Raw genomic sequence first — 245,657 nt, 5'->3', positions numbered from 1 at the left:
TTACCCTCTCTCTATTCTAACCCTCTCTCTATTCTAACCTCTCTCTATTCTAACCCTCTCTCTATTCTAACCCTCTCTCTATTCTTACCCTCTCTCTATTCTAACCCTCTCTCTATTCTACCCTCTCTCTATTCTAACCCTCTCTCTATTCTTACCCTCTCTCTATTCTTACCCTCTCTCTATTCTTACCCTCTCTCTATTCTTACCTCTCTCTATTCTTACCCTCTCTCTATTCTAACCCTCTCTCTATCTTACCCTCTCTCTATTCTAACCCTCTCTCTATTCTAACCCTCTCTCTATTCTAACCCTCTCTCTATTCTAACCCTCTCTCTATTCTTACCCTCTCTCTATTCTAATCCTCTCTCTATTCTTACCCTCTCTCTATTCTAACCTCTCTCTATTCTTACCCTCTCTCTATTCTAACCCTCTCTCTATTCTAACCCTGTCTCTATTCTAACCCTCTCTCTATTCTAACCCTCTCTCTATTCTAACCCTCTCTCTATTCTAACCCTCTCTCTATTCTAACCCTCTCTCTATTCTAACCCTCTCTCTATTCTAACCTCTCTCTATTCTAACCCTCTCTCTATTCTTACCCTCTCTCTATTCTAAACCTCTCTCTATTCTAACCCTCTCTCTATTCTTACCCTCTCTCTATTCTAACCCTCTCTCTATTTTAACCCTCTCTCTATTCTAACCCTCTCTCTATTCTTACCCTCTCTCTATTCTAACCCTCTCTCTATTCTACCCCTCTCTCTATTCTAACCCTCTCTCTATTCTAACCCTCTCTCTCTCCCTCTCTCTTTTCTAACTCTCTCACTCTTTCTCTCTGAATCTCTCTGTATTTCTCTCTCTCTCTCTCTAGTCTAACTCTCCCTCTCTCTCTTTTGCGCTCTCGCTCTCCTCCCCTTTCTCTATCCCCAGGTTGCCTCACTCTACACCTCTAGTTTCTATCTGTTTGTCTGAATTTTCAATCCTTCCCCATCTCCCTCCCTCATTTCTCTCTCCCTCCCTCTCTATATATACCTTCTCCCTCTCCCTCCTATCTCTGTCCCTCCTCTCTCTCTCCCTCTCTATATATACCGTCTCCCTCTCCCTCCTATCTCCCTCCTCTCTCTCCCTCTCTATCTATACCTTCTCCCTCTCCCTCCTCTCTCTGCCCCCCTCTCTCTCCTCTCTCTGCCTCTCCCTCCATACATACTGTACTGTACCTTCTCTCCCTCCTCTCTATATATACCTCCTCCCTCTCCCTCCTCTCTCTGCCCCCCCTCTCTCCTCTCTCTGCCTCTCCCTCTATACATACTGTACCTTCTGTCCCTCCTCTCTATATATACCTTCTCCCTCCTCTCTCCCTCTCTATATATACTTCTCCCTCTCCCTCCTCTCTCCCTCTATAAATACTGTACCTTCTCTCCCCCCCCTCTATATATACACCTTCTGTCTCCTCTCTCTGTCCCTCCTCTCCCTCTCCCTCTATACATAATGTACCTTCTCTCCCCCCTCTCTATATATACACCTTCTGTCTCCTCTCTCTGTCCCTCTATACATACTGTACCTTCTCTCCCTCCTATCTATATATACCTTCTCCCTCTCCCTCCTCTCCCTCTATATATATACCTCTCCCTCCCTCCTCTCTCCCTCTATAAATACTGTACCTTCTGTCCCCCCCCTCTATATATACACCTTCTGTCTCCTCTCTCTGTCCCTCCTCTCCCTCTATACATACTGTACCTTCTCTCCCTCCCTCCTCTCTGTCCTCTCTCTATATACATTCTCCCTACTCTCTCTGTCCCTCCTCGCTCTCCCTCCCCCTCTCTCTCTCTATATATACCTTCTCTCTATCCCCCTTTCCTTTCACTATTCTCAATTTCCCCTTGATCGATACCTCTCACCCCTCCTTTCATGCACATAAAACCCCTTATCTTTTGATCTCTCAATCTCCCTTCCTCTACAAACCTGTTTCTCTCCCCCCTCCCCCCCTATTCTCTCTTCTCCTCCTTCCACACCTGTCCTCTCTCCCCACTTCTCTCTTCCTTTCTCTCCCTACCCTATCTATGGCTCTGCCTCTGTCTCCCGCTCTCTCTCTCTCTCTCTCCTTCCTCCTCTACATCTCCCACTCTATTTGGGTTAGTGTCTCATCCTGTCTGCCCTGTGACTCCCCCCTTTCCCCTGTCACAGCCTTTCTCTGTCTATCCCTTCCCTCTACCCTTCTACACCCCCCCCCTCTCTCAACCACACATTCCCTTTCCTATCTCTCCCCCCTATCCGCCTTCTACCCTTTATATTCTCCTGTCTTCATCTATCCCTTCCTCTATCTGTGCATCTTTTCTCCATCCCTTCTCTCTCTCCCCCCCCCTCTCTCTCCATCCCTCTCTCCCACCTCCTCTCTTCCCATCTCTCACCCCTCCCCCTGCCTCTCTCCTCCCTCCCTCCCTCCTCTTTCCCTCTGCAGCACACACAGGCTCATCTCTCTCTTTCCACTGCTGTTGATTATTCTTATCTCATTTTTTCATCCAGTTTTTGTTTTTATTTTTTTGGGGGGGGGATGAGAAAGTTGGGGTGTACAATGTATACTGTTTTCTGGTGGGGGTGAGGAGTGGTAGGCGACCCTCTCTGAAGACACGGGGGGCATATGAAACGGAATATTTCGGTGGTGAATCTGTTTTTTCTCTATGCCACAATCCTCCTCCATTTCTCTCTGTGCTGTCCATCTCCTCCGCTTCTCCTCCGCTTCTCCTCCGTTTCTCCTCCGCTTCTCCTCCGCTTCTCCTCCGCTTCTCCTCCGCTTCGCTGGATATTTATCCACAGTGAGGGCTCTCTGGAATAAAGCAGGGCACCCATTTAATCCCTCGCTTTCTGGATTTTTCTGGATCTAAGGGGGAAAAAAGGGGGACTGATTTTTCTTTGTGATCCTTGGGGGGGGGGGATCCCCCCAAAAACAAGATACCCCCCCTAACCCCTCTTCCTCTATCTTAATATCAGTGTTCTCCATTGCTGGTACATTTTCTGAGTCTGGATTTTTGTTTGGGGGATCAATGGATGCTGGAGGGGGGTAAACCCCACAATTAAACCCATCCCCCCTCTCAGCCTGAAGATCTCCCCCCCCCGGTGTACGAAAGGGGGAGATTGCATAAGACGAGCAATGAGGGTCTGGATGACATGCTGATTCGGGAAAGGATAGGCTTGCACTTGCCCCTTGTCCCGGCCCCTGGAGGGGCATCGGACAGCCCCCTGGGGGTCATGGCCAGCATCGGCCACTGGGCTCGGACCTTTTTGCCCCTCGGCCTTCTGGCACTGGCCAGGGTCTCAGAAGCAGCACGGGTATCGTCCAGCCTCAGCACCACGCATCATGTGCATCATTTCCATAATAAGCATGGGACAGTCCCTATCGCCATTAACAGGACCCCATTCTTGACGAGGGGGGGGCATGGTGAGTATGTCATGGACAGAAGTGAGGAGGATCCCCCCTACCCCCAACCAAAACCCCACTGTCCTCCTGTTATTATAGTAGTGTTAACGTCCATCTCCTGTGCCACATTTTGTGGGGGTACCTCTACCCGGATGCATCAGAATTCGAAGCGGTCCATCATATTAATGGATGGGGTCTCAATGCAGGGTGGATGCTTGCGATTTGGGGCGAAACATTGTTTAACTAGGTCATTTTAAGATGGCTACAATGGGAATAAAGGTGTGGAACATGGGGTCTGTATTAGAGTTGGTATTTGTAATTTAGTATCTGTATTAGGGCAGGTATCTGTAATGCAGGGCTTATATTAGGATGGGTGTTTTTAAATGAGGGTCTATAAGGGTGGTCATTTTCTAATTTGGGGATTGTATTAGGGTGGGCATTTCTAATAAGGAGCCTATATCAGGATGACTCAAATGCATGCTCTGTATTAGGGTGGGTATTTCCAACTTGGGGTCTGCATTAGGATGGAGTTTACCCTGTATTGGAAGGATGGGGGTTCACATGGCTATTGGTCTTTGTTAGAGATTATTGTTCATTTGTAGGTTATCTGTGCTGGAAGCAGTTTTGGGGTGACAGGTTTTATAAAGGTTATTTCCAATAGGATGTTTTGGGGTCTCCATCCATTACACCCCCTTCCAAGGCTGCCTGTCACTTAAGAAGAGACACTGTAAGAGTCCTCATGTGACACTGTCCAATGTCTGTGTCCGGTAGGAAGATGGCAACGGCCCCTTCAGGCACTCAAGGGGTTTGATGCTATTCTATTTAGGGTTTATCAAAGCCTATTCCACAATTCCTGATTTGACGGGATCCCCCTCTTTAGGGCTATCAGCCTCGGCATGTTACAAGACGTTTCCTGGTACAGGGGTAGGATGGTACGATGGGGTCTGCTTTGTGGGCTTCTGATAGAAGCTACATATTTCTCGACAGAGAAATCTGATTTAGATCAAATGAAGACTTCAGGATCTCAAGAAAAAGGGTTGTTGATCTACAAGGGATTGGGATCATGTGTAGGGATGAGGAATGCAATCTAACATCTGCACATGCATGTCCATCTGTTATTGGGTTTCATGGGGGGGCGATTCTGGGGATTTTTAGTTTGGGGTTTTGAATAAATAAATATGGTGACAAAATATGGCCGTATTGTGTAAAATGGCTATTGATTTTGGGAGGGGGGCTGTGAGTGTACTGCGCATTGGCTGTTTGTAAGGCATATTTATTTGATGAAGCCATTAATAGGGTTGGGATATTCATCAAATGATTTTAGGGTTTTTAGAATACAAGATTGCCTCAATAAGGGGCATTGATGTCGTTCCTGCGGGGACCACGAGTGCATTTAGGGAGGACCTGTATTTGAAGGGTTTCTGTGTGTGGGTATAAAATGAAACTGGGTGCTATAGGGCGGAAGGCTTTAAGGTTTGGAGTGGGTACAGTTTTAAATGGGATCTTCCTTTGGTTGATCAGATATGGGGTCATTTTAAGGTAAGTAGATTTGTGGGGTGCCCATAATGATATGGATGTATTGAGGACAAGGGTGTTCATGTAGGATCTTTATTAGGGTGGGAATTTCTAGTGTGTGGTCAGAATTAGGGTGGCTATTTGTAATTATTGGGTCAATATTAGGAAGGATATTTCTAACAGGCTCTATATTAGGGTGAAGGTTCCTAATATTGGGTCTGTATTACGATGGGTGCATCTAGTTTGTGGTCTGTTATAAGACTGGGTATTTCTATCATGGGAACCTTATTAGAAACGTGTGCCCAGAATATGGATGAATCGGGAAGTGGGATCTTAAATGGGATCTGAAATGGTATTGTGAGTATTGATCTGTGTCTGTGTTAGGATATGAATGGTTATTCGGGTTTACAGTCTGTACTAAGGTTTCAATTGGGATACAGGGTTCAAGTAGGGGTACATGTTTCCTGCGATGTATTCCTGTGTAGGCTAGTTTATGAGGTATTGGGATTTTGGGTTGATTAATGGAGTCTTGGAAAAGGTGCACGGGGCACAGGGAGTTTGTGGAAGGTGGGGGTGGTTATGGGGCACAAGGATTTTGTGAAAGGTGTGGGGGGGGGAGTTTATGGGGCACAGGGATTTTGTGCAAGGTGGGGGGGGGTGTTTATGGGGCACAGGGATTTTGTGCAAGGTGGGGGGGGGAGGTTATGGGGCACAGGGATTTTGTGAAAGGTGGAGGGAGGTTATGGGGCACACGGATTTTGTGAAAGGTGGGGGGAGGTAATGGGGCACAGGGATTTTGTGGAAGGTGGAGGGAGGTCATGGGGCACAGGGAGTTTGTGGAAGGTGGGGGGAGGTCATGGGGTACAGGGAGTTTGTGGAAGGTGGAGGGAGGTCATGGGGCACAGGGATTTTGTGGAAGGTGGGGGGAGGTTATGGGGCACAGGGATTTTGTGGAAGGTGGAGGGAGGTTATGGGGCACACGGATTTTGTGAAAGGTGGAGGGAGGTAATGGGGCACAGGGATTTTGTGAAAGGTGGGGGAGGTTATGGGGCACAGGGAGTTTGTGGAAGGTGGAGGGAGGTCATGGGGCACAGGGATTTTGTGGAAGGTGGGGGGAGGTTATGGGGCACAGGGATTTTGTGAAAGGTGGGGGGAGGTTATGGGGCACAGGGATTTTGTGAAAGGTGGGGGGAGGTTATGGGGCACAGGGATTTTGTGAAAGGTGGGGGGAGGTTATGGGGCACAGGGATTTTGTGGAAGGTGGAGGGAGGTTATGGGGCACAGGGATTTTGTGAAAGGTGGGGGGAGGTAATGGGGCACAGGGATTTTGTGAAAGGTGGGGGGGAGTTTATTGGGCACAGTGGAAGTGAGGGGTTATGGGGCACAGGGATTTTGTGGAAGGTGGAAGTTATGGGGCACAGTGACTGTGGAAGGTGGGGAGGTTATGGGGCACATGGATTTTGTGGAAGACCAGGGGGAAGTTATGGGGCACAGCGACTGTGTAAAATGGGGGGTTATGGGGCACAGGGATTTTGTGGAAGGTGGGGGGGGGGGTTATGAGGCACAGGGATTTTCTGGAGAGGGGGGGGTTATGGGCCATTTCCCCAGTTTTAAGGGATCCCTGGGATTATCCAACATTTTACGGGGACATTCCGGGGTCTGCATTTAGCTGGGTCACATTGCACCAGAACTGTAATAGGTTACAGAGATCTTATTGAGGTTTACGGTTGTATTAAATTGGGGCGGTGGTTATTGGGAAATACCTGGGAGATATGTATCAGAAGCATGAGGGTGGCCAAGGGCTTCTCTTGTATAAGGGCTGACGTTGCATCTTCCTATTAGCCCATATGACACATGATATGTAAGCCACCATTTTGTTTCCCCTGGAGGCGACTATAACACTGCACCTTCCCCAGTAAGTATCTCAGGAACCGGATGGGGCTGAGAATAATGCCAGTTCCCTGCACGTTACCAACATGGTGGGGGAGGAGATGGTGTATAAGGAGCCGGGGTGGCTGCTTTCAGATGCCAGCCTTCATTTTGGGGGCCGCTGTGCTACACGTCTTTATAATGAGGACAGCAATTAGCGGATATATAATTATATTGATTATTAAAGGTGCAGACCTGGGTACTTTTTAATTTCATATCTTTTTTTTTTTGTTTGTTAATTTTGCTGTTTAATGTGATATTTCCATTTTATTTTTATACAGTTCAGGGATATCGGCCCCTCAAAATCACAGATTTGTGACTGAAATTAAGATGGCCGCCAGTCTCCCCATAGAAGATGAAGCTTAATTGGGCTTATTTTAGCATTTCTCATAATGATTAAAAAAAAGGGGGGGGGGAGGGGTGGGGGCGGGTTTACAGACCATATTGGAAAATAGTCATTTATAGGGTAAAGAAAAAAAGTCTTTCATTACGAGGTGCGGATTCAGGGGACTCCTATGCTTAGTAGGTTGTAAATAAAATGATGCACAATCTTATGAATGAATGGGGATTTGTAAAATACAAAGGCCGTTTTTTTATTTCATAGTATCTTAGGATTTGAAATGCGCTGACTTTAATAGGTTGTGTACCCGTCCTTTTAGTGAGGCCTTTGTTCGCTGGCCCCTGTGGAACGCGTGAGCGAACATATGAGAGGGTTTCAGTCGCAGAACTTGATTTCCATGTTTTAATCTTAAGAGGGCGTGGGAAGTGGGGCTTGGGACGAGTTGGGCTGTATATTTAGAGAGTCATCTGAGTATCAAATCAAAGTTTGGGATGTGACAATACAAGGAATATAACAGAGATGCTGCATCAAAACATCAATGTCACACTGGGAGGAGCCCTAACCTCGAAGAGCTTACAATCTAGTTGTCATGTGTGGATAATGTATGAGTAAATGTGAGTGCATTGGTTAGAGTGTGTAATAGTATACTAATGTGAGTGTGTAAGAGGATACTAATGTGAGTGCATTGGTTAGAGTGTGTAATAGTATACTAATGTGAGTGTGTAAGAGGACACTAATGTGAGTGCATTGGTTAGAGTGTATAAGAGCATACTAATGTGAGTGTGTAAGAGGATACTAATGTGAGTGCATTGGTTAGAGTGTGTAAGATCATACTAATGTGAGTGTGTAAGAGGATACTAATTTGAGTGCATTGGTTAGTGTGTAAGAGCATACTAATGTGAGTGTGTAAGAGGATACTAATGTGAGTGCATTGGTTAGTGTGTGTAAGAACATACTAATGTGAGTGCATTGGTTAGTGTGTGTAAGAGCATACTAATGTGAGTGCATTGCTTAGAGTGTGCAAGAGCATACTAATGTGAATGCATTGTTTAGAGTGTGTAAGAGGATACTAATGTGAGTGCATTGTTTAGAGTGTGTAAGAGGATACTAATGTGAGTGCATTGGTTAGAGTGTGTAAGAGCATACTAATGTGAGTGTGTAAGAGGATACTAATGTGAGTGCATTGGTTAGAGTGAGTAAGAGCATACTAATGTGAGTGCATTGGTTAGTGTGTAAGAGGATACTAATGTTAGTGCATTGGTTAGAGTGTGTAAGAGCATATTAATTCGGTGCATTGGTTAGAGTGTGTAAGAGAAAACTAATGTTAGTGGATTGGTTTAGAGTGTGTAAGAGGATACTAATGTGAGTGCATTGGTTAGAGTGTGTAAGAGCATACTAATGTGAGTGCATTGGTTACAGTGTGTAAGAGCATACTAATGTGAGTGCATTGGTTAGCGTGTGTAAGAGAAAACTAATGTTAGTGGATTGGTTTAGAGTGTGTAAGAGAATACTAATGTGAGTGCATTGGTTAGTGTGTAAGAGCATACTAATGTGAGTGCATTGGTTAGAGTGTGTAAGAGCATACTAATGTGAGTGCATTGGTTAGCGTGTGTAAGAGAAAACTAATGTTAGTGGATTGGTTTAGAGTGTGTAAGAGGATACTAATGTGAGTGCATTGGTTAGAGTGTGTATGAGCATACTAATGTGAGTGCATTGGTTAGAGCAGCGGTGCGCAAAGTGGGGGGCGCGACCCCCAGGGGGGGCGGGAGATTGTGCTGGGGGGGCGCGGGCAGTTGCAGAGGCCCCGCGCTCTTCCCCCAGGCATTTAAATTAAATGCCGGGGGATCGCGTGAGGCCCCTGCAACTGTTTACTTACCGGGATTCAGCCGTCTGTGTTGCGTCGCCATGGCAACGCGGCGTCAATAGACGCCGCGGCACCATGTGACTTGACGCTGCGTGGGCGTGTGACGTCATCTGACGCGAATGAAGGTAGGCAGGGGGGCGCGAGAGCCGGGGGCAGAGTGACAGGGGGGCGCAGCACAAAAAGTTTGCGCTCCCCTGGGTTAGAGTGTGTAAGAGCATACTAATGTGAGTGCATTGGTTAGTGTGTGTAAGAGCATACTAATGTGAGTGCATTGGTTAGGGTGTGTAAGAGGATACTAATGTGAGTGCATTGGTTAGTGTGTGTAAGAGCATACTAATGTGAGTGCATTGGTTAGTGTGTGTAAGAGCATACTAATGTGAGTGCATTGGTTAGTGTGTGTAAGAGCATACTAATGTGAGTGCATTGGTTAGTGTGTGTAAGAGCATACTAATGTGAGTGCATTGGTTAGAGTGTGTAAGGGCATACTAATGTGAGTGCATTGGTTAGAGTGTGTAAGAGCATACTAATGTGAGTGCATTGGTTAGAGTGTGTAAGATCATACTAATGTGAGTGCATTGGTTAGCGTGTGTAAGAGGATACTAATGTGAGTGCATTGGTTAGAGTGTGTAAGAGCATACTAATGTGAGTGCATTGGTTAGTGTGTGTAAGAGCATACTAATGTGAGTGCATTGGTTAGAGTGTGTAAGAGGATACTAATGTGAGTGCATTGGTTAGAGTATGTAAGAGCATACTAATGTGAGTGCATTGGTTAGAGTGTGTAAGAGGATACTAATGTGAGTGCATTGGTTAGAGTATGTAAGAGCATACTAATGTGAGTGCATTGGTTAGAGTGTGTAAGAGGATACTAATGTGAGTGCATTGGTTAGAGTATGTAAGAGCATACTAATGTGAGTGCATTGGTTAGAGTGTGTAAGAGGATTCTAATGTGAGTGCATTGGTTAGTGTGTGTAAGAGGATACTAATGTGAGTGCATTGGTTAGTGTGTGTAAGAGCATACTAATGTGAGTGCATTGGTTAGTGTGTGTAAGAGCATACTAATGTGAGTGCATTGGTTAGCGTGTGTAAGAGGATACTAATGTGAGTGCATTGGTTAGCGTGTGTAAGAGGATACTAATGTGAGTGCATTGGTTAGTGTGTGTAAGAGCATACTAATGTGAGTGCATTGGTTAGTGTGTGTAAGAGCATACTAATTTGAGTGCATTGGTTAGAGTGTGTATGAGCATACTAATGTAAGTGCATTGGTTAGTGTGTGTAAGAGCATACTAATGTGAGTGCATTGGTTAGAGTGTGTATGAGCATACTAATGTGAGTGCATTGGTTAGAGTGTGTATGAGCATACTAATGTGAGTGCATTGGTTAGTGTGTGTAAGAGCATACTAATGTGAGTGCATTGGTTAGTGTGTGTAAGAGCATACTAATGTGAGTGCATTGGTTAGTGTGTGTAAGAGCATACTAATGTGAGTGCATTGGTTAGTGTGTGTAAGAGCATACTAATGTGAGTGCATTGGTTAGAGTGTGTATGAGCATACTAATGTGAGTGCATTGGTTAGTGTGTGTAAGAGCATACTAATGTGAGTGCATTGGTTAGTGTGTGTAAGAGCATACTAATGTGAGTGCATTGGTTAGTGTGTGTAAGAGCATACTAATGTGAGTGCATTGGTTAGTGTGTGTAAGAGCATACTAATGTGAGTGCATTGTTTAGAGTGTGTAAGAGCATACTAATGTGAGTGCATTGGTTAGTGTGTGTAAGAGCATACTAATGTGAGTGCATTGGTTAGTGTGTGTAAGAGCATACTAATGTGAGTGCATTGGTTAGCGTGTGTAAGAGGATACTAATGTGAGTGCATTGGTTAGCGTGTGTAAGAGCATACTAATGTGAGTGCATTGGTTAGTGTGTGTAAGAGCATACTAATGTGAGTGCATTGGTTAGAGTGTGTAAGGGCATACTAATGTGAGTGCATTGGTTAGTGTGTGTAAGAGCATACTAATGTGAGTGCATTGGTTAGTGTGTGTAAGAGCATACTAATGTGAGTGCATTGGTTAGAGTGTGTAAGAGCATACTAATGTGAGTGCATTGGTTAGAGTGTGTAAGAGCATACTAATGTGAGTGCATTGGTCAGTGTGTGTAAGGGCATACTAATGTGAGTGCATTGGTTAGAGTGTGTAAGGGCATACTAATGTGAGTGCATTGGTTAGTGTGTGTAAGAGCATACTAATGTGAGTGCATTGGTTAGAGTGTGTAAGGGCATACTAATGTGAGTGCATTGGTTAGTGTGTGTAAGAGCATACTAATGTGAGTGCATTGGTTAGTGTGTGTAAGAGCATACTAATGTGAGTGCATTGGTTAGAGTGTGTAAGGGCATACTAATGTGAGTGCATTGGTTAGTGTGTGTAAGAGCATACTAATGTGAGTGCATTGGTTAGAGTGTGTAAGGGCATACTAATGTGAGTGCATTGGTTAGAGTGTGTAAGAGCATACTAATGTGAGTGCATTGGTTAGAGTGTGTATGAGCATACTAATGTGAGTGCATTGGTTAGTGTGTGTAAGAGCATACTAACGTGAGTGCATTGGTTAGTGTGTGTAAGAGCATACTAATGTGAGTGCATTGGTTAGCGTGTGTAAGAGGATACTAATGTGAGTGCATTGGTTAGCGTGTGTAAGAGCATACTAATGTGAGTGCATTGGTTAGTGTGTGTAAGAGCATACTAATGTGAGTGCATTGGTTAGAGTGTGTAAGGGCATACTAATGTGAGTGCATTGGTTAGTGTGTGTAAGAGCATACTAATGTGAGTGCATTGGTTAGTGTGTGTAAGAGCATACTAATGTGAGTGCATTGGTTAGCGTGTGTAAGAGGATACTAATGTGAGTGCATTGGTTAGCGTGTGTAAGAGCATACTAATGTGAGTGCATTGGTTAGTGTGTGTAAGAGCATACTAATGTGAGTGCATTGGTTAGAGTGTGTAAGAGCATACTAATGTGAGTGCATTGGTTAGTGTGTGTAAGAGCATACTAATGTGAGTGCATTGGTTAGAGTGTGTAAGAGCATACTAATGTGAGTGCATTGGTTAGAGTGTGTAAGAGCATACTAATGTGAGTGCATTGGTTAGAGTGTGTAAGAGCATACTAATGTGAGTGCATTGGTTAGAGTGTGTAAGAGCATACTAATGTGAGTGCATTGGTTAGGCTAAGGCCCCTTTCACGCCGCTGTAACGCGCACCCGCGATATTGGCGGAGCGTTCAGCCGATTCCCCGGTCTGCAGCTCACTGCAGGAGGAGAGACCGGGGGGGGGGGGGCGTGGCGGGGGGGCGTGGCGGGTGAGTGACGGGGGCGCGGCCATGACGTCACCCGGCAGGTTCACCCTCATTGGCTGAACCGCCGGGGGGCGTGCCTAATCTCTCGACGCGAGTCCTGCTCTCAATTCTATTGAGAGCAGGAGCAGCTCTCGCCCGAGCGCTGCGGCCCCCCCTCGCAGCAGGCCCGGCGCCATTGAGGGGAGGGCTCTCATGCGTGCAGCGTCCGCCACAGTGGACGCTGTAGTAGGCAGCGGGGGCAAGGCCTTAGAGTGAGTAAGAGCATACTAATGTGAGTGTGTAAGAGGATACTAATTTGAGTGCATTGGTTAGTGTGTAAGAGCATACTAATGTGAGTGTGTAAGAGCATACTAATGTGAGTGCATTGGTTAGAGTGTGTAAGATCATACTAATGTGAGTGTGTAAGAGGATACTAATTTGAGTGCATTGGTTAGTGTGTAAGAGCATACTAATGTGAGTGTGTAAGAGCATACTAATGTGAGTGCATTGGTTTAGAGTGTGTAAAAGGATACTAATGTGAGTGCATTGGTTAGTGTGTAAGAGCATACTAATGTGAGTGTGTAAGAGCATACTAATGTGAGTGCATTGGTTAGAGTGTGTAAGATCATACTAATGTGAGTGCATTGGTTAGCGTGTGTAAGAGGATACTAATGTGAGTGCATTGGTTAGAGTGTGTAAGAGCATACTAATGTGAGTGCATTGGTTAGCGTGTGTAAGAGGATACTAATTTGAGTGCATTGGTTAGTGTGTGTAAGAGCATACTAATGTGAGTGCATTGGTTAGGGTGTGTAAGAGGATACTAATGTGAGTGTATTGGTTAGAGTGTGTAAGAGGATACTAATTTGAGTGCATTGGTTAGTGTGTGTAAGAGCATACTAATGTGAGTGCATTGGTTAGCGTGTGTAAGAGGATACTAATTTGAGTGCATTGGTTAGTGTGTGTAAGAGCATACTAATGTGAGTGCATTGGTTAGGGTGTGTAAGAGGATACTAATGTGAGTGTATTGGTTAGAGTGTGTAAGAGCATACTAATGTGAGTGCATTGGTTAGCGTGTGTAAGAGGATACTAATTTGAGTGCATTGGTTAGCGTGTGTAAGAGGATACTAATTTGAGTGCATTGGTTAGTGTGTGTAAGAGCATACTAATGTGAGTGCATTGGTTAGGGTGTGTAAGAGGATACTAATGTGAGTGCATTGGTTAGTGTGTGTAAGAGGATACTAATGTGAGTGTATTGGTTAGAGTGTGTAAGAGGATACTAATGTGAGTGCATTGGTTAGAGTGTGTAAGAGCATACTAATGTTACATAGTTACATAGTAGATGAGGTTGAAAAAAGACATAGGTCCATCAAGTTCAACCTATGCTAAATTTAGACAACAGATACTTTATCCTATATCCGTACTTACTTATTGATCCAGAGGAAGGCAAACAAAAAACCCCATTAAGGGGAAAAATTAATTCCTTCCTGACTCCAAGAATTGGCAATCGGATTAATCCCTGGATCAACATCCTTCCCATGTATACTTATTTGGTATATCCCTGTATACCTTTCCCATCTAAAAAGATGTCCAATTTTTTTTTAACAAATCTATTGTATCTGCCATTACAGTTTCCATGGGTAATGAATTCCACATTTTAACTGCCCTTACTGTAAAGAACCATTTCCTTTGTTGCTGGTGAAATTTCCTTTCCTCCAACCTTAAGGGATGGCCCCGAGTCCTTTGTACTGCCCGTGGGATGAATAGTTCTTTTGAAAGCTCCTTGTATTGCCCCCGAATATATTTGTATATGGTTATCATATCCCCTCTTAGACGCCTCTTTTTTAATGTAAATAAATCTAATTTAGCTAGCTCAATTTATGTCCTCATAAGTTAGATTGTCCATCCCCTTTATTAATTTGGTGGCTCTTCTCTGCACTCTCTCTAGTTCCATAATATCTTTTTTTAGGATTGGTGCCCAAAATTGTACTCCATATTCAAGGTATGGTCTTACTAGTGCTTTGTTAAGGGGCGTAATTATGTTTACTTCCCTTCCATCCATTGCCCGTTTGATGCAAGATAAGATCTTGTTTGCCTTTGCAGCTACTGCATGACATTGGGCACTATTGCTAAGCCTGCAGTCTACAAGCACTCCTAAATCCTTCTCCATCAAGGATTCCCCCAATATATCTCTATTTAATTTGTAAGTCGCTTTTTTATTCTTGCATCCCAAATGCATAACCTTACATTCATCTGTATTAAACCTCATTTGCCATTTACCTGCCCACGTTTCCAGTCTCTCCAAGTCCTTCTGAAGAGAAATTACATCCTGCTCTGATTCTATTACCTTACACAATTTAGTATCATCAGCAAAGATGGAGACTTTGCTCTCGATCCCAACCTCAAGGTCATTAATAAACAAATTAAAAAGCAGGGGTCCCAGTACCGATCCCTGAGGTACTCCACTCACGACTTTAGCCCAACCTGAAAAATTTCCATTTATGACAACCCTCTGTTGTCTGTTCTTTAACCAGTTTTCAATCCAGGTGCATATATTATTACTGAGTCCAATTTGCTTTATTTTGTACACCAACCTCTTGTGTGGAACCGTATCAAAATCCTTTGCAAAAATCTAAGTAGACCACATCAACTGCATTACCCTGGTCTAAATTCCTACTAACCTCCTCAAAGAAACAAATAAGGTTAGTTTGGCAAGATCTATCCTTCATAAATCCATGCTGACTATTACTAATAATTTTGTTTTCCATTAGGTATTCCTGAATATTATCCCGTATTAAACCTTCAAGTAGTTTCCCTACTATTGAAGTCAGGCTTACAGGTCTGTAATTTCCCGGTTGTGATCTAGCTCCCTTTTTAAATATAGGCACCACATCTGCTTTACGCCAATCTTGTGGTACTGAGCCTGTGGAAATGGAGTCCTTGAATATTAAATATAATGGTTTGGCTATTACTGAGCTTAACTCCTTGAGAACTCTTGGATGTATGCCATCGGGGCCAGGTGCCTTATTTACTTTAATTTTTTCAAGTCGCTTATGAACTTCTTCCTCAGTTAACCAATTGTTCATTAATATGGAGGTTGTGGCTTCCTCCTGCGGCACTACTATTGAACTTGATTCTTCCCTGGTAAACACAGAGGCAAAAAATTTGTTTAATACCTCAGCTTTTTCCTTATCTCCAATAATCTGCCTACCCATCTCACACTGAAAGGGTCCTATATTTTCTTTTCTCATTTTTTTGTTATTAAGGTACTTAAAGAACTTTTTAGGGTTGACCTTACTTTCTATTGCAATCCTTTTGTCATTATCCATTTTTGCTAATTTGATTGCCCTTTTGCAATTTTTGTTACATTCCTTATAATTCTGATACGATGTCTCTGTCCCTTCTGACTTAAAGAATCTAAACGACTTCCTCTTCTTGTCCATTTCCTCCCCTACCTGTTTATTTAGCCACATTGGTTTTGACTTATTTCTTTTATATTTATTACCCAAGGGTATACACTGATAAGTGTGCTTTTCTAACAATGTTTTAAAGACTGCCCATTTATCTTCTACAGTTTTCCCTGCAAAAACATCATCCCATTGTATTACTACTAGATTAGACCTCAGTTAATTAAAATCTGCCTTACTAATGTGAGTGCATTGGTTAGTGTGTGTAAGAGCATACTAATGTGAGTGCATTGGTTAGAGTTTGTAAGAGCATACTAATGTGAGTGCATTGGTTAGTGTGTGTAAGAGCATACTAATGTGAGTGCATTGGTTAGAGTTTGTAAGAGCATACTAATGTGAGTGCATTGGTTAGTGTGTGTAAGAGCATACTAATGTGAGTGCATTGGTTAGTGTCTAAGAGCATACTAATGTGAGTGCATTGGTTAGAGTGTGTAAGAGCCTACTAATGTGAGTGCGTTGGTTAGTGTGTGTAAGAGGATACTAATGTGAGTCCATTGGTTAGAGTGTGTAAGAGGATACTAATGTGATTGCATTGGTTAGAGTGTGTAAGAGCATACTAATGTGAGTGCATTGGTTAGTGTGTGTAAGAGCATACTAATGTGAGTGCATTGGTTAGTGTGTGTAAGAGCATACTAACGTGAGTGCATTGGTTGGTGTGTAAGAGCATACTGATGTGAGTGCATTGGTTAGAGTGTGTAAGAGGATACTAATGCAAGTGCATTGGTTAGAGTGTGTAAGAGGATACTAATGTGAGTACATTGGGTTGTATGTGTAAGGTCATACTAATGTGAGTGCATTGGTTAGTGTGTGTGTACGAGCATACTAATCTGAGTGCATTGGTTAGTGTGTGTAAGAGGATGCTAATGCAAGTGCATTGGTTAGTGTGTGTAAGAGGATACTAATGTGAGTACATTGGGTTGTATGTGTAAGGTCATACTAATGTGAGTGCATTGGTTAGTGTGTGTAAGAGCATACTAATGTGAGTGCATTGGTTAGTGTGTGTAAGAGCATACTAACGTGAGTGCATTGGTTGGTGTGTGTAAGAGCATACTAATGTGAGTGCATTGGTTAGAGTGTGTAAGAGCATACTAATGTGAGTGCATTGGTCAGTGTGTGTAAGAGCATACTAATGTGAGTGCATTGGTTAGAGTGTGTAAGAGCCTACTAATGTGAGTGCATTGGTTAGAGTGAGTAAGAGCATACTAATGTGAGTGCATTGGTTAGAGTGAGTAAGAGCATACTATTGTGAGTGCATTGGTTAGAGTGTGTAAGAGCATACTAATGTGAGTGCATTGGTTAGAGTGTGTAAGAGCATACTAATGTGAGTGCATTGGTTAGAGTGTGGAAGAGCATACTAATGTGAGGGCATTGGTTAGAGTGTGTAAGAGGATACTAATGTGAGTGCATTGGTTAGTGTGTGTAAGAGCATACTAATGTGAGTGCATTGGTTAGAGTGTGTAAGAGCATACTAATGTGAGTGCATTGGTTAGTGTGTGTAAGAGCATACTAATGTGAGTGCATTGGTTAGAGTGTGTAAGAGCATACTAATGTGAGTGCATTGGTTAGTGTGTGTAAGAGCATACTAACGTGAGTGCATTGGTTGGTGTGTGTAAGAGCATACTAATGTGAGTGCATTGGTTAGAGTGTGTAAGAGCATACTAATGTGAGTGCATTGGTCAGTGTGTTTAAGAGCATACTAATACAAGTGCATTGGTTAGTGTGTGTAAGAGGATACTAATGTGAGTACATTGGGTTGTATGTGTAAGGTCATATTAATGTGAGTGCATTGGTTAGTGTGTGTAAGAGCATACTAATGTGAGTGCATTGGTTAGTGTGTGTAAGAGCATACTAACGTGAGTGCATTGGTTGGTGTGTGTAAGAGCATACTAATGTGAGTGCATTGGTTAGAGTGTGTAAGAGCATACTAATGTGAGTGCATTGGTTAGAGTGTGTAAGAGCATACTAATGTGAGTGCATTGGTTAGAGTGTGTAAGAGCATACTAATGTGAGTGCATTGGTTAGAGTGTGGAAGAGCATACTAATGTGAGGGCATTGGTTAGAGTGTGTAAGAGGATACTAATGTGAGTGCATTGGTTAGTGTGTGTAAGAGCATACTAATGTGAGTGCATTGGTTAGAGTGTGTAAGAGCATACTAATGTGAGTGCATTGGTTAGTGTGTGTAAGAGCATACTAATGTGAGTGCATTGGTTAGAGTGTGTAAGAGCATACTAATGTGAGTGCATTGGTTAGTGTGTGTAAGAGCATACTAACGTGAGTGCATTGGTTGGTGTGTGTAAGAGCATACTAATGTGAGTGCATTGGTTAGAGTGTGTAAGAGCATACTAATGTGAGTGCATTGGTCAGTGTGTGTAAGAGCATACTAATGTGAGTGCATTGGTTAGAGTGTGTAAGAGTCTACTAATGTGAGTGCATTGGTTAGAGTGAGTAAGAGCATACTAATGTGAGTGCATTGGTTAGAGTGAGTAAGAGCATACTATTGTGAGTGCATTGGTTAAAGTGTTTAAGAGCATACTAATACAAGTGCATTGGTTAGTGTGTGTAAGAGGATACTAATGTGAGTACATTGGGTTGTATGTGTAAGGTCATACTAATGTGAGTGCATTGGTTAGTGTGTGTAAGAGCATACTAATGTGAGTGCATTGGTTAGTGTGTGTAAGAGCATACTAACGTGAGTGCATTGGTTGGTGTGTGTAAGAGCATACTAATGTGAGTGCATTGGTTAGAGTGTGTAAGAGCATACTAATGTGAGTGCATTGGTTAGAGTGTGTAAGAGCATACTAATGCGAGTGCATTGGTTAGAGTGTGGAAGAGCATACTAATGTGAGGGCATTGGTTAGAGTGTGTAAGAGGATACTAATGTGAGTGCATTGGTTAGTGTGTGTAAGAGCATACTAATGTGAGTGCATTGGTTAGAGTGTGTAAGAGCATACTAATGTGAGTGCATTGGTTAGTGTGTGTAAGAGCATACTAACGTGAGTGCATTGGTTGGTGTGTAAGAGCATACTAATGTGAGTGCATTGGTTAGTGTGTGTAAGAGCATACTAATGTGAGGGCATTGGTTAGGGTGTGTAAGAGGATACTAATGTGAGTGCATTGGTTAGTGTGTAAGAGTATACTAATGTGAGTGCATTGGTTAGAGTGTGTAAGAGTATACTATTGTGAGTGCATTGGTTAGAGTGTGTAAGAGCATACTGATGTGAGTGCAGTAGTTAGAGTGTTTAATTGAACAGGTGAGCTTTGAAGTTGGAGAAGGTTCTTGCCTGACATTGAGTGGGAGAGCGTTCCAGAGTTAGTGGGTAGCGGGTGAGAAGGGCTGTAGATGTGAGGGAGCTGTAGTGACACAGGGGTTTATAGGGGTAACACAGGATTAAAGATGAGCTGTTGGGAGCGGTAGAGAAGTGGAGTGCCTTAAAAATTAGAAGAATTGTGTAGTGACTGTGGGAGCCATCAGAGAGGTTTCAAGAGAGAAGCAGAGACCGCGGGAACCAACAGAGAGGTTTCAGGAGAGAGGAAGGGCCCGCGGGAGCCATCAGAGAGGTTTCAGGAGGAGAGAAGCAGAGACTACGGGAACCATCAGAGAGGTTTCAGGAGAGAAGCAGAGACTACGGGAATCATCAGAGAGGTTTCAGGAGAGAAGCAGAGACCGCGGGAACCATCAGAGAGGTTTCAGGAGGAGAGAAGCAGAGACTATGGGAACCATCAGAGAGGTTTCAGGAGAGAAGCAGAGACTATGGGAACCATCAGAGAGGTTTCAGGAGAGAAGCAGAGACCGCGGGAACCATCAGAGAGGTTTCAGGAGAGAAGCAGAGACTATGGGAACCATCAGAGAGGTTTCAGGAGGAGAGAAGCAGAGACTATGGGAACCATCAGAGAGGTTTCAGGAGAGAAGCAGAGACTATGGGAACCATTAGAGAGGTTTCAGGAGAGAAGCAGAGACCGCGGGAACCATCAGAGAGGTTTCAGGAGAGAAGCAGAGACTATGGGAACCATCAGAGAGGTTTCAGGAGGAGAGAAGCAGAGACCGCGGGAGGGTGAGGTTATCCCCTTAGCAGCCCTTTGAATAGACAGAAGGTTAGAAAGCTACATGGCAGGACGGCTAGAAAGGAGAAGGTTACAGAAGTCCAGACAGGAGAGAGTGAGGGGTGCAATAACCTTTTTTTTCTCGAGAAACAGAGACAAAAATCATACTGTATTTTAGCAATGGAGAAAGGCGGCAGCATTAGGGTGAGGGGAGAAGGAAAGAGATAACAGCGGAACAATGGGTGGGGGAACTGGGCAAATAGCAGCGTTACTGACTGTGATGGAAAAGGGGATAATGGGTCTTGAATTAAGTGGGATTAAGAGCAGCTCAGTCTTCGACATATTGAGTTATAGGTGTCTAGCTGCCATCCTGGACAAGATTAACCGTGAGATAGCGCCTGGGATTACACTGTGGGTGTGAGGTACGTGGTGTGATAGATACAGGGGTGTGTCCTCTGCATAAAAGGGGTACTTGAAGCCAAATGAATTAATAAGGTCACCGTGGGAGCGTTTATAGAGCGAAATGAAGCTCTGAGGTGCACGTACAGAATGATGAGACAGGAGGGGGAAAGCCAGGAGAGGGCTTTGTCCCAAACACCAGGAGACAGGAGAATGTGGCAGAGAAAAGGGTGGTCGTCAGTGGGACAGGCCACGGAGAGGGTAACTAGAATGAGAAGGGATACTGTAGCAAAGGATCCATGGGTTGTGTATATATACAGTACATATATAGTGTGTGTATATGAATGTCTGTGGGTACTGTACATACTGTATGTGTGGCTGTGCATATATCTGTGTCAATGGCCCTTTCTGTGTATAATGTTGTCTGTCTATGTATACTCAGACTGGACCATTAATACAAGCATAAAGACACAGACACACAAAATCATATGCAGACGGGTCCTTCTCTTATATACACACACACACACACACACACACACACAACATTATACAAATGCATATCTGTGTGTGTGTATGTATTTCTGTGTGTATATATGTGTGTTACTGGCCCTGTCGGTATATAATGTGTGTGTGTGTGTGTGTGTGTGTATTCATTGTTCCGTCTGTGTGTAATGTTGTGTGTCTGTGTATATATTAGTGTATTAATTGTACTGTGTGTGTAATATCTTTGTTCAACATATATCTTAATGGCCTTGTCTGTGGATAATGTGTGTGTATGTACAAGTGTGTTATCGTCAATGTGTGTATATAGTGTAGTGTATACTGTATATGTGTTACTGGTTTGGTCTGTGTATAGTGTTGTGCGTCTGTGTTTATGTGGCACTTTGACTCCCTAGAGAATTGTCCTGTTACAGTTTGTGTGGGGCGGAGATCCGATAAATCTGTAACAGCAGCAAAATATGAGAGGGGGAAGGGAGAAGGGGAAGTGGAGGGAGAGGGAAGGGGGGCAGAGGGGGAAGTGGAGGGAGAGGGAAGGGGGGCAGAGGGGAAAGTGGAGGGAGAGGGGAAGAGAGGGAAGGGGAGATGGGGAGAGAAGGGGAGGGAGGGGGAGAGAGAAGGAAAGAAGGAGGAGAAAGAGGGGAGAGATGGAAGGGAAGGGGAAGGATAGGGGAGGGGGAGGGGGATGGAAGGAGAGGGGGAGAGGGAAAGGGAGGGTGAGAGAGGGGGAGGGAGACAGAGAGGCAGGGGATAGAGACGGAAGGGAGAGAGAGGCAGAGAGAGAAAGTGAAGGAGGGGCAGGGAGAACGCGAGAAGGAAGGGGGAAAGAGTGAGAGAGAGGAGGAAGTGGAGGGATAAAGAGTGGGGAAGGAGGAAGAGAGAGATCTTGGCTCCACTGGGAGAGGTATAAAGGTTACCCAACTCCTGTACTAATTGGAGAATAATTAGGGGGGATCGTGAAGCTAACAATCAGTCTCTCTCATCCCCCTCACCATTCTCTCATCACCCTCCATACTCTCTCTCCTCCTGTCCCCCTCTCCCTCCCTTCCTCCCCTCTCTATCTAACCCCCCTCCCCCCATCCCCCTCTCTGTCGCAGTCTCTTCCTCTCTCTCGGGGATTTCTGTCTCTCTCGCTGTCGATATAATTAGTACAGACACATTTTATACTTCCTACGCGTATAAAACCAGAGCATGGAGGGGGGAGAGATGGAGAGCAGGGGGAGGAGGTATAGAGAGATGGAGAGAAAGAGGGGAAGGAGGGAGATAGATGGAGGGGAGTGGGGAAGGAGGCAAAGAGATGGAGAGGAGGGGGGGAAAGGAGGGAGAGAGATGGTGAGGAGGGGGCGAAGGAGGGAAGAGTTGGAGGGGGGAGGGGAGAAATGGAGAGGAGGGGGGAAGGAGGAATAGAGATGGAGACGAGAGGGGGAGGAGGAAAACAGATGAAGAGGAGGGATAGAGATGGAGAGGATGGGGGGAGAGATCGAGAGGAGGGGGAAAGAGATGGAAAGGAGTGGGGAAGGTGGGAAAGAGATGAAGAGGAGGGGGGAGGGAGAGAGAGATGGAGGGGGGAGAGGAGAGAGAGATGGAGGGGGAGAGGAGGGGGGAAGGAGGGAAAGTGATGAAGACGAGGGGGGAGGAGGCAAAGAGAGGGAGAGGAGGGGGGGGAAGAGGGAGAGAGATGAAGAGTAGAGGGGAGAGCAGGGAAAGATGACGAGGAGGGGGGCTACAGAGTGATAGAGAAGGATAGAAGGAGCTAGAGTAGCAAGAGGAAGATAAGACAGAGAGAGAAAGGTGAGAAGAGAGAAAGTCAGTGTGGATGTGAAGGGCTGGGGCCATGGTACTGCAGACCGCGCGCTGAGCGGCCAGACTGCCTTAAGGCAGTGTTCGCGTCCATGCAGCGTGCGGGCGCGTGCGTGCAGAAGCGGGAGGGGGCGCGCGTTGCGTGAGAAATCAGTTGAAACAGACAGGTCACGTGAGCGGTTTGCCCAATGAGGACGAACCAGCTTCGTGACGCCATAGGCTCGCCCCCAGAACACGCCCCCCACGCTTTCCCACAGCCTCCGCGCGGGCGAAAGCACCCGGGTCTTAGGGAGTGAGAGAGAGGCACAGAGAAGAGGCTGTGATATAGATGCATGTAAAGATAAAAATACACAGAGACATGGAGAGAGACGTGGAGAGAGACGTGGAGAGAGACGTGGAGAGAGAGAGATGTGGGGAGAGAGAGACGTGGGGAGAGAGAGACGTGGGGAGAGAGACGTGGAGAGAGACATGGAGAGAGAGAGAGACATGGAGAGAGAGAGAGATGTGGAGAGAGAGACATGGAGAGAGAGAGACATGGAGAGAGAGAGAGACATGGAGAGAGAGAGACATGGAGAGAGAGAGACATGGAGAGAGAGAGACATGGAGAGAGAGAGACATGGAGAGAGAGAGACATGGAGAGAGACATGGAGAGAGACATGGAGAGAGAGAGACACATGAAGAGAGAGAGACACATGGAGAGAGAGAGACACATGGAGAGAGACATGTTGAGAGAGAGAGAGCTAGACAGACGTGGAGAGAGACAGACGTGGAGAGAGACAGACGTGGAGAGAGACAGACGTGGAGAGAGACAGACGTGGAGAGAGACAGACGTGGAGAGAGACAGACGTGGCGAGAGACATGGAGAGAGAGAGACACATGAAGAGAGAGAGACACATGGAGAGAGAGAGACATGGAGAGAGACATGGAGAGAGAGAGACACATGAAGAGAGAGAGACACATGGAGAGAGAGAGACACATGGAGAGAGACATGTTGAGAGAGAGAGAGCTAGACAGACGTGGAGAGAGACAGACGTGGAGAGAGACAGACGTGGAGAGACAGACGTGGAGAGAGACAGACGTGGAGAGAGACAGACGTGGCGAGAGACAGACGTGGCGAGAGACAGACGTGGAGAGAGACAGACGTGGAGAGAGACAGACGTGGAGAGAGACAGACGTGGAGAGAGACAGACGTGGAGAGAGACAGACGTGGAGAGAGACAGACGTGGAGAGAGACAGACGTGGAGAGAGACATGGACAGAGGGAGAGAGAGATACAGTATGGAGCGAGAGAAAGACATGGAGAGAGAGACATGGAGAGAGAGACAGATAGACACAGAGAGACAGATAGACACAGAGAGACAGATAGACACAGAGAGACAGATAGACACAGAGAGACAGATAGACACAGAGAGACAGATAGACACAGAGAGACAGATAGACACAGAGAGACAGATAGGGACACAGAGAGACAGATAGGGACACAGAGAGACAGATAGGGACACAGAGAGACAGATAGGGACACAGAGAGACAGATAGGGACACAGAGAGACAGATAGGGACACAGAGAGACAGATAGGGACACAGAGAGACAGATAGACACAGAGAGACAGATAGACACAGAGAGACAGATAGACACAGAGAGACAGATAGGGACACAGAGAGACAGATAGGGACACAGAGAGACAGATAGGGACACAGAGAGACAGATAGGGACACAGAGAGACAGATAGGGACACAGAGAGACAGATAGGGACACAGAGAGACAGATAGGGACACAGAGAGACAGATAGGGACACAGAGAGACAGATAGGGACACAGAGAGACAGATAGTGACACAGAGAGACAGATACTGTAGGGACACAGAGAGACAGATACTGTAGGGACACAGAGAGACAGATACTGTAGGGACACAGAGAGACAGATACTGTAGGGACACAGAGAGACAGATACTGTAGGGACACAGAGAGACAGATAGAGAGAGACATGGACAGAGAGACTGAGAGTAATATATGGAGGGAGAGAGAGAGAGAGACAAGAAGATTGATAGAGCTGTGGATGGGGATTGAATACAAATGAATGAAGGGAGGAGGAGTGAATCTGTGGGAGGACAAATGGCAGAGATAGTATCACACTCATTAGCTTACTGTCATTGAAGTGGTGTTAACCTGGGACCAAAATTAGATTGTAAGCTCTGCGGGACAGGGACTCACCATGCTGAGTCAAGCACTGCAGATACTGTCAGGGCTATATTAGAAAATATCTTTTCCTTATTATTATTGCTATGTTTGGCAGTCTGCAACGTTAAATGCAATCCCACGTACAGGAGGGGTAATCCCACGTAACAGAGGGGCAATCCCACGTACAGGAGGGGTAATCCCACGTAACAGAGGGGCAATCCCACGTACAGGAGGGGTAATCCCACGTACCAGAGGGGTAATCCCACGTACCAGAGGGGCAATCCCACGTACAGGAGCGGCAATCCCACGTACCAGAGGGGCAATCCCACGTACAGGAGGGGCAATCCCACGTACAGGAGGGGCAATCCCACGTACAGGAGGGGTAATCCCACGTACAGGAGGGGCAATCCCACGTACAGGAGGGGCAATCCCACGTACAGGAGGGGCAATCCCACGTACAGGAGGGGCAATCCCAGGTACAGGAGGGGCAATCCCAGGTACAGGAGGGGCAATCCCAGGTACAGGAGGGGCAATCCCAGGTACAGGAGGGGCAATCCCACGTACAGGAGGGGCATTCCCACGTACAGGAGGGGCAATCCCACGTACAGGAGGGGCAATCCCACGTACAGGAGGGGTAATCCCACGTACAGGAGGGGTAATCCCACGTACAGGAGGGGCAATCCCACGTACAGGAGGGGCAATCCCACGTACAGGAGGGGCAATCCCACGTACAGGAGGGGCAATCCCACGTACAGGAGGGGCAATCCCACGTACAGGAGGGGCAATCCCACGTACCAGAGGGGCAATCCCACGTACAGGAGGGGCAATCCCACGTACAGGAGGGGCAATCCCACGTACAGGAGGGGCAATCCCACGTACAGGAGGGGCAATCCCACGTACAGGAGGGGCAATCCCACGTACAGGAGGGGCAATCCCACGTACAGGAGGGGCAATCCCACGTACAGGAGGGGCAATCCCACGTACAGGATGGGTATTACCTCTCTGGGCGTGTATGTGTATACCGGTATTACCTCTCTGGACGTGTATGTGTCCAGTATTACCTCTCTGGGCGTGTATGTGTATACCGATATTATCTCTCTGGGTGGGTATGTGTATACCGGTATTACCTCTCTGGGCGTGTATGTGTATACCGGTATTACCTCTCTGGGTGTGTGTGTGTATACCGGTATTACCTCTCTGGGCGTGTATGTGTATACCGGTATTACCTCTCTGGGCGTGTATGTGTATACCGGTATTACCTCTCTGGGCGTGTATGTGTATACCGGTATTACCTCTCTGGGTGTGTATGTGTATACAGGTATTACCTCTCTGGATGTGTATGTGTATACCGGTATTACCTCTCTGGGCGTGTATGTGTATACCGATATTATCTCTCTGGGTGGGTATGTGTATACCGGTATTACCTCTCTGGGCGTGTATGTGTATACCGGTATTACCTCTCTGGGTGTGTGTGTGTATACCGGTATTACCTCTCTGGGCGTGTATGTGTATACCGGTATTACCTCTCTGGGCGTGTATGTGTATACCGGTATTACCTCTCTGGGTGTGTATGTGTATACAGGTATTACCTCTCTGGATGTGTATGTGTATACCGGTATTACCTCTCTGGGCGTGTCTGTGTATACCGGTATTACCTGTCTGGACGTGTACGTGTATACCGGTATTACCTCTCTCGGCGTGTATGTGTATACCGGTATTACCTCTCTGGGTGTGTATGTGTATACAGGTATTACCTCTCTGGGCGTGTATGTGTATACCGGTATTACCTCTCTGGGCGTGTATGTGTATACAGGTATTACCTCTCTGGAAGTGTATGTGTATACCGGTATTACCTCTCTGGGCGTGTCTGTGTATACCGGTATTACCTCTCTGGACGTGTATGTGTATACCGGTATTACCTCTCTGGGTGTGTATGTGTATACAGGTATTACCTCTCTGGATGTGTATGTGTATACCGGTATTACCTCTCTGGGCGTGTCTGTGTATACCGGTATTACCTGTCTGGACGTGTACGTGTATACCGGTATTACCTCTCTCGGCGTGTATGTGTATACCGGTATTACCTCTCTGGGTGTGTATGTGTATACAGGTATTACCTCTCTGGGCGTGTATGTGTATACCGGTATTACCTCTCTGGGCGTGTATGTGTATACAGGTATTACCTCTCTGGAAGTGTATGTGTATACCGGTATTACCTCTCTGGGCGTGTCTGTGTATACCGGTATTACCTCTCTGGACGTGTATGTGTATACCGGTATTACCTCTCTGGACGTGTACGTGTATACCGGTATTACCTCTCTCGGCGTGTATGTGTATACCGGTATTACCTCTCTGGGCGTGTATGTGTATACCGGTATTGCCTCTCTGGGCGTATGTGTATACCGGTATTACCTCTCTGGGCGTGTATGTGTATACCGGTATTACCTCTCTGGGCGTGTATGTGTATACCGGTATTACCTCTCTGGGCGTGTATGTGTATACCGGTATTACCTCTCTCGGCGTGTATGTGTATACCGGTATTACCTCTCTGGGCGTGTATGTGTATACCGGTATTACCTCACTGGACATAGTGACCTGACTGGCTTGTGGGGCCGCAGGATTTTCCAGAGCAGAGCTATTGCCAGGGGGCTGGGCAGCTTCCTCCATCCTGATTGGCTGCTGCTTGTTAATGTAGCCAATCAGGAGGTAGTGTCAGGAGCCTGGAGGTGGGGCCAAGGAGAGGAAGAAACAGCATGGAGGGGAGAGGTGTGTGTGCGTGTGTGTCTCGAGCGTGCCACACCTTTCACCACTGTGTGCTGCATTTTTGGAGAAGCCACCTGGCAACCCTAATTGGATTTGTCTTATCTAGTTCATTTCATTTTAGGGAATTTGGGCTTGGGTGAATATGAGTTATACAAACTTGGGAGTAATGTTGACAGTTTGGGGATAAAATGTGTATTTTTGTCACATTTGGAATTTGCATACACGTATTCTTACAAGATGGTGTGATGTATTCTCTAAGCAGTGCTGCGCCATGCTCCCAACTTCGCGTTTAGACGTAATCGCAATAATAGCGGTGACATTAAGATTTACAGAGTCATTAGCAGATGGGTTTAAAATATGATAATATGATCTAATATTAGTGTAGCCAGGTCATCTGATGGCTACTATTCTGCCCTGTACTGGCAGTAAGCCCTGGTACAATCAGGTTGCCAGTAGTTGATATGGGGTTTTCCCCCTCCTTGGTGCTGCACTTGAGTGACAGCGGGAGGCGGTGACATCCGGCCTGGGCATGACCAATCATGAGACAGACCTGGTGCCCTTCTCCTGGCTGTACTTAAGGGCAGTGCCGCCCCAAATTCGGGAGTGCCTCTACCCACTTGAGAGAGGCAGGTTACACAGCCAAGAGCCTGACTATTGGGCCTTCCCTGGTCCTCTTCCCTCTGGGGGAGAGTGAGTGTGGACCATACCACTGCCTCTGCTAGAGGGGCAGGGAAGAGCTGGGACTGCTGCGGGTGCCCTTGGCCTGTAGTGAAGGTCCAGGGACCATCCTTCAGTGGTAGCCGAGAGACTGCATCGGGCAGAACACTGCCTTGTTACTGTGCTGTACAGTGAGGACAATAACTCTCCTCACACTACCCCCCAGTCACGCACTCGCACCTCCACATCCCTCCCACTACCCCCCAGTCACGCACTCGCACCTCCACATCCCTCCCACTACCCCCCAGTCACGCACTCGCACCTCCACATCCCTCCCACTACCCCCCAGTCACGCACTCGCACCTCCACATCCCTCCCACTACCCCCCAGTCACACACTCGCACCTCCACATCCCTCCCACTACCCCCCAGTCACGCACTCGCACCTCCACATCCCTCCCACTACCCCCCAGTCACGCACTCGCACCTCCACATCCCTCCCACTACCCCCCAGTCACGCACTCGCACCTCCACATCCCTCCCACTACCCCCCAGTCACGCACTCGCACCTCCACATCCCTCCCACTACCCCCCAGTCACGCACTCGCACCTCCACATCCCTCCCACTACCCCCCAGTCACGCACTCGCACCTCCACATCCTTCCCACTACCCCCCAGTCACGCACTCGCACCTCCACATCCCTCCCACTACCCCCCAGTCACGCACTCGCACCTCCACATCCCTCCCACTACCCCCCAGTCACGCACTCGCACCTCCACATCCCTCCCACTACCCCCCAGTCACGCACTCGCACCTCCACATCCCTCCCACTACCCCCCAGTCACGCACTCGCACCTCCACATCCCTCCCACTACCCCCCAGTCACGCACTCGCACCTCCACATCCCTCCCACTACCCCCCAGTCACGCACTCGCACCTCCACATCCCTCCCACTACCCCCCAGTCACGCACTCGCACCTCCACATCCCTCCCACTACCCCTCCGTCACGCACTCGCACCTCCACATCCCTCCCACTACCCCCCAGTCATGCACTCGCACCTCCACATCCCTCCCACTACCCCCCAGTCACGCACTCGCACCTCCACATCCCTCCCACTACCCCCCAGTCACGCACTCGCACCTCCACATCCTTCCCACTGCCCCCCAGTCACGCACTCGCACCTCCACATCCCTCCCACTACCCCCCAGTCACGCACTCGCACCTCCACATCCCTCCCACTACCCCCCAGTCACGCACTCGCACCTCTACATCCCTCCCACTACCCCCCAGTCACGCACTCGCACCTCCACATCCCTCCCACTACCCCCCAGTCATGCATTCGCACCTCCACATCCCTCCCACTACCCCCCAGTCACACACTCGCACCTCCACATCCCTCCCACTACCCCCCAGTCACGCACTCGCACCTCCACATCCCTCCCACTACCCCCCAGTCACGCACTCGCACCTCCACATCCCTCCCACTACCCCCCAGTCACGCACTCGCACCTCCACATCCCTCCCACTACCCCCCAGTCACGCACTCGCACCTCCACATCCCTCCCACTACCCCCCAGTCACGCACTCGCACCTCCACATCCCTCCCACTACCCCCCAGTCACGCACTCGCACCTCCACATCCCTCCCACTACCCCCCAGTCACGCACTCGCACCTCCACATCCCTCCCACTACCCCCCAGTCACGCACTCGCACCTCCACATCCTTCCCACTACCCCCCAGTCACGCACTCGCACCTCCACATCCCTCCCACTACCCCCAGTCACGCACTCGCACCTCCACATCCCTCCCACTACCCCCCAGTCACGCACTCGCACCTCCACATCCCTCCCACTACCCCCCAGTCACGCACTCGCACCTCCACATCCCTCCCACTACCCCCCAGTCACGCACTCGCACCTCCACATCCCTCCCACTACCCCCCAGTCACGCACTCGCACCTCCACATCCTTCCCACTACCCCCCAGTCACGCACTCGCACCTCCACATCCCTCCCACTACCCCCAGTCACGCACTCGCACCTCCACATCCCTCCCACTACCCCCCAGTCACGCACTCGCACCTCCACATCCCTCCCACTACCCCCCAGTCACGCACTCGCACCTCCACATCCCTCCCACTACCCCCCAGTCACGCACTCGCACCTCCACATCCCTCCCACTACCCCCCAGTCACGCACTCGCACCTCCACATCCCTCCCACTACCCCCCAGTCACGCACTCACACCTCCACATCCCTCCCACTACCCCTCCGTCACGCACTCGCACCTCCACATCCCTCCCACTACCCCTCCGTCACGCACTCGCACCTCCACATCCCTCCCACTACCCCCCAGTCATGCACTCGCACCTCCACATCCCTCCCACTACCCCTCCGTCATGCACTCGCACCTCCACATCCCTCCCACTACCCCTCCGTCACGCACTCGCACCTCCACATCCCTCCCACTACCCCTCCGTCACGCACTCGCACCTCCACATCCCTCCCACTACCCCCCAGTCACACACTCGCACCTCCACATCCCTCCCACTACCCCCCAGTCACGCACTCGCACCTCCACATCCCTCCCACTACCCCCCAGTCATGCACTCGCACCTCCACATCCCTCCCACTACCCCCCAGTCACGCACTCGCACCTCCACATCCCTCCCACTACCCCCCAGTCACGCACTCGCACCTCCACATCCCTCCCACTACCCCCCAGTCACGCACTCGCACCTCCACATCCCTCCCACTACCCCCCAGTCACGCACTCGCACCTCCACATCCCTCCCACTACCCCCCAGTCACGCACTCGCACCTCCACATCCCTCCCACTACCCCCCAGTCACGCACTCGCACCTCCACATCCCTCCCACTACCCCCCAGTCACGCACTCGCACCTCCACATCCCTCCCACTACCCCTCCGTCACGCACTCGCACCTCCACATCCCTCCCACTACCCCCCAGTCACACACTCGCACCTCCACATCCCTCCCACTACCCCCCAGTCACGCACTCGCACCTCTACATCCCTCCCACTACCCCCCAGTCACGCACTCGCACCTCCACATCCCTCCCACTACCCCCCAGTCACACACTCGCTCCTCCACATCCCTCCCACTACCCCCCAGTCACGCACTCGCACCTCCACATCCCTCCCACTACCCCCCAGTCACGCACTCGCACCTCCACATCCCTCCCACTACCCCCCAGTCACGCACTCGCACCTCCACATCCCTCCCACTACCCCCCAGTCACGCACTCGCACCTCCACATCCCTCCCACTACCCCCCAGTCACGCACTCGCACCTCCACATCCCTCCCACTACCCCCCAGTCACGCACTCGCACCTCCACATCCCTCCCACTACCCCCCAGTCACGCACTCGCACCTCCACATCCCTCCCACTACCCCCCAGTCACGCACTCGCACCTCCACATCCCTCCCACTACCCCCCAGTCACGCACTCGCACCTCCACATCCCTCCCACTACCCCCATCACGCACTCGCACCTCCACATCCCTCCCACTACCCCTCCGTCATGCACTCGCACCTCCACATCCCTCCCACTACCCCCCAGTCACGCACTCGCACCTCCACATCCCTCCCACTACCCCTCCGTCATGCACTCGCACCTCCACATCCCTCCCACTACCCCTCTGTCACGCACTCGCACCTCCACATCCCTCCCACTACCCCCCAGTCACACACTCGCACCTCCACATCCCTCCCACTACCCCCCAGTCACGCACTCGCACCTCCACATCCCTCCCACTACCCCCCAGTCACGCACTCGCACCTCCACATCCCTCCCACTACCCCCCAGTCATGCACTCGCACCTCCACATCCCTCCCACTACCCCCCAGTCACGCACTCGCACCTCCACATCCCTCCCACTACCCCCCAGTCATGCACTCGCACCTCCACATCCCTCCCACTACCCCCCAGTCACGCACTCGCACCTCCACATCCCTCCCACTACCCCCCAGTCACGCACTCGCACCTCCACATCCCTCCCACTACCCCCCAGTCACGCACTCGCACCTCTACATCCCTCCCACTACCCCCCAGTCACGCACTCGCACCTCCACATCCCTCCCACTACCCCCAGTCACGCACTCGCACCTCCACATCCCTCCCACTACCCCCCAGTCACGCACTCGCACCTCCACATCCCTCCCACTACCCCCCAGTCACGCACTCGCACCTCCACATCCCTCCCACTACCTCCCAGTCACACACTCGCTCCTCCACATCCCTCCCACTACCCCCCAGTCACGCACTCGCACCTCCACATCCCTCCCACTACCCCCCAGTCACGCACTCGCACCTCCACATCCCTCCCACTACCCCCCAGTCACGCACTCGCACCTCCACATCCCTCCCACTACCCCCCAGTCACGCACTCGCACCTCCACATCCTTCCCACTACCCCCCAGTCACGCACTCGCACCTCCACATCCCTCCCACTACCCCCCAGTCACACACTCGCACCTCCACATCCCTCCCACTACCCCCCAGTTACGCACTCGCACCTCCACATCCCTCCCACTACCCCTCCGTCATGCACTCGCACCTCCACATCCCTCCCACTACCCCCCAGTCACGCACTCGCACCTCCACATCCCTCCCACTACCCCCGCTGTTGCCGCCACCAGGAATCATTTAAGAGTTTACACTTTAGGAGTATCGGGTCCCGCAAAAGAAACACAAATTAACAAAAAAACCATGTTAGCAAAACGTGTCCAAAAATTTGGGTAAGCCTTTTAAAAGCAATAAATTCAATCAAAGTACCGTACTGTGGTCTTGGTGTGGGAAAGGAACATGTGAGACCCCCGCACTGTGTTCCCACAGCAAAGTCTCAACATCTGATTTTCAGAGCAGAATCTTTCAACTTGAAGATTCTTTGATGGAAGAGAAAGTCCGTGTCCCTTGACAGGCCTGTAGGGGGTCTTCACAGTCATCTATCAATTCCCTGTGACAAGGACACTTTTATGATCTGAAGTCTGAGAGAGGGGAATTTATATCAACTTTAATCAGAGAGTAGAAAAGACACAATAACTCTCTCCCAGTAGCTAACAAACCCGTGAGTTTAGTGGGGACCTCCTGGATGTATATACAGGCATACCCCGGTTTAAGGACACTCACTTTAAGTACACTCGCGAGTAAGTACATCTCGCTCAATAGGCAAACGGCAGTTCACGCATGCGCCTGTCAGCACGTCCTGAACAGCAATACCGGCTCCCTACCTGTACCGAAGCTGTGCGCAAGCGGGGAGACTATAGAGCCTGTTACACATGTGTTATTTACATCAGTTATGCACGTGTATGACGATTGCAGTACAGAACATGCATCGATTGGGGGGAAAAGGGTAGTGCTTCACTTTAAGTACAGTTTCGCTTTACATACATGCTCCGGTCCCATTGCGTACGTTAATGCGGGGTATGCCTGTATATTATATGTAATAGACCCCTTTGTAACCTGGAGGGGGCAGTACGTTTTCTACTATTTGACTTGGTGTCATTCGGCTAAGTTTTACATTATGACGACGCGTTGATTTGCAGCTGCCAGGCCTACACGCAGTATAACATCACTAAGGGATGTGCAGAACAGGGGTTATTTTAATCCATGTTAATGTGTAAGAACAGAGAATAGACTTTCCTTTCAGTCACTTCTTGGTCTCTGAGGTTTGATGACGCGTCCGTGAACCTTACAGAGCATTTGATAGCATCTTTTGAATGTTCTCCTCTGGGTACCAGTACCCCATCAATACTCCCACCCTGTTATTTTAATATAAACAGTTAGGGTGCGTTTGTAACTAATCACATTTACGGCATTTTCTTAATTGTTTGATTGCCTAACCTGCAAATGACACCTTGACTTTATCTGCCACAGTGAAGCAGGATAAAAACGACATGAGTAAAATGCAGTATTTACATGGGATAGAGGGGAGAGAGGGGGAGGAATGGGGAGGAAGGGAAGGGGCTCTGCAAATATGGAGATGTTGAGATTTCTCATCAGACGTTCACTAACCCTAAATTAATTATATTCAGATAATCACAGAAAACGCCCCAAGCCAAGTGTCACTGACAATGTCCCTCAAACCAGCTCATTATTATTATTATTATTATTATTATTATTATTATTATTATTATTAAGCAGTGTTACTCCTTACCCCAATACAGCCACTCCCTCCACCCTCTCCCTCCTTGTCACCTCCCTCCCCTCTCTAACCTCTCCCTATCTTCAGCTTTTTATTTCTCCTCTAATTACCTCTTTTTCTTATACTCGTTCACTCTCTCCCTCTCTACTTTTCTCTCCTTTCTCTCCTTCCCTCACTCTCTTCCCCCTCTCCTGCTCTCTCTCAAGCGCTCTCCTTCCCTCACTCTCTTCCCCCTCTCCTGCTATCTCTCAAACGCTCTTCTCCCTTTCTTATTCTTTTTTTGCCTTTCATTGTTTAATTTCCTCTCTCTTTTACTCTCTCGTACTCTCTTTCTCACACTTTCTCTTTCTGCCTTTTATTTCTCCCTAAGCTCCCTCTCTTTTTCTCTCTATCCCCCTCTCCTACTATCCTGCTCTTTTCTCTCCCTACCTCTCTCTTTCTTTTGTACACACATTCGTTCTCTCCCCTCCCTCTATCACTCCTCTCCCATTTTCCTGCTCTTTATTCTCTCTCTCTCTTTCTCTCGCACATAAACATGTCCACCTCTCAACTCTCTCCCTTCCTCTCTCTCTCTGTTCCCCTTGCACTCCTCCCCTCTCCTTCACTCCTTTTTGCCTTTCCCCCTCCCTCTCCCTCCTTATCTTTCTTCTCTTTCCCTCTCTCTCTCTATCTTTCCATCTCTCTCTCTCTCTCTCCCTCTCTTTCCCTATCTCTCTCTCTTTCCCTCTCTCTCTCTCTCATTTCTTTCTCTCCCTTTCCTCCCCCTTCTCTTCTCTCTGTATCTCATGCTTCTTTCTCTTCTGCGTCTCTCCGATCTCTTTATATTATCACCTCCATACAGTGTGCTTCTTTATTTCCCTTTGTTTCTCTCCCTCCTATTTCCTTCTCATACTGTCTCCCTCCCCATTTCACAAACGCACACACACAATCTTTAACTGTCTCTATTTCATTATATCATCGCATCTCTCTCTCTCTTTTCTCTCTCTCTCTCTCACACACTTCCGCTCTCCTCCACATCCCTCAACCTCTCTCATTCCTACACTCTTCCTTCCTTCATCTCCATCCCTCTCTATTCTCTCTACCTCCCCATGTCTCCCTCTCCATCCTCTCTGTCCTGTCTACTCTCTGTCCTGTCTACATCTCTCTCCCTCCCACTTCATCCTCCATCTCTCTATTTCTCCCCCTCCATCCCCTCTCTCTCTGTCCTTTCCACCTCTCCCTCCCTCTCCATCTCCCTCCTTCTCAATCTCTATCTTTTTCCCTCTCCTTCCCCCCTCTCTGTCCCTTTCACCTCTTTCTCCTTTCCTCTCCATCTCTCTCCTCCACACACTCTCTCTCTGTCCTTTTCACCTCTTTCTCCATCCTCTCTCTGTTATTTTCATCTCTCTCCCTCACCATCTGTCTCCTTCCCTATCCTTCTCCGTCCTTTTCACCTTTCTCTCCTTCTCCATCCTCCCTCTCCTCCATTTTCTCTCTCTCTGTTCTCTCTTCCCTCTCTCTCTCTTCTCTCTCTGTGTGTCCTCTCTCTCTGTTTGTCCTCTCTCTCTCTCTCTCCAAAAATAAGCAGAGCGACAATCATTCATCTCTTCTGTATATCCCTGATAAGTAACCTACAGATAGGCACCGCCAAATATATACATGCACATACATAAAGACCCTGGATTTCGCCCAGCCTAGAGACCAAGCGGGATTTCGCAATGAGTGTAACACAATGGACAATGGACCACATCCAAGTTGTAGAAGAAGTGATTTCCCGAAGTAATGTAAATGATCTTCCACTCAGCTTCATGGATTACGAAAAGCCATTCGATGCAGTCTCTAGCTCAGCTGTTTTAAATGCATTAAGAAGACAAAATGTTGAAGAAGCGTACATTGATATTATAAGGAACATTCACGAAGATGCTACTTCCTCCATTAGATTACATGAAGATTCAAGCAAGATAAGGATCAGTGAGGGAGTGCGGCGGGGAGACACTGTGTCACCAGGATCAGTGAGGGAGTGCGGCAGGGAGACACCGTGTCACCAGGATCAGTGAGGGAGTGCGGCAGGGAGACACCGTGTCACCAGGATCAGTGAGGGAGTGCGGCAGGGAGACACCGTGTAACCAGGATCAGTGTGGGAGTGCGGCAGGGAGACACCGTGTCACCAGGATCAGTGAGGGAGTGCGGCAGGGAGACACCGTGTCACCAGGATCAGTTAGGGAGTGCGGCAGGGAGACACCGTGTCACCAGGATCAGTGAGGGAGTGCGGCAGGGAGACACCGTGTCACCAGGATCAGTGAGGGAGCACTGCAGGGAGACACGGTGTCACCAGGATCAGTGAGGGAGAACTGCAGGGAGACACCGTGTCACAAGACATTGCGGTCTCTATCAACATAGAGAAAGCGTGTTTAGACGCACTCCTCCATTTTTTGGAGCAGAGCTGCGGCATATGTAAGAACAGTTTCTTAGCGCTGATGCAGTATGTTAGACTTGCGTCACTTCAGATGTGGAGGATTTGGGGGGTCAAATAAAAGGCAAAACGAGTTGAACTACTCCTCCTACTGACTCCCCAAGGTGCAAGCTAAGGCAGATACACAGAATGTGATACATCTCAATATAATGTGTGCACCATGTAACTCTTCCCCCAACTGACTCTCCCCAAGGTGCAAGCTGGGGCAGAGACACAGAATGTGATACATCTCATTATAATCTGTGCCCCATGTAACTCTCCCCAACTCCTCCTACTGACTCCCCCCAAGGTGCAAGCTGGGGCAGATACACAGAATGTGATACACCTCATTATAATCTGTGCCCCATGTAACTCCTTCCCAAGGTGCAAGATGGGCCTGACAAGGAAAAATTAGCACAAAATTCTTTGATACATAGGTGCAGGGTAAAAGTCCAGAAGACCTCCAGTCGCAATTCTAAGCACTCGCCACAGCAACTAAGAAAGTGGCCTCCATATGAATCTCAGTAAGACCAACGGGTCAACTCAACAAAGATGAAAATAAATGGAATAGATCTAAAGTTGAAAATGATGTCTGCCTTGGACAGCGAGTATAAATGGATGGGAACCTTTCGAATGAAATCAATAGGAGAAAGAAGATAGGAGGCATTCGGAAGAAACAAGACAATATTTGAAGGGAATCTTCTACTGTGCCTTAACAGTAAAGTGTTTGAGCTGTGTATCCTGCCCGGGCTCACGTACCCTATGGATGTGAGACTAGGACCCTAAATGTGAAGATAATTCAGAAGCTTCAGGCAACTCACAGAACTAGGGAGAGATGCATGCTGGGTATTACACAAAGAAATATGGAGAGATGCATGCTGGGTATTACACAAAGAAGTATGGAGAGATGCATGCTGGGTATTACACAAAGAAGTATGGAGAGATGCATGTTGGGTGTTAACCAAAGAAGTATGGAGAGATGTATGCTGGGTGTTAACCAAAGAAGTATGGAGAGATGTATGCTGAGTATTACCTGAAGAGAGAAGAAAAAGAATAAATGGATTAGAAACTAAACAAACGTCTGTGACATGATTACAAGGGTGAAGAAAGTAAAATGGCGGTGGGCCGGACATATCGCAAGAAAAAATGGACAAAGTTCCATCGTTGGACAACAATGGTACGCGACTGGATTCCAAGGGATGTTTAAAGAGTAAGAAGATGACCAAAAGCAAGATGGGAGAACGAAATTAGGAAATGGAGCAACATGGAGAAGTGAGAATGTCAACCGCAGTGACAGAAGGTCATTGGAAGGTCTCGACCATTCAGGGGATTCACAAGGGCTGAAGATGATGATGATGTACATAACTATGACACACACACACACACACACACACATATAAATATATTCACACACACATAGATACAGACACAAACGCACATATACAGTATATGTGTGTATATATATATATATATATATATATATATATATATATATATATATACACAGTGGTTGACAAATCACCAAAAAATCTACTCGCCACACAAAAAAATCTACTCGCCACCTAGTACCAACGTGTGCTGCTTGGGCCAATATTTACTCGCCCGGGGGTTAAATCCACTCGCCCGGGGCGAGCAAATGTATAGGTTTGTCGAACACTGTAATATATATATATATATATATATATATATATACTTGTTTATAATCTATCAAACCCCCTTCTGACTCTCACCCTGCCCTCCCCATCCCCTCCCTCACTCTTTCTTTCTGTAATGTATGTCTGTCCTTCTGGAGATACTGTATGGTCTCCGGAACTGAACACAATACTCTCGGTGAGGTTTACCAATGATCTATAAAGTGGCATCACTACATCTCTCTTCCTACAAGTGCAAACTAGAGTAGTAAAAACTATAAGCTTAATAGTAGCATCTAAACTATCCCAAGACTTAACCTGCATCTAACCAGTAGCTAAACCATCACTTATCCTCAACGTCAATCTTAAACATCCCTAGCATGATTACTAACCAAGTATTCCCAATGATTTCTTACTACAGCTACTGTACAGTATATTAGCAGTATGTAACCCACTACGAGTACAAAACAAGACTTAACCAGCATCGAACCAGTTACTAAACCATCACCTATCCCTAGATTTAAGCTTAAACATCAAATACTCACCGAGCATGTCCCACCAATACTAACTACAGCTATACTAGCAGTATCTAAACTATTACATGCAGTAACTAAGGCCGTGCTTATAGTGCCGGCGATGGTGACGCCGCCCAAAAACAAATGCGTTGTCGCCGCCGCGTGCGCTTATAGTAAGCGCGACGTGGCAACGCGATTTTTTGCAGCCGGGAATATTTGATTTTTCAGGGGCTGTCGCCTCATGTGACAGCCCCTGAACCAATCAATAGCCTGGTCGCCCGTGCCGCCGCCGCAAAGCGAAATACAACTTTCGTTAGCGGCGACGGGTGACGGCACGCTTTGCGGTCACAGTCACTATACGCGCAGCCTTAGACTTAACCAGGATCTATCCAGTAAATTCCGCCCTGTCTTCTCTTTCATCCTCACTCCTCTCTCTCATTTTATCTGCCTCATTCTTTTTCATTTTCTTTCTCCCCTTTCTCTCTCTCCTCTCTCCCTCTCTCCATTCTCTCTCTCCATTCTCCCCTCTACCTCTCACTCCCCCATCTCCCACTCTCTCCCTCCCCCTTTTCCCTCTCTCATTCTCACCTCTTCTCTCTTTCCTTCTCACTCAATCTCATCTCACCCCTTTCCTTCTCATTTCCCCTTCTCTCCCCCTCACTCTCCTCTTCTTCATTCTCTCTCCTTTCCCCCCTCTTTTCTCCCCTTATCTTCCTCCCTCTCTCCCCCCTTCTCACCCTCTTCCCCCCTTCTCTCACCCTCTTTCCCTCCCTTCTCTCATCCTCTTTCCCCCATTCTACCCTTCTCTCCCCTTTCTAACCCTCTTTGCCCCATCTCCCCTATCCTCTTTTCTCTCCTCTTCCCCTCTTTTGCTTTCTTTTCCCCTCTCCCTCTTTCCATCTCTTCCCTCTCTCTTTTTCTCTCCTTCCCCCCCTTTTCTTCCATTCATTCCCCATTTACCTCGCCCCTTACCTTCCTCTCTCTCGCCTCTTCTCCTCTTTCTCCTTTCCCACTCTCTCCTTCTTCCTTTCTCCATTCTCTATCTCCTCCTCTCCTTACTCCCTAACTTTATATCTCTCTTTCTCTTCTCTCACCCTACCTCCTCTCCCTCCCTAGCCTTCTCTTCCCACCATTTATCTCTGTCTCTTTACTATTCTCTCTCTCCTTCTCGCCATCATCTCTTCTTCTCTTCCTCACTTGCTCTCTCCTCTTCTCCCCCTCTCTTCTCTTCCCAGTTTCTCTCCTTCCTCCTCTCATTCTACTCCCCATTTTCTTCCCACCACTTTCACCCCTTTTCTCCCCCTCTATCTCTCTCCTGCCCATCAATCCTCTTTTTTCCACCTCTCTTATCTCCCCCCTCTCCTCTCCCACAATTTTGCTCACCTTCTTGTCCCCTCCCTCTCTCCTCTTTCCTGTTCCCTTTCTCTCATTGCCCCTTCTCCTTCTCCCCCCTCTTCCTCTGTTTCTCTTCCCCTCGCTCCTTTTTTCTTCCCTTCCTCCTCTCTCTCCTATTTCCTTCTCTCCTCTTTCCGTCTCTCTACCCTCTCTCCTTCTCTTCCCTGTCTCTCTCCTTTTCTGTCCCCTCTCTTTTTCTCTCCCATCCATTTCCCACCCACACCCACTACCCCCTCACCTCCCCCCTTTTCTCAGTTCTCCCACTTTCTCCCCCCCCACCCCCCCCCCCCCTTATACTGGAGGTCACTAACAATATTTAATACAAGTTGTATCTTTCCTCCTCCTCTTCCTTTTAACATCTGCCATTATATCTCCCTTTCTTCTTCCTCCTCTCCCTCCTGTAATTTTTTCCTCCCCCTTGCCATGTGAAATTAGAACTTGTTATCATTTTTTTAATGAAAGGAGAGCCTCTCCTTCTCCCCCTCTCTCTGCTCACAACAGGGGCCAGTAATTAACTGGGGAGAATCTTATTAATGGAGAGAGGAATTCACGGAGGTTGAACTCTGCAGGGTTTTTTTTTTTACCATTATCTTATGAAAAACCCTATTAAGTAAAACTCTTATAGGCATTCATGGGTAGAATGCAACATCGAGGGGTTAGGATAACCCCCTTCAACATTTACATGCTTTAATAGAGAGCTTAACTGAGTATTACAACACAGTTTAAAGCTTAACAGATCCCATAAATGAATAGGATTTGCTTTGTATTCATGGCCACTGATACTAATGACCAAAGCTAATGTCCTGTTACCCTTGCCTGATCCTTTAATCTGTACAGTTTGGGTTCCGGGAGTCATTTAATCTTATAAAGCAACATTATGGATTTAGGGTAAACACACAGATATGTGAGCTAATCATCCTATAAAAACCCCATTAAATTAAAATCCTATAAGTATTAGTAGGGTTAAATAGCATTATCCAATTAGGACAACCACTTTGAGAGTGAGAAAAAAAAGAAGAAAAGCGCACAACTCCTAGTGTAACAATTAACAGGTAAATAATGACAGTATATTGAACACTGGTGAAGGTGAGTAACGCACGTGCAGAATGTAAGATGGAAAAGAGCCCGTCAGGCTTTAGCCAGCATAATACCACAGCCAGGTAGGAGCTCTCGTGAGTGAAGATCGTCGTAGATGACTGGATCCCTTTCCTCCGGATGGTAGGTCGGGAGATTAGATCCAGGTAGTAAATGGTAGACACAGAGCCTGAGTATGTATCGGAGTAATGTCCGCCGTCGGAATGGGGCCGAGTAAAAAGGAGGCAAAGATAGTATATCAAAAGAGTCCAGAAAAGTACCGGGTGACCGCGCAGCGGAAGCGCCAGTACCTACACTGCAGGGCGACCAGCAACTCAGAATACCTGGAAGCTGTTCTCCCCCAACCCTGTCTGTAGACCTTGATTAATTCAGTTGACACCTTGAGTGGGCCATCCACATGGACCCCCCTCCCCAAGTAAATCCCTTTGAAATTCAGAGCAGTTCAAAGAAACAGTTCTGACCCGTTTCAGACTCAGCATTTTGTATTTTTGTTAAAAGTGTAGCTCATTAACCCCTTAAGCACCAGAGGGATTAAAAATACCCAATATCTCATGACATTATCATGACAGAGATATTGGGGGTAGCATGATGAGCGAAGGAAGTGTTGATGTTAGCATGATGAGCGAAGGAGATGTATATTACTCCGTGCTAGTGATAGTACATTACTCCGAGCTAGTGATAGTACATTACTCCGAGCTAGTGATAGTACATTACTCTGAGCTTATAGTGCAGGCGACGCGACCGATGATGTCGCCGTCGCCATTGCGAAAGTTGTAAATCAGTTTTTGAGACGTCGCTGGCTACAAGGGGAGTTACTTCGGCAAGGGGGGAAGGCAGAGGGGCGGAGATAAGAGTGAGGGGGAAAGCAGAGGGGCGGAGACGAGAGCGAGGGGGAAAGCAGAGGGGCGGAGACAAGAGTGAGGAGGAACGCAGAAGGGCGGAGACAAGAGTGAGGAGGAACGCAGAAGGGCGGAGACAAGAGTGAGGGGGAACGCAGAGGGGTGGAGACGAGAGTGAGGGGGAAGGAAGAGAGGCGGAGATGAGAGCGTGGGGAAGGCAGAGGGGCGGAGACAAGAGTGAGGGGGAAGGCAGAGGGGCGGAAACGAGAGCGAGGGGGAAGACAGAGGGGCGGAGACGAGAGCGAGGGGGAAGGCAGAGGGGTGGAGACTAGAGCGAGGGGGAAGGCAGAGGGGCAGAGACGAGAGCGTGGGAAAGGCAGAGGGGCGGGGACAAGAGCAGGGGGAAGGCAGAGGGGCGGAGACGAAAGCGAGGGGAAGGCAGAGGGGCGGAGACGAGAGCGAGGGGGAAGGCAGAGGGGCGGAGACGAGAGCGAGGGGGAGGCAGAGGGGCGGAGACTAGAGCAAGGGGGAAGGCAGAGGGGCAGAGACGAGAGCGTGGGGAAGGCAGAGGGGCGGGGACAAGAGCAGGGGGAAGGCAGAGGGGCAGAGACGAAAGCGAGGGGGGAGGCAGAGGGGCGGAGACGAGAGCGAGAGGAAGGCAGAGGGGCGTAGACGAAAGCGAGGGGAAGGCAGAGGGGCGGAGACGAGAGCGAGGGGGAAGGCAGAGGGGCGGAGACGAGAGCGTGGGAAGGCAGAGGGGCGCAGACGAGAGCGAGGGGGAAGGCAGAGGGGCGGAGACAAGAGCGAGGGGGAAGGCAGAGGAGCGAGGGGGAAGGCAGAGGGGCGGAGACGAGAGCGAGGGGGAAGGCAGAGGGGCGGAGACGAGAGCGAGGGGGAAGGCAGAGGGACGGAGACAAGAGCGAGGGGGAAGGCAGAGGGACGGAGACGAGAGCGAGGTGGAAGGCAGAGGGGCGGAGACGAGAGCGAGGGGGAAGGCAGAGGGGCGGAGACGAGAGCGAGGGGGAAGGCAGAGGGGCGGAGACGAGAGCGAGGGGGAAGGCAGAGAGGCGGAGACGAGAGCGAGGGGGAAGGCAGAGGGGCGGAGACGAGAGCGAGGGGGAAGGCAGAGGGGCGGAGACGAGAGCGAGGGGGAAGGCAGAGGGGCGGAGACGAGAGCGAGGGGGAAGGCAGAGGGGCGGTGACGAGAGCGAGGGGGAAGGCAGAGGGGCGGAGACGAGAGCGAGGGGGAAAGCAGAGGGGCGGAGACGAAAGCGAGAGGAAGGCAGAGGGGCAGAGACAAGAGCAAGGGGGAAGGCAGAGAGACGGAGACGAGAGCGAGGGGGAAGGCAGAGAGGCGGAGACGAAAGCGAGGGGAAGGCAGAGGGGCGGAGACGAGAGCGAGGGGGAAGGCAGAGGGGCGGAGACGAGAGCAAGGGGAAGGCAGAGGGGCGGAGACGAGAGCGAGGGGGAAGGCAGAGGGGCGGAGACGAGAGCGAGGGGAAAGGCAGAGGGGCGGGGACAAGAGCAGGGGGAAGGCAGAGGGGCGGAGACGAAAGCGAGGGGAAGGCAGAGGGGCGGAGACGAGAGCGAGGGGGAAGGCAGAGGGGCGGAGACGAGAGCGAGGGGGAGGCAGAGGGGCGGAGACTAGAGCGAGGGGGAAGGCAGAGGGGCAGAGACGAGAGCGTGGGGAAGGCAGAGGGGCGGGGACAAGAGCAGGGGGAAGGCAGAGGGGCAGAGACGAAAGCGAGGGGAAGGCAGAGGGGCGGAGACGAGAGCGAGGGGGGAGGCAGAGGGGCGGAGACGAGAGCGAGAGGAAGGCAGAGGGGCGGAGACGAAAGCGAGGGGAAGGCAGAGTGGCGGAGACGAGAGCGAGGGGGAAGGCAGAGGGGCGGAGACGAGAGCGTGGGAAGGCAGAGGGGCGCAGACGAGAGCGAGGGGGAAGGCAGAGGGGCGGAGACAAGAGCGAGGGGGAAGGCAGAGGAGCGAGGGGGAAGGCAGAGGGGCGGAGACGAGAGCGAGGGGGAAGGCAGAGGGGCGGAGACGAGAGCGAGGGGGAAGGCAGAGGGACGGAGACAAGAGCGAGGGGGAAGGCAGAGGGACGGAGACGAGAGCGAGGTGGAAGGCAGAGGGGCGGAGACGAGAGCGAGGGGGAAGGCAGAGGGGCGGAGACGAGAGCGAGGGGGAAGGCAGAGGGGCGGAGACGAGAGCGAGGGGGAAGGCAGAGAGGCGGAGACGAGAGCGAGGGGGAAGGCAGAGGGGCGGAGACGAGAGCGAGGGGGAAGGCAGAGGGGCGGAGACGAGAGCGAGGGGGAAGGCAGAGGGGCGAAGACGAGAGCGAGGGGGAAGGCAGAGGGGCGGTGACGAGAGCGAGGGGGAAGGCAGAGGGGCGGAGACGAGAGCGAGGGGGAAGGCAGAGGGGCGGAGACGAAAGCGAGAGGAAGGCAGAGGGGCGGAGACAAGAGCAAGGGGGAAGGCAGAGAGACGGAGACGAGAGCGAGGGGGAAGGCAGAGAGGCGGAGACGAAAGCGAGGGGAAGGCAGAGGGGCGGAGACGAGAGCGAGGGAGAAGGCAGAGGGGCGGAGACGAGAGCGAGGGGAAGGCAGAGGGGCGGAGACGAGAGCGAGGGGAAAGGCAGAGGGGCGGAGACGAGAGCGAGGGGGAAGGCAGAGGGGCGGAGACGAGCAAATGGAGACAAGAACAAAAGGCAAAACAGAGAGTTGTTTTCTGTATACTGCCAATGTGTGCTATTTAAACACAAAATCGAGTTTGTTTAAATACAGTATACTGTAGTGCCGACGAGTATTCTAAAACAAATCTGGGGCATTCACCGACAAGACCCAGGTACATCCTGGGTACATGCTGGGTACATGCTGCAACATTCCAGTGACATTTCTGCAGACAGACTAATGGCCCATCGGATTAACAGCGGGGGTCCCTGGCAGTCCCGTTCAAACTGAATGGGACTGCCAGGGACCCCTGATGTGTTAATCCGATGGGCCATTAGTCTCTGCTGAAATATCAGGGAAATGTTGCAGCATGTACCCAGCATGTACCCAGGATGTACCTGGGTCTTGTCGGTGATCACCCCAGATTTTCCAAGGCAAGTTTTAGAATACTCGTCGGCGCACCTGTACACACCTCTCCCTGCACATCACACACACACAGAGAGGAACAAGCACAGGCACACACCCACACAGACAGACAAAGAGACACACACCCACACAGACACACACCCACACAGACAGACACAGAGACACACAGACACACACCCACACAGACAGACACAGAGACACACACCCACACAGACACACACAGGCACACACCCATACAGACAGAGACACACACCCACAGACAGACACAGAGACACCCACCCACACAGACAGACACAGAGACACACAGACACACACCCACACAGACAGACACAGAGACACCCACCCACACAGACAGACACAGAGACACACAGACACCCACCCACACAGACAGACACAGAGACACACACCCACACAGACAGACACAGAGACACACACCCACACAGACAGACACAGAGACACACACCCACAAAGACACCCCCCCACACAGACAGACACAGAGACACCCACCCACACAGACACACACACACAGGCACACACCCACACAGACACACACCCACACCAACAGACACAGTGACACACACCCACACAGACAGACACAGAGACACACACCCACACAGACACACACAGACACAGAGACACCCACCCACACAGACAGACACAGAGACACACACCCACACAGACAGACACAGAGACAAACACCCACACAGACACACACAGACACAGAGACACACACCCACACAGACAGACACAGAGACACATACCCACACAGACAGACACAGATACACACACCCACATAGACAGACACAGAGACACCCACCCACACAGACACACCCCCACACAGACAGACACAGAGACACACACCCACACAGACACACACACACAGGCACACACCCACACAGATACACACCCACACAGACAGACACAGAGACACACCTACACAGACAGACAAAGAGACACATCCACACAGAGAGGCACACACAGACGTGCACACACACCTAAAACCACCTTGTAAGTTACTAGGTGTCAGCCTGTACTGTTGACATACACTCTGGTTATTAACGATGCTCACTGATTGGGTGCAATAGAAGCTATCTGATTGGCTTATAGGCAGTCACATGGTGAGACCGTCTGCAAAAATCAAATTCTAGTGACTTCAAGGATTTTGTTAGCGCCGACGCGTCCACTATAAGCGCACGCGACGGCTTCAATACAATTGTTTTCACGCGACGTCGCCGGCACTATAAGGGCAGATTTACTCCGTGCTAGTGATAGTACATTACTCCGTGCTAATAATAGTACATTACTCCGTGCTAGTAATAGTACATTACTCCGTGCTGGTGATAGTACATTACTCCGTGCTAATAATAGTACATTACTCCGTGCTAGTAATAGTACATTACTCCGTGCTGGTGATAGTACATTACTCCGTGCTGGTGATAGTACATTACTCCATGCTAGTGATAGTACATTACTCCGTGCTGGTGATAGTACATTACTCCGTGCTGGTGATAGTACATTACTCCGTGCTGGTGATAGTACATTAGTCCGTGCTGGTGATAGTACATTACTCCGTGCTGGTGATAGTACATTACTCCGTGCTAGTGATAGTACATTACTCCGTGCTAGTGATAGTACATTACTCCGTGCTGGTGATAGTACATTACTCCGTGCTGGTGATAGTACATTACTCCGTGCTGGTGATAGTACATTACTCCGTGCTGGTGATAGTACATTACTCCGTGCTAGTGATAGTACATTACTCCGTGCTGGTGATAGTACATTACTCCGTGCTAGTGATAGTACATTACTCCGTGCTGGTGATAATACATTACTCCATGCTGGTGATAGTACATTACTCCGTGCTGGTGATAGTACATTACTCCGTGCTGGTGATAGTAGATTACTCCGTGCTGGTGATAGTACATTACTCCTTGCTGGTGATAGTACATTACTCCGTGCTGGTGATAGTACATTACTCCGTGCTAGTGATAGTACATTACTCCGTGCTGGTGATAGTACATTACTCTGTGCTAGTGATAGTACATTAATCGCTGCTGACCTGTTGATAACCTGTTGATAACCCATTCATTGCCAGACAAACTTGCAATGCAGGTGTTAATACCCTCTGTAGGGAATCTGTGCTATGGGATTTTGGGGTCATTTCCAGATGCACAGGGGATGCTCTGCAGGGCTTTGGCAGGAGAGGGGTTAAGCGACACGCGACAGGGCTCTGGCAGGAGAGGGGTTATGCGACGCTCTGCAGGGCACTAGCAGGAGAGGGGTTAAGCGACGCTCTGCAGATCTCTGGCAGGAGAGGGGTTAAGCGATGCTCTGCAGGGCTTTAGAAAGGCTCTAGCAGGAGAGGGGTTAAGCAACGCTCTGTCAGGAGAGGGGTTAAGCGATGCTTTGCAGGGCTCTGGCAGGATAGGGGTTAAGCGATGCTTTGCAGGGCTCTGGCAGGAGACGGGTTATGCGATGCTCTGCAGGGCTCTGGCAAGAGAGGGGTTAAGCGATGCTTTGCAGGGCTCTGGCAGGAGAGGGGTTAAGCGATGCTTTGCAGGGCTCTGGCAGGAGAGGGGTTAAGCGATGCTTTGCAGGGCTCTGGCAGGAGAGGGGTTAAGCGATGCTTTGCAGGGCTCTGGCAGGAGATGGGTTAAGTGATGCTTTGCAGGGCTCTGGCAGAAGAGGGGTTAAGCGATGCTCTGCAGGGCTCTGGCAGGAGAGGGGTTAAGCGATGCTTTGCAGGGCTCTGGCAGGAGACGGGTTAAGCGATGCTCTGCAGGGCTCTGGCAGGAGAGGGGTTAAGCGGTGCTTTGCAGGGCTCTGGCAGGAGAGGGGTTAAGCGATGCTTTGCAGGGCTCTGGCAGGAGAGGGGTTAAGAGATGCTTTGCAGGGCTCTGGCAGGAGAGGGGTTAAGCGATGCTTTGCAGGGCTCTGGCAGGAGAGGGGTTAAGCGATGCTTTGCAGGGCTCTGGCAGGAGAGGGGTTAAGCGATGCTTTGCAGGGCTCTGGCAAGAGAGGGGTTAAGCGATGCTTTGCAGGGCTCTGGCAGGAGAGGGGTTAAGCGATGCTTTGCAGGGCTCTGGCAGGAGAGGGGTTAAGCGATGCTTTGCAGGGCTCTGGCAGGAGAGGGGTTAAGCGATGCTTTGCAGGGCTCTGGCAGGAGAGGGGTTAAGCGATTACTCACTTGCTCTGAAGATCTAAATCTCTCTGAAGCCCACACACACATCTGCTCTCAGGCTTTGCACAGCTGCAGAGACCGGTATAAGAGCGCTGGGTGTGTGTGGGGGGGGGGGGGAGCAGCATAAGGGTGCTGGGTGTGGGGGGGGCAGTGTAAGAGCGCTGGATGGGGGGGGGAGCAGTATAAGAGCGCTGGGTGGGGGGGAGCAGTGTAAGAGCGCTGGGTGTGTGGGGGGGGAGCAGCATAAGGGTGCTGGGTGTGGGGGGGAGCAGTGTAAGAGCGCTGGGTGTGGGGGGAGCGTATAAGAGCGCTGGGTGTGGGGGGGGTGAGCAGTATATGAGAGCTGGGTGTGGGGGAGCAGCGTAAGAGTGCTGGGTGTGGGGGGGAGCAGTATAAGAGCGCTGGGTGTGTGTGGGGGGGGGAGCAGCATAAGGGTGCTGGGTGTGGGGGGGAGCAGTATAAGAGCGCTGGGTGTGGGGGGGAGCAGTATAAGAGCGCTGGGTGTGGGGGGAGCAGCGTAAGAGCGCTGGGTGTGGGGGGGAGCAGTATAAGAGCGCTGGGTGTGGGGGGGAGCAGTATAAGAGCGCTGGGTGTGGGGGGGAGCAGTATAAGAGCGCTGGGTTTGGGGGGGAGCAGTATAAGAGCGCTGGGTGTGTGGGGGGGGCAATGTAAAAGTACAGGGGGAGCAGTATAAGAGTGCTGGGTGTGGGGGGGAGCAGTATAAGAGTGCTGGGTGTGGGGGGGAGCAGTATAAGAGTGCTGGGTGGGGGGGGAGCAGTATAAGAGCGCTGGGTGTGGGGGGGGGAGCAGTATAAGAGCGCTTGGTGTGTCAGCCACAATGTGTTCAATCTGTCGCCTGTGAGACATTACCTGCTTTCTCTCTATCTGTGTGTATCATTTAAAGATCCTTACATTGGAAGAGATAAGAGTTACTACAAAGCCCCCCCCACACCCTGTCCCCAATGCTTACCTCTCTCTCCCTTCCCTCCTTCATTCCTCTCTCACCCTTTTCCTCTCTCTCTCTCCCTTCCCCCCTCACAGCCCCTTCGTCTCTCCCCCTCTTTCTCTCTCTCTCTCCCCCTCTCTCTCTTTCCCACTCTCTCCCCTCTCTCTTTCATTCTCTCCCACTCTCTCTTCCCCTCTTTCTTCCTCTCTCTCACTCTCTCCCCCTGTCTTTCTTTCCCACCTTCTCCCCCTCTCTCTCTTTCCCACTCTCTGTCTCCCCCTCTCTCTTTCCCACTCTCTCCCCCTCTCTCGCTTTCCCACCCTCTCCCTTTCCAACTCTCTCCCATCTCTCTCTCCACTCTCTCCCTCCCCCCTCTCCCCCCCTCTCTCTCTCCCCTCTCTCTCTCCCCTCTCTCTCTCCCCTCTCTCTCTCTCTCTCTCCCCTCTCTCTCTCTCTCTCCCCTCTCTCTCTCCCCCACTCTCTCCCCCACTCTCTCCCCCACTCTCTCCCCCACTCTCTCGCTCTCGCACTCTCTCTCTCAATCAATCTTTCTCCCACTCGCTCTCACTCTTACGCTCACACTCCCCCCTCTCCCCCTCTCTCCCTCCCCCTCTCTCTCCCCTACTCTCTCCCTCAATCAATCTCTCTCCCACTCTCTTCCTCTCTCACTTCTTCTCTCCTCTCTTCCAGCCGGTACCACCTATATATTTGGGAAGGGGGGGGCCCTTATTACCTACACCTGGCCCCCCAACGACCGGCCCAGCACGAGAGCCGACCGACTGGCAGTGGGATTCACCACGCAGCAGAAGGACGCCGTTTTACTCCGAGTGGACAGCGCCTCCGGTCTGGGGGACTACTTACAGCTTCACATAGTAAGGAAATACTCACGTTACTCCTAATACTGCTGATAATATTGAAGTATTTATACCGTCCTATAAAGTGTTTAAACATACTCATAAAAAAAATCAAATATCCAAAATATTGTTACTCGTGTATTACGAGTATTACGTTCCGAGTATTGGTGATAGCATTGAATTGCAGTATTTATATCATCCTCTAAGCCAGGGGTGCGCAAACTGAGGGGCGCGGGGTTTACAGAGGCCCCGCACGCTTCCGAAGGCACTTAAATTAACTGCCGGTGAAGCGGCCAAGGCCTCTGTAAATGGCACTTATCTTGGCTCCGACGGCTACTGGAGCCGAGGTAAGGTGGGGGGGGGGGGCGCGGAGAGAAGGGAACAGTCGGCTGGGGGGCGCAGGGAAAAAAGATTGCGCTCCCCTGCTCTTAGCAAGGTGGGGGGGGTGCAAACTTTTCCCCCTGTCTGCTCTCCTCCCCTGCTCGCGCCCCCCCCCCCCCCCATTCTTACCTTGTCTTCGGTGTCAAATGACGCCGCGGGGTGACGTCACGTTGTCGTGGCAACGTGACGTCACGTTACCCGGCGACGTCATTTGATGCCGCATTGCCATGGCGACATGTCGCCGAAGACAAGGTAAGACTACGACCCCGGTCACTGTGTGCAAGCGCGCGTAGGAGCGCCAGGCGGTGCGTGCACCAGTGTGAGCTGTGGTCTGTGGTGAAGAGCAAGAGATCGCGATAGGGGGGAGGGGGGGGGGGCGCGGACATGACATCACACGACTGGTTCGCCCTCATTGGCTTTTGACTTTGTGCGCGCACGCACGCCGACTGGGGCCTGCCCCATCGAGGGCTGTACTTTGTGTGCGGCGCACACGCCATTGCGCGCGCAGACGCGGCCACCGGAGACGAAACCTAAGGATAGTTTGTGCACCCCTGCTCCAAGCCATAGCTGGGCAACCGGAGACAGCAAGCGGCTCGGTGGAGGGGGGGGGGGAGCAGCCTGCTCTCCCTCTCTCCCCAGTGCAGGAGAAGCGGGGGGTCGGAGCTTTTCCCCACTGCTCACTAGCTCCCAGTGTAAGGAGCGGAGTGGGACCGTATTCTCCAGCTCGCCGCTGACCGCGGCTGCCACGATCCCGCCGGTGCACTATACATGTATGTAGGTAATTCTGCTGCCCTTTTGAAGACTTAAGGGCCACTCATGGGGCCCATGGGGCCCATCTTGTGGCCAACCGCATTCAGATATACCGTACACGTGCTCAGAAATAGCAAAGGGAATAGTCATGCTTTCCCTGAAACACGCCATGAAATACTCCGGTTACTGCTGATAGTACTGAAGCGTTTATTTAATCCTTTAATGCTGCAGACCAAGCAATATCCTACGTGTGGTTTTTTTTTAATAAATCAGCTCTGTACTATGAGAAAATACTTGTAGCATTTTTTCTTTTAAAAAAAATCCACTGTGAATTTAATTTAATGTATTATAATGTAACAAGATTTTTTTGTTTCTATTGCAACCATTTACAAAGTCACATCCCCTTCCTCTTCTGAAACAGGCTCTGGCGATCCTTTTTGAGCCCTGTCCTCTCTCTAAGGCCAGGTCTCCAGCGGCCGCTGCGGCGCGAGCTACAGCGTGCGCCCCACACACCACAGCCCTCAGTCGCCGTGTGTGTGTGGGCGTGCATAGCGCGATGGTGTGTTGTCTTTCCTTCCTGCGACGTGGTCACGTGGTGTGCGGGCAGCCAATGGCAGCGCAGATCGTGTTGACCAATAGGAGTGCAAAGAAGCATGTAGATATTGGCGTTACTTATGGATTTGGAATGTAAGGTTCTGATAGGTTTGGATTTTAAACACTCATTTGTGTCCACCTCAAGAATTGAATGATACTTATTACTATCATATTCTCTAAGATATTCACCAATACTCTGTATCTTTAACATACCCGGAAATAGCATCAAACATACACTCGCTCTCTATATACATATTCCCACACGAACATGCACACACTGTTACACATTCATATGTACCTTGATCACATACATATCAAAACATACACGCCCATATGTTAAACATACTCACAAATACTTGAAGATACTCACATGTCCTAATAAATACTCATAAATACCGACCTAATCACACAGCTATCTCTCACCCTGCCGCTATACTCTGTCACACAGCTATCTCTCACCCTGCCGCTATACTCTGTCACACAGCTATCTCTCTCACCCTGCCCCTATACTCTATAACACAGCTATCTCTCACCCTGCCCCTATACTCTATAACACAGCTATCTCTCACCCTGCCCCTATACTCTATAACACAGCTATCTCTCACCCTGCCCCTATACTCTATAACACAGCTATCTCTCACCCTGCCCCTATACTCTATAACACAGTTATCTCTCACCCTGCCCCTATATTATATAACACAGCTATCTCTCTCACCCTGCCCCTATACTCTATAACACAGCTATCTCCCATCCTGCCCCTATATTCTATAACACAGCTATCTCTCACCCAGCCCCTATACTCTATAACACAGCTATCTCTCACCCTGCCCCTATACTCTATAACACAGCTATCTCTCACCCTGCCCCTATATTCTATAACACAGCTATCTCTCACCCTGCCCCTATACTCTATAACACAGCTATCTCTCACCCTGCCCCTATATTCTATAACACAGCTATCTCTCACCCTGCCCCTATACTCTATAACACAGCTATCTCTCACCCTGCCCCTATATTCTATAACACAGCTATCTCTCACCCTGCCCCTATACTCTATAACACAGCTATCTCTCACCCTGCTCCTATACTCTATAACACAGCTATCTCTCACCCTGCCCCTGTACTCTATAACACAGCTATCTCTCACCCTGCTCCTATACTCTATAACACAGCTATCTCTCACCCTGCCCCTATACTCTATAACACAGCTATCTCTCACCCTGCCCCTATATATAACACAGCTATCTCTCACCCTGCCCCTATACTCTATAACACAGTTATCTCTCACCCTGCCCCTATACTCTATAACACAGTTATCTCTCACCCTGTCCCTATACTCTATAAAACAGCTATCCTCACCCTTCCCCTATACTCTATAACACAGCTATCTCTCACCCTGCCCCTATATATATAACACAGATATCTCTCACCCTGCCCCTATACTCTATAACACAGCTATCTCTCAGTATAGTGATTTGTGCATTATTAGTGTCAGCAGAAGAGATTGTTGAGGCTAGAAGTCATAGTGAAGAGTGATCTATTGTCCTGGAACAGGATTGTTCATTTCTGTTGCCCCCTTTGCAGCTCTGCCTGCTAGCCCTTTATATTTCAGTTGCATGTTTTCCCTGCTCTGAAAACTGACAGTGCCTGTGTAATCGATACATTATTGTTACACATTCCCTTCTTACACTGTCAGTAGCCGGTTGCCTTGCCAACCTCTTTAATCCCCCTGGCTAAGTGGACTTTTCCATACTCCCCTGTCTGTATTCACAGGTAGCACAGTCCTGTCACTATTCCTGTGTGACAAAGATTACTCACTTCCTTTTCCATCCTAAGCAGCTGAGTCAGTACCTCTCATGCTATCTACCCCCTGGCAAGGCCATTCCGTTTTTACCTTCCCTTGATACAAAGCACTCCACATAGAGAAGCACTCTCTCACCACTCCACAACATCTACCAGTACCCTCCATTTGCTGTGACTTTCCCAATAAAGTTAAGAAAATACATAAGGACTTGTTGTGCTTTCAAAGAGGGATGAGTTAAGCTATCTGGCCTCATTCACATCCTACACGTGACCCTGGTTCAAGAATATCTATCTTCATATAGGAGAGAGAGGATGGGAGAGAAAGGAAGTTGGGAGCGGAGCAACAAAAAAAAGGGAAATAATGAAGAGAGGGGGCGGGGGGTAGAGAGAGAAGGAAGAAGAGGTTTTTGGGGGTAAAACAAGTTAGAGGATAAAAGGATAGAGGAGAGACATTAGGAATGGGAAAGTATAGAGGTTAGAGAATAAGAGGTTATAAGGACAGAGCGAGAAGGGGGAAAGAATTGTGGGAGAGAGACAGAGTGAGAGAGGGTGGGGGAGAGGGAGAGAGACATAGGGAGGAGAGGGAGAAAGAAAAAGAGGGAGGAAGGTAGAGAAAGAGGGGTACAGGAATAGGGGGAGAGGTCGGCATAGAGGCAGATAGAGGGGGGAGTGAGAGAATTTATCTCCGGGACTCAACAAATCTATACCAAATTAAAGAGAGCTGATCAAAGAAGGAAGAGAGGGGTGGGGAGCGAGTGAGGGAGTGAGGGATAGAGGAATAGAGAGTGGGTGAGTGTGAGAGAGTTGAGGAAATAGAGAGAGGGGAGAGAGGGAAGGGGAGGTAGAGGAAGGGAGGGATAGAGGAGGAAGAGAGGGATAGAGGAAGAGAGAGGGAGGGAGGGATAGAGGAAGAGAGGGGGTGAGGGAGATAGGGAAAGGGAGTGAGGGAGAGGGAGGATGGCAGAGAGAGAGGGATAGAGAGAGAGAAGGGGAAAGGTATTAGGAGAGGGGGAGAGGGAGTGCAGGATAGAGAGAGGGAGAGAAATGGGGAAAGGGAGAGAGAGAGGGGGATAAAGACAGAGGAAGAGAGAGTGGGGGGGAGATAGACAGATGGGGAAATGGATGGAGGGGGAGAGGGAGAGAATCAACTCTTTAATACCAGACATCTTTGAAAAGTAAAGGTTTAATAATGTTATAATAACATCAGACTCATGGGTTATTATTTTCTTATAACCTCTGCATCCCAACCCCCCTCAGAATCAAATAAAACCATATTTATTGGGTTAGGTTAGTTATTATTTCTGGAACGTTTCGGGGGCTCTATTGAAATATTAGTGTTTGCGATGGTTATGGAGGATCATAGCACCCTTCTGTGGGAGAGCAGGACCGCGATGAGTGGAGACAGGACAATGGGACGGGTTTCACGTAGTAGAAACCAGGTTGGCCAAGTCTGCTGCCTGCCTCACCGTGGGGCTCTCCTCTCACTGATGCTTCTAGCTTCAAGTTGCCGATAATGGTCACATTGTTGGTCCACATCGCTGATCTTAACCAGGGGAGGGCCTCTACTTGATTTCTACCAGTCTGCACTCTCGCCTCTTCGGTCTTATTCAGTTCCAGGTGGTCTTGTCAGTAGGATTAGGCTGCACTGTGAAATGGGTCTTTGATGGTCATCTGTACCCTGCTATTTGTGGCTGTTATTTTAAAGGGGAGACCCCGTCTGTATCTGTTGCTCTGAAGAATCTCAGAAACTGTCTTCAGGCCTCACCTACATTGTAAACATTGAAGTCACACAATCGGCTGAAAGACTGTGACACCATCACGTCTCCTCTGTGTTAAAATACCACATGCACTTAGGTAAAGACTGCATGGGACATACAGTACATGCGTCCTCTGTCTGTGTCACTGTCACCCTGTAGTGAGATGGACACACTCATAGCTCCCTGATGTCTGTATCACTGTGTCACCAACCCTCTGTCTGACACCCAGGGCCAACAGCAGCCATTTTATTTTGTGCAGTGGCATTTTCTTTTATTGCCCTCACTTGCCAGGCCGAGGTCAACCATTTTGTGTCAGGGCAGCCATCTTGACCTGTTGTGCAGTGTGGTGGCCATTTTGAACCCCAGCCAGAGCCCCTCCATCTTGTCTCAGATAGACGCACAGGCCTAAACCAATTTATCAGCCTCCCATCTCTCATTCCTTCTCGGCTGCTCGCTGCTCCCCCAGGGGGCAATCTCTATCTCTCTCTTTCTCTCTCCCACTCTCCCTCCCCTTTGATCAGGACAGCAATTTGCTATAGATTTGACGATGCCCCAGGATAAATGCTTCTCCGCTTGTCTGCCCTCTATAGAGACACGTCTACCCATCTCCTCTCCTTCCCCCTCTCCTTTTCTCTCCATCCACGCTCACACTCCTCCACCCCCTCTCCTCTTCTCTCATCTTCCGGCATATACACACACACACACACCTTCTTCATCCTCCCTTCTCTCCCTCCCCCAATTTTACCTTCTCTCTCTATCCACACGCACACCTCCCTCCTGCTTCTCCTCTCCCTCCATCCCCACACTCCTGCTTTCTCCCCTCCTTCTCTCTCCTCTCCTTCTCTCTCCTCTCCTTCCATCCACACGCACTCCTCCCTCTCCCTCCCCTACTCTCTCCCTTCATACACACACGCCTTCTCTCTCCTCTCCTTCCATCCACACGCACTCCTCCCTCTCCCTCCCCTACTCTCTCCCTCCATACACACACTCCTCTCTCCTCTCCTTCCATCCACACGCACTCCTCCCTCTCCCTCCCCTACCCTCTCCCTCCATACACACACTCCTTCCTTCTCCTCTCCTTCCATCCACACGCACTCCTCCCTCCCCTACTCTCTCCCTCCATACACACACTCCTTCTCTCTCCTCTTCCTCCATCCACACACTCCTCTTTTCTCCCCTATTCCTCCATAAACATGCACACCTCCATCCCTCCCCCTCCATACACACACACACACTCGGATTTATATATGAAAAAAACTGATATATATATAATATATTAAACACGAAAAAATGCCTGCTACAGACTCTAAATAAATAGTACTAGTCAGCTATGTACAGCTTCAGCAGTTTGAATGGGACTGCCAGGGACCCCTGCTGTGTTAATCTAATGGGCCATTAGTCTGTCTGCAGAAATGTTGCAGCACTGGGAGATTGCCCCAGATGTATGTATGTAGGTATGGAATTGGACTGGGAGGGTATATCTGAGATACTATAAAACTGCAGTGCTTATGTTATTTTATGGGGTTTTAAACTGGATGTATTTGGGCTTTCTATTAAATAAGGGGTTTGTAGTGTGTGAAGATTGAGGGAGAGAAAATGAATCGGTTAACGGGTTTTTGTTGCAGTCAGTTTTGGGTTATTATACTATAAAAAGAATAGGGTTTCCCAGGGTTTGGGTATTTAGAGTTATTTAGGGTTATGTTCATTTCTAGGGGGTTTATATGGAATTACACGGGTCAAATAGTACATATTTAAAGGGTTGATATACAGTAGAGATACACTTAACTGTATGTGAAGTGGTATGGGGTGAGGTTTATAAGTTATACGGCGGTATAGATTAAAAGCGTTGGGGCGTTTTTATGGGATATGAATATGGAAAAATTGGGGGTTTATTTGGATTTATAACAGGCAGATATTGGGTATTTATGCTAGCATTATATTGTAATGAGTGTAGATTTATGTTGAATGAGACAGGATGAAGTGTGGGTTTTATAAAGGATAAAGCAGAAGAGGTTTGGGATATGACATCTGAATATAAAGGAATATGAGTTGACGGGGCATTAAACAGGACAGATATCAGGTATCCAATGACATGATATAGTAGATGCATCAAGGATTATAAGGAGTTGAAGGAGGAGACGGGATACAGTGTGAGGTTTATATGGGATCGGTCACAGTAGGTTTGGGATTTGTATGGGAAAATAATATGGAAACGTGGGTTTAGGTGGAAATGGAAAAGGAGGATGTGATAGGATTTCTTAGCAGACGAGTTTAGATTTGTATGTACATAAAGAAGATGTGGTGTGTAGATAATAATATAAAATCCCTTTGTTTTTTGGTAGAATTTGAACATGGAGCAGGTTGGCGTGATTGCACAGGCAGGGATGGGGCATTTAATAGGATTATATAGACGATGAGATTGTGTTTCTATGCAGTTAAATAGAATAAGGCTGTTCCGTTGTATTATCATAATAGGGAAGGATTTGTGTTTATGTGGAAATAGTTAGGGCAGGTATGGGATATTTAATCGGATCATATGGTTAATAAAGGTACATATGGAGTTAGACAATAAGGTGTGGGGTGGGGGGGGGGAGGGGTTGAATCTGAATTTGATTTGTCTTTATTTGAAATCACAGCGAGTTTGGCATTTTTATGGGCCTAACCAGTGCATAACACACACAGACAGATCGATCCTATAAAACCCTACGGCAATCCTGCCAAAATGACAGCTTCTTCATCGGTAAGAGTGGGGAGATTTATAGGGAAACCTTGTGAGGTTATAGGGTTATTTGGGGGTCATTTATTCTGTCTGAAGGGAAATCACCAGGGGTGGAAGAAGAGCCATAAATTTTGTAGGGGAATTATAGGGTTATACCCCAGAGAAGAAAAGGAAAGTATATAGGAATGAAAGAAGGGGTGTAACAGAGTTGAAAAGGAAGACAATATAATTCATGCGATCAGAACAATTCTTCCCTCTTCTGGCTGTTAAACTATTTAGAGATACTCACAATAGCTATATATGTATTATTATTATTTGTAAAGCACCAACATATTCCACAGTGTGGTACAATGGGGTCCTGATCCTGAAAGCTTACACTCTGAAACAAAAAGTAAATTGTCTGCTCATTGAGGGGTGGAGTATACTGTACCACTGGTTGGAGTATGGTCCAGCCAGGCTGCTGATCCCATTAAGGTTTGGCGGTGTGAGATAGTATGGAGTTTGTCCAGCCGCAAAGCTGGTCCCTATAGGGTTGGTGGGGGAGGGAGAAGTTGGATGTTAGGGGTATGCCAGATAGGCTTTGTTAAAATGGCGAGTTTTCAGAGAGTTTTTGAATGTGTGAAAGCTGCAGGAAAGCCTGACGGTGCGTGGTGCTGGGGGAGAGCCTGACGGTGCGTGGTGCTGGGGGAGAGCCTGACGGTGCGTGGTGCTGGGGGAGAGCCTGACGGTGCGTGGTGCTGTGGGAGAGCCTGACGGTGCGTGGTGCTGGGGGAGAGCCTGACGGTGCTGTGGTGCTGGGGGAGAGCCTGACGGTGCGTGGTGCTGGGGGAGAGCCTGACGGTGCGTGGTGCTGGGGGAGAGCCTGACAGTGCATGGTGCTGGGGGAGAGCCTGACGGTGCGTGGTGCTGGGGGAGAGCCGGACGGTGCGTGGTGCTGGGGGAGAGCCTGACGGTGCATGGTGCTGGGGGAGAGCCTGACGGTGCGTGGTGCTGTGGGAGAGCCTGACGGTGCATGGTGCTGGGGGAGAGCCTGACGGTGCGTGGTGCTGGGGGAGAGCCTGACGGTGCGTGGTGCTGGGGGAGAGCCTGACGGTGCGTGGTGCTGGGGGAGAGCCTGACGGTGCGTGGTGCTGTGGGAGAGCCTGACGGTGCGTGGTGCTGGGGGAGAGCCTGATGGTGCGTGGTGCGTGGTGCTGGGGGAGAGCCTGACGGTGCGTTGTGCTGGGGGAGAGCCTGACGGTGCGTGGTGCTGGGGGAGAGCCAGACGGTGCATGGTGCTGGGGGAGAGCCTAACGGTGCATGGTGCTGGGGGAGAGCCTGATGGTGCGTGGTGCTGGGGGAGAGTCTGACGGTGCGTGGTAGGGAATCCCTGAGAGAGCTGGCAGCATGGGAGAAGTCCTGCAGGTGGGAGTGAGAGGAGGTAATAAGGTGGGTGGAAAGACGGGTTTCATGAGCAGAACGTAGGGGGCGTGTAGGTATGTATTTGGGAATGAGGGCTGAGATGTAAGGGGGTGTGTCTTTGAGAGCTTTGTAAGTTATAAGTAGGGTTTTAGATTTGATTGTAGAAGATATGGGAAGCCGGTGTAGGGATATGCGTGGTGGAGCAGCAGAGGTGGAGCCACGAGGGATGTAGATAAATGTGGTGGGAGCGTTTGAGATGGATTGGAGTTGAGAGAGGTGGACGAGGGGAAAGCCAAGTAAGAGAAGGTTGCAGTAATCCAGGCGGGATATGATGAGTGAGTGGATTAGGATTTTAGTTGCATCATGAGTGGGGAAAAGGGTGAATCTATGCAATATTTTGGAGGTGGAGACGGCAGGACTTAGTGAGGGACTGAATGTGAGGAATGAGAGCGCAGTCAGAGATGACCTCTCGACAGCGGGTTTGAAGTGTTGATGAGATTGTGGTGTTATTGACAGTGAGGGAGTGTGTGGGTGTAGGGGTGGCAGTGAGGGAGAGTGTGGGTGTAGGGGTGGCAGTGAGGGAGACTTTGGGTGTAGGGGTGGCAGTGAGGGAGAGTTTGGGTGTAGGGGTGGCAGTGAGGGAGAGTTTGGGTGTAGAGGTGGCAGTGAGGGAGTATGTGGGTGTAGAGGTGACAGTGAGGGAGACTTTGGGTGTAGGGGTGGCAGTGAGGGAGTCTGTGGGTGTAGGGGTGGCAGTGAGGCAGAGTTTGGGTGTAGGGGTGGCAGTGAGGGAGTGTGTGGGTGTAGGGGTGACAGTGAGGGAGGGTTTAGGTGTAGGGGTGAAAGTGAGGGAGAGTTTGGGTGGGGGAGAGTTTGGGTGTGGGGTTGGCAGTGAGGGAGAGTTTGGATATAGGGGTGGCAGTGAGGGAGAGTTTGGGTGTGGGGGTGGCAGTGAGGGAGAGTTTGGGTGTGGGGGTGGCAGTGAGGGAGAGTTTGGGTGTGGAGGTGGCAGTGAGGGAGAGTTTGGGTGGGGAGGGTGACAGTGAGGGAGACTTTGGATATAGGGGTGGCAGTGAGGGAGAAAGGGCGAACAGCGCTTGTTGGCTGCGCATGCGCGATCAGTGTTTGCCGGTCGCTTATGCGCATGCGCGACCAGAGCTTGCTGATCGCGCATGTGCGGCCAGCGGCATAGAAAACCGGGACAGTAACCCAAAACATAGAGAAAGAGGCCTAAAAACCGGGACATCTGGTCACCCTCCTCTCTCATCTAGGGTGTCCCCATATTCGTAAGAATAAAACTCTGCCTTGGAGAGGGGGCGGGGGGGTCAATCTGCATGGTCAGCCTGGGTATGAGGAGAGAGTATAAATGTACTCCATACTGATCTATAGTTCTGTACATTCACATGCACAGAAACTCTATATATATATATATATAATATATATATGTATACTCTATCATTACATGAAACTATATCTATAGTACTGTGTATTCATATATTAGTAACTCAGCATAACTCTTCACTGCTGTATATTCACATATACATGTGCTGTATATTCACATATACATGTATAAATATTATTATTACATAACACTGTATAATAATGTATATCCAGTGTATATAGATACTCATTTCTGCTCAATGTAAGGGTATTCATACTGTACTCTGTATTATTATATAGCACTGTATTACAATGTATATAGTGTTAAAGATTCTCATTGCTGCTCTATAGAGCTGCATATTCATGTATAACTGTCTGTGGGAGTGTGTGTGTGTGTGTGTGTGTGTGTGTGTGTGTGTGTGTGTGTGTGTGTGTGTGTGTGTGTGTGTGTGTGTGTGTGTGTGTGTGTGTGTGTGTGTGTGTGTGTGTGTGTGTGTGTGTGTGTGTGTGTGTGCTGAAGAAGTTCCCCTTGGGGACCGAAACGTAGGGCTCATGTGTGTTATGGGTCAATAAATACCCTCTATTTATTCATATATTTTGTCTGGTGCTGATAATTTGACCGTTCTGGTCTTTTCTTTAAATATATATATATCTCAAAAATCCCCCATAACTCTTTCTGAGGTGCTGGACATTTATTTCACCATCTCCATTTGGATTGACATTATTTTCATCTGGTTTTTCACCATTTCGTAGGGAATTTTTAACAGGGTTAAAGGGAAGAACCATCGGACATATATATATGTATATATACTCTATCATATATCACTTTATAATAATATGTACTGTACAGTCCATAAAGATGCTCAGGATCACAATATAGTGCTATTATTCACATATAACTGTATATATACTCTAACATTATTACACTGTATGTATATATACATGAATATATACATACATCTATATTTATCTATATCTATATCTATATCTATATCTATAGCTATATCTATATCTATAGCTATATATATATATATATATATATATATATATATATACACAGTACATAGTGTATAGAGATACAATGTGTCACTATATATTGCTGTATATGCATATATGTCTGTTTATGTTTGTGCGTGTGTGTATATATATAATTGCTGTATATTAATTGCCCCCCTCTTATTGCCTCTCCTGCAGGACCAGGGCACGGTGGGGGTGATATTTAACGTAGGCACGGATGATATAACTATCGAGGAGCCGGGGGCGCTGGTGAGCGACGGGAAGTATCATGTGGTGCGATTTACCCGTAGCGGGGGCAATGCTACCCTGCAGGTGGACAGCTGGCCCGTCAACGAGAGGTACCCTGCAGGTGAGAACTGCCCCGGGGTACTGCCTCTGGGTGGAAGGAGGAGTCTGGGAACTGCCCATTAGAGGGTACATAAAACTGTTGCACTACTAATTGCCCATGAGGGAGGGTTTGTAGACTGGTAAATGTCCCTGGTATCTGCCTCAAGGGACGGCAACTGTGGCTGGTACTCCTAATATATACTTCCAGTAACTATGTTCTGGTAACCCTGGGAACTACCCAAGGAAAACTACCATTCCCGCCCTCCTTTTCGCTCTTCCCCTTCTTTTCCTCTGCTTCCTGCCCCCCTCTCTCCGTATCTCCCCTTCTCTCTATATTTCCCACTATAGACTTTCTTAATGACTCTGTCACTGAAGGTAGGTCACACTGTGTCCCCTGGTGCATGCTGGGAAACCAAACCCCACACAATTGGCATTGCACCCCGAAAAGTATCGGGATCCCTATAAGGTTTAGGTCAGCTGACCCATCTTTATGGGCTGTGATGCTCAGATATTGGGGCCATGATAACCTCAAGTTTGTGGGACTTTATCACAAGCTCCCAAATGATCTATTGTCCTACTATTAGTTGGGATATTGAGAATTCTAGAACCACCCTTAGATCCTAGTCTTGGTTTATCCCAGAATTGGGGTCACTGCACACCTCCATATGAGTCTTCAGAGTGCTCTTTACTTCCCAACATGCTTGGGTTGACCCTCTAAAACAACTTACAAAAGATTGCTCTGTATCTTTTTCCGAGGGGTTAAGATTGGCTTTGGAAATTGGATGGTAAGTTTGTGTCTCTTATGGGATCAGATCGTTTTTTTTTACTAAAGAATATAACGAGGGAGCATTAATTAAAGACAATCAAACCTACTAATAAACTTAATCCTAAAAAAGCCAAAGGGGGAATTTGGCATTAAACTGTTCCTTATACCCCTATTAACCAAACCCTAAACAGAACTAACTAGTCTTTAGAATTTAATCCCTTCTGCCTCCTTCTTAACCATTCTCATATCATCAAGAGTTTATGGGATTTAGGAATGCAAGATTTGGAAAAATACATTTGGAAGTTTGGGGAGCATTTTAGGGATCCAGGTTCTTGAGATTGAATGGTATTTGTAGGAGAACATTGGGGGAGTTTCACATTAAATATAAGATTGTTGAATATTTATGGTTATAATGTAGCTTAAGGGGACATAGAGAATTCTGTTTTTTTATACTGGTGAGAGTTTACAAAAAAGGTAAAATCCGGCCATTACATAGAAGGAAGTGGTGATATCACCGTACAATTTATTGGTCAGACCTCACCTAAAGTCTTATGTCCAATCTTGGTACACCCATCTCCAGAAGGACAGCGCTGTCTATGCTGTATGATTATAGAAAACTGTATATTACAGAACAAAACAAAGAATAGACAGCACTTAAAGGGGCTAAAGCCAGATACTAAATGGTGCAACGGGGAGCAAGGAGGAACCCTATTTCCTCCACACAATCAATAAACACAAAACAATGTTCCCAGCACTCATAAATGACAATTGAAAAAGGAATAAGCCAAATTAATGTAACCAAGAAAAGAACACAAACCCCTAAGGGGCGTGGGTCACACACAGTTTGTGATAAATATGACAAGGAAGGAGCGGGAGAAAACAAGGGAAGGGGAAGGGTAGGAAAGGGAACTCTCAGGGAGGGGGGAAGGGAGGGGGTTGGGGGTGCAAACAAATGTGTTGATACAGGGGAAGGGGGTCAACGTTTCGGGATGAAGAACCCTTCTTCAAGCCGATTCCCAAGGGGCAAAGAAGATGTCCGATGTTACTTCCCTTTAACCCTATTAAAAATTCCCTATGAAATGGTGAAAAACCAGATGAAAATAATGTCAATCCAAATGAGATGGTGAAATAAATGAGTCCAGCACCTCAGAAAGTGTTATGGGGGATAATGGGCTCCTGAATCACGTTCAATGATGACCTAACTAGGAAAAAAGGTGAGCTCAAAAATCCCAAAAATCCCCCATAACTCTTTCTGAGGTGCTGGACTCATTTATTTCACCATCTCCATTTGGATTGACATTATTTTCCTCTGGTTTTTCACCATTTCATAGGGAATTTTTAACAGGGTTAAAGGGAAGTAACATCGGACATCTTCTTTGCCCCTTGGGAACGGGCCTGAAGAAGGGGTCTTCACCCCGGAACGTTGCCCCCCTTCCCCTGTATCACCACATTTGTTTTCACCCTCTCTTCTCCCTGAGATTTCCATTTCCTTTCCTACCCTTCCCCTTCCCCTTCCCTTGTTTTCTCCCGCTCCTTCCTTGTCACATTTACCACACACTGTGTGTGACCTACGCCCCTTGGTGGTTTCTGTTCTTTTCTTGGTTACATTAATTTGGCTTATTCCTTTTTCAATTGTCATTCATGAGTGCTGGGAACATTGTTTTGTGTTTACTGTATATTAAGGGGATAACCTTTACAGCACAGGGCTAGCAGCTGAATTAGTCTTTGTAGATAGATGTACAGATCTCACAAGTATCTTATTCAGACAAAGTGGAAGCATGAGATCATATGTAACCAGGGGAGCTGTAGTAGGAAAAGGAAAATGCTGTCTTCAAGTGGAGAGAGAAGTTCTCATTATCACAAGTATACGGAAGGAAGAATCTGCAAAATAACAGGAGTGGGAGAATGTATTAATAATATTCATTTTTTTTTTAATTGTATAGCGCTGACCTTGTACGCAGAGCTGTACATAGAATTTTTTGCAGGCATGGGTCTCTGTCCCGATGAGCTTATAGTCTATTTTTTGCTGCCTGAGGCACAGGGAGATAAAGTGGTCCCAAGGAGCTGTTTCCGGGATTGGAACCAGGCTCCCTGGCCATTGTTTTCAGAGTCCGTGCCATTACTCACGGAGCCACTCCTTCCTCCGGACGCCTATTCAGTAACAGTGAGAAGGATGTGGAATGTAGGTTCCATAATGAGTCACGACTCATGTCTTGAACATTAGGGTCATGGTCAGGGAAAGGGTAATATGGTGCCCAGTTGCTGAAGATACTTCAGACTCCGTGTCCTTGTTTTTAATGGTCTTTGACCTTTGAGTATTAATCTAGATAAGTCAGACAGTGATCGTGCGGATTGGAAACGGTCTGGTGTAGATCCAGAAATCCTAAATCTTTGATGTTCCATGAAAGTTTTTTTTTTTTTGGGGAGCATAATGCATATTCCTGGATGTTTTCCCAATTCTTGCAATCCGTTCCTTTCAACAACAAAAAAAACCGATGGGTACTGTGATGGGGCATGAAGGGGTTAACCTTCTTAAATCTCTCTTAACCTTGCTCTAACCGCTGTAACTGTGCTATGACCTGTTAACCTCTAACCTTTCACCTTTCAGATGCTAATGCTTGTAATGTTCTTTTATTAAAACTCTATAAAGGGAACCCAGATAGTGAAAGATTGGCGCTTGCCCGTCAGCGCATCCCCTACCGCCTGGGTCGCGTTGTAGACGAGTGGCTGCTAGACAAAGGTAACTTTCGGGGGCCGGGGAGGTTGGGTTAAAAAAAAAATGATGGAGTGAGGAGGAGGAGAGAATTCATCCTGGAAAAAGAAAGCCGATAATTTAACGTCCACCACTGAGTGTCAAACACATTCTGCAATCTTCTTTCCCTCTTATCCTACTACATTTCATAGTTTTGGTAGTCCACATTTCTAGAAGCCAATTTGGTTTTCGACAATTCTGCACTCTTTCTACTCATGTTGAAGTCCTAGCAGAATTTTGGTGGGGAAATTTGTAGAAGTAGAATTGGACTTGGCAAGTTTTAGAGTTTGTTTAGCTGGAGCTTGGACAATTCTTGGGTTCTAGATGAATTATAGTAGACATACTAAGTCTTGGACAGCTCTAAACTCCATTTCCTGGGAATTTAACAGTTATAGTGGGCTTCCACCAGTCCAGATTTGTTGAAGCACAATGTGACTTGGACAATTCTAGAGTTTTACTTGGCAAATCAGTCCTGGATCATTATAGAATGCTGGTAGACAAACGGAGCAGGGACAGTTCCAAAGTTAGAGATGCTAAACTGTTAGATGAAAGTGCAAGAGAAGCCATATTAATCTCTTAAGAGATTAGAGATATAATAGTCAAAGTGGCCGTTGAGAACTCAAAAGCTCTGCAGCTGTCCAATTCTAGTACTGATCCAGAGATCAAGCAGCCAGCCTGGAGAAATCAAGAATCCTGTCATTCATAGAACTCTTGGGGAAATCCCCTAGCTTGTCTTAGAGTTACAAATCATACTATATAGGCCATATCTAGAGTTCATATTTACATTTAGGATTAGAGACTATTGAGTTAGGTGATATCATCAAGGATAGAGGTTTTAGTTAACGAGTAGTTAAAGGTTAAAGTTAGTTTTAGACGTTAGGGTTAGGTGATTTAGTTAAGGTTCTAGGTTTTAGCATACAAATAGTTCAATAGTATAGTGTATTCTAGAGGTTAAAGATATGTTAGTGGCTTTAGGTAAGGTTAAAGGTTTTAGTTGGTCTAGAGTATATAGTTAATTTTACAATGTTACAGATAGTTTTAAAGGTTTAGTAGTTAATAGCCCATATTACACCTGGATGTTGCAGTTTGGTTAAGGTTAATGGTTAGTGATTTTGGTTAAGGTTATAGGTTAAAGTGATTTTGGTTAAGGTTATAGGTTAAAGTTAGTGTACGAGGTCTTAGTTTGTTTGAGCGATTAGATCATGTTACATGCATTAGTTAGAGTTAGAGGTTATAATCGGGGGTCTGCCTCAGGTTATAGTTACAGGGCCTCATTCTATACATTCTTTTAATTAAGGTTATACAATATAGTTAATGTAACAGTTCTGGATTCATATCAGAGATTAGATAATGTTGTATGTATTAGTTAGGGCTATAGGTTATAACTAGGGTTCGGGTTAAGGTTATAGCTAGGCCCTTATTCTATAAAGTGCCATCGCGTCAATCCAGCGATATTGACCTTAAAGCCCCATAAAGACCGCCATAGTGTTAAGGATTAAAGTGAGTCTTTACATTAGTGGCCGTATGCTCAGATTACAAAGTAAATTTGGGTCACATAGCGTTAAGATGACATGGTAATGAGGCTAGAGTTGACATCAGAAGATAATCCTTAACATGGGACCTCTTTTGATGGCTTCCACTTCAAGATCCAGTGGCAAGACCAGTCTATGGATAGCTGTAAGAGTTGATGAGCAGAAGTTTTAATTACCATAGTGGCTGGGCTGTGAATATCTTCAATAATTGAATCGTTTAGTAGCCTTAGGTTTAAATTGGTAATTAGTTTGATACTGGTTTATAAATGATGAGAGAGGACAATTATAGGTTACAACTGGATCTTTTAAAGCTTTAGACAGTAATGCCAAAAGAATCCATTAGATGGATAAGTTTAGTTGACAGACACTGTAAAGTCAATATTATCAGTAAAATTGTGCATACACAAAAAGGTCAACTTCTCAGTATCGTACTTAGCAATTATTTAACCATTTTTTTTCTAGAAATTTGCAAAACCAAATTTGCCATTATATCATTTTTTTTGGGGGGTGATGTAATTGCAACCCGAGTTTGGAATCAATATTCTTTCAAGAAAAGAACGGGATTTTGCACAAATGGCTTCGGCAGAGTCCCTAGAACAAAAGAGAAAGGAAAAATACATGGTTTTTTTTACACAATATCTGGATATTTTAGTTAGATTTTTGCCCTTGGGAAATTTTAAGTCACTAAAGGTTTTCTTATCATTTGTAGACTAACGTTTGCGGTTTGTGAGCGCTCTGATGCAGCATTGTGTGTTTCATGCAAATTCTATATCCAATCTCGGGTAATAGGAGATTTGGGATGCTTCTTTAAAACCAGATTTTAGCTGTTCTTAAAATCACCACAAATTGCTCAAAGTCACGATCGTAAATTAGATCTTCTCTCAAAACCATAATATACTTTTATTTACAATTGCAAAGAAAATAATGTATATTATTATTAATAATAACAATAATATCATCATCATTATTATAATAATTATTATCATCATCATCATCATCATCATTATCGTTATTGTTATTATTATTTTTATCAGCATTATTAATGATTTACAAGGTGTCAACAAATTCTGCTGGACAGTGACACTGAAATACTATTAATATACTGTACACTGGTCCAGTAAGTAAAGATATCCCTAGTCCAAGGGGCTTACAATTTAAAAGGAAGGGAGCACAGAGAACAGTGGGAGAAAGAGGCTGACGTGTTACTAAAGGATGGTCTTTTAGTGTGTAAAGGTGGAAGGGCAGCGTTACAATATAGGAACATATTTAGTAGGCAGACTTCTGCCATAGAGAACCTTACTGCCCATTCAAGTTATTTGTCTGTGAAAGGTCTTCCAGAACAAGAAGGTATCTTATTGCAGAAGACTGTCTCCAACCGACATCCCCCACCCCCCACACCCCCTTATCTTTCCTGCCCCCTCCTCTCTCATGTGGTGTTTCTGGCATTACCTCGTGAATTCTCTTCTCCTTCTCACTCCTCGCAACCATAAACTGAGATATATATATATATATTTATATACATATATATGCGCAAACAGAAGTCTAACCTTAAATTTAACCATTTAATAATTCTTGCTAAACAGCTGATAAACGTTTTATTTTTACTTATTTTTTACTTGTGCTCCTATGTTTAAGTTAAAAAATAAAAAATAAATGAAAATAATAGGAAAGAGAGAGAGAGAAACTTAAAGATTCTAACCCGAAGCATAAAAACGTTAAAGGGACTAATTCAATTAAATGCAGGGAAAGGAATATATCACTTTTTAACCCTTTGCTGAACCTAAACTTTGAATGCCTCCAATAATTTTATAAGGACTTGGAATTCTGCTGATGTTAATGGCACATTTTCATTAAATGTACAGGGAATAACAACCGTCAGGTGTAATTTCCGAGGACCGTTTCCTTAGGGATCCCAGAATATGTTTTCAATAAGACATATTCCGCCCAATTCCACTAAGAAAACGAAAGAGATTGAGGTCATAAGATAAGTCCTGATAATAATAATAATAATAATAATAATAATACTTCTAGAACAGTCATGGAGCTCCTCATACATTTTATAGTTAATACTTCATAAAAGATTCAAGAGCCGAGTCTGAGGTTGGTCTTCTAGCTAAGATCTGAGAATTGAAGGGATCAGCTTTAATGTCTGGAGATTCTCATCTAATGAACATTGAGAATGGTGCTTCTCCTAAAGATTCAAGAATTTACTGATTTGTTTAATATATATTTAATAACTGAAGCTGCAGATGTTCATACAACCAACGTAGGAGCATGCTGTAATTAAGCAAGGAGAGGACGTCACACATTGAAGAGAAATGGATTACAGAAAGAAAAAGTGAAAGGCGTGAAATAAGAGACGGGTAATACATTAATTTATTGAGTCGTTAGAAGAGCTTTAAGGTTATACATATCATGGAGGTGATCTCCTAGACTCAAAGTACTTTATAACTTCACATAATCAAGGTGAGATTGAGACTCTGTTAGCAAGGTGCAGTAAGAGTCCAATTATAACCGACATATGATGAGAAATGTGCTGGTAGGCTAAGAGTAGAGCTGGTTGGGCAAGATATAAACTAATAGAACCAAAGTAAAATAAGAGGACCAATAGACAAGTTTGTATACCAAGAGAAGAGATTATAGACAAAATACAACCTTGTAGAACCAACGTATGAGCTCAGAGAATAAAGATGAGCCGAGATATGATCTAAAAGAACCAATGCTAAGGGTTGAGCTTGCAGCTCATCAAGAAAGAGAAGATCCAGAGCCTATCTACAAGCCCACAACATGATCTACTATATTAGGATCAACACATACGCTAGAAGACTAGGATATTCATTTGTAGACCAAGAGTTGAGCTTGTAGAATCTAAAAATTAGTTTGTAGACCCAGGTGATAATTGCAGTTAGCCTGATAAAGCAAGAGACTATCTTCAAGACCAAGTAATGAGCTACTGTAATAGAACAAACAGATAATCTAGATCACCATGGGATGGGGTTGTAGACCAAGAGATGAGCTTATGAAACCAAAAGATGTGGTTGTAACACTAAGTGATGCAAATGGTGAAAGGTAGTGTAGAAGCAATAAACAGATCAACAGTTGAGCTTGAGAACCAAGAGATTATCTACAATACTAAGAGGTACGCTACAAATCTAAGAGGTTATCTACAATAACACAATGTTAGCTACAATACTAAGAGGTTATCTACAATACCAAGAGGTTACAGTAGCTACAATAACACAATGTTAGCTACAATAACAAGAGATTAGCTACAATACCCAGAGGTTAGCTACAATACCAAGAGGTTAGCTACAATAACAGAATGTTAGCTACAATACCCAGAGGTTAGCTACAATACCAAGAGGTTAGCTACAATAACACAATGTTAGCTACAATACCCAGAGGTTACAGTAGCTACAATAACACGATGTTAGCTACAATAACAAGAGATTAGCTACAATACCCAGAGGTTAGTTACAATACCCAGAGGTTAGCTACAATACCCAGAGGTTAGCTACAATACCCAGAGGTTAGCTACAATACCCAGAGGTTAGCTACAATAACACGATGTTAGCTACAATACCAAGAGGTTAGCTACAATACTAAGAGGTTAGCTACAATACCAAGAGGTTAGCTACAATACTAAGAGGTTAGCTACAATACCAAGAGGTTAGCTAAAATACTAAGAGGTTAGCTACAATACTAAGAGGTTAGCTACAATAACACAATGTTAGCTACAATACTAAGAGGTTATCTACAATACCAAGAGGTTACAGTAGCTACAATAACACGATGTTAGCTACAATAACAAGAGATTAGCTACAATACTAAGAGATTAGCTACAATGCCAAGAGGTTAGCTACAATGCCAAGAGGTTAGCTACAATGCCAAGAGGTTAGCTACAATACAGAGAGGTTAGCTACAATACAGAGGTTAGCTACAATACCCAGAGGTTAGCTACAATACCCAGAGGTTAGCTTCAATACCGTGAGGTTAGCTACAATACAAAGAGGTTAGCTATAATAACACAATGTTAGTTACAATATCGAGAGGTTGGCTACAATACAGAGGTTAGCTACAATACCCAGAGGTTAGCTACAATACCGAGAGGTTAGCTACAATACCCAGAGGTTAGTTACAATACAGAGAGGTTAGCTACAATACCCAGAGGTTAGTTACAATACAGAGAGGTTAGCTACAATACTCAAAGGTTTGTTACAATACCCAGAGGTTAGCTACAATACCCAGAGGTTAGTTACAATACCCAGAGGTTAGTTACAATACCCAGAGGTTAGCTACAATACCCAGAGGTTAGCTACAATACCCAGAGGTTAGTTACAATACCCAGAGGTTAGTTACAATACCCAGAGGTTAGTTACAATACCCAGAGGTTAGCTACAATACCCAGAGATTAGCTACAATACCCAGAGGTTAGTTACAATACCCAGAGGTTAGTTACAATACCCAGAGGTTAGTTACAATACCCAGAGGTTAGCTACAATACTCAGAGGTTAGTTACAATACCCAGAGGTTAGTTACAATACCCAGAGGTTAGTTACAATACCCAGAGGTTAGTTACAATACTCAGAGGTTAGTTACAATACCCAGGGGTTAGTTACAATACCCAGAGGTTAGTTACAATACCCAGAGGTTAGTTACAATACCCAGAGGTTAGCTAATTAAACAATCTTGCAGGATCTGTGTGAAGAAGATGAATTATTCCTTGAGATTGTCCTTTGTGACACGGTTTAAGAGTTGATTTTGAGTTGGAGCCATGAAATATCAGCAAGAATTCCAAATAAAAATGCCATCACACCCTGTGCACAAAGTAATATTACTATAACTGAATATGGAGGAAAATAACAGGATCCAGCACTAAAGGCAAGGAAATAAATTAAAGAACAAAAAAAAACTAAAACCCTAAAAAACACAGGAATTTAGTATTTTCTAACCAACTTCTAAACCAAAAACTTTAAACACTAATTATTTGTTTCTAAAGAAATATGAGTTAGCCTTCCCCAATTTGTAAATAGAAAATTAACTACAGAGGGTTAAAAAAAATAAATGAATTTATAAACCTGTTTCAATGGTATAAAGGAAGGAAAAAAAGACAGGGAGTTGGAAACTACTGGATTAATGAACTTGAAGTCCCTTTAACATTTTCTGCCTGTGGGAGGGGGGGGAGGGGGAGGGGGGATAAGAGAGGGAGTGTCTGTGAGCCTTGAAGAGGAGGAGGCTGGCACTGCTGCTGCCCAAGCTGCCTGAAGTATAAAGAGTGAGGTTGGAAGTGTGTGTGTATGAGGGACGCTGGCACTGTGACTGCCCGCAGTATACCTGAGCTGTGTATACATGTTATGGTGTGGCAGTGTGTGTATGAGGGACGCTGGCACTGTGACTGCCCGCAGTATACCTGAGCTGTGTATACATGTCATGGTGTGGCAGTGTGTGTATGAGGGACGCTGGCACTGTGACTGCCCGCAGTATACCTGAGCTGTGTATACATGTCATGGTGTGGCAGTGTGTGTATGAGGGAAGCTGGCACTGTGACTGCCCGCAGTATACCTGAGCTGTGTATACATGTCATGGTGTGGCAGTGTGTGTATGAGGGACGCTGGCACTGTGACTGCCCGCAGTATACCTGAGCTGTGTATTCATGTCATGGTGTGGCAGTGTGTGTATGAGGGAAGCTGGCACTGTGACTGCCCGCAGTATACCTGAGCTGTGTATACATGTCATGGTGTGGCAGTGTGTGTATGAGGGACGCTGGCACTGTGACTGCCCGCAGTATACCTGAGCTGTGTATACATGTCATGGTGTGGCAGTGTGTGTATGAGGGACGCTGGCACTGTGACTGCCCGCAGTATACCTGAGCTGTGTATACATGTCATGGTGTGGCAGTGTGTGTATGAGGGACGCTGGCACTGTGACTGCCCGCAGTATACCTGAGCTGTGTATACATGTCATGGTGTGGCAGTGTGTGTATGAGGGACGCTGGCACTGTGACTGCCCGCAGTATACCTGAGCTGTGTATACATGTCATGGTGTGGCAATGTGTGTATGAGGGACGCTGGCACTGTGACTGCCCGCAGTATACCTGAGCTGTGTATACATGTCATGGTGTGGCAGTGTGTGTATGAGGGACGCTGGCACTGTGACTGCCCGCAGTATACCTGAGCTGTGTATACATGTCATGGTGTGGCAGTGTGTGTATGAGGGAAGCTGGCACTGTGACTGCCCGCAGTATACCTGAGCTGTGTATACATGTCATGGTGTGGCAGTGTGTGTATGAGGGACGCTGGCACTGTGACTGCCCGCAGTATACCTGAGCTGTGTATACATGTCATGGTGTGGCAGTGTGTGTATGAGGGACGCTGGCACTGTGACTGCCCGCAGTATACCTGAGCTGTGTATACATGTCATGGTGTGGAAGTGTGTGTATGAGGGACGCTGGCACTGTGACTGCCCGCAGTATACCTGAGCTGTGTATACATGTCATGGTGTGGCAGTGTGTGTATGAGGGACGCTGGCACTGTGACTGCCCGCAGTATACCTGAGCTGTGTATACATGTCATGGTGTGGCAGTGTGTGTATGAGGGACGCTGGCACTGTGACTGCCCGCAGTATACCTGAGCTGTGTATACGTCATGGTGTAGTAGTGAGTGGGAGGCTGGCACTGCTGCTGCCCGCACTGTACTTTGGCTGTGTATACATGTCATGGTGTAGTAGTGTGTGTGAGTGGGGAGTGTGTGTTAGGGGTCTGGCACTGCCTGCAGTAAACCTGAGCTGTGTATACATGTCATGGTGTAGCAGATTGTGTTAGGGTCAGGCTGCAGGCTGGCATTGCCTGTGCTTTACCTGCGGTGTGTATATATGTCATGGTGTAGCATAAATGTGTGTGAGGGGGAGGCTGGCACTGCCGTTGCCCGTGCTGTACCTGTGCTGTGTGTATATAGTGTGTGTGTGTGTGTGTGTGTGTGTGTGTGTGTGTGTGTGTGTGTGTGTGTGTGTGTGTGTGTGTGTGTGTGTTACTGTCAGAAGTATGAATACAATCTTAAGGAGCTGTACAAAATGACATATATTTAACATTTATAGACCTACAAATCTTGTGAATGGAAATGCAGCAATTGTGAAGCAGTGAGTTCAGGACATCAGAGAGGCTGCAGTATGTTGAGATTCCCAACCACTAGTTTCTGCTACTTTTGCTGCAGCATCAGGGGAAGAAGAGAATGGTGCAGCTCCAGAAGGAGGAAAAGCCAGAGGCCCTACTGGGAAATCTCCACTCACTGCAGCCTGCTTGATGCATTGACTCTAACCCCCTTGATGGCTGTCTACCAATGAAACATTAATCCCAATTATTATGTTATGTATTTCAATTGTATAGCTCCTAAAGTGTGTTTGGCTTTAAGGCTACATTGTGTCGGGAGGGCACAAATAAACGGATCCAAATTTGGTTCTGGTGGATCTTCTTAACTCTCTCCCTCTTTCCAATTTGTATTGGGAGTAGGAGGGTACGGGGTCTGAGCGAATCTTTCCATGCGCTGAATCGTTCTTCTGGTCAGTGTTTCAAGCCGCTGCAATAATGCCGTGCTATGTATCATGTTTTTATAGTTCCATGATTGTATTATGTTGGTTATTAAGTTACATTTGACATTCATTCTGAAGGCGTGTGTGGTAAGACCTGGGAGGTTGAAATATGCTGCACAAATGTAGACATTTCAAACAAAAAGGGCTCAAATTGAGACATTGTGGCATAACATGTGTATTGATTGACTCTTCCCTAACTATTCCTATCGCTCCCTATAGCTCCTCCTGTCACCCAATATCACCACTTCCTATAACTCCTCCTAATACTCCAATATAACCGCTCCTTATTACTCCATATAACTGCTGAGTATAACTCCCCCTATCGATCCATATAACCATGTCCATACCTTTCTCTTGCTTCATATAACATCTGCCTATGTATAACGCCTCCTATTGCCCCATATAACCTCTCCCTAGAACTTCTCCAATTGCTCCAAATACACGCTCCCTATAACTCCTCCCATTGCCCATATAACCGCTTCCTATAACCCCTCCTATTGCCCATATAACCACTCCCTATAACTCCTCCCATTGCCCCATATAACCGCTCCCTATAACGCCTCCTGTTACCCCATATAACACCTCCCTATAACTCCTCCTATTGCTCAATACAACTTCTCCTTCTAACTCCTCTTTTTGCTTCATATGTCTCTCAAAAACTCAAAATTGGGAATTTTATTTCAAATGACCCTATTATGGGCAGATTCATCAAGCTCCAATAGGGGTTATCACACCCAATATGACGTTAACTGCCATTGACTTGAATTGCTGTTAATGCCGGATCAGGTCTCGTAAACCTGCATCAGAGTTTAATGAATCCTGGAGTACAAGTTAACATAAAGTGACGTATGACAATACAACAGAAGTGATACTTGGTTTGGGGATGTAATGTCATCTAATGATGTCTTATAAATGTGATGTCATTCTATGGGTAGGCATGGTAGGGTTATGTCATAAAGGTCTTCGATGTAAGAAACATCTCTAGAAGCATCGACTAAACTGGGCCAAGTGTGGCCATTATGACCCAATCCTAGCCCTCAAACATTTGCTAAGGGTGGAAATTCTACAGTCTACAGGACCTCCATATATGAGTAAGACTGACTTCATAAGATTGATATTGATTCCAAAAAATGTGACTCACCTGTCCAGACAAAACTGTGGAGATCTATTTTCTTGTATGTCAAACACGGTTATCTTAGAAACCTGATATTGTCAGAAAAAATATCTTCCGAGACAGTTTTTCTACTGGACCAAGCATGGACGTCAAAAGTAGAATGTCCAAATAAAGTGTTGTTCGAAGGTTTTGATCAATAATTTACATTTGGTTGGATTTTGTGAGGTTGCGGTGAGTTTCTTCCAGAGAGTGAGTCCAATATCAGAGAAGGCTATTTCATGGTTTTTAACCAAAATGGAACATTCGGTTGAGGTTTTAAGAGATTCTATTGTATTGCTAAACACTAATGAAAATGGAGATATGAGAGTCATTCAGTGACTGATACTCAAATGAGGCTAAATGTACTTGTTCAGTTAAGGTTCAGGAGACCTTTTAAGTCAGGGCTTGAATAGTGGGATCATGTTACAGACTGTCAGGGAGAGATCTCTAAACCCACTCTCCCAACTTGGCCATACAGAAATGTCACAGCTCTCAAACCCGCTGAGCTGGATTGCATCAAATCTTTGTGGGCCTGTGTTGAATTTTAAGAGTCTCTACAGGTAAGTGTTACTGTCTTCTTTTGATCAAATATCAGTCTAAATAAACAAGACTATATATTCGTCTCTTCAATCATGACCTGTAGAGTTGTGTCACCTCTCATCCCCCTGATTTAAGACATGAGGCTTGAGATATTCCTTCAACTAAGTCTAGTAACCAAGATTTGGGCCAGATCCATAGAGCTCTGTTATTGATTGAATGAGGCGCTAACACATCATTAAGGGGTAACGGGAATATTCAAAGACCACCAATGCAATGCTGTGTGCTGTGTTAGGCCAGAGAGAAACCTTTGGTCATCATACCGGACGTTAGTGCTAATGATATGCACGGCCACGAATGTGCAGCACCGTTGGCGAAAGGGAGCGGCTGCAATGGCGGATCCTGACACAGAGACTCTAAAAAAAAAAACAATACTTGTTTATCAGGCGAGATCATTCTTTTCATTTCTTATTGAAACCCTCATTGTAGGTTTCAAGGACTCAAATAATGGTATTGAAAAGGTCTTACCCTGTGCACACATTTTGGGGACAATATAATGGTATGTGTGTCAGTGGGAGACACTCCTAACACAGAGGAGTAAGAGTGACACTTTCAGAATAAGCAGAACGTGAATGACGGGGCCATACAATGTTCTGTGTTGAAGGGGTAATCTCCATACATTTCTGATGTTAAAGTGATCTCTAGAGATATCAGTGCAAACATCTGTCCAGATTCCAGTACTCAAAACACTCCTATTTCAAGGTTTCTGAATAAAGAGAACATTACTTTGTGGTGACATCTTATAAAGCTCCATGTGCAAAACTTTCACTCCAGCTCCTAAACCTGGGGAATTTGAGATATTTGTAGATGGTGAAAATGTTGAAACTTTGACTACAACAGTGAACCTCTTGCTCAGAGATCTGCTTGACACCAACACAGTTAGTTATGGCTGGTAAATAATTGTGAATATTGGTGAGTTTTGCCAATATTCACATAAACAAAATCCAGAAGTGAGACCTTGAAAATGTACACAAAGTCTTCACGGAAATGTTTCACCGATTCCCAGTAATGTTAGCAAGGTTAAGCAGGAGAGATTCACACACAGTATATACAGAAAAATAATCAAAGATCTGCAACCCATGCTGGCAGAGGATGTGACATTAAAATAAATCTTTCCCAAACCTCCAATTCTTGCGTTCCGGCAACCACCAAACCTCAAACAGAAATTAGTCAACAGAAAACTTCACAACGAACTTAAAGACACTGATAGTGGCACAAAACCGTGCAACAACAAACGCTGCAAACTCTGCAAACATATACAGTATGTCAAAAAGGCGAAAAAAGAAAAAAAAAAGCGGTTCTTCTCTTACCGTCGAAGGAACAGACACATCTGCAGATCTTGCGGAGGGAAAGGGGGACCGAAATGCCCTGCAGCCTAGAGAAAATGGAGAAGTCGTCCCGCGGATGACCGAATATCCAGAGGGCCCAAGGCAGAAGTCGTGTACGCCAAAGAAGTGTCTGTCCGGTGCTAATAGTGAGAAACCCTCAACCAACCATCCCAGGGAAGCGGAGCCGGAATTGGTGAGTGACGATCCCTTGACCAGCCCTGGGGATGCACTGAAGGTTGCCAGGCATGACTGTGATCTGCTCCGGGAACAATTGAAACTGAAGAAAGATGATTACGCAGAGCTACTGAAAAATAATGTGAAGCTACAGAAAGATGTGCTCACAATGTACTCTTTGGCCAGGACAGAATTGGATGATCTCAAGACTGAGCTAGATACTGCAAACGCTACTATTATCGCCATGGATGAAAAGCAGAGCCAATCTGATAAAATGATGGCTAAGCTGAAGCGGAAATATGAGGAGGCACTGAAGGAGATTACAGTCTTTCAGCAAAAGGTTCAAACTCTTCGCGTAGAGCTGAATGCCTCACAACAGGAGGTCAACAGTGTCCGGACAGAGGTGGAAGTATCTCAGAAGGAGGTTCATACACTCCGCAGAGCACTGGATGCCTCACATCATGAGATCAACAGCTGCCGCACAGAACTGGAAGTCTCCAGAAAGGAACTTCACAGTCTCACTGAGGAGCTGGAAATTTCAAAGAAAACTATCCTCCATCTTAACTTAGATCTCAAAGTCTCTCAGAAGGAGCTTCAGAACCTAAACCTGGAGATGGAAGTCTCACGCCAGGAGACAGCCCACCTCCAAGCAGATGTGCAAAAATGGAAGGTGGACTGCAAGGAGGCCCTGAATAGTACAGAGACTGAAAAAGGAGAAAATTTAAGATTAAAAAAAGAAAATTCGGAGTTGACAGACTACGTCAAGGGAAAGAATGAAAAGCTGTACGAGCTTGAAAAAATAAAGAAACCGTTGGAAGATGAAAAATTTGAAGCAGAGCACCGACTGCAGAACCAACTGCAAGGTCTGCGTACGCACCTCCAGAATGCTGAGGAGAAGCAGCGAACTCTGCAGGAAGACAATCTGCAGGCTGCTAAGGAAATACAAGTGCTGCAGGAATGTCTGATTACCCAGTGCGTCCTCGCAAAGCAGCAGGATAAACTGAAGGCTTCCCTGACCATCACCAAAGCATCGCTAGAGGCTAAGCTTACACTGGCGACACACTTTATTCGAGCTCGGCTAGTCCCACGAATTCGGGTATACCCGGGTGTATTGAGGTTTGTGACTGTTTTCTGCCCGAGTGCATTGCGTTATTTTCCAGGCAGGGATTGAAGCATTTTATTCCCGCTGGCTGCAATACTGCACAGTATATATATATATATATATATACTGCATTACAATTCATGAATTTATGCCATCTGGTAGACACGCGAAGCATTGCAGCCTATTAAATCCTAATCATTATCATTTAACAGATCAGCCGCCCATCAGCCAGGCATGAACCATGGCTGGGAAGGCAAACGCAACGGGGCTTGTCTGAGGTGAGGAGCGGCGCATTCCAGGTATCTGCCAGGTACATACTGGGTATTTGCTCGAATAAAGTGTGTCGCAGCAGTAGAGGCCAGGTGACTCGGTACAAGAGGGAGCGCAAAAAGGTCCAGAAACTGAGATGAGTATCTGCGGCCCAAGTGAAGAAGTTCACACTGCTCCACAAAATAATGAATGATAAGTGGAAGCAAGCTCAGAGAAAGCACAGGGAAGAAATAAAGACCCTGAAAGGAGAATGGCAGGAAACACTCAAGAAACAGAGTGAGATTCTGCAGACCAGTAACTTACAGATGCCTCCAATACAGGAAAAGGTATTGGCTCTGTCCAAGCATCAGTATCCCACAGTAACTAAGGCCCGGGAGGACAAGGGTACAATGAGAGCTGGGGGCACCACTCACCTTCAAAACAAGATTACGACGTTTGAGCCACCTAAGAAAGCACTAGCCAAACCTGCAACCGCCCAACAGGCAACAAACAGAGTTACAAAAAACAAGAGAATGAACCCAAAATACTGATGCTGCTAAAGTCACGTATATGAAAAGGTTAATGGGAATAATCCACAATCCACTATAACAGAATTGACCCCTCACCATTGGAATAGATTATAAAGTCATATGAGGATAATAAGATAGAACTCACCCAGGGCGGGGGGCCCGTTGTGCAAGGTGAGGCAGGGTGCAAGAGGCGAAGTGTCCAGGAACACTGCACTCTTGAACCCGTAGCGCCGTCAGCTGCTGCCCTTACCCTGCCCGGTGTCTGTAGTATCCTTCCAAGTCTTGCTGTAAGCTGTTTACCACGAATTCAATGGTAGGTGTCCCGCTGAAGCGTCTTCTCTGGCGTCTTTCCCATACCGGAGGAGCTCGCGGTGGCGTCTTAGCTGTTAGTAGCACGCCGACACAGCATCCATGTGGAGACCAGCTGATTCCGAACCAGCACATGCCGTTTCCTGCCGAGAGGAGGAGCCGCCGATGAGTCCCTGCATTCACTGCGCTCCGGCGCGACTGCACATGTGAGGGGTATGACGCCCGCACTTCGAGATCAGGAGATACAATGGTGAGGAGTCTGCATGCCCAGCCAGGATAAATGCAGATATAAAGTAGAGTTGAGGCGGTCACAGCACTTAGAGTCCAGCCGGAGAGTAATAAAAATAAAATCAGCTTTATTGGAACATGCTGTACATCACAGAAGGGGAACTCTGACGCGTTTCGTCCCTGTCCGGGACTTTATCAAAGAGTAATCAACCCTTATCACACAGACTCCTTAAATAGGTCCAAACTCAATGTGATTGGATATTCTTAATAAGAACCTTTGGAAATCAATCAGACTAATGAGCTGACAGACCTTTAGTGAGACCTATTCAGTGAGTCTGCGTGAAAGAGACAATACAGAAAGAAAAAAATATATATTGAAACACATAACACAAACATATTAAAAACAAACAATGTGATATAAAGCATGGTCAAAAAATAATAAAATAATTAAATATAACACGTATGGAATTAGAGTGAAGTAGAGAAAAGATTAAAGATAATATATTATGTATCAAATAAAGAAAAAGTTAATGTATATACAGTATAAAGAGCCTAACAATGCTAATAATAATTACTAAATAAATCCATAATAATAATTATGATAATATAAACTTGTAATAAATACTAATTATACAAAAATATCGATAATAGATGAAAATGTATATATAATATAATATTAAAGATAATGCCTATACAGATCATTAGACAGGTTTGGTGATAGAACATATGGAAGCCAAAAGGATATAGATCTATGGGATGGATAATGCACTGGAATACACCCTCTCTACTCTTCCAAACCTCAATTCACAGGAAGTGTTTAAGCTCCCACTCGGTGTTCATTCCGTATGGGTTGAGAGTATTGAGGGTGTATATCCAATACATCTCCTGTTTGTTGAGTGTGTTCTCTCTATTGCCCCCCCCTAGGGTGACAATGAACATACTCAATAGCAGAAAAGGTGAAGTTAGTGATGCCTCCTTTAGGGCATCGAGTAAAGTGTCTTGCTACTGGATGGAGCAAGTCGCCTTTCCTAATAAGGCGTACATGTTCTGCTATCCTCACCCTAAGGGGCCTAATAATACGACCCACATATCTTAATCCACATTTGCAATACAGAACATATATAACGTAACTAATATTGCAATTTAAAAAGGTCTTGATGTTATATTTCTTTGAATGATCTTTAGACGTAATATATGTAATTGGAGATGCGTATTGGCACATTGTGCAATTGCCACATTTAAATAATCCTTTCGGAATACCTCTAACATTTGGGAAGCTTGATCTGCTATCATACATGCTTGGCGACAGATGAAAGGCTAATGTTTTGGCCTTGCGGTAAGTGAATCTCGGTCCACCTTCAACAATTAGGCGAATGTCACTGTCCAGCAGGAGGGTATGCCAAAGCGTGTGAATAATATTACGAATCTGTTGTGATTGTTTATTATATGTTGTAATGAAGTGAGGACTTTTTTCTCCATCAGATTTCCAAACATTGGTTTTCCTCCTGCTGGGCAGTGATCTTTCCCGTTTACAAATAAGGGATTTTCTATCCGTAACGTTAGCTTTATCAAAGGCTGCTGATATATCTTTGGCAGAATACCCCCTTGCCAGGAATCTGTTAGACATCTCACCTGCACGAGACAGGAAGACCTCATTGTCAGAGCACAATCTTTTTAATCGCATAAATTGCGCCCCAGGAATATTCCTAATCAATGATTGCGGATGACAGCTTTGAGCGCTGAGGAGTGTGTTCCTGGAGTTTTCCTTACGATAGATATCAGTTTGTATATGCATATTGTTGTCAATGTACAGGACCAAGTCTAAATAGTGAATATGATTGAGATTGTGTTCAAACGTGAGTTTAATATTTACATCGTTAGTGTTTAAGTAATCAATAAAAGAAAAAAGTGTGTGTTCATCACCCTTCCAAATCAATATCAGATCGTCAATATATCTCTTATAAAAGATGATATTTTGACGAAAACAATTGTCACTGTGAAAAATAAACCGAGATTCCCAAAAACCCATAAATAAATTTGCATACGAAGGTGCGAAACTCGTGCCCATTACAGTGCCTAATAATTGTAAATAAAAACGTGAATCAAACATAAAATAATTGTGGGTGAGTAAAAATGAAATTGATTCCAATAAGAAACTGCAATGTGAAACAGATAGTGTAGAGAGATCTAAATAATGTTGAATCGCTGTAAGTCCATGCTCGTGTTCAATAATAGAGTACAGGGAGGCCACATCTAGTGTGACCCACCTGTAATCCTTGTGCCATGTGAGGTCCTGTAGATTGACAATCAAATCTGCTGTGTCTCTGACAAATGAGGGCAACTGTATAACCAGGGGCTGTAAAAACCTGTCCACATATCGCGACAATCCATCTCCCAAAGATCCAATACTCGCTACAATTGGGCGACCAGGAGGGTCGACCAGCGACTTATGGATCTTTGGGAGATGGTGGAAAATGGGAGTCACGGGGTGTGGACAGGTAAGGAATTCAAGTTCCTTGTGACTGATAACATTAAGAATTCTGCCAAATTCTAACAATTCTAATAGTTCACAGTGATATTTGGATATAGGATTCCCCACAAGACGCCGATAAGAGGCCGCATCCTGTAACTGTCTCAATGCTTCCTTCTTGTATTGTTTAGAGGACATAATCACAAGTGCGCCCCCCTTATCAGCGTGTTTAAGTACAATGTCATAATTCTTTTTAATACAATCAATCTGTCTAATCTCTGTGTGAGTCAAATTACCGGAATTTACATTCGAACAGGTAAAACCCTGAGCTAATAAACGTAAGTCCCGTTCTACTAAATTTTCGAACATAGTAATGGAAGGCCCTCTGTTGTAATTGGGGCAAAACAGTGATGTCTTGCGATAGCCCGAATCTTCATAGCCAAAAAATGGTTGCGTGTATGTAGATAGATGTTCACCCTGTGACTCAAGTAATGTGTCCAGATCGGAGAGGGCACAACATTCTTGAAAAGTCAATGACTCAGGCTCATTGTTAGTAGCCAAAGGCAATGTTCCAGGTAAATTGCCACTAATATCTGATATGTCCAAGCTGTTTTTTGAACCAAACATTTTCTTTAGGGACAATTTCCTGGTAAATTTCTGTAAGTCGATCACTGTCTGAAAAAGTTGAAAATTTTGTGTAGGTGCAAAACCAAGTCCCTTATTGAGAAGTGTCAATTGGTCAAATGTGAGGTCTATGCCAGATAGATTAATTACATGACCAGGATCCGTCACTCGTATTTCTTCCGCTTGGCCTTGCCTCGTCCCTCGTTTCCTTTTGGATCTCCTTGTTCTCCTCGCCCTTTTGGGCCTGCCGGTAAAAAAGCTGAGGATGGTTGACCTGAGGATTTAACCATTTTAGTTTGAAAGGATGAGCTTGAGGCCTTATTGTCAAATTTGGAAGCTCCCCGGTTCTCCCTAGAGTAATCTAAAGATCTATCGAATGAAACTATATGAGATCTGTATTCTTGATCCGAAGCCTCGGATTCAAAGCTAGAGGTCTCTTCTCTGGGATTTTTTAAAATAGATTTATTGGGAGGATTATTTGCCCATCTCTTTTGATGGCGTTGTGGGCCCTTCGGTGTACTGGAGCTGGTAAATTCTTTAATAACTATGGGCTTCTGCCAACAATATATTTGGCCCTTGCTGTAGTCAATACGATCTCTTTCAAATTTCACATGCTTTTTGTCACTAATAATGTCCTCAATTATTTCAATGTTGGACAATAAGGTCTTATCATTTTTGATAAATTGTTCCATTTTTGAAAATGGTTGCAATTTAGTCTGAAGTATAGTGATTTCTGACATTAGAAGTGATTTTTCTGCCGTCTTTTGTTGAATAATAAGCTCCATTAATTGCAATGAGCAAGTATCTAAAGCCTTAACCCAATCCTGTTCAAATTGTTTGTTCAGAAATCCAAATGATGGAACTTTCTTAATGCGTAAGCCTCTAGGGATTCTATTGCATCTGATGTAGTTCTCTAGTGAGGTAATATCCCACCAGAGCCTTAGATTCTGAACCAACAATTTTTCCAACTTAACGAAATGATGGATTAGGTCCGATAGCTCATCACATACTATGTCAGAAATACCATCAAAAAGATGAGCTGCCTTTCTTGATCTTCTTGTATTATCACCACATGTAAATACATATGTACTAGTTTCAGCTTCTGATATGACATTTTCTTCTCCACTAGATTCCTCCATAGTGTTAAGGAAATTTGGTGAAAAAAGTTTAATCCAAAATATCTGCCAAAGATATATCAGCAGCCTTTGATAAAGCTAACGTTACGGATAGAAAATCCCTTATTTGTAAACGGGAAAGATCACTCCCCAGCAGGGGGAAAACCAATGTTTGGAAATCTGATGGAGAAAAAAGTCCTTACTTCATTACAACATATAATAAACAATCACAACAGATTCGTAATATTATTCACAAGCATTGGCATACTTTCCTGCTGGACAGTGACATTCGCCCAATTGTTGAAGGTGGACCGAGATTCACTTACCGCAAGGCCAAGACATTAGCCTTTCATCTGTCGCCAAGCATGTATGATAGCAGATCAAGCTTCCCAAATGTTAGAGGTATTCCGAAAGGATTCTTTAAATGTGGCAATTGCACAATGTGCCAATACGCATCTCCAATTACATATATTACGTCTAAAGATAATTCAAAGAAATATAACATCAAGACCTTTTTAAATTGCAATATTAGTTACGTTATATATGTTCTGTGTTGCAAATGTGGATTAAGATATGTGGGTCGTACTATTAGGCCCCTTAGGGTGAGGATAGCAGAACATGTACGCCTTATTAGGAAAGGCGACTTGCTCCATCCAGTAGCAAGACACTTTACTCGATGCCCTAAAGGAGGCATCACTAACTTCACCTTTTCTGCTATTGAGCATGTTCATTGTCACCCTAGGGGGGGCAATAGAGAGAACACACTCAACAAACAGGAGATGTATTGGATATACACCCTCAATACTCTCAACCCATACGGAATGAACACCGAGTGGGAGCTTAAACACTTCCTGTGAATTGAGGTTTGGAAGAGTAGAGAGGGTGTATTCCAGTGCATTATCCATCCCATAGATCTATATCCTTTTGGCTTCCATATGTTCTATCACCAAACCTGTCTAATGATCTGTATAGGCATTATCTTTAATATTATATTATATATACATTTTCATCTATTATCGATATTTTTGTATAATTAGTATTTATTACAAGTTTATATTATCATAATTATTAGTATGGATTTATTTAGTAATTATTATTAGCATTGTTATGCTCTTTATATATACATTAACTTTTTCTTTATTTGATACTTAATATATTATCTTTAATCTTTTCTCTACTTCACTCTAATTCCATACGTGTTAAATTTAATTATTTTATTATTTTTTGACCATGCTTTATATCACATTGTTTGTTTTTAATATGTTTGTGTTATGTGTTTCAATATATATTTTTTTCTTTCTGTATTGTCTCTTTCACGCAGACTCACTGAATAGGTCTCACTAAAGGTCTGTCAGCTCATTAGTCTGATTGAGTTCCAAAGGTTCTTATTAAGAATATCCAATCACATTGAGTTTGGACCTATTTAAGGAGTCTGTGTGATAAGGGTTGATTACTCTTTGATAAAGTCCCGGACAGGGACGAAACGCGTCAGAGTTCCCCTTCTGTGATGTACAGCATGTTCCAATAAAGCTGATTTTATTTTTATTACTCTCCGGCTGGATTCTAAGTGCTGTGACCGCCTCAACTCTACTTTATATCTGCATTTATCCTGGCTGGGCATGCAGACTCCTCACCATTGTATCTCCTGATCTCGAAGTGCTGGCGTCATACCCCTCACATGTGCAGTCGCGCCGGAGCGCAGTGAATGCAGGGACTCATCATCGGCTCCTCCTCTCGGCAGGAAACGGCGTGTGCTGGTTCGGAATCAGCTGGTCTCCACATGGATGCTGTGACCGCCTCAACTCTACTTTATACTGCACCGACACACTTTATTCGAGCAAATACCCAGTATGTACCTGGCAGATACCTGGAATGCGCCGCTCCTCACCTCTGACAAGCCCCGTTGCGTTTGCCTTCCCAGCCTGGGTTCATGCCTGGCTGACGGGCGGCTGATCTGTTAAATGATAATGATTAGGATTTAATAGGCTGCAATGCTTTGCGTGTCTACCAGATGGCATAAATTCATGAATTGTAATGCAGTATATATATATATATACTGTGCAGTATTGCAGCCAGTGGGAATAAAATGCTTCAATCCCTGCCTTTAAAATAACCCAATGCACTCGGGCAGAAAACAGTCACAAACCTCAATACACCCGGGTATACCCGAATTCGTGGGACTAGCCGAGCTCGAATAAAGTGTGTCGCCAGTGTATCAACAAACAGAGTTAGGAGTGCAGAATCAAAGCCAGAAGAATCCTTAGCTGAGGAAGCTGAAAAGATAGGACATTCTCTGGAAATGGAGCTGGAATCGCAACTCAATCCCAAAGAAGCTGAACTGGCGACTACATTGAGTGGGAAAAGTGCAGGAAGACAGCTTCAAGAACTGAGGGCTCAAATGGCTGTTATAGGGCGCTCTGGTGATACCAGGAAGTGGACATTTGGTGCTAAAGTGGAGCACATGGGAAGGATGGCGAGAGAAAGAGATTTGCATAAACGCTCTGCGACTGTCGCCATACAGTCTGCCTACAAAAAGAGGAGTGCCCGACACAGGGGAAAGCTCAGGACCACGTGGTCAGTAGAAAGACTGTACTTGGAAAAAGTTCTCCTTGAGCGACTGAGGACTGCTGATCTCAAGCACCTACTGGAGGAGACTACTAAACTGGAGGAATGACTCCAATCCCAGCAGGACTGAGGGTTCTCCTCCATCCACTCTCATTCAAGTCACACAGATATCTCGAATGAGAGTGGAAGGATGGGCTTTGGCCATGGCAAGCCCAAGCTTCCCACAAACAGGGGAGGTATGTAACAGGGGACTTACCCTGTTCAGAAAACTTGCCTCTAAACCAGAAGTGCTGGTTAATTGACCAGCACCTGGCTGATTAGAGGTATTAGAAAAAGCCTACCTCTGAGACAGGAAGAGAGACTCCTTAGCACACATGTGAGCTGAACAAGGAGACAGGCGTCTTGAGCCTGCCAGAAGAGACTGCACGCTGCCAGCAAGACACAGGGGAAAGGACTTCTAAACCTGGAGAACAAAGAAGCCTTCCCCTACAAGAGACAGATAAGACTTTCCTTTCTAAGACTTTTTGTATATCTGCCCATATCAAGATATGTTTGGGGCTGGGAGACATGCTAATCTAAAGGGAGTTGTTGACTGCATAGGTTTAACTAGAAATACTCCCAAGTGGAACAGAAGCTTTGTTTGACCCCTTATTTGCATACGTTTGCATGATTTTCTTGTGTTAAAGAAACAAGCGCAATAAAAGCCTTATTTAATTTCACCTTAAAACAGTCTCCATTGCATACCTCTGCGCATGTCCTCTTACAAAGTGAAACACAGGAAAGACGTTGATTCCAGGAGAAATCTGAATACTATAAATTCAGAAGGAATTAATTCTCCTTATCAGACACTAGATCAATATAAATATAGGATAAGTATCTCAACTGTTCACATTTAAGTTGAATTTGATTAACATCCGTGTTGTAGAGGTAAAAGTCACTAACTACATTCTGTGAGTACGGAGGAAAAGTCGATTTAATGCTCTTTTTGACATTAATTCTAAATCATACTTAAAGAGTTTTATATTTTGGTAACTCTAAACTATGACTAAATAGGCACTTAATCACTATCAAGATCTACATTTGTGGATATCTGGTCTCCTTTCTTGTCTTATTTGGAAATACATAACTCTATCATAACGAGACCGGATGATGCAGGGAGTTATAGAATAGATGATAAAAATTAGAATTTTTTCTCTCCATATAAATGCATATTTATTCTGAAATGAAGAGGTCTCAGATATGAAGAGGGTGTCTTTTTATTTTATTTTGTGGTAATGTTTAATGTTCTGACAGAATTCTTAGATAATATATGAGCTATGGTGTGTAGATGGGAGGGTAAAAGTTTAGTAGTTCTTAATAAATTTAGTTTTTTTTCATGCAAGATTCATATTATATACTGTATACTGTGGATGATTTGACAGTATGGTATTCAGTGCTTGAAATATTTTATGTATATTCATTCTACTATGTATGTTTAATTATTGTATTTATATTGTTTCATATTATTCAAAAACTAATAAAAAGATTTAAAAAAAAAATATATCAAGAAATTCTAAGTCAGGAGTGAGCTAGTTAATGACTTTTACCTCTACAACGACAATATCATTTTTTCAACCCCCTCTACTATATGAAACAACGATATTAGATCTCGAGAACAACGTACTCATGACCTAAAGGGGTGTAATCCTTAAACTTCGATAAGATTAGTGCAAAATTGCTTGATTAACACAAACTGTAGGGATAAACTCTGTATTCAATAATAATTTTATATGTTAAAAAAACATTGCTACCACAATCAATAAGTAAGTATAGATATAGGATAAAGTATCTGTTGTCTAAATTTAGCATAGGTTGAACTTGATGGACGTACGTCTTTTTTCAACCTCATCTACTATGTAACTATGTAACTATCCATTAAGTAGACATAGCGGTGGTGCTCCAGTCTAGTCTCCTGAAAACACACATTTTCATTTTCTACTTGATTTCTACAATTTGGGCAGGCTCAAGAAATGGAATGGAACATATGTTGAAAGGGTTAACACTAGATGGCTGAGGCCTATTAATAACCATACAAAAACAGATTAGATTTAATATTTTTTGATTGGTTGTTCATAGCTTAACCCAACAGTGCGCAAACTGGGGGGCGCTAGATTTTCTGGGGGGGCGCGGGACGGGCAAGGTTGTTATAGAGGTCCCGCGTTCTTGCCCCAGGCATTTAAATGAAATGATGGGGGATCACGCGAGGCCTCTATAATACACTTCCCTTCCCTTCCAGCGACTCGTCGTCCTGGTAACCCGGCGTCAAATGATGCCGCGGGGTCACATGACGTCGCGTTACCACGGCGACGTGATGCCACATGACCCTGCACGTCATTTGACGCCGGGGTCGAGCAGGGTGGGGGCGCGAGCCGCCAAGGAAAGCAGACAGGGGTGCGCACGGGGAAATGTTTGCGCACCCTTGCCTTAACCTATAAATGTTTGTAAAAAGTATAACTTCAAGTCAATGGTGAGTTAAATGTAGCTAGTTAGGCTTTGAGTTAGGACTGAACGATATCGCTTTGTGTTCCGACTGAACGTGACATTGCACCTTAAATAGGGTGACCATTTTTGTCCCGGCAAAAACAGGGAAAAATAACACGCATGCGCAGTCGGCAAGTGCCGATCGCCCACGGGCGACCACCAGGATAGAAAACCAGGACAGCACCCCAAAAAGTCGAGACAGAGGCCTAAATAACGGGACTGTCCCGGCTAAACAGGGGCGTCTGGTCACCCTAACGGTAAACCCTTCCTGTACAATATTGGTATTAATGGCTTTTTCATTACATGTTAGCATCTTTCCCATTATATATATATCCGCACACTATCCTTTTGGTCGGTGTAAGGTAGGTAATGCAAATCCTACCTTGAGCCTGTGAATATTACATTTTGTAACATTTGCTTATTTGCACACATGAATGAGATCGTCTTCCAATGAACGGATTTAATCACAGTGAAGGAGACAGCCGTTTTGATGATGGGACGTTCTGAAGAACATGTTCCCTTTCTGACTTATTCTGTGATCTTGAGTTCAAAGTACCTTGAGGATAAATGTTTGTGGTTCTAACTTCAAATATGTAAGTTTAATTAAAAAAAAAAAAATATATATATATCTTTGTGGGATATTCTAGTAGCTGCCAGTTGTGCCAAAAGTGCCCTTTCCGAAGGGACGGGCGTGCTTTGCTGCTATTCTGTAAGCCCGTCTCACATGTACAAACCCTGTGAAAAAGACTTTATTTTAGATCCGGTTTCATTCCCCATTCATTCATTGCCCGGGACACACGTGAGAACGAGAGGTAACGCTCAATGTATTACTTCCTGGTAACACATTTTATAAATAAATAAATTCAGGCTGTGCAAATCCAGGCGAAATTACTAAAAAGGCTCAAACTCGCATTTTTGGACAATTAGCTGGATTCTAGTAGTTCCGTTAAGTGCAAAATGCAAATCCGCATCTAATAACTCACATTGTTTCCTCGCCTCCTTCAGAGCGGTGTCATCGGTATCGCGAGGTCCATCCAGAGTATGAAATATGGGTTTTGTAGGGAGAGCAAATCCCATACGTCAGGAAAACCCATAAATCAGACGGGGGATGGGGTTAGCACCACCTCAGGTGATTCCGCTTCTAAAGCACGTACAGGCCAGGCGCTTTGGCTGTTAAACCGGACGGTGTGTCACTTTTTCTAGACGCGGTTCCACCTATGCGATTTCTAATACAGAATACAGAGTTTGGGTTAGTTTTAATCCGCTGCTTATGTTCATGTCAGACGGTGCGGTTTTACAAGGGGCTACTAGAATATGACTGAGATATTCCAAAATAATTGGGGCTCGCTCACAGAATCCTGCCAGGGAAACCGTTAGAGACATCCATCTGAAATGGGTCGATGTGTAAAGTTTGGGGATTCTAGACACAAAATTTAGATTTTAACATAAATATTCTCACTTGGGGCTAATAATGAGATGGACGGCCTCCCAGATTCAAATCGGATTAATTTAAAACGAGGGAACCTGGTTAGATAATTCTCTCGAGGTCTCTTCCTGAGCTAGATGTAAAATCAACAAACAAAATAATATTAATGTGAAAATTATATTTTGTGAGCGTGAGCTGAAAATCGGAGACACTACCATTTATAAAATGAGTGGCAGAGCTTTTTACTGAGTAGGACTCACCAGCAAGTTAGTGAAACTCATGTAATCACTGGTTTTACTCATAATTTTCTGATTGAGGTCATTTCACAGAATGCTTTGCTGTTTGAGGAACCTCCAGAGAAGCCTTCCAGGTAAGTTCAAGAATAGTTCTCAAGGCCTTTTAAATGAGAACTGGAGATTATTGACTAAAATTACAGATTCAAAGGTACATATCCATATTTTAAATATGTTATTGAAGTGACTCAGTTGATGCTACTGATTTAATGATTGAAAATCAGAGTCTGCCTGTAGGAGGGCAGCGGTGAAAACAGGAGACAGTTTGGGGGGAAATAATGGTAGGCTTTTATTTTGCTAAAATGTCATAAAGAAAAACGCAGACTTTTCCTCAGCCAAGAAGCAGCAAAATCCTTGGTCACATTTGCTGCATTGAATCATATACTGTACAGTATTCCACGTTCCTGGATGTGCAGCAGTATGATCCTTTGACATTGAATGTGCGATGTTTGTGACTGGCTGTGGGATCCTGGCATATATGTTTGCACAGTTTGCAGCGTGTTGTTGCATGGTCTTGTGCCATTCACAGCATCGTTGAGTTAGTTATGACGTTTCTGGTGACCAACTTCTGTCTGAGGTTTGGTGGTTGCCGGATTGTGAGGATTGGAGGTTTGGGGAAACTGTATTTTAATGTCACGTCCTCTGCCAGCATGAGTTGCAGATCTTTGATTATTTTTCGCAATCCCTCTAGGGCAGGGTGGTATGTGGTCACTAGTGGTGTATGCGTGCAGTCATTTCTTTGTGTATTGGAGAAGGTGTTCTCGTTCGGCTTGTAGTGCAGGTGTGATAGTTTTGGTACAGTAATAGTATGTATGTATATATCTCTTTATTTATTTAGTGCCATTAATGTACATAGCGCTTCACAGCAGTAATACACGTGACAATCATATAAATAACAAATAATACAAATAACACATAAAGGGAATAAGTGCTTCAGACATAAAAGTAACATTTAGGAAAAGGCGTCCCTGCTCCGAAGAGCTTACAATCTAATTGGTAGGTAGGGAGAACGTACAGAGACAGTAGGAGGGTCTTTGTACTGTACATGTCTTCGGCTTGTATCCCTTTTTTCTGAATGATTCAGTCAGGGTTGTGAGGTGTCTGTTTCTGTTTCTAGTGCCAGAGAATATGTATTTTATTAAGATTTTCAGTTATAAAATGTAAAGGGCAAAAAGGATAAAGATAAAAAAAGGTACAGACAATAAAGGGGTACAGAAAAAAGGGGACAACAACAACCATCTTGTACAGAGATTTTCATACAATGAGTTTACAGAAACATATATATATATATATATAGTTTATATTTTAAAAGCAGATAGTACTTCTCAGGGAGCCCTCTCTCAATCCTTTGCCCTCATTATTTCCCGTACGTCTTCTGCTCTTGGCTCTCCATCGTTCTGCCCTGCTCAGTTACCCACTCCCGTCCCATGGTTCCCATGTCCTATAGAATGTCTATGTTGTATGATTTAGGAATGACGTACGTTTCTCTGTAAGCTGGACCTCATTTATTCTCCTAATGACTTCTCTTCTAGAGGGAGTGTTTTCACCCACGCCGCTGCCACTGCGTATCTCTCTCCCGTTAATGTGTGTGAAATTAATTTGCGGCTGGGGTCATATTCTCTAATGGTTTGGCTAAAATGATGACAATTGGATCTAATGGAATTGCAATGCTCAGCGCCTCCTTTCTTAGATTCTGTATCTTTTTCCTGTAGTTCTGTATTGCCGGACAAAACCACCAAACATGTGACATATTCGCTATCTGTCCACACCCTCTCCAACATCTATCTGACGCTTCTGGATACATCTCTCAATCTCTTGGGGATGTAATACTATCTGAGCATGATTTTGTAGATTTATTTTGTTACTGTGCAAATAGATATTTTACCCGCGTTACCTCCCAGTCCTCTCTTGGTATTTCCGTTTGAAAGTCCAGTGACCATTGTTCCATGTATTTGTAATCTGGAGTGTATTTTATCAGAACTAGGCCTCGACCCAGGGATGATATTAACCCTTTTTGATACTTTGTTATCCTGCATAATTCTTCGAATAATGTGGTCTCTGGAAATTCCTCCTCCCTTGGGTGCTTTTGCTTTATAAAATGGCGAGCTTGCATATATTTAAACATCTCAGACTGTGGGAGATTGTATTTCTCTCTCATTTCCTCAAACTGCATTAGTCTATCTCACCAACATCTTAGATCCACCTTTCCTTCCATAGATCAAATTCTCGCCCCTTGCATCCCCGGGGAAGAAGCTTGGGTTAGCGGACAGAAGGGTCTAGAGAACCTAGAAGGGTTTGCCAGCATCTGATATTTCTTTTGAGTAGTTTGCCAGATTTTAATGTAACCCCTATCACCTCTTTCTCAAATTATCTCCCTTGTCTGGGGCTTCTTCCTGACCACAGTAGGGAGGACCCTCCAATCGTTTATTTAAATGAGCTTTCCAGATCTACCCAACTGTGGAATTGGCTCGGCGAGTGCCAGTATATTATCTGTTTCACATGCAACTCTGCGGTATTTCTGACGTCTCAGAGCGCTTCTCTTCTCTCTTGCAGAGTCCGTTCTGACTGAAGACATTGGGATTTGCTCTTTTTCTGCTGCAAAGCGCCCTCTGCTTCTTTCAGTGCTAACTGCACTTCTAACTTTTCTTGTTCCATTTGTTGCTCCACCTTTTTTCCTTCATGAAGCTTCTCATTTCTTTCACTGACCTGATCAGTCAAATCTGAAGTCTTCTCTTTCATACTTCTGTTCTTCCTTTTTACAGACTCTAAAATATTCAGGACCCCTTTTCGTAGGCATCCTTCAATTTATACACCTCTGTGCCAAGACTGCAGGCCTCCTGGCAAGAGACTTCCAGCTCTGTACTGAAACCGCTGACCTCCTGATGAGAAACTTTTAGCTCTGTCTTGAGAGCGTGAATGTCTTTTTGAGAGATTTCCAGCCCTGTACTGAGACTGCGAATTTCTTTCTGAGAGACTCCCAGCTCTGTTCTGAGCCAGTGAAACTCCTTCTGAGACTTCAAGCTCTATAATGAGGCTGCGAGCCTTCTTCTGAAAGACTCCAGTTTCTGCCACAGGCTCCTTATAATTCTGCTTCGGGTCAGCAACGGTTTTGGCTCTGCTTCTTATCCTTGGCGGCAATCGTAGTGTTTGCCGTCTCCAGATCAGTCATCAGGTCATCCAACTCACTCTGCAAGAGATGCTCGGTTTTCTCCCAAGTTACATACTCAAGGAGAACTGGGAACAGACACTTCTGTAGCTCGGCTTTCGCTTCTCAGTCCTTTTCCAATTGTTCACGGAGGAGATAAGTCATGTCGGGCACTTTGCCGTGTGAGTCAAGGGATTGTCACTCATTTGTTCCTGGTCTGCTTCCCTGGGACGGCTCGTTGAGGGATTCCCACTGTCAGAACTGGATAGACACCGCTTCAGGGGACACTACTTCTGCCCTCTGGGGATTCCGCTATTCCCGGTACAAATCCGCTAGTCAGTCAATCTAGGCTGCAGGACATCTCGGCTACCTTCTGACCTTGCCGGGTCATCTCTGAATGTTTCTGCAACCTCCATTGTAAGCTGAGAACCTCTTTTCTTTCTCTTCTTTGTTTCGGTAGGCCTTAACGCATCAACAGTACGGAGATCACACTCATTGCTTGAATCCTCCGCAGTTTCACTGCACTCACATGCTTTGCTTGAGGCTGCAGTAACTGCCGATCATGTTCATTGTTCAGCTGGCCCACCGTTTACAACAAATGTGATCGCCAGCTACTGCAGCCGCAAGCAAAGCATGGTGAGTTACATAGTAGATGAGGTTGAAAAAAGACGTACGTCCATCAAGTTCAACCTATGCTAAATGTAGATGACAGATACTTTATCCTATATCTATACTTCCTTATTGATCCAAAGGAAGCAAACAAAAAAACCCCAGAGTCATATCATCCAATGATATCTCATAAGGGGAAAAATAAATTCCTTCCTGACTCCAAGAATTGGCAATCAGATTACTCCCTGGATCAACATCCTTCCCATGTATACTTATTTGGTATATCCCTGTATACCTTTCCTTTCTAAAAAGATGTCCAACCTTTTTTTTGAACATATCTATTGTATCTGCCATCACAGTCTCCATGGGTAATGAATCCCACACTGTAACTGCCCTTACTGTAAAGAACCTTTTCCTTTGTTGCTGGTGAAATCTCCTTTCCTCCAACCTTAAGGGATGCCCCCGAGTCCTTTATACTGCCCGTGAGTGCTGTGAAACTGCTGGGGATTTGGACAATGAGTGTGATCTCACTATGACTGATGCGTTAGGGCCTACCGAAACAAAGAAAAGAAAGAAGATACATTTACAGTCGTAGGGACACAACTAGTCCGGCTGAGGCTCACCACAGCCAAAACATACGGACATTTTGCTGTTGCGTCTCCCTCATGCTGTGCCGGCTGTACTACAGCAAACCACCAGATAAACTCTGGCTGAGCAGCCATTTTAAAAAACAATCTTTTCTCCCCACACGTGTGGGTCACCGTCTTTAGCAATCAGACTGTGACATTTATTGCTTTATTCAGCACAGTGTACCTTGTTTTTCTGCCTGAATTTGTAGCTCCTTTTCTGATCACCTCCTCACGTGGTTCTTCCGTCTTAGGCTGCGCTTATAGTGACGGCGATGCTTACTATAAGCGCACGCGACGGTGGCAATGCATTTGGTTTGATGCTATGTCGTGTCGCCGGCACTATAAGCGCAGCCTAACTCCTCTTGCGCAAGCTGTTTGTAAACAACCCCCCGCCCCCCCATAAACATTTCCCCCGATGGTCTCGGGAGACCCTTTGCAATCCAAGGGCCATCTCTCATCCCACTTCTCACACCATAGGTAGGAGCTGCGAGCAGAGGTGAAAACAGGAGACCGTTTTGGGAAAAATAATTGTAGGGTTTTATTTTGCCAAAATGCCACAAACAAAAACACCGGCTTTTCCTCAGCCAAGGTGCAGCAAAATGAAGGTTAGGGCTTTCCTGGGGCAAAGTTCAGTTGCCCAGCGTATTGAAGCCATAGAGGCCTGGTGTCCCTAGGAGGCAAGGACACGCACGTGTGGTCTGTACTCAGACCAGAGAGAGGCCCAGACTGCAGGAAGATACAGGCTTTTGAACCCTCCTAACGAGCTAGGTGAAAGATTGTTAATTACCCCAGTCTGCTCTCAGGCTGAGATTAACCAGCTCACTGCTGGACTCAGCAGCTACACATGTTTTCCCTGCATAGCTATTAGACAGGGAAACCACCCGGTCACACTGCCAATGAATGTCTATCAACATCATTAGTTTCTGATTTAGCCAACATGATCCAAATAAATGACGTTTGGGTGTAATAGACCAGAATGTGTACAGGAAAGAATGGCAGGGCTGAGATAGGGAATAATGATATAAAACATAACGATAACGTCTCCAAGTGCAAAACCAAAACTTTAAACTACTCTCTGAAGATTTCTTTATGGCTGATCTATTAAGTGGGATTTTGACAATTCGACAGCAAAAATAATTATGGTCTATGTATCAACGTAGAGAAAAGCGTGTTTATATGCACTGCGCGGTCTTTGGAGCAGATTGGCGGCAGATGTAAGAACAGTTTTATGCAGTATGTTAGACTTACGTGTACGCCACCTCAGATGTAGAGGATTTTTTTGAGGGCAAATAAAAGACAAAAAGAAAGATGCAGAGTGACGCAGAATGTGACACATCTCATGATCATCTGTGCACCATGTAACTGCTCCCCAACTCCTACTGACTCTCCCCAAGGTGCAAGCTGGGGCAGAGACGCAGAATGTGATACATCTCATTATAATCTGTGCCCCATGTAACTCCCCCAACTCCTCCTGACTCTCCCCAAGGTGCAAGCTGGGGCAGAGACGCAGAATGTGATACATCTCATTATCATCTGTGCACCATGTAACTCCCCCCAACTCCTCCTACTGACTCTCCCCAAGGTGCAAGCTGGGGCAGAGACGCAGAATGTGATACATCTCATTATCATCTGTGCACCATGTAACTCCTCCCCAACTCTTCCTACTGACTCTCCCTAAGGTGCAAACTGGGGCAGAGACGCAGAATGTGATACATCTCATTATAATCTGTGCCCCATGTAACTCTCCCCAACTCCTCCTACTGATTCTCCCCAAGGTGCAAGCTGGGGCAGAGACGCAGAGTGTGATACATCTCATTATAATCTGTGTACCATGTAACACCCCCAACTCCTCCTACTGACTCTCCCCAAGGTGCAAACTGGGGCAGAGACGCAGAATGTGATACATCTCATTATAATCTGTGCACCATGTAACTCCCCCAACTCCTCCTACTGACTCTCCCCAAGGTGCAAGCTGGGGCAGAGACGCAGAATGTGATACATCTCATTATAATCTGTGCACCATGTAACTCCCCCAACTCCTCCTACTGACTCTCCCCAAGGTGCAAGCTGGGGCAGAGACGCAGAATGTGATACATCTCCTTATAATCTGCACCATGTAACTAATCCCCAACTCCTCCTACTGACTCTCCCCAGGGTACAAAATGGGGGTTTAAAACCAGAGACAGAACATAAAACACAGACAGAGCTCAGTGCACATCCAGTGAAACTCATACACGGTACAGTGCCTAAATATATATGTATAGATATCTATTAAATAAAATGGTCTTTTAGTTTAACATTTTGGCCAAATTGTTGTAAGCCCCTGAGCCACTGCATGGCAGACCACATCTCAAGGGCTCCTAACACTAATATAAATTCTTAATAATCTGTACATTACCAGGAAGAATGATTTATAATAAATCTGTCAAAATTAGTTGCATAGTTCTAAGTCTGACTGAAGCTTTTATTAACCTGTACATTACCAGGAAAAGCACTCTGTATTAGATTTGTCACAATCAAACTGCAAGCAAGCAAGTTCCCCTGAGAGTGGGAGATGCTATGGAGTGAGCTTTTAACCATTTAAATGTGGGAGTGGGTGAGCTTTAATTAGGTAGGAGGTTGCCACCCTCAAGATGAGGGCACAATTTAGGCAAAATGCTTTGATACAGGATGGAAAGTCCTCGGTTTTGCTTGAAAAGTGCCTTAATACTTAGACCCCCTTAGATTTTTACAAAAATACTGTCATTTTATAAATGTTTAAAGTAACATTTTCCCACATGAAGGAATCACAACACTGCTCTGAGGACTGCTGCCTCAGCCTAGAGACAAACATGTAGGGTTATTTTAATTATTTGTAAGAGTGAGTTCAAGTTTCTGAAACCACTGATGCTGAAGGTGAGTGAGATCATCTTCTGATAAATGAAATTCGCTCCAATAGAGCATGAGTTGGTGAGATTCTGTTCTGGAGATCCAGAAACTAAAAGAAAGAATAAGATTCGTGGTTTCCAGACCAGAAATAGATTTATGAGACTACTGATGTCACCCATTGAGCGACATTCACTTCTGGAAATCGTTTCACTCGTGATTTGAAGAGTGGGATCTTTTTTTACTAACCACTTTTCAGTCATAGAGACCTCTACAAACATACATCCCAAATGGGTCTCGCACAGCTCACTTCACAATATGCAGGGCTTGGTCAAATGATGCTACAGTATAGAGATAGTTTTCAAACCTGCCTGGATCACTCACCAAGATTTGCCGACTGTGACATTGAGTACAGCATGTCTTCCAACAAGTAAGACTCACTCTAAGTGAGTGAGACTTAATCACATCTCTTAGACATATCTTACTCCAGTGAGTGCCACTCACTCCCATGATTGAACCTTACTCCAGATGATGCACTGGAGATGTCTTTAGATGATTGACACTCCCTCTAGCAAGGGAGACAACTAAAATTAGTAAACTTTGGTTAAAAATAAAATGTGCAATTGTCTTCTAATGAGTTTTGCTATTTTTTTCCAGACATTTCTCTTAAATGTTTTCGCAAATGGTCCTCAAGAAATGGCAGTAAATAAAGTTATGTAACCTGCACATTGCCTTTTAATGCTTGTCAAACATTTTTTTTTTTAATAAATAGCAAGAAAAGAGCATAGTCTGCCTGATTAGCGAACTTTGGTGAAAATGTCTCACATCTGTAGTTAGATGAAGACCCAACGAGTGACACTTGGAAGATAATGCTCTGAAGATCACTTCTAATGAGTGAGACTCACTTTAAATGAGTGTAACTTGTTGAGATAATCCTGAGATCTTGACAGTTGAGGTTCTGGAGGTGTCTTCCTATCGAGTGATATTTATTTCAGATGAGACGCACCTGGTCAAAAGATGTTCTGGAGACCTTATCAAATTACACTCAGTCCAAAAGATGCTCTGGAGATGAGATAAATAATACTACTGTAGTAGTCATGACTTTGGCAAATTAAGTTATGGAGATGTCCTCCAATGAGTTCCATTCATTTCAGATGAATAGGTCTTGGTGAGATGATGCTTTTGAAAGGTCTTCCATCGTGGGACTGTCTCTAAATGAGTGATTCTCAGTCACATCTCTTGCTCTGTAGTGGAACTGTCTGGAAATGATCACCTGATGCTTTAGAGATGTTTCTCAATGACACCTCCTCTAGAAAAGTAAAATATGACAAGACGATGCTCTCGAGATGTCTACCAATAATGATATTGTAATTATAGTCTAGATGTGGTCAGACTATACTCTGGAGATGTCTTCCAATTAGTCAAATTATGATATTGCAAACTTGGGCTAGATTTGGTCATATGATGCTGTAGAGATGTTTCTCAATAAGTTAGACACTATAAATGGGACTAGATCGATTGTTGCTCTTGAGATTTATGCCTGTGATGTTATGGAAAACTTGGTCTACATATGGTTAGATGATGCTCTAGAGATGTTTCTCAATAAAAGTGACAATCACACTAGATACGGTATGTGGGACTTGATCAGATGATGCCCTTAAGATGTCTACTAATAATGCTATGGTAAACTTGGTCTAGATGTGGTCAGAAGATGTTTCACAATAAGAGTGATGCTCACTCAAGATAAGTGGGACTTGAGCATATGATGCTCTTGAGATGTCTACCAATGATGCAGTGGTAAGTTTTTCTGGGTGTGGTAAGATGATGCTCTAGAGATGTTTCTTAATAAGAGTGACACTCACTCTAGATAAGTGGAACTCGGTCAGATGATGGTCTTGAGATCTATTCTTTTGTTTACCCAACACAGGCCCTTGATAAATCTCCTCTCCTTTCACCTCCTTTTCCCCCCAGGTCGGCAGCTGACCATCTTCAACAGCCAAGCGGCCATCAAGGTGGGTGGGAAGGACCAGGGGCGCCCATTCCAGGGCCAGATTTCTGGCCTGTACTATAATGGGCTGAAGGTGCTGTCCTTGGCCGCTGAGAGCGACCCCAACGTCAGGACGGAGGGCAACCTCAGGCTGGTTGGGGAGGTGCCGTCTGTCATGACTACGGAAACAACAGCCACCACGCTTCTGGCTGACATGTCCACCACCATCATGGAAACAACCACTACCATGGCCACCACCACGACGAGGAGGGGGAGGTCCCCAACCATGAGGGATAGCATCACCCAGGTGAGGAGTGGAGGGACAAGGAAGATCCTTCATGTATCTATACTGAATGAGATATATGAACAGTGTACAGGCATACCCCGCTTTAAGTACACTCACTTTAAGTACACTCGCGAGTAAGTACATACCGCCCAATAGGCAAACGGCAGCTCACGCATGCGCCTGTCAGCACGTCCTGAACAGCAATACCGGCTCCCTACCTGTACCAAAGCTGTGCGCAAGTGGGGAGACTATAGAGCCTGTTACAAATGCGTTATTTACATCAGTTATGACGATTGCAGTACAGAACATGCATCAATAAGTGGGGAAAAGGTAGTGCTTCACTTTAAGTACATTTTCGCTTTACATACATGCTCCGGTCCCATTGCGTACGTTAATGCGGGGTATGCCTGTATAACAATGCAGAGTTTCTATATATTTATAATGCACACACTGCTATGTATAATAAGGCTGAGTATCTATACACTGATAATGGGCGTGCTGTGACGTACAATAATACTATCTATAGACTGATAATAAACATGCTGGACTATATAATGGGGAGTATGTCTATACAATTATAATGAACATGCTGCACTGTAGAATGATGCTGATAATCTCTAACGACCGATAATGAACATAACCCGCTATATAATGATGCAGAGTATCTCAATACACTGTATAATTATGCTGTCTCTATACATTGATAATGAAGATGCAGCAATATCTAATGATCGTGAGTATCTTGATACTATATGTACTTCTACACCCTTGATAATAAATACTCTGCACTATATAATGATGTGAAGTATCTATACACTGATAATGAACATGCTGTGCTGTATAATTATGGAGAGTATCCCTATACAATGATCATGAACATGCAGCATCATATAATTAACACGTTGCATTGTATATTGATGGTGAGTATCTCTATGCACTGATAATGAACACGCTGTGCTGTATAATGATGCCGAGTATCTCCATGCACTGATAATGAACGCGCTGCTCTGTATAATGATAAGTATCTCTATACACTGATAATGAACGCGCTGCGCTGTATAATGATGATGAGTATCTCCATACACTTTCACACCACTAATAATAAATATGCTGCACCCTATATTAATGATAAGTATCTATACACTGATAATGCACACACTGCGCTGTATAATGATGATGAGTATATCTATACACTGATAATGATGCGGAGTATCTCTATACACTGATAATGCACACACTGCGCTCTATAATAACAGATGTGCAGATTTCGTGCGTGCGTTAACCACAAGCTCGCTTAGCGCTAAACGTCCGTGGGCCGCGTTTTCATTTCAATTACTTTCACGTTCCAAACTCGATTGAAGTTTAAAAAAAGTGTCACACACACACCCTGCACCTCTCACACACACACCCTACGCCTCTCACACAGATACACACACACCCTATGCCTATCACACACACACACGTTGTGTTGCTGCTATCTCGCCACTTTAGAAAAACGAAATAGCGACTGTTTACAATTGAATGCAATTTTTGTAATTTTCGCAGAAATTTTGGTGCCAAACGTTTGGTGAAAAGGTTCGCAGGTTTTTCAAACGGTTTGAAAATTCAATTGAGACTTCGGCTAAATCTCGATAGGTTTAGTAAGATACACGCTGCACTGTATAATGATGCTGAGTACACTATATATACAATGATAATGAACACTGCTCTGTATAATAAGGCTGAGGCTCTCTATACACTTCCCTGATAATAAGCACTGCACTATACACAGTGTTCAGAAAAACCGGGACCCCTTTTATTTTTCATCATATCTCGCCAAAAAATCACAACATTTTCATGAAAATGTGAGCAATTCTCGGTCTGTCACAGGAGATTATTACATGTAAGAAAGATATAACTTTATTTCATATTGCGCTTTTCTCCCAATGGGACTCAGTGCATTGCAATTACAGAATAGCGCTGTACGCAGCACATAGGAATGTCACAGACACTGTCCCTGCCCCGTGGAGCTTACACTCTATGTTCTTGGCGCCTGAGGCACAGGGAGATAAAGTGACTTGCCCAAGGTCACAAGGAGCTAACGCCGGGAATTGAACCTGCTTCACACTCAGTGTCTTTGTTATCAGTCAGATTTGATAATCTAATAAATGTTCTGCGGAATTGTTGGCGGCGTGATGAACTCATCACGTGCATAGTTCCAAAATGGTGTTTAGCGAAGAAGATGAGCGCGTTATAAAGTGTCGGAGACAGAGAAAGAACTCTGGTCCAAAACACTTCCATGAAATGTTTCCTGATAAAGGACGGTCGCTATGAGCACTGAAAAACTAAGTGGGATACGCTGGGTCAGCGCGTTATCGATGATGCAATCAGACCGCGGCGTTCGCGTCGGCGGGCACGCATTTCAGCTGCAGGAGGACATTTTGAACACACACTTTGAACTGAAACTTTATAGTAATCTTCGTGTTTCAGATTAGATTACAACCGCACATTATATAAAGGATGGTGGGTAAAAAAGTGACAAAAACGAAGGTGACTACACGTCCGAATTTGTGGCCACACATACCCGAGCGATGACCGCCGACTGCGCATGCGCGATGGATGTTCCAGTTTGGCGTCCTCTTTTTTTTGGAGTAGTGAAATATGGTAACCCTACAAAGACCCTCCGCCGTACAGGGTACAACAAATAAAAATATCACTTGTGAGCACATTCTCAGACAGGCCTGCAGTCCTGCCCCGCCCCATTATCTCTTAGCAGTGTAACACACTTACGCGCCACAAAGGAAAAACTCCTATTTCCCGTTTAATGAACACGCACCTCCCGCAGCGTATCTGGGACCTGTTCACATAATACAGTGACATCAATTTAGTTAACATCCGTTGATTGTCTACATTGTGCTTCTTATATAGTGTTAATCTACAGAACAGACCGACCACTGTGCAACTTTTCCATGGGGATGGAGTGAGAAATATATAAGATATGATGAAAAAACTAAAAGCGTTTGTTAATGCCCGTTGGTAAAACAGCATTTACTTTATTTATAAAAATGTTTTGCCAGGAAGTAATACATTGAGAGTTACCTCTCGTTTTCAAGAATGTCCTGGGCTTAGAGTTAAAATGACAAATAATACATGGTTACAAATACAGTTACATAAATGAGCAGGGTATACATTATATACAAGACATTGCGTGCACAGTTACAGATAATATATATTATGGGCGTATGAAACAGTTACAGACTTAAGTTTTGAAAGAATTTAGACTGGTGGCAGCTGTGAGAGTCTCCGGTAGACTGTTCCAGTTTTGGGGTGCACGGTAAGAGAACATGGAGTGATCCTTCCTCCATATTTCTAAGCGCACTCATCCCACCTTTTTAATGGCAGTTCTTGCTAAGCACCTGTAAATTACCTGTCTATTAAAGACAGCGCTCCCTCCATAAGGCTTCGGCCCCCGGTCACTGCGTGCTCCGGAGCACCAGGCAGCGCATGCACTAGTTTCAGCCGCGATATGTGGTTTGCGGTTGGGTGTCCGAAGAAGAGCAGGAGATTGCGAAGGGGGGTGGGGCGTGGCGCGGGCATGGCCATGACATCACACGGCTGGTTTGCCCTCATTGGCTGAAGCGCCGCCGCCGCAACGTGGCCAGTGCTCGGCCGACGCTCCAAGAGACATAAATCTTATTTTTCGGCAAAGACGGTTGCTCATCGCGCTTTCTGCAGGCGCGCGCAGGCAGTGACTGCGGCCGGCCCCATAGAGGGCCGTATCTTGTTCGCGCCGTGCACGCCATAGCGCGCGAAGCCGCGGGCAGTGGGGACGATGAGAGCCTTTTTGCAGGTGCAGCAGTGTTAGGACGGGTCACACCGTGACGTAGCTGTAGGTTTTAAATACTTTGGCCAAAGAATTAAACTAAATGACCCTTGCTTATGTAACAGCGTTTCCCCCACCCAATGGGAGTTTCTGCCATTACAGCGTGTGTGGTGCATGCTACCTGTTGGTAAGCAGGAGGGCTGAGTCGTCCGCCGATGTGTGTGGGGACACAGGACAGGTTTCTGGGGTACATACCCAAAGTGGTTCTCTAGCAGTGCAGCGCCTCCAGATGAATGGAGGCGATCTCCTACGGTAGAAATACTCCCTCTACTTTCACAGTAAGATCACACACCAGGCAGGAGATATATAAACAGGAACGGCTTTATTGGGTCAGCACTCACAACACGGCAGTGGCCTGCCCAATTATAGCCTCTGAGTCGGCTACCCAGCTGTACGATGGTCCCTGGACAACCACTACTGGTCAAGGGCCCCCGCAGCTGTCCTACCTCTTCCCTACCCCTCTGGCAGAGGCAGGGGAAAGGTGCACACTCACTCTCCCCAAGGGGGAAGGGGAACAGAAAAGGCCCAATGCTCAGGCACTCTGCTGTGTGACCTGCCTCTCTCAGTGGGGAGAAGCACTACTAAATTTGGGCGGCAATCACCCTTAAGTACAGCCAGGAGGAGGGCACCATGTCTGATCCAGGATTTGATATACTCAGGCCTAGTTCCACCTCCTCCCCACTCAAACTGCAGAGAGTGGGGAAAACCCATGATAGATACTGGCAGGCCTGCTCTTACCAGGGCTTACTGCCAGTGAGTGCAGGCTGGTAGCAAAGAACCAGTCCTGGCTAAACTTATAAACAGATAAGTATTTAACTATATAATATGTCACGTTAGATGCAGCACTAGGGATTTTTGTCTTTTGTTGCTTCTTATATAGTGTTAATCTGCAGAACAGGCCTACACATTTATATGGGGATTGAGCAAGGAATATATAAGATATGATGAAAAACAAAAGGGGTCCCTTTTTTTTCGTGAACGCAGTGTATATTAATACTAACTATCTATACACTGATAATGAACATGCTGCGCTCAGTAATGATTCGGAGTATCTCTGTTCACTGATAATAAACACACCACTCTGTAGAATGATACAGAGTATCTATACATTGATAGTGAACACGTTGCACTGTATAAGGATGTTAGCGATACGCAATGCATGGTGGGTCATGATCTCAGTGTCAGAGTGTGCTCTCTCCTGCAGAGGTGTGTGTGTATGTATATATACACACATACACACAACTCCTGTGGCTGGTCCCCGAGTGGTAAGCCAGACTGTCCTTCACAGAGCTTCACACACCGCAATCCCATGTTGCAAGTACCGTCGCTGGGGATCTTGACCGCCTTACACGTTTCGTTGCGTCTAAGCCACTTCTTCAGAGGCTAAAGAGCTACTGGATCCACCACTCTCTTAATGCACTGGGGTCAGCTGATGCTAATTAATTACTTATAATGTTTAATCAGGCTCCCTTTGTAGATGCACAACCAAAATACATACATAGAACAGTACAATACTGATACTTGCAACATGGGATTGCAGTGTGTGAAGCTCTGTGAAGGACAGCCCGGCTTACAACTCAGGGACCAGCCAGAGGAGTTTGGCGAAACCCTGAGTTGAGCTACAATCTGCCGGGGGACTGAGTTCAACGTGTACCGGCACTACTTCTGGTTTGCGGCTAATGCGGAAGGCACACAACGCTGACTAAACATGTGGAAGCAGTATGGAGTATACACAGCCAAGCTGGGGACTGATTGAGTATTGCACTCAGAAATGCGATGTTACCGACGTTTGTGAGTTGAACTACTGAGGTTTTTAACTGTGTAATAAATTGTCCAAGCAATATTACACTAGGGCCTCGTTCAGGGTGCCAGCTGCAGGACTTGGAGGGAGGGCGGGAGGGAGGCAGTGCTGCAGTTTGCTGGGCGATCTGTGTTTATCCCCCAGCCGACTTTTCAGCGTTGGGGAGGGGGCGGGGCTACAGACAGCAGGTTAAGTATCCAAGTTGCAGTCATGAAATCATTCTGAAGAATGATTTCATTGGCTGCCTAGGTCCCAGTGACACTGCTGCAGTTCCAAAAAACAAAATTTTTGTTTATTGAAACTGTAGTCAGCTTCAACTCCTGGCTTCGGAGACAGGGCGGTTGCTACCCTGAAAACCAGTATTTAAATTGAATACTTTGTTTCTCACGGCAGCACGCACGGCAGCACGCCCTCCCTCCGAAGCCAGCACCCTGAACGAGGCCTAGGAGAGTGCGCCTCTCTTTTTCCCCATATAATACACACACACGATAGTGGGCAGCTTTCTATCCGATTTTTTTTATATATGAAAGTGCAGACAGTGTGTGGAAGTGATCCATCCACAGATTCAGTCACCAAGGCTGGTGGATAGGAAATCCATACCAGACTTTACAGTGGTTCTGGTTCCCCTCACCTGCTCTCCTAATTAAGGAACAGGTATTTATGGCAGCTAGGTTTGCTGCTTCAGTCTCTCTCCTAGAGGCTGGGGGCACGCTGCTCCCCTGGATCCAGTTCGGGGAGGACACCCCCTTCACGTGTTGTAGGATCCGGAAGTACTGCATGGAATCTCTTGGGACGCTGTTCCCAACAAACGATAAGGACTAAAACAACGTATATTTCTGTGCCTAGAACTGTGGATATTATTGCATATATAGTAACCCTAAATGGGAGGGTGTTATTTAAAGCTGGGAACCAGGTTAGTTGGCGAGCCAATTAGAGAGAAGAGCTACTGTATAGTATGTCTCACATAGAGGAGTAGGTGTTATTTTTAAGATTTTGTTTCTATGGTAGTGATTATACACAAACGCACGCGGTATCACGCGGCGCCAAAACAAGTTGCAGGAATCCAACAAAACTGTTCATACCACTGGCGATGGTTGCAGCGCGCCGTACTGCAAGGCGGACGGCTGGGGAAGAGACTGACAAAATTGTTTTTTTTTTCTTGCGACGTCCGCATCACGTGAGCGGTTCAGCCACTGAGGGAGACCCGCTCAAGGCCACGCCTCCGAGCCTCCTCTGCTCTTTCTTTCCGGTATAATCACTATGCTGCTCGGCAGCGGTGCTGGGTGACGTCACAGAATATAAACAAGGCCTTAGTGTAACAGGGTGTCTGTGTCACGGTAGCTTATGACAAGATATAATGAACTCCAAATATCTGGGTTGAACTGAACGAGGCTTAGATATAATAAAATATATATATTGCTTAAGAAGGTGAACACAGCAATATAGTACAATTAACAGGCAAGAAGGTAACACTTACTTAGGGTTGGGGAATGGAGAAGTATCAGCTAGCAATTCTCCAGCAATCCGGTGACATTCCAGGTGGAATCAGAAGCACAACTCCTACTAAAAACTGTAGGGTTGACCCAGTTTATATACCTGTGTAACCCTATTCTTAACATTGAATACAGACTATTGGTGAACAATTATCTGTATCCAATCCCTAACGTGGAGACACAGTTTAAACCATGCCCCCCATCTAGTTAGCCCATGTGTACTGGGACTCTGAGGGTCTTATTTCTGTAGCCCCATAATTAAATCAGGGGCGACGACCAGTCTACCAAATGAAGTATCTGGCAGGAGCTTCATTGTTTGTAGGTGTAGATATACCACTTACAAACAACTCCAGTTTGACGCTTCTCCGCCCTCAGGTAACAATTAGAGTGGCAGAGTCGGTTGATTAATACTTGGTTCCTAGTGTAAACAATCAGGGCAGTTAACTTTTGATCACAGGGCTTTATGTTAAATCATCCGGCTGCCCTTCCTGACCTATTTAGCATAGCAGATGGAGTCTGCATTTTCAGAGCAGATCCAAAATACCATATACACTTTAATATTTTCACATATTAATAAGTTCCGTTCTGGGGGCTCAGTGGGTCGAAATTTGCTAGTTTTTAATGCCTACAGTGACGCTACATATTGGCCAAATTTCAACTCTCTGCGACCACCGGAAACGGAGATACAGAAATGCACTTTAAAACATTAAAATACAGGATTATAATGAAACATGGGAACAGGGGAACATACATTTTCCTGACATGACAAGGTGTAAGCCACATTCCTGGACCGCAGTCCAGTTAACCCCTTGCCTCCCTGGTGAGGTCAGGGAGTGGCCATATGGGGTGCAACCCCTTTAATACTGAGCCAACCCCCCTCTCCCTCTACAGTCTGAAATATGGAGTGTCACTGATATAAGGATAAACTGCTGAAGGTTAATGGCTGAGTGCCTCTAATGTGGATATCAAAGTTGCAGTCCCCTTCTGGGACAAAATAAAGCAGGCCGAAGCCTGAATTAAGCAATATAATGCTTCATATTATCCATTTGTTTCTCTGAATAACCCTAAAAGACTATTCCGAATAACCCTAGAAGACTATGTCCTGAAGAGCCGACAGACGGATGCGCTACAAAAGAGAGCCATTCGTCACTATATATAAGGAACAGATCAAAATGTCCAGAAATATATAGTTTACGAACCATGTTCAGAAGGCCGTTTCCCATTCGCTGCCAGCTGGATGCGAAGTAAGTTATAGGCCCTTCAAAGATCGAATTTAGTGAAGTCCGCGGTGTCCTTTACTTGATCCAAAAGTTCCGGAATTAGCGCTAGTGGGTTTCGGTTCTTCATGGTGATCTCATTCAGAACATGGTGTTCTATAAATTATCTCAAGGTTCCCCCTTTTTTAGGGACAAAAAAAATAGGGGTGCCCCAGCGGGAGGCAGAGTAATAAACTCCTTTTCCAGGTTTTCATTTACGTGTTGGGGCAATACTTCGATTACCGGACAGCTGGTTAATACAACCAAAGCGAATAGTAGCTCCAGGTATCAGGTCAATGGGATAGTAATATTCCCGATGTGCAGGTAGAGTTTTAATGTCCTTTTGGGTTACATACACCCCGAAAGTCAAAATATTTAACAGGTAGCAAGGTTTCTACCACTATCTTGAATCGACAAGAAACATTCTGTCCGGGATCAAGGGGCATGGAAAACAGTTTTGGACCCAGGAGGTGTAAGATAAACAGATGTTTTTCACTGTCCAGTCAATAACAGGATTATGCAAACTAAGTCACGGCAAACCAAGAATGATAGGTAATTTAAGAGCCGAGATTACATCCATAGAAATGTACTCTTGGTGATCCAGAGATGCCAGGAGGAGTGGCATCATTTGCATCATAATGGGTCCAGATTTTAATGGAGATCCATCAATTGACTCCACCTGCTCAGCTTCAATCTTCTGTAATAGCAGAATTTTGTGTTCCTGTACATAATGTTCATCGATTACATTTCCCGATGCGCCTGATTCAATGAAGGCGTCTTCTTGACAAGGAGACAACCAGGATGATAGTAACATCACTGATAACATCAAGAGCGAAAGGTTGACCAGGTATTGCCATTTTTGGGCAAGAATCATTATTACTCAATGGAACTTCCCCATTCACTGTCGAGCATCTTCGTTTCCTGACCTCAGGGCTTGATTAGAACGTGCACTCTCGCATAAAATGTCCAGAATTGCTGCAGAACAAACATAGCAATTTGGATCTGCATCATCTCTCCTCCAGTGTCAAGGGACCCCTGGTAGATCCCATCTGCATTGGTTCAGGCATAGTGCAACCAACTGGAGAATCGGGTGTATAGCTAAGCGTAGGAGCACAGGGCGACATTTTTCGGTTCGGCGTTCCCCAAGCCTGAGGTCAATCTGGCACAAAAGGTCTTCCTTCCATTGTGGAACAAGTCTCAGGACGGGCGACACGAGCCAGTTCATCTTTGAGATCATCTCTTAATCTGCGTTGGAAAATCATAGATTGTGCGCTTTGAGTCCAATTGGTCCCAGCCATCAATTTTTTAACCTCAATATATAAGTCGACAAATCGTTAGAGCCTTGTCGGAGTTCCAGAAGAGCATATTCAGCTGGCTGGCTATAAGCTCTGCGGGCAGAAGCTTTCTTAAACTCGACATTAAAGTCATTATAATTTTCCAAAAGTGGATAGTTCTGTACGAGTATTGGTGCAGCCCACACTAGGACATCCCCTGTTATGTTACTGAGGATGAACCCAATCTCTGGCTCTATCTGACAGAAAAATGGTTTTACGGAAAATGAAAATGGATTTCGCAGTGATTAAAGGAAACTTGGAATTTGTCCAGTTTCCCATCAAAACGGTCAAGCATGGGTAAGGTCAGGACTGGGTAAGGCCAAGACTGCAACAGCGGGGTCAGTGATCATCTCTACCTGAGTCACCTGTGTTTGTAAACCAAGGAAGGTAGTTTGAAGCATAGCGTTCTCTGCTAGTAATGGGGAGACAAGGGCTGAAGATATATATACTGTATATATCTTGTGGCAGAATTATCGGTGATGAGTGAGTAACAGACACAGTTTGTTCGTAATTCACTTTGGTTTATTTTGTTTACAGACTTAAACAAATAATACTGTATGAGAACGCTGTCCCTTTAAGGCAAAATACCAAAAGAAAAGACTTACTCCCTACAGGAGGATAATGAAGCAGAGTAACTTCCCTCACTGCCAGCACTGGCCAACTAAGCTGGTTTCCAGTCAAACACCCCCCAATATGTAGTCCTCACCCAGGGTAGACTTGCGGTGTCCCAGGACTCCAGGCTGGCGGATTTCTCTCTGTGTGAGACACTGAATGTGCTCTCAGGCTGATTTATAGTCCCTGCAGCCCAGGCTAACTGATCACTGCTGGAGGATGCTGCCAGCAGAAGTTAACTCCATGCTGGGAACAGCGCACGCTCTAATCTTCTGCTGACCTAGACACAGTCTCATATATCCCCCTCCCCAGCATAACCTTCCACTTGCGGACAGGTTGTGCGCCCCTTGACAAGGCATCTGCATTCCCATGCAGTATACCTGCTGTGTGCTTCACAAAGAACCCCAACGGTGACGAGGACAGAAACCCAACGGTGACAAGGACAGAACCAAGTGACTTTACAATCCTTGTTTCTATGCATCCATTGCAATGGAGAATAGTTTGTCACCAATGTAAAGATTCTGCCTACTAGGTAGTATCTTAAGGTCCCAGTTACCCATTTTACTGCCAGACACTTCTTTTCCACCGTGGCTGTAACTTACGGCTCCGATATAATACTGGCTGCTCTTCCTCCCCTACAAACTCAGAGCGGACCGCTCCCAGACCCACTTCTGCTCCCACTCCCACACTAAACTAGTGTCGATCATACAATTAGTATTTTTTTAGCTTTGATAACTTTGCTGCCATCTCGAGCGAAGTGGCACGCTCCACCGAACGGTTTGTGTTATTCCGGTGTTCAGAAAGAATCAGAAACCATTACCACAAGTCTCAAACCGTGAGGTAGGGAAATGCCAATACCGCTCGGGACAGCAGCGGTGTGATCCCAGCCTCTCTAAGTTCTACCCCCAAGAAACAGTAGAATACAACAACACTACTACCCACCTCCTCTATCCCCAACACCCCCCCCACCCCCCAACACATACAGTACAATAATGGGCAAAATTACTGGTTCTGGATAATAGCTCATTTGTCCATTCAAAATAAAACATTATCCAGCCAGCATAAAGTAAATAACAGTTCCACTTACCCCTGACAGGATGAAGGCCGTCCTCATCACCGTCCTCCGCTAAGGTAATGAAGGGGTTATCTCCTCCCGCGAGGCCTAAACACCTATCACAGGCCAAATACTAGCTTCACCCACCCCCGCTACCCACAATAAACTGGGAACTAGTATTTAACCCTTTATTTGAAGCTGCCTGTAAATGTATTTGTATTGCATTGGATGTATGCCGGGGGTCCCTGGAGCTGGTATTAATGCGTATCAGCTCCGGAGACTCCCGGCTGACATCTGATGCAGGAAATCGCAAATCCGCAGATTGCATCTCGCCACCCTTATACACATACACTCACATATAAACACGCACTCATACATTCACTTTAGCACACAAATACACATACTCAACATACACTCACCTAAGCACATGCCTTCAGGATAGGAGCTGCTCTGATTGCATGACTCACAGCGTCACTCAGTCCCGGCCTCGCTCAGGACTTGGCCTCGCTCAGGACTTGGCCTCGCTCAGGACTTGGCCTCGAGCATCCCTCAGTCCCGGCCTCAGTCAGTCCCGGCCTCGGTCAGTCCCGGCCTCCCGCCTCGCTTAGTCCTGGCCTCGGTCAGTCCAGGCCTCCCTTCTTGCTCAGTCCCAGCCTCGGTCAGTCCTGGCCTCCCATCTTGCTCAGTCCCAGCCTTTGGCCTCGCTCAGTCCTGGCCTCCTGTCTCGCTCAGTCATGGCCTCGGTCAGTCCCTGCTTCTGGACCTGCTCATACCCGGCCTCTGACCCTGCTCAGGCCTTGGCCTCCAGCCTCGCTCAGTCCCAGCCTCGCTCAGTCCCGGCCTCTGGCCTCACTCAGTCCCGGCCTCCATCGGTATGGCCTCCGGCCTCTGTCAGTCCCGACCTCCGGCCTCCGTCAGTCCCGGCCTTCGTCAGTCCCGGCCTCCGTCAGTCCCGGCCTCCGTCAGTCCCGGCCTCGGTCAGTCCCGGCCTTCGCTAAGTTCCGGCCTTCGCTAAGTTCCGGCCTTGGTTGGTACCTGCCTCCGGCCTCGGTCAGTCCCGCCTCGCTCAGTCCCGGCCTCCGGCCTTGCTCAGTCCCTGTCTCCGGCCTCGCTCAGTCCCGGCCTCGCTCAGTCCCGGCCTCCGGCTTCACTCAGTCCCTACCTCCAGCCTCACTCAGTCCCTGCCTCCGGCCTCTCTCAGTCCCTGCCTCCGGCCTCTCTGTCCCGCATCGCTCAATCCTGGCCTCGCTCAGTCCCAGCCTCCGGCCTCGGCCAGTCCCGCCTCGCTCAATCCTGGCCTCCAGCCTCGCTCAATCCTGGCCTCCGGCCTCGCTCAGTCCCGGCCTCCGGCCTCGCTCAGTCCCGGCCTCCGGCCTCGCTCAGTCCCGGCCTCCGGCCTCGCTCAGTCCCGGCCTCGCTCAGTCCCGGCCTCGCTCAGTCCCGGCCTCCGGCCTCTCTCAGTCCCGGCCTCCGGCCTCGCTCAGTCCCAGCCTCGCTCAGTCCCGGCCTCCGGCCTCTCTCAGTCCCGGCTTCCGGCCTCGCTCAGTCCCGGCCTCGCTCAGTCCCGGCCTCCGGCAGTAACCACTAAATTCTCACCACACAGAGCACTCAGCCCATTAATGCTCTTTGCTGTCCCAACATCCACTGGTGGATAAAGGGTTTTAACAAAGTAAAGGGAGGAAGCATATTTCAGAGAGAGAGAGAGAAGTGCTAGAACAAGAGGTCACAATGGGAAGGTGGGAGGCTCACCAGAAATGGGAACAACTTTGCTGTGAGTAGTGGATTTATGGCACAGTGTCCCATCAGGGGTAGTTTCGCACATGCTTGGGATAGACACGAGGTTCCTGCTGTATGTGTTATTAGTATGGTGACAAATACCCTGCAGGATGTATATCATTACTGCTGCTTCTCTCTCTCACCCACTGTGCCCCTCTCTCTCACCCACTGTGTCCCTCTCTCTGTCCCTCTCTATCCCCGTTTCTCTCTCTCTCTCTGTCACTCTCTCACCCACTGTGCCCCTCTCTGCCATTCTCTCTCTTTCTCTCCCACTCTGTCCCTCTCCCACTGTGTTCCTCGCTGACACTCACTCACTGTATCCCTATCTCTGTCACTCTCTCTAACCCACTATATCCCTCTCTCTGTCACTTTCACCCACTGAGTCCCTCTCTGTCTCTGTCACTCTCTCACCCCCTGTGTGTCTCTCTCTCTCTGTCACTCTCTCTCACTCACGGTGTCTCTTCTCTGTCACTCTCACCCACTGTGTCCCTCTAGCTGTCATTCTCTCTCACCGACTGTGTCCCTCTCTGTCACTCTCTCACTGAGTCCCTCTCTGTCACTGTCTCACCCACTGTATCACTCGCTCTGTCACTCTCTAATCCACTGTGTCCCTCTATCTGTCATTCTCTCTCACCGACTGTGTCCCTCTCTGTCACTCTCTCACTGAGTCCCTCTCTGTCACTGTCTCACCCACTGTATCACTCGCTCTGTCACTCTCTAATCCACTGTGTCCCTCTAGCTGTCATTCTCTCTCACCGACTGTGTCCCTCTCTGTCACTCTCTCACTGAGTCCCTCTCTGTCACTGTCTCACCCACTGTATCACTCGCTCTGTCACTCTCTAATCCACTGTGTCCCTCTATCTGTCATTCTCTCTCACCGACTGTGTCCCTCTCTGTCACTCTCTCACTGAGTCCCTCTCTGTCACTGTCTCACCCACTGTATCACTCGCTCTGTCACTCTCTATTCCACTGTGTCCCTCTCTCTGTCACTCTCTAATCCACGGTGTCCCTCTCTCTCCCCCACTGTATCCGTCACTCTCTCTCCCATTGTGTCCCTCTCTCGTTTCTTTCTCATCCAGTGTGTCCCTCTGTCTCTCTCATCCACTGTGTCCCTCTCTCTGTCTCTCTCTCTCCCACTGTGTCCCTCTCTCGCCTCTTTCTCACCCACTGTGTCCCTCTGTCTGTCTCTCACCCACTGTGTCCCCCTCTCTCCTACTGTGTATACCACCCTCCCTCCCCCTGGTGTGTCTTTGTGTTGAGTTTTTTAATACAATCCTGGAACCTCTTTATTTGGGGGCCATATCCCCGGTGTTATTGCAATAATCCAGGAGAATAAATATGAGATTTCCCGTAGTCACAGCTCCTCACCTTACATAATCCCCCAGTATTATTATTATTATGCATGCGCTCTCTCACCTACACGCCTAGAACAAGACGTGTAGGCTGTCGTCTCTCCCTCTCCCTACCACCCTCTCCCCCACTCCTCTCCTTCTCTCTCCCTCTCACCCTCTCCCCCCCTTCTCTCCCTTCCTCACCCTCTCCCCCTCTCCTCCCCTGCTCTCTCCCTCTCCTCCCTTTCTCTCTCCCTCCCTCTCACCCTCTCCTCCCTTTCTCCCTCCCTCTCACCCTCTCCTCCCCTTCTCTCTCCCTCTCCCCCTCTCCTCCCCTTCTCTCTCCCTCTCCTCCCCTTCTCTCTCCCTCTCACCCTCTTCTCCCCTTCTCTCTTTCCCTCTCCTCCCCTTCTCTCTCCCTCTCACCCTCCCCTTCCCTTCTCTCCCCCTCCCCTTCTCTCTCCCTCCCCTTCTCCTCTCCTTCTCCCTCCCTCTCACCCTCTCCTCCTCTCCCTCCATTCTCCGGCTTTTCATATGCAGAATCAGTCTCCCCCCCCCCCCCCCCCCCTCGGTCACATCCTAATCCCAGCACAAAATGCTGACAGAGCTGTCTTGTGGTTGCTATGGAGACGGCGCAGTAATTACCCGGGAGAAGGCGCCGAGACGCTTTCTCCCCTCTGTTTTCTCTTCGGTGCGACAGAAGTTTTTTGTTAACCCCCTACCACTCCCCCCTTTCTCCTTTCACTCCCCCCCTCCCCATGCAATATCGTCAAGCTGTACCGGGTTTGATCCCGCTATGAATGCTGGGATATAGAGTGTCTTATCTGCATTAGCCGGGGCCCCCCATCAGGAGTAGCGGCTAGTTGTGTAAAGTACACTAACTGCATGAGCTGTACTCGCTGTATGTGCTGTACTCTCTATATACAGTGTGCTGTACTCTCTGTATGTGCTGTACTCTTTATATACAGTGTGCTGTACTCTCTGTATGTGCTGTACTCTCTATATACAGTGTGCTGTACTCTCTGTATGTGCTGTACTCTCTATATACAGTGTGCTGTACTCTCTATATACAGTGTGCTGTACTCTCTGTATGTGCTGTACTCTTTCTATACAGTGTGCTGTACTCTCTGTATGTGCTGTACTCTCTATATACAGTGTGCTGTACTCTCTGTATGTGCTGTAGTAGATGTACAGTACTCGCTGAATAAACACTTATATACAGATGCAGTAGACATTATTAGCCGTATAAACAATAATTATAGGCAAAGCTGTTAAATTCGGGGCATTATTGAAATCCCTGCTCTCTGATTGGTTATAATTCCGCACATTATTCAATCAGTAATGACCCGGAATTTTTGGCATCTTGCCACGTTTTTCAGCCAATCAGCTTTCAGTTCTCATTCCCACAGAGTGAGATCAGCTCTTAGACAGGGGAGGTGATTGGACAGGAGGCAGCAGCAAGGCAATGACACCACCCCCACCCTGCCTGCAGCCAGGCCCAGACTCCTCCACCCACCCTGTCTGCAGCCAGGCACTGACTCCTCCCCCCACCCTGTCTGCAGCCAGACACAGACTCCTCCCCCCACCCTGCCTGCAGCCAGGCACTGACTCCTCCCCCTCCCTGCAGCCAGACACTGACTCCTCCCCCTCCCTGCAGCCAGACACTGACTCCTCCCCCACTCTGCCTGCAGCCAGGCACTGACTCCTCCCCCATCCTGCCTGCATAGAGCTCCGCACAGGAGAGTGAGGGGAATGATGTGTGTGTCAGTGTGTGTTTTGTGGGTGTAAAGGGGGCAGTTTTGTTGGTGTGTGTGTGTGTTTGCAGTGTGTGGGTTTACAGGGGGCTGCAGTGGGTATAGAGGGGGCAGCAGTCTGTGTTGTTGGTGTGTGTGTGTCTGCAGTGTGTTTTGTGGGTGTAGACGGGGCTGCATTGTGTGTGTATGTGTGTCAGTGGGTATAGAGGGTGGAGGTGGGCTGCAGTGTGTGTTTGTGGGTGCAGCAGTGTGTACAGTATTTGTGGGTGTAGAGGGGGGCTGCTGTGTGTGTTTTGTGAGTGTAGAGGGTGGAGGAGGGCTGCAGTGTGTTTTTGTGGGTGTAGAGGAGGGGGGCTGCAGTGTGTATTTGTGGGTGTAGAGGAGGGCTGCTGTGTGTGTGTATGTTTTGTGAGTGTAGAGGGTGGAGGAGGGCTGCAGTGTGTGCAGGGGGACTGCAGAGTAAGTATATATTATATCCACATGACCAGCATTGCATTATTTCTTTGAAGGGCATACATGGGACTTGTCCTGTTCTTTATTTTGGATTGCAGAGTGTGTTTGTATTTTGGAGGGGGGGATTGCAGAGGAGAGAGAGAGAGAGAGGGAGAGAGAGAGAGGGAGAGAGAGAGAGGGAGAGAGAGAGAGAGAGAGAGAGAGAGAGAGAGAGAGAGAGAGAGAGAGAGAGAGAGAGAGAGAGAGAGAGAGAGAGAGCTGTGTGTATGTACAATTTCCTTTTAATAAACTTACACTTAAAGCAAAAGAATGTAGGCAATCATGCTGATAAGAAATCAATGACTACAAAAGTGTCTCTTTTTTTTATGAAAAAAATAAATAAATAAGTCTACATTTAGCCTATAATAGTAATAATCCCCTCAGGTCAGGGCATTACTGGCCAATAATGCCCTGGCTGCGTTAAAGTCCCTCGGCTTCGCCTCGGGCCTTCAACTCTTCCAGCCAGGGCATTATTGGCCAGTAATGCCTGACCTGAGGGGATTATTACTTAAATAACACTTGAAATAACATGTTAAGTATTTCCTTAACCATTGTTTTCAGTAGCACTAATATTATATTATACGCCAGCGTTAACTTCGGCCCTAACGTCTGCTACATCTATCTGTGAGTTACGCATTAACTGTGTCAGTTATTGGCTGCGTTGGACATGTTGGGTGTGTTAGATGAGTTCGGTGTGTTTAATTAGTTAGGTGTGTTGGGTGTGTTAAATTAGTTAGGTATGTTGGGTGTGTTAGAGTGAGATAGCTGTTTTGGTTATGATGGCTGTGTTGGGTGAGATAGCTGTGTTGGGTGAGATAGCTGTGTTGGGTGAGTTAGATGAGTTAGCTGTGTTGGGTGTGTTAGATCAGTTAGCTGTGTTGGGTGAGTTAGCTGTGTTGGGTGAGATAGCTGTGTTGGGTGAGATAGGTGTGTTGGGGGAGTTAGCTGTGTTGGGTGAGTTAGCTGTGTTGGGTGAGTTAGCTGTGTTGGGTGAGTTAGCTGTGTTGGGTGAGTTAGCTGTGTTGGGTGAGTTAGCTGTGTTGGGTGAGTTAGCTGTGTTGGATGAGTTGGATGTGTTGGGTGAGTTGGATGTGTTGGGTGAGTTGGATGTGTTGGGTGAGTTGGGTGTGTTGGGTGAGTTGGGTGTGTTAGCTCAGTTGGTGAGTTAGCTGTGTTGGGTGAGTTAGCTGTGTTGGGTGAGTTAGATCAGTTAGGTGTGTTGGTTGTGTTAGATGAGTTAGCTGTGTTGGGTGAGTTAGCTGTGTTGGGTGAGTTAGATGAGTTGGGTGAGTTAGATGTGTTGGGTGTGTTAGATCAGTTAGGTGTGTTAGATGAGTTAGCTGTGTTGGGTGCATTAGATGAGAGCTGTGTTGTGTGAGTTGGATGAGTTAGGTGTGTTATCTGCATGAAAGGTGCGTTTACTGTATCAGCATTATTAGCTGTGTAACATACATTAGCTGAATTAGTGATAGAAACTGCACTAACCACATTAGCTGCATTAATAATGTAATACTGTCTATATTGGGCTGTAGCTACATTAGCTGTGTTAGCTGTAATATTTGCTGCGTTCAATTTACAAATTTTATTAAATATACTCGTTGTATTAATTGTGTTTCCTGCTTTGTCAGTTTATAGGCTGATGCTATCATTGTATATTGCTATTTTATATAATAGGGCTTTATTGTAAAGTGTCGGTCTGTTTCTCAGTTTATAGAACAGGACGTTTATAGGGTCCATGTCTTATTTTATAGGATGCAGCCTTCATTGTATATTCCATTTATACAATAGGGCTTTTATAGGGTCGGTGTGTCAGTGTATAGGACTCAGCACCCATTGTATATTCCAATAAACAAAAAGAACTTTTATATGGCCATTTTATAGTACAAAGCCTTCATCATAGTTTAGATTCAAACAATAGGACTTTTCTTTGTTTTATATTTACAGGAAAGCACTCCATCAAAATCTCCATTTAGAGAGGGCTTTTATAGAGTCTGTTTCTCAGTTTATAGGATGGAGAACACATACTGTGGTGTACTGCATTTGCATGACATTTGTAGGGTGTGTGTCTCGGTATATAGGACTGAGCTTACATCCTATATTCACTTTGTACAACAAAACATCTTTTTCATTGGCACCGTAATCTCTAAAGAAACCTAAATGGAGGCGAACATCCCGTTGAAAGCTTGCATTATAAAGAACGGACATTAGTAAAATGAGAGGAAATGAACCTTTATAATAATCATACCATATATATTACGCTTAACAGAGGGAGATAAAGTTACGTTTTGCTTAATTCATATGTAAACCTGGCATTACTTCTAATCAGACTGTAACGGGCGCTCGCCACAAACAGGACGGGACCAAGGTGAGGATACTGAAACACCCCGACCTGGAGCCACGAAGCAGAGTCCAGATTGCAGATTCCGTAGTGGTGGGTAGCCAGGTCAGGGTAGGTGAGAGAAGCGTAGACGTGATCCAGGCTGGGGTCAAGGCAGGCGGAACAGGAGCGATGGTCGGGGGTCACAGGCTGAGGTCGGCACCAGGGAAGCCAAAGCAACAGGGTAGGCCTCAGGAAACAGGGTAGGCCTCAGGAAACAGGGTAGGCCTCAGGAAACAGGGTAGGCCTCAGGAAACAGGGTAGGCCTCAGGAAACAGGGTAGGTCTCAGGCCAGGCAAAGCAGACGTGCTTGTGACAAGCACAGGTCACATGCGATTATGCTCAGCCACTTCCAAGATGACCTTAAATAGCAAGGAGAGACAATAGGTGCAGAGCTGCACAGCAGGCAGCAACACAGCAGTCTCAGGCTGCAATTTAAGCCCAGAAACAGGTGCAGACAATCACAAAGTCCAGGGTGGGATTTGCCATGAACTAAAATGGCCACTACAGCCATGTAAGAGCAGGTTCTAGCAAAACTCCTGACTGGAACCCTTACACAGACACGAAAATAGGGCACACGTAATATGTCAGTGTCTGGATGGAGTAACGCCAAGTGTGGCCATAGCTTAAATAACGTAGTGTTATATCCATCTCCTCCAAAATACCTATTACAGTGTGTGACTAAGTAATGCCAAAGCTGAAATAACGTCACATTATTTGAAGATAACACAGTGTTATCCCAAAATAACATGATTTATTTATTCATCAAATGTTTTTCCAGGAGATAATACATTGAGTTACCTCTGCCCTGGGCACAGAGTTATGATGATAATACATGGTTACATTAATTTAGACTGGTGGCAGCTTTGAGAGTCCCTGGTAGACTGTTCCAGTTTTGGGGCGCACTGTAAGAGAAGGAGGAGCGGCCGGATACTTTGTTGAACCTTGGGACGATGAACAGTCTTTTGAAGTCAGATCTCAGGGGATAAGTGCTGCGTGTGGTGGGGGTGAGGAGCTTGTTCAGATCAGTGGGCAGTTTGCCCAGAAAGTATTTGAAGGCAAGACAGGAAAGGAACTTTGCACCTAGACTCAAGTGATGATCAATCTAGTTCTTTGAGCATTTCGCAGTGATGTGTGTTGTAGTTGCATTGGAGGACAAAGTGGCATATTGAGTTGTAGAGGGTGTCTAGTTTGCCAAAGTGAGTTAGGGGTGCTGTACCATATACTATGTCCCCATAGTCTATAATTGGCATTAGCATCTGCTGTGCGCTATGCTTTCTGACCAGTGGGCTTAGGAAGGATTTATTCTTATAAAGTACACCTAGTTTGGCAAAGGTTTTCGATGTCAGGGTAATGTGCATCCCGAATGTTAAGTGGGAGTCAAACCATATACCCAAATATAGCAATCTAGTGACAGGGGCTAAGATGGTGTTAGAGTTGGTTCTGATAAAATAACCACCGTTTCTGTTTTAGGAAGAGTCCTGTCATTTGCCTTTATGTAACAGATCTAAACTGCAGGCTTTAGAGATCCTGATGAAAGGGAAAACATGATTTGATTTCCAAAGAAACTAAATCTGCCTATCCTAGGCTTTTATGCCTGTTCGCTTTCTTTGAGGAAGACAATTAGATAAGCAAAATTCTTCAGAGACCCCATCTTCTATAGGGTCTGTCTCCCAGTTTATAGAACGAAGCTTCTATATTCCATTTACAGTACACAACAAGACTTCTATAGTGTCTGTGTATCACTTTATAGTACGGAGCCTACATTGTAAATTCTATTTGCACAGTAGGGTTTTTATCACGGCCATGGTATATTCCACGTATACAATGGGACTGATATATGGTATATTCCACGTATACAATGGGACTGATATATGGTATATTCCACGTATACAATGGGACTGATATATGGTATGTTTCTAGGTTGATTGGATTTTTTTTCCACTTGTTTCTCAGTTTATAGCAAAGAGCCTTCATTGTATATTACACGTACATCCCATATATACAATAGGGTTTTCATCATGTAAAAATTATGTCATATCTATCATGAGTATCTATCTATCCATCTATATCTCTACCTATCATGAGTCTATATCTACCTATATCTACCTATCATGAGTCTATATCTACCTATCATGAGTCTATATCTACCTATATCTACCTATCATGAGTCTATATCTACCTATATCTACCTATCATGAGTCTATATCTACCTATATCTACCTATCATGAGTCTGTGGGGCCTATTCAGGTAGCTTCGGTAAGTGATTTAATGCTTGTTAAGTTGCCTGTACAGAGCGATTTTGTGCCGATAACATGTCAAAATCGGTTCTAAAAAGCTTTGTAACAAGTGTAATCACTCTCGCTCAGACAAGCCGTGCGGCCGCTCAAAAAAGGCAGAAACTCGCATTTGCTGCCAGTAACTCCTATTCAGGTAGTTTCGTTATACAGATAGGGTTATGCAGTTATGCTTGAGGGTAGGGGGAGTAGAGGGGGAGAAGGGAAAGAGGGGGAGGAGAGGGAGAGGGGAGCAAGGGGGAGGAGGAAGAGAAGTGAGAGAGGGGGAGGGACAGCGGGCAAAATGCACTCACCCCAGGCGAGTGCATTTGTCGAGCCGTGTGTGTATATATATATATCTATATCTATATATATATATATAGATATAGATATATATATCAAATGGAAATATTCCTGTATGCTCATTCGCATGTCTTAGACAGGTCTGCAACACCGCCTTTCACCATTATCACCCAGCACACAGCACTTCCACTGCAGCAAGGGACTCTGGGAAATTACATGCAAATGTGCACACAGTGTCACCTTTTGCTTCAAAACCATTTTTAACATGGTTCCCTATAGGATATATCTATCTATCTTTGTATTGCTCTCTGCATTTCTAAGTCAATTTATATAAGGCATTTCTCTGATCTTAATTTCCATCCCCACACATTGCTATAATGAAGGGGTTTGGATTCATACAAATCTGTAATAGCTGCTGTTTATTTCCAGGTGTGTGGGCTGGGGAAGTCTTTCTGTATACATAGGATTTGATGGTTATAAGAGCTATTTGGCCTAAAAATCTGCCCTTTTTCCTACTTAACACAAAATCTTAGACCCAAATTGATCCCTGTCTTTTAATGTGTGTTTTATTTTACCCTGTAAGGTCACTTGTGACTTAATTATGAGTTTTGTTACAGATACTTAGATTAGCGATGGATAGATGTAAATACATACATGTCAATTGATATACTGTACAGTATGGATTGCTAGAAACAGATAGATACAAATGGACAGATACATACATACTATACATTATAAAGACATGATTTTCTCGCCATCTACTCTCTGCTAGATGATCTACAATCTGGCTTCTGCACTGCTCACTCCACTGAAATAGCCTTCACTAAAATAACTAATGACCTCCATGCCGGCAAAGACAAAGGTCATTACACTATTCTCATACTAATCAACTTCTCTGCAGCATTTGATACTGGGGACCACCCTCTTCACATTTTCCATACTCTTGGTATCTGTAACAAAGCTCTATCCTGGATCTCCTCTTACCTCTCCCATCGTATTTTCAGTGTCTCTCTTGCTAACACCTCCTCCATCGATCTCTCTGAGGGGGTACCCCAGCGGTCTGTCCTGGGACCTCTTCTCTTTTATCTTTAGACACACTCTAGATGACCTTATCACATTTCTTGGGTTCAAATATCACCTCTATGCTGATGACACACAAATTTGCTTTTCAACCTTTGACCTTACACCTGCTGTACAGACTAAAGTTTCTGAATGTCTCTCTGCGATATCATCCTCGATGGCCCTCCGCCGACTCAAACTTAACATGTCAAAGACGGAGCTCCTCATACTCACTCCCAAACCTGGCCCTACTGCCCCCTTCTACATTACTGTTGGCAGTGCTATCATACACCCAGTATCACAAGCACATTGTACACTGCCTAGGGGTCACATTTGCCTCCTCCCTCACATTCATAATGTAGCGAAAACCTGTCTTTTTTTTTCTCCATAGCATTGCAAAGATACGCCCTTTCCTCTGTCCCTCCACTGCAAAAACTGTAACACAGACCCTCATTCTCTCCCATCTCTGCTATTGTAATCTTTTACTATCTGGCCTTCCTGCCCTACCATCTAATATATGTATATTAGATGATAGATGGCTAGATAAATACATTGAGATAGATACAGAGATAGATACATGTGCTCGCCACAAACCGGGACCGGACCGCGGGGCTGAGGTGGGGATGCATATACACCGACCTTAGGCCACGGAGTCAGGTCCGGAGTGTGGATTCGGTGGTCAAACGTAGCCGGGTCAGGATCGGAGAAGGCAGAGTGATCCGTGGACAAGCCGGGGTCAGGGTTGGAGAAGGCAGGGTTAACGATATCCAGGCTGGGGTCCAGCAACAGGAAGGCAGGCACATAGCGCTTCAGCGTAGAAGTTGCAGCATAGAAATGGCCTCTGCGTGAAAAACGGGAGCGGCCCATAACTATGGCCTCTGCAAGGGGAGTAAGTAGACCGGCCTAGGAACACCAGTTAGCACTGCTGATCCAGCGCTTCAGCACAGGAACCAGGAAGCAGGCCTCTGCAAGAAGGATATGCAGCAGGCCGCAGGAACCAGGCCTCTGCAAGGAGGATATGCAGCAGGCCGCAGGAACCAGGCCTCTGCAAGGAGGATATGCAGCAGGCTGCAGGAACCAGGCCTCTGCAAGGAGGATATGCAGCAGGCCGCAGGAACCAGGCCTCTGCAAGGAGGATATGCAGCAGGCCACTGGAACAAGGAATGGCTAAGGCAGGTAACTTGTGGCAAACACAGTTACATCCAAGTAGCACTTGGTTTATGCTCAGCTATGAGGAAAAAGGAGAGCCCTGTATAAGAAGGGCAGGGAGCCAATCAAAGGACAGGGGTGTGAGGGAATTCCTCCAATGACGGAGCACAGAGACAGAGCTGCAGTGATTGCAAGCACAGGTGATACTGATTGCAGATTCAAGGGGGAGTTATCTAGAAACTGCATAGCTCTGTAAGGAATGAGTTTCAGCCAAATCCAGGAGCGGATTCCTTACGGTACCCCCCCTTCAGGCAAGAACTCCGGGCGAGCAGGATCACTCAGGGGTCTGGGTGACATAGAATTGTTTCTGAACTGTCTTAGGCAGGAAGAAGACTCGTAATCCAGCAGTTCATTGGCGAGTACCATCTTTAGACATGATAACGTTGGTACTGCAATTCTTGGCACGCAGAAAGCATCACAGAACGATTTGGAAATCCGGAGCTGTGGAAAAACGGGAGATTCCAGAACAGGGACGTCAGAAGGGCACAAGCCAGGTGCCCGGTCTCCAGTAATAGTCTCAGAGTACAAGACGAAAGACACAGATTGTTGGTCGGATGTAGCAGAGAAGCCTTCTGGAAGGGCGATGGTTTTGCTCGAATAAGCACGTAGATGTTTGTGAGAATTTTTTGCTCCAAAGGAAATCCGGTCACTGGGTGGCGAGGGTAGAGATAGATACAGAGATAGCTAGATACGTAGATAGATAGACAGAGACAGGCATGATATATATTAGATAAATATATTAGATATATATTTTTTTTTATATATATATATATATACACACTCATATATACACATATATATATATATACACACATATACAGATAGATAGATAGATAGATAGATAGATAGATAGATAGATAGATAGATAGATAGATAGATAGATAGATAGATAGATAGATAGATAGATAGATAGATAGATAGATAGATAGATAGATACAGAGATAGATAGATAGATAGATAGATAGATAGATAGATAGATAGATAGATAGATAGATAGATAGATAGATAGATAGATAGATAGATAGATAGATAGATAGATAGATAGATAGGTAGATAGATAGATAGATAGATAGATAGATAGATAGATAGATAGATAGATAGATAGATACAGAGATAGATACAGAGATAGATACAGAGATAGATACAGAGATAGATACAGAGATAGATAGATACAGAGAGATAGATACAGAGAGAGATAGATACAGAGAGAGAGAGAGATACAGAGAGAGAGAGAGATACAGAGATACAGAGATACAGAGAGAGAGATACATACAGAGAGAGAGAGAGATACAGAGAGATAGATACATACAGAGAGATAGATACATACAGAGAGATAGATACATTTACACTCTTCTGCCCCTCCTTACATCTCAGCCCTAATTTCTCGCTATGCACCACCCCGACTCTTGCGTTCTGCTCAAGGATGTCTTCTTTCTACCCCCTTTTTATCTAAAGCCCTCTCCCGCCTTAAACCTTTTTCATTGACTGCCCCACACCTCTGGAATGCCCTTCCCCTCAGTACCCAACTAGCACCCTCTCTATCCACCTTTAAGACCCACCTTAAGACACACTTGCTTAAAGAGGCATATGAATAACACTGTGAACATTCTGAACACATGATACATAAAGCTTGGCCAACTGCAGACGCACTTACCAGAACTCCCTCCTACTGTCTCTGTACGTTCTCCCTACCTACCAATTAGATTGTAAGCTCCTCGGGGCAGGGACTCCTCTTCCTTAATGTTATGTTTGTCTAAAGCACTTATTCCCATGATCTGTTATTTATATTATCTGTTATTTATTCGATTACCACATGTATTACTACTGTGAAGCGCTATGTACATTAATGGCGCTATATAAATAAAGACACACAATACATACAGAGAGATAGATACATACAGAGAGATAGATAGATACAGAGAGATAGATAGATAGATACAGAGAGATAGATAGATAGATACAGAGATAGATAGATCGATACAGAGATAGATAGATCGATACAGAGATAGATCGATACAGAGATAGATCGATACAGAGATAGATAGATCGATACAGAGATAGATAGATCGATACAGAGATAGACAGGTCGATACAGAGATAGATAGATACAGAGATAGATAGATACAGAGATAGATAGATACAGAGATAGATAGATACAGAGATAGATAGATCGATACAGAGATATATAGATACAGAGATACAGAGATAGTGTGATGCCCACACTACGTTGTAGTCTCTTTTGTCCCAATTTAAGGCCGGAAACACTGTATTTTCTAAGCAGGGGTTTATTCACAGGGATAAATCAAACAACTGGCCCACCGTCCCTTTAAGAAAACCAAATAATAAAATCAAATCCTATTTCCATTAGGGAAAGCTAACTATACTGTAGCTTTCGTCCTCACTAACTGCTTGGCCAGCTAAACTGGTTCCCAAGCCAAAACGCGCCCTGGCATAGGCAATAAAGTAACAGTCTTTGCATACAATAGAAAGGGTTTTGCTTATCTTATTGCTTGTGGCGAAGATGTCCCTGCTTCAGCACGGCTCTTTCAGCAGTGTCTCTCACTCTCTACCAGCTTCTTTAACCAGCTTCCGTTAGCTGGGGAGCACCTCTGTCTCCCCCTCTTCTCTGGGGAAAAACAGTCATCCTGTGCCTTGCAGCTTCCAGCCTTTTAAAACACTTCCTGGCTATTCAGAGCAGGCTGATTAGCTTCATTAGTTAGCACCTGAACAGCCATTCCAAGGTGGATTAACTCTCTGTGCTGCAAAAGTCCTATAGCTGCCCTATTCAGCCCCTAGAGGACAGCGGTGGCACCACAATAGATAGATAGATAGATAGATAGATAGATAGATAGATAGATAGATAGATAGATAGATAGATAGATAGATAGATAGATAGATAGATACAGAGATACAGAGATACAGAGATACAGAGATAGATAGATACAGAGATAGATAGATAGATAGATAGATAGATAGATAGATAGATAGATAGATAGATAGATAGATAGATAGATACAGAGATTCAGAGATAGAGAGATAGATAGATTAGAGATAGCTAGATAGAGAGATGGATGGATAGATGGATAGATACAGAGATGGATAGATACAGAGTTGGATAGATACAGAGATGGATAGATACAGAGATGGATAGATACAGAGATGGATAGATACAGAGATGGATAGATACAGAGATGGATAGATACAGAGATGGATAGATACAGAGATAATAGAGGCATGATATATATTAGATAAATATAGATAGATGCAGATAGATTGATATATTTAGATAGATAGATACATTTAGATAGATAGATTTAGATAGATAGATAGATAGATTTAGATAGATAGATAGATACATTTAGATAGATACATATAGATATATAGATAGATACATTTAAATAGATAGATACATTTAGATAGATACATATAGATATATAGATAGATACATTTAAATAGATAGATACATTTAGATAGATACATATTGTAAGAATGATCGCTGTAAGACCAATGTTAACGCAGCGATATGAGCTGAATGTGGAGCGCAGAGCTGCAGACAGGTAGATACAAAGATAGATACAGCTGAGAGATACTGTATCATTTTATACCTCAATTATAATAATTATACACTGCAGCGTGTACTCTCTGAGAGAGAAACCCATCATTATACAGCACAGCGTGTTCATTATCAGTGCATAGAGATACTCAGCATCATTATACAGCACAGCGTGTTCATTATCAGTGCATGGAGATACTCAGCATCATTATACAGCACAGCGTGTTCATTCTCAGCGCATAGAGATACTCAGCATCATTATACAGCGCAGCGTGTTCATTATCAGTGCATAGAGATACTCAGCATCATTATACAGTGCAGCGTGTTCATTATCAGTGCATGGAGATACTCAGCATCATTATACAGCACAGTGTGTTCATTATCAGTGCATGGAGATACTCAGCATCATTATACAGCACAGTGTGTTCATTATCAGTGCATGGAGATACTCAGCATCATTATACAGCACAGCGTGTTCATTCTAAGTGCATGGAGATACTCAGCATCATTATACAGCACAGTGTGTTCATTATCAGTGCATGGAGATACTCAGCATCATTATACAGCACAGCGTGTTCATTCTCAGTGCATAGAGATACTCAGCATCATTATACAGCGCAGCGTGTTCATTATCAGTGCATAGAGATACTCACCATCATTATACAGTGCAGCGTATTCATTATCAGTGCATAGAGATACTCAGCATCATTATACAGCACAGCGTGTTCATTATCAGTGCATGGTGATACTCGGCATCATTATACAGCGCAGCGTGTTCATTATCATTGCATAGAGATACTCGACATCATTATACAGCGCAGCGTGTTCATTCTCAGTGCATAGAGATACTCAGCATCATTATACAGCACAGCGTGTTCATTCTCAGTGCATAGAGATACTCAGCATCATTATACAGCACAGCGTGTTCATTATCAGTGCATGGAGATACTCAGCATCATTATACAGCACAGCGTGTTCATTCTCAGTGCATAGAGATACTCAGCATCATTATACAGCGCAGCGTGTTCATTATCAGTGCATAGAGATACTCACCATCATTATACAGTGCAGCGTATTCATTATCAGTGCATAGAGATACTCAGCATCATTATACAGCACAGCGTGTTCATTATCAGTGCATGGTGATACTCGGCATCATTATACAGCGCAGCGTGTTCATTATCATTGCATAGAGATACTCGACATCATTATACAGCGCAGCGTGTTCATTATCAGTGCATAGAGATACTCAGCATCATTATACAGTGCAGCGTGTTCATTATCAGTGCATAGAGATACTCAGCATCATTATACAGTGCAGCGTGTTCATTATCAGTGCATGGAGATACTCCATGTCACTATAAAGTGCGTTGTGGTAATTATCAGTGTATATAGATACCCATCATTATACAATGCAATACAGTATGTTCATTATCAAGAGGTGGAAGTGTCTAGAGATTCTGAGCATCTTTATATAGGCCCACCATTTAAGGCCCACCTTAAACCCACCTCCTTCGCGAAGCATATGAGTAGCTCTCCCCCTCCCCCCCCCCCCCCCCCGCACGCGCTTGCTTAAATCGGAGGACACCCGTCGCTCATGCTTGGAGCGCTCTCCAAGCATTAGCGCGCTCAGCGCCAGCGGGGACTCAGCCTAAGACGGTAAAGAGACCGCTCTCAGCAGAGCTGAGATACAAGGTCAGACAGGAGACCTGGGCACAGTTGGGATAAGACAGCCCTAATAATTATAGCAATGCATTAATAATGTCACTGCTCCTGTTCCCCAGGGATACACTGTAACAGTCACACTTACCCATGTCTGTTCTCCCAGAATTCCGATGACCTGCTTGTAGCCTCAGCGGAGTGTCCCAGCGATGATGAAGATTTGGAAGAGTGTGACCCAAGCACGGGTAAGACCCAAACTGTACCCAATAATAACCTATAAAAAAACACCTTACAGATAGAAATTCCCCCACAAACCCATTCACAGCTTAATGGCCGAAAAAGGGAGGAATGAGAGTCTGGCAGGAATAAAGATAGAATGGGTATATCTGGAGTGATATCATGGCAGTGAGGAGGCAGCAGGATGCTGGGTGTATAGGGAGGGGTATAAAAGGGCAGCGAGGAGGGAAGCAGGGTGTTGGGGTGTATAGGGAGGGGTATATCAGGGAAGCAGGGTGTTGGGGTGTGTAGGGAGGGGTATATCAGGACAGCAGGATGTTGGGGTGTGTAGGGAGGGGTATATCAGGTTAGCAGGATGTTGGAGTGTGTAGAGAGGGGTATAACAGGGCAGTGAGGAGGCAGCAGGATGTTGGGTGTATAGGGAGGGGTATAAAAGGGCAGTGAGGAGGGAAGCAGGGTGTTGGGGTGTATAGGGAGGGGTATATCAGGGAAGCAGGATGTTGGGGTGAATAGGGAGTGGTATATAAGGGCAGCAGGATGTTGAGGTGTGTAGGGAGGGGTATATCAGGGCAGCAGGATGTTGAGGTGTGTAGGGAGGGGTATATCAGGGCAGCAGGATTTTGGGGTGTGTAGGGAGTGGTATATCAGGACATCAGGATGTTGGGGTGTGTAGGGAGGGGTATATCAGGACAACAGGATGTTGGGGTCTGTAGGGAGGGGTATATCAGGACAGCAGGATGTTGGGGTGTGTAGGGAGTGGTATATCAGGACTGCAATATGTTGGGGTGTGTAGGGAGGGGTATATCAGGACAACAGGATGTTGGGGTGTGTAGGGAGGGGTATATCAGGACAGCAGGATGTTGGGGTGTGTAGGGAGGGGTATATCAGGACAGCAGGATGTTGGGATGTATAGGGAGGGGTATATCAGGACAGCAGGATGTTGGGGTGTATAGGGAGGGGTATATCAGGACAGCAGGATGTTGGGGTGTGTAGGGAGGGGTATATCAGGACAGCAGGATGTTGGGGTGTGTAGGGAGGTGTATATCAGGACAGCAGGATGTTGGGGTGTGTAGGGAGGGGTATATCAGTGTAGCAAGATGTTGGTGTGTGTAGGGAGGGGTATATCGGGACAGCAGCATGTTGGGATATGTAGGGAGGGGTATATCAGGACAGCAGCATTTTGGGGTGTATAGGGAGGGGTATATCAGGACAGCAGGATGTTGGGGTGTGTAGGGAGGGGTATATCAGGACAGCAGGATGTTGGGGAGTGTAGGGAGGGGTATATCAGGACAGCGGGATGTTGGTGTGTGTAGAGAGGGGTATATCAGGACAGCGGGATGTTGGGGTGTGTAGGGAGGGTATATCAGGACAGCAGGATGTTGGGGTGTATAGGAAGGGGTATATCAGGGAAGCAGGATGTTGGGGGATGTAGGGAGGGGTATATCAGGGAAGCAGGATGTTGGGGGATGTAGGAAGGGGTATATCATGACAGCAGGATGTTGGGGTGTGTAGGGAGGGGTATATCAGGGCAACAGGATGTTGGGGTGTGTAGGGAGGGGTATATCAGGTCAGCAGGATGTTGGGGTGTGTAGGGAGGGGTATATCAGGACAGCAGGATGTTGGGGTGTGTAGGGAGTGGTATATCAGGACAGCAGGATGTTGGGGTGTGTAGGGAGTGGTATATCAGGACTGCAATATGTTGGGGTGTGTAGGGAGGGGTATATCAGGACAACAGGATGTTGGGGTGTGTAGGGAGGGGTATATCAGGACAGCAGGATGTTGGGGTGTGTAGGGAGGGGTATATCAGGACAGCAGGATGTTGGGGTGTGTAGGGAGGGGTATATCAGGACAGCAGGATGTTGGGGTGTGTAGGGAGGGGTATATCAGGACAGCAGGATGTTGGGATGTATAGGGAGGGGTATATCAGGACAGCAGGATGTTGGGGTGTATAGGGAGGGGTATATCAGGACAGCAGGATGTTGGGGAGTGTAGGGAGGGGTATATCAGGACAGCGGGATGTTGGTGTGTGTAGAGAGGGGTATATCAGGACAGCGGGATGTTGGGGTGTATAGGAAGGGGTATATCAGGGAAGCAGGATGTTGGGGGATGTAGGGAGGGGTATATCAGGACAGCGGGATGTTGGTGTGTGTAGGGAGGGGTATATCAGGACAGCAGGATGTTGGGGTGTATAGGGAGGGGTATATCAGGACAGCAAGATGTAGGGGTGTGTAGGGAGGGGTATATCAGGACAGCAGGATGTTGGGGTGTGTAGGGAGTGGTATATCAGGACAGCAAGATGTTGGGGTGTGTAGGGAGGGGTATATCAGGACAGCAGGATGTTGGGGTATATCAGGGAAGCAGGATGTTGGGGGGTGTAGAGAAGGTTATAACAAGGTCTCCATGGTAGATATTAAGATAGGATACATAAATGGCTAGGATGGACACAATCTTAAATACTGGAGGATGAAACCTAAGAGCATTTAAATTGTGTTTCATATTAAGTAGGACAGAGTAGTAGGGGCGATATTCACATTAAGTAGGACAGAGTAGTAGGGGCGACATTCACATTAAGTAGGACAGAGTAGTAGGGGCGATATTCACATTAAGTAGGACAGAGTAGTAGGGGCGACATTCACATTAAGTAGGACAGAGTAGTAGGGGCGATATTCACATTAAGTAGGACAGAGTAGTAGGGGCGATATTCACATTAAGTAGGACAGAGTAGTAGGGGCGATATTCACATTAAGTAGGACAGAGTAGTAGGGGCGATATTCACATTAAGTAGGACAGAGTAGTAGGGGCGATATTCACATTAAGTAGGACAGAGTAGTAGGGTCGATATTCACATTAAGTAGGACAGAGTAGTAGGGGCGATATTCACATTAAGTAGGACAGAGTAGTAGGGGCGATATTCACATTAAGTAGGACAGAGTAGTAGGGTCGATATTCACATTAAGTAGGACAGAGTAGTAGGGGCGATATTCACATTAAGTAGGACAGAGTAGTAGGGGCGATATTCACATTAAGTAGGACAGAGTAGTAGGGGCGATATTCACATTAAATAGGACAGAGTAGTAGGGGCGATATTCACATTAAGTAGGACAGAGTAGTAGGGGCGATATTCACATTAAGTAGGACAGAGTAGTAGGGGCGATATTGACCCTGGAGAAGAATAAGTGAAGAAGCTGACACCTTTTAGTGGATCACCAAGAGACCTTTCCCTGGATAAAGCTTGTTTTGGGCTTCCCAAGAAGTGTATTTTTCAGTTGAACATATCAACTAATACCTCTTCTTAGGTTCCCTAACTAGTCTGCATGAAACGTATGATAATACATCCGCTGTTTCGCCATGTCGGTTAGAGAGTCCTGGTCTATACACTAAAGGTGGCAAATTGGGCTAATTTGGGCATTTAATTCCATTAATTATTCATTTCCCCAAACGTTTGCTAAAGTTGGCTGTTTCTAAGCCCCCCACATATCTGATCCCAAACACTAAATCCAACACTCATTTTGCAAAAATAGAGACTAATAATATCCAACAATGATGGAAATCACTCAATAATTGGAATAGATCTCCACAGTGACCACGATTTCTGCAATAACGCCGCCTTTTTTGGTTTTTCATCTCCCGGCCATTAATTCTCTCTGTGAAATGTTTCTCTAAATTGACATTCTTTTTTTTTAATTTTCTTTTAAACATCCTGACATCAATCGATAAGTGAGCGAAGACAATTTCCTGCATTATTGCAGAAACGCCAAAGACCTATTCGTCCCACGTTTACATAATATTCTCATCAATCCATACAATTCCACATTTAATTCATTCCTTTTTTATTTTATTATTTTTTTATTTATTCTGACTTTTGTATCAATAGATTTTTCTTTAGAAATGTTGCACAACAAATCCAGAAGAGAATTTAACGTTTTTTCTTATAATGGAAACATTTTAGATACTTTATGACTTTGGGAACAAGTTTAAAATAATTGATTCTCATGGACATTTTGCAACCGATGTAAAAAAAAAACAGACTTGTAAGGTCTCCTTAGCTCATAAAGACGCCTCAATTCTGTCACTGGTCCATTGAAAGGTTTCAGATCCTAAAAGGAACATACAGTTCTCCATGATTAGCAGGGTTTGTTGAGATGACTGGAAGACTGGAAACTTAGGCCTCGTCCAGGGTGGTGCTGAGCGGGCTCACGCTGGACATGTTGTGACAATGCACGTGGCCTGCGTGAGCGGGCGGGCACACCTGCTCTGCACTCAGCCGCTTGCCGAGCAAGCAAAATTGATTTTGCTGCTCACAAGCGCGTCACGTGAGCAGTTCGCCCAATGAGGGCGAACCATCTCTGTGATGTCGTGGCCGCGCCCCCAGACACACGCGCACCAAACCGGCCAGAAATCGTCCGGCCGAGCAGGGCGCAACGCTGGAGCGCCAGCGTGCTTGTTTCCACCCTGGACGAGGCCTTAGATTATAATGCTTTCGAAATGCACTAGCAAAATGTATAGAGTTGGAGATCTTGTAGGTTCTGTGTTTTAATAGGAAGTAGAGAGAGGGGACTTCCACAATGTATTTTGGTAGAGTTGTAGGATAAGCCTAAAGTGTCAGGAGAATACAGGAAGAAAATAAAAAGGGGAGAGGGGGTAATATTTTACATTTATGTAAGAGAACCGAGATTTCTAAATATTTGGGATAGACACAAATGGATGCTGGGAAATACGAGATGAAAGACAGTGCGTTTGTAGGGTTTTTAACTCTAAGGAAAGTGGGGAGATGGAAACTTGAAAAGTGCTTGGGGCAGCCCTAAAGGGTTAAATAATCAAATATAAAACGTAGAGTTTGTATGTTTTATTAGGAAAAGAAAAAATGAATATCAAAAACATTTAGGTAAAGAACAGATTAACCCTACAGAATTAGGAAAATCAAGGCCAGACGTAAAATAGAAGTTAATATTTTTCTTAGGAACAATATGAACTTTTCGGATGATCATTAAGACCACTAAGCTTTATTGGATATATAATGATAGCTTTAGTAGGATTTAAAGTTTTAGGACATGGGGGAGTGCAGTGAAAATTAGTGAAAAACCACTAATAATATAAATGTGAATAAATTAGATACAATCAAAATACACTTAAAGTCCAAATAGGCTGCCTACCGGGTCTAGCGGATTGTCTCCACAATCAGAAGTATGATGGTGACAAAAAAGACGTGTATGGCGCCAACGGGGACACCTTCAGATATACTGCCCGCAGAAAGGCCTTCCGGTGATTCGTATCCGTCGGTCAGGCTGATGTTAGACTCTATATTTCTTTCCCAAATTCCGGCAAACGTGTGAAAAGACAAAGATACAAAACAGGTCACTAATAGTGCATTATCCTGTTGATATATGTCCAGAATGACTAACAGTGTTAATGAACCGAACACTACAGTGTGAATATATTAGTAAATTCTTCATGAATCTCCTTTATTGGTTAAAAAAACCTGTTAAAATGCCATATTTGCTGCTGATTGAGCTATATTGCACATGAAGCACCAAAGGATCCTGATGGGACCGACCCTCCGGTAATGTAAAATTGAAGTCCTACTTCCACTTAGCCCCTAGGAATTGCGCCTTGCAAGTAGGATTCTTTAAAACTTGAAACGCGTAGGGTGTTTCTTCCTTCCGAAGCGGCGTTCTCTCCACGTCTCTGGTCGATATCTGCACGCCTGGGAGTCGCACTCTCGCTGCTCTCTCCCTCTACGGTTGCAGATGATGACGCCACCACCTTCCGGATTCAGCTACGGAGCCCCTGGGTGTCCAAAAGAAATACCCTACGTGTTTCAAGTTTTAAAGATGCCCTGTTTTGTATCTTTGTCTTTTCACGATTGCTGGAATTTGGGAAAGAAATATAGAGTCAAACATCAGCCTGACCGACGGATAAGAAGCCCTGGAAGGAATTTCTGTGGGCGGTATACATGAAGGTGTCCCCATTGGCGCCATACAGGTCTTTTTAGGATATGGGGGACACTTGGGGTTACATGCAAGGTGGGTACACATGGTGGGAACAAATTGAGGGGGACATAAGTTCATAAATTAGTAAGGGATAATATTAGATGAAAATCTAGAGATTTTGTAGGGTTTGATGCTCTATAAGAAGTGGAAAATTGGATTTGGGACATATTTGTTTACACCATTATAGAACAGGAAAATTGAGAGTGAGGGATTGATTTACACGTGTGGGATTAAATCTGATATTGTGTAGGGGAAATGGGAATTCAGAAATTACTGGAATCGGCCCAATGAAACCCAGTGAAATACAATAAAGATGAAGGATAACATTGTTGGGTTTTAGGTTTATAGGTTGTAGAGGATCATTTATATATGAGACTGGAAACCCTGACGAATTAGGGATTAGAAAATACAACCCAGTGATCCTGTATGGGTTGATGTTTAATAGGTGATAATAAAAATGGTATTAAATTTGTTTAGGATGAATACAGATATCCTAGGTAAATTAGGAAGTTAAAAACAACTATGCTAGGCCTATAGTTTGGGGGAAATGTAGATTTGAATCATGTTCATGGATTAGTTTAAAGCGTCCTTGGGTTATACAAGCTAAAGGGTGGTGTCTTGTGTAGGGTATAAGGCTTTATGGGATGTGAAGCGATGGGGATACCAGATTTGAATGAGATGACTTTAGTGAGCACTAAAAAATGTGGGAATTGTGAACGAAACCCCGAGATCTTGTAGGGTGTGATTGTTTGATAGGGAGCAGCAAAAATGGGACTTTCAAGATATTAGAAAACAGATTATTATATCCGTAAGAAATAGGATGGGAGCATGAAAAGTTGATGTTTGTTATTGGAACAATGTGCAGAATTTGGTAGAAGTTTTAGAATAACTTTTAGAATGGGGAACGCCTCTAGAGCCAATGCAAATAAAATGTTTTATTGGGAAGTTTTGGGGGGGGGGAGGGGGCGGATAAAAGAAAGCCAAAAGGAAATATTTGGGATGTTTATCTCCCTTTAACCCCCTTCCAATAATTATCAAAATTTACTTTTATTTATTTATTTCTTTTCTTTTCCTTTGGTTTGAAAAAGATGAATATTATTATTTCATTGTTCACGGTCATTAAAAAAAACGCTTCTTAACGTATTTTAGGGTCAGGAGGTCGTAAAGAGGAACACTCAATAAACTTTGCTGGCCCTAAAATAACTATATTTATATATATACATATATCTATAAATAATTAAATATTGATAATAATAATAATAAAATGATATAATGAAGTTTGGGTAAAAGAAATTGAATAAATAAAACTGTGAAGTGACCGTGAAACAGTAAAACAAAAACAAAATTATACAAAAAAAATGTTTTTTTTACCCAAAGATTTCACAGTTTCTTTTGTAATTTTTTTTTTGTCTTCATGCTAAAATCACATGTGGCCAATTGTTTGATGTAAGTTGTCTAAATATTCTGAATCAATTTTATTTGATGAGAGGAGGAATAGCTGGAAGGAAAGGAGGAGGGTTAGGGAGCAGAAGATGAGAGAGAGGTGGGGGGAAGAGAAAGAAATGGAGGAAGAGAGGAAAGGATGGTGAGAGAACAGAGAGGAAGAAGGGCATAGGATAAAGCTAGAAGGGGGGGGAGCAAGAAAGGGAGAGAGAGAATAAACACTGATTAAGGAGGAAGGATAGATAGGGAGAGAGAAATATAGAAAGGGGGAGAGATAAATAATGGGGAGGGGAAGTAGAGAGCGGGAGCATTGAATAGGGTCATAGAGAGACATGAGCAGAGAGAGAAAGGAATACTGAGAATGTGAAAGAGAATGAGTTAATGGGAAGAGAGGGAGAGGGAGAAGGGGAGAGGGAGAAGAAGACATGAAGATTTACAGGGAGAGAACAAATGCTAAAGAAAGAGCAGGACAGGAGTCAGCAAGAGAGCACGAAAGAAAGAGAAACAGCAGAAAGGAGAGAGCTATGTACAGAGAGACTATCATACAAAAAAGACAATAGATTAGTTATTGTATTCTAGCTATTTAGCATTAGAATAATGTTAGAATTCAGTTTTTCTCTTATTTCTTGTTACTTAAGTTAGAAAGTTTAATGGGATTAATATTTGATGGATCTGCTCAGCAGATAGATTGAGATTTGCTAGGGGAGTTAGCGGATAGTGCTGTGTTGACCATGTGTTGACTTTCTGAGGTTTTTACTGACACGGTCTTCTTTTCTCTGCTGTTTTCTCTGTCTTTCTCTCTCTCTCTTGTTTCCAGGAGGGGAGTTAATATTACCCATAATCACGGAAGATTCCTTAGACACCCCTCCCATTGCCACCCGCTCCCCCTTTGTACCTCCTCCCCCTACTTACCGACCTGTCCTCACTCTGGTGGACACCACCAAAGATTCCTTGAGTGTTCCTTCCAACTCGAGGCCACCTTGCCCTTCAGAGCAGGAGGATAGTGATTGCGAGGAGGGGATAGAGGTCTCTGGCTATGCTTCGGGGGAGGTGTTTGAATCGAGCTTCCCTCCTACTGATGATGAGGACTTCTATACCAGTTTCCCATTGGTCACAGATAGAACCTTGCTGTCCAGGTCAGATGGGGCAGCTAGAAAGCCTCCAGGGTATCGGCCAAATGTGAGGACAGGAGGTTCTGCCTCCTCTCCCTATGACCTTCTCACCTCCACCACCTCCCCAGACCTTGTCCGGAACATCCCTGCCGGAAAAATGAACAACAGAGAGCCCCTAAAACCTAACATAGACCAGTATCCCCATATCCCCACCTCTTTCCAGCTGGACAAGCTGAACAAGCAGAGGTTCCCACCTGTAACCTCTTCCCCCAATTTCCACAATTTCCCCACAGCGAACCCAACAGGCTCAGGGGAGAGAGGATCCCCTGGTGCGGTGGAAGTTATCAGAGAGTCCAGCAGCACCACAGGGATGGTAGTGGGCATCGTGGCGGCGGCTGCCCTCTGTATCCTCATCCTCCTTTACGCAATGTACAAGTACAGGAACCGGGACGAAGGGTCCTATCAGGTGGACCAAAGCCGGAACTATATCAGCAACTCAGCCCAGAGTAATGGTGCAGTGGTGAAGGAAAAGACAGTGCCTGCCACCAAGACAGCCGGTAAGAGTAAGAAAAATAAGGACAAGGAGTACTACGTGTGAGGGCTCGGAATGGGCCCTCCCAAATGTGGAGGTAGGGTTTGGCAAAATCCAACCGGCCATTCAATGGAGACACCAGACTGACCCCATGCTGTGACTAACCATTGACTAAGCCACAGGTCAACCGTTGGCTGTCACCTTAACCAACCAACTCAATGTTCAAACAACTGCCAACTGACTGTCAACTCAACTAGCAGTTGACCGTCAGGTAAACTTTGGTCAGCCATTTGAATGTCGACAAATTAGCCAATCTACAGTACCCAAAGTCAACCAACTAAGGAAATATTCATGAACATATCAACTGGTCACCAAATCACCAATGGGTGATTGAACACCAACCAGTCTTCAGCCAACTGACCATGATCCAATCATCTGATGGGACGACTGAGACAACAAGAAATGCCTCCCATTTTTAACAGTGCCGTACCCATCATCCCCATTCACATATTTCTCTCTGACCTTAAAAAGGAAATGCATCTCTTGCTCCCGCCTCTTTCTCCTCCTTCTTTCTTCTTGAGGAGAAATAGCCAAGATTGCCACTGAGTTGGAACATCTTAAAAATAATAATAATAAAAAAAAAAAAAGACAAGAACTTGGTACTTGCCAAAGGGTGGTAGTGGTGGGCAAGGGGGTAAGACGTGTAGTGTGGAGATCTCCTTCCACAGACAGACACACTGAAAGTATGAGTGATGGTCAACCAACTATAATCCTTTGCCAAGGTGGAGCCATTGAGGGGAGAGGATGCTGGTGAGTTGGGAGGACCATGTGTTGAGACAGAGACTCACAAACCAATTTTGGAAAGAGGGCTACCTGAACTGGCCTTGGTTATGCTTTCCCCTCCCTTATTCCCATCCCCCCAACCTCCTTTATGCCCTCCTAAAGATCAAGGTTATTTCTATTCTGGTTTGTGTGGTGTTGTCTTGGTTTTTTGAACGCTGAGCCGTGCGTTTGACTTCTTCGTGGACTGAATCTACTGCCCCGCACCCCTCTTGATAAAAAACATCTCACCACCCCAGGCTGTCTCCTGATACCCCTCTAAATAAAAAAGGACTATTGAAATAGGGGATTGGGGTACTGGGGCAAAGAGAGTATCAGAATATCAATAAAGCAGATGTTTCGGCCTTGTATACGAGTGTTGAGATTTTGAATAGAGGGAGGTACCGTACATTTCAATTCCTTCATAATGCTACTCTACTTCCAAATCATATACATCTATTTGTGTCATATACCAATTGCAGAACACACACTGCTATATAATAAATCCCAAGGAATTATTATCCCAAAGAGCTCTAATAGCGCGTCTAAGTTTAGATACATTGTAAGGAACCCCAACCCTCTCTAATAGCGTGTCTGAGATCAGATGCATTGTAAGGAACCCCAACCCTCTCTAATAGCGTGTCTGAGATCCAATGCATTGTAAGGAACCCCAACCCTCTCTAATAGCGTGTCTGAGATCCAATGCATTGTAAGGAACCCCAACCCTCTCTAATAGTGCATCTGAGATCAAATGCATTGAAAGGAACCCCAACACTCTCTAATAGCATCTCTCAGATCAGATGCATTGTCAGGAACCCCAACCTTCTCTAATTGCGCGCCTGAGATCAGATGCATTGGATGGAACCCCAACCCTCTCTAATAGCGTGTCTGAGATCAGATGCATTGTAAGGAACCCCAACCCTCTCTAATAGCGTGTCTGAGATCCAATACATTGTAAGGAACCCCAACCCTCTCTAATAGCGTGTCTGAGATCCAATGCATTGTAAGGAACCCCAACCCTCTCTAATAGTGCATCTGAGATCAAATGCATTGAAAGGAACCCCAACACTCTCTAATAGCATCTCTCAGATCAGATGCATTGTCAGGAACCCCAACCTTCTCTAATTGCGCGCCTGAGATCAGATGCATTGGATGGAACCCCAACCTTCTCTAATAGCGCGCCTGAGATCCGATGCATTGTCAGGAACCCCAACCCTCTCTAATAGCGCGTCTGTGATCAGATGCATTGTAATGAACCCCAACCTTCTCTAATAGGGCGTCGGAATCAGATGCATTTTAAATTTTTCTGCATTTGGTACCATTTTCAAATGACTTGAAAATTGCAGGGAATCTTGAGATATGCCAGGGGAACCCAAGGATACCTAGGAACCCCGGTTGAAAAACACTGGTCTATAGTAACCAATTCAATAGCCCCATTTTTCCAGCTGCATGAATGGTATGTTTAGACAAAGCACCAATCCACACTCCTTATAGAATATTCCAGTTATCCATTATTCATGGAGGGGTTCTTTTCCCACAATTATCTCAGACACAATACATTGAGATCCTGGAAATTAGGAATGGTATGGGGTTAGTTTAATCTATTCTGGATTAACAGGCTGTTACTCTGGGAATCAGACGTTTGCAAAGTAAAAAAGGTAGGTGGGTAACAAATCTATTAAAGAGATAATCTTGCTCATCAATCTATGAGGTTGCAACTGAAAGCACTTGTGCACACGACACCTTTCCTATCATTTTAATGTTTGTTTCACAATTAAAAATGTGGTCAAGAATTGAGGCTAAACTGGGAAAAATACAATGATTTTGTTTTGCCTATCTGTACATGTGTTGTGTGTTGTGAGACCTTTCAGAAGACCAATACTACAGATGGGATTATAGTGTACAGAACGTCAACACTTCACATCTCTCTTCTGTACTGAAGAGCAATTATACGTCCATACAAAAAATACCTCACTCAAATATAAATCTATGTTATCTTCATCAATTTAATGGGCGTTCCACTGAAGTTTCGGCAGGTTGGTTAAAGAAGATTTTAAGATTATTGGAAATATTAAAGAAAAGCAAAGAAAAAAATAACAATTCTTCTTGCCAAGAAGTATTAGGATTAATATGGATTTATTTAATATATATATAACTCTAACTGGGTGAGATACTCTATATTTGTCGTTTATATTGATCCACAGGAAGAGAAGTTAAAAAAATAAACGGGCAAAACTTTACAATTATGTCTCACATGGATAAAAATCCTTCTCCAGTAAATGGCAATCGGATCTCTTCCTAGATCAATACTTTATATATGTATATATTGTATTATTTATTTATTTCTAAATCAATTATAGCTCACTGGGTCAATACACTGCCTTTGTTTTCTCTTAATCAAATAGCTTCCTGGATCAATACTCTGCTTATGTTTTATCTTAATTAATCGTACAGCTTCCTGGCATAATACTCTGCCAACGTTCTATCCTGATCAATCAGACTGATCCCTAATCAATACTGTGCCTATGTTTTAAACTGTGCTGCATATCCCTGCATACCTTTCCTTTCTAAAAAGATGTCCAGAATTTTCTTAAACATGTCTACTGTATCTGTCATTACAGGCTGTAAGGGTAAGAAATTCCCAAAAGAACATAGGCATTAACTGAGCCAAAGCAATAATGCCCTGATAATACTGTTCTGTGACGATTAAATGTGTGAATAGTTTTTCATTTAACATTATTTCAATGTTACAACTGTTACTGGTTCAAATCCCTTGCCATTCCAAGATCATTAATGCACAGAGGTTGGACCAATCAAAAAGCTTAGATTCTGAATGTTTTACCAACTTAGCCTATTATTTACAAGATCACTTGATGCCAGTGTTACTGCTGACATTGGTAGATGTTCAGGAGAATAATATCGGCCAGTATTGACTAAACGATGATGAAGTGTATCCTACACCCTGATCCAGCTCGACCTACCATTGAGTTACAGTTAATGCTGTATCGGGGGCCGATACTCGTCATCACAGTTTAGTCAATCCCGATCACAATCTTCTAACTTTAGATCCATAAATAGCGTTGGAATGAAATTTGGCACTTTGGTTCTCTGTGACATGGTGACACTATATACAAACTCAGGTGCAAATCAGATTATGGGGTCTTGGCAAAACGGGGGACATGTATGCCACTCTCCTTTAGCAAAATGCACACGATTTTAACAAAACAAAATCTGGCTCTTTATTGCATTTTGTGAAAATGGAAAAATGTGAAATAATGATGATTCAATGAAAGAGTGTTAGACAAAGTAAAGGAAGTATTAATAAAACAAAAGGAATTATCTGCAAGGTGCATACAGTTTAATATCTAGTTCCCTCATCGTCTGGCGTATTTCTCTCAACCACCTCTGCGTCCAGACAGCAGATAAAAGCCAAATAAAGCAATATTACAAATTGTATATAAGATGACTTGTGTTCAATTGTAAGAGGCATCAGTTCCTACATGCATCTAAAGCTCAATTTCATCCTAAATTAAATATGAAGTCTTTGGAATATTTTAAGCTGCAAAGTGTCCACGTAATGATTAACTGTCATCTCCTTAGAATTCACACATAATTAAGGTGCAGTTCCCTCCCCCCTCCCCCCCAAACTGACCTAACTTGAAAGGGAGCCCAATAACATGTCCTTTGCAGCAGATAATTAGCATTGCTTTTAACTTTTTCCTAGCTGTTTTGTAATGTTATTTATAAAGGCCCGAAGCCTGCCTTAGAGTGTTCACATGGAAACTCCCGCTGTTTAGTCTAACATGCTCCATCCCACCAGGCAGCACAGAGCTGTTTTCCATGCAGGCTTCTAACAGTCTTAGGCCTCGTCCCCAGTGATGGCGTGCACGGCGCGAACAAAGAGACGGCCTTCTATGGGGCCGGCCCCAGTCTGTAAATGCGCGCGCATGCACAAAGCGCGACAGTGCAACCACAATTTGGAAAGTCAAGAAATGTGACTTTTGCCGCGGTGGCCATGCGATGGTAACGGTGGTGGTTCAGCCAATGAGGGCGAACCAGCTGTGTGACGTCATGGCCGCGCCCCACCATGCCCCCGTCACTCCTCCCTGTCGCGAGTGATCTGAAGTCCTCAGATCGCTCGGGTGAAGGCCACGAGCACTGCTCGTTGCTCGCGCTCGCTCACTTAACCTGAGCTTATCTGATCAGGCTCTTTGGCCCAGATCCACATAGCTCCGTTAACATTAACTCCCGTTATTTTCCCTGGGGTTACGCATATACACAAATCTAATTATATGCCGTGTTAAATCGTCTTCAATACATTATATCTTGGCCGCATATAATAATTCCACATTCGGTTTAGCACACAAAAATCACGTTTATTTGTCCGAAGTTAGTACGTATATATATATATATATATATATATATATATATATATATATATATATATATATATATATATATATACACATATACAGTGTTCGACAAATCACCCAAAAATCTACTAGCCCAAACAAAAAATCTACTCACCACCTAGTCCCACCCCCGCTTTAAAATAAAATATATAAATAAAATACATTTAATAAATTCCTAGTCAGAACATTCGTTTTATTGTATTACATTATACTACAATTAGTCCTTGTTACGTGTGTGTGTGTGTGTGTGTGTGTGTGTGTGTGTGTGTGTGTGTGTGTGTGTGTGTGTGTGTGTGTGTGTGTGTGTGTGTGTGTGTGTGTGTGTGTGTGTGTAAATGTTGGATCTAGAAATAAAAGCCAGGTGTGAGTGACTAGTTTCCTGAACCCCTTAACCAGTGTCTGGATGTCCCCGCTTCACAATATCTAAAGCAGCAATCCCGCCTGGGATCTTGCCTGATCCGCAGTCCCTCAATGTCCAGGTACCCGTTTCCCGCAATGTTATACATTGGAGGGGAGGTGTTCCCTACCTGTCTTCTGGGTTAGGGGGGGTTCTGATGTCTTCCATGTGAAGCTTGAGTCAGATCTGGAAGAAAGCAGTATAAATTATGTAGGTGTAGTATAGGGCAGTTAAGATATACAGGGTAAATAAGATATCCAGATCGAGAGTGTGAGACAGAGAGAGAGAGTGTGAGACAGAGAGAGAGAGAGTGGGTGAGACAGAGAGAGAGAGTGGGTGAGACAGAAAGAGAGAGTGGGTGAGAGACAGAGAGAGAGAGTGGGTGAGAGACAGAGAGAGAGAGTGGGTGAGAGACAGAGAGAGAGAGTGGGTGAGAGACAGAGAGAGAGAGTGGGTGAGAGACAGAGAGAGAGAGTGGGTGAGAGACAGAGAGAGAGAGTGGGTGAGAGACAGAGAGAGAGTGGGTGAGAGACAGAGAGAGTGTGGGTGAGAGACAGAGAGTGTGGGTGAGAGACAGAGAGAGTGTGGGTGAGAGACAGGGAGGGGGAGAGACGGAGGGGAGAGAGACAGGGAGGGGAGAGAGACAGGGAGGGGAAAGAGACAGGGAGGGGGAGAGACGGAGGAAATATGAGGGGGGGGGACTGACTGATGGGGGGAACTGGGTGGGGAGATGGTGACTGACTGGGTGACTTTGACTGACTAGGTGGGGGGGGTGACTGATCTGGTGTCCTACACACACACATATACACACACACTCCCCCATATACACACACACACACACTCCCCCATACACACACACACGCCCCCATATACACACACACACTCCCACATATACACACACACACTCCCCCACACTCCCCCATATACACACACACACTCCCCCATATACACACACATACACTCCCCCATATACACACACACACTCCCCCATATACACACACACACTCCCCCATATACACACACTCCCCCATATACACACACACACACTCCTCCATATACACACACACACACACACACACTCCCCCATATACACACACACACACTCCCCCATATACACACACACACACCCCCATGTACACACACACACACACTCCCCCATGTACACACACACACACTCCCCCATATACACACACACACGCCCCCATATACACACACACACGCCCCCATATACACACACACACACACGCCTCCATATACACACACACACGCCCCCATATACACACACACACTCCCCCATATACACACACACACTCCCCCATATACACACACACACTCACACTCCCATATATACACACACACACATACATACACACACACACACACACTCTCTCACTCTACACACACGGGGAGGGTCGGAAGAGAGGAAAGGCCGCGACAAGCACCACCACCCCGCTCCCCCCCCTCCCGCTCCAATCGCCCGGCCCCGCGGGCTGACACAGGGATCGGGGTGAAGCGGGGACCTGAGGGGACATCCCCGCTCCAATCTCCCAGCCCCATGGGCTGACACGGGGATCGGGGTGAAGCGGGGACCTGAGGGGACATCCCCGCTCCAATCTCCCGGCCCAATATTTACTCGCCCGGAGGTTAAATCCACCCGCCCCGGGCGTGTAAATGTATAGGATTGTCGAACACTGTATATATATATATATATATATATATATATATATAAAACAAATGGGGCACTCCCAATACCATAAACAGTTTGCGGTGCATGTCCTATACCAATAGTAAGAGAAAAGTAATCCACTCCAGCAGGAGCAGACACAAGACAGCACTCAAAGGTAAGTAAGAAAACTTGTAATCAAAGATAAACATACAGTAGCACAAAACATGACCAACGTTTCGGTCCTCGTTCGACAAGAACCACCCTGAGGAAGGTCCCACGAGGACGAAACGTTGGTCATGTTTGTGCTGTTTATTTTTGAATATAAGCTCTGTGTCTCTCTCTCTGTGTCTCTCTCTCTGTGTCTCTCTCTCTGTCTCTCTCTCTCTCTCTCTCTCTATATATATATATATATATATAAAATCAGATATATAGTAGTTCCCATCATATATGTCATAAGCTTTACAAAGTTGGCTCTCTGAGTGGAATCCTTCCTGTCCTGATGTAATCCTTTTCCTTAGCTCAGGAATGTGACATTTCTGGTCTTATACAGAATAAATCCTCATACACAGCATCCTGTTCTCAGTACTATGACTAAATATGGTATCACATGTGTCTTTCTAGATGGAGAAGAAGAATCAGGCACACGGTCTTAATCATCAAATGGAAAGGGGGTTTAATGTGCCAAGGAATCCACCGTTTCGGCAGTAATACTGCAGTAGGCTTACACCTTGAGAAAGGCAGTATTACTGCCGAAACGTTGGATTCCTTGGCACAATAAACCCCCTTTCCATTTGATGATTAAGACCGTGTGCCTGATTCTTCTTCACTGGATCTATTTGGGACATCAGGAGCTCCCCAGAACCAGCGCACCGGCGGTTAAGTACCCCACTTTCACCCTTTTTGTTTGAGTGCGTGCACTACCTTCATTTCTTTCTAGATGGATCCATAACTTTCTTACAAACATGGTAATCACCCTTGTATATCCTTGAATATCTATGACCGAATCCTTTCACAGATAGCCCAAGACAGCTGTCTGTCATATCATTGACACCCGAATCTAACTTTGGAGCTTGCCTCACCTCATTACTTCAAATAACCTCTTTGTAACTTTATACACTGAACATTTGTTACTGTCAGAATGGATTTTATGTAGCATCTGATTTATCAATCAAACAAGGATGAAATATAATAATCAAATAATCAAAAATCATATTGAACATGCAGAAACAATAGCTGTTGTATATCCCATTAGCATAGAATTAACGCCAGGTTAAGTTAGCCTGGCTGGCGTTAAGTCCCCCCTTCCCTCCTTAATGATGGCGTTACACCCATCCAAACCCTGAAGTATGGGTCTTGCTGGAGAGGAGATAGAAATAAGGGAGGGCGAGAGAGAAATAGGGTGGGGGGAGAGATTGGATGAAAGGGAGATACAGGGGGGGACAATATGTAATGTGGCAGAGAAATATAGGGGGGAGAGATGGGAGGAGGATATGTGTTAGGTGGTGAGATGGGGGAGAGATATAAAAGCGGAGGGAGATGGGAGGGCAATATGTGATGGGGGAGAGAGAGATATATGGGGGAGATGAGAGGATGATATGTGTTAAGGAGAGAGATATAGGGGGAGATGGGAGGACGATATGTGTTAGGTGGTGAGATGGGGGAGAGAGATATATAAGGGAGAGGGAGTACGTTATGTGATGGGGAGAGATGAAGAGAGATATAGAGTAGGACGATATGTGTTGGGGAAAGAGAGATGGGGGAGAGAGAAAGATATAGGGGGAGATGGGAGGACGATATGGGATGGGGGAGAGAAGGGGGAGATGGGAGGATGATAAGTATGAGGGAGAGAGCTGTAGGGGGGAGATGGGAGGACGATATGGGATGGGGGAGAGAAGGGGGGAGATGGGAGGATGATAAGTATGGGGGAGAAAGATATAGGGGGGAGGTGGGAGGACAATATGTTATGGGGGAGAGAGAAGGGGGGAGATGGGAGGATGATATGTGTTAAGGGGAACACCTCTCTTGCATACCATTAGTACTGACAGCCATTATAGTTAATGCATTGCCTTTTCCAGGTAAAAGTGATTTTCCCGGATGCTGGTGAGCTGTGAAGATACCGTACATGTTAATTCTTAACGAGGCGATATCGTAGATTATAATAATGAATCCCGGCGGATCTGGGCCTTTCAACTCCAGAGATGTCACAAAGATAAAGGGGAAGAGCAGCCACTTTCTCACACTAACAACCCATAAATACTATTGTGGTCTGATAACCATTCAACACGTGGCTAGCAATACCTTCACTGGGGGAATCCAGTGGGGCTGATTGTAGATACACTGTGAGAACTGCCCCCTACTCCTTCTCTTACCCTCGGCACACTGTGAGAACTGCCCCTACTCCTCTTACCCCCTGCCCCCTACTCCTTCTCTTACCCCATCACACTGTGAAAGCTGCCCCCTACTCCTCTTACCCCTGGCACACTGTGGGAACTGCCCTCTACTCCTTCTCTTACCCCCGGCACACTGTGAGAACTGCCCTCTACTCCTTCTCTTACCCCCGGCACACTGTGAGAACTGCCCCCTACTCTTTCTCTTACCCCCAGCACACTGTGAGAACTGCCCCCTACTCTTTCTCTTACCCCATCACACTGTGAAAGCTGCCCCCTACTCCTCTTACCCCTGGCACACTGTGGGAACTGCCCTCTACTCCTTCTCTTACCCCCGGCACACTGTGAGAACTGCCCTCTACTCCTTCTCTTACCCCCGGCACACTGTGAGAACTGCCCCCTACTCCTTCTCTTACCCCCGGCACACTGTGAGAACTGCCCCCTACTCTTTCTCTTACCCCAGCACACTGTGAGAACTGCCCCCTACACCTCTTACCCCTGGCACACTGTGAGAACTGCCCCCTACTCCTCTTACCCTCTGCCCCCTACTCCTTCTCTTACCCCATCACACTGTGAGAGCTGCCCCCTACTCCTCTTACCCCATCACATTGTGAGAACTGCCCCCTACTCCTTCTCTTGCCCCATCACATTGTGTCACTGTGAAAACTGCCCCATATTCCTCTTACCCCCGTCACATTGTGTCACTGTGAGAACTGCCCCCCTACTCCTTCTCTTACCCCCGTCACATTGTGTCACTGTGAGAATTGCCCCCTACTCATTCTCTTACCCCCATCACAGTGTGTCACTGTGAGAACTGCCCCCTACTCCTTCTCTTACCCCATCACATTGTGTCACTCCAGCATATCAGCCTCTTCTTTCTGATTGTCCGATGGCAGGGTTATAATGACGCCGTCTCCCAGCACCGGACAGTGTCTGATAGTAGGAAACTGCTCAGAAAATATAGGCTTACATGTATATTGTTATATATTTGGCACCACAGTGTACGCTTGGCTGTGCAACATAGCCAATACAGGGGATTCTACCACAATAAGTGCATTAAACATACCAGCACCATAGGGAAGGGAATCCCTGTCCCACAGAGCTTACAATCTAAGCGGGCTATTGTGAGATTTCCAGAAACAGTAGGGAAAGTAGTAAGTTCAGTGGATTCCAGTGCCTGGCCTTGATGGTGGGTAAGTGCAGTGGATTCCAGTGCTTGGCCTTGATTGTGGGTAAGTGCAGTGGATTCCAGTGCCTGGCCTTGATGGTGGGTAAGCACAGTGGATTCCAGGGCCTGGCTTTGATGGTGGGTAAGTGCAGTGGATTCCAGTGCCTGGCCTTGATGGTGGTTAAGCGCAGTGGATTCCGGGGTCTGGCCTTGATGGTGGGTAAGTGCTGTGGATTCCAGTGCCTGGCCTTGATGGTGGGTATGCGCAGTGGATTCCAGTGCCTGACCTTGATGGTGGGTAAGCGCAGTGGATGGCAGTTCCTGGCCTAGATGGTGGGTAAGCGCAGTGGATGGCAGTTCCTGGCCTTGATTGTGGGTAAGCGCAGAAGATGGCAGTGTCTGGCCTTGATTGTGGGCATATGGCGTGTGTAGGAGTAACAGGTTAGGGGAGTCTCCGCAAAATACTTTTCCCCTCCCCCCATCATTTTTCCATTTGACCACCTTGTATCTCTCCTGACCCCTCACTTTCTCTACTATTCCTCCGTCCACTCGCCAACTCTCCCAATATTATTTTCAATAATGTGCGTCTGTCTCCTGTATCCTCTCTAACACCCCCCTGTATATTCCCTGTATCCTCTCTAACATCCGCCTGTATATTCCCTGTATCCTCTCTAAAGTCCCCCTGTATATTCCCTATATCCTCTCTAACATCCCCCTGTATATTCCCTGTATCCTCTCTAACGTCCCCCTCTATATTCCCTGTATCCTTTCTAACATCCCCCTGTATATTCCCTGTATCCTCTCTAATGTCCCCCTGTATATTCCCTGTATCCTCTCTAACATCCCCCTGTATATTCCCCGTATCCTCTCTAACATCCCCCTGTATATTCCCCGTATCCTCTCTAACATCCCCCTGTATATTCCCTGTATCCTCTCTAACATCCCCCTGTATATTCCCTGTATCCTCTATAACGTCCCCCTGTATATTCCCTGTATCCTCTCTAACATCCCCCTGTATCCTCTATAACGTCCCCCTGTATATTCCCTGTATCCTCTCTAAAATCCCCCTATATATTCCCTGTATCCTCTCTAACGTCCCCCTGTATATTACCTGTATCCTCTCTAACATCCCCCTGTATATTCCCCGTATCCTCTCTAACACCCCCCTGTATATTCCCTGTATCCTCTCTAACATCCCCCTGTATATTCCCCGTATATTCTCTAACGTCCCCCTGTACATTCCCCGTATCCTCTCTAACATCCCCCTGTATATTCCCTGTAGAGGTCTTGGTTGTCAGGGTATCAATGTGCATTCCGAATGTTAAGTGGGAGTCAAACCATAAGCCCAGGTATTTAAAACTAGTGACAGGTGTTAGGGTGGTGATAGTGTTGGTTCTAATCAGGAGCTCAGTCACTGGAAGCTTTACAAATTTAGTCTTGGTCCCAAATACCATTGTTACAGTCTTGTCAATGTTTAAAAACATTTTGTTTTGGGAAATCCAGTTTTCGAGTCTCAAAAAGTCAGACTGGAGTATGTGTTCAAGGTCAGAGAGGCTATGGCTGTGTGCATATAGGATTGTGTTGTCTGCATACATGTTTATTGAGGCTTCCTTACAAGCTGTGGGACGATCATTAATGAACACTGAGTAGAGTAGGGGCCCCAGAACAGAGCCTTGCGGGACACCACAGGTGAGATCCAGGGGGTTGGAGTTAGAGCCTGAGATGGACACATGTTGGGATCTTCCTGATAGGTAGGACTGAAACCAGTTTAAAGCATGCTTCCCTATTCCAGAGCTCTGGAGTTTGTTAAGCAGGATAGCATGATCAACTCTGTCAAAAGCCTTTGCAAAATCTAGGAATACTGCACCAGTGAGTTGTCCCCGTTCCAATCCACACTGGATTTCATTGCAAACTTTTAGCAGGGTAGTTACGGTGGAGTGTTTGGGATGAAAGCCAGATTGGAATTGGCTAGGGAAATTTGTCTTGGTATAGAATTCGCTTAATTGGGAGTGGACACATTTTTCCATTACTTTGGATAGAATTGGGAGAAGTGAGATTGGCCTGTAGTTTGAGACAGTGTTTTTGTCTCCACTTTTGAAGATTGGGACAACTCTGGCAGTTTTCCAGGTCTTAGGGATATGGCCTGCAGACAGGATAGAGTTGACTATGGGAGCAATTGGTTTGGCAATCTATGAGTGAGACTGCCTTCCAATGAGTGAGACTGCCTTCCAATGAGTGAGACTGCCTTCCAATGTGTGAGACTGCCATCCAATGTGTGAGACTGCCATCCAATGTGTGAGACTGCCATCCAATGTGTGAGACTGCCATCCAATGTGTGAGACTGCCTTCCAATGTGTGAGACTGGCTTCCAATGAGTGAGACTGCTATCCAATGAGTGAGACTGCCTTCTAATGTGTGAGAGTGCCTTCCAAGGTGTGAGAGTGCCTTCCAAGGTGTGAGAGTGCCTTCCAAGGAGTGAGACTGTCTTCTAATGAGTGAGACTGTCTTCTAATGAGTGAGACTGTCTTCTAATTTGCGAGACTGCCTTCCAATGAGCGAAACTGCCTTCCAATGAGCGAGACTGCCTTCCAATGAGCGAGACTGCCTTCCAATGAGCGAGACTGCTTGCCAACGAGCGAGACTGCCTTCCAACGAGCGAGACTGCCTTCCAACGAGCGAGACTGCCTTCCAACGAGCGAGACTGCCTTCCAATGAGTGAGACTGCTTTCCAATGAGAGAGACTGCCTTCCAATGAGTGAGACTGCCTTCCAATGAGTGAGACTGCCTTCCAACGAGTGAGACTACCTTCCAACGAGTGAGACTGCCTTCCAACGAGTGTGACTGCCTTCCAACGAGTGAGACTACCTTCCAACGAGTGAGACTGCCTTCCAACGAGTGTGACTGCCTTCCAACGAGTGAGACTGCTTTCTAATATGTGAAACCATCTTCCATTGAGCGTATACAGACATTAAATAGTGTTCGGTGTTTTCATGGATACATTACCAGGTTTTTTTATTTATGGAATTCCGTTTTTTTACTGACTTACACCGGTTTATCAAACCACTAAATATTTTTTTCTGGGTGTTTATTTTTGTTAAACACAATTGTTCTGTGTCCTGTAGTTGTGAGATTGAAGCAGCTCCCTGTAAAATGTAGAACAAGAAACAATGGAGGTCGGCAAATCGGGCAAAGTAATATTGCTCGATGATTCGCTCACGTCACAACAAAGTTACATAGTTACAAAGGAGATAAGGTTGAAAAAAAAGACATCCATCCATCAAGTTCAACCTATGATAAATTTAGACGGCAGATACTTATCCTATATCCGTACTTACAGTATATTGATCCAGAGGAATGCAAACAAAAAACCCCAGTGACACATTATCTAATGATATCTCATAAGGGGAAAAATAAATTCCTTTCTGACTCCAAGAATTGGCAATCGGATTATTCCCTGGATCAACATCCTTCTCATGTATACTTATTTGCTATATCCCTGTATACCTTTCCTTTCTAAAAAAATATATCTATTGTATCTGCCATCACAGTTTCCATGGGTAATGAATCCCACATTGTAACTGCCCATACTGTAAAGAACCCTTTCCTTTGTTGCTGGTGAAATCTCCTTTCCTCCAACCTTAAGGGATGCCCCCGAGTCCTTTGTACTGCCCGTGGGATGAATAGTTATTTTGAAAGCTCCTTATATTGTCCCCGAATATATTTGTATATAGTTATCATATCCCCTCTTAGACGCCTCTTTTCTACTGTAAACAAATCTAATTTAGCTAGCCTTCTCTGCACTTTTTCTAGTTCCATAATGTCTTTTTTTATGGAGTGGTGCCCAAAACGATACTCCATATTTAAGGTGTGGTCTTACTAATGCTTTATAGAGGGGCATAATTATGCTTACTTCCCTTTCATTCATTTTCCGTTTAATGCAAAATAAGATCTTTATTTGTCATTGCAGCTACTGCCTGACATTGGGCACTATTGCTAAACTTGCTGTCTACAGAACTCCTAAATCCTTCTCCATCAAGGATTCACCTAATTTATCCCCATTATATTTGTAAGTTTATTCTTGTTTCCCAAATGCATAACCTTACATTTATTTGTATTAAAACTCATCTGCCATTTACCTGCCCAAGTTTCCAGTCCACCCAAATCCTTCTAGATAGAAATTACATCCTGCTCTGATTCTATTATCTTACACAATTTTGTATCATCAGCAAAGATGGAGACTTTGCTCTCTATGTCAACCTCAAGGTCATTAATAAAAAGTTAAAAAGCAGGGGTCCCAGTACCGATCCCTGAGGTACTCCACTCACAACTTTAGCCCAACCTGAAAAGGTTCCTTTTATACCAACTCTGTTGTTTATCCTTGAACCAGTTTTCAATCCAGGTGCAAAAATGTTTTAGCGACCAATTTTCTTTATTTTGTACACTAACCTCGTGTGTGGAACCGTAATCAAAAGCCATTGCAAAATCTAAGCAGACCACATCACCTGCATTACCCTGGTCTAAATTCCTACTTACCTACTGCAAATTAAAAAAACCCTGTGAGCACATTCACATCTCAGACTAGTCTGCACCCCTGCCTTTCTCCATCATCTCCTAGTATACAGTGCTTCCACTGCAGCAAGGGATTCTGGGAAATGACATACCGTGTCTGTGACAGTGAAGGGGTAACCAGGTCATCAATAAAGGTATTATCCCCGCTGGTTACCTCTGAACCATATTTGTGGGTTTAGAGTGTCAGCTCTTGGACCCATTGGTTCTACATGAAATGTATGTGATTGTGCAACAGTAAAGAATTTGTGTGTTTTACCTTTCCAGGAGTGCTAACCAGTGGAGATTGACAGGCTATGGGTTTCAAGGGGGTTTTGCGGTAAAAAGTGTTTTCACATTGTGTCTAGGTAGACGGAGCTCAGAGTTAATGGCCACCCCAAAAATGTATCCGGGAATCAAGTCAGACACCGTGGATCACCCTCTTCTCCTTCACATTCTCCATACTCTTGGTATTCGGAACAAAGCTCTATCCTGGATCTCATCCTACCTCTCCCATCGTACTTTCAGTGTCTCTTTTGCTAACACCTCCTCCTCTATCGATCTCTCTGTGGGGGTACCCCAGGGCTCTGTCCTGGGACTTCTTCTATTTTCTCTGTACACATTCTCTCTAGGTGACCTAATAACATCTTTTGGGTTTAATTATCACCTCTATGCTGACGACACACAAATTTACTTTTCAACACCCGACCTTGCACCTGCTGTACAAACCAAAGTTTCTGAATGTCTCTCTGCGATATCATCCTGGATGGCCTCCGTTAACTTAAACTTAACATGGCAAAAACAGAGCTCCTCATACTTCCTCCCAAACCTGGCCCTACTACCTCCTTCCACATTACTGTTGGAAGTACCATCATTCACCCAGTAGCCCAAGCACGCTACTTTGGGGTCACACTCGACTCCTCTCTCACATTCTCCTCTCACATTCAAAACGTTTCTAGAACCTGTCGCTTTTTCCTCCGCAATATAACAAAGATACGCCCGTTCCTCTGTTGCTCGACTGCTAAAACTCTGACTCAGGCCCTCATTCTCTCCCGTCTCGATTACTGTAACCTCCTGCTGTCCGGCCTTCCTGCCTCTCACCTGTCTCCCCTACAATCTATCCTAAACGCTGCTGCCAGAATCGCTCTACTCTTTCCTAAATCTGTCTCCGCATCTCCCCTCCTGAAATCCCTCTCCTGGCTTCCGATCAAATCCCGTATCTCACACTCAATTCTCCTCCTCACTTTTAAAGCTTTACACTCTTCTGCCCCTCCTTACATCTCAGCCCTAATTTCTCACTATGCACCATCCCGACTCTTGTGTTCTTCTTAAGGATGTCTTCTCTCTACCCCCTTTGTACCTAAAGCCCTCTCCCGCCTTAAACCTTTCTCACTGACTGCCCCGAACCTCTGGAATGCCCTTCCCCTCAATACCCGACTAGCACCCTCTCTATCCACCTTTAAGACCCACGTTAAGACACACTTGCATAAAGAGGCATATCAATACCACTGTGGATAATACTGGACACATGATACATAAAGCTTGGCCAACTGCAGACGCACTTACCAGAACTCCCTCCTACTGTCGCTGTACGTTCTCCCTACCCACCAATTAGAGTGTAAGCTCTTTGGAGCAGGGACTCCCCTTCCTTAATGTTACTTCTATGTCTGAAGCACTTATTCTCATGACCTGTTATTTATATTATTTGTTATTTATATGATTACCACGTGTATTACTGCTGTGAAGCGCTATGTACATTAATGGCGCTATATAAATAAAGACATACAATACAATGTCAGGTTTTGCAGAGTGAGAGGCATATGGCTAGTGGGACGAAAAAGTACAAGTTCTCATTCTATCCCTCATCACCAAAAAGACTTAGACATTTTAGCAGCATAAAAGTGTAAGGTATTTTTTATTAAACAAAGTGTGTTAAGTACATGTATGCTTTGTGCACAGTAAAATGAGGCACAGGGATGAAAAGTGTTCCTGTAGCTGGGGGGATCCCTAGGTAACATAGGGGTACCCCCGTTACTGCCAAGGTGTCCCCGAAACAGTATTGGGTTGTGGGTTATGGAAGTCCCCTGTAAAGTATAGGAAAACCTGACCTGTTTATGGGCGTTTCGGGTCCCTAAGGTTTATACTTTATTAAAGTTAGGTTCAGAGGGTGTTATACTGTATGTATAAAAACGTATGCATAGGAGACATGATGTCTATACCTAGCCTCTGGCTTCAAAGGGAATCCAGAATGTGGAGGTGGGAGAACCATTTGGTGAGCAGGAAAAGGCCCGGTGTCAGTTCTAGAGAACAGAGGGCACCCCAATGGGGCCCTGATTGTGGCACCAGACATAGCGGAGCCGGCAAGGGGTTAGCGGGGCGGACGTTGCTGCTGCGAATATTTCCCATTGGTTGATTCATATTTCCAGCCCATACAGCTTTTTCCAAGCTGGCTCAACACACCCCGTGCCTCTGACATCAGCCAGGTGAGCCCTGCTTTGATTGGCTACTGAGAAATTTCTCACGCTTTTGATTGGGCTGTAGGTTTCTGTGAATGAAACTGAGAGGTTTTAAAACCCCTTACGCAACTCAGATTTTCAGTTTTCTACGTTTCTCTAAAGCAAGCATGTCAAACTCAAAGGCTAACACGGGCCAAATAAACAAGGTTTAAGTTTAGGTGGGCCGCAAAAAAACAAAAACTTCAATTTTCATAGAAACTTAGGTTTATTTAGAAAATTACTGTGTGTGTGTGTGTGTGTGTGTGTGTGTGTGTGTGTGTGTGTGTGTGTGTGTGTGTGTGTGTGTGTGTGTGTGTGTGTGTGTGTGTGTGTGTGTGTGTGTGTGTGTGTGTGTGTGTGTGTGTGTGTGATGACCTCACTAAACAAACAAAAAAAAAGCCAGATGTGAATGACTTCTGAACCCATTAACCAGTGTCAGGATGCCCCTCTTAACAATTTCAAAAGCAGCAATCCCGCCTGGGATCTTACCTGATCTGCAGTCCCTCAAGGTACTATACTGGAGGGGAGGTGTTCCATACCTGTCTTCCGGTGTCCCCCGTGTGAAACTTGAGAGTCAGATCTGGAAGAAAGCAGAATAGGTTATTTCGGTGTAGGTATAGGGCAGTTAAGATAAAACAGAGAGAGTGGGTGTCAGAGAGAGAGAGAGAGAGTGACAGAGAGAGAGAGAGAGGGTGACAGAGAGAGAGGGTGACAGAGAGAGAGGGTGACAGAGAGAGAGAGAGAGAGAGAGAGAGAGAGAGAGAGAGAGAGAGAGAGAGAGAGAGAGTGACAGAGAGAGAGAGTGACAGAGAGAGAGAGAGAGGGTGACAGAGAGAGGGAGACATACAGAGAGAGACAGACAGAGAGAGAGAGACAGACAGAGAGAGATACAGACAGAGAGATAGACAGACAGAGAGACAGACAGAGAGAGACAGAGACACAGAGTGAGTGAGTGAGTGAGTGAGAGTGGGAGAGGGTGGGAGAGTGAGAGAGGGTGGGAGAGTGAGAGAGAGAGAGAGAGTGGGAGAGAGAGAGAGGGTGGGAGAGAGAGAGAAAGGGAGAGAGAGAGAGAGAGAGAGAGATAGAGAGAGGGTGGGAGAGTGTGAGAGAGAGAGAGGGGGTGGGAGAGTGGGAGAGAGAGGGGGTGGGAGAGTGTGAGAGAGGGGGTGGGAGAGTGTGAGAGAGAGTGTGGGAGAGAGAGAAGGTGACAAAGAGAGGGTGGGAGAGAGAGGGGGGGGAGAGAGAGAGAGGGGGAGAGAGAGAGAGAGAGGGGGAGAGAGAGAGAGAGAGGGGGGAGAGAGAGAGAGAGAGAGGGTGGTTGACTGACTCACTGGGCCCGGGATGCCAACCCCGGCAGACCCCCCCTGTTGGAGGCCTTGTCCCTCATTCTCTCTCTACTTCCCCCCCATTTTCTCTCCCTCTCCCCCTTCCCTCCCCACCCCCATTCTCTCAATCCCCTCTTATCTCTCTCCCCACCCATCTCCCTCTCCCCCCCCCCCCATTCTCTCTCTGACCTGCACAGACGCACACAGCCTCTGACCTACAGACACTCACACAGACAGGCCAACAAAGACACGGACCACGCACAGACACACACACACACAGCCACTGATACACACACACACACACACAGCCACTGCTGGTCTGCACAGACACACACACACACACACACACACAGCCACTGATACACACACTCCCCCAAACACACACACACTCCCCCCCCACACACTCTCCCCCACTCACACACACTCTCCCCCACCCCACCACACACACTCTCCCCCACCCCACCACACACACTCTCCCCCACACACACTCTCCTCCCCACCTCACCACACACACTCTCCCCCCCACACACACTCTCCCCCCACACACACACACACACACACTCTCCCCCCCACCCCACCCCACACACACACACAAAGTGGAGTACAGCGACGGCTGTGAGTGACTGGAGGGGGGGTGCGGGGGACAGAGGAAAGGCCTGCGATCTGAGCAGACGGCTCACTGCCTCCCGCTGCACCCACCGCCCGCCAGCGATCGCGCACCACCACTGCCCGCCCCCACACCCTTCTCCCGTACCAAGGGGACCGGGGGCAAAGAGAGTGCCAGGGGGGGCAAACGGAGCAGCGCCAAGGGGGCAACCCCCCCCCCCTCAGCCCTGGGTCCCTGTGGCTGCCTGCCCGGCGGGGACACCGCGCAGAAGACAGAGGAGCCAGGAGCGGGAAAACAGACACACACACTCACCATGTGCTCTGCACAAAGCGGAAGCCCCACCCCCGGCTTCCTCTAACCTGCCTGCGACCAATCCCCTGCGTCCCGGCCAGCATTCTAAGCCCCGCCCCCCGCATCATCATTCATCCAATCCCCTGCGTCCCGGCCGGCATTCTAAGCCCCGCCCCCCGCATCATCATTCATCCAATCCCCTGCGTCCCGGCCGGCATTCTAAGACCCGCCTCCTTCATTCAATCCCATGCGGCCCTTCATCCAATCCCCGCGGCAGCATTCACGCATTCTACTGAACATAGAGAATACTTACCAGCTGCCGCATCCTCCTCACCGCCGCCGTAACCGGGACATATTGGCTGGGCCGCACAGATATTCGTTGTGGGCCGCATGCGGCCCGCGAGTTTGACATGCTTGCTCTAAAGTATTCTGAGATTCTAAGCAGCAAGTAAGTGTGTTTTCTCATGTTTATTGTAATCCACGGCGTGTACGTCTGTTTCAATGGAATAAATCACAATTTGTTTAACTTCTTGGTTTTGCTCAGTGATATGATCCCGGTATAAAGGTGTAATTGCCTGGTCTCCCGTGACAGTGTCACATTTTGGTTCAAATCCATTTTAACATGGACCCCTTTAAGCTTATGCCTGCCGTATAACACAGCTTTGCAGCACAGCCTGGGTTAAAAATACAAAGCCAGTAAACCTACTCACAGACCTTTTGGGTCTCAGGGTGAGGCTGGTTATACTGGCTTTACAATTTGAAGCTGGGATTGGTTTCAACCGCACCTTAAATTAGGGGTGCGCAAAGTGGGGGGCGCAAGATTATTTTGTTTCAATCTTTTTTTTTATTGATTTTCCTTGAATATAACAATATACATTCAAACTTATAGCATCGGTCCAGTGTTGAAATCACTTCATCCTTTTTTTTCTTCTTTTTTATACAAAGACTGAACATGCTTATAGTAAATTGTGTGAGATTATCTCATCTCTAATCTTTTTATTCAACTTCTCTTCAATTTGTATCTAACCTTTTTTTTTTTTATCCTAGTACCAATTTTAGGAATTCCTTTGTATCCAAGAAAAGATAAAGAGAAGGGATAGCTAAGAGAGAAAAGAGAGGATAGCGGGAGTGGGGGAAGAAGGGTGTGGGTGAGTGGGTAGGGGAAAGAGGGGGGGGAGTGGGTAGGGGGAAGAAGGGTGTGGGTGAGTGGGTAGGGGAAAGAGGGGGGGGAGTGGGTAGGGGGAAGAAGGGTGTGGGTGAGTGGGTAGGGGAAAGAGGGGGGGGAGTGGGTAGGGGGAAGAAGGGTGTGGGTGAGTGGGTAGGGGAAAGAGGGGGGGGAGTGGTAGGGTTTCTTGTCTAATCTCAAAACCTTCATGTGTTAGACCTTAAAGCCACTGCGGACAGCGACCTCTCCCCTCCTTTTATATTTAATTATAAGGAGAAATCCTAATATAGAGTCCAAGGTTCCCATGTCTTATAATGTTGGTCTAATTTCTGGTTTAACTGGGCTGTTAGCTTCTCCATTAATTTAATTTCGTTTACCCTCTTAATTACTGTAGATCTAGAGGGAGCGTTCAGTTTCTTCCACGCTGCGGCGATAGCACAGTGGGCTGCTGTTAAAACAGTTGATATAAGTTTTCTCATTGGGGAGGGGAACTCCTCCATGGGTTTTGCCAGCAAGAAGGACAGAGGGTCCAAGGGAATCCTCGTCTCCGTTATTTCAAACAATATATCCTGAATACGCGTCCAGAACGGCTGAATCTGTGGACACGTCCAGCATATGTGTACCATATCTCCTCCCAGGTCACCCCCCCCCCCCCCCCCCAGCAGAGATCGGTGGCTCCTGGGAAGATCTGGCTCAGCCTACTAGATACCATTGAAATAGTATTTTATATATATTTTCCTTTGTTGTTGTGCAAATTGAGGTTCTAGCTGCCGATTCCCAGATATCCTCCCAGACTTCCCTATCTATTTCTACATTGAGGTCTTCAGCCCATTTCAACATATAAGTATGATTTTGGGTGGCTGTCTTAGAAGCTATCCCCATATATATCTCTGATATCAGACCCTTCTGGTATACACCCTTTTTACATAATTTTTCAAATTTTGTAGGATCCGGGAAGCTCGTTTTCTGCGTTAACTTCAGCAAAAAATGTCGAACCTGGAGAAAGCTAAAGATCTGTATGTCTTGTCTCTGATATTTTACCTGAAGCTCCTGGAACGATAGGCGTTTCCCACTTTCCACCGGTTCGTCTGCCTTTATGATATTTAGTTCCTTGAACTGCCTAAAACTGGTTTTAGAGAGGCCCGGAAGGAAATTCCGGGTTGCCAAATAGAGGTGTTAATAGAGATGGCCTTGCGTTTAGGGAATATTTCAATGTATTTGTAGACCAGGCCTCCCAAGCACATCTCGTCGACCCCCAACTTAAATCTTCCTGCGTGTCCCTCTCCTCCCGTGCAAGATTATTTTGGGGTTGCATGGACTTCACCTACCTTTCCGCGGCGCTGCGTCGCCATGGCATAGGGGCTGGCAGGCAGGAGGGGTGCAGCACAGAAAGTTTGCACGCCGCTGCCTTAAGTAAGCACCTATAGGCATATGCCTGCCATAGATCCGGAAACAAACTGATAAGATTAGTTTGGCAAGATCTATCCTTTATAAATCCATGCTGACTTACTAATCGTTTTGTTTCCCATGAGGTATTCCTGAATATTATCCAGTACTAATCCTTCAAGACTCGCAGCTAGAGTCAAGACTCTCTGTGTGGCAGGCGCCGCCCGCCACACAGAGAGTCTTGACTCGCAGCTAGAGGGCGCCGCCCACCACACAGAGTCTTGACTCGCAGCTAAAGGGCGGCGCCCGCCACACAGAGAGTCTTGACTCGCAGCTAGAGGGCGGCGCCCGCCACACAGAGAGTCTCGACTTGCAGCTAAAGGGCGGCGCCCGCCACACAGAGACATCAGATAATCTTGACTCGCCGCTAGATCAGAAGTTCAACAGGTAAGGAGAGAACACGCAGCAGGGGGCGTGTTCTGCGCATCGTCACGCTAGCTCCCTTTTTACATTTAGGCACCACGTCTGCTTTATGACAATCTTGTGCTACTGATTTTATCCAGCCGCCTATTAACTTCTTCCTCTTCCTTGTTGTAGTACGAATACTCATAGGACCTATTACTTCATCCAAACGCTGTGAACAAGGTTAGGTTTAAACAAATCGCAGCAGTCACAGAAATAAAGTGGATATATGAAGAAAAAAAAACATCCCCACTATTTATTTATTTTAACACTTTTAAGGTTTTAATGTTTGGAAACGAAATATATACATATATTTATTCCGAACACTAAATGTATACAATCTATACTGTATATAATGTGTAAATAAACATGGCAGGTATACACAAACAGAATGAATGTCACATTTCTTGTCACTGTCACACGGACGGGCGTAGTCAAGCGACCGGCATATACACACGCACTCAGCTGCTTGGAGACAAATACATTTGATTCTGCGCTCGCTGGCGCGTCATGTGAGCGGTGCGCCCAATGAAGGCGTACCAGCTCTGTAACATCCCGGCCGCACCCCACTACGCGCCCCCTCGTGATCTTTGGCTGCGATCATTGCCTTAAGGCCCAGGACATAGTGAAATCAGCGTCGCTGAGCCGCGCTGAACAGATGATCACGTGACCGCTCCCATCCAATGGGGCTGCAGCCGGCCCGGCATTGTAACTACAGAGCCACCAGACAAGACAGAGGCAGCACAGAGGTGTGTGTGTGTGTATATGTGTGTGTCTGTGTGAGTACCCCCCCTCCCCCCCCCCAGACTCCCATTGTTCCCAGGGAGGCAGCAGCAGAGGCTGTAGCATGGCACTTACCGTGGCAGAGGCCAGGCTGTTCTCTGCCAGGCTCAGGTGGTGGGGCTCCCATCTCCTGAGGAACTTGGAGCTGAGGATCTTGCTCAGGAAAGTCCTGGGGTGCCTGATCACACACACCTGGATGTCCCCCTCTGGCAGCAGTTTGTACCTCATCCCATTGAAGTGCAGCAGGGACCTCCTGCATGGGGCAGCCCCCTCTGTGGCAGACATCTCCCCCCCAGAAGAGGCTTGCTCTCCTCTATGTGTCTCCTCCTGTTGCCCGGGTCACTGCCCCCGCAGGAGCTGCTGGTGAGGTCCATCCCAGCCAAAGCAGCTTCTGCAAGTCTTCTATTGTCTCTCCCCCACTCAAATCCCAACAGCAGAGGGAGGGGGGGCAGCAGATCCCCTCCAGTGAGAACAAGCCCAGTGCTGAGATCCTGTGAGATCCACTGAGATCCTGTGAGGGTCTCAGATCCCCAGATCCCCCAGGGGGACCTCTAGTTGGGTAAATCCATCTTTCTCCTAGGAGCAGGCTGTACAGTATGTGTGAGCTGCCTGCTTTCTGTATGTCACTGTCACTGTGTGTGTGTGTGTGTGTGTGTGTGTGTGTGTGTGTGTGTGTGTGTGTGTGTGTGTGTGTGTGTGTGTGTGTGTGTTGTATGTGTGTGTGTATGTGTGTGATGTATGTGTGTGATGTATGTGTGTGTGTATGTGTGTGTGTATGTGTGTGATGTATGTGTGTGATGTATGTGTGTGAATATATTTATCAAAGTTGCACAATGTTAATAAATAATTTATTCTCACGTCTTTTTTTTTTTAATTTTTAAAATATTAAATACACACACACACACACACACACACACACACACACACACACACACACACACACACACACACACACACACACACACACACACACGTTCTCCAGTGACACACAAACACACAGACCACTTCAAAGTGACACACACACACACTGACAGCTACCAAGTGACACACACACACAGTGATACCCGCCTCCCAAGCGCGCTTGCTGTCTCCTCTGCCAGGACAGCAAAAAGCTCCTGGTAGAGCGAGCGGCAGCAAGCGAGAGCGAGCAGCAGCACCTAAGTATGTACTAAGTCCCAGGCCTAAGGCTACGGCCGCAGTCTTAGGCCTTGCCCCCGCTGCCTACTACAGCGTCCGCTGTGCGCACGAGAGCCCTCCCCGCAATGGTGCCGGGCCCGCTGCGAGGGGGGGCCACAGCGCTCGCGCGAGAGCTACTCCTGCTCTCAATAGAATTGAGAGCAGGACTCGCGTTGAGCGATTAGGCACGCCCCCCGGCGGTTCAGCCAATGAGGGCGAACCTGCCGGGTGACGTCATGGCCGCGCCATCACTCCTCCGCCACGCCCCCCCCGGTCTCTGCTCCTGCAGTGAGCTGCAGACCGGGGAATCGCCGGAACGCGCAGCCAAAAGCGCGGGCGCGCGTTACAGCGTCGTAACCGGGGCCTTAGCCTTACCTGCAGCACGCGCGCCTGGCGACCTATGCACATGTTAATGCTGCGATCGGCGGTCTGTAGGGGAGCGCAGGGGGCGGGGCCATGAAGGGGGCGTCCAGTCATGACGGGGCATATCTGCCCTTCCATTGGCTGCGCACCGACCATGTGATTGTGTTGCGGGAAGACAAAATTCTTCTCTTCGCTGCCAGCGTGCGCGTCACAGCGCTTTGCACGTCCACACACGCACAGCCCCTGGGGCCTTCCCCATAGAGGGCTGTGCTGTGTGGAGCGCGCGTAAGGCATTGTGATCGAGCCAAGTGCGTACGCCTCCGCGCCGTCTTCCCCGACCATGGCCGCAGCCTACGTTGTGTGTGTACAGGGTCTGTATGCACATCATTGTGTGTGTAAATATACACTTCTATGTATGTATATATTACATAGCTCTGGCCCTGTGATGAGCAACTCCTGCACTCACAGCCTTACAGAAATTGTAGTCTCTTTCTCTTCACTTCATATAATTCTGCATGGGAGTCTGAACTACATCTCCCAGCATGCCCAGCGGCCCCTCTCGCTTTAACGTGCCCGTTACCCATCGCCTTGCATTGATGCTGCCAGTACTCTCCTCGCACTCTTTGTATTGGGGTCTGTGGGAGCTTGGACCACGCCTGCCTCCCCCCATTCCCCTTTGCCGCCGGCGTGCTCCCCTCCCTCGCCTCGGTGACAGCCCTGGCGTTCCCCTGTGTGCAGCTTGCCCATCCTCACACTATTATTTTTTTTTTTTTAACTTTATTTATTCCGATCGCACGTGCACAGAAACATCATCTTTCACAACACAGCGATAATCGTGTCTCACATCGGTGCATTTGGTTGTTACACAATACACTTTATCTTGGAGATGCTGCAGATCTGGCTGTGATCTTTCATTTCCTTCCCTTTTTCTAATAACCCTGTCTCCTCCTCTGGACCGTGCAATAACTCCTGTACTTGCCCATCCTCACACTACTTATAGGGGGTAGCAGTCTGCCTCCCTGCCTTTCCTCATTTCTCCCGCACTGCTTTCTAGGAGTTGTAGTCTTTTCTCCCTCCTATTTGATTGGTTTCTATGAGCTACGGACTCCATCTCCCGGCAGGCCTCTCGGCCACACTGGCTACTGGGAGTTGCAGTCTCTTCCCCAGTGCTTTTCATAGCTGTGGGAGCCGTGACTCCCGGCAGCATATCTTGCGCAGTGTATGCAGGGATTTGTAGTCTTTTTCCCCTCCCTTTACATTGATGACCAATGCAGCATGAACTCCTTCTCCAGGTAACCTCGCGGCCCTGCTATGCTCTCCGTGGCATGACCTCCCTCGCAGTATGCACCGGGAGTTGTAGTCTTTCTCGCATTACTTTACAGTGTTTTCAATGAGAGCCCGGACTTCATCTCCCAGCAAGTATCGCGGTCCTGCTTTCCTCGCACTGCATGCCGGAAATTGAAGTCATTCTCTCAACAATTTACAGTGTTGCCTATGTGAGTCCGGACTACATCTCCCGGCGGCCTCGCTGTGCTCTATGAGTCTCTGCTTCCCACATGCTCAGTAGCTACTGATCTTCCCAGGTAGGATTACAAAACATTACATTTATTTGTTAGTAAATGTAGCTTTTCTAACTCGTCTCCCCATCCGTGATCGTCCCTGGGCCAGCATTCACTCTGGGCACTTTAAAAATGGCGGCCACCATTTCCATAATATATTCCTCTTTGGGGAGGGGGGGTAATTTTACCCAAATCTGATTATATGCAGCTATATCCCCCTCTTTCTTAACAACTGAATAACCCATTTGCATGTATTTATGTTGGGCGCTTTAAATATGGCTGCCACACCATTGTTTCATAATTCATGGAATTATCAAACCATTTATTTTTTTCCTTCAGCCCCCCCCCCCGCCCGCCCTTTTCTATTAATATATTGGTTGTCACTTTAAAACTGGCAGCTGCATGCTTAGTCAGTCAACAGTTTGACAGTTGTATTTATTTGCGTTACACATTTTCAGCTGTTTTCACATATTCTTCTCTGTTTCTAACCCAGACTCCCCCCTCCTGGCCACTGCAATCTCTCTGTCAAAGGAATAACTGCGGGCGATTCAAATATGGCTGCCATGCTGCAGTGCAATTTCCTTCAACACATTTTTTTGTTTTCATTTTGACATATTGGCCCATTTTTTACATACCTGATCCTTTCCCTCTGATAACACTATTACTATGGCCTTCACCACTAGTTTCCATTCAGTTGTATCATTATATTAAAACATTGTTTCTTTTAAGCAAAATTATTAACATTTTGTTTGCCCCGACTGAGCAATACTGGTCCTTTTAATGATTTTTCTTAGTGTGTGTGTGTGTGTGTGTACACGTGCGCAGCACTGTGTGTTTGTATGTATGCAGCACTGTGTGTACGTGCGCAGCACTGTGTGTCTGTGTGTATGTGCGCAGCACTGTGTGTGATTGTGTGTATGTGCGCAGCACTGTGTGTGACTGTGTGTACGTGCGCAGCACTGTGTGTACGTGCGCAGCACTGTGTGTCTGTGTACGTGCGCAGCACTGTGTGTGTCTGTGTGTACGTGCGCAGCACTGTGTGTCTGTGTGTACGTGCGCAGCACTGTGTGTGTCTGTGTGTACGTGCGCAGCACTGTGTGTCTGTGCAGCACTGTGTGTTTGTGTGTGTATGTGTGCAGCACTGTGTATGTGTCTGTGTGTACGTGCGCAGCACTGTGTGTTTGTATGTGCGCAGCACTGTGTGTGTACGTGCGCAGCACTGTGTGTGTGTGTGTGTGCAGCACTGTGTGTTTGTGTACGTGCGCATCACTGTGTGTTTGTGTACGTGCGCAGCACTGTTTGTGTACGTGCGCAGCACTGTGTTTGTGTACGTGCGCAGCACTGTTTGTGTACGTGCGCAGCACTGTGCTTGTGTACGTGCGCAGCACTGTGTTTGTGTACGTGCGCAGCACTGTGTTTGTGTACGTGCGCAGCACTGTGTTTGTGTACGTGCGCAGCACTGTGTTTGTGTACGTGCGCAGCACTGTTTGTGTACGTGCGCAGCACTGTGTTTGTGTGTGTGTGCGCAGCACTGTGTTTGTGTACGTGCGCAGCACTGTGTTTGTGTGTGTGTGCGCAGCACTGTGTTTGTGTACGTGCGCAGCACTGTGTTTGTGTACGTGCGCAGCACTGTGTTTGTGTACGTGCGCAGCACTGTGTTTGTGTACGTGCGCAGCCCTGTGTGTGTGTGTGTGTGTGTGTGTGTGTGTGTGCAGCACTGTGTATGTGTGTTTGTGTACGTGCGCAGCACTGTGTTTGTCTGTGTGTACGTGCGCAGCACTGTGTGTGTCTGTGTGTACGTGCGCAGCACTGTGTGTGTCTGTGTGTACGTGCGCAGCACTGTGTGTGTCTGTGTGTACGTGCGCAGCACTGTGTGTGTCTGTGTGCAGCACTGTGTGTTTGTGTACGTGTACAGCACTGTGTGTGTGTGTACGTGCGCAGCACTGTGTGTGTGTACGTACGCAGCACTTTGTGTGTGTGTGCAGCACTGTGTGTTTGTGTGTGTACGTGTGCAGCACTGTGTGTGTATGTTCGTGTGCAGCACTGTGTGTACGTGTGCAGCAGTGTGTGTGTGTGCATGCGCAGCATTGTGTGTTTGTGTGTGTGTGTGCAGCACTGTGTGTGTACATCTGCAGCACTGTGTGTCTGTGTGTACGTGCGCAGCACTGTGTATGTGCAGCAATGCGTTTGTGTGTACGTGTGCTACGTGTGCAGCACTGTGTGTGTACGTGTGTGTACAGCACTGTGTGTGTGTGTACGTGTGCAGCACTGTGTGTGTACGTATGCAGCACTGTGTGTGTACGTATGCAGCACTGTGTGTGTACGTGTGCAGCACTGTGTACGTGTGCAGCACTGTGTACGTGTGCAGCACTGTGTACGTGTGCAGCACTGTGTACGTGTGCAGCACTGTGTGTGTACGTGTGCAGCACTGTGTGTGTACGTGTGCAGCACTGTGTGTGTACGTGTGCAGCACTGTGTGTGTACGTGTGCAGCACTGTGTGTGTATACGTGTGCAGCACTGTGTGTGTGTGTACGTGTGCAGCACTTTGTGTGTATGTGTGTGTGTGTACGTGTGCAGCACTGTGTGTGTGTGTACATGCGCAATACTGTGTGTGTGTACATGCGCAGCACTGTGTGTGTAAATGTGCAGCACTGTGTGTGTGTGTGTGTGTGTACGTGTGCAGCACTGTGTGTGTGTACTTGTGCAGCACTGTGTACGTGTGTATGTGTGCGGCACCGTCTGTATGTGTGCAGCACAGTGTGTGTGTATGCGTGACTGTGTTTATGTGGGCAGTATAGTGTGTGTGTATGTGTGCAGCACTGTGTGTGTGTGTCACTATTTATCATTGTTTGTGTGTATCAATGTTTATCATTGTGTGTGTGCATCACTGTGCTTCACTGTTTATCACTGTGTGTGTGTTTCACTGTTTATTACTGTGTGTGTCTGTTTATCACTGTGTGTGTGTGTGTGTGTGTGTGTCACTGTTTATCACTGTGTGTGTGTGTGTGTGTCACTGTTTATCACTGTGTGTGTCGCTGTTTATCACTGTGTGTGTCACTGTTTATCACTGTGTGTGTGTGTGTGTGTCACTGTTTATCACTGTGTGTGTGTGTGTGTCACTGTTTATCACTGTGTGTGTGTGTCACTGTTTATCACTGTGTGTGTGTGTGTGTGTGTGTCACTGTTTATCACTGTGTGTGTCACTGTTTATCACTGTGTATGTGTGTGTCACTGTTTCACTGTGTGTGTCACTGTTTATCACTTTGTGTGTGTCACTGTTTATCACTGTGTGTGTCACTGTTTATCACTGTGTGTGTGTCACTGGTTATCACTGTGTGTGTGTCACTGTTTATCACTGTGTGTGTGTCACTGTTTATCACTGTGTGTGTGTGTCAATGTTTATCAATGTGTGTGTGTGTCACTGTTTATCACTGTGTGTGTGTGTGTCACTGTTTATCACTGTGTGTGTCACTGTTTATCACTGTGTGTGTCACTGTTTATCACTGTGTGTGTGTGTCACTGTTTATCACTGTGTGTGTGTGTGTGTGTCACTGTTTATCACTGTGCGTGTGTGTGTGTGTCAGTGTTTATCACTGTGTGTGTGTGTCTGTGTCACTGTTTATCACTGCGTGTGTCACTGTTTATCACTGTGTGTGTGTGTGTGTGTCACTGTTTATCACTGTGCGTGTGTGTGTGTCAGTGTTTATCACTGTGTGTGTGTGTGTGTGTCACTGTTTATCACTGCGTGTGTCACTGTTTATCACTGTGTGTGTGTGTGTCACTGTTTATCACTGCGTGTGTCACTGTTTATCACTGTGTGTGTGTGTGTCACTGTTTATCACTGTGTGTGTGTGTCACTGTTTATCACTGTGTGTGTGTGTCACTGTTTATCACTGTGTGTCACTGTTTATCACTGTGCGTGTGTGTGTGTCAGCGTTTATCACTGTGTGTGTGTGTCACTGTTTATTACTGTGTGTGTGTGTGTGTGTGTGTCACTGTTTATTACTGTGTGTGTGTGTGTGTGTGTGTCACTGTTTATAATTGTGTGTGTGTCACTGTTTATCACTGTGTGTGTGTCACTGTTTATCATTGTGTGTGTGTCACTGTTTATCACTGTGTGTGTGTCACTGTTTATCACTGCGTATGTGTTTGTCACTGTTTATCACTGTGTGTGTGTGAGTGTCACTGTTTATCACTGTGTGTGTGTCACTGTTTATCACTGTGTGTGTGTGTCACTGTTTATCACTGTGTGTGTGTGTGTGTGTGTGTGTGTGTATGTGTGTCACTGTTTATCACTGTGTGTGTCACTGTTTATCACTGTGTGTGTGTGTGTCACTGTTTATCACTGTGTGTGTGTGTCACTGTTTATCACTGTGTGTGCGTGAGTGTCACTGTTTATCACTGTGTGTGTGTGTCACTGTTTATCACTGTGTGTGTGTGTGTGTGTGTGTGTGTGTGTGTGTCACTGTTTATCACTGTGTGTGTCACTGTTTATCACTGTGTGTGTGTGTGTGTGTGTCACTGTTTATCACTCTGTGTGTCACTGTTTATCACTGTGTGTGTGTGTGTGTGTGTGTGTCACTGTTTATCACTGTGTGTGTGTGTCACTGTTTCTCACTGTGTGTGTGTGTCACTGTTTCTCACTGTGTGTGTGTGTGTGTGTGTGTGTGTGTGTGTGTGTGTGTGTGTGTGTGTGTGTGTGTGTGTCACTGTTTATCACTGTGTGTGTGTGTGTCACTGTTTATCACTGTGTGTGTCACTGTTTATCACTGTGTGTGTGTCACTGTTTATCACTGTGTGTGTGTGTGTGTGTGTCACTGTTTATCACTGTGTGTGTGTGTGTGTCACTGTTTATAACTGTGTGTGTGTGTGTCACTGTTTATCACTGTGTGTGTGTGTGTCACTGTTTATCACTGTGTGTGTGTCACTGTTTATCACTGTGTGTGTGTCACTGTGTGTGTGTGTGTGTGTGTGTGTCACTGTTTATCATTGCTTATAACACTAATTCTCCCTCTATTTACTTCCAGTGTTCCTGGGGGCGGGGCCTGATTGACACCTTAATCCAGCCCCATAGCAGATAAAGCTCCTCCCCTGAGGGAGAGGTGATGTCATTGGCTGATGGAGCTGGAGCAGAGGAACCAGGCACCCCTGGGAGAGGAGGGGCTCCGGGGCAGGAAGGGGCGGGATGGAAGGAAGGGGCGGGGCGGCAGCGGCGCATGGGCAGGGAGAAGAGAAAGTGGAGGCGGAAGACGATGCCCGGGAGGCGGCCAGTGAGCGTACGGGCGGCAGCAGCAGCGGAGGCCGCTAAGAAGAGGCGGGAGGAGGCAGGGCTTGTTGCAACACCGCTTTACAAGGTGAAAGGGGGTGAAGCTGTCAAGCAAGAGGAGGGGACTGAAAAGCAAGATGTGAGAGGGGAAGGAGCCATGATGGAGAAGGAAGTACCCAAGGCACAAGGTGAGAGTCGGGTTTGTAGGAAGGGTGGGGGAGAGCGGCCACAAGAAGGAGAGGGTCATGGGGGAAGTAAGGAGAGGGACTACAGGAAGTAGGGTAATGGCCACAGGAAGTAGGGTGAGGGCCTGTAGGAAGTAGGGTGAGGGCCTGCAGGCAGTACGGTGAGGGCCACAGGAAGTAGGGTGAGGGAACCAGAAAATAGGAGGTGGGCCACAGGAAGTAGGGTGAAGGAACCAAGAAGTAGGGTGAGGGAACCAGGAAGTGGTTAGGAGGACTAATCTACAAAGTATAAATTGGGATGGTGCTTTTGCAGGGAAAATGTGCAAGATAAATGGGCAGTCTTTAAAACATTGTTAGAAAAGCACACTTATCAGTGGGTAATAAATATAAAAGAATTAAGTCTAAACCAATATGGCTAAATAAACAGGTAGGGGAGGAAATGGACAAGAAGAGGAAGGTGTTAAGATTCTTTAAGTCAGAAGGGACAGAGACATCGTATCAGAATTATAAGGAATGTAACAAAAATTGCAAAAGGGCAATCAAATTAGCAAAAATGGATAATGAAAAAAGGATTGCAATAGAAAGTAAGATCAACCCTAAAATGTTCTTTAAGTACCTTTAATTACAAAAAAAAAACAGAAAAGAAAATATAGGACCCTTTCAGTGTGAGATGGGCAGGCAGATTATTGGAGATAAGGAAAAAGCTGAGGTATTAAACAAATTCTTTGCCTCTGTATTTACCAGGGAAGAATCAATTGCAATAGTAGTGCTGCAAGAGGAAGCCACAACCTCCATATTAATGAACAATTGGTTAACTGAGGAAGAAGTTTATAGGTAGCTTGAAAAAATTTAAGTAAATAAGGCACCTGGCCCCGATGGCATACATCCAAGAGTTCTCAAGGAGTTAAGTTCAGTAATAGCCAAACCATTACATTTAATATTCAAGGACTCCATTTCCATAGGCTCAGTAGCACAAAATTTGGGTAAAGCAGATGTGGTGCCTATTTTTAAAAAAGGAGCAAGATAACAACCGGGAAATTACAAACCTGTAAGCCTGACTTCATTAGTGGGGAAGCTACTTGAAGGTTTAGTACGGGATAATATTCAGGAATACCTAATGGAAAACAAAATTATTAGTAATAGTCAGCATGGATTTATGAAGGATAGGTCATGCCAAACTAATCTTACTAGTTTCTTTGATGATGTAAGTAGGAATGTAGACCAGGGTAATGCAGTTGATGTGGTCTACTTGGATTTTGCAAAGGCTTTTGATTCAGTTTCACATTCAGTTTTGTACAAAATAAAGAAAATTGGACTCGGTAAAAATATTTGCACCTGGATTGAAAACTGTTTGAAGGATAGACAGAGGGTTGTCATAAATGGAACTTTTTAGGTTGGCTAAAGTTGTGAGTGGAGTACCTCAGGGATCGGTACTGGGACCCCTGCTTTTTTATTTGTTTATTAATGGCCTTGAGGTTGGCATTGAGAGCAAAGTCTCCATCTTTGCTGATGATACTAAATTGTGTAAGGTAATAGAATCAGAGCAGGACGTAATTTATCTCCAGAAGGACTTGGATAGACTGGAAACTTGGATTGATGTTTAATACAGATAAATGTACGGTTATGCATTTGGGGTACAAGAATAAGCAGGCGACTTGCAAATTAAATGAGGACAAATTGGGGGATCCTTGATGGAGAAGGATTTAGGAGTGCTTGTAGACATTAGGCTTAGCAATAGTGCCCAAAGTCATGCAGTAGCTGCAAAGGCAAACAAAATCTTATCTTGCATTAAACGGGCAATGGATGGAAGGTAAGAAAACATAATTATGCCCCTTTATAAATCATTACTAAGACTACACCTTGAATATGGAGTACAATTTTGGGCACCACTCCTTAGAGAAGACATTATGGAACTAGAGAGAGTGCAGAGAAGAGCCACCAAATTAATAAAGGGGATGGATAATCTAACTTATGAGGAGGTTAGCTAAATTAGATTTATTTACATTAGAAAAGAGGCGTCTAAGAGGGGATATGATAACTATATACAAATATATTCAGGGACAGTACAAGGAGCTTTCAAAAGAACTATTCATCCCACGGGCAGTACAATGGATTCGGGGTCATCCCATAAGGTTGGAGGAAAGGAAATTTCACCAGCAACAAAGAAAAGGGTTCTTTACAGTAAGGGCAGTTACAATGTGGAATTCATTACCCAGGGAGACTGTGATGGCAGATACAATAGATATGTGCAAAAAAAGGTTGTGCATATTTTTAGAAAGTAAAGATATACCAAATAAGTAAACATGGGAAGGATGTTGATCGAGGGAGTAATCTGATTGCCAATATTTGGAGTCAGGAAGGAATTTATTTTTCCCCTTATGAGATATCATTGGATAATGTGTTACTGGGGTGTTTGTTTGCTTTCCTCTGGATCAATAAGTACGGATATTGGATAAAGTATCTGTTGTCTAAATGTAGCATAGGTTGAACTTGATGGGCGTATGTCCTTTCTTTTCAACCTCATTTATGTAACTATGTAAGCAAGGAGAGTGGTTACAGTAATTAGGGAGAGGATGGATACCACAGGAAGTGGGGTATATGGCCACAAGAATTGAAGGAGAGAGGCTGATGGAAGGCGAGAGAGGACACAGGAATTGGGGTGAGGAAGTGCAGGATGTAACGAGGGGCCACAAATTATGAGCAAAGGGTTACAGGAAATAAGGAGTATGTTCCATAGGAAATAGGGTGGGGCCACCAGATGTAGAGGAGGGACCACAACCAGTTGTGTTACAGCAAGTAATTGGAAGGAACCCACAGGATGTAGGGGAAGAGGGGCGTCCCATGTGGTAAGGATTGAGTCATGTGCAAGACTCCCTGTCACGGTAGACCAGGTCTTTTAACTCCATTTATATTTAAGGGATCAATGACAGGGCAAAACAAGACAGTGAAATAAAATGAGGTTTATTTTGGATAGACCTCGGAAACACAAGAATACAAAAATATACACACTTACGGGGTTCTGGGAAATTAGATCTACCTTTCCTAGGTACAGGGACCCACTTCAAATGGGTTTATGCTGTCCGCTTCTCTGCTTCAGGATATCAGAGTGCTGCACACAGCAGCCACTCTGACATGTACCTCCAGCTGGTCACAGTCCAACTCCACACTCCTTACCAGAGTGTCTCTCAGATGGTTTCCACACTCCTTCCCAGAGATGGACTTCAGGTGGACTGATCAGCAGTGTTCCTTATATACCTCATGGTGGCTATCCTTTAACATTGTGCAAGGCAGCCAGCCAAGAGAAACAGTGTCTGGGGCTCAGACCTGGTAACTGATTCAATTAACTAGTCCCCTCCCTTTGTTCTGATCATATCTTTTCTATAGAACAGTTCAGCTAAAATGGATTGCTTAATCTTTCTCCATAGAAATGACCGGCACATAACTTAATTGACATTCTTGCATGTTAATTCCATCACCAGACAATTCAGGTATCTAATCTGGGAGGAATTGCTAACACAGGCATAAATACAGACATAATGTAATTATGTAAAACACTGGACATAGAATTACAGCTAGCCCAAATCACATCACAGAACAATGTTGATTCACTGGGGGATTGCATTTACAGGGAATAAAGAATACAAGCTTTGAAATACATTCCCTGCTCTCCCCCAGATATTAAATTACATTTAGCTGAAATAAGCCTTACATAGCTGGCCAAGTTACATGGATTTATGGGATAAATAGCTGGGATTTCTCTTTATTAGGTCCCCCAGCTACCCCTACCGTCACACTCCCCTCTTATCCCATGAAACACCGGCCCTATAAAATCTATGTTAACAGGGACTCGTGTATGGGCCCCCTTGTTATCTCATTGGACTGTAACCCTACAGAAAACCTTTATCCTAATATCAGGGTAAGTGTATTTTATGACATATGGGTCATTGCACATGAGATTACAGTATGTTACACGGTATTGATCACGTCTGTAGGACACGTGTGTATGATGCCACCACCTGCCACAGAAGACGTTGTAGGTTATAGATTGAAATGGTCTGTTAGGGTTTTACAGGTTAATGGTGTTACAGTCCTAGTAAGAGGGCTAGGGGAGGGTTTCATTCCCTCAGATCTAGAACTTTTGCTCCTTCTTATCTCACGCGACTGTAACCTCATCAGAATAAACCGCATTCAAATACTTGTGCTATTAGGAGAGTTGGGGGATGGCATAAAAGTTCAGATCAGGGGGGCGCAACTCCGGTCCTCAAGACTCACCCCCAACAGGTCCGGTTTTCAGGATATCCCTGCTTCAGCACAGATGGCTCAAACAGAGGCTCAGTAGAAGACTGAGCCTCTGAGCCACCCGTGCTGAAGCTAGGAATGATTGAGCCACCTGTGCTGAAGCAGGGATATCCGGAAACCTGACCTGTTGGGCGGGGCTTGAGGACTGGAGCTGAGCCCCCTGGCTGAGAAATTGGGTTTGTTGTTGGCTATTATAAGCTATTTATCACCCTCACCTTTAGGACACTTGTGTATGATGCCTCTTGCCTCTTAACACCCGGACAGAAGTGTGGGTGTTCATTATAGCGCGTTTGTATGCGTTATTAGGGTTACGGTTTTATTTGGTATGATGGTTATTTGTGTCCCTGCCTTTAGGAGTCCTGTACGAGGCCCTCCTTTTACCCTATAACAATCAAATCCTATCAAATCTAAGTTAATATGAGACAATGTCTGTTTTACTTAAAGGGTCTCTGAATTTATTGCAGTCAGTCTTAGGCCTGTAATATAGTGCGCCACGTGACGCTGTGAGCCAATCACAGTGCGGCCTAACGCTGTGACATCAGAGCCACGCCTCCTAGCCGCGCGCATCACTGCTTGCCCTATAGACACTAAACGCGTGCGCCACTCGCACCAGTGAGTACTAATTACAAGCCTTATGGGGTAAGAGGGGCTCCTCTAAGACTTATGTACAGGGAACCTCCACCCCCTTACTCTATAAGACTCTTGCCCTATAAAACCCTAAGTTAATAGGGGAGAATGTGTGTTACTTATAGGGATTTTGAATGTAATGGGTTTCTTCAGTCTTCTCGGGTAAGAGTGAGGTCACAGGTATCTTCTCCTTCCACAGTCATGCTCAAGTTACCCATAAAACGTGGCAGGGGTCGGCCACGGCTCTACACAACAGGGAAGAGGAGCAAACCAAAAGATCACCGCATCAACATAGGGAGGGGCTTCCATGAGTGGATGGCACTAAAAGAAGACCGGGGCTTCTCCACCAACGAGAAGATGGCCTTCTTCCTGCTCAACATCCATCGGTAATGAGTTTTCCCTCTCATGGGGCGTGGAGAAGATATTTAATGTAGGGACAACTGAGTTATGGTATTAACAAAAGGTACTTCAATGCAGACACATAGTTTGGAGGGCTGGATAACTTCTTAGAGAAGTTTGGAGGATAAAATAAGTTATTAGAGATGTGGGAAGGTGAAGAGAAGATGTTTATGGAGTCAGAACATCTTGTTCATGGGGCTGTAGGGTAGGGTGAAATTGTAGGGTTTTCAATGTAGAAAGATCCCAGTAGTTGGTTTTCAAGATGGGGAGAAGTTATGGCAGAGTATTAAAGATATTTACTGGGTTTTATATTAGGGAGGACTTTAGTTATGAGATTGATTAATGGAATCTAAATGTGGAGAATTTCAATTTAATGGGTTTAGAAGTCAAGATAATTTCTTAGAGATGTTTAAATACCAGAAGGAGTTACTAGGTACAGTATGTGTGAACGGAAAGAGAATATGTTTATAGAGCTAGGAGATCTTATGAATGGTGTTTCGTTGTGAGTATAAGTTGTTACTGGGGTATTTAATGGAGCTTCAACATAGAAAGAACCGAATCGGACATGATTGCCGGGTGTAAATCATGGTACACTTGAGAATGTAAAATAAATAAGGGTTTCCAATGTGGAAAGGTTCTATTTATGGATATTTGAGGTCAGCCAAATTTCATAAAGCTGTTTGAAGGACAGTAGTAGTTTGAGATTTGTGAAGGTGGAGAGAAGATGTATATGGGGTCAGAGATCTTAATAGGTTTCTAGGGTAGGGTTCAGTTTTAGGGTTTTCAATACAGAATGAGCCCAGTAGTAGGATTTCAAGAAGGAGAGAAACTATTTACACAGTTACATAGTTACATAGTAGATGAGGTTGAAAAAATAAATTCGTCCATCAAGTTCAACCTCTATTCTAAATTTAGACGACAGATACTTTATTCTATATCCGTACTTACAGTATATTAATCCAGGGGAAGGCAAACAAAAAACTCCCTGTGACACATTATCCAATGATATCTCATAAGGGAAAATAAATTCCTTCCTGACTCCAAGAATTGGCAATCGGATTACTCCCTGGATCAACATCCTTCCCATGTATACGTATTTTGTATATCCCTGTATACCTTTACTTTCTAAAAAGATGTTCAACTTTTTTTTGGACAAATCTATTGTATCTGCCATCACAGTCTCCGTGGGTAATGAATTCCACATTTTATGTGGTATTACTAATGCATTGTAAAGGGGCATAATTATGTTTACTTCCCTTCCATCCATTGCCCGTTTAATGCAAGATAAGCCTTTGCCTCAGATTTATTAGATATACACTCGCGATTCGTGCATTAACCATGGATTGGGACAAGAAACTGTATGTACAGTAATCCTTTTCATCTATGATACACATGTCCCATAAACTTCTTGTAGCCAGCCAATCTGACCTTTATATACTGTACAACAGCAAGCTCTAAGTATATGTGCAACCTCCGATTCCCTCCTCTATCTACACCACAAGTGGTTCCCGCATATTTAAGGACCGCTGTGAGTGGTTGATCTAATATATAACAGTCATCCACTGCTATTGTTAGGATCCTGAGTATACACTCAACTCAGCATTAGATCCACTGTGCGTTTTGTATGTCGTTTTAACACCCAGTATTTTAGTATGTTGTATCTAATAAACAATTTTAATACTATAATTTTTCAATCAGAGTGTGAGCTTGAGTGCTTTATTTGGGTTACTGTTCCCCATATTATTATAATCTGAATCTACCCAAGAGCACCGCCCACATATTAGAATTGGCAAAAGTGGGGGCTCTCCCTAGCTCTACAATTTAGTGTCATCAACAAAGATGGAGACTTTGCTCTTGATGCCAACCTCAAGGTCATTAATAAACAAGTAAAAAAGTAGAGGGGTCCCAGTACCGATCCCTGAGATACTCCACTCACGACTTTAGCTCAAAGTTCCATTTATGACAACCCTCTATTGTCTATCCTTCAACCAGTTTTCAATCCAGGTGCAAATATTTTTAATGCGTTTAATTTGCTTTATTTTTGGAGAAGAGAAAGGCGAGGAGGAGATGTTTTAAGGGATTTTAATTTAGGGAGGACTTTGTTATAGGATTTTATTGATTCCAAAGTAGAGGTGTTCCTTTTATCTGATTTGAAGCTCAGGAAAACATATTTGAGAAGTTTGAGAGTTGTGACGGTGGAGATGATATTTCTCGGGAGGTGAAGGTGGAGATGATATTTATGGGGTTGGGAGGTGAAGGTGGAAATGATATTTATGGGGTCGGGAGGTGAAGGTGGAGATGATATTTATGGGGTTGGGAGGGGAAGGTGGAAATGATATTTATGGGGTCGGGAGGTGAAGGTGGAGATGATATTTATGGGGTTGGGAGGTGAAGGTGGAGATGATATTTATGGGGTCGGGAGGTGAAGGTGGAAATGATATTTATGGGGTCGGGAGGTGAAGGTGGAGATGATATTTATGGGGTCGGGAGGTGAAGGTGGAGATGATATTTATGGGGTCAGGAGGTGAAGGTGGAAATTATATTTATGGGTCGGGAGGTGAAGGTTGAGATGATATTTATGGGGTCGGGAGGTGAAGGTGGAGATGATATTTATGGGGTCGGGAGGTGAAGGTTGAGATGATATTTATGGGGTCGGGAGGTGAAGGTTGAGATGATATTTATGGGGTCGGGAGGTGAAGGTGGAGATGATATTTATGGGGTCGGGAGGTGAAGGTGGGAATGATATTTATGGGGTCGAGAGGTGAAGGTAGAGATGATATTTATGGGGTCGGGAGGTGAAGGTGGAGATGATATTTATGGGGTCGGGAGGTCTTATTTGGGTGTAAGGGTAAGTAGAAGTAGTTAATAGTTTAATTACTGGGGCTTTAGCGTATAAAGAAACCGATAATAGAATTTCACGGTGGAGAGATGCTTTTTGAGAAGATTTAATATTTATTTGGGGCTAACTTAATTATGGGTTTATTAATGGAATTTCAATGTGTGGAAATGTAATATAATATCAATTGTTAGTCCAAATAAAAAAGGCATCACCTAATACTGAAGTACTCAATGTGTGGGGAAAATGTTTATGGGAATTTAAAAGTTGACTTTATGGACATAATAACATTTCAGGGGAGGTTTAACGGTGAGAAAATAAGATTTTTTTTTTACTGTCTTTATAGTGGACATTTTATTGTCATTTTAATCAATTTCGAGAATTAGATAATTTCACAATATTTTTATTGAAAATCTCTAACAAATTCTCCTTTTTTTTCTGCTCCAGAGCGTACAAGAAAATGATTTATCATGATGGTAAATATTGTATAATCATATCTCTCTGCTTAGGGCTGTCTCCTTACTCTCCTTATATCTCCTCGGGGATGTCTCATTCCAAACCCTATATCTCTGCTCTGTCTCTGTTCAGGACTGTCTCCTTTCAGTCCATATATATGCGTGCGCGCTCTCTCTCCATGTGCTCTCTGCACGCTCTCTCTCTCTCTGCACGGTCTCTCTCTCTCTGCGCGCTCTCTCTCTTTGCGCTCTCTCTCTCTCTCTCTGCGCGCTCTCTCTCTCTGCGCGCGCTCTCTCTCTGCGCGCGCTCTCTCTCTCTGCGCGCGCTCTCTCTCTCTGCGCGCGCTCTCTCTCTCTGCGCGCGCTCTCTCTCTCTGCGCGCCCTCTCTCTCTCTGCGCGCGCTCTCTCTCTCTGCGCGCGCTCTCTCTCTCTGCGCGCGCTCTCTCTCTCTGCGCGCGCTCTCTCTCTCTGCGCGCGCTCTCTCTCTCTGCGCGCGCTCTCTCTCTCTGCGCGCGCTCTCTCTGCGCGCGCTCTCTCTGCGCGCGCTCTCTCTCTGCGCGCGCGCTCTCTCTCTGCGCGCGCTCTCTCTCTCTCTGCGCGTGCTCTCTCTCTCTGCGCGTGCTCTCTCTCTCTGCGCGCGCTCTCTCTCTCTGCGCGCTCTCTCTCTCCGCGCGCTCTCTGCGCACTCTCTCTCTCTTTTTGCATTGCTCTCTCTCGCTGCCTCTTTTTTGTTCTTTTATCTCCATTTAACCAATTCCGTGTATTACTAAGATTTGCGGGATTAGTATAAAACTTTGCTATTGCTGCTGATTTATTAGTTTACGACTTCTGCTCTTAATTGGAACAGTCCTAACTACTCAACTATCTGATAACTCTAACCATGAATGTGAAATCATAACCAATATATAATATTAGGACTAATCCTAAATACTTTAAACCTAACCAGAGACTTGTATTCATTTTTGCCAACTCATAACTACAATATAACCACAATAGTGTCGAAAACTAGTATTTACTCTTAACAATGACCTCCAGCTAATTCTAGCTTTGAATCTCAACCACAACTAATGACACTTTAATCACCTGGTAATCGTAACGGCTATCGGAAACTGCTAGTGTAATCCAACTTCTAACAATTGTTGCCATCTGCTAACCTTAACCAAGTGTAGTTAACCTTAACCAGGTACTTGTAACAATTTATCAACTGCTAACCTTAACCAATGTCTAATCAATCATAGCAAATTACTTGTGACAACAGTTAGTAACTACTAATATTAACCACTATTTTATGATAACCAAGTACTACTAACAATTGTTTTTAACTACTAACTTTTAACTAAAGTGTAACCTTAACCGATTACCTTTTATTACTCTTACCATTTCCCATTCTTAGCTAATATCTAAACTTAACCAATAACTGTATCTCTAAAAGCTGTTGCCTAATCATAACTGGGCACCTATCTAGTTTAACCTTAACTAATTACGTGCATCTAAATTTAACGAGTTACTTCCGGCAGCTGTTCCTAACGACTAACTCTTCTAGCCAGTTGAATTCGATTTATCGTCATTAAACCCATAACCTGACCTTTAACCTGTAATGCTTAGCAGTGCGTGTAATGCAAGATCTGACCTTTAACCTGAACTGCTTACCCTTGAACTTTAACCCTTAATGTAACCTTTATACCTAGCAAAACTAAATGTAAACATCTAACTTTGTCTGTATCCTCTCACTCCAAATATAACCTTTACCCTTAGCACTGCCACCTGACCTTAACCGTGACCTGTAACCTTAGCCCTCTGTTATCCCATATATCAGGCCTGCACAACTCGTAAAGCGAGAAGGGCCGAACTGCTCCAAGGAAAAAAAAATTGGGCCGCACGGGTAAAATCATCATCATCATCATCCTCATATCTCCCCCAGAACCCCTCACTATCAACCTTTGCGATACTCCCCATCTATCTCTCAGACCCCATCTCCCCCTCACCCACACACATAATACACCCTCTCCACATCAAACACACAATACCCCCCTGCACACCACACACATCCCACCCCCCTGCACCTCACATCCTTCTCCCCCCTGCACCTCACACCACTCTCCCCCCTGCACCTCACACCACTCTCCCCCCTGCACCTCACACCACTCTCCCCCCCTGCACCTCACACCACTCTCCCCCCTGCACCTCACACCACTCTCCCCCCTGCACCTCACACCACTCTCCCCCCCTGCACCTCACACCACTCTCCCCCCCTGCACCTCACACCACTCTCCCCCCCTGCACCACACACCACTCTCCCCCCCTGCACCACACACCACTCTCCCCCCCTGCACCACACACCACTCTCCCCCCCTGCACCACACACCACTCTCCCCCCTGCACCACACACCACTCTCCCCCCCTGCACCTCACACCACTCTCCCCCCCTGCACCTCACACCACTCTCCCCCCCTGCACCTCACACCACTCTCCCCCCCTGCACCTCACACCACTCTCCCCCCCTGCACCTCACACCACTCTCCCCCCCTGCACCTCACACCACTCTCCCCCCCTGCACCTCACACCACTCTCCCCCCCTGCACCTCACATCAACCCCCCCCCCTGCACCTCACATCACTCTCTCCCCCTGCACCTCACACCACTCTCTCCCCTTGCACCTCACATCACTCTCTCCCCTTGCACCTCACATCACTCTCTCCCTTTGCACCTCACATCACTCTCTCCCTTTGCACCTCACATCACTCTCTCCCCTTGCACCTCACATCACTCTCTCCCCTTGCACCTCACATCACTCTCCCCCCCTGCACCTCACATCACTCTCCCCCTGCACCTCACATCACTCTCCCCCCCTGCACCTCAGATCACTCTCTCCCCTTGCACCTCACACCACTCTCTCCCCCTGCACCTCCAATCACCCCTGCACCTCATCCCCTGCACCTCACATCACCCCTCCTGCACATCACCTCTCCCCTCCTGCACATCACATCCCCTGCACCTCACCCCCCTGCACCTCCAATCACCCCCCTGCACCTCAAATCACACCCCTGCACCTCAAATCACCCCTGCACCTCACCTCCCCCCTCCTGCACATCACATCCCCTGCACCTCACCCCTTGCACCTCCAATCACCCCCCTGCACCTCCAATCACCCCCCTGCACCTCCAATCACCCCTGCACCTCACCCCCTGCACCTCACCTCCCCCCTCCTGCACATCACATCCCCTGCACCTCACCCCCTGCACCTCCTATCATCCCCTGCACCTCCAATCACCCCTGCACCTCATCCCCTGCACCTCCTATCATCCCCTGCACCTCCCATCACCCCTGCACCTCCCATCACCCCTGCACCTCACATCACCCCTGCACCTCACATCACCCCTGCACCTCACATCACCCCTGCACCTCACATCACCCCCTGCACCTCACATCACTCCTCCTGCACATCACCCCCCCTCCTGCACATCACATCCCCTGCACCTCACCCCCCTGCATCTCCAATCACCCCTGCACCTCCAATCACCCCCCTGCACCTCCAATCACCCCCCTGCACCTCCAATCACCCCCCTGCACCTCCAATTACCCCTGCACCTCCAATCACCCCCCTGCACCTCCAATCACCCCTGCACCTCCAATCACCCCTGCACCTCCAATCACCCCTGCACCTCCAATCACCCCTGCACCTCCAATCACCCCTGCACCTCCAATCACCCCTGCACCTCACATCACTCCTCCTGCACATCACCCCCCCCCTCCTGCACATCACCCCCCCTCCTGCACATCACCCCCCCTCCTGCACATCACCCCCCCTCCTGCACATCACATCCCCTGCACCTCACCCCCCTGCACCTCCAATCACCCCTGCACCTCACCCCCTGCACCTCACATCACCCCTCCTGCACATCACCCCCCCTCCTGCACATCACATCCCCTGCACCTCAACCCCCTGCACCTCCAATCACTCCCTGCACCTCCAATCACCCCCCTGCACCTCCAATCACCCCCCTGCACCTCCAATCAACTCCTGCACCGCCAATCACCCCCCTGCACCTCCAATCACCCTGCACCTCACCCCCTGCACCTCACATCACTCCTCCTGCACATCACCCCCCCTCCTGCACATCACATCCCCTGCACCTCACCCCCCTGCACCTCCAATCACCCCTGCACCTCACATCACCCCTCCTGCACATCACCCCCCCCTCCTGCACATCACATTCCCTGCACCTCACCCCCCTGCACCTCCAATCACCCCCTGCACCTCCAATCACCCCCCTGCTCCTCCAATCACCCCCCTGCACCTCCAATCACCCCCCTGCACCTCCAATCACCCCTGCACCTCCAATCCCCCCTGCACATCACCCCCCCCCCCTCCTGCACATCACATCCCCTGCACCTCCAATCACCCCCCTGCACCTCCAATCACCCCTGCACCTCACATCACCCCTCTGCACCTCACCTCAATGAACCTCACCTCACCTCACCCCCCTGCACATATCCAAGTTCGGATCAGGGGGGGGGAGCGGCCGCAGAAGAGCTCAGCTGGCTGTGACTTCCCCCTCCGTCCCACGTTGCGAGCGGGAGGTGGGGGTGGTGGGAGGGAGCAAGGAGCGGGAGCGGGCCCTGCGGATGCGCGCCGGGACCACGGGAAATCGCCGCCATTTTGTTTTTTTCAAAGTTTTTTTTTTCAAAGTTTTTTTTTTTTAAAGTTTTTTTTTTTTTCAAAGTTTTTTTTGTTTTTTTTAAATCTCATCGAGGGCCACACAGAGAGGCCAGGCGGGCCGCATGCGGCCCGCGGGCCGCGTGTTGTGCAGCCCTGCCATATATCTTTGATCTATGAAGTTGAACCCTTATATGACCTAACATTTTCTCACACACTTTTTTTTTCTGACCCCCAAAGAGGAGGATCCTTCAAAGTTTTCGGCGACCCCCACAGAGTTCATCTCATCCAGCGGGACGTATATTCCTGGTCCCAATCCCGCACCCCAGCCAGCACCCAACCCCGTCATCCCAGCTCCACCCCCTCCTCAAGAGGAGCGAATCATCCTCGACGAAACCTCGGGGTAATTAGGCGTTAATCGTAAAATCCCATTACAGGGTCGAGTTAATGCAGGTGAAGTGCTGTCAGTGTCACTGTACTCTCATTAGGAATTGATAAATAAGGTGACCTAATGACAGGGATGTTTTTAATGGGTTAAAGGGTCAGTCCCACGTAGGAGCAAAGTGACCTAATGACAGTGACGTGTTTAATGGGTTAAAGGGTCAGTCCCACGTAGGAGCAAAGTGACCTAATGACAGTGATGTGTTTAATGGGTTAAAGGGTCAGTCCCACGTAGGAGAAAAGTGACCTAATGACAGGGACGTGGTTACTATTATGAGAATGATTATTATAAGTAATCTTCTTTAGATTGTTGCTTGTTAACTTTTTGTATATAACTTTGAGTTTTTGATCATTTCAGGGAATTCCGTAAAGAAACGGAAGATATAAAGGAGGAGGAGGCGGCATCAGACCAGGGGGCCGCTGTAGAGAAAGATCATTTATATTTCAAGACCCCCATCCCTCCGTATCTTTACAAACAAACCAGGACATTATGAGACCTTCGAAAGAATATACATTTTTTTTATCATTTTGTTTTCTAAAATATTCTTTTTTGGGGGTGGGGCGGTTAGTGTGTTTGATTGTAAATAACAAATAAAATATGTGTGTGTATATATATATATATATATATATATCTGTGTGTGTGTAAGTGGGTGATTGTGTGTATGTACACCGTAGATGTGCTTATCGCTGTGTATGAAGGTGTGTGTCAATTTGTGGGTGTGTATGTGTGTAAATATGTGTTTGTTAGTTTGTGCGTGTGTGCGTGTGTAAAAGGGGGATTGTACCGCACACTACACTGTAATTGGGAAAACCTTTGAGTCCCATTGGGAGAAAGGGGCTATGTGAAATAGTTATTATTATTATCCTAATAAAGTTTATAGGGTATATTTAGGTTTGTAAGAGGGTTATATTCAACATAACTGCTGTGTGCAATATGGGGGACCGATGTGTATTAGAGGTTAAACCAGATATTTCCAAGGAAGATCCCATATGGATTCAAGTGATATGTCTAAGGGGCTGACCCTATTAAAATGTAGGGGTTTAATAAGTTTTATAGATATGATTCTGATTTTTAGAAGGTGATCCTACTAATATCTATGACCTGATTATGTATAAGTGGTTGATACTATTCAATGTATGACACATCTATAGATAGAGGATCGATCCTACGTTAGCTATGGAATGTCGTTGACTTTTTATAATACCATTAGTTTTTTTTTTTTTTCAAGAAATAAATTCTGTATTAAATTGTATTTATAGTTGAAACAAATGTATGAATGACACTGTTTTATTCCCCCCTTATTTGAGTTGATTAATTTGCACTTCTTGGGAAATTGTATTAAAAATCTACAGTATCCTTTGTTCATTATACGTGTGTAGATACGTCTCATCATTATAGAGTTCAGCGTGGTCATTATCTGTGTATAATAAACATAGATGCTAGCAACAGCACTCCAAATTCAAGTTAAAAACAGACTTTAAGGTCCATGGATGGGGTATACCGGGGTGGCTCAACACCAGTCCTCAAGACCCCCCAATAGGGCAGGTTTTTAGGCTATCCCTGCTTCCGCACAGTTGGCTGTCTTTGAGCCACTGATTAGCCACCTGTGCTGACCTGTTTGGGAGCGGCCGGACTGTGCTAACCTGTTTGGGGGGGGCGCCCGGACTGTGCTGACCTGTTTGGGAGGGCGGCCGGACTGTGCTGACCTGTTTGGGGGGGCGGCCGGACTGTGCTGACCTGTTTGGGAGCGGCCGGACTGTGCTAACCTGTTTGGGGGGGGCGCCCGGATTGTGCTGACCTGTTTGGGCGGGCGCCCGGACTGTGCTGACCTGTTTCGGGGGGGCGCCCGGACTGTGCTGACCTGTTGTGGGGGGCGCCCGGACTGTGCTGACCTGTTTGGGGGGCACCCGGATTGTGCTGACCTGTTTGGGGGGGCGTCCGGCGTTGAGAAGCCCCGGTGTAAACGTTTGTGATTTCTTGATCAGCAGAGGATATATGAATCCGGTCTCTCGGACGACAATATTTCCCAATAGTGGCTGCTGCCACGTGTAACACCAATGCCTTGTTATCTCATTCCAGTTACCCGTGCTATAAAGACCCTTGTGCACTTCACTATATTTGAATAATATGTTGTATAGACGCATAATAATAACACAACGGTTACAAAACATGTTTTTATTTAGACACGCCCACTGGGGCGGTTTGCAGCTGTCCTGTTTCTTCTGTTTCCTTCCTGTTTCCCAGGTGTTTCCGCCTGTTCCTGCGTGTACTCCCCCCCCCATCTCGCTCTCTTCTCCCCCCCTCTCGCTCCCCCCCGCCTCTCGCTCTCCCCCCCCCTCTCGCTCTCCCCCCCTCGCTCTCCTCCCTCTCTCCTGCTCCCCCTCCCTCTCCTCCAACCCTCTTCCCCCCCTAGCTCTCTCTTTCCCCCCTCCCTCTCTCTTTCCTCCCCCGCCTCCCTCTTTCCTCCCCCCCCTGTTCAGCGATGGTCATTTCTCCCTTTCAAGGAGACAACGTCCATCGTTTCAATTGCTTTGAGTGGTTGTATTAATTTATTCCTTTAGCACACGGAGCATCAGAGAATATGGTAATCCACAATTAAAAGTGGGTGTGGGGGTACACGAAGCCGGGAATAAGAGCAGTGTCCTGTGTCAGTCTTAACAATTGGCATGTCAAGAAAATGGATAGAATATTGATCCATAGTCCAAGCAAGTTGGAGGGAGCCACAGAAATTGAGATCACAAATAATTTGCTGTAACATCGCAGACGAGAAAGATGTCATAGATGTATCTGGTATAGAAAATGATTTTGTTTGCCATATGCGGATTAGAAAGAAAGTGGACATGCTAGTGGGTGTTAGCGGAGGCATGGACCATAATGGCACACTTAGCTGTGTCCATGACCTGAAGGAAAAATTGGTCTTCAAATGTTCCTCACCCTTGTGGGTCGAAAGGCTTAGACGGGGCCTCACAGACAGATATATCCGACGTTCCCGCTCCTGTTAACGCTACCGTGATATTTAACGTCTCCATTAAAAACCGACGTTCCCGCTCCTGTTAACGCTACCGTGATATTTAACGTCTCCATTAAAAACAAGAGTAACGTCTCTTTCTCTTGCATTGTTTTTTTAATTGTATTTCATGCGGAAAGATAACTGGGCACTCCTAAAGCATTGTTCGAAACGTGTACTTATCTGTGTATACCCGTGAGTAATAAATACAAATGAAACAAATCTAAACCAATGTGGCTTAATAGACAGGTAGGGGAGGAAATGGAGAGGAAGAGGCAGCATTTAACATGATTGTACAAGTCAGACGGGACGGAGGCATCGTATCCCAATTATAAGGAAGGTAACGACTTTAAGGTCCATGGATGGTGTATAACAGAGGTGCTCAACTCCAGTCCTCAAAAACATTTGTACGACACAATAATGCCGCCGGGAGCCGGGTCAGTCTGAGTCCAGCACTCGGTGAAGCAGCTGATGCTGAACGGAGGAACGGCATTGGGAGGAACGCCATCCACGTCATCCGGTCACCTGATTTCGGAACCCGGAAATGACAGCAGTGGAGACTTGGAGTGGGTGAGAGCGCGACTCACCCGGGTCACGGCGGCATTATTGTATCGTACAAATGTTTTAATAGATCATCCCTGATGTAAGCCTTTACTGCAGGGGGTCTTTTGTGATCAAATATACTTTTAAAAAGTACCATCTGCACTATCCTGGTTTTCTTCCCCCGGGTCCTGCCGGGCTGAGTGCTCATCCAGCCACGTTTGCTACATTTTGCCACAGTTTTGGATGTGCCCATATAACTCGTACGTTTGTGAGTATTAATATTGGACGTTCCATACAGCACTGAACCCCGACTGTCTTACAGTACTGTTCTATGTCCATTATTCTTCTCTCTCCTATGGTGTTACATCCCCCGCTCCCATGACTTTTTTCGATGCCTACTGTGGAGGAGACTGGAAACATATCCTGTCCCAGGGTTTTGAGTGGAGGAGTATTCTATGTTCTATTTATTTGATTTCACCATTATCACTTGTTATTGCATTTATTGGTGTATACATTATATTCACGAGTGTATTATCACTATTATTATTCTTATAAGCTGTTAGTCTGTTTTTTTAACACAATAGTCTACTCTATCCAATCACTATATGCGACATTAACTAGTCACATATTTTATTATTCACAAGTTGAGCACTGCTTTCTCCTCTTTTATATCAATAGTAGGGAAACTACTTGAAGGTTTAATACGGGATAATATACAGGAATACCTAATGGAAAACAATATTATTAGTAATAGTCAGCATGGATTTATGAAGGATAGATCTTGCCAAACTAACCTTATTTGTTTCTTTGATGAGGTAAGTAGGAATTTTGACCAGGGTAATGCAGTTGATGTGGTCTACTTAGATTTTGCAAAGGCTTTTGATACGGTTTCACACAAGAGGTTGGTGTACAAAATAAAGCAAATTGGACTCGGTAAAAATATATGCACCTGGATTGAAAACTGGTTAAAGGATAGACCACAGAGGGTTGTCATAAATGGAACTTTTTCAGGTTGGGCTAAAGTTGTGAGTGGAGTACCTCAGGGATCGGTACTGGGACCCCTGCTTTTTAACTTGTTTATTTATGACCTTGAGGTTGGCATCGAGAGCAAAGTCTCCATCTTTGTTGAAGACACTAAGGGGCCTATTCTACCGACGCAGGGTTTGTCAGTTTATTTATCACGGTATTCAGAAAGACTCTGAAGCCAGGCGACAGCAAAATGACAAACTTACGATGAGCAGCGATGTGTTGTTTGCCTGTCTCAAACGTTCTCATCCGTGTGATGTGCAGCGATGTGGGCCAGCTGCACAGAGAGCTGCACAGAGAGCCGCCTCTCCCTGCGCATATCTCGCCTGCGATCGCAGGGTTTTAATAAAAATGTTAGTACTAGTGTACGTGTGCAGGGGGTCTCTGGAGCAGAACCACGTTGATTTGAGGTCCGGGGATCCCCTGCTTCCCAAGATACAGGCCCCGTTATGGGGAGCCGGTATCTCCTATGCATTTAAATGTCCCAGTCACGTGACGCGGGACATTTAAATGCATAGGAGATACCGGCTCCCCATAACGGGGCCTGTATCTCGGGAAGCAGCGGGTCCCCGGGCCTGAAATCAACGCAGTTCTGCTCCGGAGACCCCCTGCTCACGTACAACAGTATTAACATATTTTTATTAAAACCGCTTCATTACCTTAGCGGCTAGTCACTAAGACAATGTAGGGGTTCAACTTCAATAGCCTGTTTACTGGAGGTGGATGAAGGGGGTAGTAGCTTCAGGGTGGGTGGTTAGGCCTGCCGGGAAGGATGCGGAAGGAGTTAACCCCTCCCCTACCATAGCGATGGAAATCGCTATGGTAATGAAGGGGTTAACCAGTCCCACTACCCACCCGGTAGGGCAACTACCCCCTTCACCCAATCCCTCTACCTCCAAGAAACAAAAACAAACACAACAACCCTACTACCCACCTCCTCTACTCCCAACACATACAGTACAGTAATGGGCAAAATTACTATTATCCAGATATGGATAATAGTTCATTTGCCCATTCTAAATCAAACATTAGTAAGCTAGCAGAAATAAAGTAAATAAAACGTCTACTTACCCCTGCCATGATTAAGGGAGCCCTCATCACCATACTCCAGGTCCATATCCTCCGTTATACAATCTAATGGCCACTAAACCTTTAATTAATTTAGTGGTTAATAACCACTATAGTAATTAAGGGGTTAACCCCCTCCCCCGCTACCCACCAGGGAGGCCTAACCACCCACCCTGGGGGCCACTATACTCACCCTTTATACATTGATTGGTACAGTGGTACATCATACCCATATAATATGGGCATGATAAGCCATTATACTGTAGCAGTCAATGGCCAACCTATGAAAAAAAATCAAAGCACAACAATACACAAACATTAAATAAATAAGCACCTAAACACCACAAGAATACAAGAACTACAAAGCCTCAACTACAGAACAATAAAATTATTCTAACACCAAAACAGCAGAAGAATAAAAATTGTTATCCCAAAATACTAGAATACAATTAAATAAACACCTAACCAACAAAACAATTCAAGAAATAAAACTGCTAACCAATCCTAAAATTTAATAAAAACAAGCTATCCAAATAACAAACAATTTAGTGAAAACAATAAACCGAAATAGAAAAAATAATTATAAACAAGCATTTGCCAAAAAATGCATTGCCTGTCACTGTATTTATCTGTACCTTAAAAGGGCACAGATGAATATATTAGCAGTCAATGGGCAATCAAAAACATAAAAAAAAAAAAATACAAAAATTGATTTTTTTTTAACATACATTCAATATTTGTCTTACTTAGTTTTTAAAGGATGTGAGATCATCCCTTAAAGTGATGTCACATCCTTTTTAACAAATGGAACATACAGTATCACACTTTGAGGACTGACACGCAGTCTTAACACCATAAAACATTAGATTAAAAAAATATATATATCTTTTGCTTTAACATGGAAATTATTTTAGGTTAAAAAATTTTTTAAACACTTATACTTGTCCACAAGATGGCAGCAGAAAGCTACACATGGCCAAGCGTCAGAACAACATTTTATGTAACTTATTAAATGTGGAGGAAATCTATTCTATAAGATATACTGTACAAATACTTGCCTGGGTAAGGAAAGAGCCCTATAGAATAGCACAGGGGTGAGCAAACTTTTTATGCCGAGCCCCCCTTTTAATCCATGAAATTTCTCGCCCCCCTCACCTGCCTGATGTAATCAAAATTACATGGAAAAAAAAAACCCCTTTATTAAACGGTATACAATGTAAATACAAATATGTCTAAATACTTACATATTTCAACAGCTTGCGCTTGCAAAATTAAGCTGCATCCATGCTGCCGCTGAGAGCAGTGACATCACCAACTCTCCAAGCCTGAGCGCAGGTTGTCCTGCATAATTTTGCGAGCAGGAGCGGGGGGGCATGGATCGGGGCTATTTCTGTGTGTGTTTGTGCGACTGTATGTGTGCGCATTGACTGCTGCTGAGCGCGCTTCAAAGTCAATTTTGTTTGTCTCCCCCAAGCGCCAAGCTTGGGAGAGCGTACGTGCACAAAGGCAATCCTTTTGGGGTGGCATTCATCCACCTCTTTGCTACCTCCCCCCTCCTCTTTTTTTTCTTTCTCCCATTTGCCTTTTTTATTCTCCCTGCTCTTTGGCTTGCTGTCCCCAGTGTCACACACTCCTACCTACAGTATTATTTATTTATTTTCCCCCTCCGCGCACATCTTCTTCGGCTGCCCGCCCGCACACAGCTTCTTGGCCACTGGCACACAGCTTTTTCGCCCTCCCGCGCACAGCGTCTGTCGGCCCGCACACAAGGTTTCGCCGCACACCACATGTGCCCCCCTAGATAATCTTGTGCCACTCCAGTTTGCGCGGCATTCAATCACAACACAGATACAGCACACATACTCATATCACAACCAACACAACACACACACACAGACAACACACACAGACACAATCACAACACACACACACACACACACACTCAATCACAACACACACAGATACAGACACAACACACACTCAATCACAACATACACACAGACACAATACACACTCAATCACAACCAACACAGACACTATACACACAGCACACATACTCAATCACAACACACACTCATATCACAACACACACACAACACACATACTCAATCACAACACACATTCATATCACAACACACACACAACACAACACAACACACAACCATAACAGTCACACACTTTCACCTGGGGGGGTGGGAGGGGGGGGGAGAAGTACAAGCATGCTTTGGTCCCCCGTGTGCTGCTGCAAACAGATAGGAGGAGGAGGGAGGGTTGTCTGTGTGCAGAGAGAAGCTCCGCCCCCGCAGCAAGGCACCGCCCCGGAAGCAAGCACAGAGAAGCAGCTGCACAGAGCTTGAGCTTTTGGCTGCATGTGCACAGCATCTGCCCGCCCCCAGGTTTCGCTGTCTGCGCCCCCCCATAAATAACACAGAACAGATAGTATGTGAAATGATGATGTTATTAAAACTTAACCTTTAATAGGATTATATACATAAAATACATTTGGACAAACACTGATGTGTGAACAACACAAAACGTAGAAACGCAATAAAAATGTTGAGAGCCCTGCAAACACTGGGGTAATGGGCACTATACATGGTGATATACCCCTTTATATGGTTATCAAGTATAGCTACAGGGGTTCTCTAGGGACTAACCCTATAATGATCTTAGATAGGTCTGAGAGTACTGGATCATTAAAGAAACATGAACCATCAATAGTATGGGGAGTGTCGGTGTATCGATGAACAGAACTCATTTACAAAGCTGTGGAATGAAACAGCTAGATAGGTGTAACAGGGTCGGATAATCAGCAGAGAACTGCTCTTACAGCCAAATGAGTTTATTACTTAAATATCTGATTTCTAGTGAATTAAACTAGTGAACAGGTCTGGTCAGCGGACCATCTATTATTGAAAGTCCACAGCACAGATCAACAGGTAGAGCAGTGATTCCCAACCAGGGCTCCTTGAAGCAGTCTCAGGGGTTCCTCCTACGGACCACAGACCCCCCCCTGGGGGTGGTTTTTTTTGGTATGTATTTTGTAGGGTGGATTGAGTGAGAGTGGGGTAATTGACGGAAGGTAGGGGCGAGAGTGAGAGAAGAGAGGGGGGCAGGAGTGAATGAGTGAGGAAAAGGGAGTAAGAATGAGACTCAAGGGATAAATACATGCGAGGCGGGAGGGGGGAGAGTTAGTGAGATGGATGGGAGAGAAATACATGGGTAGAGGGTGGGAAATAGAGGTGACTCGTGAGGTGTAAAATGTTGTGACTGACCCCTGTCAAACCTAAAATGTGTCAGCCAGATAGGGGTTCCCCGAGATTTTTCGAAATACTTCAAGGGTTCCTCCAAACAAAAAAGGTTGGAAATCACTGAGGTAGAGAGAGCCCTGGTGTATGTTTGATATCTTGGAGTGGTGTATTTCTCTCGGGCAGTAAACGGGACTGGCTGTGACTGGGATATTCGACACTGGGTGGATACAGCGGTTAATGGTCACTCAGGGAGTTGTGCTTAATAACGAAGCTGAGCTAGTTGGCTCTGTATGATATTCTCATATAAGTGGCTACCGAAGACGCCGGGTCGATTTTAATCCCGGCCCAGGACAATATATGTAGATGTTATAATTATATATATATCACAAAAAATGGAGTAGTCCTACTTCGGTGCGAGCTAATTTATTACGCTCTTGATGGGGATATATATATATATAAAAGTGAAATCTTGTTTGTCTGTGGGTCTGCCACGCCTCTCGCTCTCATTGGCCTGCTCTCATTGGCCTGCGGGGTGGGGTGATGTCACAGCCAGGGATACGCAGGCCGTGAGACTCATATCACCCTCACACTGCGTGCGCCTTTGAGACAATGGCGACCCACACGCCGTGCACCGCACAATCCAACCGCCTCACACCCTCCACCACAGCCTCACATCCTCCACCCACCCGCCCACTCGGCTCTTCTCCTTACCCCACGGGACTGGGGGGGAAACGACCGCTGGGAACAGAGGTGAGGGGGGGACTGAGGTGAGCGCGCCTCTGACCAACGGCCTACCCACATAGTTCAAATAAATATTTTAAATATTTTAAATATTTTCAACAGAAAACGCGAAACGCGTAGAGGTCACGTGGTGGCAGTTCCTGTGGAGTATTTGCAGCTGGTGGAAGCGGGTCTCCCTGTCTCTAGCAGGGTAAGTTACTCAGATTGGTCCGGACCCTCTCTGTAGTGCTTAGCTAGTTTATCTTGATTACCCTCTACCCCACATCTACTATATTGATTCACTACCAGTCCCGTTTTTAGCTTAACTGTTTTTATTGTTTAGAATTATTGTGGTTTACTCTGTATCAGTGGATGGTTACCCACTGTCTTAGAATAATAAATTGTCTACACCCCTCAGTGCGCCTGTCTGCCTTTGTTTTCTTCTGTTTTTTAAGACAACAGCTCGCGATCGCCCACTTGAGTTTCTAGACGGTATTGCAGACAACACTAAAATGCAATTTTCAGCGCCCGATAAATGGATTCAGCACGCAATAGAAAACCGATAGAAACCCGAGTCAATTGCTATACGATTGAAAAACATAGGGCGCCATGACCCGGTATTCAGAGCGGTACGGCGTGCGAGGCTTTAGAATAAATATTGCTAATGAACAGATGTATTTTTATTTAATGATTTACAGCAATGGTTGGCCGCTCTGTAGAACAGTTTATTAGCCTGTTATATGGTATGGTACCTTTTATCAGATATAACAGCATGCAAGAACGGGGACAAGACCCACAGAAAACGGACCCGCATTACAGAATACATCACTCACTGCCACTAGCTATTACCCACCACCATTACAACGAGGGCTCCCCTACTCCTAAATGCTACGTGTATATCGTTTGGTAACTAGGGATGGGTGGAATAGTCCGGAATTCCATGGATCGGTTCAATAAAATCCGTCTGCGGATTGGATACTTAAAATTGAGAAAGAGAGAGAGACAAGAAGACTAGAACACACAACCACTGCTATTCTAGACAACAGCGACTTTTTCAGCACAGTCACACCTCCCTAATTTCTTCGGAGGGATATTTAAGGGGATATATATACGTCTGGCGACACTGGTTACACTTGAAAGAGGTCGTCTCTCTTTCTGTCTCCCTCTCTCGCTCTGTCATCCAGGGGAAACATTTGATCGAGAGGGGTTATTGCCAAAGAGTGGTGAAACGTAATATATATAAAATACGGGAACTACTGTACACTGCACACCCCCTACGGAATGTATTCGGAATGGACAGCTACTGCGGGCCGTATATCTGTCATTACTGCTTACACGAAGGTATCAAATGCCATCTCAAGGGCGATTTCCAATCATTGCTATCAACTGATCGTCAATTACAGTACCAAGCTCAATGAAAGATACCACAGAAAACAGAAAGTAAATAGTGTTTAATGTTGATATTTACATTTGTGTGAGACAAAATGAGCATCGTTATACAACATTAGATGTTCAGGAATACATAAGAAATGATAGTTTGAAGCACCCTGTAAAATCCCCTAATTCCACCATTATTTGCAGTATTTTCTGCTAATGTAGAGATGCCATTGAGATGTAAATATAAAAATACGATGTAATGTTATATAGAGAAAAGAGATTTCTTTTGTTTTTTCCACCTCCCAATTATTTGTTTATTTGGTGCACGAAATACACATGAAATAAATTAAATTTTTGAAGAAAATTGCCACCTGGGGCAATTAGGAATGGGAGAGTGACTACATTGGTGTTTGGAGTTGTTATTTCTTAGCTACTGTGTGTTGTTTTTGGGGGGGAGGGTGACGGGGAGGTTATAAATTCACTGTTATTGGGCATGGCATGGGATTACCTGGTGTGCGAGATTTCCAGGTTGTATTGGGCATGACATGGGATTACCTGGTGTGGAAGATTTGCATGTTATATTGGGTATGGCATGGGATTACCTGGTGGGAAATCTCCAGGTTGTATTGGACGTGGCATGGGATTACCTGGTGTGGGAGATTTCCAGGTTGTATTGGTCATGGCATGGGATTACCTGGTGTGTGGAGATTTCCAGGTGTTATTGGGCATGACATGGGATTACCTGGTGTGTGGAGATTTCCAGGTTGTATTGGGCATGGCATGGGATTACCTGGTGTGGGAGATTTCCAGGTTGTATTGGGCATGGCATGGGATTACCTGGTGTGTGAGATTTCCAGGTTGTATTTGGCATGGCATGGGATTACCTGGTGTGTGAGATTTCCAGGTTGTATTTGGCATGGCATGGGAGTACCTGGTGTGCGAGATTTCCAGGTGGTATTGGGCATGGCATGGGATTACCTGGTGGGAAATTTCCAGGTTGTATTGGGCATGGCATGGGATTACCTGGTGTGTGGAGATTTCCAGGTTGTATTGGGCATGGCATGGGATTACCTGGTGTGTGGAGATTTCCAGGTTGTATTGGGCATGGCATGGGATTACCTGGTGTGGGAGATTTCCAGGTTGGGTTGGGCATGGCATGGGATTACCTGGTGTGTGGAGATTTCCAGGTTGTATTGGGCATGGCATGGGATTACCTGTTCTGGGAGATTTCCAGGTTGTATTGGGCATGGCAAGGGATTACCTGGTGTGCGAGATTTCCAGGTTGTATTGGGCATGGCATGGGATTACCTGGTGTGTGGAGATTTCCAGGTTGTATTGGGCATGGCATGGGATTACCTGGTGTGTGAGATTTCCAGGTTGTATTGGGCATGGCATGGGATTACCTGGTGTGTGAGATTTCCAGGTTGTATTGGGCATGGCATGGGATTACCTGTTCTGGGAGATCTCCAGGTTGTATTGGGCATGGCATGGGATTACCTGGTGTGCGAGATTTCCAGGTTGTATTGGGCATGGCATGGGATTACCTGTTCTGGGAGATTTCCAGGTTGTATTGGGCATGGCATGGGATTACCTGTTCTGGGAGTTTTCCAGGTTGTATTGGGCATGGCATGGGATTATCTGGTGTGTGGAGATTTCCAGGTTGTATTGGGCATGGCATGGGATTACCTGGTGTGCGAGATTTCCAGGTGGTATTGGGCATGGCATGGGATTACCTGGTGTGTGGAGATTTCCAGGTGTTATTGGGCATGACATGGTATTACCTGGTGTGTGGAGATTTCCAGGTTGTATTGGGCATGGCATGGGATTACCTGGTGTGTGAGATTTCCAGGTTGTATTGGGCATGGCATGGGATTACCTGGTGTGGGAGATTTCCAGGTTGTATTGGGCATGGCATGGGATTACCTGGTGTGTGAGATTTCCAGGTTGTATTTGGCATGGCATGGGATTACCTGGTGTGTGAGATTTCCAGGTTGTATTTGGCATGGCATGGGATTACCTGGTGTGCGAGATTTCCAGGTGGTATTGGGCATGGCATGGGATTACCTGGTGGGAAATTTCCAGGTTGTATTGGGCATGGCATGGGATTACCTGGTGTGTGGAGATTTCCAGGTTGTATTGGGCATGGCATGGGATTACCTGGTGTGTGGAGATTTCCAGGTTGTATTGGGCATGGCATGGGATTACTTGGTGTGGGAGATTTCCAGGTTGTATTGGGCATGGCATGGGATTACCTGGTGTGTGGAGATTTCCAGGTTGTATTGGGCATGGCATGGGATTACCTGTTCTGGGAGATTTCCAGGTTGTATTGGGCATGGCATGGGATTACCTGGTGTGCGAGATTTCCAGGTTGTATTGGGCATGGCATGGGATTACCTGGTGTGCGAGATTTCCAGGTGGTATTGGGCATGGCATGGGATTACCTGGTGTGGGAGATTTCCAGGTTGTATTGGGCATGGCATGGGATTACCTGTTGTGCGAGATTTCCAGGTTGTATTGGGCATTGCATGGGATTACCTGTTGTGTGAGATTTCCAGGTTGTATTGGGCATGGCATGGGATTACCTGTTGTGCGAGATTTCCAGGTTGTATTGGGCATGGCATGGGATTACCTGGTGTGTGGAGATTTCCAGGTTGTATTGGGCATAGCATAGGATTATCTGGTGCGTGGAGATTTCAAATTGTAATGGGCATGGCATGGGATTACCTGGTGGGAAATTTCCAGGTTGTATTGGCATGGCATGGGATTACCTGGTATGCGAGATTTCCAGGTTGTATTGGGCATGGCATGGGATTACCTGGTGTGTGGAGATTTCCAGGTTGTATTGGGCATGGCATGGGATTACCTGGTGTGGGAGATTTCCAGGTTGTATTGGGCATGGCATGGGATTACCTGGTGTGGGAGATTTCCAGGTTGTATTGGGCGTGGCATGGGATTACCTGGTGTGTGAGATTTCCAGGTTGTATTGGGCATGACATGGGATTACCTGGTGTGGAAGATTTGCATGTTATATTGGGTATGGCATGGGATTACCTGGTGGGAAATCTCCAGGTTGTATTGGACGTGGCATGGGATTACCTGGTGTGGGAGATTTCCAGGTTGTATTGGTCATGGCATGGGATTACCTGGTGTGTGGAGATTTCCAGGTGTTATTGGGCATGACATGGGATTACCTGGTGTGTGGAGATTTCCAGGTTGTATTGGGCATGGCATGGGATTACCTGGTGTGGGAGATTTCCAGGTTGTATTGGGCATGGCATGGGATTACCTGGTGTGTGAGATTTCCAGGTTGTATTTGGCATGGCATGGGATTACCTGGTGTGTGAGATTTCCAGGTTGTATTTGGCATGGCATGGGAGTACCTGGTGTGCGAGATTTCCAGGTGGTATTGGGCATGGCATGGGATTACCTGGTGGGAAATTTCCAGGTTGTATTGGGCATGGCATGGGATTACCTGGTGTGTGGAGATTTCCAGGTTGTATTGGGCATGGCATGGGATTACCTGGTGTGTGGAGATTTCCAGGTTGTATTGGGCATGGCATGGGATTACCTGGTGTGGGAGATTTCCAGGTTGGGTTGGGCATGGCATGGGATTACCTGGTGTGTGGAGATTTCCAGGTTGTATTGGGCATGGCATGGGATTACCTGTTCTGGGAGATTTCCAGGTTGTATTGGGCATGGCAAGGGATTACCTGGTGTGCAAGATTTCCAGGTTGTATTGGGCATGGCATGGGATTACCTGGTGTGTGGAGATTTCCAGGTTGTATTGGGCATGGCATGGGATTACCTGGTGTGTGAGATTTCCAGGTTGTATTGGGCATGGCATGGGATTACCTGGTGTGTGAGATTTCCAGGTTGTATTGGGCATGGCATGGGATTACCTGTTCTGGGAGATCTCCAGGTTGTATTGGGCATGGCATGGGATTACCTGGTGTGCGAGATTTCCAGGTTGTATTGGGCATGGCATGGGATTACCTGTTCTGGGAGATTTCCAGGTTGTATTGGGCATGGCATGGGATTACCTGTTCTGGGAGTTTTCCAGGTTGTATTGGGCATGGCATGGGATTATCTGGTGTGTGGAGATTTCCAGGTTGTATTGGGCATGGCATGGGATTACCTGGTGTGCGAGATTTCCAGGTGGTATTGGGCATGGCATGGGATTACCTGGTGTGTGGAGATTTCCAGGTGTTATTGGGCATGACATGGTATTACCTGGTGTGTGGAGATTTCCAGGTTGTATTGGGCATGGCATGGGATTACCTGGTGTGTGAGATTTCCAGGTTGTATTGGGCATGGCATGGGATTACCTGGTGTGGGAGATTTCCAGGTTGTATTGGGCATGGCATGGGATTACCTGGTGTGTGAGATTTCCAGGTTGTATTTGGCATGGCATGGGATTACCTGGTGTGTGAGATTTCCAGGTTGTATTTGGCATGGCATGGGATTACCTGGTGTGCGAGATTTCCAGGTGGTATTGGGCATGGCATGGGATTACCTGGTGGGAAATTTCCAGGTTGTATTGGGCATGGCATGGGATTACCTGGTGTGTGGAGATTTCCAGGTTGTATTGGGCATGGCATGGGATTACCTGGTGTGTGGAGATTTCCAGGTTGTATTGGGCATGGCATGGGATTACTTGGTGTGGGAGATTTCCAGGTTGTATTGGGCATGGCATGGGATTACCTGGTGTGTGGAGATTTCCAGGTTGTATTGGGCATGGCATGGGATTACCTGTTCTGGGAGATTTCCAGGTTGTATTGGGCATGGCATGGGATTACCTGGTGTGCGAGATTTCCAGGTTGTATTGGGCATGGCATGGGATTACCTGGTGTGCGAGATTTCCAGGTGGTATTGGGCATGGCATGGGATTACCTGGTGTGGGAGATTTCCAGGTTGTATTGGGCATGGCATGGGATTACCTGTTGTGCGAGATTTCCAGGTTGTATTGGGCATTGCATGGGATTACCTGTTGTGTGAGATTTCCAGGTTGTATTGGGCATGGCATGGGATTACCTGTTGTGCGAGATTTCCAGGTTGTATTGGGCATGGCATGGGATTACCTGGTGTGTGGAGATTTCCAGGTTGTATTGGGCATAGCATAGGATTATCTGGTGCGTGGAGATTTCAAATTGTAATGGGCATGGCATGGGATTACCTGGTGGGAAATTTCCAGGTTGTATTGGCATGGCATGGGATTACCTGGTATGCGAGATTTCCAGGTTGTATTGGGCATGGCATGGGATTACCTGGTGTGTGGAGATTTCCAGGTTGTATTGGGCATGGCATGGGATTACCTGGTGTGGGAGATTTCCAGGTTGTATTGGGCATGGCATGGGATTACCTGGTGTGGGAGATTTCCAGGTTGTATTGGGCGTGGCATGGGATTACCTGGTGTGTGAGATTTTCAGGTTGTATTGGGCATGGCATGGGATTACCTGGTGTGTGGAGATTTCCAGGTTGTATTGGGCATAGCATGGGATTACCTGGTGTGGGAGATTTCCAGGTTGTATTGGGCATGGCATGGGATTACCTGTTCTGGGAGATTTCCAGGTTGTATTGGGCATGGCATGGGATTACCTGGTGTGCGAGATTTCCAGGTTGTATTGGGCATGGCATGGGATTACCTGTTCTGGGAGATTTCCAGGTTGTATTGGGCATGGCATGGGATTACCTGTTCTGGGAGATTTCCAGGTTGTATTGGGCATGGCATGGGATTACCTGGTGTGTGGAGATTTCCAGGTTGTATTGGGCATGGCATGGGATTACCTGGTGTGCGAGATTTCCAGGTGGTATTGGGCATGGCATGGGATTACCTGGTGTGGGAGATTTCCAGGTTGTATTGGGCATGGCATGGGATTACCTGTTGTGCGAGATTTCCAGGTTGTATTGGGCATTGCATGGGATTACCTGTTGTGTGAGATTTCCAGGTTGTATTGGGCATGGCATGGGATTACCTGTTGTGCGAGATTTCCAGGTTGTATTGGGCATGGCATGGGATTACCTGGTGTGTGGAGATTTCCAGGTTGTATTGGGCATAGCATAGGATTATCTGGTGCGTGGAGATTTCAAATTGTAATGGGCATGGCATGGGATTACCTGGTGGGAAATTTCCAGGTTGTATTGGCATGGCATGGGATTACCTGGTATGCGAGATTTCCAGGTTGTATTGGGCATGGCATGGGATTACCTGGTGTGTGGAGATTTCCAGGTTGTATTGGGCATGGCATGGGATTACCTGGTGTGGGAGATTTCCAGGTTGTATTGGGCATGGCATGGGATTACCTGGTGTGGGAGATTTCCAGGTTGTATTGGGCGTGGCATGGGATTACCTGGTGTGTGAGATTTTCAGGTTGTATTGGGCATGGCATGGGATTACCTGGTGTGTGGAGATTTCCAGGTTGTATTGGGCATAGCATGGGATTACCTGGTGTGGGAGATTTGCAGGTTGTATTGGGCATGGCATGGGATTACCTGGTGTGTGGAGATTTCCAGGTTGTATTGGGCATGACATGGGATTACCTGTTCTGGGAAATTTCCAGGTTGTATTGGGCATTGGATTACCTGGTGGGAAATTTCCAGGTTGTATTGGGCTTGGCATGGGATTACCTGTTCTGGGAGATTTCCAGGTGGTATTGGGCATGGCATGGGATTACCTGTTCTGGGAGATTTCCAGGTGGTATTGGGCATGGCATGGGATTACCTGTTCTGGGAGATTTCCAGGTGGTATTGGGCATGGCATGGGATTACCTGTTCTGGGAGATTTCCAGGTGGTATTGGGCATGGCATGGGATTACCTGGTGTGGGAGATTTCCAGGTTATATTGGGCATAGATATTTATACATATATGTTTAGGCACTGTACCGTGTATGAGTTTCACTGGATGTGCTAAAACTGAGCTCTGTCTGTGTTTTATGTTCTGTCTCTGGTTTTAAATATATATTGCCATGCTCAGTAGCACTCCTCTGTGACACTCGTATGCTTATATATATGTTGTGATTATTTTGGGGGTTCAATAGGAGCTTGTTAGGTGTCCAGTATATTTCACAATTGTGTTTCAGCTAGTCTTGGCTGATTGGAGGGTGGCAACCTCCTACTTAATTGAAGCTCACTCCCTCCCACATTTAAATGGTTAAGGGCTCACTCCATAGCATCTTCCACACAGGTGAACTTGTTAGCTTGCAGGATGGTTGTGACAACTCTAATACAGAGTGCTTTTCCTGGTAATGTACAGGTTAATAAAGGCTTCAATCAGACTTAGAACTTTGCAACTAATATTGACAGATTTACTATAAATCATTCTTCCTGTTATTACACAGGTTATTAAGAATTTATATTAGCGTTAGGGACCACTGAATTGTGGTCTGCAGTGCAGTTGGCTCAGGGGCTTACAACAATTTTGGCCAAAAATGTTAAACTAAAAGACCATTTTACTTAATAGATATTTATACATATATATTTAGGCACTGTACCGTGTATGAGTGTCACTGGATGTGCTAAAACTGAGCTCTGTCTGTGTTTTATGTTCTGTCTCTGGTTTTAATTGTATTGGGCATGGCATGGGTTTACCTGGTGTGCGAGATTTCCAGGTTGTATTGGACATGGCATGGGATTACATGGTGGGAGATTTGCAGGTTATATTGGGCATGGCATGGGATTACCTGGTGTGCGAGATTTCTAGGTTGTATTGGGCATGGCATGGGATTACCTGGTGTGTGGAGATTTCCAGGTTGTATTGGGCATGGCATGGGATTACCTGGTGTGGGAGATTTCCAGGTTGTATTGGGCGTGGCATGGGATTACCTGGTGTGTGGAGATTTCCAGGTTGTATTGGGCGTGGCATGGGATTACCTGGTGTGCGAGATTTCCAGGTGGTATAGGGCATGGCATGGGATTACCTGGTGGGAGATTTGCAGGTTATATTGGGCATGGCATTACCTGGATGCGACCCCAGGCTCGGACCCTATTTAGGCTCCTCCCAAAACAATTTTTTTTAAATAAATTGGTGAATTCGGATGTTTATACATACAATTTTTTTTGCGGATTTCCAGTGATAGAAAAAAATGCGAACGTGCTTTTTTGAGATTAGTTTGCGGCTGAAAGGAAATTACCAATTCTGTGAGTAATAGGTACTTATGAACATGATAGAGAAACACATACATGCCTATTACTCACAGTAGTAGTGTAGAAAGGTGGCGGTCACTGCAGAAACGGAGCTCAGTCAGGATACAGGACTGAGCTCCGTTTCTGCAGTGACCGCCACCTTTCTACACTACTATTTCTACCTATCCGGCTGGAGCACGCTGGCAATCCTGTTGCATGGGATTCTACGATCCCTCCCAGCGTCTGACGTCAGTTCCCGAGCGTCAGCAGTGCCGGAGCGCACGGCCTGCTGGGACCTGCCTGGAGCTGCAGGGGGAGAACGCCATACACCGCACGGAGCACCCGTGGAGCGGTGAGAGGCGAAGAGGACGTACGCAGACAGTGGGCACCTGTCCCTGAGAGGCTGCCAGACGACATCCACCCTGTGGGATATTCGTGAAGCGGGGACAGCGAGGAGGGACGAGCGGCGAGGTGACCAGGTCGGGTAAGGGCAGCAGATATAGACTGCCGTGAGTTCATGAGAGAGGCTCCTATCAGGGCTTCTTCTCCTGCCTCTATCTATATTCTGCTAATCGGCCCCCCCACCGTGGCTTCATAGCAACCATACCTCCCCCCACCCCCCCCCCCCCCTTCTGGACTTTATCCATTTATTCCTTTAATCTGCAACATCATTGCCTACATTTCTATATATAGAGGCTGCATACCTTCAACACAAACAAGAATTTGCTCCAGTTAGAGCGCAGGACACTTGGGGTTTACTCTCCACCTTTTCTACTATTACTCACAGTACCTTTTTTATATACATGTTTGTTTTTAATTATTACTAATAATAATAGTAACATGTTCTTGTATAGCGCTGCTAGTTTTACATAGAGCTTTAAAGAGACATTTTGCACGCACAGGTACCTGCCCCACAGAGCTTACAATCTATGTGTATCCCTGTTTCCCCCACCCAATCTCATCTCGGGTCTATTTTGGGGAATATTGCTTGGGTTACATGGCATAGTGTGGTGCATACCTGCTGGTAACAGGGGAACCTGAGTCTCCCGCATGATGTAATAGGGGAAAGTCTGGACAGGCTTCTGGGGTCTTGCCTGATTTCTACTCACAGGTGCAGCGCCTCCATCTCATGCAGCCCCCAGGTGTATGGGGTGAAGTTTCTACAGAAGAATAACGTCCCCCTCCTCCCAATATACTTCACTCTTAGGCAGGAGGTATTATAAAACTCAGGATACTTTATTTGATCTTCCAGAATTCAGCAGTCACAGATGAACAGCAGTCAGTTGTTAGGGTATCCACCCTCAGGATGCCCTTGGATCCTTGCTCTTCCCCTATCCCCTTGTGGGATAGGAGGTATGGTTCCCCACCTCTCCCCAGAGGGAGGGCCTTAAGCCTGCCAGAGCCCTGACAGCTTAGTACAGGTGAACCTGTCTCTCTCAAAGGTAGAGGCAGAACTGGCTAAATCAGGAAGTACAGTGCATTAAGTACAGCTCCAGTAAGCACCACCCCTGTGCCTCTAATTGGACACAAGGCCTGATGACACTGCCTTCACTGACTCACTGCACTGCATGTGTGGGGAAAACCCATGATTACTTCTGGCAAACCTACCCTTACTAGGCTTTACTGCCAGGAGGAGGACAGAATAATAGCCCAAAACTACCCAGGGCTACATATGTTTTTGGTGCCTGAGGCACAGGGGGATAAAGTGACTTGCCCAAGGCACAAGGAGCCGACACCGGGAATTGAACCAGGTTCCCCTGCAACAATATCAGTGCCAGTCAGTGTCTTTACTCACTGAGCTGCTCCTTTTCAACTGGGTTGATTATTACTGGCCAATGATTTGGGAGCTGCTCACATTCTGATTGGTTAGAATTTTGCAGTAGGTGGTCACTAGACATATGAGGGGCTGACTGGGCTATTTGTACACACCTTTGTTAGGAGATTTTGTCTCAGCTTAGTTTGGGCTTTACACTGAAGCTAACAGGGACATTATGAAAATACATATTTGTATTTGTCCCTTTGCTTCAATTATATATTTTTCCTTGATACTTCTGCTGGATATATGCTTTATATATGTTGCATATATCCTATATATATGCTGTATATATGTTGTATATATCCTATATCTGCTGTATATATGTTGTATATATCCTATATATCTGCTGTATATATGCTTTATATACTGTATGTTGTATATACCCTATATATCTGCTGTATATATGTTGTATATCTGCTGTATATATTATGTGTATATGATGTATATCTGCTGTATATATGATGTGTATATGATGTTTATCTGCTGTTTATATTATGTGTATATGATGTATACCTGCTGTATATATGCGGTATATATCCTGTATATATGTTGTATATCTGCTGTATATATCATGTATATATGCTGTATTTATCCTGTTTATATGTTGTATATCTGCGGTATATATGATGTATACCTGCTGTATATACTATATATGATGTATATATGCTGTAGATATCCTGTATATATGCTGTATTTATCCTGTATATATGATGTATTCCTGCTGTATATATGATGTATATGTTCTGTATATATGCTGTAGATTCTGGAGCTGAAGTACAAAGATTTTATTAGATATTTTTTTTTCTTTAAAATTTTAGTGCTTAAAAGTATTGCCCACCTTACAAACTGCACTCATACACGTGACGCATAATTCCTTATTTGAACACAATTTTGGCACATTTTGAGTACCTGATTGATACATAGTTACATAGTTCCATAGTAGATGAGGTTGAAAAAAGACTTCCGTCCATCAAGTTCAACCTATGCTAAATTTAGACAACAGATACTTTATCCTATATCTATACTTACTTATTGATCCAGAGGAAGGCAAACAAAAAATCCCATTAAGGGGAAAAATTAATTCCTTCCTGACTCCAAGAATTGGCAATCGAATTAATCCCTGGATCAACATCCTTCCCATGTATACTTATTTGGTATATCCCTGTATACCTTTCCCATCTAAAAAGATGTCCAACCTTTTTTTGAACAAATCTATTGTATCTGCCATCACAGTCTCCATGGGTAATGAATCCCACACTGTAACTGCCCTTTCCGTAAAGAACCCTTTCCTTTGTTGCTGGTGAAATTTCCTTTCCTCCAACCTTAAGGGATGGCCCCGAATCCTTTGTACTGCCCGTGGGATGAATAGTTCTTTTGAAAGCTCCTTGTAGTGTCCCTGAATATATTTGTATATAGTTATCACATCCCCTCTTAGACGCCTCTTTTCTAATGTAAATAAATCTAATTTAGCTAGCCTCTCCTCATAAGTTAGAATGTCCATCCCCTTTATTAATTTACAATTTAAATGAAAACAATTACGTGTATTTAGTATTTAAAACTTGTGTTTGTAAATGTAAATTATTAGTGTCATATTTATTATAGCTATACTGGGAAAATAATACATTTTGTTAAACTATACAGTATAGTGATACATCCGTGCTGCATAAAAGAAAGATTAATGGGCTTGATATATAGCAACTTAATTTTGCGCTAACGCTCTTAACAGACTTCTTAGGGTTTACGCCAAGTCGGACTTGGCGTTTATTAATGACGCACTCTTTGTGCTGTGCAGAAACATGCTTTTTTTTAGTATATACCATTAACATCAGTACGCCTAGCGCTGTCCCTTTCTGCACGACAACAAAAATGAAAAAACAAAACGTATTTTTGACGCTGACGATGTTTGCTGCGCTTAGTACACAGGGCCCTATTTGTTTTTGTTTTGTAGTCTGGAGACTTTGATACAAAACCTCCATAATCTTTCTCCTCAAGCCGAAATCCCGCAGGCATCAATATTTCAGCTTTGTTTACCCAATTATCTATGTTTGCCAAAGAAAATTGAAATTTATAGTGACAAGAAATAGATGAGAAAATGTTCTCTTGTGTTTAATTACAGGAACCCATCTGATACATGGGGATCCCTTTGGGATCAGACAATGCAGCGGAAATGTACCTTGGGACCGTCTCCCAACATTAGCAATGTTTCTGTTTATCGCAATACTTTGTCATTGTTCCTGTGAGACTAATTTATCTTCCTTGCTGCCAAACCTTTGTGGGCATCGACACAGGGGAACAGTTAGCAGACATCGGAAGTGGAGTGAGGGCTTTAGCTAATGATTGCCATGTTAGATCATTGGAATATGAGGGATTAGGAGTTACAAATAATTGTTAGATGTGAGGGGAATTGTTTAATGTGCAGACGGGCTCCCAGAATACAGCCCTGGGGTAAATTGGGCTCTTAAGGTCCCGAATGACCAAGTTTTGGAAAACAGGAGAATGGAAATCATGCCCCACTGCTGTCTGTCTGTGAGTGTGCCTGGCCTTATATCCCATGTCTGTCTGTGAGTGTGCCTGACCTTATATCCCATGTCTGTCTGTGAGTGTGCCTGGCATATATCCCATGGCTGTCTGTCTGTGAGGGTGCCTGGCATATATCCCATGGCAGTCTGTGAGGGTGCCTGGCATATATCCCATGGCTGTCTCTGTGAGTGTGCCTGGCATATATCCCATGTCTCTCTGTGAGTGTGCCTGGCCTTATATCCCATGGCTGTCTCTCTGTGAGTGTGCCTGGCCTTATATCCCATGTCTCTCTGTGAGTGTGCCTGGCCTTATATCCCATGGCAGTCTGTCTGTGAGTGTGCCTGGCCTTACATCCCATGGCAGTCTGTGAGGTTGCCTGGCCTTATATCCAATGTCTGTCTCTGTGAGTGTGCCTGGCCTTATATCCCATGTCTCTCTGTGAGTGTGCCTGGCCTTATATCCCATGGCAGTCTGTCTGTGAGTGTGCCTGGCATATATCCCATGGCTGTCTGTCTGTGAGTGTGCCTGGCCTTATATCCCATGGCAGTCTGTCTGTGAGTGTGCCTGGCATATATCCCATGGCTGTCTGTCTGTGAGTGTGCCTGGCCTTACATCCCATGGCTGTCTGTCTCTGAGTGTGCCTGGCCTTATATCCCATGGCTGTCTGTCTCTGTGAGTGTGCCTGGCCTTATATCCCATGGCTGTCTGTCTGTGAGTGTGTTTTGCCTTATATCCCATGTCTGTCTGTCTCTGTGAGTATGCCTGGCCTTATATCCCATGGCTGTCTGTCTCTGTGAGTGTGCCTGGCCTTATATCCCATGGCTGTATGTCTCTGTGAGTGTGCCTGGCCTTATATCCCATGTCTGTCTGTCTCTGTGAGTGTGCCTGGCCTTATATCCCATGGCAGTCTGTCTCTGAGTGTGCCTGGCCTTATATCCCACGGCTGTCTGTCTCTGTGAGTGTGCCTGGCCTTATATCCCATGGCTGTCTGTCTCTGTGAGTGTGCCTGGCCTTACATCTCATGGCTGTCTGTCTCTGAGTGTGCTTGGCCTTATATCCCATGGCTGTCTGTCTCTGTGAGTGTGCCTGGCCTTATATCCCATGGCTGTCTGTCTCTGTGAGTGTGCCTGGCCTTACATCTCATGGCTGTCTGTCTCTGAGTGTGCTTGGCCTTACATCTCATGGCTGTCTGTCTCTGAGTGTGCTTGGCCTTACATCCCATGGCAGTCTGTCTCTGTGAGTGTGCTTGGCCTTACATCTCATGGTAGTCTGTCTGTGAGTGTGCCTGGCCTTACATCTCATGGCTGGCTGTCTCTGAGTGTGCTTGGCCTTATATCCCATGGCTGTCTGTCTCTGTGAGTGTGCCTGGCCTTATATCCCATGGCTGTCTGTCTCTGAGTGTGCCTGGCCTTATATCCCACGGCTGTCTGTCTCTGTGAGTGTGCCTGGCCTTACATCTCATGGCTGTCTGTCTCTGAGTGTGCTTGGCCTTACATCTCATGGCTGTCTGTCTCTGAGTGTGCTTGGCCTTACATCCCATGGCAGTCTGTCTCTGTGAGTATGCCTGGCCTTACATCTCATGGCAGTCTGTCTCTGTGAGTGTGCCTGGCCTTATATCCCATGGCAGTCTGTCTCTGAGTGTGCCTGGCCTTATATCCCATGGCAGTCTGTCTCTGAGTGTGCCTGGCCTTATATCCCATGGCAGTCTGTCTCTGAGTGTGCCTGGCCTTATATCCCATGGCAGTCTGTCTGTGAGTGTGCCTGGCCTTATATCCCATGGCAGTCTGTCTCTGAGTGTGCCTGGCCTTATATCCCACGGCTGTCTGTCTCTGTGAGTGTGCCTGGCCTTATACCTGTCTCTTCCCTACGTCCCCTTTTGAGAAGTGAGACTACGCTTGCGCTTCTCATGTCTCCGGGAACTACACCGTGTTATAGTGCGTGGTTACATAGATCTGGTAATGGTGTTTGCAGGCACACCCCTAAGCTCTTTCTGTATAATTGTATGTATCCCGTCTGGCCCCATTAACTTTTCCCCTTTCAGTTTTGATACATACAGGAGAACTTTCTCTTCTGTATATGGACTTAATAGACAAATAGACCGTTAAGTATGTATGGGTATGCATCTATGGGTGTATATATGTACCAGTGAAAGTGTGTCTAAGCTGTGTGTACAGGATACCGTGCAGGGGTGCGCAAACTGGGGGGAACAATCCTTTCTGGGCGGGGAGCAGTGCGCCGCTTACAGAGGCCCCGCGCTCTTCCACGCAACATTTAAATTACATGCCAGGGGAGCGCGGCAGAGGTGTACTTCGGAGACAGGGAAGCTGCTACCCTGACAACCACAGTTCAATTTGAATACATTGTTTCCGACGGCAGCTCGCACCTAAGCACGCCCCCCCCCTCCAAAGCCAGCACCCTGAGCGAGGCCTTACCTTGTCTCCGGCGGTTTCTGGCAACGGCCATGACGTCATGAAATCAGAAAAAGCAGGAGAAAAGGTAAGGGGGGGCGGGAAGGGGGGGCATGAGCAGGGGGAGGAGAGCAGGCAGGGGGGCGCAGACAGAAACGTTTGTGCACCCCTGCAGTGTGGTATAAGTGCAAGTTCTATTCCCATTTTGTTTGTGTGTCCTGTACAATCTGATACCCCCTGTGGGCACTTAATACCCCACAGGGCCATATTAAAGCAAAAGTGGTGCAACTACGGGGGTAAAACAACTGCATCAAATACATGTATTGATTTAAATGGTATTTTATACTTACGGTAGATACATATGGTGCAAATATTTGCACAATAACTGCACCACGTTACCCTTGGTACATGAAGTTATTTGTCAAAGTCTCCTGGCTGTAAAACTGCAGCAAAAATAGTGCACCTGATTTATTAAAGAGAACCCCCCAATTAATTTCAACGGGAAACATTTTCCTTGATAAATTGGTGCAGTTTTCAAGCTGGTTCCCCAGTTTTCTAGAGGGCAGAAAGATAAAATAACTCCCCTAAGCCCCAGTGGCTTTGAAATAAAACGTATGGGCTACAACTCTGAGACCATTAATACTGCACAGGATGAGTCCAGGAAAAGATGCTACCCGTGTAAAGAGATGGTTTTTCTGTAATACTGTACATACAGGGTAGATATTTTGCCCCAGAACTGCAGCACCTTTGCTGTGATACACACAGTAAGCTTAGTCGTTGAAATAAAACCATTAGAACTTTTCACCCCAATGACAGTACAAATCGCATAGGGTCAGCCCTATGCGCTTAGAAGAAGTGAGGTCCCATGGAATTATAGTGAAGGGGACACGTCTGCAAGGACAAATCCAGAAAGTTAAGGGCTTTAAGTCAGCTGTCATTATAATACCATTCAATTATCTTTATTTTCCAATCAAGTTTCCGAGGGAGATGAGGGGGGGGGGGGGAATACAGAAATGAAGAATGGAGGGGGAGGTAGGGGGGCTGGTCTCTCACATATAAACCTTACTTGGTCGTTATGATTTAAGCGTGGAAGTCTGTATTTTAGCCTGGTCGCCAATATTTTACTGAAGATTTTTACATCTGAAATTTGCAGTGATATCGGCCTTTACCCTCCTTATTAATTACTATGATGTTTTCTTTGGCCATTTCCTTCGGTATCTGTTCGCCCTTCAGGAAATCGTTATATAGATCTGCTAGATATGGGATCAACCTCCTTGTAGATGTCTTATAATGTAGGTTTGATATTCCGTCTGGGCCTGGGGCTTTTGCTGTTTTTAGCGACGTTATTGCTTCCCGGACTTTTATCTCTGGGATCTTCGCATTCAGCTTAACATGATCTTCTTCAGTTAGCTGCGGGAGGTTACAGCTCCTCACGTACGTTGCCATTTCAGCAAAGCTAGCAGCTTTAGGATTTGGTTCTGACAAATCTAGGTGGTATAGTTTTGAATAAAACTGTGAATCTCCTTAGCTCTTTCATTCGATGGCTGAGATGTTTGATCTTTTTTTAAAATCTCTATTAGCTTATTAGCCAGCAGTCTATATGCTTTGTTGACCTTATTGTAGTAGGTTTGGTTTGTCCATTTTAGAGCCTGTTCTATTTCTTGAAATTTGAATCTTTTAGGTGCCTCTCTTGTCTGGTATGGGATTTCATATATTTTGTTTAGATATGTTCTAAATCCAGAGATACTCTTTCTGTCCCTGGTTTTGAACTTTCTTCCTGTGCGAGGCTATTGAGATCTGTTGTCTCTTTTTTGTGGCCTTGTGGGCATCCCATAACATGGCTGTAGATTCCACTGTGCCTTTATTTATCTGAACAAAGAATTATAGCGAGTCACCTATCTGTTTATCAATTTCCAGGTGGTTCGGAAGGGAATCATTTGGTCTCCATTGATAATGTCTTGGTACTGTATGTCAAATGGGGGAAGGAATATTACCTCAACCAGGTCCTGATCTGACCATGTAATTGGGCCCATATTTACATGCGCCACTCCCTCTATCATATCTGTAGATAAAAATATATGGTCAATTCTACAATAAGAGTTGTACGGTGTTGAATAAAAGGATTAATCCCTCTGTCCCTTGTGATTCCAGTGCCAAGTATAAGCTAGGGAAAACTCTTTCATCATTGCTCTAAAATTCAGCCTTATTTTGGGTTGCTCTTGCATACCTCTGACCAGTCGGGGTGGTCCTATCAGCCTCTGAATCATGAATCAGATTAAAGTCTCCCCCGACTATCATAGATTCTGTTTGGTTGTCTCTGATATTTTCTAAGGTGTTTCTGAGAGACTCTGTCTGTAGGGCGTACTAAGGTCACTTCCACTCCTGAGAGGAGACCTTGAATGATCAGAAATTCACCCTCTGGGTCTCTGTAACTGCGTGTGTTTGGGATGGAATTTCGTGCTTGATTAATATGGCTACTGCTCTTTTCTTACTGGTATATGAAGCATAAAATGCTGTTTTGTAGATACCCCTGAAGGTGTTGGGGAGATTTTGCATGTCACAGTGGGTCTCTTGAAGAAACAAGATATCTCATTTGAGTGTTTTAAACTCTCTGAGGGCTAGACTTCTTTCCCATTAGAATGGAGACCCTTGACAATGAGAGATACGAGTTTTATTGGGATATGTGTAGCCATATTATTAGTAATTGAAGCTTTTCAGTTCTTGTTCTTTTTATTTATTTTATAGTAGTGATTCATAGTCAGGAGCAGTTGTATTCTGCTGCAACTGCGTCGTCTCCTATTTTGGTAGGTACCATAAGTCGTGTGTCGGGTCTCTTGGTGGGAGCATTGGGGAAGGTATATAGGTGGGGTGTGGGGGAAATAAGGGATCGATGGGTGTGTAGGACACCCCATCCATGTCTAACGGCCAGTCCCTACGATAACCAGTCCTTCGGGCATAAGGCGCTTCTGGGTGGGTCACAGGTTTTGGTGTAACTGGGCTTTGCCATTCCCAAACATTCCAGACTCTGCCATTCCCAAACTATCCAGACTCTGCTATTCCCACACTATCCACTCTGCCATTCCTAAACTATCCGGACTCTGCTATTCCTAAACTATCCAGACTCTGCTATTCCCACAATATCAGGACTCTGCCATTCCCAAACTATCCGGACTCTGCCATTCCCAAACTATCCACTCTGCCATTCCTAAACTATCCGGACCCTGCCATTCCCAAACTATCCGGACTCTGCTATTCCCACACTATCCGGACTCTGCCATTCCCAAACTATCTGGACTCTGCCATTCCCAAACTATCCGGACTCTGCCATTCCCAAACTATCCGGACTCTGCCATTCCCAAACTATCCGGACTCTGCCATTCCCAAACTATCCGGACTCTGCCATTCCCAAACTATCTGGACTCTGCCATTCCCAAACTATCTGGACTCTGCCATTCCCAAACTATCCGGACTCTGCCATTCCCAAACTATCTGGACTCTGCCATTCCCAAACTATCCGGACTCTGCCATTCCCAAACTATCTGGACTCTGCCATTCCCAAACTATCCGGACTCTGCCATTCCCAAACTATCCGGACTCTGCCATTCCCAAACTATCCGGACTCTGCCATTCCCAAACTATCCGGACTCTGCCATTCCCAAACTATCCGGACTCTGCCATTCCCAAACTATCCGGACTCTGCCATTCCCAAACTATCCGGACTCTGCCATTCCCAAACTATCCGGACTCTGCCATTCCCAAACTATCCGGACTCTGCCATTCCCAAACTATCTGGACTCTGCCATTCCCAAACTATCTGGACTCTGCCATTCCCAAACTATCCGGACTCTGCCATTCCCAAACTATCCGGACTCTGCCATTCCCAAACTATCCGGACTCTGCCATTCCCAAACTATCCGGACTCTGCCATTCCCAAACTATCTGGACTCTGCCATTCCCAAACTATCCGGACTCTGCCATTCCCAAACTATCTGGACTCTGCCATTCCCAAACTATCCGGACTCTGCCATTCCCAAACTATCCGGACTCTGCCATTCCCAAACTATCCGGACTCTGCCATTCCCAAACTATCCAGACTCTGCCATTCCCAAACTATCCGGACTCTGCCATTCCCAAACAATCTGGACTCTGCCATTCCCAAACTATCCGGACTCTGCCATTCCCAAACTATCCGGACTCTGCCATTCCTAAACTATCCGGACCCTGCCATTCCCAAACTATCCGGACTCTGCCATTCCCAAACTATCCACTCTGCCATTCCTAAACTATCCGGACCCTGCCATTCCCAAACTATCCGGACTCTGCTATTCCCACACTATCCGGACTCTGCCATTCCCAAACTATCTGGACTCTGCCATTCCCAAACTATCCGGACTCTGCCATTCCCAAACTATCCGGACTCTGCCATTCCCAAACTATCCGGACTCTGCCATTCCCAAACTATCCGGACTCTGCCATTCCCAAACTATCTGGACTCTGCCATTCCCAAACTATCTGGACTCTGCCATTCCCAAACTATCCGGACTCTGCCATTCCCAAACTATCCGGACTCTGCCATTCCCAAACTATCTGGACTCTGCCATTCCCAAACTATCCGGACTCTGCCATTCCCAAACTATCCGGACTCTGCCATTCCCAAACTATCTGGACTCTGCCATTCCCAAACTATCCGGACTCTGCCATTCCCAAACTATCCGGACTCTGCCATTCCCAAACTATCCGGACTCTGCCATTCCCAAACTATCCGGACTCTGCCATTCCCAAACTATCTGGACTCTGCTTTCCCATAGAGCTCAAAAAAGACAAACATTTAAAAAAAACTCAACATACAGTATTAAAACTTTGCAACATTCCTAACACATTTCAACTATACAAAGAAATAAACGTTATTTGCAACTCTATTTCTCATACTTTTAACTGCCCACTTTTCAGGAAGCTCCATCGCAGATTATCCCACAGCATTTTTAACCCGCTACAAACCCCTCTCTCATTCCCTGTTTCTGCTCCATCACATATCTCTAAATCCCATGAGGATAAGTCTGTTTTCTTGACCCTATGAGGGCCTCCTCTTTTTATCAGATAGGCCCCATGGTGCATCCCTAAACCCCCAAGTTCAGACCCACATCTGTGTGGGAGGATGAGCAATTTCAACGTCTGATATCCCTATCTGGGTAGGCTTATTTCACCCTCCCCCTCCCTCAATAGTCTTTCCAAGTCTAATGGAACCATCTCTGAGGCTTCTCGTGTTGGTTTTATTTATATCTTAACCCTCCCATGCCCCATTTACGTTACCAGATGGCTTCTGTCGTTCTCTCGGCAATGCAGGCATTCCTTTCCAGCTTGTACTGCGAGGTGAAGAAGAAAATAGGGGGGTTGGGGTTTGGGGGGGGAGGGGTTGCAGTAGAGCTTAAGAGGCCTTTTGGGCTAACGCTAACGCTTGGTCTGTTATGGCAACTAGGATTCTTACTTCTGGGCCTCAAACTCAACTCCACGTGGCGTTATTAGATTACTTGCGTATCTTGACCCGATCTTCATCTCTTGTTCGACGTCTGATGTGCTGATTTCTGGCTTGTCCCATCCTCTGATCTGGGGGGCAAGTCTAACAGCCCTGGCCCCCGTTGGGAGATCTTTGTCCTTGTACGAAATCTTTCCATGTCCGTTCCTAGGACTAGCGCCATCGGGAAGGCCTCTGCTTCTCCCGGGTACCTCACGGATGCCTGCTATCCCTGCTCACCACCAGCCGAAAGGGAAAGCCTCATCTGTATCTGACTCCATATTCCCTAAGTGCTGCAGTCGCTGGGCGTCGCTCTCTCCTTCTTGCTTGTGTCAGCATCGACAGATCATGGAATATTTGGATGTGTGAGTCTTCAAATTCGATAGACTCCCTATTCCTACATACTTTTAATTATTTTGTCTTTTGTCTCGTAGTGTAACGTGGTTATCACGACTCTGCAATTCCCGCACTGCGCTCTATCCATCAGCAGCGTTGTATGACGCAGGGTTGGATCGATAGATGTAAATGGGCGCTTTAGACATGGTTGCAGTTCCTCCGTTATGATCGATTCTGGAACGTTTCAGATCCGAAGGTTCTAATGTAGCATGAAAAATTAATTTTGAATAGGGCTGTATGAGAAGCTCCATAGTGCCCCCCTCAACTCAGTATTTTAATCATCTGACACACAAACAGTTAACTTGCGTTACAAGCTACAGCTTAATCATACATGTATTGTTTTTATTGGGGTTAGGACCTGGTCTGGCTTTCTGTGTTTGTCTAGAAGTGAGGTTATCTGGGGTCAAGTCTGGTCTGGGAAATTGGGGTAATTAAAACCTGGAGTCACAACCCTTTTCAGAGGTAAAAAGCAAAAGCCCTTTTTATGTAATTTAAAAGAGTTCCCTTCAGTGAGAGAGAATGCCAGAGGGTTTGGCCAGGAAGACATTCCATATATCTGTGTAAGTTTACTAAATATAAATTACTATTATTATTCAAGTATTTAAACTTTATACTCATTACCATATATGTTTTGTCAATTTGATGTAACATTGGGCACCCCTGTCTTCTGTTGTATACATTTGCCACGCTCAGTAGAACTCATTTTGGCATAAATACAGTATATATTCATGATGTGGTGGATGTAGGAGTTTGAGCTATCTGGGAATATGTGTGTTAATCAATTTCTGACTGGTAACAGTCTATGGAGGTAGGTGGCACCTCCCCCCAGTGCTCGCCCCTCCTCACCTTTTTAACTTGGGAGGTTCTGGCAACTTGCTGAATGGACAGGACTCACTGCAGCTCCTTCCCCTCATACAGAGGTAACAGGAAGGGTTCACAGTTTTAGTGTTAGGAACTGCATTTTTGTTTTACCTTGACGTTTGGTATGCAGGCTTACGACGCTTTGGCCAACGGATTTAACTAAAAAAACAAGTAATTACTATTATTATTCAAGTATTTAAACTTTATACTCATTACCATATATGTTTTGTCAATTTGATGTAGCATTGGGCACCCCTGTCTTCTGTTAAATATAAAATATCGTTGATCTGATATTATTCACAAGAATAACAAATATATGTAAAACATTTGTGATCAGACAAATGCAATAATGCTAAACAATCCATGATTATGAAAGTGCAAAGGTCAGATATCTGTTTTCTGATACACAAATAGAAGTTATGTTGGTAAAAGTGGATCTACGTGTGTATTTGAATCATACCAATGCAACCGTGAAGATAGCATTCTTGTACTGTAGGTATTATAGAAAGAAAGATATGGAGCATTTTTCATACTCTGGCATTTTTTGATTAAAAAGAAAAGCTATTTTCTCTCCCTAAGCATTCGAGATATGAATTTGGAATTCAACATAGAGGATGAATTATGCGCATTACACACGTGGATTCCTATATTTCCAACTTCAAGCCTCTCTGAAGGGATCTGATATTGTTATGTTTTCTATTTTGATCCTGTTTATTTTTAAGAAACTATCTGCATATATTGTACTGTATGTTTCTTGTAATATTCTTTTTATGTAACTAAGCACTGTACTACTGTTGTATTTTAAATCTAAAAATAAGTGCTGTTTGGGCTGTATTTGAACTTTGCACGCTTTGAAGAGAGTAACTACATTTTCGGACACATTTTGCTATAATAGACTTTGAATGCTAATTACATTTTTGTCTTGGTAAATGGGGCCAAGGGCCCCAAGCAATAAGACTTTTCTTTATCCATGATGGCGGCAGTGATTTAAGGTTATATTTGTGGTGGATAAAGGGGAGAAATGACACATTTGAGGGAACCTGCCGAGGAGAATTGTGGGTCAGCGAGACCGCCCTTGTCACGTGTTCACAGGGGTGCCGTTCATGACAGCAGCTAAGGGCTGTTTTGATTCAAAAGCGGCAACAGGAATGTTATATTGTGGGGGGCTGATGTAGGGTGGTCAGCCATTTTAGGAAAACACTGAAGGAAGAAATTTCCCTCGATCTCTAATTTTAAAGACACGTATAAATTATTATAAAATATTGTGTGACAGATTTATGCGTATAAGTAATATGTGAATGTTTGTCACAGCGGGACTGGCGTCCTTGGGGCGTCCTGTAGAGCTAAGGCCTGTGATGGAAAATGGAAAGATGTTTTGCCCCTAAATGGGGAATGGGCAGGTAACCGCGATGCCTTCAGCTTTGCGGTATGGAGTGCACCGCTAAACATTGGTGGGTTCTGGTTTTACATGCCCACTTGGGTTTAGGGTCAGTGGCCGGCACTTATGGTGAACACTGGTTTGTGTTATGGAGCTGGCAAGGTTATGGTAATAAATGCGATGGCCATTTATATCCCAAATAAGGTGTCTGTGTTTTATTGGGATTTGGGTGGCACGGCTGTTTTTATACTGTATAAAGAGATCAAGGAATGTAACAGTGAAGTGAAATGCTTCTAGCAGCAAAGGATAGGAATTGTAATTGATACAGTTAGGGCAGTGCCCATGTGGGAATTACTAGTGATGGAGACCATGGTGGCACACACGGGCGGTATCAATAAGAAAAGGTTAGACATATTTTTTACGTTATTAGACAATTATAAATATCTCACTGGGGTTTTTTTTTGTTTGTTTCCTCTAGAACAATTAAAATACAAATGTAGGAGCAGTACTGTATTGTGCAAAGGTGTTTGGATTTCCATATTTAATCATATTTAAATACGTGTTTATTATAATGGGAATATCCTAAAAGGAACCGCCTAGCCTTGGTGGGGGGATTATGTCAGTGTTTATTCTGGTAATCCATATTCTGGGTATTTTTGGCTGGCCATAACAATCTCTCTCTCGCTCCTTTTTAGCAAGGTGGGTAAGATTGGTGCTGCGGGGGGTAAAAAATAGTGGATTCAAGGACAATCTTTAAAGCAAAGGTCAAAAGTACAATCTTCTTCCTCACAGTCGCCCAGATCCCTATATGCGCATACACACCCACACAATAAATATGTAACATTTCAGTGCCCTCCTCTGGGCTCTTCCTAATCTAACTCCATGTTCTCACTAACGTGTATCTTTAAAGGCCAATTACATGACATCAAATCATATTTTCTCCTGGAGACAGCATTCCGTTAACTACTATAACACTATAACACTATAACACAATGCTATAACACTATAGCACAATATTATAGCACTATAACACATTGCTATAACACTATGACACAATATTATAACACTATAGCTCAATGCTATAACACTATAACACAATATTATAGCACTATAACACAATGCTATAACACTATAACACAATATTATAGCTCTATAACACTATAACATAATATTATAACACTATAGCTCAATGCTATAACACTCTAACACCATATTATAACACTACAGCACAATGCTATAACACTGTAACAGGCTGTAACAGGACTTATCCCTGTTCACAAATGTGCCTCTAATCCAGCAGTGTGGTGGTTAACTGCTGGTAGGCAATTAACTAACACCACCTGGCTGATTACAGGGGTTAGAAAAAGCCTGCCTCTGAGACAGGAAGTGAGACTCCTTAGTCCACAACTGGGCTGAACAAGGAGACAGACGTCTTGAGCCTGCCAAAAGAGACTGCAAGCTGACAACAAGACACAGGGGATAATACTTCTATACTTGGATCCTGACATTGCCTTATCACAGACGGGTGTGGACACCAGGAGAACAAAGAAGCCTTCCTGTACAGCAACCCAGCTAACAGATAAGACTTTTCTTTTAAGACTATTATCTATGTCTATCTAAGTATATGAATGTCTCTATGATTTGGGCTGCTGAATCGCTGGGCTAACCATCCAGTTAGAGAGCTGGATCAAAAGTGTATATATACTCCAGAGTGGAGCGGATTTTGTTTGCTGATTTACATGTTTGCTGTGTTTAAAGCAACAGGCGCAATAAAGCCTTATTTTAATTTCACCTTAAAACAGTCTCCATTGCATACCTCTGAACACGTCTCTTACACAGACATTAGTGCTAATTATATGCAAAAGAGGCATTGCTCCTAACAGGGCCGGTCCATTAAGGTTAACGCAGCGACTTTGTGTTACATTAGTTAGGCCATAGCTAAACCTGGCATTACTCACATCCTGACCCTGAAATAGGGATTTTACAGGGTCTGGATGGATGTAATACCATAGCTAGGTATGATTTAACCTACTTTTAATAGTTATTTAATAACTAACATTATTTCCCTCTTCTCTACTCTTTTCTACTTTAGTTAAATACTTATTTCTGGGCATAAAGTGCACACCAAATACAAATATCACTTGTGAGCACATTCACATGTCTCAAACAGGTCTGCATAACATCAAGAACAGTCCGTTCATATATAAATACCACTTCCCAACATATGGTGGCAGTAGTGGGATTTGAACCTATGACGTGTGGACTGCCTCACTATCTAACCCTAGAATTTGATTATAAAATGTTGTAATTAGTCAGAGTTTTGTTTGCTGTACACAGCAATCATTTACTGGAGTAAATACATTGGTGTAGGCCTTATAGGGCGTATAGGGGATATAGTGAAATATGACACAAAACCCCCAATTTAAATAAAATATTACAAATAGTTTAAGATGTTCAGGCTTTGATGCAGAAAGATATAAGTAATAATAAATGGTTATTGGCTAATAATGATGAAATATTGGGTATTACTGAATTTGTATGCGTTTGTTTTTTTTTGCTCTTTGCTCTGCCTTGCAGGATTTTGTCCCTGATTTCTATCAGAACCATATTACATCTGTTTTACAACAACTTTACAATGCATAATCGGGGATCAAGCTCCAACTGCTGTTGAAAAGTATGAACAGCTGTCTCTGAGTAGGTTTGTTATTCCGCACGCTGCTGCTCCCACTCTGTAATATGGAGAGTATTTCAGGCACACGTCTCATCAATTTTCAAAGGAAGGTAAACTGCGGGTGCTCTTGGAGGTGGGGAAAAGCCTGTAGCACCCCAACATGTCCCGACGGAAGAAGCAAGTATCCAACAAGTCCCGACGGAAGAAGCAGGTATCCAACAAGTCCCGACGTAAGAACCAGGTACCCAACAAGTCCTGACATAAGAAGCAGGTACCCAACAAGTCCCGACATAAGAAGCAGGTACCCAACAAGTCCCGACATAAGAAGCAGGTACCCTACATGTCCCGACATAAGAAGCAGGTACCCAACAAGTCCCGACATAAGAAGCAGGTACCCAACATGTCCCAACGGAAGAAGCAAGTACCCAACAAGTCCTGACATAAGAAGCAGGTACCCAACAAGTCCCGACTTAAGAAGCAGGTACCCAACAAGTCCCGACGTAAGAAGCAGGTACCCAACAAGTCCTGACGTAAGAAGCAGGTACCCAACAAGTCCCGACGTAAGAAGTAGGTACCCAACAAGTCCTGACGTAAGAAGCAGGTACCCAACAAGTCCCGACGTAAGAAGCAGGTACCCAACAAGTCCTGACGTAAGAAGCAGGTACCCAACAAGTCCCGACGGAAGAAGCAGGTACCCAACAAGTCCCGACGGAAGAAGCAGGTATCCAACAAGCCCCGACGTAAGAAGCAGGTACCCAACAAGTCCCGACGGAAGAAGCAGGTATCCAGGCACACAGACTCAATCAATAACTGATTTAGTTAGCAAAAAACAACCAACATTTCGACTGACCGATAGAGAGATGTCGGTCCTTTCAATAGGACCTTCTTACGTCCCCACAGTTAACGTTGATAGTTTTCACTTGGAAGTAGATATTTTAAGTTTGAAATGTCTAAATTTCAAATCTTTCTGTTCTTCCAGCTCGGTGGAGGTGGTACAGCCAGCATCCACTGCAGCTGTTCCTGATAAAGAATACACCGCTCAGGGATGTAAGTTGAAGTCCACCTTTATTCCACTATTAAGAATCAGTCAGTGAGCACATATACTGACATATACTGACAGATCTGGCTCAATATGCTATATATAGGACTAGAGGTTCTTATAATATGAGTATTAATGAGAAGGCTGCCAGTAAATCACTGGCCAGTAATACAAACATTATTATTAAGCGTGCTGATAAGGGGGGTGCTTTGGTGGTACAGGACTATGTGGACTATAGAGAGGAAGCTGTTCGTCAGCTTTCAAATACCAGCTGTTAAATTACACTTGTTAGGGACCCTACTCCTGATTATGCTCGTGAGATTAATGATATACTAACAATGGGCCTTAACAACTGCTGGATAACTGAAAAGGAGGCTGAGTTTTTATATATGGAGCCCCCTAAATGGCCCGTATACGATACTCTATCCAAAATACCTGAGTATGTTTAAACCTCCCGGCAGACCGATTATAGCTGCCACCCACTCTCTGAACCCACCACTGGCAGTGTTTGTGGATAAGATTCTACAGCCTATAGTCCTGACCACACCCTCTTATCTCCGAGACACCTCAGATTTTCTGGCCAAATTAAAATCTATCGCTGAACATAGTGATAATCTCATTATGGGCAGTTTGGATGTTGCCAGTTTTATATACAATTATACCACATAAGGAGGGTCTTGACATAGTGAGATCAGCACTCCTGTCTCATTATAAGGATACAGTTCCTACAGAATATATTATGTTGCTGCTCCACTTCATTTTATATAAAAATTATTTCAAATTTGAACACCAATATTATTTACAGACTAAAGGTACGGCAATGGGCAGTAATTTGGCCCCGGCCTATGCCAATCTTTACATGGCCCACTTTGAGAAGGAGCATATTTTTGCATCAGTACACTATGCACATATACAGTGCTACTTTCGGTACATTGACGACATTTTTTTTCTATGGAAGGGCACAGAAGAGGAACTGTCCTTTTTCAGCTACCTCAGTGATTTAGACACACCCTGTATGCCTCACTAACACTTGGAGAAGCACACAATTGTCTTTCCTGGATGTTCTAATTAGCCAAACAGCAGGGGTTCTGCATACTGCTGTCTATAGAAAGCCAATAGATAGAAATTCTATACTAAGCACTGGCAGTCACCATTTGGAAGCCCTTATTAAGGCACGTCCCTTTTCACAAAAAGTATGAGTGTCTAGGATTACTAGCAGACCAGAACGATTGGGCCCTGCCATGTCGGATTTAAGGAAGCGATTTGAAGCTAGGGGTTTGTTACGACTGTGCTCGCCACAAACCGGGGCCGGACCGCGGGACTAAGGTTTGGTTATGAAATCACCAACCTTATGCTCTATGTGCAATAGTCTCTGCACTGGAGACATGTTTTGTCACCCACACACCGGTGAAAATGTCAAAGTCAAACATAGGATCACTTGCAGGTCCATGCATGTAGTGTATTTTATTAAATGTCCTTGTGAGCTTCTATGTATGTCGGCAAAATGACAAGGATGCTAAAACAATGCTGGGGGCCCTAGATAGGGATACAGCCCTGCTTAGGAGGGAAGCTTACTGGATTTCTCATTTCATGGAACTCATTTCTTGCATACCAGTAAGGGAGGTGGATGTCACAGGAGCTTGTGCAGGGGTATAATATAACACCAAAATATCTCTGGGTTGAATCGAATGCGACTAAGATATGATAAATATAGTTTATTCCTTGAAAAAGGTGAACACACAAGATATACAAATAACACACAGAATATGGACACTTACGTAGGAAAGGACAATGAAGCAATCAGCATCTGGATTGGCAATTCATTCAGGCATCAGGTAACAAGTAGATGTTGTAACGAAGACAAAACGAAGACACTGGGCATAGGGCTTACACTCGTTTATATGGGGTTTCAGCCCTATCCCTTAACATTGGGTGTCAGGTATTGGTTACCAATTACCTCCACCCAATTACCCCTTGCCACCTCACGTGGGAAGCAAGGTAATACCTGCCCACAGGGGTGGGCATTATTCTAATCAGGGGCTCATTTCCCTAGCCCCACTCCCAAAAGACTGGCGTCCCCTAGTCTGCCTTTTGGGTCCCTGGACAGGAAAACCTTTGTCTGGAGGTGTCATTTCTAACACCTACAGACCTACTCAAGTCATGCTCTTCTCCACCCTAGCATACATAATCAGAGACGGGGAGCCTTTGATCAGGGGCTTTGTTGTAGACATTGTGTCGCCCCCTGAACATTAACATACTGCAGAGTCAGTATCTTACCCGGGCTTTTATGCCAGACACCAAATACAGTATATTTCTACCATTATAGGGCTAGGGGCAAAAAGAATTTTATTTCTGGGTGCCCTAGAACAAAAGTTCCCACGCCAATTGGACGTGAACTTGACCGAGGCCTGATCAAAGCTCTTTTAAGACATTGTTTCCGTTTTGCGGTTCTGCGGTCTGGCTGGCTGCCAGCCCGTTCCTGGAGGTCGGAGTCGAGGAATCCCCATTGAAATGCATTTCTCCATTCACTTTCAATGGGGAACCGCCGCTCCTCCTCTCGGGTGCCACCTTCAGGTCTTCTGTGATATCGGGCCCAAATCGCCAGAAGCTCCATAGGATTACATGGGGCTCCAATGGCGACCTATGGAGATGCTGCAAAATGGAGACTGCAAAGGACAAAGGGCAATAAACATTTAAATGCAATGAACCCTTTCCCTCCCGACCTGATCCCAGTGTATGTGGTTGCTGCATACACTGTAAAGCTACAAACACCAATAATTGTACCAATATACATTTCTATCAAAGAGAACACAGTTTGCCCTGAGGCAGGGGAATAAAAATACATGAATTCCCTCTAAATGTGGGAATATGATAACCAAGGGACGTACCTTTTGGTTGTGAAGCAGGAGAACATATGCATTATAAGTACATTTCTGGTTAACGCCTCACTTCCCAGACGGTGGAAGGGGGTGCCTAATGGGGGTGACCCCTATAATACTCACTTGGCACCCCTCCCCTGTCACAGTGGACTTAACGAACAACAAAATCTGAAGTGTTTCCTTGACTGGCGATCATTTTCAGTTTCAGTAGTGGACTCACGCCTCTGCACCTCCGTCATCTTTGATTCATGCTGGAAGTTTTACTATGGATGTGGAATGAGTGATATTATTAGCTAGCTCCATGTTTGTTCTGCTTTCTCTTTCTATGTTGGTGGCGATTATATGTTAGTTGGTTAATGTTTGTTTTTTGTGATTGTCAGTCCTTTTTAGGTTCAGTATGTTCTATTGTGTTTAAAGTTTACAACTTTAATTATCCAGATTATTTATTTCCTTAATAATGAAACATTGTCTTTTTGGATGATTTTAATACAGGTATATAACCTGAATACTGGGGTTTGTACACTGGGACACTTATAGTGGGATTGGTCCTCTTTCTCTGTTCTCACAGTTGGGTTCTGGTATCCACCTCACTACTGCCTTGCCAGATGGACTCACGTTGCTTTATTTTTCCTGTAAAGCGTCGCGTTTCCGTGGCAACAGAGGGGCAGAATCAGACTCACTGCTAGACACCGGCTCTCTGGTGGAGCGCCGTGCTCATGTGCGGGAAGCCTGCGGACAGGAAGTTGGTTTTGCGCATGCGTGGGTCTCCGTCGGCGCTGTGACGTCACGGGGGGCTCGGCTTTCGCGCCATTGGGCAGCTGCAGTGGGGTGAGTACCTTAGTATTCATAGAGCACTTTTTTGATTGTTGTTTAACCCTCACCCTGACAAAGACTGCATGGCAGGTGCAATGGGGGTTGTTTTTTGCTAAATAAATCACTTAATGATTGAGTCTGTGTGCCTGGATACAGCAGGAAACAGCTCTAATGATAAAGCCATGGCTAGAAAGTATAGGAAGCTCATTTGCATATCACTACCCAGAATACTCATCTATATTTTAACAACTATATGATATGTGACAATGAAATAACACGTGATTTTCATATACTGTAATATGTAAACTAATAATTAGGAAAGAGAATTGTTTTTCTTTCTTGTTTTTCTTCTTCTTACCCTTAAGAGACCTTCATGGAAATTTTTACAGATGCAGAAATCCATAAGGATTTCTCTCCCTTGTTGTTAGAAGTATAAAAAGGTCACAGAAGCAGCACGGGCAATATACTGTACCACTGTACCAGCCTGCAGGAGAAGCAGCGGCTCAGTGAGTAACGACACTGACTGGCACTGAGTTTGAAGCAGGGAGTTTGAAGCCTGGTTCAATTCCTGGTATCAGCTACTTGTGACCTTGGGTGAGTCACTTTATCTCCCTGTGCCTCAGGCACCAAAAACATAGATTGTAAGCTCCACAGGGCAGGGACCTCTGCCTGCAAAATGTCTCTGTAAGGCTAAGACCCCGCTGCACGCGTCCGCACGGCTGTCTTGCTTGCCGGCGGCGCGTGCAACTCACTGCACCGCGATCTGCAGGAAACTTTTTCCGGCGTGGGGAGCGTGGCCAAAACGGGTGGGGGGAGGGTGCGGCCATGACGTAGGGCGCGGGACCGCCCCTCAGCCGTTCAGCCCGTCAACTCCTCAGCCGTTCAGCCTCTCACACACACAGACAGGCACTCACGCACACACAGACAGGCCCTCACGCACACACAGACAGGCACTCACGCACACACACAGACAGGCACTCACGCACACACACAGACAGGCACTCACGCACACACACAGACAGGCACACACACAGACAGGCACTCACGCACTCAGGCACACACACAGACAGGCACTCACGCACACAGACAGGCACACACACAGATACAGGCACTCACGCACTCACACAGACAGACACTCAGGCACTCAGACACACACACAGACAGACACTCATGCACTCAGGCACACACACAGACAGACACCCAGGCACGCACACAGACAGACACTCATGCACTCAGGCACACACACAGACAGGCACTCACAAATACACACGCGGGGGGGGAATCGGAAGGGGGATCGCTGACACACAGCTCGGCAGGCGAATTAACCCCGTCACTGCTAGGGGGGGCCTTCAACCCAATACTTAGGTGCTGACATTGTCCCGCAGTACATGAGCAGCGCATACAACGGCGATGCCCCACACTACAGTATGCTTACAGGTGTGTGTGTCACACACACACACCTCCCGTGGCGAAGAGGAGAGAGTCTGTGGGAGGGAGCAGGGGGGGCTCCCTTGGTGCTGCAGAGTTTATTTTAAATCGCTGCTTTCCCCCCACCCTCTCCTCCCCCTCCCCGCTTCCCGAAGCCTCCCCTCCTCATTGGCTCACAGCCACACCACGTGACGCGTCGACGCTTGGGATTACAATTCTCTTGCATCCCCTGGCCGCTGACGCGTCACAGCGTGTAGTGAGCCGTGCAGGGATTAGGGACTGGGACCTGCTCGGGAGAATAACATCAGATGGTGCGTAGCGCGCACGCAGCCGCCCGCGCCGCCAGACGCAGCGGGACCAAAGCCTAAAGCGCTATGTAAAACTAGCAGCGCTATACAAGAACAAACAATTATTAGAATTATTATTAATCTCAACACTATAACACACCACTCTGATTTAGGACTAGCACACATGTATATATATATAGTGCAGAATAAATTAGTTCTTCAGTATTAGGTGATACCTTATTGGATAACAAAAAAATACTGGGGTTGAAGCCCCAATTAACCAATGCTACAGAGCTTTTAACCCACTGTTTTAAATGTTATAAAAATCTTTCTGCTTAGGAGACCAGGTCACGTGATGTGGTGAATGCATGCTCGAGGTTTTTTCTTTGAAAAAAAACGCGTTAGAGGTGCAGGGGTATGCCTCCCCTCCTCTTTTTAACCATTTTTCAATAAAGGTTTTTGTATGCAGCACAGTCCGGCCTCAGAAACTTTCTTCCTGCATCGTGGTGCCCGCTGGTCTGCCTGTCCCCGTCGGTATAGGTGCCTGTTCTACCTTATTGGATAACAATTTATGTCATAGGACAAGCTTTCGAGAGTTGTCCTCTCTTCTTCAGGTCACGCAATACTGATATACAAAGGTTTCTATGGCTAAAACAATGTAGAGAAACAAACAAACAAAAAAAACCAACAGCTATGTACTTAGATATGGTAGGGTGTTAAAAGTGTTTGAAGCCAAGGGACGGTGACAAGGGAAGGTGGGGAGGGGGAGGGATGCTGGGGGGGGGGGAGATAAAGTGTTGATAAGAATGGAGGCAAGCAGGATAATTACAAACAATTTTGATAGGGTGTGAGAAAACCCATGTCCGCATTAAGTCCTTTGGTTTTGGTGTCAAAGAGTCTTATCATTCTGAGTTCAAATGTTTTCCGTTCTTGGGGGCGTTTAAACATTCCATTGAGGATTTTGATTTTTAAATCATTTATGGAATGATCTGGTTGTGAGAAGTGATGTCCCACAGGTGAGCAGTATCTTCCTTCTTCGTGATGGAGTATAGAGTGTCTGTGCATATTCATTCTTCCTTGTAGTTTTTGGCTGGTTTCAAAATTGTTTGTAATTATCCTGCTTGCCTCCATTCTTATCAACACTTTCTCCCCCCCCCCCCCAGCATCACCCCCCCTCCCCACCTTCCCTTGTCCCCGTTCCCTGGCTTCAAACACTTTTAACACCCTACCTTATCTACAGTACATATCTGTTGTTTTTGTTTTTGTTTCTCTACACTGTTTTAGCCATAGAATTCTTTGTATATCAGTATTGCTGACCTGAAGAAGAGAGGAGAACTCTCGAAAGCTTGTCCTATGACATAAATTGTTAGTCCAATAAAAAAGGTATCACCTAATACTGAAGAACTCTTTTATTCTGCACTATCGCAACTGTACTAACACGGCTATTTTCTGCTATATATATATATATATATATACAGTATATATAACGGAAATAGCCGTATTAGTCCAGTTGTGATAGTGCAGAATAAATTAGTTCTTCAGTATTAGTTGATACCTTTTTTATTTGGACTAACAATTTACACAATTTACAATTTAAACTCATACAGTACATTGTTAGTCCAAATAAAAAAGGTATCACCTAATACTGAAGAACTCATTGATTCTGTATATATATGCAATCTATGCCTCGTTTCCTGGGTGGCTGGGTAGTTGAGCTCCTCTATGTCTCATTGGGATGTTACATGGATAAGACTTTCTTAAACCACTCAACTTGTTTCACTGCTGCAGTTTCATCAAATGTTCAAAACTGATAAGTATGTCTGAGAGAGAGAGAGAGCAGGAGGGGGAGAGAGAGAGAAGCCATAAACAACAGCCATCCACAGTCTTACTGCTACAGTACAGAGCACTGAGAAGCCAGGACCACCTCACTAATCCCTGTGCCATCAAACAACTTGTCCTCTCACTCCAAGAACAAAACCCCACACAGATCAACAGCCTGACCAAAAACAAATCAACTCAAGCCAGCGAAATGAAGAAGCAGTATGTGACTGTGTGGGAAAATGATATCCAACGCTCAAAGAAGCTGGAGACCTACCACAGCCTACAGAGAGAATACACTCTGGCACCCTACCTACTGAAGGTAAAAGACCCAAAGACCTTGGGCCAGTACAGAATGAGTGCCCGCAGCCTGGAAATAGAAACCGGCAGACACAGACAGAACTGGAAGCCCCGGGAGATTAGACTGTGCCAGCGATGTGAGCTAGGAGAGGTGTGTGAGAGACACAGGCAGACAGGGCTGTCAACAGAAATCATGGGGCCCAGGACCAATGAAAGGAGCAGGCCCCTCTCCCCCACTCCCCCCATTACGCACCTACTGCAGAATTTTTTTTTTGAGTGCACAATTTTTACTTAACTTTTTTCTTGTTGATAAAAAAACCTTACAATGCAATCTGTTTATTTTAATATTTTCAACAAAAGACAAAGATACCCAATGCTACATCCTATGTGACAAAAAACCTGGGGGTGTTCAGTATGAGACTGGGGTGTTCCCTATCTGTCTTCTGTGTTAGGGGGGATTCTGATATCTCCTGTGTGAAGCTTGAGAGTCAGATCTGGAAGAAAGCAATATAGGTTATTTCGGTGTGGGTATAGGGCAGTTAAGATAAGACAGAGAGTGTGTTGGTGAAAGAGAAAGACAGAGAGAGAGAGTTGGGTGACGGGGTGGGTGACTGTCAGGTGGGTGGGTGACTAACTCGTGGGTGACTGACACTTGGGTGTGCGACTGACTGACACGGGTGACTGACTGACACTTGGGTGGGTGACTGGGTGACACTTGGGTGGATGACTGGGTGACACTTGGGTGATTGACTGACGAGTGGGTGGGTGACTATGACTGACTGTGGGTTGGTGTCTGTATTCATTCACAGACACACACTCTCCCTCTCAGACTCTCTCCTTCTCTCTCTCTGACTCTCTCTCTCCCTCTCTCTGACTGTCTCTCTCTCCCTCTCTCTGACTCTCTCCCTCTCTCTCGTCGTACTCTCTCTCTCTCTCGTACACTCTCTCTCTCTCGTACACTCTCTCGCTGACTCTCTCTCTCTCTGACTCTCTCCCTCACTCTCTCTCAGACCCTCTCTCTCTGACTCTCTCTCTCTGACTCTCTCTCATCGTACACTTTCTCTCTCGTACACTCTCTCTCGTATACTCTCTCTCTCGTACACTCTCTCTCTGACTCTCTCTCTCTGACTCTCTCTCTCTCTCTCTGACTCTCTCTCTCTCTGACTCTCTCTCTGACTCTCTCTCTCTCTCTCTCTGACTCTCTCTCTGACTCTCTCAGTCTCTCTGACTCTCTCTCTTTCTCTGACACTCTCTCTCTCTGACACTCTCTCTCTCTCTGACACTCTCTCTCTGACACTCTCTCTCTCTATGACACTCTCTCTCACACACACACTCTCAGACACACACACACACACACACACACACACACACACACACACACACACACACACACACACACACTCAGAGACACACACACACACACACTCAGACACACACACTCAGACACACACACACACACACTCAGACACACACACACACACACACACTCAGACACTCTCACATACACACGGGGGAAATCGGAACAGGGGGGAATCGGAACGGGGGGATCGGAGCAGGGGGGGGGATCAGAGCCTAACTTGCTCCATGCAGCAGGAAGAGGCGGGCCTTGCTATGCAAGCTCACATAGAGCTTGCTGCGGGCCAAAAAACAAATCCTGGCAGCGTGCCAACACGCGCGATCCAATCAGGAGATGGGGGAGTGTTTTCCCCTTCTTTTGCCGAGACGTGCGCGCAGCCTGGTGCATCGCGAGTGCGCCAAATGCTGTCACCCCCGGTGCGCCAGTACCCTCTGTCCCCTGCTGTTGGTGGCCCTGCAGGCAGACACAGACAGAACTGGAAGCCCCAGGAGATGAGACTGTGCCAGCGATGTGAGCTAGGAGAGGTAGAAGATGAAATACACTTCCTGCTGCGCTGCACACAATACTCTGAAGTGAGGAGCGCCCACCTGGAGAAACTGACAGCTCTTATCCAGAACTTTAATAATATAGAAGAGAGCCAAAAAATAGCGATCCAACTGGGAGATGAAACCCACGCAGAACTGGCTGCCCATTATATCAGCACCTGCCACAGGCTGAGACGCCCACTAACCCCCACATCCCTGTGTGTAATTGTTACTCATGTACAGTGCAATCATTATAGCCTACCCCCTATAATTCATGTACCGTGCAATCATTATACCCTACTCCGTTATTCACACTTTGGCAATACTGAAATGTTCTTTCGTCATGCTAATAAAGCTTATTTGATTTGAGAAGGATTTGGGGGAGGGATGGAGGGAGAGAGAGAGGTTGAGGCAAGAGAAGGATTGGGGAGGGAGTGAGGAAAGGGGGGAGGGAGAGAAGGAGAGGGGAGAGAGAATGTGAGAAGAGTATGGAAATGACAGCTGTCTCTTTCCATATTGCAGAAAGTTTAACACTAATATAGTATATATATATGTAGCCCTCAGACCCCCCCTCCCGGTCGCAGATTGGACCCCCTAGGGTGTACTAAGGTCTGGCTATGTGTCTGGGTGTGGTGCATACCTGCTGGCAACAGGAGGGCCTGAGTTTCCCGCGATGGTGTGAGGGAGGACAGGACCAGGTCTCTGGGGTGAATGCCTTCATCTGATCTCAGTGGTGCAACGCCTGCATCTCTGTGAAGCCCTAGGGATATGGGGTGGAACCCTTACAGATAATTCCCACACAGGGATGAGAGATTCCAGTCTCAGTCAGTCTCTTATAAAAGTAGCAGCAGCTCTCTTTATTACCAGCAGCACACAGCAGTAGCAGCAGCAATCACAGCAACACGTTGGTATCAGGTACAGGGTCTTCTCTCTCCAGACTGCACACCCTCAGGATGGTCTCTGGGTACGCTCTGTGTACCTGCCACCACCTCAAGCCGCGGGCGCTCAGGGTGGGGCTAGCTCTTCCCTCACCCCCTAGGCAGGGTGAGAGGCATTGGTCCACCTATTGCTAACTAGGCCCTACTCCTCAGGCACCGAGCTAGCTCACACACTGTATTACTGCTCAGCACTGAACCCAGGACAGAACGCTACTCAACTACCCGTCCCTGACAGGAATAGGCGACTAAATTGAGACAGCCCTGCCCATCATGATGTCAGCAGACCCCTCTCCTGTGTCTCTTGCCTTAGACACAGAGTCAGATGGCCTACCTCCACCACTCAAAGCAAGGCTTGATGTGGAGGGAAACCCATGTTAACTACTGGCAGCCTGCCCTTAGCAGGGCTTATACCAGTAGGATAGACATATAGCCCTATTTCTTACCACGGCTATATATATATATATATATATATATATATATATATATATATATATATATATATATATATATATATATATATAATGGAAATAGCTCTCTTAGTCTGTTACGATAGTGCAGAATAAATGAGTTCTTCAGTATTCGGTGATACCTTTTTTATTTGGACTAACAATTTATGTCATAGGACAAGCTTTCGAGAGTTCTCCTCTCTTCCTCAGGTCGGCAATACTGATTAACACTGGAATATATATTGTTTTTTACTCCCTTCAGATTATCACTACAATTGGAATGTGGAATTAAGACGCTGTAACTGGTAAGTGTAAATCCGCTGTTTTTATAAAGGAAACTAGTTAGTGTAATGAGAGAAGAGTCATAATTCCCTGTTACATTAGCTTTAATATGAAGGGTCAGTCTCGTCTAGGACTAAAGTCCCAATGGCTGGTGATGTGTTTAATAGGCAGGAAACCTTTGTAAATATACGTTAGGAAAATATCATTATTTATGGCTTTTTAATGTCTGTTCATAGCAACCAAATGTGTTTGGATGTTTGTGCTGCCGGATCCGACATCTTCTCTTCCCGGGTAAGACAGGTTGGGAACGATTCTATCTGCAGTCACAATGTTAAGATACAGGACATATTCAGTTATTTTTACTGAGTAATTAGGGAGTCCGAGGAATAGAGAAGGAAAATATAAATCAGATAAAATGATAATAATAGTATAAAGAAATTGTAATTTTCTACAGAAAACCAATACATCAAAATGTTACTTGGAGGGTGAATAATCTTTCCAAGGAGTAAAATATATATATATATATAATATACAGCCGAACCCCGTTATAACAGAATGAGACCGCGTTATAATTTTGGCACGCAAGGACTTATATGTGTCTACGTGCACGGCATGGCAGAGGAGGGTCACATGACACAACACACATTTTTTAAACATTCAATTGTTTCATTGCCAACGGACACATACACACACCTACACCATGTGGGAATTGAAAAGGAATATTAATACATTAATACATTGTACATAATACACATGCAGGGATCGAACTTAGGACTTTCCAAAACTGGTACCAATGCTTTACCTCTACACCACAGGCTTAGTGTGACAAGATAAACCCTATATATGTATTCTCTGCAGCACATTGCCACAGTGCACTCTGTAAATGTTAAGTTTGTTTCTAAAGTCTATGACATCACACAGTCCCTGTGGTGTAGAGGTACAGAATTGAGCTAGCATATGAAAGGTCCTGGGTTCGATTCCTGTATGATATGGTATAATTTATAAATGATTAAAAAATTAATTAATAACTTATAAATTATTATTATATTGTATTGTATAATTTATAAATTATTATTTTAATTTTTTATAATTTATAAATTATGGTGGTGCAGAGGTAAAGCATTGCTACCCGTATATGGAAGGTCCTGAGTTCAATCCCTCCATGTGTATTTTATCAAATGTATTAATGTTCAATTCCCACATGGTGTAGGTGTGTGTATGTGCCCGTTAGCAATAAAGCATTGAATTGAATGTTTAAAAAAAATGTGTGTTGTGTCATGTGACGTCGCGCAGCCGGTAAGTCCTTGAGTGGCAAAATGGAGGTTTTCAAATCTCGGGACCCACGCTCAGACCGCGTTATAAGCGGATTCGCATTGTAGCGGATCGTGCTATAACGGGGTTGAGCTGTATATTACACATAAAATATTTAGTGTAGGCTGTATTGTCTTGTATATGTAATTTACTTAATATTTTTCATCTTGGTCACAAACCTCAATTTTGACCTAATAACAGCAACACGTTGTTGGGGTAAAAATTTGAGGTTTGCAAACCGGCTGAGATAAAAATCCCTGGTGTTCGATTCAACGTTTTAAAAGGTTTGAAATACTCTGATAATTGTGATCACATTTTGTAACAACAAAAGTTGTTCAGAAACTGACCACTTTATGTAAAGTTTGTTATTTCACTTTTCTTGTGTGGCAAAATCGCAATCGATATGATTTGTTGAGAAATTAGTTTTATTTGAAAACATTTTCAAAAGTGTTTTTAAACTAAATGTATTCATTTATGGGGAGGTTACTCTGATTAGGGTAGGGATTATGGGAAGGCACTCTGATGAGGGTAGGGATTATGGGGAGGACTCTGATGAGGGTAGGGATTATGGGGAGGCCCTCTGATGAGGGTAGGGATTATGGTGAGGCACGCTGATGAGGGTAGGGATTATGGGAAGGCACTCTGACGAGGGTAGGGATTATGGGGAGGCACTCTGATGAGGGTAGGGATTATGGGAGGAAATTTGGCGAGGGTAGGGTTTATGGGGAGGCACTCCTGTGAGGGTTGAGTGGTCTCTGAATCTCTTGTTATAATGAGAAGGGATTTTGCCATTTTTAGAGACTGTTAGTGAGGCACATACAATTGCACCAATAGTGGTAGAGGCACCAGTTGCTTGTGCTATTACCAGGAGGCTGCTCTTCAGCCCGTGTTAGGGCAACGGCTTGTAGCTGAGTTGAGCTTGGAGGAGGTCATTATTCCACCTTCTTCAGCTTCACTCTTTGGAAGTAGCTCTGTTTTAGAGAAGGTCAGTATGAGGATGTGCTGGCTTCGTCTATGTTGGAAAGGGACCTTCTTCCAGGATGACCTTTTCCAGCTGTAGTCTCATTTCTGCCACTATCCTCCACTGATTGTGTCTCTCGTGTGAGTGTTGATGCTTCCTCTGCTCAAGCACATTTTGTAGAGATGTGTGCGCAGGAAATACAGTAGCATATGTTGTGTGAATGCAGGTCAGGGTGATGATAGTGACGCTGGACCAGGGCCCAATGTAAGTCAGTTGTGAAGGTTGTGACTCAGTGTCCCTGCCTTTAGTATCATATGCACCACCTGCTACGCCCAGCAGCATCTCTTGTGCAGCTCTGCTTTCTCTATCGTGGGCTAAGGAACTCTCTGCAGGTGGTAGTGATCTGGTGAAGGTTCAGGAGGTTCTGCAAGAGAGAGACATTAGGCTTGCAGTTAGGAGTATATACAGTAGTGATACAACTGCTGGATCCGGACCAGGTCAGGTGAACCAGGTGTTGCTGGAGAAGGTGAGGGTGACATTGCTGATGATGACAGTTATTCTAGTGAGGAGCGTCCTGGAGAAGGTGAGGGGGAGGAATGCAGTAGGTCCTCTCACAGATGCCATGGTGGTAGACCCCAGGCTATTATTCTATGCTGCTTCCCAAGCCTGCAGGCATCACATAGGCTTGGTTATGCACCCAGAGGAACTGCCTTCTTGGTTGGGGAGTTCTTTTAATTACCACACCATGGCACTGTAAGTGATTCTTTGGTGAGAGGTGTGAAGGGGCCGGAGTGGTTGACACCTGGGGACAGCTGCATTGCGACACCATCTGCAATGAAATAGAAGTGACATTTTGGGGAAGTGCCATTAGCAAACTTCTAAGTCATTGAAGGTCCAACGCTGAGCTACCACCACCCCCTGAAGGAGGTCACCCACAGTTTCACCAAGGTGTCACACCAGGCTCAGACATGTAGCTCTCTAGAAGTTCTGCTCCAAGAGGAGTCCTCTGCTGTGGAACCTCTTTCACATTCCCCATACTCACCACCCCCACAAAGGGGCCAAGGAGTGAGATCAACAAGGAGAAGGCAGATGAGTGGAACAGAGCAAAGTGCCCTTAAATGGGCTTTCCTCTCCTTTGCATGGTAAAAATGTGATGTGCGGTCATGGGGTATCATCTAGCATGTGTGGCTGATATCCTGGCACATTCTGTTATCTGAAGCAGTCAGTGCCAGACTCGCAGCGCTCTTAGGACATTCATTGTGGCCTTTTCACTGCACTTTCCCATTTGTTGGCTTATGTAAAGCACCACAGAATAGTAGCAGAGAAAAGAAAATGTTATATGATGCGAATGGCAGGTTTCCAGCTGATAATAAGGATTATGATGATGAGGGTAGTAATGGTGGGGGAAGTGGTGGTGATGATAACATATATACGCCAACCCATCAGCAAGGAAAACAACGTCGATGATGATGATGATGATTGTTTTGATATTTTTGTTATATTCTTTCAATGCCTGTGTGTGCATAAGTGTGTTAGTAAATGTGTGAGGAAGGTTAAACAGCATAAGGCATCTGTACTACAGTAGGTATCTTCAGCTGTAATTGGTGGAGGGTGCGAATGATGGTCCAAGTATAACAAGATTAGGAGGAGGAGTGCGGCGGGTCTTCTCAGATGTCACGGTGGTAGACCCCAGGCTAATAGTCATTGCTGCTCCCCAAGCCTGCAGGCATCACATAGGCTTTGTTGTGCACCCAGAGGAACTTCCTCCTTGATGGACGAGTTCTTTGAATTACCACACCATGGCACTGTAAGTCATTCTGTGGTGAGTGGTGTGAAGAAGCAGGATTGGTTGCCAGTTGGGGACAACTGCGTTGCCAGTAACACCATGGGGGTGGGTGTGGGGGAGGTGGTGGTGATGTTACGCCTGAGCAAAGAAGACAATGATCATTATGATGATGATAATTGTTTTTATAATTTTGGTAAAACCTCCCTTTCAGTGTTATAATTGTTCAATGTCTGTGTGTATACTGTTGCGGCACACTTTATTCTAACAAATCACCGGTTTGTCCCTGGCTTGTTCCTGGAATGCGACGCTATTTACCCGGAGCATGCCGCGTTCCCAGCCAGGGGTCATGCCCGGCTGACGCGCGGTTAATGTGTTAATTGATAACGGTTCAGGATTTAATATAATATATTTAATATATATATATATATATAATACTGAGTTAAGTTATGGTGAGTAAAAAAAGTGACAAAAACCCTCCACAGGAAAGCAAAATATGCAAATACAACTGTATGCTCATCTGCATGTCTTAGGCAGGTCTGCAACCCCGCCTTTCCCCATCATCACCCAGCATACAGCACTTCCACTGCAGCAAGGGATTCTGGGAAATGACATGCAAATGAGCACACAGTGTCACTTTTTGCCTCAAAAACCATTTATTTTATATATATATATATATATATATAGTGCTACTAAGGGGATTGTCTTTGTTCTTTTCATCTGTGTGTCTTATATATATATATATACACAGAGAGATATATATATATACAGTATATACACACACATGATTAACCAATATACAAATAAATGTAGAAGGGTTATCAAAACCATACTGTACTACAAATAACACTTCTCCATACAGACACACTACATTACAATGAATTTCCTTTATATAGTATATATAGTTGCATGATGAAGACACTGTACAAATTCATGGGTGAAGGGTGGGTATCGGGCCAGTGGGGCTTAACCCCTTAATTACCTTTGCGGTTATTATCCGATAAGGTGTTTAAGGGGTTAATTGATATCTGAATGTAATTGCAATGTATTGGCTTTGTTTTGGCAATGTATTTTGTGGACAAGACAAGAATGTTGCTGGCGACGGAGACTTCTTCTTGACGAGGTCAGTAGTACTTTATTATTTATTTGAATATGCTAGTTAATGTTTTTAATAATGGGCAATTAATCTATTATCCATATCTGGATAATAGTTATTTTGCACATTATTGTACTGTAGGTGTTGGGGGGGGGGGGGGTGTATGTATTGAATGTATAGGCCAGGTTTATTTTATTTTTTATTTTTTTTACATTCAGGGTTTGTTCCGTGGTTCCGTGTGAGACCTCTGGAGACCACCTGTTCTCGGGTATCTCACGGGTATCAGGCTGGTGGTTCCACGGGTGACACATGCGGGGATGAAGCGGTGGCCTCACATCTGTGTGGGCACCGCGGACCCGTAGTCTGCGGGGATGAAGCTGTGTGGTCCCACTTCTGTGGGGGCACCGCGGACCCGTAGTGAGCACCCGTGAGTTCCCCAGACCTCCGTGGGAACCACCCGAGGCCCCGCAGACACCTGTGGGTCTGACCCGGGGCTCCCAGACATCCTTGGGCCTACCGTGGGGACCCAATTGTGGCCCACGGTGACCCAAGGAGACCACCTTGGGGCCATGGTGCTGGCGGGACCCACCAACAGGCCTCCAGAACCTGTTTGAAAAGGGCTGCTGGTACCCTGTAGGTCTGTCAGGTGCCCCGCCAGCCCACCGGGGACTCACGTGGGGCTGCGTTATGAACCCTGTTTGTAAAAGGATAAATCTTGTATTTATGGGGGGGCACAGGGGGTGGGTAATGATTTAATAAATATAATGATGTTTATTGTGGGTCACTGTATTCTTTTTATTGTGGGTACTGGAGGTGGGGGTCCCCAACGGTATGTGGGTAGGCCTCCCTTGTGGGTAGTGGGTGAGGGGGGTTAGGCCTCACAGGGTGGGGGGTTAGTGTGGGAGGGTATGTAGGCGTCCCGAGTGGTGGGTAAGGGTGGGTTAACCCCTTAATGACTGTAGCGGTTAATAACCGCTATGGTGATTAAGGGGTTAGGGGACATTACTTTGGATGTTTTAATTTTTGTGTCTGTTTTGCAGAAGCGGAGGGGCCATGGCCAGGATGGGGGGGGGTAACGATATGTGGGTAGTGGGTGAGGGTGGTTAGACCTCACAGTATGCACATCGGGTCCCCCCCCCTCCCCACATTTACATAAACTGCACTCACAGCAACACAGGCAGGGAGATTTAACAGACACATTAGGGGGAGGGGGCTTTACACAGATCACAGTCAAGGAGGTGGGGTTATAACCCACTCCCCCTCCCCACATTTACATAAACTGCACTCACAGCAACACAGGCAGGGAGATTTAACAGACACATTAGGGGGAAAGGGATTTATACAGATTACACTCAAGGCAGGGAGATTTAACAGAAACATTAGGGGGAGGGGGCTTTACACAGATTACACTCAAGGCAGGGAGATTTAACAGAAACATTAGGGGGAGGGGGCCTTACACAGATTACACTCAAGGCAGGGAGATACAGGGGATGTACTGTACTGTATGTTGTTTATTGCAATGCTTCAATGTGTGTACAGTATAATGTTTTTTTACAATTAGATAGATGTAATCCTTGGTATTGTAAGGGTTAGCCTTGGTTTTAAATTTTGTATTCTGGTTGGTACTTATATATTGATTTTTGTTTACTTGATTGGTTAAAATAGTTTACTTGTTTGGAGGTACAGTATTTGTATTTTGCTTGCAATGACATTGTTCACATTCATTTGCAGAATGTATATGGTGCATAGATTTTATGCATCATAAATACAATGTAAATGCAATGTATTGATTGGAATGTGAGGTTTTGCATTGGCATTTGATGATTTAGATTTTAAGATCAGTTAGGATTATTAAAGGAAATTCATTTTAATGTAGTGTGCCTGTATGGAGAAGTGTTATTTGTAGTACAGTATGATTTTGATAACCCTTCTACATTTATTTGTATATTGGTTCATCATGTGTGTGTATATACCGTATATATATATATATATATATATATATATATATATATATATATATATGTATATGTATATGTATAGGGATACCGGCACCTCATAAAGGGGCCTGTATCTCGGGGAGCAGGTGGTCCCCGGACCTGAAACCAACGCGGTTCATCTCCGGAGACCCCCTGCACATCTACACTATGAATAAAAATGTATTTTAAATTTATTTATTTATATTCATGTATTTATTTATTTAGATTTTTTTTTTTTTTGGGCGGCTGCTATGTGTGAATTTTTTTTATTGTGGGTAGCGGGGGTGGGTTAAGGGGGTATTAGCCCCAACGATGGTTGTTTAGGGCTTGCAGGGGGGTATCGGGAGGGGTTAACCCCTTCACGACCGTAGCGGTATTAACTGCTATGGCCGTGAAGGGGTTAAGTGCACCCACAACTTGCGGGGGGCAAGTCCTAAACTCACACCAAGGGCCAAATACCCCCTTCACCCACCCCCGCTACCCACAATAAAGCAGGCACGGTGGGTTAACCCCTTCATTGCCTTAGCGGCTATCAGCTATGGTAATGCAGCAGCATTTCTGTATTTTAATAATATTGTGCAATAGCTTTGATTTGTGGCTCAGGGAACCCCCTGCTCACTGTACAATATTATTAAAAATACAGTCATGCTGCTTCGTTACCATAGCACATAGCCGAAAAGGTAAGGAATGAGTGTTTATTTATATATTTGTTTTATTCATACTGTAGATGTGCAGGGGGTCTCCGGAGCTGAACCGCTGTGGTTTTAGGTCCGGGGACCCCCTGCTTCCCGAGATACAGGCCCCTTTATGGGGTGCCGGTATCCCTCTGCTTGGTTTACATGCCGCGGTCACGTGATCGGGACCTTTAAATGCAGAGGGATACCGGCACCTCATAAAGGGGGCTGTATCTCGGGAAGCAGGGGTTCCCCGGACCTGAAACCAATGCGGTTCAGCTCCGGAGACCCCCTGCACATCTACACTATGAATACAAATGTAATTTAAATCATTTTTAATGTGCCGATGTTTGCGCAGAGAGAGCAGCGGATCTCTCTCTGCTGCAAATACATCTCGCCAGGGGACGGCCTATAGTATCATTGATGTGCATATACAGTACTGTTTGTGTATGTTAGGGGTTATAGGGGTTGTTGTTATACAGTATATACTGTATATATACAGTATATACTGCATTACAATTCATGAATTTCTCGGCTTCAAAGACAACAGCTCGCAAACGCCCCCATGAGTTTTTACACGGCATTGCAGTATTGCAGCCAGCGGGAATAAAATGCTTAAATCACAGCCGCGAAAATAACGCAATACACCCCGGCAGAAAACGACACAAAACCGCAGATAACCGGGATAATCTGAAATTCGCGGAGCTAGCCGAGTTAGAATAAAGTTGGTCGCCACTGTAAGTGTGTTAGTAAATGTGTGAGGAGGAGTTAAACAGCATAAGGCGTCTGTACTAGGTATCTTCAGCTGTAACTGGAGGAGGGTGATAATAATACTCTAAGTATAACAAGCATAACAGAGTTTATACATTATAGTATTAGTAGACAATAAACCCCTTGACTTGTGCCTAGAAAATATTTGCTCTGTTTGATGCTCTTGATAACCTATTTCACCTCTGATACAGGTTCAGAGAAGCTATTATGTCCGGTGAGAATGTGTGAGGACAACCAAACCACGGTCACTGAATTCTTACTTCTTGGATTCCAGGGTCTTCAGAACTTCAAGAGTCCAATCTTCCTTCTGTTCCTTCTGATTTACATTGTGATATTAATTGGAAATCTCTTAATAATCGTAGTGGTGTCAACTAATCACTATCTCAGCCATCCCATGTACTTCTTCCTTAAACACCTGGCTTTAGCTGACATCTTGTTCACCACCAATGTTGAACCTCAGTTGCTACATGTCTTATTGAGAGAAGGAAGCAGCTTATCCGTAACTGGCTGTATCTCCCAATATTACTTCCATACCTTATTTTTGTTTGCACAGTCCTTCCTTCTCACAGTGATGTCCTTTGATCGATATCTGGCCATTTGTAACCCATTGCGTTATGCCGTTATTATGGACCTTAAACATTGTGTCCACCTGGTTTTCTGGTCGTGGTTCTTTGCTTTCGTTCTAATTTCCATTGAAATTATAATGATATGTCAGCTGCAGTACTGTGATTCCAATATCATGGACCATTTCTTTTGCGATGTTGCTCTAATCCTAGAACTTTCGTCCTCTGACATTTTTATACTACAATGGTTAGACTTTGTGTTGTCCATCCTTGTGCATTTGTTCCCATTTGTGTTCATCATTGTATCATATGTCTTTATCTTCATCGCCATCTTCAAGATCTCGTCCAGCACGGGCAGGAAGAAAGCCTTCTCCACCTGCAGCTCTCACCTGGTAGTTGTGTGCACATTTTTTGGGACTCTGATCACTATATATATGGTGCCATCTGTGGGAAACTCATTTAATGAAAACAAATTGAGATCTCTGATATACACCGTGCTGTCCCCATTTGTTAATCCCATTATATACAGCCTGCGGAACCAGGATATCAGGGAAGCATTGAAGAAACTGCTTCATAAAACCATATAGCTAAAAATGGATTGAGCCAAATCACAGAGAGATAAATACGCTCACAATCTGCTGTTTTGATATACTGTACAGTTTGCCATTTGTGAGTAATTTGGAATGTGTCTCAATATCATTATACTAATGAGGTTTTGCTTTTCTTGCATCCGCATGCAATATGGAACATTTTTATGGAAGCAAAGGAGAAGAGTGAGAAACTATATACTGTATGAAGCAATAGGATAGGTTAGGCAAACATTACTGTAAAAATAGATGTTCAGCACTGTAATAAAAATATAACATAATATGTTCATGTAACAGGGACTTATCCCTGTTTAAATAAAGCCGCCTCAAAGCTCTGTGAATCCATCAGAGCGTTAGTTAATTGCAGCCACTCAATGAACTAGTCTCCACCTGGACTAATGAGAGCTCTGTAAAAAGCTTCATGTGAGAAACAGGAGAGAGATTCCTTAGCTCACATTTGGGCTGACAGAAGGAGAGCACAGAAGCCTGCACACAGACTGTCTTGAGTACACAGGCTGTGCTGAGATCAAGACTCCCAGAGACCTATATTTCCTGGACACAGGGGACCCAGGAACCTGCCAGAGACTGACATGGAGGGCCACCTGCTTAAGGTACTTCCTGAGACTTTGGGGTGATAGGCTGGTAATGGGAATATCCTTCCAGTCCTGCAGATAGGGTCTGGGAAGTAAGTTAAGGGATAGGGGTTTGTTATTTTGTTGTTTTTGTATGTTTTGCCTGGATAAAGGAACAGGCTCAATAAAGCCAAGATACTGCTGCGGCCGAGTTTATTCGAGCATTTGCCCGTTCTCGGCCGCAGCAGTAAACTGGCGCGCGCCCGAGGGTGCCGGGCGCGCGCCGAAGCAGCGGAAGAGCGCCCTCCGATCGGGGCGCTCTCCCTCCCGCTGCCGGGTCCGTCGGGTCCCCCGGAACCCCCTGCCGCCGTCCCCCACATCGCGGGACACCAGGGCTCCCTCGGGGAGCCCTGGACGCGCGTGCAGGGGGCGCAGGCTCCCGATGACGCGTGACGCGCGGCACGCCGAGGGGCGGCCACTAGCAAGCCGGGAAATCTCCCGGCTTGCGGAACTGGCCGCAGTGCAATAAACTGTGTCGGTAGTGTATAATTTTCACCCAAATCGGTCTCCATGATATGTACCTCTGCACACATCTCTTACAGTTCACA

At 45.8% G+C, this 245,657-nt stretch overlaps 3 protein-coding genes across 6 annotated transcripts; all 3 read left to right on the top strand.

The window, feature by feature from the left end:
- Positions 1–2,426: 2,426 nt before the first annotated feature.
- On the top strand, positions 2,427–140,988 carry LOC142465635 (neurexin-2-beta-like). Of its 4 annotated transcripts, none has more exons than XM_075569757.1 (7): positions 2,428–3,427; positions 50,149–50,330; positions 62,292–62,463; positions 65,858–65,947; positions 100,978–101,300; positions 130,651–130,729; positions 138,972–140,988. In XM_075569757.1, exons 1-7 carry the CDS (start codon positions 3,157–3,159, stop codon positions 139,862–139,864), a joined length of 2,010 nt encoding a protein of 669 aa, XP_075425872.1. In that variant the 5' UTR covers positions 2,428–3,156; the 3' UTR covers positions 139,865–140,988. The 4 variants fall into 4 exon arrangements, with proteins under 4 accessions (XP_075425873.1, XP_075425872.1, XP_075425874.1 ...); XM_075569759.1 differs by having other exon boundaries at positions 2,429–3,427; positions 139,560–140,988; XM_075569758.1 differs by lacking the exon at positions 65,858–65,947 and having other exon boundaries at positions 2,427–3,427.
- Positions 140,989–166,711: 25,723 nt separating this feature from the next.
- Positions 166,712–187,585, top strand: LOC142465633 (uncharacterized). Its single transcript, XM_075569751.1, has 6 exons — positions 166,712–166,828; positions 171,833–172,259; positions 177,382–177,568; positions 180,865–180,893; positions 185,771–185,933; positions 186,330–187,585. The coding sequence occupies exons 2-6, from the start codon at positions 171,911–171,913 to the stop codon at positions 186,463–186,465; spliced, it is 864 nt and encodes a 287-aa protein (XP_075425866.1). The 5' UTR covers positions 166,712–166,828; positions 171,833–171,910; the 3' UTR covers positions 186,466–187,585.
- A 55,907-nt stretch (positions 187,586–243,492) lies between these two features.
- On the top strand, positions 243,493–244,477 carry LOC142466253 (olfactory receptor 1500-like). The gene has a single exon (XM_075571184.1). It carries the CDS (start codon positions 243,548–243,550, stop codon positions 244,475–244,477), a length of 930 nt encoding a protein of 309 aa, XP_075427299.1. The 5' UTR covers positions 243,493–243,547.
- The last annotated feature ends 1,180 nt before the right edge of the window (positions 244,478–245,657 follow it).

This window comes from Ascaphus truei, chromosome 14 (assembly GCF_040206685.1).
Source record: "Ascaphus truei isolate aAscTru1 chromosome 14, aAscTru1.hap1, whole genome shotgun sequence".
NCBI classification, from domain to species: domain Eukaryota; kingdom Metazoa; phylum Chordata; class Amphibia; order Anura; family Ascaphidae; genus Ascaphus; species Ascaphus truei.
This window is presented reverse-complemented; position numbering and strand designations above follow the sequence as displayed.

Bases quoted from the DNA above. Each gene is read 5' to 3' on its own strand.
- LOC142465635 (XM_075569757.1), top strand. From the start codon at position 3,157: ATGCTGATTCGGGAAAGGATAGGCTTGCACTTGCCCCTTGTCCCGGCC. The intron at 3,428-50,148 runs GTGAGTATGTCA...CCTCTCTTCCAG, and splicing joins CTTGACGAGGGGGGGGCATG to CCGGTACCACCTATATATTT. The intron at 101,301-130,650 runs GTGAGGAGTGGA...CTGTTCTCCCAG, and splicing joins TGAGGGATAGCATCACCCAG to AATTCCGATGACCTGCTTGT.
- LOC142465633 (XM_075569751.1), top strand. From the start codon at position 171,911: ATGTCATTGGCTGATGGAGCTGGAGCAGAGGAACCAGGCACCCCTGGG. The intron at 177,569-180,864 runs GTAATGAGTTTT...TTTCTGCTCCAG, and splicing joins TTCCTGCTCAACATCCATCG to AGCGTACAAGAAAATGATTT. The intron at 180,894-185,770 runs GTAAATATTGTA...TGACCCCCAAAG, and splicing joins GAAAATGATTTATCATGATG to AGGAGGATCCTTCAAAGTTT.
- LOC142466253 (XM_075571184.1), top strand. From the start codon at position 243,548: ATGTGTGAGGACAACCAAACCACGGTCACTGAATTCTTACTTCTTGGA.